Source organism: Trachinotus anak, unplaced genomic scaffold, assembly GCF_046630095.1.
Source record: "Trachinotus anak isolate AG129_WGS33_773 ecotype Australia unplaced genomic scaffold, CSIRO_AGI_Tana_v1 ptg000023l, whole genome shotgun sequence".
Taxonomy (NCBI): Eukaryota; Metazoa; Chordata; class Actinopteri; order Carangiformes; family Carangidae; genus Trachinotus; species Trachinotus anak.
The window spans coordinates 1,977,890-2,266,247 of NW_027273874.1; the positions used below are offsets into that span (position 1 = coordinate 1,977,890).

At 42.6% G+C, this 288,358-nt stretch overlaps 1 protein-coding gene and 1 long non-coding RNA gene across 6 annotated transcripts; both read right to left on the bottom strand.

Annotated features, from left to right (window-relative positions):
- Window positions 1-58,045: 58,045 nt before the first annotated feature.
- pcdh7b (protocadherin 7b) lies at window positions 58,046-165,578 on the bottom strand. Of its 5 annotated transcripts, XM_071459173.1 has the most exons (4): window positions 160,988-165,578; window positions 115,283-115,502; window positions 63,907-63,925; window positions 62,516-62,656 (listed from the first exon to the last, which is right to left on the bottom strand). In XM_071459173.1, the coding sequence occupies exons 1-3, from the start codon at window positions 164,060-164,062 to the stop codon at window positions 63,909-63,911; spliced, it is 3,312 nt and encodes a 1,103-aa protein (XP_071315274.1). In that variant the 5' UTR covers window positions 164,063-165,578; the 3' UTR covers window positions 62,516-62,656; window positions 63,907-63,908. The 5 variants fall into 5 exon arrangements, with proteins under 5 accessions (XP_071315273.1, XP_071315272.1, XP_071315271.1 ...); XM_071459172.1 differs by lacking the exon at window positions 115,283-115,502 and having other exon boundaries at window positions 58,046-62,656; XM_071459171.1 differs by lacking the exon at window positions 63,907-63,925 and having other exon boundaries at window positions 58,046-62,656; window positions 115,307-115,502.
- Window positions 165,579-254,372: 88,794 nt separating this feature from the next.
- On the bottom strand, window positions 254,373-270,918 carry LOC139607160 (uncharacterized). The gene is made up of 2 exons (XR_011684796.1): window positions 261,546-270,918; window positions 254,373-255,391 (listed from the first exon to the last, which is right to left on the bottom strand). It is a non-coding gene; the product is annotated as an uncharacterized lncRNA (long non-coding RNA).
- Window positions 270,919-288,358: the final 17,440 nt, after the last annotated feature.

Sequence of the window (288,358 nt, forward strand, 5' to 3'; positions counted from 1 at the left end):
CAGCCCTTGGTAACTGTCATTACCTGTACACCGGTGATTTTCCTGCTACAAAATGTCAAAATGTCAACAAAAAAAAAGGGTCCACTCAAGTCATGTTTGTTCTACATATAATTTTTGATCTCATAACTGAGAAAGTCTTTGTAATTGTGAATCTTTCTGTGAATATGAATAGAGGACTTCACCATTTCGTTGCTTCGATCACCCACCTCCTCGTCACTTCCTTCCTCTCCTCCTTCCTCCCCTCTCCACTCCATTCCTAAGCCCTCCTCACCTCTCTTATCTTCTTTCTCTCCTCCTTCCTCTCTCCCGGCTACAGTAGCACAGTGACCTGGCCTGTCGGCAGTGTCAGCTGTAACTCTCCAAATCTAAAAGCGCTCGTCTAGCTGCACACAGTGACAGGATGATTACCCTTTTCATCATAACTGTGAGGTCTTAACATGAGCTGATTCCTCTCCCCTGAAAGAACTGCATGGAGCCAGTTAAAGTGCGAGACAGAGAGAGAGAAAGCCAGAGAAGCAATTTGATTTAAGAAAAAAAACCCAAAAAAAAACATGCTAATGGCAGGATGTAGGAAAACAGAAATGTATACATAAATAAGAACTAATGTGTTAGGTAAATGCATTGATCAACAGCTGTTTTGAAACTACCTTTTGCATTCAAAGTGTGAACCTAAAACCAGGTTTACATACAATGGTAACAGCACAGATTCATACATATCTCAAGGTGTTAATGAGAGCAAGCAAATTATGCTGCATCATTTTCAGCCATTGAAAAATCAACATGATAATGAAGTGTTAACTATTTCACACCCACAATCCTCACTCACAAGCACAGGGAAAATGTACTGTATTCCAAAATTTCAAACAGCTCCCCCCCCCCGCCCCCCCCCCCCATTGTATCTATGCCAGGCTTTAATGAATCACTTGTAGGTCATGATAAGAAGTAATCAGAGGGTAAAAGTGAGCAGGAAATCTGTATTTCTAATATGAATCTGCTGCTCAACGCATTTAAACTCCTACAGAAAGTGCTGGCGTATCTATTGTTTCCATTGTACACACGACAGTACGAAGTGTCACCAAGGTAGACGGCAGTGCCAAGGAGATAGACGGGTGGGGGGGGGGTATTCGTGTATTCAAAAGTTTATTGTTAGCCGACGATGGCTGAACTTCTTCAGATGGCTGCTTGTGGCTCGATGCGTGACCATGACAACCACAGAAATCACACCGAGGAGAATGATGCAGGAGGTCATGTTACTGTTATCTGAATACCTTGAATTATACAAATCTCTGCAAATAAAATCTAAACATCAATAAACAAGCCATGCTAGTGGTTCTGTGAAACTGTAATTAGTCTCACGGTGGTGCCTTGACCTAAATTCTCACATCAGCATGCTAACGTGCACACACTGACAACGCTAGCATGTTAATGTTTAGGAGATAGATTTACCATGTTCATCATCTTATTATAAAGTGTTAGCATGCTAACATTTGCTAATTAGCGCCAAAGTGCAAAGTGTACGGTCAATTAACCAAGGAATTGGACAAACTGATATTGGCTCTGCTGATCATGGCGATCCGGCTGGTTTTGGAGATTTTCTAGTGAAAACCAGAGATGTCAACGGGCTGATGATGCCGGAGGAAAAGTCAGAGGATCATCAAAGTCATTAGAATGTGTCTGCGGTGGAGCCTGAATGTCTGCAGCAAGATTTCATGGCAAGTCATCCAATAGCTGTCAAAATGTGTCACTCTGAACCACAAATGTCAGCCTCATGGTGGAGAAGTCTGGGTAATCACCAAAGTAAAACTTAATACTATAAATGCGTTGGAGTTCAGATGACTCTACATCAGTCAGATGTCCCTTGTCATATTCGTGTGTTACTTTTACACTTTTGAGCCAATCATCTCTCTCTTGAGACTCTGCTCGGGGGGGCGTCGAGCTGTCCTGTCTTTTACCACGTCCCTAAAGTGCGACACCCTGCGAGGTGAGAAAACTTCCTTAGAGCCTGTGTACACACACCAACACTAATAAAATGTAAGTAAAGATTTTTTAATGTTGACATCTCCTCTTAGGGGCAGAGTAAGCATACAGCTCTCCCGTCCTCTTCTCTGTTTGTCTTGCTTTGCGGATTGGGAGCATCATTAGCCGAGATTCCATCAGAGTCACTAGATTTTGCTGGCTGCCATCTGCTTCACTCAGTTACAGTAGGGATTAATGGTCAGGGGTGAGACGCAACCAAATCCCTCCCTCACTACCCATCACTGCTAATCTACAGCCTCCTCCTAATCCTCGCCCACCGCCTCACATTCCCCTCAATCTGATAAGTGTGTGTTTATGCATGTGTGTGCCCTTGTGTATGTGTTTGTGTTGTTTTTTCTTTTCAGCATCATAGTTTGAAAAGACGCAAAGTCGCTGTATGAGCCCTTTTAATGTAGAGTGTACCCTTTAAGGAAAGCACAATTTCAGGTTTCACTTAAATTACATGTTACAATCTGTTCTGGGTGTAGGAGACAGCTATGAGTCACATAAAGAATAGCTGAAATAATTTCGCAATTCCTTTCACATTTTATCGACTAAACATTGCAGGAATATCCAGAGATTTCTGTTGGCGTTTCTAATAATGTGAAATTAATGGCTTCTAGCTCAGAGAAACACATTTCCGGTCTGTAATGAATACACTCGAATGTACATTGTAATATCTGGTTGGTATAGTCAGTGTAATAGATCTAGTGCCTGTAGCGGCTGACACTGAACCCAATAGTGCGCTTTAGCCACACTGATAATTAAAAGACGCATTGATCTCTTTTCCCATTGCATGGACCCTCCCCTTCAAGATCCAGTTCCTATTTCCTGCAGGATTTATTTATCACCCACAATGCCACTGGGGTGCTATCACTCACAGTGTAAAGAGGTCAGAGAGCTCTAGAAACAAGTCGAGAGAACAGGGGAAATGGTGCTCTTTGTGTCCCTGCATCAGCATACAGATGGATGGGCCATTAGTGGACACAAGAGCATGGCTCAAACCTTGTTATTAACACAGGTAAGAGGGAGTGCATCTCCTGACTTGCAGATGAGGTCTCATTTTCCCAGAAGAAACAGGCTCTCTAATGATATTTTGATGGCGAAATTCAGAAATTTGTGTCATCATTGAAATTCGACAGCAAGTGAAATCACCAGCGCGTCATCTGGCTCGATCTACTCTTATATGTTGAGCCAGAGCTGTTCTCCTTCTGGCTAATGCTTCCTTTCTGTCAGCTGTTATGTTGTTGGAAAAGTCAAATAGCACGGAGGGAACATAACAGAGAACCCATCCAACAATTGCTAATTGGATTGCGTAGGCTTGTTTTGAAGTACATGACTTAACTGACAGCAATTCATCAGTTCATCCAGCCACTAATACTGTCCAGGGCCACAGGTAGGGCACACCCTGAATGGGTTGCTAGTTTTGTCACTGGTCATTTTCAGCAGAAGCCTCACTGGGCCTGCTGTAGAATGATAAAACAAAGGCAACACTTATAAGCATCATGTTAAAAAAATCTACTACGAATTTTATGTATTTTTATCCCGATTGCATTGGCAGTTCTCCATTGGCGAACATGTTCTGCGACTGCTTTAAAGTTTCTTTTGGTAGCATCACAAAATGTGAATATATGATGGAAAAGCTGGACAGTTGGTCAGTGGTTCCCACACTTTTTTAAACAAAAGCTTTTTTTTTTTTTCCCCCTGGCTCAGTTTTGGTTGTTTCAGACTGTGCTCCGGGCTAAGATGGGAATCTCGAGGAACCCCACTTTGGGAACCACAGGTCTGTGTTCTACTTAAAGTACTGTAGTAGTATACATTGATTAGATTCGGTTGTTTGTTTTGTTTTCACTGTGAATTTGAGTGTTGTGTATATTTAAATGATGTTTACAGGTGTGTGTTCTTGCTAATGAATATTGGATGAAATACATTATTTAGGTCACGGTAACTGTATTTATATCTCATGTAGGTGAAGGTTTTTTTTTTTATTTTTTGTGTGTTTCAAATCATGACAGGTATCCCAAGGCAAATTCACTAAATTGCCTTCCTCGTCCTTGGCCACAGGCATTTCTCCTTTTCATGTCTTTTAACTTAAAATTCATACACCTTTATTGTAGTTGTGTTGAGATCCCTGGTTCACAGGGATAAATTGGCAACGTGGCCTTGGAAAATTAACTGACAAAAACCATAATAAAATACATTTTGAAATACATTGTAGAAAGTTAAATTTGTTACTAATGCATTTTGAGTTTCCAAAATAATATATAAAGACAGAATTGTTAAAACTGAACCCAAAAATCTCTGTATTGTAATGTGAAGCTTTACTTATTCGTTAGCTGAATACCTGGTGAAAGGCTGCATGCAAATTCAAACTTGTTAAGAGCGCAATGAAGTGTACACATTAAAACCAAATCAAGGTAAAATATGCATATGTACTACTAAATGACAATTATTACAATGCACAGTTGACGCAATGAGGAAAATGTGGCAAACAGGCAAAATGTATAAGTACTAGTAATATCCCAGCACCTCGTCCTCATTTCATCATTTATCACATACTTTCCATTACCATACAGGAGACAATAAAACTCTCGAAAAACATACATGAATAAACCACAAGAAACTGCCTCTGTCTATTAGTATAGACTGTATGATGCATATTCTCAATAGAGATTAATCAATCAATCAATAGAGACATTTACAAATTATTATTTTTTAACATAGGCTTTCCCACAGGAAGCAAGTGAAATATACAGCATATACAGTATGCTAAGTGACAGCACAATACAAATGGTAAAGTGTGTCAAACAAGGAATAAATAAAGTGTAAGTACAGGCATGAATGCACAGTGGCCAAGTGCATATACACATGCAATTGCACACAAGCTGCAATAATGGTAATGTGATGGTAATCAAGAGTTGATTAAAATCACTTGAATGCCCCTCCAGCTACTTACTTTACCTGTCAGGATGTCCTGTTGAGCTGAAAATAAATATCTATATCTTTATTTACCCCATATTTGCCGCATAGTTTATTTATTGAAGAAGTTGTTTTTTTTTTTTTTTCCACACAAACTTTGCTATCTGTGGCTCTATAAAAGCACACACATTTGACAAGTTGTACATTTAGATTCACAGATTCAAATATCTCAGATTTAAACCCACTGTAGGTCTCTGAACATATTTAACTCCTGTAAAATCAAGTCAGGGTTTCACTCTTTTGTGCAAAATCTGTGGTTGATTCTCACTTTTATTTTGATGCATTTATGCAACAAATATATCAGTTGACTATTTAATGAATTTTATTGTAAACATTTCCTTATAACAACAACTACTAAATTTTTTGTACACTGAAAAAACAAAATAATTTTGTATTGTTTTCATTCTAATTATTCCAAATTGTAATTTGAATGTGACAAATAAAACCTAATTTACTATATACAGTTCATTGATGGATAATGCAATGTGAAACTTGAATAACTTTTAAATTTCCCCCATATGCATTGACTTGGAAAGATGTCATGCAGCATTGGCTGCATACTGTACACTTGAACATAACAACACATAACACTGAGAAAACCTATTGTAAGTGACCCTTTCACAATGAGTTCTTGCCGGTCGGAGCTGGTGGTGTATCAGCCTCTTTCACGCTACAACTGCTAGTTTATTCTTAAAGTGAATACCTACCCAGTTTCAAGCCTAGCACTTCAGCACATTTCAGCATGATGGCCATCAGCCACAACGGCTGAGCACACACACCCATTCAGGGCTGATGAGCACTGGCTCTCTGGAGACAGCTTGGTGAGAACAGCGAGGTGGAATATTCATGCCACTGAGCAAGGGGCTTGGAATCACTTGAAATGCAGTGAGTGATGTTGTCAAGTCATAATGGTAACAATTACCAAACTGAGGAGGCACACTTTTTGAAATAAGGCCTGCTTCAACACCCAATTAACGCTGGGATGCTCTCACCAAATTCCCAGTGTTAGCGCGACTTAAAGGTTATCCGTGCAGTTAAGCCCCGATGCCCGTGCAATGTGTAATGCTACTGCCACTTTCAGAGCCCGCTCATTTGCCGACATAGAGACGGATCTTGATGCAAGCCAGATGAAATGCACGTTGTGCTGAGAGAGCCGTCTCTGAATGGAGACTGAATTACCCAGGAGCCCCTTATAGGGGGTTAATTACAGCCAGGGTATCCGAGGTTTCCTGAATCATAGCTCTCTCGCTCTCCTTCTCTGTGTTTGTGTATGTGTGTGTGTGTGTGTCTGCTAGTGAGGTTCACATTAGCAGACTGATGCAGTAAACAATCCTGATGGGCAGCAATGGGTGTAATCAATGGCAGACACTCATGAGCCATACTGAATGTAATTAGATTATTCCAATTTAAAACATAAATAGATAAGATTTGATTGCACCTCTGCCCCCCCCGCTGCTTCCATGCATGACCACATATTAATATTGACTTAAGGCCTTTTTTGGTATAGAGTAGCAACAGAATTGGAGGTACCTTGTTTTGAATAACATAAGGATGGGGCAAAAAAAGGTTCATTATTATGCGTTGATTTGTTCATCCATTGCATAGACTTTCAATAACTTGAGAAAACTTTATGAAGAAATGGTTTCAGGGATTGAGATTGTGCTTTGATATATTTTCATGTTTTGATATAATTCAATTTTGAATTTCCCCAAGGAATTAATAAAGTATTTTATCTATCAATCTATCTATCTATCTATCTATCTATCTATCTATCTAGGGAATACTAACACTGTAAATCACATATAGGCATTTCAAGAGTGAGGATTATTTGTCAGCTCTTTAACAGCCATATAGTGCTCCAGGACTCTGACCTTTCACATACTGGACTTGTTACTTCTTGAGCCTGTGAGTTTCAGAAGCATTTATCTTTGCTGTTTATTGCAAACTGCAAAAACTATTTTTTTTTTTTTTTTTTACATGGAAGCAAAGTGCCACTCTTATATTATTTAGTCCCCCCTTGCAGACATTTTCCCAGCATGAAGACAGCCAATTACACAAAATGGCAAACGTCAATAGGTAAGACACTGACATATTGGTGGCAAAATGAGACAAGCAAGTCCGACCTCTTAACGGAGCTGAGTGCAGTGGGATCGGGGCACCCCTTGACTGAACACCACTACAAACTAACATGGTCGTCTTCCAGCCATTCCCGCCATTACCACTCACTCCGTCAGTGCTATTTATAGTGGGCTAACCTTTTGTTACTGGGCCCCCATCCAAACACTCTCTCTCCGGCTCTGTCACTGAGTGGCCTCCAGATCGCCGCATCCCTTCTAGTCTGGAATTGGAAGCAATAATTATGCCGACTCTTCACTTCAGAATCACCATTGTTGACCCTCCGGGGGCCACATTTTCATTTCAGGTGGCCAGTGAATATGACTGCCAAAGCCCAGCTGCAAGAGTGAATTACCTTTCATCATGCTACGTTTCATGCTTTGCTACTGTAGTTCGAAAGGACCTTTACGACAGCACTTGTAGCCGCATGGTGTGACATTGTGCATCACTCTCAGGTGCATTAAGGGGCAAAAAAAGAGAAAATACCTTTCTTCAACTTTGTCTTAAAAATGTCATATACTACTTATTGATGTGACAAGTGGAACTGAAGGTCTTTATGAATATTATTCCTTTTAAAATAATGCTCACACAAAGTTTCTCAAGCAAGGCATTTTGAGCAAAACGCAGAAACTGTAACTGACTTAGCTTTGAACATCACACGTGGAGATTAGCCAGAACCCATTTCTAATGCGCTGAGCAAAACAGTCAGGTGGATGTTCCTGCTGCAAAGTCCTGGTGATGCAGCAATTTTCCCTGGCTCGCTCCGTGTCCAGATGCCTTTTGCCTCATGACAGCTGCACTTGTGGATGATCCATTTAACTAATAGACCAGTATTTAAATGCATCTGTTCAGAGGAGGCAGTTGTGTTCCAAACAGGCACATTGTGAGCTGCTGACATTTTCACAGGAAGAGAAAGCAGACTATGTAAAAATAGGTGCTTGACGTTCATTGAACCACCTAGCTGAGGCAGATGCAAACTGAGAATGGGTGACATTTTAAAACCTGTGTTTCATGCTGATATTTTATCATCGGCATAGCTAATAACCGTACTGTAAATACCACAGAAGCAGTAAAGTATAGATGTTATTCCCCACATTTGTTGTAAAATCAGCCAGAGTGTTGCAGCACTGGAGTGTGCTGTCCCCTTCCTGTGTGTGTGCGGTAGGTCGCGGTAGCCACCTGAGGCTATAGAGTCCATTGAAAGAGCAAGGTTATTGTGACTCTTGTTCTATGAGGAAAGGCAGATCCAGCTAATTGGCTGAGCCAATTAGTACATGAAAAAACTAGAGAAAGAGAAATACCGGGTGCTCACGGTTTTGACGTAGTGAACTCCAGGTGAATGCAAGGTGCTCTTGAAAATGAACTCCAGACAAAGGAAAGCCTCCGAGCTTACTTCAGCCACACTCACACAGAACTCAGGAAATAATTAAAATGCCTTTATTATATTAGGCCACATCAGAGTAAAAATAGTTACAAAAAAATCTCGAAAAAGGTCGGGGATACGGACCGATTTGGACCACCATAGGTTCTTCCTGAGGGCATGGTTGAAAAGAAAAGACTTGTCTTACTTTTCAGCTTTATGGTCAATGGAAGCGAGTCAGACCTATACAGCCTGCACTCAGAGAACTAGCGTTGTAATGGATAACCTTCATTTAGCTCAAAGGAAAATTACAATGAGGGCTTTATGCCGCTCTGGCTATTGCATATATTGGTTATGCCCTCATGAAAGTAATTTGTGTTACTAGAAATAGATGTAACACAGCAACAAACAAGCGGTCTGATGATAAGACGTGCTGTAAACGGGTTAGCCAAATTTATCTGGAAGCAGAAAAGAAGAATAATTATATTTCAGTTTACACACAGCTATTATGGAACAACTTTCACATAGTGTGCTTGTGTTGCATGCATGAAAAGTTTACACGTACAAACATGGATTATTACCAACATTTCAAGAGCACTAGGTTATATTTTTCATTTAAAGTTGCAGCTATTTTGGTTAAAGTGTTTGGTTACTGCCGCTTGTGTTTCTTGCACCTGTTTTTAGCAGCGTTGCCACTTTCCGAGCAGTTTCTTGAAGTCAGTCACCTACTTGCTGACTAGTGTTATCATAACTGGTGTCCTTAGCAATGAACAATGAAATCTGTTGTAATAAACTATTTTCCTTCCACCAGTAAATATCAGGACTATCATGTCAATAACAATTAAATTAATGACAATGATAATTTAATAGAAAATACCTCACAATCTACAGCATAACCTGTACACAGGAACACAAGACTCGTACTTCATTGGCTCAGTTGCTTTTGCCATCACCACATTTTCCCTGTTTTACTCAAGTGCTGCTTCTGTATTGTGTTTACGGTATTTTTGGTATTTTCTACCCATAATCCACTTCATCACCTCTCCGCCATTTCTAAGTGCTGTGTTCCACCACACTTATTACCATTTTGGGAGGGGGTAAGAGAGGGAAAAAAAAAAAAAAAAACAGAAGCAGAGTGAGAGGCAGTACAGCCAGTACAACAAATCAGCATTACTTGGTATGCATGGAGCAGGCAAAGCTATCGTGTTATAAATTGGCATGTGGCAGCTGGCCAGCAGTGCATTGCATTAGTCCAATGCCCTCAGTGTAATAAAATGCAGTGGAAGGAAAGCGAGTGGGGGAAAAAAAAAAAAAAAAAAAGCCAAGGCGCTTTCTGTAGATTGAGATCTTAAAAAGGGGAGCTGCTGAACAATATATCTGGGCAGAAGCTCAGACCAGCTGAGAAGATGGTATCAGCGTGCAGGATTAGGTGGGACTAAATGAAATGACATTCACTTTGACAAATAATTTCCTCCAGTTGTATGCATATAGAAAATAAGGAGAAATTATTCCAAACTGGAAACCTGCCTTTTGTACAGCTGTGGGGGTGGGTGGGGGGGACAAATACTCAAACTACAATCAGCCATTTGTGCTTTTGTGCAATTACTCACAGCTGTGCAGAGAGCTTTTGTAGTACTACATTAAGGCTCTGTCAGCTTATTTCTTGTGCTGGAGAAAATGTCTGATACATAGTGAACAAAATTCATTTCTGTGCAAGTAAAGCTGGGAACTGCACAGGTTGAGTTCCAGGCAGGTGCTTTTTTTTGAAAAAAAAAAAGAAAAAGATATATCTGGGATTTGACTTGAAGTTGCACAAAAGTAAAATACTTGGTCTACTCTTTCTCTCATGTTATTCGTTTGCGGTTTAAACGAACATGCGGAAAAACATAGAAGGCCAACTAGGCTAGTATCTAATTGGCATGCTGTCACAAAGTAGCATGCTAATGACATCAGAAAGTTCATCTCTGCACGAGCGAACTCCAAGTTTTATCTCTTGTATCCACAAATAAAAAAATGATGAGTTTCACCCTCCCCTAACCTGATGCCATACCATTATGTAGATTGCACCGGAGAAGATAGGAGACAGAAAAGGTGTGATGGTGCACAGAATGATTTTATGATAAGATAAGAGCATATGAATTATGATAATATAAAGAACCCAGTTGGATGGTAAAGTTCAAAATAATATTGTATGTGTTCAATCTCCTGGTAATAATCATCAGTGGAGCCGCTCCAGGCTGTATATCAGCATGAAATCAGTGATTAGGCATGTGGCTCCTGGTCTCTGGCTTTAGGAGGAGGGTGTTCATAAATTACTGACTATAGAACTGAATTAGTGCATTCAAGTTATTATATTCTGATTTAATACTGGGGAAATTTTCCTGAAGAGGCAGAGAACATGTGTGGAAAGCAATGTGTACAGCAAGTGATTCTAGCCCACTTTAGTGGGCTAATTTAGGCTCCTCAGTTGAGCTATGAAAGCCAAGCAGAGTGCCCACCTAGGCAGCATCACATAGCCTAGTATAAGCTTTTAGTCCACGGCTTTTCACTCATATAGAATAAAATTATACATACAATAAAATACAATGCAACAGACTTAAAGCTTTTGCATGTGTCTCATACCGTAATTTAAAAATCCCTTAATGTACCTACGTTATGCTCACAGTTGTTGAGTATAGTGCAAATGTAAGAAAGAGTCATCTGACTTTAGAACAGAATAACAGCACATCGCTGCAGTAATTGTCTTGGGAAGGTATGTATACTTCTTCAGCATTTCATTAGTAAATCCATTTTGTGGCCACATGTGATTGCTTTCTTCATATTCAGTGCATCCACTGGCGGCATTTGATGTACGCCCAAGGAGTTCATTAGAAACATCTGAGAAGGAAAAAAAAAAACAAAAAAAAAAACTGTAAGAACATTATAGTTGCTAAAGGCAACGTTTTCTCTGGCCGTGGTGTTCAATTGGATATTAAGTGAAAATTATGTTTCTGATTATTTTGAAAGTGACTCAGAAAATAATTTACTTTCTTGTATTTTTTGCCATTTTTAATCAGTATTTTTTTTTTTTTGCAAGATTTTTGCAACTGGTGAAAGCAATCTCTTTAGCACTGGCAGTAAACATGAGACACCTGTGGGAAGCACTGTGATCAACAAGAGCCAGCGCTCTCCTGAATTATTATATACAGTGCACAATGTGTTACCTGGCTCATCTTACAACAACAGACCTTCTTTGCTGCTAAATAGCATTCTTTTTTGTGTGACCATGATTTTCTCTCTGCCATTTTGGTCAAGGTTTTGTTAGAAAACTCTGCCAACAAAAACTTGTTCAGTCCACAACTGCAGTTACATCCTTTTTGCACTAAACAAAACCTTGAATCAAAGCAATTTTTAAGGTTTGCTGTTGAAAGAAACCTTGCAAATTCAGCATCAAACTTCATTCCTTTACTCGCCGAGAGTGTATTCTGGTCTAGTTTGTGAAAATGCCACCGCATAAAGAAGTCAAATATAGTTTAATTATGTAGAGACTTTCTCACAAATGGTTTAAAAACATTAAGTATGTGTCTCCAATTAAATGCAAGCAGATCAGACTTCCCCTGTATGCAATACTTTGTCCAGCTCTTTGCTGACAATTTAGTTTTGTACCTCAATATTTAAAATGTAATCATAAACAGTGTGTGAATGTGCAATGTGTCACATTTAAATAAAGGATATAACTAATTGGGTTCACTGTGTTTGGAGTTTTTTTTTTTTACTGGCAGTTGAAGGCACAGCCCTCACAGGCTCACATTCATTCTAAAAAAGAATTGCTGCTGTATCAGCAACTCTAAAAAGCAACTCAAAGCAGCACTTTGGTCCAGCTTCACTTCGGCAGTTGCACGGCTCATCATGTACCTGAATATTGTGCAAGCGAAGCATGCTTGACAAGCTAGTGACTCTCCTGAGGAATCAGAGTGAATGCAGCCTAATTCTGATACCTGTCATTTTGTATTTTCTATTTAAACCCCATTGCCTAAAATGTTTCCATTTAATGAATGAGGAAATACAGTTCCACACACACAAATGTTGGTGGGCCTGTGGGTCGAGCTTCCTCTCAGTATGGTTTCAGGAACTTGGCAGAGGTTTTCATGTCAGAGGGGTTAAGCTCTTTAAACGTGTAATGTAATCTAAAAAAAAAAAAAATGCAATGATTGATGAGTCTGAATGAAGTAAAATATCTCAATATGCTCTCATACCTTAGATGAGCCCTTATTTCTTTATGCAGTTTTCTTTGCAGAAAATGAAAAAAAACATGCATGCTTATTAATTAAATGGCACCTACACAAAATTTAGCTGAGTCTAAGGCAGGTACATGAATGTTTGTTCCAAATTTGATGGCGATCCATCCAGTAGCTGCTGAGACATTTCACTCAAAACCAGAAATTTCAACCTATTTGTTGGACCAATGATAATATCTAATAGTTGAGATATTTCTGTGTGGACCATAATGCTAGCGTGGCTAAAAATGAGCACAAAGTCAACTGAGAAAAACAAACAAAAAAAAAATGTTGCCAACATTTTGGACAATGTTGGCAGAAAGCACACAACTGCCCTAGACTGAGTCAGCCTCTCACCAGAGTGACAGTCTCAGAAAGTCTCACACACACACACACACACACACACACACACACACACACACACACACACACACACTCTTGTACAAACACACAGAATCACCCTCACTTGTTTACTCGAGGACCGGTACTGCAGACGCATTAGATCGGCTGTGCCGTCTGCTCCACACTTATGGATTTATGCTTCATCACCGTGGCATCTCTTTTAGCGCTGATTAGAATTCCCAGAAGTCCTTCATTAAACCATGTGCAGCAAGGGCCTCTTTTTTATATTTATAATTATTTATCTCTGAACAAGAGTGAAGCCGTCAGATTTACTTCCCAGCACAGTAGAGAGAACCAATAGGCCGAGTGCCCCATAAATTGCTCAGCCTTACCAAATAATTTGCTCTGACTGAAGTCTGCTTATGAGGCACATTTTCTATTCACTTGGTGATTTTTATTTATTTTTTTAATTATTTAATAGTCTCCCCTGCTTAATCACCATGTGAGGGGTGTATATTCACAAGGCCTTGTTGACTTTGATGACTTTCTTTGGCATTTTGGTTTGGACACAGTTATGTTTATGCCTTTTCAGGGGGGAGATTTGAGATTCCCCTCTGCAGTGTAACAGCCCAGTTGACATTCAGCGGATGCAGTTTGGCTGTTAAAATATCGAGCAAGCTTGTTCTTTTAATTACACCCCATTTCAAGTGTCAGCTCGGGTGTTTTTAATGGCCATTAAACACGATAAGTTAGTGGTTGGTGCAAACTGTTTTTATAAACAACTTAATATAAAGTCAAAATGCAATTAATATGTCTTTATTTAAATTGGTTTCTCTTAGTTGAAGCTTGAGCTAAATTTGCAATTTAACAAACTGTAAAGATAAACCATGTTGGGCATTTTGAGTTTTCAGTAACACGCTACCTTTTGAAAGTTGATATTTCACATAATCTGGTAGATATTGATTCAGCAAATAATGTGAGCAGCGCTGCTGCTCCCTTCTCTCCTGCAGCCCACTGCTCTGACCACACTCGCTGACTTTCTGGAAGAGTATGCACTCTTCACTTTCCAGTATGTATTTAAAATGATCCCACACGCACGCGACTGCAACCGCTAATTTGGTGCCATGGCTCCACGATCTGAAACATGTTCGTTCTGCAAGTAATATCAGCCCTAGCAAACTGTCACAGAAAGGGTCGTCTTCGAGAATCAACTCAGAAGACTTCAAAGCAAAGGAAACACATAATGATCTGTTAAATCTTCCTGCGTCCTTGACTAATATAAATGCCATAAAACTGTGCATTTAAATATTCTGTCTTTACAAGCTTGCATTAAAACTTTTTTTAATAATCCTACACACCCAGGCCTTCACCATAGGCAAGGATGTACACTGAGATTGCAGAAGTTTAATGTGATAAAGCCGAGGCCTCAGCTAAAGTGCAGCTGGCAGTAAAACTGAATATAGACGCTTATTCAACTTAAATCAGCTGAGTTTGTATTTAAAGCTCAGCCTTAATTGTTTTACTCGCCTGCCAACGGCATTGCATCAGCACCTCTTGGCCTTTTAGTATTTTACTGATAATGCTTTCAACATTTGATGCATACTGCTGTGGAGAGAGCAGGCGAAGAGCGCGCCGGGAAAATAGTACCTAACCTTTCCATGAAATTACTTAGGAAGTTTGGAGTGATTGAACCCCATTAACCGCAGACATGCTGCAATAGATCGAACCTGAGCGACTGGCATCGGCGCACTTTGATCCTCAGTGACGACGGCTTGTACTCCTTTCTATTGCTTATTGATTTGATTTCTCGCAGTGGGTGGTGCTTTCTCTTTGACTGTGCATGTACAATTTTCCCTAATATTTCCTGTACTGTTAACTTGACTTAGGAACAAGGTCACTCATACATCCTCTTGTGTAGTTCAATGTGCATTTTAGTGTCAATTTTGATGCCCTCGTGTAACGGTGGCAAACTATCGCACAATGTAATTATGCTACATACATTATGGTACATTTTGCTCTTAAATATGTGACACTGTGCAATTGGCCTTTGTTTTGCAGCTGGTGAGCCACAGTACCATGCACTATCAGTTCATGCAGCCAAAATTAAGCTTAATTTGCCAACATTCACTGCCCCTGTTGGTGCATGTCCACTGACATTCAAAGTTATGACAGCATAAATTTCACTGCAGAGAAGCATGAAAAAGAAGTTGATTTTTTTTTTTTTTTTTTGAATTTCTTACTACCTGGAGTTATGTACTCATCAGCCCTGGTTGGAGATAGGTGACAAATATCCTAAATATTTGGAGTTAATAATATAACAATATCAGTGGATGGGGATAATTGGTCATACAGTGACACTGAGATTGTTAACATTCTAGTGAAGTCTCAGAAGCATCGTAGTTAAAAGCTTTATAGGCTTTGTCGTTTTGTTTTTTTTTTGTTTTACATTCTCACTGTAGACTGTTTCAAGATATCAGCAAAATCAAGGCAGCAGAACCAGATACACTGAATACTTGTACTTTTTATACTTTATTCCACATGTTCTTCTTTCTTGTCAAAAAAACAAAACAAAACTGATGACTGCATTTACGCGATGCAGCTTAAAGTGATAGTTCAGGCTATACAACATGGGGTCATGTGAGATACTTATCTACAGTCAGTGTGTCACGATTAAACACAGACCTATGGCGCGCACTTTATAACTTTGCAGATCAGCTGTTTCAGTCAGACAGAGCTAAGCGTCAGTGTCTTGTCACTTTCTGACACCAAGTCACTGTAACGTCCCTGTAGAAGTTGCACTGCTCAGAGGGCGTATTATAACCTCTTGTCTCTTGTCTTGATGGCTGAGGCTGTTGCCTGGTAAGCAAACAGCTGTTAATGCTAACGCTGGCTATGTAGCAATAGCTAAACTTACAGATAGCTCCTTTAACAGTAGATACTGTTCTTTTTTTTCCGGAGTCACACATCTGAAAGATTCACTGACAACCAATAAGTGCAATCACAGTTCATTCCTAATGAGAAGCCACATTGTTTTTAAACAACAAATTTACTTTCCACTGACTCAACTCAAGATTTGGAGCTACTGCGAATCAAATCGTTGCCTTAATGATGCTGAACTCTGTAGCATTCTGTGATAACTATAACTATAATAATCCACCAAGCACATTATGCATATCATACTTCTGGACCTATTCTGTAATCATTTACTTCACTATTTTCAGCCTAACTTCAGCTTTTGCATTTAGTTTGTCGTAACTCTTCTCCATCCTTATTTGCCATTTAGCAACATCTTGGCATCATTGTGGGGATATAGTTCATAAGATATAAACACAACGCCTAATAACTATGATATTTGCAGCTTCCGCTCCATGTTTGTTATTGTCTCATCACAGGACATTACTCAGGGATATCACACACTGATATGATAGATCATTTTCTTTTTGAGTATTGTGCAGTCAACAGAACAAAACCAGACCCAGGTGCAGTATCAAATGAGGAGCTTTTATTGTGTATACATCAATCGAAAGTGTAATGAGAATCCAGGACCAATTTAAGTCCTGAGCCAACAACATGAATGGAGACTAGCAGCATAAATGTTTAGGCAGCCTCAGTGTAAATACAGAAGCTGATTATGGGCATCATCCGCAGAAGCAAACAAACAAGACAGGCATGTTAATGTTAACTACTGAAAACAGTAGACTCAGCATCCTATAAATCTCAGAGGTGGTTTTGAATAAATTGAAAAAGGAGTACTCTCTTTTTGCCACGGTGTCCCTTCTGTGTTCCTAATGTCTGTTGGGCTGCTATGATGATGAGGACATCTCAGGGGGTGGGGTCGGGGTTTTTACATGCAGTTTTCAAAAGGTAACATCATTCAGGACATGGTTACATAGGCCACAGTGTCAGGCTGCATCCATGTAAAGCAGATTGTGCTATGAGGCTGTTGTCATACAGATCCTTAAAACAATACACCCACGCCACCGTGATAAACATGGGGAATAAGCTCAAACATGCTTTTCCTCTCACTCTCGAATCAATCCTTTTGTCAGATTTAACATTTACACTGGATGATTCTGCAAAACCCATGGAAAAAAAATCTGTGACTTGGGTTTCTAAAATTATTTGTTTCTACAATCTACAAAAAAAAAAAAAAAACATACATACCCCTGAGATTCAGTGAACTCCCTCCAGCATTTGAAGCGTAGACCAATCTCCAAGTGAATTAGGATGGGGAGGTTAAGACAAAATGGTGCAGCATTCCCATTTGTCCATATTGTACCAAAACAGCAAATAACCTGTCACTTACAATCTGAGGGACTTGTTAAATAGCCACAGCTTGTACATCGGGGGAATCCTCTGAAGCTTCCGAGAGACTGTGCAAGTGATTGGAGTCCCACTGAATGTTAATCCTCCTCTAGAATAGAATAGTCCCAAAGAGATGAAGAAATGTAATTTGAGATGGAAATCTTCCTCAACTGGGGCAACCTATAAGGTAATCTTATTGAGAGTGGATGCAGTGCTACTGTGTATAGATAGAGGGAGGCTGCATCTGGGAGTGTGTTCAGGATGGAGGCAGCATGGAAGGAACAAGAGACAGTATATATTTGAAAATAGGATCACAGGTAGACATGTCACTGTTCACTTCTAGCCTGGGTAGTGGCATGGGTGGCAGTGTTGGTCTGTCCACTTTTCTGGACTTGAATATCTCAACATTTAGCTGATTAGCTGTTTACTACGATGATTTCCACTAGTGCTACCATGAGGTTCACATTTTTAGTTTTTAGTGAAATCTGCCAATCGTGGCATGCCATTTGGTTCATTCAATCACACCCTCGTTATCAGGTCAAAGGTCAAGGTTGCAAAATTAATGACATTTCTCAGCTGTAGGTTGCATTCAGTGCTAATTAGCAAATGTGAGCATGCTAACATGCTAAAAAGAGATGTTGAAAGAGGGTAAACGTGCCTGCTTATACCTGCTTCACATCAGAATGTTATCATTGTATGTGAATGTTAGCAAGCTGACATTAGCATTTAGCTCACAGCACTGCTGTGCCTAATTACAGCCCCACAGAGTTGCTAGCATGGCTATCACCTCTTTATATTGTTTTCACAGATTCTACAGGGAGCATTGTGATGAGTGGTAGCATTTTCTAAAAAGATATCTCACTTGTTAATGGTGAGGTCATTAACTGTATATAAATCATCAAAAATTTGTGATATAAACATATTGTCATTTTATTTTTATTTTTAATCCCAGCTTGATGGTAAAGAGGAAACCAAAACGGTTGGCTCACAACATGACATCCCAAAAAGTTTGTGTAATTCATGACATTTATAACAGATTTCTACAGATTTTAGCATGAATTAACATTAATAATCTCATAACAACTTTTAACTGGCTTGCTGTCAGTTACAGTTTTTTATCGTGCTATGACACATGCCTGTTACAAACATATCATCCAAAAATGGCAAAAGCTCAACAGACCCATAGCACACGTAACCCATAGATCTGAAATATCAGTCCTGAAATGGACTTGTCAAAGCTGTCACAGAAAACAGCCTGCTGTCAAAATAGATAGGATTGAGGGGGAAAGGACAGCTCCCTTTTGTGTGTTTATGTGTGTGTGTGTGTGTGTGTGTGTGTGTGTGTGTGTGTGTGTGTGTGTGTGTGTGTGCGCGCGCGCACACCTTTGTCTGAATGCGTGCGTACTGGTGTGCGTGACCTCAGAAGTGAGTTCATGCGGGGGAGTCGTCAAACTAAATTTACCATAGTCCTGTAGTCCTGGTGGAGGTTAATATTGGCCCTCCCATCTGCTGTTTTCTAATCATCCCCTGTTATCTATGAAAAAGGAGAGTGGAGGAATATGGTCTTAGTGTGCAACAGCCATCTTTTTCCATTTACCCCTTCGCTCTCCTGGCCATTTCACCATCATTTGTGAAATCAGCTGTAGCAGCGGGAGGAGAGTTTGCACAAAATGTACTTCCTGGAGAGTCTATTTCATGCCGAGAGGAGAGGCGACGGCGGCAGCAGCAGCTGAGGAGAATAAGTGAGAGGGGGAAAGGTAATGAATAGAACAGTTGGAAAGCTAGCTGGAGATGGCCCCTGAACATTTGTCACTCCAATAGGAGTTGTCTCTGTTGTGAGATTGGATTTTGGTTTATTATTGTTGTTTTGCAAAAAAAAAAAAAAAAAAGGGGGGGGGGGGTTGTCACTCTGTGCCTGAATGCCAGCAGAGCTTCACATCTAAGTGGCAAGGTGTAGTGTTTTTGATGGGAAAAGAAAACGGGCTCTTGCCTAACACTGTATCCTGTGGGATTCCAACAATAATTTGCGATTCCTGCCCTTTGCTCGCCCGATGCTTGAGCACAGAACGAAAGCAATCTAATCCTAGGGCATACTCTGCAGGGGGCCATGGTGCAGTCAAGCTACCTTATTGTTCCTCTGGGGACGGGAATAGGCAAGTGGCGGCTGTTGGCATATCAAGTCACAGCACTTCAATACATTGTGACTGGCCTTGCTAACACAGAAAAACCAACACAAACAACAACAAGCAATCATGTACACCTATTGAATAATATCACGCCAATAAGAGTCCAGGCCTATGTCAAGCATGTGCTGAACAATCCCCTCACATACTTCCATACATTTATTTTTTTCTTTTATTTTTTTCTTTTTTTTTTTAGGTGTTTTGCCAACCTTAGTTCTGTCATGTCACTTTCAAATACACCGTCTCTTCTGTGAAAAATGTCCTCACTCTAACTCAGGAAAAAAAGCATCATTTCCAAGAGAAAATGGCCCCCGTTCTTCATTCTGACTGGCAAATTTTTTTGATAATTATTTAATAACACGACCACTTCTGCACATCCCTCCAATGCATCTTTCTCACTGCAGCACTTTTTATCATCACTCTCTATTTTGCCTTCTGTCTGTTTCTCCCTCCACCCTCGTTCTCTGACTTCCCCTGTTTCCTCTTGTCCCCCTCTCTCTGGAGGAGCCCTTGGCTTGAAGCACTCTTGAGAAAATGAAGGGGGCAAATATACATGTGTGATGTTCAGAACTGGATAATGGTGCACTTGTTCAATGTAATTGGCCTGGAAAAGCACTGTAATTTGTGACTGGAGAACCCTGACTTGACTTGAGAAAAATGTAAATGTGCAGCAGAGGAGCCCCTTGGTTAATCAGTCCTCACAAAGAGAATACTTTAAGTTCATTAGTGTTTCATTTGCATATTCGCCCTCATAAAGGAAGTTAATCCCAAATGAAATTGCATGTTTCTATCATGAAAATATTTCAGATTTCCCCCCTATTGGCCCAACTGAGATGTGTTTATGTGTGATCATAGCAAAACGTCATGTCTCTCCATTAAACTTTCTTTAATGTTTTATGTTTAATGCATGTACAGTAATATGTACAGTAATAGTAATATTAAAACATGTTCCTAAGTACTACTTTTAGTGCAAGGTCACAGCAGCTATCAGACCAAAAGAGAACATTATATAAGGACAGCAACCAGCAAAAATGCAGCCTGAAAAAAAACTGCCCAGAATGACAAAGAGTCTAAATAGAGAGAACAAAAGAAGCATGTCTGTTAGGATTAACACAGAACAAAAAAGGCTAATTTGCCTGCTGATGATAGCCATCAGTTTGCTAGATTAGGGGTCTTCAAGGCAATGGGCAGAAAAGCTTTGGACAAAGGGTTAGGCATAATGGCGAAATAAAAAAACAATGAATAGGAAAGGTTACATATCGTAACTCTACTTCTGTGAACACAGGCAAAGCTCTTAACGGGCTGTGTGGGCTTAAATTAGCACACCCTGTGTTGGTCAAACAAAGGCAGATCCTCCTATCCCTTTACATACAGGCTGTATCAATGACTGCCGCACCTGAACAAGTCATGAAGCATGATTGACTCCTACTCCACTGTTAGCTTAGCCAATGTTTCATAAATGGCTCAGTCTTGATATGAATGGACAGGATTTGCTTGTAAACCTTTGTTGGACCAAATTGAAAGCAGACACTTGATCTTGCCATTCCATCCACGTAATGTCCATGGTTGAGGACCAGGTAAAAGGAATGCTTCCTGTGTTTACTGGGTAATGGCTGCCAGCAGCCTAGTTGATACCTCACTGGTTTGGAAAAGTCACGCGGAATGACATATTTCCGCCCACTTAGTTGCTGTACGTGAACTGACCACACAATTGCTTTTACACTTGTAGTCACAATGTGGTCACAGTGCGTCCCCTGAGCTGCTCTCCTCTCCTCTGGTTTGGCCAGTGGGTTCATCCGATCAAGCAAAACACATTTTAATGATGTAAATGAGGTATTGTTTTCATATATGTAGCAGACAACAATAGACAACTAACAGAATCGGAGCTTGGAAAACGTAACTGTATTTCACTGTGTCTTTGAGAGTCTGGTAAATGTAATGTACCATTAGTCAATAATTACCACCGGTGGCCTCAGTGATGAATTTTCAGCACAAGTCACTCACAGTATGTGTTATCAGTTTTAATTAAAATCTACAGGGAAGAACTTGCCTTCTGTCCCAGGTCTATGAACTACAGCTTAAGTCGTGCCTAAATCACTTAAAGTCTTTCTCTTTGTGGGGAGATGGTAAACCTGCCTTTTTTTATGGCTAAGAGTACCAAATGCAACTGTCGATACATCAGGGTCTGCCTTTCTGCTTTAAACCAGGCTCTTCTCAGTAGCTGTCTTTAATTAGGTATGTTTACGATTTATTTTTTCGTCAAACCTCAACAGATCGTCTTTACTCAATAAATTTTCGGATGGTAAAGATCTGAAGGTAGAAGGTTTATAGATAGATTTTATCCCTGTAAGATTAGTCATTCTTGAGTTTCCTATTAGGCCTAAAGGTTGCATATTTTTACAGTAATTTTGTACAAGTAAATATTTAGTAAGAAGGGTATAACCAAAAACTGCATTTAGGAACAAACCGTCAAAATAATATTGATCACAAAACCCCTTTGTAGCTCCACTGACAGTACCTTCCGGTGATAATTTTTCTTTCCTGATTTAGGGCCAGTGTGAGGTTGGTCTGTTTGACTTGGCAGTGCTGGCTGTCTCCCAAAACATCTCTTTGGGCTCGTCAGCCGTGGATTCCTGGATGTTACCCACACTGCAGGAGGAAGTGATGCGATAGCGGAGGAAAAGGGGTTGAGAGAGTTGAAAACAAAGCCATCAACGTGATTGGTTGTCTGGACGGAGGCCAAAGCGAGGACAGAAGGAGGGAGGGAGAGAGAGGGAGAGGGAGGGAATGAAGAACAGAAAGAGGGAGGGGGAGGTTGTCTTGAAGCCTTTTAAGTGCCCTCTGGAGGGGTCAAGAGGATGCCAAGTCTATGGGGCGTCTCAGTGCTGGCTCCCAGCATGTGTGTGGGTATCCTTCTGTATACCTGTCTGTGCCGATCTGTGTTCATCTGTCCATTTGTCCTGTGTTTGTACCTACACTGTGCTTTGTGTGTTTTGGAGGAGCGCATAATTGCCCCCAAGGGTATGAATTCATATACCCTTCTGTATCTCGTGTGCGGAATGTGTACATGGACGGTACATGTGTGGGAGGTCTGCATGCACCACTCCATCTTCACCAGTGTGAGCAGTAGTCACAGCAAAAAAGGGTTCATTTGGATAACACTTTTTAGTTTGAGATTCAATTATGTCATTAGGACCATGAAGAGCACCATTACTGTTCTCATGCTCCACTTTATTTACAGTCCCAGTGGCCAAATGGATATGGAGAGGGCTGGACTGCCAGTCAGTACATGACCTTTAGTGCCCTGATTTTTTTTAGCATTTTTTTTTTAAGGTCAGTCTGAAAAGATCCAGTAGACCTATCAGCATGCAAGCTCCCACTCAAACATTGTGCAATCTGGTATTCATTGGACCACAAATATAAGTGGAAGGGTAGGTTCAGTTTCACTTCAATCAAATCAAAACGTGAAATGAAAACCTTTCATTCAGTTTTCATTAGTGACAGTGTTCATTAGGCACTATTTAGTTTAAGATAAGGCATGTTGACCTCTCCAGAGAACAAATTTTTCATTAAAAATCCTCAAAATGAATTGTTCCATTCAGTGTCAATTGACACCAAGCATGCTTCACCTTATAGCACTCATTCTCACTCTGAGATCACATTTCATCTAATGGAATTAGTTCTGCGGACGGATCCCTCCACTCAGATTCACTGAGTTGGAACTAAATACCACATGTATTTTAGTTCCATCTCCACTGGTTCAAGCGTTACAGTATATTTTCTATATAACTATGTTTTCCCCTTAAAAACTTCACAGCACTGTATTTTACATTTCCATGGAAAATAAATAATAAATGGAAATAGACTATAAAATTTAAAAAAAATGTAGTCTGTGAGCTTTCAAAATGAACTCTGGTTTTAGAAGATCACAAGGAGATTTAAGTACGACAGGTCATCATCCGTATCTGACAGCAAGAAATGAGCTTAACATCCAGGGCGATAAGTTAAGTCTGTTACATCGAGTCCACAGGCCTGTGAGGTGGTACAAGTCAAGGCAGTGTTCAGTAGGTTGGCCACGTTCACCTTTGTAGTTCTGCATGTTAGTGTGCTATCATTTGCTAATAAGCGCTAAACACAAAGTACAGCTGAGGCTGATGGGATTGTCATTACTTTGATAGATATTTGGACATAAACCAGTGTATTGGAAATATCCAGTTGTCTAATCCACAATTAAGGCTTGCCACCACATTGATCGCAATTCATCCAGAGAGGGAGAAGCGTCTGTACCATGTGTAATGCCAATCCTTTCAGTAGTATTTCCCATGGACCGACCAACATGCCAACACTCATCCCTAGAGTCTGCTAGCTTGGCTAAGACAAAATACTGGATATGATTAAATTTGCACATGTATATCCATATCAACAGATACTGTGTGAGCACAAAAAATACAGCTATTGGTCAAAAACATTGTCATTTACCAAAATAAAAACAAAAGTCTGAACAGCAAAACTGACCAAAATAAATAAAGTAATTGCAGAGCTGTCTTTTGATAAACAGCTCAGTCATTTTCAGAAGAAATGTGCTTTAAAAAACTAAGTTAAACTAAAATCAAAATTACATTAAAGCACTTTAAAATAAGTTGAAAAAAGTGACTACCACCCATCCAGATATCTGCAGTATCTTTCTCTCTCAGTGACTTTGTCTTTCTCTTTGCACAAGTTAACATCATGACACTTGGCTGGCTGTAGCAGCCGGTCCATATGTGCTGTTTCACCACAGAGCTCTGACATCTCCTGTCATAAGGTTTGTCACCATAAACCCCATCATGCTACTGTCCCTGTCTGATGCCATGCCAAACAAAAGTAGCCATTCACAGCCAAAATGGGTTTGTACTCGCACTATGCATGTCCTTTCTGCCATTTTCACCTTCTCTCCCTCTGTTTGTCCTCCTCTTTCTGAGTCTCTTCTTTTACCGTTTTTATTCCCATATTAATCAAGATTTCCTTCCCTCGCTGTTTTCTCAGCTTTTTAAAGACTAGATTTCCCTGCATCTCAGACACTCCCAGGATAATGTGATTGACCACGGTGAATATTTGAAACACTGCTATGGGTGATGAAGTCAATGCAATCCATTCTACTCTAATAAGAATTCATTACATTACATTAGACAGAGGCACCGTTCAGCCATCCATTTGTCATTTTCTGAGAAATGGCTACAATAGGCAAAAAAAAGAGGAAAAATCAGTATTCACACCAAATTAGTTTAGCTACAGTGAGTAACGGCTATTTCCACAGAGGGTATTGTAATGAAGAAATGGTTATGAGCCGGCGATGATTTGGAAGTGTGTTTCAACGAGGAAGGTTGGAAGAAGAGGAAAGAGTGAAAAAGACAAAAGGAAATAGTACACACACACTTGTACACACAGACACAAGTGAGACAGATGTGGGCTGCCACGCGCGGCCTCCAACTGTTCCTAATGAAGGGCATTCACCGTTCTGTTCCGGCTCTCCCACTGTCAACGCAATTCTTTCACACTGGGTCTTCTTCTCTCTCCCTTGTGCCCACCCCTATCTGTCCCTCTTTTCTCTCTCTTCTGCATTTCTTTCTCAATCCTCTTTGGAGCAAAGGAGGACTAGGTGTGTAGAGGAGAGAGAGAGAGAGTGAGAGAGAGATAAAAAAAAGTGAAGCGAGAGTGGCAAAGGGAGCAGATCTGCAGGACAGCTTGGAGATCAGCGTGCGGCCGTGCTTGTCACTTCTCCCTCCACCCGTCCTGTCTACTGGCAGGGGCTTATGCGCAAAAGAGGGCTTACTGTACCTGGGCATCTGCGGCGCTCCACCGGGTGGGTGGAGGGAGGGTGGGGGAGCACCGCAGGCCTCAGCACCTCTTTAGCAGCCAGGCAATCTGCTCTGTGAGCCCCAGCCTGCCTGTTGGACTGTAGAGGACACACACACAATGCGTCCGCCCACCCACCGAGGAGCATGGTCAGAGCTGAGGCAAGATGGTAGATGAGGCACAACAAACACATGCACACATGGAGCCTATACTCACTGATGTACTTATACACCAGTGATTCACCAGTGATTCCCAACCAGGGGTAGGGTGCTTGCACCAAATGGGGTATCTATGCAGCTGCCAGGGAGTATGTGACACGATTGTTTTCAATTATAACTTGAATAAATGAAACATCAACATATTAATCAATAAAGATTTACACTTCAATCTGAGACACTTGTGCGACCCGAAGCCATGTTTTGGCGCAGATACTGCATGAGATCAAGTTAGCAAGTAAACAAACTTGTTCTAATACTTAAACTAAAAGTAATGAATAAACTGTTGAAATAGCTAAATGTAAGCAGTTGAAATAGCTAGCTAAGAGTGAGAGAGCTAAAGGTAATGGATAAAAATATAGCTAAAAGTAATTAACTGTGTTAGCTAAAAAATAATAAACTGCCGAATGTGTTCACTACAAGTATTGCATAAACAATTACAACAAATAGTTAGCATTAGTATTATACTAATACTATTGGATGGATAGTTAAAAGGGTTAGCTAACACTCTGAATAAACAGGTGAATTGGATAGCTAAATGTAATAAACAGTTTTTTGTTTTTTTCTGCAGTGGCAAAACCTGTTCAGACCATGGCAATTTGTATGAGAGTCAGAAACAAAACAGCCCAAAATGTGTAGCTAACTAGCAGTTGACATACTCACATCCCTTGAGGTCACTTCCTCCCACACCTCCAGACAGTGTTCTCCAGATAGGCACGAGACCGCACCCACCCCTCACCCCCACCCCTCACCCCACCCATTTCACATTCCTCAGTGGATGTGCTCAGGGCGTCTGGAGTAAGGAGCGAACAGCTGTTTGAATTAAATCTGCAAGAGTGAGTCTAGACGGGGCCAGGTTTATTGAAGCGATGTCGACTGTCAGATTGATGGAAGACAAGGGGGAGATGGCTCAGCTTGTTACAGGCAAAGCCAAACTGGATTCTCTGCCTGTAAGCTGCTGTAAATCTTGTCTGCTTGATGGGGAGATTAGTTGTAATTCTGAGGACATAAACACGGTGTTAGCTTGAAAGTGAAGCTGGGCAGAAAACGTGAACATCGCGACACTGTAGCTACAGAGAGTTAGACCATGATACTGTTACAGGTAGCTTTTTTTTTTTTTTTTTTTTTTACTGCAAAATCTGTATTTTATATTAGCCACTGATTCAAAAGCTCAGACTACCTTTATTTACAGTATGTCCTTGAAGATTTTCACTCAGGTTCTGGCGTTACTGCTTTGTCCTCAGCTCAGCTGCACAAATTTAGAACTGCACATGTATTGTCCCTTGAACAATTGAATTACTTAAGTTGAACTGTGAATATACACATTTAATCGACAAATGCAACTCCATCTATCTATGAATTGATGTGAAAACATAAATTGAGCATATTTTATTGTGAGAAAACAAAGACGTGAACATCGCTCAGTTGGCCTAGGATAGGGTGATTTCCTAGAACCTACATTTACATTTGCTCAAACACAGTCTGCAAGAGCTACTGAACACTTTGTGAGAGATATGTCAGTCTGAGTTTGAAACCTTGGCTGTCTTTTCACCTTAGACGGCATAAAATATTAAAACATGAGAAAAATTTGTATTGCACATTTGAAGCAAACTTCACCTTGATGCTGTTCGCCATGAGACAATGTGCCCACATGTGTCTTTTTACTGTGTGTCAAGATTACAGTATGTTCCAGTGTGTGCGGCCTCCTGTTTCCACCGCAACTGCGTGGTGGCATCTGCAGCAGTGTGTAGAGCGTGCATGTGGGCATGAGTGTGTATGCGTAAGAGGTGTGGACACCGATCGTGTCTCACCAACTCTTTTCAAAGTGACTCTGACAGTTTGGATAACAGAGCTACCCTGCTTCCTCGCTGCCCACACACATAAAGACACACGCACACACCACCACAGTCACATTGCCTTCAGATGGCGGGCTCCTCCGACGCCAAGCGTTAGGGGCCAGCTTATAATTAACTTGCCTGCCAAGTGGTATTATATATCATCAAGGGCTCGACATTGGCCTAGAGGAAGTTTAAAAAAAATGGCAGTGCTATTGTTCGCCGCCTAATAAGGTCATCGCAGTGGCATGGTAAATTACAGTTATTTCGACCATTTACACAACAAATGTGGTCAGACGTCAACTCTCGCTTCTCACACTGAAGTTTCTGGGCCTGAGGGAGGAAGCAAACGGGTCCTGTATGCTGAGTAGAGTCGCCGGCAGTACAGTGAGTGTGTCACAGCAAAGATACTGTTCAGTTAGGATTCTCTCAAGAAAAATAAACACACAGAGATAAGGGAAGAAGAAGGAGCAAGGAGCACTAGTGACTTTCAAGCCAAATGATGCCAATTAGTGTTGTTGTTTATCAGCTCCAGGCAGATTTTTCTTCTTCTTCAATTAACTCAGTGTGAGCACACTCATGTGGTTTGATGAGTGCCTTATCCATCGAAGAGGACACACTTACACACACACACTGCAGCGTCTCTGTCTCTCCCTGTGTCTGTCTCTGACTGTCCATCCCTGTTGCGTACGTGCACACCTACACACGTGCACATTGTTGGTTGTTGTAGTTTGTTGCACTTCACCTGGCTCTTGGTTGAAGTTTTTTCAGCCTTAAAAAAAAAAAAAAATACTCCAGTGACTGGTCTTGTTATTAAAGGTCATCATATTTTTAAATCTAGTTTCAGAGGAGCTTCTGAACAGAATGATGTAAAGGGATAAAGACTTAATATGTAATATGTTTTTTTTTGTTTTTTTTTTTAAAGTAGAAATATCCATTAATAGTAAAAGTGTTTTTACCAACAACATTTTCAGATCCTAAACAGTTGTCAGTGTGATAAATCTAACATCATTATATTTGTTGAAATTATTATAGCAATACACTATTTTCACTGAATGTAGTGTATTGCTATAATAAATAAAACAGTGATAATTAGCAATAGCTATCTAAGGGGCTAATGGTGACACTGGTAATATTTTATTAATATAAAGTCAAATATAAGCACAATATCAATTGTGTACTGTGTATTACGTATTATGTTATTTTGATATTTATGTTATAAGACCATTCTGCACTTCTTGTACTTCATTTTACGCATTCTACATATTCTTTTCCTCTAACTTTGTTGTATTTTTTTATGATTATTCAATTTATTTTCTTATCTTGTTATTATCAAGTGTGTTTTATTTTCCATCTCATTTTTTGTATTGAGGCCATCCAGGTCACTGTTCTTGTCTTCATTGCCAGTTGACTGCCCATACTTTACCACATTGGTGTTTTAGGTCCAGATGGGTTTTATAATGGTGAAGTGAAAGACAATAGATAAGACTTGTGTGATTGGCACATAGCTGATGGATTGCACCAGAAAGCATTCTGAGCTCAGGTGTGTCATTTCCTCATAAACTGGAGGTTGGATGTCGCAATAAGTTGAATGACAATACATTTGTAGAGGCACTAAGCTGTGTAAAGTTGGTCAGAAGGAGGCTGCAGTTGTCTTCACTGCCTCCCTTCTGTCTCTCTCCTCATTCATTTGAATGGTGTGATAGGGTTGAGGCGATTCATTGATTCCCAGGGACAGATGGCCTGTACCCAAGATGGGCATTTCTGCTTCCATCCAATAACATTGTGAGTTTTCTTTCTCTATTGCTTTATATGAAATTTTTTGAGTGTGTGATCCCTAATAAAGCAAACGCTTTTCTCTTTCAGTGAAGACAAATAAAGTCAAATATGAGTGTATTGTGTGTGTGTGTGTGTGTGTGTGTGTGTGTATGCATGCATGCATGCATGCCAGCCCTTTCCAGCCAGGTGGTACCTGTATTCCATCTGGAGTCCTTAACTCTTTCTAATCTTGGAAATTAGGACATTAGGGGTAATAGAGATCTAAATTACATTCATCTAATATTGCCTTTGCCAATCACAACTACACACCACGGATTAAACGAATAATTTCGGGCGAGGTAGCTGTTTAAGTTGAATGTCACCTCAGCAGGTGTCACTCCCATAAAGTCCAAGAGTAATTGAAATGGTATATTATCTCCAGTAGGTGTATGGCCCCACTGTGCCTATATACACTTAGAAAACACACCTTTCCGTGATGGATGACGATTTTATGCTCAAGGCATACTTAAGTTGTAATGATCTTTAAATGGTTGAGAGGCAGACTCTTAGCCAAGTGGAACAAAATGAGTAGAGGGGGTACAGCAGATTCTAACTTTGCTCCCTCTCAATTAGGGCCATGCACACAAATTTCCCCGTCTCAGTTGCTGTTTCGTCCTCTTATAGTTCCCACCCAACCCCCCCTTTGCATTACTCTGCTCTAGAATTACAATAAACTAATTCCTGCCTGTTTCGCACAGACTGTGAATAATGGGAGTGACAAAAAGGGTCGCTCAGCAGCAGTAGTTGTACAGGCTCTAAGCACTGTTTTGTTAGGCTTGACTAGCTTTTGTAATTATGTTTTCCCCGCAACCTCCCCTGACCATGTATAGCCCAAAACTGCAGAATTCAAACTACTGAAGTATAAAATGCATTCCACTTTGCAATATAATCACAACTGAGTCTATTTAAATGCTAGGAGACTTTGTTTCATTTTGTGCATAGACCATTTAAGAAAGTGAAAATGGGTCACTATTGTGACTGCACTGATTGGGTTACACACCAGAACCTTTTAATTCAAACGGCTGTGAATGTGAAAGAACGTGAGCCAACGTGATGTCCAGTGAAAGATATTGGTGAAGGCTAATCACACTGCAAATGCACTTTTGTTAAACACGCAAGATGAGTTTCCAGTCGTAGTCTAATTCTCATCCTTGACTTCAAGCATATTAATCAGCTTTGGATGCAAATTCTCACATTGTCGAGCCACATAGGCTGCCCCCTTCCATGCTGTTGAAAGGACCGACTTTGCAACCCCTTAGAAGTGCCTAAGCTAGCTGTCTAACGTCTTCTTTAGTATAGGCTTTTGTGTTTTGCACCGTGGTGTAATTACTGCTAATGGTTATTTCAAATGGTGGTAGCAATGTGAGGGAAAAAAATGTCACCAAATCCTGATAAAAGTTATCTCACAGACCCTAATTACCTCAGCTTTAATGAGTTACAATCAGCTGATCTTGCCGGCGATCTCCCAGTTGCATCCTAGAGCCCGTTTGGTTCAGAGGTAGGAAGTGGGGGAGTGCTGTTCCTTAATGAAACCCAGCATGGATCCCCCCCCTCCCCAAAAAAAAAAAACAGAACACAGTGATTAGAAGCTTACACAAACACAGAAAAAGGCTGCAAACAGTGATTAGTACGTAATTGTAATCCTGTAAAGGAAAGGGGATCTCCATTGTTGAATCAGTAGAGGAAGGGGTTAATTAAGAACATGGAAGCACAGAGGGTTATGCTGTGGTTGGGAAAGAACAATAAATATTTCATATTCATTAATACTCATTTTTTTGTTTCTGTAGATTACACTTTGAAATTGACTGAGCCAAATAAATAGAATTGTTTTCCCTTTACAATGGCTCATCTGACAACTGGCAGTGGACTATTTACAGACTCTGTCCCCTGCCTGAATAGCGGATAGAGGATGTGCTAAAAGAAGAAGAAAAGCCAGTGGAAAAGGATAGCCTTGAACAAATAATGTCATTCAGAGAGGCTCCTTCCTCTCCTCCACTATCTTCATCACCCAGGGCCATTCTGGGGTCAACAGATTCTCTCTGCATGTGGTCAATTAGGGTTGGTCACTGCTGACAGGGTCAACGCTGGGTCTCTTGACCTCAAACAGCCCCCTGTGCAGCCTCATTGGCTGCCCTGCTTCATCTCCTCTGTCTATCACACAGAAGGGCGGGGTCGAGTAGGAGGCAGTCCGTGCAGTTTTTTTTCCCCCCGGGGGCCTTCTAATGATGACAGAGGCTTCCTCCAGGGCTCATTAGGAATATCATCTGGAGGAGACTCCCTTAAAAGCACATAAAAGACACTGTCTGGATGTACAAGCAGCTGAAGCGTGTTCTCACCGGGATTACGGGCCAATTTACCAAGTGTGAACTAGAACAGCTCATGCACAAGGCCTCCAGTCCTCAGGCCCGGTCAACAGAGAATTGTTTAGAGAGTTTTAAGATCCACTGATATAAGCACGAAATGTTGGCGTTTCATGCAAATGGAGCGCTTGAATGAAGCGGAGGAGTGTCATGACTTTGGCGATCCTGTCAGCATAACAAGACTGTTGCCCCTGACCCCCCCCAACATGGCCGCTGGCTTCCTCCGTCCCTCGCTGTCTTCCTCTCTCACTCCCCCTCTCCTTCTGCTCTTGTCGGCTGAGAGTCAAAGTTCTCCCTTAATCAGCACAATGCTCTCTGTGGCAGGTGTTAGTGAGTTTTTTTTTTTTTTCCCTGGCTTCTTGATCACCCCTCGGGGAGCGTGCTGGCCTCCGATGCTGGGCACACAGCGGGAGATGTCATCGGGAGGAGAGCCACCCACGGCGGCGACAGAATCAGGCAAATTGCTCTCTCTACAGCGAGAGGGAAAGGTTGGGGCCACGGGAGTAATCCAAGCTGCGAGTCGGAGCACAGAATTACAGTGGGAGTTTAGGAGGGATGGTGCAGCTCACCAACTGTAGTCTGCATAAATATGACTGAGTAATTACAATATGGCTCCAGACTAATGTGAGAAATCCAACCATGATGAAGGTGTAAGAGGTGATTCATCTTCATTGATAGAAAAGGGGTGAACAAAATAATATAAATACCACAAGACGGGGCAGATGAGCCATTGATGTTAAATAAATGTATAATAGGAGTATATCCTGGTTTTACTAGTTAACCCACTGTCTAATAGGACACATTTTTGCTATTGCTACATAGCCTATGTTAGCAATTACAGTTATTTTCTTACCAGTGTAGAAGAAAGGTTGTGAGTTAAGCATCAAACTTCATTCCTTTACTCTCCAAGAGCTGTCACCAGTGATGGAAAGCAACAGTCTTGTTTTGCTTCTGTTTCTGTCACTTGTTTTCTTCTACTGAAGTTAGCAATAACCAGCTAGGCCCGGCCCGGATGGACTTTCTAATTACTTTCTGATACCAAGTCACTGTAGCGTCCAGGCTGCCCTGAAGAAGTAGCGCTGCTCAGAAAGCATATTATAACCTCTTATCTTGTAAAAGCAACAAAGACTGAGGCTGTTTACTTGCAAGTCTTGGCAAGACTAATAAACAGCTGTTGATGCTAATGCTGGCTGTGCAGCAACAGTAAAACTTACAAATAGCTCATTTTAAAAAGAAAAAACAAAACCCAATTTAAAATGCTAAATTGAGCCCTTAACACTATCTTTTACCGTGCCAGGAAGTTTCATGTCTCATTTTCAACAAATGCATTTTCACCTCGCGTCACAAATCCAAATCTATTTCACTGCAATCACCTTTGATTCCTCTACCAATGTTGTCATATACTTTTTGCACCTTGAAACCTTGCTGTGCATTCTGTCCAAACCTAGATTTAGAGGTCTGCTGCTAATTGGGACGACTGCTTCATGCATATTGTGTCCCAGAAAAGCTTTAAGTCTGTTTTTTCACCTGAGTAATTCCGCTAATGACTATTTCCCTAAATTAAAGCTGGAAAATTGCATCTCACAAGTGATGTTAATTCGTCAAATATATACTCAACTTTAAGCCGTTACTTTCCACCAGGCTGATTCACAAGTTATTGTCAGATGCCAAATGGCGATGTCAGTAAGTTAAGATGCTGCAACAGATGCTGTCAATCAGGCTTATGAGACCACTTTTGTGTTCATATTACACTGTTACAACACCACAGTGACTTTTGCTTAGCTGTATAATCTGTCAAAGGCAAAATATTTAATGTTAATGTGTTGTATGTACACCTTGGTTTTATAAGGCTTTGGAGTGAATATAATCCCCTCTTGGGAACAGCTTCGATTTGTCACACGCTGTCTCGAGGGGTAACGAGATATTAGATTTTGGAGCCAGATTCCCCAAAGTGAGGACCAAGCATTTAAATTTACTTTTGCACCAATATTCAACAGTCACACAGGGAGATTTTTTTACACTGACAAAAATGACTCAGCTGCTCATTTGCTACCCTGGGCAGGGAGTGTAGTCATAGGCAAAATGGCTCAATTTTGCCATCGCAGGTTTTCGGTCAGCTTATCAGTGCCTCAAATGTAAGAGGCACAGGTTGAGGTCTGTAGGATTTTCTGATGCAGTGGTGCCGGCTTTTGCAGAACACACATGCGCAGTGCAGCAGTTCTGCTTACAAGGTAAATTGTTGAGCTTTTGAAAGTGGTTCGAGGAGAGAGAAGCTGATCTGGTGAGCTGCTCAACAGTGCACTCCCTTTCCTGCAGCTTCTGCTGGAGAAGGCTCTGTCACATCCAACTATCAAAGTGTATGCGTCAGCAATCTCCGCTTGTCATGAGGGCTTTGGGGAGAGATTGGTTTCTAACATCCTCTCCTGAAATATTTCCAACAAGGCGTGAGGCGGAAATGTGTGGTGATGCGCTCCTCTTCTCCTCAGCGGGAACGGACCCTGATTCTGTCAAAGGCTCTTTCAAAGGAGCCGTTCAGGCCCAATGGGCAGATCTCTCTCAGGTTGTTGTCAATTAAGACAACATCGCTGCTTGCTTGAGTGTTTGTGTGCACTTTTGGTCCATTTGAGCTGCATGCTTATCAGAAAGGGTGCCACACTCGTGACGGAGCCTTTATGCCTGACAACGTTTCAGCTTGAGGCATTCAATCCTCATCCCATCGGGGAGACAGGGAGGAGAAGATCCATCATTTGTCTTCTGTGTGTTGACATGCGTTGACATGTTATTGTGTCACTCGTGGCCACAGTGCACACTGCAGCTTGATGTCTGTTATGTGGAGAGGGTAAACCCCTGGGCCACTCCCGTGTGATGACAATTGTCTATGTTGGCAGGGAGGGACCCCATCTTTGTTGCTCATGCTCAGTCTAAGCAAGTGGAGCGTGTTTGTGCGATGGAGGTTTGTGTAAAGGTGTCATGGTCAAAGCCCTGTTCATTCAAAAGGTTTTTCTCTGTCCTCCTTCTCTGAAGAGGATGTGATGAGTAGTGACTCATCCGAAACCGGTTGTGTGCTTTTTGAATCTTCTCCGGGTTCATGGTTAGTTCTTAGAAAAGCCCTAACTGTGAACCACACAAAACCGAGAACAGACCTGAATGCATACCCCACCCCAACCATCACTTCACACACATGCAGCTGCACCGATTATTTTCTGACTGTTAGACCTGTCCGGTCACATATTTGGGTCTTTGTGTCTTTCTGTTGAATAGCTGAACTATGAGTGTGAGGCACCGTTTGTATTCTTACAGTACTAATCTACTCTTAAAATCTGCATGGGTTAGTTGTACTGCTACAATATCCAGCTTATCATGAAGGGCAGGTGGAGAATTGCTGCAGGGGGTTAAAGTTATTAGGTTATTTTCATGATAACATTTAGAGTTAATTTAGACCTTAAAGCCTGTTTTAAATGAAATGATGGTTATGTATTGTGACTGTGGTTCTGAGATCAAAGGTGGAGAGTTATGGCTTTTTAACTGGTTGCTGAAGGCTTAATGGATGAGTTGCAGGATGATGGCGTTAATGGAGTGTTTTCAATAAAAAATAAAATGTTTACTCTGACTAGCTGAACAGGCATATTATGTAACAAGAGTTTACAGTCACACTAGCCAATGCAACCATGATTATAACTTTCAGTTCTGTCCTGGATGTTTGATCGTTTCCATTGACATGAAAAGTTCTGATATCGCATTATTGGGCCTCCGTATTGAGAAGATTGAAACATGGGTTCAAAAGTGTTTTGACTCGAAATTTTGACTTAACTATGCCACTAAAGGAAAAGTCAGAAGATCACCAAAGTGATGTCAATGAATTGTGTTAGGGACATGAATGTTTGTACCAAATGTTGTGGCAGTCCATCCAATTATTGTCGAGACATTTCACTCAAAACCAGGAATGTCAACCTCATGATGGCACTCTAGGTCATTAGTATGCATTGCCTGGGCAACATGAGAAGACCGAATTTCACAGCAATCCATCCATTGGTCAAGTCAAGTCAATATTATTTATGTACACCAAAAAAAAATTTTTTTTTTAAATAAAAAATTTTACACCCTTGATAGTTTGTCTTACCAAGACTGCTATCCATAAAGCGGTACCACTATCATGTCTAAATATTGAGGTGCACATATATGACAATCAGAAAAAAAAGAGAAAAACGATGTCTCTTGGTTTGAGGGTGTGGGCAGTTAAGCATTTGGGGCGCGCTGCAGCTTTGGTAAGGCGATGTCAAAAATAGCAAAACTTGTCAAAATAATTTCTGATCGTCAATGACTGAACCACTTACTAAATATCAAAAACATGAAAGCACATGACAGGGAAGGACCTGTACTCTTTACTCACTTTTCTCTTATCTGTTGCCTTGAAGCTTATGTGAAGCCTCAGAGATATATTTGAGTAGATTTAAAGAAAATGTGGGTCGTGTATTACCGGCCAAAAAAAATCTGGAGCTGCGTCTTGGGTCTTCCTCTCTCTGCCCTCGCTCTTTCCCCTCATCTGCTCTCTCTTTCTAATTAGCTTCTACAGCAAGTGCAGACTGGACAGGGGCCTATAATGGAGCCAGATGTTCGAGGAGATTTCACCCCGCAGGGGAATGTTTTGTTTACTACAAGATGAAAACAACTCTCTTGCCCTCACTTTCCTTTTGGGGTTGTTTATGTGCAAAACCACATTTCCCCCCTTCCTGCCCTGGTTGAGCTTGAGATGCCAAAAACCACTTGAAATACACAATTTATTTTGTATATTACAAGCTTGTTGTTTAGTTCATTGAAAGACCTATCTAACTAAAGTGCTCTTTTTTAGTTTTAAATATATAAAATTGCTTGCCATATTCTTTTACATAAATAACTGTGCACAATCCATCTTATCGAAATCCATATTGGTTGCATCAGCGGAAAAATCATCCCTTACCTTCTCTGTTTTCCCCTCATCCAACATAGCGTGACAACCATTATCCAGCTCAACACTTATCACCACAAAATTGACATGTAACCCATTTCTGGGATGATTAATTTAGCTTTGGTGTGGCCTCCCGGAGAATCAGTCATAATCAGCAGAGGCAGAGAAAGGGAGAGAGAGCCTGGGTCTATACATCAGCCACCGCAGAAAAACAAATGGAGACACTTGGAATCAACTCCATCTGCATCTCAGACTGATTCTAGGAGCAGGATTAGGAGGCCGGGTCGATGAGTTCGATGCAGAGTGTCAGTGCCCAGTATGTGATTGGACAGTAATACCCTCACAGTCGTCAGCATCTTGAGATCCACTGAGGTTGTAATTGGGTAGTGCTCAAGACTCGAACAACTGATAAGGTTGATTAGTCCAATAGCGACGGAGGGCATTGGAGGGCTTCACAAGAATTAGGCAGAGATGAGACGAACTCCACAAGGGGATCCAAAGTTGATCAGGTCATGACAATGAGAAACTCAGTATCAGTGTTATGACTATGAATGTTTGCAAAGCAGTCACTTCGTATCAGTCAAGAAAGGACAGAAAAAAGTAATCGAATGATTTCAGTCTGTTAAAGAATAAACTGGACGAGAGGATATGCAACAACATCTCATATTTAAGCACTTAATATGAAGAAGCAGAAGAAAGTTGGTCAGTAGTACAGTATATTATGCAATGGTTTTATTCTTTTAACTCAAGAGAAGGTTGTTTTTTGAAATGGTTTTAAAAGACACAAAGAGTGAAAGAAGTCAAACACGAAAGACAGGCCAGCGCTTTGAAAAGTCGGACAAGCGCATCTGTCTTCTCAGCACAAACCGCATGCTTGCTTTCTCTCAATTTTCACCCACCTCATTCTGGTGTCTAAGCGACGAGAGAGAGGAAAAGCACAATCACATTAGCATGAAGTCAAATCTGCCTTTTGTGAAATGCCAATCCAATTAGCTCATTCTCGTTTAGCTCCCTCTTCCTCAATGGAGGCGTTTGCATCTCTTACAAGGATGATGTGCAGTAAAAGGCACATTTAGTAAACAGTGTGGCCCTCGGGCTTTCCTCTGGGACTATTCGAGCTAGGTGGCTAATGAAACGGGTCCATAAAAACAGCAGGGAACCGTGAGGAAGGCCATGTGGAACACAAGCAGACAGTGGCGTGGGGCCCCCTGGGAAGGAGAACTGAAAGAAAGGATGATCCCTGTCAGTGAGGGAGAGGTGGTGTTTCAAAGGCCCAGCAGTATTGATTGTTGATAATTACCCTCATGATTGGTACTGAACTAGAGAATCCTCAAATGAACAAACCCTCCTTATTAACAGGAGAACAAAAACCCTTATATTTCATTTGAAATTTCAGGGTGAGGATTCTGATGGACAGTTTGGTTTTTAACTTTAAGTTGGGTTAATTTTTTAAAATCAACTCCTTCAGTTTGTGACCAAGGCTTTGAGTTTACATTTTTTATTTTACAAGGCAAAGCTGAGAAAACTCCAATAACATCACTATGAAATCATCAGGGTTACTTTTTCAGACTCTTCTTCAGAAAGTACTCCTCATGACGAGTATATTGACCTTCAATATAATTCAGTGGAGTGCCCTTTAACTCGCTTGGTACAATTGCTAGATTATGTATTGATTAGCATTATATATTGATGACCAAACCTGTAATAAACCACAATTATATTTTGATGAATGGGAGCACAATTGAAGATGTAGGGGTAATGGTGTTCAAGTGTAACACATTTTTAATCTGACGAAAGTATATGTGGTTTGGTGCAAACCCTCTCACTAATGAGAAGCTTTACCGTGTCCGACTAAAGGCTCCTGGTCATTCATGTTGAACTTTTACCATAAAGTTTCTGGAGTGTATATGGCTGGGAGGAAACCCAGCAGACCTCAAATTATCCTCCTCCTTTTTCAGGGTCTTTTCATCATTTCAGCTCTCTTGCACACCATTCCTTTACTCTTGGACATTTTACCCACAGTTATATCTGTTCTCGCTTGCACATTATTTTCTTGCTTTCTTCTTCTCTCCTCGCTCCGGTCCCTGCTTCTGCCAATTTCATGCCAGGCCAGTCCTTGGAGAATCACCAAGGGCATTGGAAACAATCAGACGACTCTTCCCTCTCCCCAAAAACAGACCTGAGTTCTTCATAATCAACCATTTACTTTCTTCTCCATCGCAATTAAAAAGGGCCAGATACAAATTATTTTTAGACATGGCACTCGTTTCCTATTTCGCATTTCACAGTTCAAGATTATTTATCTAAACACAGCACTGTGCGTGTGTGCATTCTGTGGCCCGGAGCTATTTTCCACATGGGCAACCGTGAAGTCATATTGACACTAAACATATGGTCGGCCCTGTTTTGAGATACACTTGCAGACTCCCAACGTTTCACTTGTCTTAATGAATAATACCATGGTGGATTCCGGCGTCTGGAATCAGTGGAATTTTTCAGCAGCACCAACAATGCTTTCATGCATGAATTAACGCTCTGCATTTCCATTTTTACATGGTGCTGGGGAACACAACGGTTTGTAATTTCATTTGCAATATTATGAGGAAGGGCCTAAAAGAGAGACCCATCCCGCTTGTAATAAGTGGCCCATTTTATGTTGATTTCCATTCCAGTTCAGCTGAGTACATCCCAGCACAGTAAAAAGATTGAAGCATTTGAGCAAAATCAATGATATTTTACGGTACTAAACCGCCAATCCTTAGTGATATATCCCTTTGTTATTGAAATCCATCTCTTTCAGAGAACCCTGGCTTTGTATCAAGACTGGAGCTATTCCTGTGTGCACTGAATGGAGGAAACCTAATACTAAGTGACAGGATAGGAAATGAAAATAATGAGATCTCATAAATATAGTTTGGAAGACAAACTGTCCACTGCTGCTCAGACAAAAGCAGATATTTCTGTCTGCAGGCCTAATTTCAGCGACCTCTGAGGTGCAGGGGTAGGTAGAGGAAGAGGGGCGAGAGGATTTGTGTTTCTTTGTATGAGTATAAGGGACAAAAGTGTGTCTGCTTTCTTGCTTATGTCCATTAAGGTTGTCATGTTGAGGGACAGAATGACGTGTTAACCTCCATCTCAAGCTGTGGTTTACAAAAACTCCAAGTAGAAAGGGTCACTGAAAAGATAAGATGAGCTCATCATCGTGGGTCTTTCTATAATGAGGGACCATCTACAACATTGGCGCCAATACACTCTGTCAGAACTGCTTGCCTCTCAGTCAAACATCTTTGGAACCACCACCCACCCTTTCTCAACTTCCTGAAACTGACAATGTGACATTCACTTCAAATTCACACTGGGAGTTGAATCTCTTTTTTTCCCATTTGTTACACAACTGTTCATGTTCAAACAAGTGCAACACACAACCATTACAAATATTTCCAATGTGGTCACGGCCTAATGGAGGAGACGTCAGGGAATCATCACAGTTTTTAGGAGTCATCATCAGGGGACCATGAATATTCCTTTAAAATTTAGCAGGAATTGGCAGATGCAGAAATATTTACTGGATAAATGAAAATTTTGAGCCCTGGGTGGCAATCCATCCTGTTATGGAGATTTCACCAAAAATTTGAAATCTCAACTTCAGGTACATTACACAAGGGGAAATGTCAGGAGATCAATAAGGTCAGTCGGCTTCATCCTCTGGGGACCAGTTGGTGTGTTATTTTAGTCTGGATTAACGTGGTGAACCAAATGATTGACAAATTAACATTGCTATCTGACTAGTTTATATCTACTGTGATGATGCTTAGTGGTGTTGCCTGTTTTGAAGGTCCAGTAGATTAATGACAGCACAGCCTGATACCCACTATAGGGCCAAATGTTTGGCCAAAACATAATTTAACAATACTTAACCCAACTTTTTACACTTTTTACATGTTTTACTGTGTCTTGATAAATCGAATGAAAGGCCTGATTTAATACAAAAGAATACATTTTTATGTCTTAACTGATGTTTGACATCTATGTTTTTTGCCCTGAATCTACTACATCTTATTGTATTGTTCAGAAACCCCAGGAAAACATGCTGACTATTTCATAAAATATAATAAAATTAGAAGCTAATTTAGTGTTGGCAATGAGTGTCTTATCAACAGGGTTTGTCATTTTTCACCCGATTTAAAATAGTCACATTAAATAATTTATAGCCCCTTTTTGTTACCATGTAACAAACATCTGCCCTTCTTAATGACTTTCTGTGTTTAATGACTGTTCCCAAAGTTTCTCTGAGCCAGCCCAACCAATGAAATTTGATGATGTCAGTGGATTGTATTTTCCCTGATCTTGACGACTCATAACTGCGAAACCTTATTAAGGTTGATTAGCAGTTTGTTGAGCTCGTGCTTTTGTGTGCATTTCTGTCACGCATAAATCTTGACAAATGGCCTCTTGGCTCACCACAATATGCATGATGTAGTACACACACACACACACACACACACATTTCACAGCTCTGTGGCCACAGCACTTGCTGATTAGCTTGCTGTGTCTGACTTTGGTAAACTTGAATGTTGACTAACAAGAAAACTGTAGAAAAGTGAAAAGTGAAGTTGCAAATCAATGAAAATAAAAAAAAGGTGCCATAGCAACTGCTCATTAGCTATTAAAAGCAAGTGAAATGACATTACTTCCACCAGCTGTCTGGCAAAATCTGCACATATTCACATACACCAATCTGCCTCCGTGTTTGCAGAATCCAGTCCCAAAAATGTATTACAATTGGTTATAAATACCTCACTATCCCCAGTCCCAGAGCACCACAGCAAACAGTGCAAAAGTCAAGGCATGCAGCTGACATTTTCACTTTAATTTCACCCCACAACTAAACTTTCCAATGGGGAAATTTGTTTTGCAGACAGGTTTTGAAATTAAAATTAGATTTACTAGATACAAGATACAAGAGAGCATATAAATCAATATATGTTTAATCCAGGCATAAAATAAAACATCTTTTGATGCACTTATTAAAGTCATAAATTATCTATTTGACTCTGGACTCTAAATCTGGATGCAGACGGCATCAGCTCAGCTTGCCCTCTATAAGTCAACAACCCAGAGACTTTAGAATGGCATCGGCCTTGCTCACCATATGCTTCGCAAAAGTTTCCAGCCAGCCATAGCAGGCTCGATAACTTCAGTGCCAACCACAGCTCCATCTTGAAATCAACTTCTGCTAATTAAGAAAGGATGACAGAGCTGGTACAGTAAAGGTACGAGGGACAAGGAGCAAACATAAAGGTGCAGGTTAAGTGACAGGCCAGATGGTCTGAGTTTCGAACCAAAGTCACTTTACCTGGGTGCACTCGTTTCACCTTCCTCTGCCTATACTGTACTGCAGTTGCTGAATGGGCAAATACACCAAATGGTGAAAAGCAAATACCGGATTGTACATGTTTTAGGGTCATTTTTGGAGGGACTCAGTGTGAATATGATATTGTTGGACCTGGGGATATTTTGTTCTATATGCTAAAGCCAGATTTAACATTACTGTCTTTATAAGGTTGCTGTGGTAAGTCCTTCATTTCAAATCCCAGCACCAGTATTATCAGCAAAATTAACTCAAAGTATCAAGGTAAAAGTACTTTTTTCTGCAGAAATAAAATCCTCCTGTAGCTGATATATTGTTATATATGACATTATTTCATATGGCAGTATTTTACTGTTGGTCATGGTGTAGTTTTTACTTTATTTATATTTGGAGTTTTGTCCAGTAGTTGACAATGTAGAGGCTAGGCTGACTCTAGAGCGTCACCAGATAAATCTGAGGGGTCAAGAGATGATTAAAGGGGTAGGAAAGAAGTAAAAAGACAGTTACATAAATCTGCACTGCCCTCTTATCTTTGTTTTTTTTGTGACATTGGATCATGTGATCAAATGAAACTATTTCAGAAATGTAGAAGGGAAATCTCTCTTTGGTGGAAGCACCTATAACTTATAGACAACTGCTCTAAAACAAAGGGCCCTTACTAGCCAATGTGTTTTTTTTTTTTTGTTTGTTTTTTTTATGTAAACCTGGTCATAAAAATACGGTGAATTGTTACCGTATCTGTCAGATAAATGGCGTGGAGTAAAACGTGTAATAATTCCCTCCGCACTGGTGTGTAGTAGCAGAAATTGGTCCTTTTCATATTAAAAATAGGTGCATCTCACAATCTGTCTCATTATTGGAGTGTCTCATATGACAACACTATGAATTAGTGCTTGCACAATATGCCTGTTTTACACGATTCTAAGCTATTTTCCAGCATGTCTGTTCGATTTGTTAACATTTATTTGATTTTCCGAGTTTTAGACACAAACATTAAGTTAATAACCAAAGCTGGAACCCCCTGCAGGTTTAGCCAGCGGTGAAGCCACTGATTATGAATCATGATTGCTCGCAGGGTCACTGTCCTGTCCTCCAGGAATATTTTCTTGCAGATTCATTCCTGTTGTTTCGCTCTTGTGTGAGGCATTTTTTGATTGACGGCTGCGAATGCTTTTATAAGACAAAAAAAAAATCATATGCTTTTTGCGCTCACTCTGATGAATTATCAGAACTAAAGTGAAGTTTCTGGAAGTATCATATTTTTACATAGGGGTTTTTTTTTTTATCCAGCCCCAGGAGAAATACAGACACACCCATACGTGATCATGCAGGCGAGGACAGTCTAGAAAAGCCACAAAAACCCCATGATGACGTTGGCAAGGTGCTGAAGATGCTGTAAATGGGAAGGCAGTGTCTTTAAAGCAAATGGTCACAGTGAAAACTCACTGTGTATATCAGTGTTGAACACTCTCGCCCCTTTCAAACAAGCTAAGTGCATTTCATTGGCAAAGTTTGCTTTAAAGATGAAATCATCCCACTGTGTTTCTGCACGCTGCAAGCACTTCACTATGTGTGCCGGGTCAGAGTGATGCATTCAACAAATACACACACACACAAGCGCAAACACTCTCATGCATACAGGCTACAGCACAGGTGAATATTGATGACAGTGCAATACCAATTGGTGTAATTAATGCCCAGGTTATATTGGAAGGACGTGGACAGCGATGTGGGCCATTTATCACTGGTGGGCTCGCTTATTCTCGCCCCATTGAGCCATTGGAGGAGGCTGGCTGAGCAGAATCTTAATTGCAGGCTCAACCCTACGCCCCCCACCCCCCCAATGCCTGAAGACAGGGGGACAAGATGGGAAAGCCAAATAGTCAGCCAACCTTCTCTCCTCTGTCTAACCCCCCCCCACCCCCAACCCCCCACTACTCCCGCCTTTCAGTTGTCATCACTTGTGCGCAGCATGCAACAAGGGAGAGGAGGAGAAATACATGTGTGACAGTGAGAAAAGCACACGTGCGCAGACATAAGTGGATAAGTGCTGCTGGATAAGTGAGTGAGACCAGGAGGGGGGATGCTGGTCCGTCACACACACACACACACACACACACACAGCAGGACTCAGAGTAGATTACAGAACTCCTGAGGAAATATTTCTTAGCCCTCAAACTGACAGTGGAAGAGGATTGACCACTTCCAAGCACCAAAATAAACATTTACACTTCTTCTACAATAGATGACATTATGAAAAGAGATGGAAACGCAGAGCAGATCAAACCTGAACTGCAAAAAAAGAAAAAAAAACAAAAAAAAAACTCCCATTTTGCCAAATGGAAAATCAACAGGACGCTTACGGCTTGTATTTACCCCAACTGGTGCGAATGTCAGAGTCATTTTGTACAAGATGTGCCATTTAAAATGTGTTTCAGCAGGAGAGCTCCACACTGCTTAAAATGTACAGGATCCGCTGCCAACATCACCTTGGCTGTTTCGCACAACATTTTGGAAAAATTCCCAGGGGGTTTTCCTGTTTTCCTTTTTTTTTTTCCTTCGTCTTTTTTTTTTTTTTTGGATGTAGAGGTTAAGGTGGAGGGGCACAAGGCTCGTCAGAGGAGTGCCTAATTGAAAACATAAATGTCAGAGAGGAAGTGAGGCAGAGCGCAGTAGCATGGTAGAGGAGCAGGCACCCTGGGAATACCAACGAGCGCTCATTATCATCACTGTGTTTCACTGTGTTGGGCCGGGGCGAAGCGGAGAGAGGACCTGCAGGGAAGCGGATGAGGGAGGAAGGAGAGATAAGAGAAAGGAGACAAGGAAGCGAGAGGAAGGAGAGAGCTGACACGCAGAAAGGGGGATGTGGAGGGAAGTGACTGATGGGAATGAAAATATTGTAAATCCAGAGAGGGAGCGTCTGGGAAATGGCAAGAAGCAATAGGCGTTTGACAGGTGGGCGCTAAGGGACATGTAGAGACAGATATTTGCACAAAACGGTTGTGGTGTGTTTCCAGAAAAGTCCTCCCACTGTCCATTGATGTGTGCAGGGAGACTTTAGCCAGACGCATTTCAAGCCAGAAAGACAAACAGAACAACGCGCTCCACACTCCCCTCTTCATTGTTTTTGCACTTCGTCACATCTCGCTGTGTTGTTTTATCATTAGTCCTTACCTCCAGTGACTAGCTGTCAGCCTGGCCAGCGCTGAGTGAAAAATGCAAATATTTCAACTGCAGTCCATTATGAGATGCACTGCAAACCCCCCCAAACCACTTGTGTCAATACAGGGGAGGGGAGAGATATAAGATAATATGATAGACTGCTGACCTTTCTCTGTGATCACATGTGTCAATGGGATGACAAATAATCTGTTAAGTCAGGCCAGGCTGCTGACGGCGAGCAATACAGGAGGCCCAGACTTTCCACTCTTGCCTCAATCGCTCTTAAACAAGAAGTTCAGTCCAAGCACGTACCCTGATTGTGCATGTGTAGCCATGTATGGTAGCAGAGAGTGGAGCTGAAGACAAAGACCCTCTGGCTTTGTCTGACAGGTTGGGATGACTGAGTGCTTCATACATTTTACCAAAAACAACATTCAAAGTAAATTTAAAGTACTGATCTCACCAATCTCGGTCAAACTGTTTGTGTAAGCGTAAAGAACGTGTGAGAATTAGTCGTCCAACAGGTTTTCACTTCAGGCAGTCAGGAGGCATTTTGTCACAAATAAACACGGGAAATATAGACATCGTTCCTCATCACCAGGACATCATTCCACTTAAAATTATGACTCAGGACGGAGGAGATGAATGCTTTCATCAGTGAATCCCATTCATTCTTATGCATGTGCAATAGCAACAGGGCCGGATGCATTATGTTCACAAATATTCACTTAGACTCAAGGATGAACTGATTTTGGTGGTCAGCAGTTATGATCACCTCACAAACATGGTTTTGGCCTCGTGAACAGAATATCTCGGGATGTCCTCGAGGGAATCCCTTCAAATTTGGTACAAATGTCCACTTAGTCTGAGGAGATCAATGGGACATCTCAAGACTGCCTTGAGGGAAGTTCTTCAGATTTGGCACTCAAGGATGAACTGATTTGAATTCGGTGGTCAAAGGTCAAGGTTACTGTGATCTCACAAAACACATTTTTGGCCATAACCCAGAAATTCATACACCAATCATGACACAACACAAATGTCTAATGAGATAAAATGATGAAGTGATGACATTTTATATCCCAGTGGTCAAAGGTCTTCTGGCTGCTATTCAATGCTGTAACTCAGGAAGGGAAGACTTTCCTGCAACTTGGCTGGATGGCAGAGGCATACAACTACAAAGAGGTAATTCCAGTTTAAAAAAGAAAGGTGTATATTAACATTGTGATATGAGTGGATTCAAGTTATTGCATTCTTCACTTTTGGCCATATAATATTTTTTTATAAACTCTACTATATTAGAGATGTAATTATTCCTTTATGGGATATTATATTATCAGTAAATGACCTTATCCTGAAAAAAATAATCATAACAAATAATCCTAAAAAAACATTGTTTACATCAGATGGATATGAAATATAAACGTTGTAAGCAGCATCTACTCCAGCATGCTCAGCATGTGGAAGTTGCTCTTATATCCTAATGGCCCATATACTCCTGCTCTGAGTCACTCATCTAAATGCTTCCCTGCACACAACCTGACTGGCGGTGTGTGAAAGAGGGAAGTTCTAAGTTCTGCTTCCCTTACACCACAGCAGATGGGTAGAGGAGACATCTGCAGTGTGTGTGCTGTGTGTACAATACATCTCTAACTTTCTCCCTCTCACTCCCCCCTTTCCCCTTGCGTCTGTCCTCTCAACCCTCCGGCTAAACACGCTCCATTGTATTCCTCATGTTGACTCGCAAGAAAAACTGTCACCAGTGCTCCAGCCCTGTGCCATCATCTGGCTCCTCAGAGGGGGGAGTGGTGGCTCCGTGTGTGTGTGTGTGTGTGTGTGTGTGTGTGTGTGTGTGTGTGTGTGTGTGTGCGCCTGCCTGCGTGTGTGTTTGCATGTGTGTTTGTGGGTGGGCTGCCATTCCCTCCGTCTCACTGCTGCACTGATTGGCATGGCAGCAGTGAGACACTAATCTCATATGCCAGGTTGGAGGCATCGCACAGGCTCCTATCACTTGCACAGAGGTAATGCTGCTGCAGTAAGTCAGTAAACCCAATAAATGACACAGATGCCAAGGGACTGCCAGTTAAATGCGGAGGCCTTACACCAAGGAGGCAGCGGTCTGACAGGCCGGAGGGTCATGAGTTGAAGGGAACATTTTTGTTGGTATCCCAGTCTGTGGGAAAAGGGTAGTGATGAACCCATCACCTGATACAACAGCTCCTCTCAGCTTTATGGAGCTCTATTGTCACTTTTAGCTCTTCTTATTTTGGTTACTGTTTTGGTTCACTCTCTCACTGCTCTCATAGTGTCATTTTCAGCTGTGGCAAACAGACAAAGTTAGCAATGAGCAAATTATCATAGTGGAGCATTTAGCAGCTAAAGCTAGAGCTAGATCTTTCCCTCTGGAGTTGGTGGCAACCAAAAACGGAGCCAAAAGCAGGTCAATGCATTAACATTTAGCAGATGGCTAGAAACACCACATTACTTCAAATCAATTGTGTAGCTTCATAACTGCTTGATGTGTGAGTAAGCAACTGCTAACAAACTTGCTACATTATCTTAAAAGGTGCTGATATGCCAGTGTTGTGTTGACAGCTTGTGGAAACTGCCTTCTAGTTGTCGAAATAATGAAACAAAACTATAAAACACTGATATTGCTATGCTATTTTGGATATTGTGAATATCTGGGCCCAAATGTCTCATGTAAACCATATTTTATCAACCTCAAGTTAACCATACTTTAGTTGCCATGTGTTGATACGGAAGAACCAAATAATTAAAGACAAAACTTGGCTTACAACCCTCAAAAATCCCACTGAAATCACTGGCAGTTGGGTTGAAGCCACACACTGTTGCCATTGGGTTTTTGCGTGCATGGGGGGGGAAACACTGTGTGCACTCGTATTGCCTGGTAATATGGCAGTCACACTCCACGTACTAGAAGGAGCCTGGTGATTTTCTGAGTTGCAAAATTGACGCATGAATTAAATATTTTCCTCAGCTATTTCCAGTGCTACCACAGCACTTTGGTATTAACTGCCACGGTTTTTAAAGTCAATGCAGTCTCACTCACCCCAATCATGCACACCACCCTCACCCCATCGCTCCGACGAGTCATTTAGAAAGCTCTATAAAACTCTTGTTATTCACACAGGAAAGCTTCACTGAGATATGTATGCTTCTTTTTTTTCAGCCCTGCTATGCCTCAAATTCAGTCAGTCGAACTCAAACACAGTCTTATACTCTTGATAATTGTGCAGCAGAGGAGGTTAAAGGTCTTGCTCAAGGGCACACTGGCAGCAGTTGTCAGCGGCGCAGTAGATCCCCTTGCTTTATGAGCAGGCATGTGAAATAGATGATTAAACCTGACAGCGTAAATCCCAAAGATTCCAGCTGTGACACAGGTGGTTTTATCGCACATTTTATCACACATGCCCCAATGGCACAGCGATAGAAACGTTAAATCAAAAACAGGAGCTGAAGACCACGGAGTGGAGGCGTGTGATTAATAAAGAGGGTAGGAGCACGGCTGCTGACACCAGGGTGACATTGTGCACATAAACATCTGTTTTGTTTTGTCAAGGCAGTGCTGCTCCCTGGGGTTCCTGCTGCTTAGCATCATCAAATCCATGTGGATTTATTTTGTGTGTGTGTGTGTGTGTGTGTGTGTGTGTGTGTGTGTGTGTTAGTTTGTAAGTATGTTGCATTACCATACATGCAAGAATGAATCTGTATGCATGGCGTGGGCGCTTGTGCTTATGTGCAATGGGCTAATTAACTTTAGCCCATTGCACACACACACACACACACACACACACGCGCACACACATTTTCACCTTGAGGGACGAAAGCAGTCAGCAGAGGTTTTAGCGAAGGGTCCAGACACACGGCCTCTCGTGGGATACGCACCGTAGCCCCCCCCCCCCCAAACCTCCCCTACCTTTCCCCCTCTCTTGCTCTCTTCGTCTCACTGGGTGCAGCAGGAGCAAGAGAGGGAGAAGCAGGAAGTAAACAAGGTGGCCATAGGGACCACATGGTTCACACTTGGACTGTGTGAGAGTGTGTGTGTGTGTGTGTGAGAGAGAGAGAGAGAGAGAGAGAGAGAGAGAGAGAGAGAGAGAGAGGAAGAAAAGAGAAGGATGCACAGTCAGATCTGATGGGAATAAGAGGCCTTTTTGTTTGAAATCAGACCTCTCCCACCCAACCGTTTATTAGCTATCCGGCCATGAGAGTGAATTTGAGTTCACACATGGAAAATTTGCATGTTCAGCGCCATATTTCGAATGCACGGAAGTCCTTCAACCCCAATGCATCAATCAAAAGCAACCAGCTGAGCTGTGATTGCCACATGCTAGCATCCTTTGATGTCGCACATGCAAATACCAAAATGCTCTTCCTCTCATACAGAGCTTCTAACCTAAATACTTCAACAAACAAGCCACTCTTTTCATAGAGCCATCACAGTTATGCAAATGAGTAAATAAAACATGCATGCATACATGCTTGAATGATTACATTTTATATTTTTTTCCTCCACAAGTTTGCAATGTCTTACCACAATCAGATATGTAGGATAATTATGTAAAGACATGCATGCAAAATGTGCATACAAGGAACACTATCTACCATAAAACATCAAAGACAAAGTGCCGTCCTTGTCAGAATAATGCATGCATAAACAGATACTTTATATACATCACAGGAGTATTTTGTTTGCTGGTGACTATATGGCGGAGATGCACTGAGCAGAATAAGCTGCAAGCACGAGGCCACTCTCCCAAGAGAATTGGCCTACAGATCTCAGTTTCTTCTCCGCGACACTCGTTCGATGAATTATATTAGCCCGCAAGGATAGCCGAAACCATTGATCTCGGCAGAGGCTGAAATTAGCTAATTAATTACTGTGGAGGAGAGGTGGGTGGGGGGTGGTGGTGGGTGGGGGGAATCAGACGACAGAAAGCTTGATGCAAAAACTTGTCCACAAAACAAAAAAGTCCCATCCTGAAGTCTCTCCCGTGCCTGTGGAGACTCGAGGTTGAGACTTGGCTCCATGTGCCGTATGTAAATATACCTGTGATGAATTATACATGAGCGAGTGTCTTGGGCAGTGTTACTTTGGTATGCAAATGAGATATGTAAATACGCAGCAGCGTGTTGGACCAGCGGTGGTTTAAGAGATCATGGAGGGATCAATAGTTGAATGGTTTGGAGTGAATGTATTTGTTTATGCATGTACACATGTTCATGTCAGATACTATACACGCGAGCATGAATTTAGTGGGATAAAAAAAACCAAACTAGTCAGCATTGCTGGTGGGAATGCACACAGGCACAATGAAAGCAATGCTTTGACCAAATGCGTTACTAAGAATAATTGAGTTAACAATTAATGGGATAACTTGTAGTAAGAAGTTGCAGTTTTTCTTATGTTCCTTTTTTTGTGCACAAAGTTTCACTTCTGTTACCTCATCAGACCTTTTCTCAGGACAGTGTGGGCATGCACAGACTGGATTTGACTGACATCTCACTGACTCTATACATTTTCGGACTAGAGGTCTAACCAGCCAGAGAAACTAGAGGCTCCTGTGTTGATGTGCAAGGCCTGAAAGGATCAGTTCATCTTAAATACAGCATAGTATACAGTTTGGCCACATTACATTCAGCCTCAGAAAAGGACATGATGTTGCGTATTTGATGCTCGATGCTTGATCATTGAACTGCAATGTGACCATGCCTTTTAGATGACAGGACAGCAGAGGATTTACAGGAAATCAGAGCAGAGAGTCCCATGGTCGGCCCGTGGTCGGCCCATGGTCGGTGCCACTGGAACTGCCTTCTAAAGGAGAAATTATGAAAATGTGTCCTTAGGCTTTGTATATATGTTAGTGTGAGACATCCTGATGTTTGACATCCGGCTAACTAATATTTTAAAAGGCCACACACTGCATAGCACTCTTTAGACTTCTCATTTTCACAATCTGTACTACTTGGCGATTTCCTTTGGTCTAACAGTAATAAGCAGTGCAGCAGAGTGGCAGAGGTAGTCAGGCACAGTGGGATGGAAATGGCTCGGTGTCTATCAAAGTGTCAAAATGGAATATAGCTGCGCTGCACTCTCGGCCTCAAGCCACAGGGTGAGTCAGGGATTCACCACACACACTGACACATACCCACGCTCTAAGGTCAATACAATCGCTAATGAGTCAACCCCCCCCCCCCCCCCCCCCACCACCCCCTTTACTCATGATGTGGCATTGAAGTGTGTGAGAAACAGAAACAACTTCAGAGGGGGTTGATTCTTGAGCTAGAGGGAGGAGTGTGCTCTCACATGTGTGTGTTCTGGCCCCTTCCACGCAGCTGCCCTGTACATTATACATTTATCCACATGGGAAATAATGAGATCGCTGGGATCGTTCTCTTAGCAAAAAAAAAAAAAAAAAAAAGTCTTGCATTTTCATGGCTGGTGCCCTGTGCATGTTAACAGCATGAAGCGCGGTGCAAAACCAACTCTCTCTCCTGCGCTCTCTCTCTCTGTCTTTCCCTCTGGCTTTGCACAATGCCAAAATTAGAGCATATGTAGAAAATGCACGAGAACCCTACAGACACGGAATTGGGGAATAGAGGGAAAGGGAAGACAGAATAACAAAGAGTTATAGGAAAAAAAAAAAAACAAAGACCAGATGTGAATATCGTCCCACCAGCCTGACAGCGGGGTCAGTGTTCAGTCATGTCGTCTGGGGCTCTAGCATCATTGTCAGACGTCAGGAGAGGCTAAATGCAGTCAGATCCAGCTGAACAACTGGAGCTGCTGTGCACGGTTGTAAATATGTGAATCCGAAACATAAATGTAGAGCTACAGACACGGAAAAGAGTAAGGATGAGATGTGAGTCCTTTCTGGCAAAGTGTAAGCGGCAGAACGTTACCTCCCAGACTAGTTTTGCATGATATCGCCACATGATTCATATGTCAGACATGATCCTCCTCACGATGTCTGGCGTAAGTGAGAATTTTTATGCAGTGGCTTTTCCCAGAAAATAAGGAGCGATGTTTATGCATGTTTATGCATCAAGCCGAATGTGTTATAATGAAGAAATGAAAACAAAGTGTGGTTCCTCACGTGCTGCTGCAGAGCAACGCAAAAGTAACACAAAATAACCATAGTGTTCACAGCTATACACTGTGACAACACAGAAAATCCATCTGTTGCGTTTGCAAAAGCGATTAAAGTCTCAGAGTCATCATTGTGCTGTTACAAACTCCAGCTCGACTGCTGCATCCTTTAAAGATGGTTGCAGAGGTGTAGATCAATGCAGATGTAAAGACCATTTCTGGCTTAAAAAAAAAAAAATCAGACTTTCTGGTCCGTATTCTGTTTGAGACCAAAATGTCCAAGCCTGCTGGGACTGTGTCTCAATATGCTGTGTCCTCTGTTAGCTTCCTGACTATACTGATGTGGCTCATTCTTATAATGTCTATAACTGACTATGTCTTGTTTGGGTGTTGATATGTTCAGTAGCCAGTTCATTAGGTACATCTAGCTAAAAGTAATCAACTCTAGTACAACAGCTCTGCAATAAATAGAGGAAGAAGAAGTAGTGTTTCTGTTATAAGGGTCAACCATTACTGATAGAAATACCTATTAGTATTAAATATTCAATATATTGAATGTTGAAGGACTGAATTCACACCTCTCTACAACAGTTTGAGCACAAACTGATCGTTACAGTCTCAGGAGATCACTACCCATTGAAATTTTATCATAATAGCTTCATGCTGAAAAAAGTCAAGGAAGAAGGAGACAACAGGCTAATAAACATGGATGTTGATAATTGGGCGTTCAAAAGTACTAAAATAAAATATAATAAAAATTATATTTTTATGAGGAAGAAAATGCATTCAGCGTGACATCACATGTTGGTGACAGAGCCTTTGTTTACAAGAAAACATGATAGGGGTCCTTTAATTGTTTTATTCTTCCAATGGCATTTGATATGTTGTTGAATATTAGTCAGGGTATAAATTACTCTGAAGTTCATTTAAATTGTATTTATACTGCACATGTCACAATTAGAAGAAAAAAAAGGAAAAGAAAAGGAAAGGGAAAGGGAAAGCCTGTGATTAGCTCAATTGAGAAAAGGCTTCTGTGCACCAAGGTACAGTAATTACACACCAGGTGCTAATTCAAAAAACTCTTGGTTGAAGTGTTTAATTCCAAAATCTGAAAGAATGAAATAAACAACATAAAGATCAGGACACCCTTAGCAGAGAGGGTCTAATATGCAAAGGAGAAAAGCACTTCGAGTGTGTTGGCACTTGTATAATTATTTATTAGTTTTTGCCATCAGTCATTTCAATACGACCATCAGGACTGAAGCACTCTTCAACATTACTCTGTTTAGGTCTGACCCTTGACATTGGATGCTCTGCTTAATTCAGTTACCTTGAATTGGAAAAATAAAAGGAACTTTTCAGAGGCACCAGCAGTCAGAAAAGGTTTTTTTTTTTCGCTTACCATTTTCTACCAAATATTTTCCCATTTCAGCAAATCTGGCAGTCATTTTGAGTGTGCTCGAGTTTTTTTTTGGTTTTTTTTTTATAATTCAAGTTTAAAGCCCTTAAACGTATAATCTCGTGCAACATGTCAAAGGTGAAGGTATTATATTTTTTTGTGAATATTTGAGTATCAGCTTGCAAAGATGGATTTTCATGGGGTGTTTGTCTTTGGGGATTTTCAGTGACTTCCAGAAATAAGCTAATTATTAAGTGGGACTTTTTCTGCCATGAGTAAATGTATTTGTCAGGGCTTATGTTTCAGAACATGAAGTCTGAATGGAAGGTGTCGGGGGAGCGTTGGGTGTCGGACAGTCAATCAAGTAGTCACCTTTTTCTCAATCCCTTTCCCCCACAGTCTACTGCCATCTATTTGTCATTTCTCTGCCTCCTCCAGCTCTGTCTCCCCTTTTCTTCCCACCCGCTCACTTTCTCTTATGTAAGTAGTTCTCATTAATCACCGCCCGGCTCCGACTACTAAGACTTGTATGGATTTTTGTCAAATTGCTTCTGCCACATAAATCTAGCACATATAAATTTGTGTGCATTCAGCTCACAACTGATGTGTGATTAATGGGTGTGAGTACATTTGCCTGTTCCACTGAATTTTTTTTTTTTTTTTTTGGCCTCACAATAAGTAGCATTCACCTCCCACCTCGTCTTTGGCGGGAGATCACGTGAATGGCTTGGCCGTGGCTGCGGGTCATTGTGGGAAATCTATCATGTGACAGCTGGGGTCACGGTGAGACTTGTGGGTAATAACGAGTGACCTGTACACACTGGAAAGATATCACTCATACCTCCTCTCTGCCAGTCCAGTTCCTGCCTCCTCTGTGTCCTAGTTTGCAGGTGGAAACTGTTCATCATGTGCAAAACTGGAGGGATGAGCGCAAAAACAATGCATGATGGGACTACTGAGATGTGCCCACGGTGCAATTCCACAGTGCATTTATGTTGAATTCAAGTGTCCTGTGGCCCATATGTTGAAAAAAATAAATCAATTAGCATAGTTTCAAGAGCTAAAACAATTATTCAGTCAATAAAAAGAAGTCCACTGTATTCTACATTATAACAAAGCATAACAACTGCAACAAATTCACTCAAACGAATGAATGGATTTCAGAAAACACTGACTTAAGCAGTTTAAATGTGATCAAGGTGTGGGACAGTGACTGCATCTTCTGTGTGTGTCCATCTCAGCTTTAAGAACAATGAAATTAACTGTAATGACATCATCCTTGGAAAGGGGGCTGGGGGGGTGATTGCCCCGGCAAAATATAAAGGCTGATAGAATTTATGTGATCACAATTAAATCAAAGTTATTGCAGGGAGTTTCCTTATGAACTTGTTTATTTGTTCCATCCACAACACATGAAAAAGTTAGCCTTCAATCCCTCAGCACATTCGTAAAATAAATATGAAAGAGAAATCAATTTCACAAAGCCCTAACTGCTATTCCTCAGATGCCATTTCCTGTGGTTGCGCTAGAAAAATAAAATTTAAAGACAATAAAAAAGTCATAAATTGTGGATATCAAATAGCTTCCTCCAAGGTTTATGGTCGAATTTCCTTTGCTGATGTGATTTTGAGTCGTTATTTCGCACCAGTGAGCATAAATGGGAATGGAATTTATATGAAAATGGTATATTTCATGTTTGATGTTGGAGAAATGATCAATGATTTCATTAATTAGCTCTACATATTTGAGCTTTAGGAATAGTACTTTGATTTTCTCCCTATCTCCCTCTTGCCTTGTAGTGGAGTAAAGCTGTTACCCTCCCTATCCTGCCGTACCTGCAGTTTTCTCTGCCCGTCTGTCCCACACTATCTTCCCTCATAGGCTGGTTGAACACGACACCACTGCAGAGTGGACCTTTGATTCAGGTGAATGCCTGATTATTATCGAGGCTTCACCTACGCCTCCGTTTGGGCTCCTGTTCTGACGGAGGAGCCTGTGTGGGAGGTCAGTGCACGGCCGGACCTTTGAGCCTGTATGCAACTTTGCATGGGGATCGATGATAGCAGGGCAGTGTCAGATATGATTGCTGGTGATGGCTGCCAGGAGTTGTTTGTTGCTGCCAGTTGAAAAAAAAATAAAGTATCAGGTGCTTGTGAACCTGTTGTGCAGCTCTTTGTTGTGATACAGTCAGAAACACTCACGCCCACACAACTCCAACCATGATGGCAACCTGACCTGATAAGACCTCATTTGGTGCTAAGAGATAAAAAAAACAAAAACATTTAAGAATTAATAATTTAAGCCAAACTGTATTATTGCCTGTTGATATCCCGTGGTATCAAAGCAGCTACAAATTTTGCACAACTTATTCTTATTTATGGTATTCAAAGTCTTCAGTCACTGTTTTATTCATTAAAAAAAATCCTCACAACAATTCATTGGTATGCATTGCCTAAACATTAATTACATTCAAATTCATTCTAATTTGTCTTAATTTCCCCCCTCTCTCAACAGAAAAATTAATACTACCCGCTGATTATTCCATGCCAGGCAATTCAAAACGCTTCAGAGAGGACAAGAAAATGAGCGAGACCATTTGCATATAAACATGATTCAAACCTAGTATTTCTTAGAAGTGGCATCTTTTGAAGACAAACATGCAGGGGGAAAACATAATTGTCTTACTTTTGAATCTCCAGTTGAAACTGTACACAAATAAAACTTCCTAGCCTTGTGGAAAAACAATGTTTTTCTGTTAATATGTGGATAATGATATGACACAACATGAATATGATCCTTATTTTGCGCCACTGAAAATCTTTATTCTAACCTGAAATATATTTTATGATCCTATTACATTGGCTTGTCAATTAAAGTCGCACTAATTAATATATATATATATATATATATATATATATATATATATATTTACATTATTAATGCTCAAATGACCATGTGTAATTTGAAAGTAACGCTCATATAGTGATGAACCCATAGAAAGTTATCACCAAATTCTGCTCTAAACAGCTGTTAAAGTTTCTTTCAGCCCATGTGACGTGTTGTAACTGTTTGCCCTCTAATATTCCTGTGACAGCTTAGAAGAAAACATTCTCCAAATGATTGAACTTTGGAGATGTAATTTGTAGTTTTCTATTAAGACGCCATTAGCGGTTTGAGGGTGTAGGAGAGGCTGCGGAATGCTGTTAATCAGAGAATAGGGAATGGAGTAGAATGGATCTCTAATCACCTAGACCGTAATCGCCTCGTAAATCAACCCAGACATACAGTCAAGATGAGACACACACTCAAATACATATGGATATATGCACACATGTGTGCATATGTACAGCTGACATGGTTATTGGAACAGGGCAGATGTTAGTTTTTGAATGAGTACTGATTGCTCCACATCAATGTCACTTACTGGCTTGATGCAATAAATGATGTGTAACAGCTAACCACATGTTCCTCAACTGAGTTTGTTATTTTTCTCTAAGAATATGGTCCCCACTGAAAATCTTTATTTTATCCTGAAATATATTTCATAATCCTATTACACTGCTTTGTCATTTAAAGCTGGTATAATTATTATTCTTTTTTACATTATCAATGCTCAAATGATCATATTAACCACAAGTTATTACACAAATTACATGCAGCTAGCAAACAAGCTCTGATGACACCCACTGTACCCTGCCTGTTAGCGAAAAACCAGCCGACAAGAAGTTAGCAACCAGGTTGTGAACAAGAAGTGACACAAAAAAAGGTCAAATATTTTTCACAAGGGTTGGTGGAGACTAAAACAGAGCTGTAAATTGAGTTAATACTGGATTTACATTCATCAGGTGCACAGAAGCAGGACTCCAGATGAATGCTACTGTTGCTCTGCGTCGGCTAGGTGGAGACTGTTTGCTAACACGTTAGCGATAGCTACCTCACAATGTAATAATTTGTCCTATCTTTGCCCCCACGTGGACAAAAATCAATTAATGCAGCTTTAAATAATACTTACGTGGATTTTATAGATTAATGTCCTAGCATATAGTAAGTTTACTTCATGTTAGATTTTTTCTTTTGAAATAAAAGTGCATTATTACACTGTTTGTAATGTCTGGTTAACACTACAAGATAAATGCCGCCTGTCAATTGGCTGGAATACAGTGTTTTCATATTTACAAGAATTTAATATTCACCCTTATTTAAATTACTTGAACTGTGTAGTTAATGTTTAAGTGGAAATCACCCGCAGTGACTTTAAAAGAACAAATAATTAGAGTTGTTGGAGTTGTTTGAATTACCGTTTTGATAAGAGCTTTATTGTATTATGGTGTTGCTCTTTAAATTTCTTAAATGACTAATTTTAATTTCAAAAAATAAAATAAAAAATAATAAACATACACATGAAAACAATTAAACCAAATACACTTCAAGGATAGAATTTGTTTTAACATGTTATATTTTAATTTCTGCAGAGACAAAAATGACAAGCAATTTATTTACACAAACCTGTACAAAAGCAAATTAAATTATGTAAAATATCTCATAAATAGAAGTGGACTTGCGTTCAATACACTTTGCCATGTTCAGCTAAGCTGCGTGCATAGTGACTCATATTAAACGATGATAAATTTGTTCCTCAATTTCTATATCAACATCCAAGTCGCAGGACAAATAGTAATGGTTAATATTACAAATCTCATTACACACTGTGAATGCTATACGAATAGAGGTGAGCACAGACTGAACACACACCTCGGGCAGCAACAAGATACAGACATTTTGATGGCAGGTGTTGTGTACTTCATGTTCTGTCAAATGTTGAGAGAAAAAAAATGACAACGTAATACCATCTGCAATCATCCAGATTTCTGTAGCATTTATCTCAGTCAATATCAGAGAAGAAAAAAATTACTGAGTCTATCAGTGCTCAGATATGAACTAGTGTGCATTGTATTCGGTGTAAGTGCCAATATATGGCATATTTTCTTTCATTACCTCTTTTTGTCTGAGGTTCACGCTACAGAGTCTTTGTTTTCGCTTCAACTGATCTTGAAATTCAAAGCATCACCTTGCAGAATCAAACGCAAGCAAACGTCGTCGCCCGCTCATTCGTGGGACAGGGTTTCATCATCCGCTGATATGCATATACTGTAAAAACGCATGTGTGAGTGTTGTTGTTGTGTTGCTTGGCACATCCTGAGGTGTGTGTTCTGTCAGCAACTCTCCCTTGCAGCCCCCCCCCCCCCAACTTCCACTCCTCCTAGTAAACCATCACATTAGCATTTTTATCTCTAGGCTCCCTCAACTCTGAGCAGTCAAATGTCTCCAAGCATTTTTTTTTCAACCCCCCCCCCCCCCCCCCCTTCCTTTCTATGCTTTTATATTCAGTCCTAGAGCTTGTTTCATGCACAAAGAAGGTTACCTGACCTCTGATGTCATACATGTACATGAGTGGAACACGACAAAAAAATCCATTATATCATTATTATTACTACCAACAAGCAACTTTACTTACTCATTCGGTAATGCACTATGCTAGGAATGGATATTTCAACAAGATAATTGAACCCAGTGAACAACAGCCATTTGAATATTAGACCTATAGGCTTACTGACATTTGACTGGTCGTCCTCCGAGTAGCTTTTGACATCATGGGATTTCATCTAAGATATGCAAATGTTTTTCAGTCCGTTCTTAAATGCCACCCCATCTACTTTTGTAAGCATGTCATTGTTATGCACCATTCCAAACCAACATTAAATCATACCAATTGGTATAAAAAGGCACAATTGCATATTTGCATTCACTCTAGTATTTTTTTTTTTTTTTTTTTTTTTTAGTTTTTTTTTCTTTTTTCAGAAGCACTCTAAATATACAAAGTGGCACCAGATAAAGAAAAAAGTAAAACACATAGTACATTGTCATGATCATTTCCACGGTTTTGACTGTTATTGTGTAACAAATTAATGTATGGGATTAAAAAGAAAAATACAGGGTGGAGATTAAAGAAAAATTAGCAAAGATTTCATGGTGTAAAGTTGATATAAATGAAAGATATGAAAGATGTGGGTTTGTGTGGTGATATGAAAGACAACAATGAAATCAAGTATAAAAAAGAAAACAAATCAATGGTATGTAGAGTCTTAATTGATGTACTAAGTTGGCTAATACATGGCTAATGTTTCTTTAGGTATAACGAAAGCAAGCAACAAGGTGGATTTCCATGTTTACAGAGATAACATTTTTTTGTACATTTTGTTTTACAGTTTTTTTTTCTTCTTCCTTCTCAGTAAGTGAAGTAAGTTCCCATTAAACGTGCAGTAAAAAGTAAATATTTATGTATACAGTTGATAAGTATAGGAGCACTTTCTTTCGAACAACGAGTAGTACTTACAGACTATAGATTGCCGGATTACTGAAAAAGCAGCTCCGGTTAAACCAAAGGGGTTTTGCTAACATACAAAAAGTTCCATTGCATCTGATATTCTTTTGCTTTATTACAGTCATGAGATTTTACGCCTCAGTAGCTGCGAAACAGAAAAAGAAAAATCACTGTAGACAAGGAGGCACAACATCTCAACATAGTTATGTATGTGTGTAAGTGGTCATTAAGCGCCAGCTCTGAGGATGGAATGGATGTTGTGTTGAGACATCACATTGTTATCGTTCAAGCTCAATCCTTCATTTAAAAAATTCTTCATGTAATGTGTACTTAAAGCAAAGTTCTCCCAGAAAGCTATTTTTGTGTGTAAATGGGGGAATGCTTCATCCTGCTCGCGAAGCTTTGGTTTCACTTTGACACCATTTTTTTTCTCAAAAAAACCAAAAACAAACAAAAAAAAACAATCTCCTGGTATCTGCTCGTTCCGACGTTGCTTTTTGATTGTTCTCCATTGAGCTGATTCTTACATTCGTGCTCAAAGATGCCATCACCACGTACTATGGAAAAGCAACATCTACTAGTGCTAAAAGGACTTTAGGACAGCCATGTGTGGGTTAATGTCACCTTGAAGGCTTGAGAAGAAGTGAAAAAGAAGTTGATGCTGGTTGGTCACATGTACATTATGATATTTATTGCTCAGTCTATCACACACACAAAAAAAGGAGTAACAGTAAAAAGCTGTCCTTAGAGCTGTTTTAGGACCAGCTTGGCCATGTTTACGCCTTTCTAAGCCTATTATTGGTGTACATCTACGGTATACACTAAATATGGCCTATACACACATACTATATACTGCATATCTGGCCCATACACACGTACAATTTCAATTGCACCTCCATAATTTTAATCTCGGCATGCCATACACTGTGCTTACCCAAGATTACCAGTCAGTACAGCAGTGCCAGTGGCCTCAGTCGAATGAATCTGCTTTTCTGCATCCGTCTATGTGTGTGTCTGCGTGTGTGTGTTTGAGGACAAAACAGGGTAAGTATTGATAGAAACGGTAGCATCCCACCGAGGTGATCCAAAATACGCACGACCAATGTACACACATGCTTTCCCAGCCATAGCGGTGATAGGTCATGGCTCTAAGATCTTGCATCTCTTAAAGAGGGTTTTGGTCTCAATGTCGCCAATCAAAGACAAAGAACGAGAGACTGAGGGAAGGTGGCGAGACAAAAAAGGGGAATGAGAGCGGTTAGCGTCGTTGCCGTGGTCCAATGCTTATGTACAATGAGTGACTTGAGCGTACACACTGGAAAGTTAGAATCAGCCATGGCATGTACGTCATAGTGTACCAGTTGGATGTAGTCTGAACCATGGGTTTGTTGCAGCAAATTCCATTGGCTCGCATTTCCATCCGTTTCAAGAGAGGACTCAAATAAATGTTGTTTTCTGGGCTGAGTATTTAAAGCTTAGTCTTTTCCGTCCTTGTAGGAATTGAATACAGTCCAGTTTTATTCTGCTATTGAGCAACTTCTATCACAAACAGTCATGATGGTAGAGTCCATGGACAGCTCAGCATGATAGAGACCATTGTATTGTTGCAGCCACAGACACGGCCAGAGTGTTGCTCTGGTCTGAAATTAAAAAAAAAGGCAAAACCAGACACACTTTGAAGTCAAAATAGTCCACATGTACAGCTTTGTTTCTAGAAAAAACACAAACAGAAAAAGAAATGGTCTCTTATATATAGTGTCTTCTTCAGGGAACGGGGGCCTTCATGGGGGATAGGGGGTAATGCATGCATGTACTGTATATGTAAAATGAGTTGATTATTGTACAGATTGACTGTCAGGCAGCAGATCGTGTCCCAAGAGCCCGACTCGCCAGTAGAACAGCCTCATCCCAAGTCCAATCAGTGGCCACAACAGTTCTTCCTCCTCCTCCTTTCTGCCAGGTCATGGCCGGAATTAGCACTTTAAAAATGGATTTATGTTCATCTATCCACTTGGATTTTTCATTAAGGAGCTGTTGTTAAAAGTCTTTGGAGAAAGTTTTAGTCCTACCTTGCACAGAACAAGGGTGGCTAAAAGCTTCTAGAGCTGTAACGGTGGTGGGTAAGCAGCTATGCTCAGTGTTGTATTTTAATGCCATATGTCGTGGCACAGCAGGAGTGTCTAACCCTCCAAGCTCACAGGTAGACCTCCCGTCGCGTCAGAGTGCCACAGGATGTGGGCTTGTACTCCCCAGTAGGTGCCAGAGGGATCTCCTCGGTGGGGTGGCCCAGTGCCTCCTCCCCGCCTCCTGGCGAGCCGTAGGAAGGCGAACCGAAGGCCTCATAGGAGGAGGAGGAGGAGGCCATCTTCTTGTTGAGCAGGTTGCGATTGCGGTCGCCCATCATGTGAGCGGCGGTGGGGTCTCCGTTGGCCATGGCGGCCATGGCGAGGGTCTCTTGGCTGCCGGGCTGCTCGGCGCTGCTGCTGCCGCTACCGCTGCCGCTCATGAAAGTGGAAAGCTTTGGTTGTTGGGGGTTGGTGGTTGACTTGGATGGCCGTCGCTCGGGCGACGTGCGCACAGGCATCCAGCAGGAGTCCGAGTGGCCGTACTCGTCGCATTCCCGAGTGCACTTGCCAGTCATGGCTACGTCAGGCAAGGGCCGGGAGTCTAGAGGAGGGGGAAAAGAGACAAACAACAGTAAGTGATACTATTTGTGTCACTAAAATGGGATATTTCATGATAAACTAACATTCTTGACTAAAAAGTTCCTAACGCTAAGTGTTTGTTGTGGTATATGTTACATGATTTGGCTGTTATGAATTCCTTCATTAGATGCGTGAATCTGAATTTTCTCCCTAATGAGGTCATCACCGCATCTGAATGTGAATGGAGAAGGTTAAAATAAATAAATAAATAAATAAAAACTGGTCACAATGGTTCCCAGGCACCTACTGTCACAGCTAATGTAGGAATCTGAATTTTATCACCAGCGGATAGTTAATTAAGCTTTGTACGGATAAAATTTGTTTTCATGCAGAACCCATACCACATGACAGCAACGGGGAACAGAAAAGCAACGATGAAAAGAAGAGACTCCACTGGCTACGACAACAGCCTCCAAACTCAAAAACAGTGGCGTGAGTCAGAGTTGAAATAATGTCATGCTTCAAAAACGTGTTTGTGCTGAGGGAGGGAGGGGGGGTGGGGGAGGGGAGCAGCGATGGAGAGAGTAGGTACGAGGTCAGTCTCTTCTAAAATTGAAGTTGCACAATTAGGCCGTCTGTCTTGTGCGCGTCTGTGATGTGCGTGGGTGAGTATGTTTGTGAGATGGGAGCACCAACAACACCCTATTTCCTTATCTGGTGATTGACAGACGGCAATCACATTCTAATCTAAGTAGCTTAATAGCTTTGCGTGGCTCTAGCGCCCTGATATCCTCTTAAATCCACTAATAGGGGTCTTAACCAATTACCTCGATGGGCGCTGGCCTTAGATTAACTACGTCTACTGTATTATTGTGGAAAGCAAATTATGTGCTTACAATGCTACATCAGGACAACAGGTTTGACAGATACCCTACTGCCGGTGACTACTGTCAGACATTTGAAAGATAATTATCCCAAAGACAGCCAAAAAAAATAGACCCAAAGCTGAGAGGAATTAGCTCAAAAACTGTGAAGCGGGAAAAAGAGGAGTCTACTCCACAGCTTGGACCGAATGCTTAGACATTACACAGTGCCAGCGTTAATAACAGTGCCAGTGTTATAGAGATGCTATGTTAGATGTAATTTATTCATGACCTGATGGAAAACCAAAATCAAGCAGAAAGCGAGGGTGAGTGCAAACCAAGCCAAGCATGCCTTTGCCCATAGTAAAAAAAAATAAAAACAAAAACAAGAGTTTGGACCATGGCTTACTTTTAATGCTCTTTTTCTCCTGTAAAAGAAAAAAATAGAACAGAAATCACTCTTTTATATTTTTGCACTTAAAATATCTGTATATATATATACTGTATGAGAGACCTTGAGCAGCATCGAAACTGTAACTGAAAGTCACGTTGACAACAGCACCAAAAAAGTGTTATGCAGAGCAGACACATGACTGAGGAGACAATGCAGCTGAGACAAGGACAGCAAAGAAAGAGGAGACAGGGAAAACAAAATGAGAGTCCTCTGAAGTCCTGCGACTGATTTGTGTTTTTTAATCAGCAAAAGAATCACTCGTTTCACTACGAATTGCCTCTGAGCGAAAACATTCGATATTACTTCGAGAGTGCCATTCCTGTGCTGCTAGACATCTGATTTCTGCTAAATACCTTGTGGAATCCATTTTTGTGTCACAAATTACCTTTGTAAAGCATCAACTGATGATTTGCCACTCAATGTATAGCCAATGCCTCGGGGAGTAGCTGCCACTCGATAGAAAAATCAAATAACTTTTTTTTTGTCATTAGTGAGCCCAAACAGCTGAGTAGTTCTGTTTAATGAATTGTAAATAGCTAAATAAATGAGAAGAAAGGCAGGAAAATAAAAGAGAATTGAGAGATGAAATGGCATTCACAAACAGTTAACATGCCAGCTGCGATGTGATGAAAATGCTGATGGATCACGGGCATGGCGAGAAAAGAAACCTCTTTGTCTCCCTTTCCCTCCTTTTTTCCTCTGTCGCACCTCTGCAAACACAGACATCTCAGAGACAAAGCAGATATCAGGTGCTGATTGCCTTGCTCATTTGCACTAAGATTGAGCCATCAGGCTACCCACAATGCAACAGCGGCTCTCTTTCTCTCGAGGCCCCGGTGCCCTGCTCCTGAACTTGAATCCAATTGCCCCCAACCCCAGTCCCATTCAGACAAACTAGTACAGAAAAAAAAAAAAATCAGCAGGGAGGACCTCTTGCTTCCTCCAGCTCTCATGGGGAAGAGCAGCCAGCCTTCAGCGCCACATCTCCGCTGCCCTGCACGGCGAGGTGCTGAGGTAGTTAGCCGGCGCTCTGTGTGTTGTGTGCTCTGGAAGGAGGCTGATTATTTCCCAGCCATGGTCCACTGACTCTGCAGGCTTGCTCAAAATGAAGACGTTCCCCACTGAGCTAATAAATTGGGTTGCAAAACCAAAGCAAAAAATGCTCTGTTGTTTTTTTTTTTCTCTTCCTCTCTTAAAAAGTGTCACCTCCCTCTGAGGTTGGGCCATCAATATGAGTACTTTAAAACCACTTAAATCCATCTGTCCACGCTTCAGCCTGGACTAGTATTTTAACCTGCAGACTCAGGAGTAGCTGTGGGTGATGCTAAATTAATTTTAATCTCCACTCAACATCAACAGATTATTTTAGTACCTTGTAAACACTGCTTCGTTTGAGTCAAACTTTACTTAATTTAAATCTGATAGCGTTTCTGTAGAATTAAAGCTGAAACATTACAATGCAGCTTAAAAAAAAAAAAAAATACTCATACATATATGTATAAAGGGCCCTTTAAAGGCCCAGTTCAGAAATCAGGACGTAGAAAATATCCTCAACCCCTTAGAGCACGCACAGCACAGCAGCAGGCTTTTGTTACATATTCACAAACATCCCACAAGCCCTCGCTATCAGCCACAACATAACACAATACAAGTGGGTCACTCTGCTGTGTTAAAAAAGCCTCGATGCAACACTGAGAACCCAACAAGGCAGCCTCTCCATCCCAGGTTATGCCCCCCATCAAATCGCTGCAGGGGACTCAGGCTTTGTTATTTGGGGATCCAGAGCCAGGAAACGGTGACACAGGCTGGGTGCCATGGGCCGGTGCCACGTCGCTGGAGGAGAAGAGCTTTCGGCCGAGCGGGGGCTAGTCTGCTCATAACAGCCATTAGCCCTCTTTTACATTTACTCAAAAGAGGCTTCCGGAAGAAGAGCGAAGGGAGGGGCGGGCGGTGATGGTGGATCAGGGAGTGATTGGCAGAACGGAACGAGCGGCAGCTTTGGCTGAGATATGGACACAGAAAGTGGTGTGCCGCTGCAGTGGAGACGCCACAGTGCAGCAGAGCTCCCAGATATTTGTGTATTTGCTGATTGGGCTTGTCTGTATAGTGAGGACTATCTTTCTTCATTTGTGCAAGAAAGCAGCCTGAAAGTGGGACAGTGGTTGCACTACTTGAGCTGTGGCTTTTCTTAGCTGGCTTTAGTCAGCCACCCTATCAGCTGACTAGCTTACACTGTGGGATATTTCAAAGAACCTCCGCTGCCGGGGTACAGTGGCAATTCGATGCGGTGTCTTTAGCCCTCGCTAAGATGTTACAGCGGTAGGAAAAAATAAAAAAACGGAGAGTTAGGCTGTCAAAGCTTCAGGGCATATGCACGCTAATGTCTGTTGCGGGGGCATTTCTGGGCAATTACAGTTCAGTATGTTTGTTTGTGTCACGGTGCTGCACACAGTGTTTTCACTGTAGCATGTCAGCGAGTGCACTTGCCAGTCCGCATCCATCTACGTCACCATCTCTTTCACTTTTGAGCTGTATCGTCCCCCGCACCGCCACTCCTTCCTCTCCTTCCTCTCCTTCCTCTCTCTATATTTCGCTATGAACCACTGCTACAGAGACTGAAGCTCCGTGACCTTTTGCCCTCTCTTTTCCGGCCGGCGGATTCAATCCAAACAGCTGAGGCGTTCGGAGGAAGAGATGGAGGGAGTGGCGGAGAAGGACAGAGAGTTGGAGGAAAAAAAAAAAAAGGAAGAAAGAGAGAACGTCTGAGAGGGAGGAGGAAACAAAACAGAGGTGATGTGCCTGCACGGATTCTTGTGTATGTGTTGACACCGTCTTTGACAGACGCTGCAGTTGGCCGGGCAGCGGATAGGGGTCGGAGCAGAGAGGGAGGGGGAGGGCATGGAGGAGAGGATGAAGGCAGAGATGATGTAGAGAGGGAGGGATGGACAGAAAGAAAATATAGGAGAAAGAGATGGAGAGAGAGGAGGGAGAGTGTGTGTGCTGAGTATAGCAGGGTCAGGGCCTGGGAGAAGAGAAAGAGCAGATTGAGTGGAGAAGACAGCATGGCTGCCTCTGGGCCGTCACAGGCCAAACACACTGCCAAAGAGAGCAGTGGAGAGGAGAGCCGGGAAGACAGGAGGAGAGGAGAAAGAATTGAGGACATTCACAAAGACAGAAGGAGGAGAGAGGAGAGGAAGACAGGACAGAGGGAGAGTACAGGGGGAGAAAGAGTGATGATATGAGCTGAACTTTGATAACAGAAGACGTTCTGTGCTGTAAATAACTCCTGGTCTCATGCGCTGCCAGGTCAGTCTGCGTCTTCTCACTCTGGCACACATTAACCTATCAATGTAAAAACCTCAATTTAGCCCGTTTTAAGGTTTCAAATTATCTCTCTAACAATAAACCCTTGTGTCCAGGAAAAGGTTAGGCACCACTAACCTCTCAGCTAACTCAATCTAATCTACTTCCATCACATTCCCCACATTAAGAAAGCTGAAAACAACACTTTAACCTCTAAATGTCATTTACACCCATCCACATGGTTCCAATTTGAAGCCAGAGTAGAACATCTTATATTTGATCAAGACAAGGGAAAAGAAAGTTTTTCAAGGCATGGGCAAAAAAAAAAAAAAAAAAAGAAAAGAGGCACGAGAGAGGGCGCCTGTGTGAGAAGAGCGAGTCTAGCTTTGAAATGCGCTTGTGATTGCCTTGCACCCCTCATCAAAGACCTCCCTGTACAGACAGATCTATTTCTCACGGCGGAGCAATCAGCGTGAAGATGACAGTGTACACTGCTGGGTGTCACACAGATTACTCCGTGTGGCTGAGGGAGAGAAAATGAAATATTTATCTTGGGAAAGAGAAAAAAAGAAAACAGCTGTTGGAAATACTCAGGCCTTCATGAGAAAATAGGAGAGTGAGAGGAGAAAGAAAGGAGACAAATGAAAAGTAGTACAAGGAGACAGCAGCGAAAAAAAAAGAAAAGAGTAAAATCAGGATGAAACGCAGATGGAAAACAACACCAAAGAGAGCTTGCGTTCTCACTGCAGTTGCTCTGCAGTCGTCTTTCTTGCTTCTCCCTTTCTCCTTTCTCCTCATTCTCGCCTCTAATAAGGTCCCATTTAATTAGGTGAAACTTGCCGACAAATTATGGTGTAAGAGCGAGTCTCCCTGTGTTTGGCTGTCTCGCTTTTTAGGGCCCCTGTGGCATTGCCTCGCAGCTGAGAGGTCCTCTGCATCAAAGACAGACAAGCAGACAGACACTCAATGCCACTGAATACACACACACACACACAAGTAAAGGTGGCTGTGGGGGAATGAGATGGAGAGAAAGAGAAAAAGAAGAAGAAGAAAGAAAGAGGGAGAATGGCCCGAGAGAAGGAAGTAAGGTGAGGGAGAAAGCAGCGGCGAGAAAAAGAATAGGTGCTAAATTATTAAGGCCGTGGCGGCGAGCTCAGACAGAACAATATCCACAGGAAAAAGCGATATTTGTCTTTCTCTTGCTGAGATGTTTGCCAGACAATTAAGGAGGGATGGAGGAGAGAAAGACTCGCAGTGGTGCGGGGCAAAATGAGAACACAAGGGGAAGTCCTGGAGAGCGATGACCTTTCGCAAAACGTGCAAGTCATGGTGCGCACCGCGAGCAACGGCATTAATTGATGGCATTAACGTCAGCAGTGGAGAATTTTTTCCCTCAGTGGCACAGCAAGTTAAATCCAAACCTCAAACATGTAACCCCCATTAGTCCAGTTAAGATCTCGCAAGCGGGGGGCCAATTTAATCGAAAGAGGAGAAAAGAAGGAATTTTCCGTCCCTCTTAATTACTCCTCTGCACATAAGAAATGACTATTTATACTTAAAAATCTCACCCTGTTCCTGAGCCTACTTGACCCACATTTGCCCTTCTTCATAACCAACATATTTCCCTGTAGCAGTAACTTTTTTTTTTTTTTTTTTTTTTGCTTTAGCGGCAGGTGGAATGGAGGAATGCTGCTGAAAGTGGCAGCAGGTGATGTATTCTCTGCCTCTCTGAGCTTCTTGAAGTATTTACTGCCTTGGCAAGGGCAACTAAGGGAATAATCTGGAACCCCCTGCCATGCCTTGAGAGGTGCAGGACGGGTGCAGAGAAAACTGGAGAGGGGAGGCGAGCGGGTGAGCGAGCGAGCGGGTGAGTGAGGGGAAAAATATACACAGCCCTCGACGGAGTTTTGTAATGAGCTGTCACCTCCTTTTGCCTCGCTTTTTGAGATGCCCAACCTCTGCGTGGAACAAAGAGCTGGCATAAGGAAAAAATACACATGAGGTCATCCAGTACTTATAAGGAAATTTTTTTTTTTAGGTAGATGACATCACTTCCTTTTCATTCCTCCGGGTGCTCAAACGCTAACAGTGCATTATGGGTACGATATGGCTGCTTTTCCCTCTCAGCAGGGTCAATACTCTTTCTGGAATAATGAATGTACTGCGGCCTGCTCCTGAGGTAATTAATTGAAGAGAGATTAACTAGCATAATTTCATTCTGGTGACGATCTCTCAGCCAATTATCAAATGCAGCTTGCACTCTCCCTCCCCTCTCTCTCTCTCTGGGTCCCTGCCTCTCTCGGCCCATTTGAACAGTCAGCACTCAAAAGCCGAAGACCCCCATAAATAAACTGTCCCCCCCCTCGTGCCGTGCTCCCTCATTCATCTTGCATGCGCACGTTCGCGGACATGCACGCGTGCAGGCGCGGGCGGACGAAGCTCCTCGCGCCACACAGCAGGTGGTTGTCGTGTTTCCAGGAAGCAGATTTTCTCTCTCTCTCTCTCTCTCTCAGGTGCATAAATGCAGACACCCTGGGCCGTGTCCTGAGAGCACTTCTGACCCCTAACCTCATCTATAAGTGGAACAACAGCAGGGTGATGTGAAGAGGAGAGAGGCAGAGTGACTCATCCACTCTGCTAATAAGAATGATGGCTCTGGCTTCCTGCTTCGCACACAAGACTCGTGAAACACCTAACTAAAAAAAAAAAAAAAGAAATCCACAAAATCTTAAAACAAAGGGATTTTCTCATCAGGATTTCATATTATCCTTCAAGCATAACACTTCTAATCACCTTTACAAGCTACAATTCACATCTTTGTATATGTTATGCTTGAAAAAATACCCAATTACAGTATGAAATAAAGTACTTTATGCCCCCACCCTCCGACACACCCCTACCCCCACACACACACGCACACGTTTGTGTGTGTTTTCCTCCACATGGCACTCTGAGCTTATACAAAATTCTCTGGAAGCCCCGTAAGGATTAGCTTTAGCTGCTCTGCTATGGTGCACACATGCAACACTGCTAGCAACCGATAAAACAATATGGCAGGTTCAGCTCATTTTCACATTTCCATACAGACACTGCTGGAGCAAAACCTTACATTAACCGTGTAGTGTGTGTGTGTGGGTCTGTGTGTGTCTGTGTGTGTGTCTGTGTGTGTGTGTGAGAAGCTTGTGCGTGTCGACACTCTGCATTCCCAGCCACGAACAAGAAGACAAGCACACAGTATTATTTGATAAGACAAAACACAGAATACAGATGAAAGGGTGATGGGTGTGTAAGAAAATGGTAGGGCTTGCTGAGCTACTGTGAGCGTGTGAGCAAGGGGTTAAATAAGTACCAACAAAATGTGTTTTTATTGTTTATTACTCCTCTAAATTCCTCCTCTCTCACACACATACACACCATCCCTCAGTCTCTCTCTCTCTCTCTCTCTCCAGTCTTTAGAAAAAGAAGTGTCATTGCTTCTCCTCCACTGTTACTCTTATCGCACACTCCCAGGCGCACTCACACAATAGCCTGTTTTACACCATTAAATGGTTATTTGTCAAAATACAATTTCAATTAAATCCTCCCTAAAATAAAAAAAAAAAGACAGAAAAAAAAGCCTGTGATTTGTGCTTTTTACCGATCGTACTAATAAGAGAAAACATCTAAATCACAGGCTTGTATGGGTGGACTGGAGGTCTACGTGGGGAGAGACATAACGATTGTTTGAGGGGTACAGTTTCAAACATGGAGTAATTTAAAAAAAAAAAAAAAAGATAGCAACTGTTTAATTTGATATAGTTAAAATGAACGGTGACTGCACAGGACATACGTCATGTTCAGCGCGTGTTCAGCCCTGCAGCACATGAGCTATGATGCTATGACAAAAAAGTATTATACTACTCATATAACACTCATATAACACTGGCAGCAAATTTGCATCAGACTCCCATTGTGTCCTGCTCACCAGATCTGATTTACTATGGCCTACATAGCAGAAAATGTGCTCATGCAATGAATGCATTATTATTTCAAAATAAAAGAACCCCAGTAATCACCTGCCAGTATAAAATGTACTCTCTCAGCACCTTATGTCTAAAACAAAGGTTCCACTCGCTGTAAGTCGATAGCAGTGGCAGGCTAGCTAGTTGGCTTGTGAGTCAGCCAAATAACACCTACTATCCACCATGCTTGTCATTCTGAGTATAGCAATTAGCTCTCAGCTGCTAGCACATCCTAGTCCGGCCTGAGCTGGGCATAGTGAGTCACGACCTTAATGGAAAGCTGGTGGTGGAAATGTGGTGGAGGGTAATTATGCTGACCTCAAGGGAGAGGCTTTCAGTTTTACAGCATGTAGGCTCATAAACAGGCACTGGGAGCTCCACTCCAGGGCAGAAAAAGGCAAATTATCCGGAGCCTATGTTTTCCAGAGGGGATTGGTTTTCTGGTGTTTCAGCAGGTTCACAGAGCCTGGTGGACTTTTGTGTTCTATCGCTGAAAAACTCAACTCTGAGGGAAATTCAGTTGATCAAGTTCTGTTGATATGGGTGAAGAAATTATTCCCCTTTCTTAGCAAATTCAACCTTTTCTTTAAGTTTAATTTTGTGTTTAATGTTGTGGGAGTTGTGAACATTTTGCACACGAAAATAACGACCTGCTCATTTACAATTTAGGACCAAATATATCATAATGATCTACAGTTGTTGCACTGTGGACACCTGTTGCGGTGGCCTTGCATCCACTGCTAAAACTAAAGAAAAAAAAGTCATCTTTAACTGTTTACCTAGGTCTTTTATTTGTAGTTTTGGTCATTTGTCATTTCTGCCTTGATGGTTTTGAACTTACAGGCGTAATTATGAAGATATCAGGATGTGCCAGCACTCTTGGAAACCGTTTTACAGTGTAACGGCGAGGGAAACCAAACAAGCGATCAGAAAGGTTTTAGAGAATTTTCCCTTCAGGACAGATAGAACACCTGCTGGGAAGGTTAAAAACAAACTGCATCAAATGGCTCTGCACAGTGCAGCCCCTGATGAAAGTGCTAAAAGGATGTGCCAGTCAGCAAATAGGTTCTCCCGCGCCTCTTTAATGTATCCTTGAGTCTAACCAGGGTGCCTCCGCTGTGTAAAATCTCCCACAGCGTTTGAGTGTTTAAGATGGGAAGCTAAGGCATTGGTGACAGCAGGAAGGCCTCACCCTCCGCCAGGAGTCTTGGTCAGTTCACATTGAATACCACTCATATGTACAAAACATGTCTCGATATAAAATGTCTGTGTATACTGGGGCTTGTTTCCACCAGGAGAGGCTCAGGACCTCGGTGAGAATCTTTGAATCTTGAGTGCCTTAAACACTATCCAGCCACTCCTGCTCAGGCAGAAGCTCAGAGCGATACAGCCTGATAACGCCAAGGTGTCCTGGATTATAGACTATCTAGCAGATAGGCCGCAGTCTGTTCCCTCACGGAGTAGTACATTGGATTTGCTGCTGCAGTGAGGCAGTGTTCTGTTGCCTTCCTTATACATGCTGTATCTTCGACTTGAGACTCAACGGTGGGTCACGCCACCTCCAGATTTTTTCTGCTGATTCCTCCATAATGGGATGCATTCGCAAGAGAGAGGAGGTGGTGTACAGTATATATGTCTGGTGGGGAGATCTGCTGCGTGGTGCAAGGACGACCATCTGCAAATGAACATTCGTAGGATGAGGAGGATTACTAAGAGCATTTCTGATGAATGTGAGCTAGTGACACTTTATTCACACTTTTGATTTGAAATGTGTCATACATTAATCAAGTTTCATTTTTCTGTGTTGCCCATGTGTGTTTGTATGCATCCATGTGTCAACACAAGCTGCGAGTGCGCTACCCACGTTCCCCTCCCCATCCCTAAGAGGTTTTGCATGTTGGGTCAAATTATGCAGACTGAACATTCCCACCACCCTCTCCTCCTTGCTTTTGCTCCACCAGCTAAAGGGGGTGTCAGCGACAGTGGCAAGCCACATCTTAAACATTCATCAGTGCATGATTCTGTTTCCAGCAACAAACGCCACAGGGAGACAACAAGGCTCTTTTCAGTCATCACTCAAAAGTCGCTTCCTATCCTTGAAGCACCAAATCTAGATTTGAATGCAAGTGGACACTTCAAAGCAAGTTTCCCATTAACATTCGCATGTATCACACAGATGAACAAGAAAGGGAGATGATTGGAAGAGAAATCGGCTCTGGATTTGTGTCACTAACCAACCCCCCCGCCCAGTTTCAACCCACAACATACACCCTTCTTAACAGGCCAGTTTAGCAATATAGAACTAGAGCGCCATGGCTGGAGCCATACACAGTGTATTATTTAAAGCACCAGGGGCCCAATTTGTCACTCTGGAGGGCTCATCACAGGCGAACATCCTTTATGAAATGCACTTTTCACGCTGTCTGTCGGAGGGATCAAAGCAGCAGCAGCCTTGCCCGTTTCTCCCTCTTCAGTTTCCCTGCTCTGATTCCCACTGACAAAATGAGTCAATTTAACCCAAATGGATCCCCTATCAAAATAACAAGAGTGAGTGAGGGAGATAGACAGGGAGACAGAGATTCATATCGTGGGTGAGTGAAGTTTGGACAGGTGGGCAGTAACTAGGGAATATGGGCTCTCATCTTCTCTTATGTTGACTGAAAATTGTAGGATATAGGACAGAAATGCCATCACTGTAGTGGAGTTGAAGTCACTTTTCAGCTACAGCTGTTCAGTGTGTGGCAGACAGTGTCGTTTTTAGCTGTTTATTTCTATTATAGCTAACGCTATTTCTATGTCCACTATTTTTTATGTGTTCACTCACTTTTACCTTAAAGGTGAGTCTCAGTACAATAGGACTCTTTAGTAACATCTAGTGGAAGTTGTGTGGAACTACAACAGCATTAAAAAAAAAAAAAAATCATTCTCCTTTTTTGAGCAAAATTTCAAAATGCAAATTCAATTAAAATCTTTACAGCTACAAGTGTTAAGTTCCTGATACTTAACTTTAAGGAATAGACTGGGGCGAAACATCTGAGATGTACTGTAGCCACAAAGCACCCACTGACATCACAGCAGTTAAGCTAGCAGTTAAAGCTAGCGCATGTTTCTGTTTCATTGCAGTGAGAGAACCATTTGATGTTTGAGAAATGTGAGTGATGATGTTGTGATGTGATGTGAAGCAAACATTAACCGTTAGCTCATGTGGCTAGCATAGCTTGTGTGGATTACATTAGCAACATTATATGTCGTTAGCAATTGGGGTAATTGGAAGAAACTGAAGCACCCCTTTTGAAATGCTGCACTGGTGAGTGGCTATGTTTAGAGGGCGTTTGGTTGAAGGCTGGAAGGGTCGAGTTCCAGCACGTACACAAAGCCGACTTAGCCTGTCTATGCTTTAATTCCTCAGCAGCCAAAAGTTTAACACAGCACTAATCTGGCATTGATCAGCAATACTCAAAACCCCCTACTGATGTTTTGTGCAAATATAACTGATTGCACCTTAAAGAGACACTTGAGGATGGTAAATAAATACTTGATAAGTCCACAAGCCTGATATTCTCCTCATCCCACCATTCTTTACCTTATCTCTCTTATGATACTAAAGTTAATTTGACATTAGGTGACACCGAGTGTGTAACGTGACTTTACCGTGCCTTTTCTCCTTTGCCTTTGAAGCACAGAAAACATAGTTCATTATTCACCCAGCTTGACAGGCCTATTTCCCCCCCACCTCTACCCCCTCTAGTCCCCCACCACCACCCCCTTTTTAGCAAAGCTCTCGACCAATTGATTTTTCCTCTTTCCTCCGTCTGCCCCTCCCACCACCACCACCGCCGCCGCCCTTGATTCTAATGCTTCTGGGTTGTGGGAAATATTTATTCACATTGATCGACGACGGAGCTGATGGGTCTTTCATGAGCGTCAGAACTCAAACTGTTTTCGTCTCACCGATGTCTCCAAATATCAATCACCAGTGGGAGAAGTGCAGGCCGGACTGCAGATTAGGGCAATAAAGCCCCAAAGGCCAGACACATTTTCCTAAAAGAGAATAGAGAACAGAAAGACATACACCAGACACCAATAGCCTGACCCGTGAGTGCTTGTGTATTCCGTGATGCTTCCTATTAGCTGTCGGTGCTCAGAAAGGGTGTTTTAAGAGACAAATAGAACTTTTCTACAAATGATTGAAGTACCTGAAGCGGGCAAGTTCGGCCCAGAGGTGCAAAGTCATTTGAGTGCTGTGCGTGACGTGGTACCGAGGGCTAGAGGGTGCGAGCCGATGATGATTCCTGCATCTGCGTGGTCCCTATTAAAAATGCAGCGCCGACAGGATATTTTCCGCATCAAATTTTCATAGCATCAAGCAAGTCTTGACAGCCCCGTCTTACAAACACACACACACACTCAGACGTAACAATGATGAAGTTCTTAAAACCTATGTATCTCTCCTTTTTCTCTGAGTGAATGCACTGTGGCTTATGTATGACGGATACAGACAGAGTGTTATGCCACGGTTCACGGAGAGTGGTATTCCTCAAGGGCCTCTGGTTGCATATGCATGCTATCCCCCAGATGCACACCTTCAACACTGACTCACATCACTGTTTACTAGCTCTCCTGTGTGTGTACATACACAAAGCCACATGGAATCGTGAATTGTGCCCAAGTGAGTTATTATTTTCCCAATATTGGCGGGAAAGGATCTCACAGCCATCTTGGTATCGAGTGACAGGTTGCCATTTGAACCGAGAGAACAACATGTGAGCTATATGTAAAATGAGTGACATGTAGGTACATTTTAACAGTCGGCAGCCCACACATACTGTGTAGCCCACTGACGTAATATACAGTACGGTTGGCAACCAAACTAGTAAACACATTATGTCTAATCCTCATGAATATCATGACCCGCGCTGACTCAACTGCTCTTTTCATATTTTCATATTCATATTCTGCTGTCACATCCAAGCTAAAAGCACATCATTCCAGCAAAATAAAACTCCGCGCATCCCCGTTCCGCCAATTGCTGCGTGCAAGGTCATATGTAAATAGGCCTCCCCTTTGCAGCAAGGGAGACAGCGGCATCACCATGCGTGTCAGCATCATAAAAAAAAATTTAAAAAAAAGAAAAATGGCAAAAGCCATGTTTGATAAATACGCCTGCTGCACGGTCACACGCCTTCCCCTGGCCCGAGCAAACAGTATATGAGGAAACAAAGAGCTGTGGAAGTTTCTGCTTCGTTACAGGGGGCGATGAAGACGTATGCACACATCATCCTCATTATCACCCTCACAGCACCTACGCCTGTGTTCTCTTGTCATGTTGACCCGAACTCATTTCTCATTTCGGGGCCCCGTTAAAACTCTTATCATGGACAAGGCTTTCAAGAAAGAGGCTATAGTTGTATTAAACTGATATTAAACTAATAGTACTGGGTTTATTACTTTTTATGCACAGCATTGGAGAAAAAAAAAAAAAAACCTTTTGACGACTCCCAACTTAATCCTAGCAAAGCTGACAGAGAATTTGCTTTCTATCCAGCTCACTGGTTGAAAGATTAGCATTGTCTCTGTCCTTTGATGAAAAGAAATCACCAAGAATTGTGCAGAGCAGATGAGGCTACACTGTAGAATAGGCAGCGAGGTAGTGAGTGAGTCATATAGGGGGTAGCGCTATGGAAGGGCATACTGTGTTAGTACCTGATGGGCATCATTTCAAAAAAAAAAGTAATAATATGTATTTACTTCCTTTGTTTCCTCTTGAGAGAGGAAATGGAGGGGGGTTGGGGGGCCTCATTGAGCTACAGTGGCGTGTGCAAGCAAATTAAGAGAGAGAGAAACATAATCAGTGACTGGTAGAGGGAGTGCGTGAGAGATGCAAGTGCATGTGAGAGAGAGAGAGAGAGAGAGAGAGAGACTGGTAATATGCTTGGGAATTTAATAAGGCTCAGCGCTCCTCAATAATATCACCCGCTTCACAGAGTCCTCTGGGAAACATGAAATGTGCCGATAAAGGATGATGCCTCCCTCTGACAAACGGGGTGTGCTAAAAGCGCTGTAGGAAAAAAAAAAAAAAAAAAAAAAAACAGCCACGCGCTGCCGCTATAGCTAGTGCACATGCTAATGTGCCCCAGGCTACACTTTAAAGAATTATTCACTTTCTTCTCCTTATGCTGCGATTCTCCAAACCTCCCCTCTTTAAGGTCACACACGCTGCATACTTATTCAGACTCCAGCTGAATAGTGTCAGCTTTATTCACACAATTGTTGGTGGACATGGGAGGTGGATTTAGGAGAGTTCCTGTTTGTGTTCCCCTTCCTGTTCGGCCATGTCGAATGTGGAGAATACCGCGGTAAGATTTGTCACGGCACAGCTTACCCTCTGTAAATGCTAAACTTCAACAAAGAGCAAGACGTACTTTCCACAATGAGAGCCGATGATTAGTCAAACTGCACTGTTGGTAAATACACTGCATTGCCCAAAGTATGCGGGCACTCATATGTGATTGATAAGCATCTTATTCCAAAACTACTGGCATGAATATACGACTATAACAGCCTCCACTCTTTCGGGGGAGGTCTTTTAATAACCGCAGGGATTTGTGAGGTCGGACACAAATGCTGGGCACCACTGTCAGTGTGCCAGCTCATCTCAAAGGAGGTTTGATGGTGTTGAAGTCAGGGCTCCGTGCAGGTCAACTGAAGTCTACCACACCAAACTCCGAAAAGCCATTTCTTCAGCGACCTCACTTTGGTCATTGTCATGCTTATTCAAGACACCGTTGTCTAAAATGTTATTGTATAAGCATACTAGTGTTAGGTTGAGTAGGCCTCAGGCTCAGTTTATGACTTTCCTTCTTTCTATTTGTTTGGCTGGTAATGGGTGGGACCTGGGACATGGGAGCTCAGCTGTAATAAAAACTCATGCATGGCAGCTTTTAGTCGCACTGGACTTCTGTTTCACAGACCAGCAACAAACAAAATTTGAACAACATTTTCAAAAAACATGGGCTGGCCTCTGTAAGGGTTTCCATTTGAGCTCCTGTATCCAATGATGCCAATTCTGCTTCTTTCATACATACATGCACACAATGTATGTTCGAGTGACCGTAGCCTAGAGACAAAAGCCATTTCCCAAGCCCATAACCAGCTGTGTCCACATACCTTTGGCCACACACTGTAGTTCTATTACAGTATAAAGTGCTATCAGTTAGATTTGATTCTATATTGTGAATTCTTTTGCATTACCTTACCTGAATTGTATTTAAGTGTGACCCCCACTCTCGTATGTAAAACCCAATGGGTCCGTGTTGACACCAACACGCCCGAGAGATGCACCCCACGACCTGCCATGTCCTGTCAAACGAACAGAGAAAGACAGCCTCTCGCTCTGTTGAGTCCTATGACATTTACATACCACACTGCCTGGTAGTTCAGGGACCACCCTCAGGCTGTACCAGGCCTTGAATTTAGGACAGGCACTTTTTTTTTTTTTTTTCAGTTGCCACCTCTCTTGTCACTACCTCACCGGGACCTGCTCACGCTTGACAAAAAGAACCGCAAACATGTATCCTGCTCCACTGCCACCAAAACGGGCTGCTGGCTTTCAGACGGGGGACACAAAGCGTGAAAGGGTGGGAGAAAAAAAAAACCAAAAAAAAACACGGCCCGTGTCTCTCTTCTCTTCTCCCTCCCTCCCTGCCTCCACTCTTTCCTATCTGAGCAGACACTGATGTTCGCATTCTCTCTTTCATGGCAACTCTGTCCATCAAGGCTCACCTGCTCTTTTGTTTTCACTGTTCTGCTCTCTCATGCTCGCTCAGTCTTTCTTCAATTTTTTTTTCTTCCTTCAGTACCTTTTGAATGTTTCATCCCTGTAGTCACCCCCCCTCCATCACCACCACCACCTCCTCTCCTGTTGCCCCCCCTTCCCCCCCCATTTCTCTCATTATCTCCTTCTGTCTCTGCTGATCGGCCAATGACTCCCTATTGGCAAATTCATGAGATTGATCTTTTTTTTTTTACACAGGTGGGTGGATTTACAAAAAGCCCCCCCTTCTCTCATCCCCCTGCTACACGGCTCCTACACAGCATGCTATGTGGCACCCACACCCCCTGCCTGTAAGACTCTGAAGCCCTATCACTTAACATGCACTGGGCTCAGCTCCCAGGAGGAGAGAGAGAAGCTATGGGAGGGAGCAGGAGAGAAGAAGAAGAAGAAAGCGGAGTAACGTCTGAGTGGAATACTAATAAAGTGCAGCACTCGAGAAAAAAAAAAAAAAAAAAAGGAGTCAGGAAAAGACAGTTGCAGCTTTCTGATGCTACAAAATTACCACTTAATTTGATTCACTACTATAGCATCTCCCGTTTTCTGTTCTTCTTGTGTTTGCGTGCATGAACGTGTGCGTCTCTTTATATGAATATGTGTACGACTGCGTGTAAAGCGTGGCCACAGGCGTGCAAAGAGTTATAGAGTTATAGAATTCTCCACTTAAGATAGTCATATGCCTAAGGGGATTTTGGCCCTCCATTCTCTCTCTTCTTCTTCTTTCTTTAATGTCTCTGTGCATGTGAGTGTGTGTGCCTATATGTGTATGTGTGTGTGTGTGAGAGAGTTTGGTCAGCTACCTTGAGCACAAAGAGAGAGAGAGGGAGAGAGAGAGAGAGAGAGAGAGGTTGCATTAGCATGATTAAAAGGACAGTAACAAATGACTGCTGTCTCAGGAAAGTCATGTGACTATCACAACAGGATATAGGCCAAGTATATCAAGACACACACACACGCACGCTCCCTGATGATATGACGCTCCTTCTTAAAGAGAGAGATGGGAGTAGTGGGAAATGAGCAACACACACACACACACACACTATACAACATCTTACACAGCACATGAAAACTTTGAGATTTTTTTCCTCATATGTGCGTGTTGTGTATAGTATTTTAAGAGACTGGGTGTGACTCTTTGACTGTGTGTGTGTGTGTCTGTGTGAGAGTGTTCAGATGCATCAAGTATTAATGGGCACATGGTCACTGGTGAAGCCTCATTATCACAATTTCTTCTGGGGGAAGAATACAGAATAGAGAGTTTCTTTCATTGCTACAACTGCTGAGTTGCAGGCAAAGGCGGAATCTAAAAATAGCCTCAAGGTTTCATGTGCTGTAAACCCATTTGTAACTCCTCGTACTGGGTGGGAGAAGTGAAAAAGTATATTTTCATACTGGTTTTGCTCATTATTATTCAACCGCTATATGGACTATTTCTCTTCATTACAGCTTTTAATCATTTAGCCCAAAATTGCTTGCCGGGAGCTGGGATGTTCATTGGCTCGGCTTTCAATAATAACCATCCTGAATGGATAAAGTCATTAATTCCTGCCTCTCACTTGGCTAATGCTTCCACATGGCTCTGCAATAAACCTTTGCTAGCCAAGTGTACTCTTTTCCAATTCCACTCAGAATAAGGAAGAAGCTATAACCTTATTCATGTTAGCATAGTGGAAAGAACATGTTTCTATCTTTGCCCATGGCAGCTTTGAGCTGCCTTTCATTAATATTAGAGGCAGAGGAAGAGCGAGTGAGTGAGAGAGGAAGATTCTGCGGTACATTAGTGGCCAGATTTATTGACGTCTTTGCGCCGTGAATGTGGCAGGTGCTCTTAGGCTACTTGTGAACAGCGGAACTCCTCTCAACGCCTGCCTCTGGAGATAATTTTGGAGATAAAACGTGCACACGCACACACATATATGCACTCACAAAAAAAAAAAAAAGCACTGCGTTCTGTCAAGGTTGCTGAGACGTTTGCAGGAACTTTATGAATGTTCTCTGTCTTGTCAGGGCACAGTGTGCGGCCTCTCACTGACAGCAGGCACAAAATGATGGAGGGTCTGTGCGTGGCGTTGCCAACGGCTGAAAATCACCTGCTGGACCTATGGCCAGACCTTGAAAACAGACTTAGACCACTTTTGCAGTCTCGAAGTCATATTTTTAAATCTTTCAAACAACTACGGATGGTCATCTATGAATAGCTTTTTTGATACTGAGGTGAACACAAGGTCAAATCAATCAAACTCAGGATATAGAAGAATACACTCCCACCTGAGCTACTTGGGGAACACAACCTTAAAAGCAACACCTTACCGACAACACTCAAAAGAATGAAGCTCATCGGGGCTGATGTTATCAGTTATAAATCAGTGCATTGTGACATTTGCTTTCTATTATTTCGACAGAACAGTTGATAGAGTGGCAAGTCAAAATGAGATCAGTAATACCTGTAGCTTGTCTATCTATCAAAAAGCCTCTCTGTGCCTGTCTCCTCTTAACCCCACTACTCCTATCTGTCCTGACACTGACAGTGCACGTCTATAGGCCCATAAACATGCTATGGTCCTCGCCTTTTAAACCCGACTGCATAATACAAAACACTGTTGGATCTCTGTTGTTAAGCCACTGCATGCTTTATGAGACACTGGGAGGTTTATAAGGTTTCACCATATGATTCAGCGACATCAGTCCTGCTGAAATGACTCCAGCAGACGTGAAAATATAAGATTGTTACCAGCAGATTAATGTAATATATATACATGTTCTGTAACAGTGTTGGGTCTCTTACACTGGAGCACCGCAAGATTCATTGTTTGGCCCCCACCCCGAGCCACAATCAAACCTTTTCACCCCAGCTCATATGTCTCTCCCGGGCCTGCGGCGAGCAGCGGGCTCCATCACTCACTGGATGGGAACTGATGTATGGAACGACACATCGGTTCAATACCATTTAATTGTATTAGGCCTAAAGTATGAGATTAGTCTTCAAATCTGTCCAGAAGAAACGGGGATGCTATGTGAGCGCCAGCGGTAGCGTATTAAATTGATGTGAATCCGACACAGTCTAAGGGGAGAAAAAAAAAGCCTGACTCTGGTCTCAGGAGATAATGACTGCCTGGTTTGTCTCTGCGGGTCAGCCTGACCATTTCAACGCTGGGGAGGTGTAGTCATTGATGTTTTCAAACTATTTATCCCCCCTCCCTCCCTCCCTCCCCATCACTAACTATTCCATGCGAGTTGATTTTCATCCCGGTACCTTTGCTTAAAGCTGACCAAGCTCTGAGACAACTTGTCTGGTATGACACTTGTGAAATAAATTAAAAAAGGGAAGGGGAGAATAAATCACATTTTCATTGGATTTAGCAGCGAGGCAGCCTTGGCGAGAATCAAAGGAATGAGCTTAGGCTATGAAACGTCATCTATTCTTGGATTGTGTTTGTCCTATATTTTTGGGAGTTACTGTGTTGCTGCATAGCATAAATAAATGTGCTATAGTGTGCTTTTTCAGATGATCTTTGTGTCATATGAAAGGCCCGGTCCGTGGTAAAGAAAGAAAGAGGATGACAAGCATTTCTCCTCAGTAAGCTCCACAGACACTTGCTACAGTACATACAGCGCTGGCTCATTTATCTATTCTTTATTTTTCCTCAGCGCATTATATAGAACATATTGTGTCGCCCTTTAAATTGCCTGAAACAAAGCTTTTCCTGTTTGTGTTTTTGCATGAGTGGGAGCGCAATGACATATGAGCATGCCAAACACTCTTCAACACCATGCACCAGATTATGTAATTCAAACACAGACGCATTCCTGGTACCTAAATCTCCACCAGTAGATCGGAGCTATGGATATCATAGCAAAGGCAGGGAAACCCACCAAATATTTAATACACGACAAACATATCAGCCGCTAACAGCTGAGTATGGATTAGACCATCTCCCTGAAAGTGAGCACATATTTACTGACACAAACAAGCTAGAGAGCATATTACCGAGATACACACTGCTCAAGCACCAGCATATGAATGTTAAATTAGACTATATGGATGAGCGAGGGATGGCTGTGGCAGCAAAAAGGAGGTTATTCTCGTAGCCAGAGCCGATGATAACTTTCATGTATTTGGATTTAAATAAGTGACTGTTCAGACTGTGAAAGTACAGGGGTCAAAAGGCGGAAGATTTCCTCTTTAATGCTATTTCACTGTTGATACATATCTCGGACGGTCGAATGCACCAAGATACTAGAGTTGAAATACCAATGGGAACAAAATCGTTGCCATCTGTGCACTGAACTCTCCCCAACAGATGCTCCATATTTGCTCTTGTTTCCCCCAATCTTCCTCAAACTTTTTCCTCGCTGCTTGCGAGCATTTTGATAGAATAGCACCCGCCACTGGTAAACAGGAAAAAAAACACACACACACACACACACACACACGTACACACACAAAACAACAAACAACAACAAATGGGCTCTGAGCTCATGGATGTAGATGGGTATTGTTTTTTATTGATTTCCATTGGCTGAGGAGCTGGTGACAGGGAGTCTCCACTCATCAGGGCAGGTTATCGATCAGCTGAGGAGGAGCAGCAGGGGTGCACGAGGGGTCGGGGCGTGCGAGTGAAAAGAGTTGGAATGGGGCCTGTGGGTGAAGGCGAAGTGCAGCCGTGATCCCTGACACTGGTAATTAACGTGCGAAATGCGGTCAATTTCTCCTCTGATTGAAAAGGGCCGTTGCAAAGTCAACATTTTGCTCGAATCAGGGAATGGTCTCACATCCGTGAGCGCTTGGAGAATTAATGCATCCTGCAGAAGTCAATCTACCACATTTGGCTGCAAGGTCAGGTAGAATGCTACACTACGCCAGTCACTATTTATGAATAAAATACAGCATGCAGTGCACTCCCTTGCTAGCTCATGAACAGTGCTGATAATAGCTTTAGCTTTAAATAAATCCCATAGCCATATCCCTTTAGATGACCATCCCTATGTTTTAGAGGTCTGTATCAGAGGACACCAGTGCACTCCGAGGTAGGTGAGACAGATGACACTTTGAACCCCCGCAAGGACTGAATCATTACAAGCACCTCCCCGCTAGAAGTGTGGCGGGATCAGCAATATTTCACACTGACAGAAGGACCTGACAGCAGGCGTCCACACACGAGCCCAACTCCTCTTCTCCCTTTTATTTATTTATCTCCCTGCCCCACCCTTTCTCTCCCCAATATATTTGGGAGTTGCCAGATTGGATCAAAAGCAAAGCGAATTCAAAGGTACTCTTACTCAATCACAAACTTCTCCACTTGAAGAGGCACGTTCACACACACACGCACAAAAAAAAAAAAAAAAAAAAATGGAAAGAAAGCGTGCGAGCGAGCGTGTGATTAGAAATCTCAAACTCCACAGATTGTCCCGACATTCCTCTTCATGTTTCTAATCAGTAGCTGAATGTAAATGTGTCTTTGGCTCCAGCTGGAGTGATAGGACCAGAATCAGTATGTGTCTGCTTAACACCAAAGTGTTTAAAATGCCCGCTGAGTGTTCCTCTTCCTCTCTCCCTCCCTACTCCCCTTGTCTGTCCTCTGACTTTGTTGCTGATGTACATGCAGGAGACACAACATTAGGACTCCAGTTCAGCTGATTGAACCCATTTGCTACAGACTCTTGCCCTTCCCCCCTCCCCTCCCCACACACCCATTAGATAATACCTTATCGTACAACACTTCGCTGGTACCTCTCTTACATCTCACACAGAAGATGAGCTCATTTGATCTGAATGCTCTTGCTCTCCGTGCGTTTCATTCCGGGCGCTATTTATTTTTATTTGGGCCAAAGCCTTCCTTTTCCTTCAGGACCCATGAATAGTGCATCATTCTTTGCTGTGAGCGCTTTTACGAGAAACACAAGGAGCCTTGGAAGTCTGCAGTTTGACTCCGGGGCAAATCTCTTCCCTTGCCCTCCCACCCCTCCCCACCCCACCGCATGTATCCCTAATTCTCACTGCTTTTTTTTTCTTCTCACCACCGAAATGAAATGAACTGGAAATAACGACTTTGTGTTTGGCAGTGCATCTGAACATTGTAATTCTCTGAACGATCGAGACGTGTTAGCTTTGGAAGCTACTGACATGGAATGATGTTTACTGACAGAGACCACACTAAATCACTTTGGAGGAGTCCTTTTGTTGTCTCCGAGGAGAGGACACCTCTGCTTGGGTGGCCTACTTTGCCCGTTGGGATTTAGGTTTGCATCCCCACTTGTCTTTGCAGCGCTGTCTTCTCATTTGCTGATTAGATATCTCAGCTTCTCTGTCTTATAAAGCTGAAGTTTTTCCAGTATTTTACACATTAATTTCTTGGCATAAAGACTGGCAAGAACTGGCAACGTTCCTTAGGAATGAGTTTCCAGATGAATAAGTAAATAAACAATTTCTTTAATTCCTGTTGGTATTAAAACATAACTTTAAAATTTGCCAACATTCTCAAGCGTTCGTATTCAACAGGGCTACTGGAAATTAAACCTTAACTCATCATACACCCCTCCAAAAATCATTCCACTATCAGCAACCATGAGCGGTGACTAATACCATTTGCTGGGATCAATTAGGCTGATTGGCTTAGGCTCTGTCTTGGCCGGCCCAGGGGGTTGGCAGTTGCAGACAAGTTGTCCAATTAAGTGAGCACAAGCACTTGCCAATAATGGCTGAATAATGGGCCTTAAGGGGAGTGTGATTCATCTCCAATGTTAGGCACCAGGGAAGCAGCCATTGAGTGTGTAAAAACCATAGATTTTGCTTTTCGGATTACAATCAATATCACCCCCGTGGCTTTGACAATGGACTCGATGAAGGATTAGACTGTAAAGATGTTGGTGTCCCGGGTTGATGCCAATAGTTATTTTCAGGCCCACTCCCTGAGTGTACGGTCTACAAATGTCAACATCTGCTCCTCAGAAAAGGTGGATAACTAGAAGACTTGGGGTAGTTTTTGCAAATGATTTGGAAGTTACAGATGTTTGGAGTTTGATGCATTGTGGCATTGTTCAATGTTGAGTTGTAAAGTGCTACATTTGACAGGTACACATACCTGTAAATGTAATGCCTGGATGGCTGGTAATGACCCACCAAAACTGCCTCTGCATATAAGACATGTATGTGCACTCCACACTTGCTCAAAGGGTAAATAACTTTTTATGAGGAAGTTGGTGGCAGCCACTGTTCCAACATGTTTTCTGCTGCTTCCTCTTTCTCACGCTTCCACCTCTGAGTCGAGAATAATAGTCAATAAGTAGCTGAAAGGCTTTAATTTCTTCTGACATCACATCCAGCGCCCCCCCCCCCTTCTCCCTCTGTTTCTCTCTTGTCAATGTGTCTAATACTGGCAGGTCTCTTAATGTCACATGTAAGCAGCTGTAATTTAATGCTGCGGGTGTGGCGTCTGACAGGTGCAATGTTTAATCTCTCCCTGTCGAATGCTTGTTAGTGCCACCACCTGATCATAATTCAAAAAGCCAAGTTTGAAATGAGAGGGAAAAAATGAGGGAGGTGAGGGGCTGGTGAGTGGCTGCCATCTTTGATGCATTCTCTTATCTCGCTCGTTTTCTGTGGATTTCTTTTTTTTTTGGCACTTTGTTGAAGCGGTATCACACCTTCATCATGTTACTTGTGTGTTCATTTCAAATGGTCCCCCTCACACTCGTGCCCCCTCTCTGCTTGGAGATCATGTGAATTGCTGCTCGGTACCACTTGGATACCTCTTTGACTCAGCTCTCTCCATGTCTATTGCAATCTCTCCCTGCTCCGAGTCCCTCTGTGCGCACTGGCGAAAGGGTGGAACATGTAACAGACCTCCATGTTCTTTCTTTCTTTCTTTCTTTCTTTCTTTGTTTCTCGCTTCCTCTCCCCTCCCAGGTGACTGTCTCTGACCAACTGTGCCACACAACACAAGTGCGGTCAGCAACCAAACGGACGACATTAACATGGGAATGCACATGTGTGCCAGCACGGCCGTTCCCCTGTGCACACACTCCCTTGCTGATACCAGAGCTGTCAATCACAATGGCCTGGGAAAATGCATGCTTCAGTACAGCAACAGGCCGGAAATAATACAGATCCTGTGTGCAGCTTGTACACACCCCTTCTCTCCACGATCTCCTTTCCCCCCCTCCCTACATCGCTCTCCATCCTCCCTGCCTCTGCCTCGACCAGACTCTCTGTCCTGTCTCCTTGTTCATCCTCCTTTTTTAGAACATACTATAATCCCTCTTTCACAAGAGGGTACTTGTTTCTTTATGTACCTACTATATTGGTTGCCAGCAGATAATTGTCTAGAAGACACATTGTCGTATTAGTTAAGATTTAAAACTCAGACGCAGGGGTGAGAGAGAGGCAAGCCAGTGACATGTGCAGCCTGAATCTCATTAGATGTATTTGAACATCAGGGCTGCATGAGATTTCGCTGACCATAATGCCACGCAGTTACCAGCGGGGCATTATGGGAGAAAAAGCAATTTGCTGCGGCAAGGCTCAATGGCCTCATGAATCAAGCCAATATGGACAAGGCGGGAGCAGTTAAGAGACCGGTACACGCCGCCTGGAGATTTCACTTAATGCTGCACTGTTGTGTCACAACCCACAAGTTGTCTCATTGTCATCTGCAAACAGGTTCTACACAACAGGTTTCAGCAGTTTTCTATAAAACTTTATTGAAGTTCCTGCGCGGGGTCAAGGAGCTTTTTTTTAAAAAAAAAAAAGATGATCTGGAAATGCTAACATGTGGCAGAGCAAGAGGATGTACTGACTTGTTTGCCTCAACAAACAACAACCTGTTGGTTACGGGCTACGTTAAAAACACCTGTCATACCCCACTGCCAATCCCTTCCTGGTAGGTAGCTGCGCCGCTCAAGCTGCTAATGATAATGACGGCAATCAAAACATTGGCACTAATGCTGTTAATAGCGATGATAGCGCTAATGAGGACACTACCTGGGAGGCTGTTTGCTTAAGCTGTTTTCCTGCCTTACCCTCTGGGACCAGAGAGAGAGAGGGCCTGATATCCTGTTGCAGCAGTCCCCCGGTGGTCTCCTGGATGTCCTGAAAGGCCCTCATCTGCACCGGCCAACTGCTAATACACACCGCTAATTACAAACAAGGGGATATGAGGTAACGCCAAGAGAGCCTCACGGGGCAGGGATATGCACCCCTGACTGCATTCCCTCCCCGGTGTAACCCTTCATCACCTTCCTCCCCGGAGGTTCACAACAAGTGTCTAAACAGCTATTTTTTCTGTCCTCTGGCTGTTGTGAGGTTTTGCTGAAAACACACAGGGGTGAGCGAGGAGGAAGGAAATAGCCACGTTGTTATTCTCCCTTACTCTCAGCCGCTCTGTGCAGCAATTAAAACCTGAAATATTAGTCTGCAAAATGGCTGCATTAATGATCAATGTGCCAGCAGAGAGGCGAAAGCATAAAAAATAAAAATAAAAAAAAAAGAGACAGAAAAGAGCTCTTAAGCTTGTCTATGTTGATAAAAGCTATTTATACACTGTATTTTCTGTCTCTTAACAAAAGTGTGAGGGAGGAAAGGGGGTGGGGGATTACAATGTGGTGGGACCACCTTTGTAAAGCTAAATCCCATTCCTAATCTGCCAGTATTGATTGGCCAACACAAGCATCCATTTACAAAACAGAGGATTGTGTGGGAATCAGGGATTTTTTGTGTCCTTTTTTTTCATTTTTTTTGGGGGGAGGGGGGCTGTACATGGCAACACAAGGCACTCCCAAATGGCCGACACTGGATCAAACCAAAGCCAGCTTCACTGAGCCTGTGCAGAAAGAAAATAGAAAACCGAGGATAATGCTGCTCTCCCTCTCATCTACTGTTTCCACTCGCCACAAGCATAAGGGAGCGCTTAATCGCCAGAGCAAGACGGAGCTAAAAAAGAATAAAGAAAAAAAAAAGAGGAAAAAGGGTAGAAATGAGCCCTCCTGCCTCCATTTTGGCTTGGATATCTGGCAGTTGCCCTTTAAGAGTGAGAGTCTGCAGGGTCCAATTGGAGACGGGAGCCCAATCCCCTGTTCGGTCATTAAAAGCGGTTTCTAGAATGGCATCCATCTGCTGCTCCCTCATTACTGCTGTGAGTGATGGTGGTAATGTTCCTAAATACGGTACTGGCGAATTGTCATTGTGACCCTTGACTCGGGAAGTGGACACAAGCCGGCTAATGATGCCAGAGTGTAGACAGAAGTGAGCTCTGGGTTTGCAACTTGGGCTCAATGCAGGTGGTGGTGGCGGCGGCGGCGGCGCACGTGGTCGCATCATTAAGCTTAAAATGACTCATCCTTTCGGTGACTGTGCCTTGTCAGGCCGCCGCGTTTGTGCTCTGGGTCGAACGCGTGGCCGACCACCTGCATTAACACGAAGTGTGGGGGGGGGGGGGGGGGGTTGCTAATGTTGAGTTTAGGATTGCCCATCAAAGTTGAACGTCAATCAATGTCTGGTCCCCCACAACCCCCTCCCCCTCCTACCCTTACCCCGGACCTGATTCTTTTTCTTCGCTGCCTTTGACAGATGAAAAACTCAAATGTGTGAAATGAGTAATAAAGCGTTGCTAAAGAGCTAAGCTGTGACTCAGCAAACAGCACATTCACAGCACAAAAGCCTTTTCCACGGCAGCCATTTTGATTTCACATCCACAACGTCAAGTTGAGGCCAGCGTATTTGCTCCTCAACAGAGTGAAAATCTCTCCGCGGCACAGATTTTTTTTTTCTTCAGCTGTCCTCTACACTGGCTCCTCCTGCTTCTGCTCTCCATCCATCGCTGCATTATTCCCCTCCCATTAATTACCTGCTTCCAGAGGCTCTGCATTAGGCCTGCCAAGACTCCAACAGACACAGAACGCAGGAGAGGAGAGCGAGAGCCATGCATGTTCTCTGGGCTTGTGAAGAATGCCTCACCAACCCAGAAACACACACACACACACACACACAACCAAACCATTTCTTGTTTGATTCGCACACACAAATGGTGTTGCTTCCAAACAACTTCATATGCATGCATGAATCTGAATATGCAAATAAATGCAGTAAAAACAACACAAACAGACCTGTATGCGCGCGCGCACACACACACACACACACACGCACACACACAGATATTACTCATCACACAGAGGTGTGAGATGCCCCAGCGTTGAGTGTTTACCTGGAAGAGAGAAGAAATACACAGTACACTAAGGACTAATGAGCTCATTCTCTGAAGCCCAATCCCCCAAGCATCACACAAATACGCTCACACACACACACTATGTACATGGTAGCATGCTAGCCGCCCCCGTCTCCCCTCCTCTCCATCTCTGTTGCTTCGAGTTCTCTAACGCCTGTGCATCTCACTTCTCCTCCTTCTCTCCTCCTTGTTGTCCCTTTCCTCCCTCTCTCTCTCTCTCTCTCCCCGAGGCATATCCCAGGGAGCCTGACTGATCAGCGACTGTGTATTTGGAGTGCAGTTGATAGGACACACTGGTACCTTGGGGCACAAAGAGGGGAGACAGGCAGAAGCGCATGAGGCGAAGGGAAGGAGGGAAAGAATGGTTCTGACGTTGCAGTGTGTGGGGGGAGGAAGTCCTGGGTGTCAGAGGACAAAGAGGAGTGTGGTGGTGACTTTTTAACTGAAGTTTGGGTGACACCAGTGCAGCTAGAACCCCTTCATCCTTAGTTGTTGCCATGTTCTACCCCGAAGCTAAACAAAGGAAAAGTTTCCAAACCCCCACAGTTAATGTGACCTTACTGTACACCTCTACAAGGTAGATACCACTTTTCTCAATGTATTGGCAGGAAATGCTGCATTCTGCAAATTACTGCTCAACCCTACAAGTATGGCTAGTGGGTTTAATGGAGCTATTTGCTCCATAGCCAGTGTTAGCATTGACAGCTGTTTACTTACCAGTCCTGCCAAGATCTTCAGTCAATACAATACAATACACCCTCTGAGTATCGCTACTTCTTCAGGGCAGCCTGGATGCTCCACTGACTCGGTATCAGAAAGTGTCGAGACAGTTCGATCAGGTTGGAGATAGCTAGCATACTAACTTAGCATAGTTAAAGAAAAGAAGTGATAGAAATAAAAGCAAAACACAAGGGTTGCTTTCCACCGCAGACAGCTGTTGGCGAGTATAGGAATGTTTGATTTGAAGCTTGCAGTGTTTCTTCTAGACTGCTAAGTAAATACCTGTTACTGCTAATGTTGGCTAGGTAGCAAAAGTAAAACCTACAAATAGATCCATTAAGACAGCTAGAATTCATGTTTTAGTCCTGTAAATGTGTCCCCATGTGAGAATAACAGGCTAGTAAACAAATAAGTTTGAGAAAAGAACAGACAATATGCACACACAGGCAAACATCAACCAAAAGGCTCAATTTAAAAGATTTGATTTATGCTCAAAGCAGCACACAACCACCAGAACAGTGACTGACAAACAGCAAAACTCTGTTGGACATTATGATTTGTCACGTTGCTAAGGAAACCCAAACACATAAACACAAACGCAGACTCGTTCCACATGACGGGTACACAATAAAAAGGGACACTCTAATTCCATAAAAGGTGTCTTTGTGGTATATGAAGCTGCTGCACTGTGGTCTACTTCACTTTGCTGGTAATTATCACTGTCTGCCTGGGAGACAGAGACAGTAATGCTTCATTACAAAGTACAGGAAAGACTGAGGACACTGAGGAGAAGAGAACAGACCAGGAGGAAAGTAGGCGATGAAGGGGTATCATTACTGGCCCATTTGTCTCAAAACACAGTAGAGGGATGGAAGGATTTTGTGGAAGAAGAAGGTGCACAAGATGACTAGATGTATGAGAGAGAGCCCCTTCAGAAACTAATCCAGTTGAGTCCCAGGAGGCTGCTGCCTGTCAGTGAGGACCAATTGCCAACCGCAAAATGAACCAAACCCAGTTCAGAGAAAAATGTAGTAGACTCTCCAATTCAATTTCATTATTCCACCTTTAATTACTTGCTCAATTTGGGGCTATAGCATGCCTTGATTAAAATGGACACTATTTAATAACCCCGGCCCCCTCAAAAAGGAACACACCTTGAAGATGGAATAATTAAAGCAGCGGTGTGATAAGATTCATATCGTCCCCCCTCTAACTCACTGCCTGAAAATTGGATGTGCTCTAACAAGAGAGTGAGGGGAGAGAGCAACAATAGTGGGAGGGGGAAGAAAAAAAAAGGAGAAAGATTGTGTGAATGAGCAAGTGGTGGAAGGATTTGATGGACAAGGACCAGGGCTGGGAGACAAGTGAGAGAATACCTAAGGGGGAGACATATGGTAAAAAGGTTTGTGGTGTGTGGATTTGATGAATTTCAGGCTCACAACTTGCACTTTTTAACACCGCCGATACTTGAAAAAGTGCCTCCTGTGTTGTGAAGGGTAAATGGGCTGCAGAATGTGGCTGGGTTAGCATGGTTGACTTTGCATGTGTCCAGCGGTGCCCCCAGGGAAGGGCTATTTAAAGAAAGGGACGGACAGCAGTCTCCCTCTCTACTCTCACCAAGAAACGAGGAGAGAGAAGTGGGGCAGGACATTTTCAGTGTCCTTTCACGCAAAAAAAGAAAAAAAAAGAAAAAAAAACACACAAACTCATGGCAGATGAGCACAAGTAGCATCTGTAGTTCTCATTCGCTTTTTTTTTTCTTTCTTTTTTTTAAAGAGCGCTTTGTGTTCATCGGGAACCAACCGGACGTGTTCTTACCTCCACTTAACCTCAGGCCCACTGAGTGTGATTATGAGCCAGAACACTAACAAATGTGGGAGTTTTCTACTTCCTGTCATTGCATTTCACATTTTTGCATCCATGCTTTATCAGGTAAGCGTGGCTTCTGGAGCCGACAACTAATTTATTTATTTTTCCTGATTTTAAAAGCATGTCTGCATGGGGGCAAAGTGCTTCTGTGTGTGCGCGTGTGCGTGAGCGAGGAACGGTTGTATCCAGTGCAATGTATGTGTGCGTCTGTGTGTTTGTGTGCCACTGTAACGGCTACTAACCTGTGCACCCTCGTGGCCTCACCTAGTGGGAGTGCCATGGCTCGTTAAGCTGGCAAGGATGATAGGGCTTGACATGTATTTACCGTAGCCACGCAAACACACACAAATGGCGCACTTTAGCCAACAGCATCCCCTCCGGCCATTTTACGACTCTCACTCTTTGACTCTTTACCTTCCATTACACCATCGCCCCCGCCGACCCCCCTCATGTCTCTTTTTCATCCCTTGGTGCCTCCATCCTGGTCTGAAACGATTAGTGTCATACCTGGCTATGAGGTTAAAACATGGGGGAGGTGTACATTTCAGTGTCCTGCAATATCTTATATATATATCTATATATATATAGATATATATATATATGTACACTGTAATGTCCTCTTGCAAGATTTTTTTTTTTTGGGGTGGGGGGGTCCAAGAATACTCAGCAATATACAGGCTGTAGCAGGTTCACAGAGTGCATATGAATCAAATCAAACTCAATGCCAATATACTACCATTTCCAACGTGCCCAGACCACCTTCACAACACTTCATCACATCAGTAGTCAATAAGTGGGGCTCATCTTCGCGGACCTGTCAAGAGCTTGCATTATTCAGCACTTTGCCCAGTGCAAACACGTAATTTTGCACGCACTTGCAGAGGCCTTGCAGAACCAGATGCCATAACTACATTCGTGAGCAAGCTCTGCTTTCCAAACAAATTGCCGACCTTTGCTTGAGATTTTAACTGAAAGCAGTGTCGTGGGTCTCTGAAAGCAGCGTTTTGAAAGCACGGTCGGTGTCAGGTTTTACTGTAAATTAAGCACATGTTCTTAAATGTGTAACATTTTGATTAGGAGACACCAAGTCATCCACCTTCAGATACATGTTCTGGATGAGTATAGCTATTATAATTCAACCTGATGTGCATCAGTGTGTTTACATGCAGTGTAATTTAAATTCCATATGTAGTATTTAGCCTGTTTAGGCATTTTTAAAAGGGTTCTCTCAGAAAGCGATCTAAATGAATGAAGCAGGGAGAGAGACTAATGTAGAGAGATGGCTGGAGAGAGCCAGGGAAATCACAGCATGCTACCCTGGGCTCAAGCAGATCAGCGCTGTCTAGGTCAGCACATTTGAAGTTAAAGTCAGTCTTAAATGGGTCTTCAGACACCCTCAAATAAAGCCGACAGACAGCGCTGACCTTTACAAACTACTGTCTGCAGTGAAGGGGGGGGGGTTTAGAGATGGAGCTCTAAACTGCCATGGCTCGAATTCCCTCCAATTTACCAACTTTTCAACTCTTTTCTGAGTTGAGTGAAATACTTGTGGGGGGTGGGGGGGTGGGTGGGGGGGGGAGGAGTAGGTTCTTTTTTGACTTGTTCAATTTTTTGCAATGTGTTTATGTTCAAATCTAGGTTGCTACAAGTGTGGGAGTGGGAGAGAGGGGAGGTTATTTGGAGCTCACGTTTTTTTTTTTTTTTTTTGCTTCCCTGCTCTATGCAATTAAATTTAATCACACAAGCGCTTGTCTAAATCGTTTGAAGTGACTTAGCTTTCGCGCTGGCAAAATAGAGCGGGAGAGGGCCAAGGTCGAAGGCCCGAGACGTCACTTTCCTCCTCATGTTACATAATTTAATGACCGCGAGCATTCGCTTGGTAATTCATTCATTCCAAGGAGTCTCTAATTCATCTGAGATGTGGGGGGGAGGGGGAGGTTCTGAATATTTTTCATCTGTATTCAACTGCATGTGTCAATCATTTGTACAGAACCAGATGCTTGTAATTGGATTGGGAATGGATATTTTTGGCTGCTTCGACCACCGATGCTATGGCTTTAAATACGCAGAAACCACAATAGCTTTTCCTCCTTTGGATGTGAAGTTAGTGGTGGTGTTACCGTAACCTCAGTTTATCTTCCAGATTGAACTAAGATGTTCTGGGGACTGTTTTCCACGAGAGGCCAAGGCTTGGCTGGACCCCATAAATCTCACCCATGCAGTTGGTGCATGAGTTATTTGTTTATGCGTGACATGCCTTGGCTGGGAAATGCGTGTCAAGCGAGCAGGTGGGGCGGTCATCAATGAAGACAATTAAACACCTCAGTGGCACTCAGCCAAATCTTCCCTCTGTCCCTCCTTTCCCTGTACCCTTCCTCATCCTCCCTCCCTCCCTCTCTCCGTCTCTGACAGATGATAATTCAGTGGGAGTAAGGGGGTCATGGCCTGACAGAGAAGGGCATCATCAGCTGTGATAACCATCGCTGGACACAGACAGTCAACAACAAGTTGGCAGCTGAAAACAACAACAGACGTGAAGAGAACTTTTCAAAGGCACACGCCTGAGCCGGGCTTTTAGTTACAACCTCACACACGACAGCGATCTTTGAATGTGCGTGCGCGCGCATTAATGCTGAATCTGCGGTTTGGAAGAAGGGTGGCACAGGTACACTCTGTGCTCCGGCCGAGGGGACACTGCTTACTCATCCTAACTTGACTCCCTTGTGTATACCGAGACCAAGAGACACACAAATACGCAGCGAGACACGGAATGAATTACTGCTCGGGGTCAGAGGGGCTCTCAGTTTCCCTTGCATCATCTTAAATGCTCGCTAATTACAAGGAGTTGATGGGTTTTATTGTGGCCTCACTAATTGCTGGAATATTCTAGAAGGACAAAAAAAAAAAAAATAAATACTGTCTTCTGTCACTTGAACATCCTCAAAGGAGGGATTATAGTCTATAGCCATACTAGAGTGGTGGTGGTGGTGGTGGGGGGGGTGTCGGTGCCACAAATGGGGATCGACTGTCAGCCCAGCTAATTATCCCCGCTGAAAAGAGCAAGCTTCATTTCCCGGACTTACGTCGGGGGGGAATCATTTGTGGCGACCTCATCCCTGACTTTATGAAAAGAAACATTACATTCATGATATTACCCCCCCCCCCACCCCCATTCTTCCCAACTGTCTTCGGCATGGCTCTCATTTTGACGGCTAATTCTGGTGTTTTCATTTTCGGAGGCATGAGCTTAATTGGAATGCATAATAGCATATTACAACAGTGGGGTGGGGAGGGGGATCCATGGCAGCAGCCCACACACATCACATGTCACACATGGGATGAAAACATGTCAGCCTTCGCAACCCCACAGTTGCAACCGCAGTCAAATGTGAGCCAACGATGGCTCCGACACGGTGTCCACATATTAGCCCTACTTTTTTTTCTCCATGCGTGAGAGGTGCGGCTCGGCTGCAGCGCTCCTCAATCTAAGTTCAGAGTGAATGCGATGCACCAAGGTCAGGGCCGGGGCGCTCACATGATCGATGCTAACGTGATTAGCGACACGCTAAGCGCTCAACCAGAGGCTACACGGGCGCTTGTGAAGGGTGCTAGTTATGGGCTCCCTTTCCCATCACACAGGCGCTTGTGAACCCGGGAGCAGACATGTGTGCAGGTTAACGTGGAGCTGCCCATGGATCATAATCCATTTAAGACTGTAAACACATTTGGGGGGGGGGGGGCGCATTTCCTGTCATACAGCACTTGCCACAGCCAGTATATCATCTCCCTGTCAGCTAATGCACACACTGCTGGCCTCCATGAAATCACTCCAGCCACAGTCGTAGCATTAGTCATACCTCCTTCAGGCTTCTACCTTCTAATCAACCACAATTACAAGACTCTCACTCAAGCTTATCATTTTCTTTCTCTCGTTTTTTTTTTTTTTTTTTCTTTAAACATATTTCCACTGACCCACATTTTGAGTAGCTACACATCAGTTTAAAGACGTCTCAACTGGATTTTATGTCCCGACACACCAGTGACAGGCCACTGATTACAGCAGTTTACAGAAAGTGGCTTCCTCTTTCAATGCCAACAGCCAAGAAAATGATTGTGGTCATAAAATGGATGGGGAAAATGGGTGGAGAGTGTATGAGTCGCTGATTATGAGTCACCCTGTGTAACTAAGCTGCAGAAAAGAACAACAATTTAAAAAAAAAAAAAAAAAAAAAGGGAGTTGTTGAGTTTTTACTTTGTAATTTGAGTTTGGAAACTCCAATTTTCACCTATGAATAAGAAAATGATAATAATGTGATTTATATAACTGAGAGGATATAAAATAGCTGTAGCGATCGAGTGCTTGGTGTTTCTATGCGATGTCCACAGCTCTGACAGTTCAGTGTTAATCCACTGGCTTTAAGCGAGGTGAATAAGGGCACGGTTTGTCAGAGTGGCAGCCAAGGTTGGAGACTTGTTTAAAAAAGGTTGACACTGACACACTAAAGTTCCTAAGCCGTTGGACTCACAGCAGTCAGTCGCTGGCTTTGTGCCCTGCTGCTCATATAGGTGACAGTTAAGCCAATGTGATGTACATTATGTGGGTGGGAAGGGTTTAGAAGTGACAGAGACAGAAATAGAGTGGGACAAAGAGTATGTTTTCCTCTTCCCTCGGCTTCTGTTGTGCACACACAACTATGACACACTCCCCCCCCCCCCATTATGCAAACACCTCCTCTCACACTGCATTGCTCCCAGACCTTAACTTCTATTATTAGAGAAGGGCTCTCCAGCTACGGGTACTCCTTTTGATTTTCATTTGCGGCAGCTTCGGTGGGCAGGTGCGACAGCCTCGCCTGCACAAATCCACCGCCCTCCCTCTCGCAGGGAAACACAATTAATTCGAGACCGGAGCAAGTAACGTCTGTTTTCTCTGGCAGGAGGAGAATACATCATTAACGACTTTTTCTGCGGCGCTTTGTCTGCTGGGCCTGACGGAGACGACTTCAGGTCAAGCCATGTATATAGCAACAAATATCTGCCCTCCGACAGCCAAGGTTGTCGACAACGTCTAGATCGATATCTCTCCTCGTACTTGCTGCCCAGCAACATGAGCACTGAATACACACAACCCCTGTGTTCTCCCTATATATCCACGAGGAGGAGAGGAAGAAGTGGGCAGTCAAGGATGGAGGGGAACGTTGTGTTCATGCAAAATGCAGCTTGTACACACACAGCAGAAACTTTCCTACATTGCTGAACATCTCATGGCAACATAACACTGCTACCAGACATAGTCAGAGTTATTAGTCTATTATTAGCTGCAGTAGCGGCTACCCCCCCCCTGCACACCCACCATCCCTCCCTCCCCGCCGACACAGCGCTGTCATCATCGATGACTGGCTTCTAATTGGATACAGAGGAGGCCGTATCCATGTTTCACATGCTGCGAACGGCCATCGAGTGGCGAGAATCAAATTTTCAATTAAATAAGCCCCAAAATGCCAGCAATAACATTTCTCGGGGAGGTGGCAAGCTGATTACTCTGTAAATCATACTGAGGCTTTTGCATAAACAGATGATTACAACGAGATGTCTGAGGAGAAGGGGGGTGGGGGGGTGGGGAGGTGGATGGATGCAAGACAACGGGGGGGGGGGAGTTTGTGGAACAAAGAAGGACCCTCTCTTCTCCGTCTCTCTGCGCCTCAGACAGTTGGCACCTAGTTTTTGTTTTTCAGTTCTGCTCACATTGGTTAAAAAGAGGGGGGGGGGGGACAGTATGCAAACACACACGCACTCAGAGGAACTCACACATATAGCTACACACAACACAGTGGGAAACTGGAGAAAAGAGAAAGTGAGGCAGCTGTGAAAACATTGCTTCTCACTATCAGAAGAGACTTGAGAGGAAATATGGTGCAATTTTTTACAGTTCTCTGCCTGTCAGGGTGAGTAAAGAGAACCCTGTCCAGTGGACTTTTATAGTCTGCACACGCATAAACACACACACACACACACACACACACACACACACACACACACACACACACACATCACGCTCCAAAATCAAAACCCTGGTGTCACTGAGTGGGTTGTGAACATTTGCCTTTTTTGCCTGATTTGATTCAGCTCGTTGTAGTTTATTCTTGCATTCCTGCTGCCGAGTTCTTTTTTCAGGGGAACACATTAGTCTGTGGCCTCATTTTCACTACAACATAAACAAGTGATTTCATGCTGGAAATAGTGGGAAACTTTGTAAAAAAAAAAAAAAAAAAACATTTTTTTTTTTTCCTTTTTTTGGCTTATTTTGGCACCAGACACAACACAATTAACTTCCTGCTGGATCCAACTTAAACATGCACAATATTTTCTGGCCCTGCTCTTTAAATTGGATTCATACACACAATATATAAGAAGCACAATTTAGCAATAAAACACAGCTGATATCTGCAGCTGTTTTATCTGTGGCAGCTCCGGAGAGCAAGGCTTCATTTAAAGAGCGTGTGTATGTGTGCGCGCACGAAAATGTGTCATTGCGTTTCATTAGGGGAAGTGCTCTCTGGATCTTAACTGTGCATTCTTTTTTTTTTTTTTTTTTTTCCCCCTCATTATTTTTTTTGCCCTATTCACATCATCAGCACTTCAGATTAAACTGACACAATCTCCTGCCTGAGTGTGAGGATACACACACACACACACACACACACACACACACACAATTAATCACAAGAAAAGGGAAGAGTCTGCTCGGGTTGCATAAAACCTTGAACAGAATACAATCGCGTCTCCACACTCCCACATTCACTCTGTGTCTGTCTCTCGCTCCATCCTCTCTTCCACCATCACCTTTGCCAGAGGATAAAGTCTTTGGCTCGCAGGCGGTTTGTCAAAGCCCAGAACCACAGTCTTCTCTGCAAAAATCTGTTTATACACTGATACACTGTAAACACTTTCACCTCTCTGCAGCCGACTCTTCCATCGGCCCTCCCCTCCCCTTGCTCCTCCTCAGACTCTTTAGAAACGAATTGCTTTGTCCTCGCACCGAGTTCAGCCAAGGAACATGAGTGTTGACGGCTATGGTCTTTTCAAGAGGAGAGGAGGATTACTGCATGTACGTGCTGAGGTGGATTAAGACTTTGACGCTAATGAAAGGTCCTGACAGGAGCATTTTTGGAATTGGTCAGTGAGTCTTAAGCCCAGATAATGCGTATAAGACCAAAATGAAATCAGCAAAAGCAGGGGTAGTAATAATAATAATAACACCAAGGAGGGAGGGAGAAAAGCGCAAACAATCAAGAAATGTCTGGAAAATGCAATTTTCACCCAGAAACCATCTGTTCCTGCAGCTCATAATCTGAGGTTGTTTTTGATTAAGATTAAATTTAGCTCAAGCCCCCTGAGCTATTAAAGGAGTGCAGCCTCTTTTTTCTTTTTTTTTTTTTTTCAAATAAAGATGAGTGATTTGAATAGTGATTTAGGGAGTTTGGCAACAAGGTGAGGGCTGTGTGTTTATGCATATACGTGCATGTGTATGACCTTGCTGCTCCTGCAATCGCTCAGGGATTAAGATGATTTATGCTGCCCTGGCGTGACTTCACATTCACAATGTGTGGGGTGATGGAAGCGTCATTCATCTCTCTCTCCCGCTCTTGCTTTCTCTCCGCACGTAAAAAATCAAACTTGCAGATTCGGATTCCTGTTAAGTTTCACTGTTCAACTGTTTCGCTTATTTTTTAACTTCTTGCCATATCTGGTATTTAAGCTTACTGTCTTCAGTATTCTCTTTTGTCTTTCTTTTATTCAACACATTCATCTTCCTTATCAAAACCTGGCACCTACATTACCCACAATGCACCTCAACCACCGACAGTTTGGTTTGGAGCCTCGAGCTTGCTAACCTCAGAGACGAGGAGCAGGCTACAGAGGCCTGTTATGCTCACTTCTTCGTGGGCTTCTCAAATGGGCTAAAGATAAGTTGTCTTTCTTTCCAGGAGCAGGTGGTGGTGATTTTCACTTGACAAGAGCTTCACCCATAGTTGTCTTTATAATAGAAGAGGTTACCATGCTCCCTCTGAGCAGCTCTATGTCTTCAGGGCAGATCGGAGGCTACAGTGAGTCTCTATCAGAGAGGGACGACACGGGCCAGGGCTAGCTTGTTAGCATGCTAACTTCAGTAGAAGAAATGACATGCTAGAGACAAGAGTTTTCGATGGTGTTGCTCTTGGCGAGTAAAGGGATGAAGTTTGATGTTGACCTTACAATGTTTCTTCTAGCCTTATAGGTAAACGGCTGTTGATGCTAATGTTAGCTATGTAGCAATAGCCAAACTTCCAAACTTCCAAATAGCTCCTTTCAGTCCACACCCTCAGATTGTTGTCATTTTCAAACTTCTGGCCTTCAGCGCAAGTCGACGCTGACTCAGGTGACATCACTTGAGGGAATTTATTGAGCCACAAAAGGCTCAATACAATCTTTTTTTAAGATATGTAGTCTTACTACGCAAGACCTGGAAACAAACGTGTAATATTGGGGGAGTTTCCCTTTAATTGATTGAAGGCAAATATCGGTGATGTTTCAGTTACAGAAAACCGTGTAAGAGCAACCAAAAGTGTGTGTGTGTGTGTGGTAGTCTTGACATGAGACAGCTACCCAAAGAGCAGTTTAAGAACAAGTTCATCATATCTCTGCGAGAACTGGATAATGACTGAAACTTGTTTCCCCGCGCAGTGTGTGAACCCAATCTGTCACTTCCAGAAGATTTTCAAATCTGTGCTGTACGCTGTGTGTAGGAGGCAGGCTAAACAGTGCCACTCTGCATCCTGTGTACAGTACATGCAGTCAATGATATAGTAGCCCGGTGCAACCAAGAAGCCCTCATAGAGGGACCAGTGATAATTTGAACCTGACAGAGCACATTCTTCTTTCTGAATTTCCCATGCAGCATGCAATCCTGCAGCACAAAGGGTTCCTTCCTGCTTGTGTATACAGACTCTTTGCCAGAGGTAAGCCTCTTCCCAGTAGCACCCCTCCAACAAACACACACACCCATCCACTCACAGTGAGTTATAGGCAATACAATGTTTCAGCCAAAGGCTGATCTCAGGGCATTCATTTGAAGAGATGGAGCAATTTAAAAAAAAAAAAACGTGTTTAAATCTGGTCCTGCACATATGTATTTATGTGTGTGCTTATGAATGCGTGTGTGTACATGTGTGTTGTGTTTATGGGGCATTGTGAGTGGATTTGCCGGCACATCATCTGAGATTAGGATGCTCTGTTTTGTCAGCCCATCAGCAACGGGGGCGCGTGCACGGGGGCGTCTTTTGTCATTATTTCAGACTCTTCCTGCTTCCTACTCTCTCCCTCTCTCCTCATGGCTGATAAAAGTTGAAGCGTTGCTTGATGCCGAGACAAAAAAAAAAAAAAATCTCACATAAGGAATCATAAAGCAGAAAATAGGAATAAGAAGGAAGACGTGTGACTTGTGGAGCAGCTCTTTTTAAACAACTCTTCAATTCTCTGTTGACCATTGCTCATTAGTTAGCTTTCTTGCTCTTCCATTCAATCCTGTCTGCCCTGTGGAGGCACTTCTGTGACCAGTTCCACAACCTCCGCTAAAGTGATTGCCTGAGGGTTAGTTTGAGCTACAGACAAGATAAATGCTATTGTTTTAGCCTTCAAGGTAGCCATTAGTCTGCGGGCGGGACTGCAAACAAAAGAGCAGGAAGCACACACTTGGTCGCAAATGCACAGACACAGGTGTGCCCCTATTGCATTTGTACAAAAGGGTTAATCTTTTTGTAAAGCCCCCGGGGAAAGAAAAACAACTCACCTGGCTTTTCTCTCATCAAATCCCCACCGCATTTACCCCCATTGTTTGGTCTCAGTGTCAAGTTACTTCGCCCTGATTGTGTCCGCTGATGTGTTTTGGCTCTCGGGTGCTTTTCTGTTGTGGTTTAAATGGAGGCTTTTGACTGCCACTTTGGCTTTCCTCATCCCTCACAGGAAGTTGTGCTTATAGGGCTCGCAGTCATCAGAGCTTGTGCATGGCTGAGCTGCAGCTTTTGTGAGGTGATTGCAGCATTTTAGAGGCTTGAAAAGACAGCTGCCACAGCGAATGGCCCACAAAGGAGAGGAGGATTCCTTGTTTTTTGACCTCGAGTAAAATAAAGAAGAAGAAAAAAAAAACAATCCACACCTGGAGGGAGGGAGGGTGGGATGTGGTGTGTGTGTGTGTGTGTGTGTGTGTGTGTGTGTGTGCTGTATGTTTGGATGCACGCTTCCTTGCCTTCACGACCAGGTGCACCAAAATTACAAACAATGCAGAAAAGGGAGCGCCGCACGATGATGGAAAGAGACTCGGGTGAAATTTGTCAAGTCAGGGGCTCAAGTTGAGGCGGCACTGTAATTACCGGGTGCCAATGCATATTCATCCCAGCGTGAGGAGGGAAATGGCGTGTGCCCCCCCCCCCCCCCCCCCAAAAAAAAATACAGAGGCTGTCAGCCGTCTGTTTTATTTCACGACAAAACGTGGCAATGCGTTCCGTGCTCTGGCGCGCTTCTGACGACATCTCAACAACCGCTGATGACAACTTCAAATCCATGCAATCCAAGACAGGAAAAAAGGGTAACAGAGAGGAGAGATGATGCAGGAAGAGAGAGAAATAAAGGGGTATTTTCTTCTGAAAAAAAAAAAAATTCTGTGTTGGTTTATGTGGCTGCTACATGTATGAGGATAAACTGTGAGCACTGTGAGGTAAGAGAGGCGGCACAATAGCGAAACACGCTACAGCCCTTAAATGGGTCAACAATGCATAAGCAAGCAGCCTCACACTCACAAGAGAGAGGCAGGGAGAGTGCAAATATTAGCAGCACACATCACACACATACATACATACGCATACCTACACAATTTCCTCATCTTAAAGTGCACACAGACACACATACCACGCCAATTTCACGGGTGTGCAAATGGCTCAGCAAGTGGGGTGAGATCTCGGCCTTCATAAAACATGTATGGCGCTAATGCTGACCATTAGGAGAATTTCTTGCCTGGCAGTCACCAGGGAAACCGGTTTGACGGACTAAATGGACAAGCCTTTGTTTAAAAAAAAAAAAACTAAATGCGAAAATGCATTAAGTCACTCATAACACTCGGTGAGGGCACAGACAAAACCTTCCCTCTGTTCGCTTCAGACCTGTGAAGGACCACAGAAGGATTGTTCAGGGTGAGGAAAATAATGAGCATCCTTTCTTTTCCCTCAAATAATATATATATATATATATATTTCTATACATCACACATCTGCTTTGGGAGTTTTTTTTTTTTTTCTTAATGCATATATGACCCTGAGTAATTGTGTCCATGAGCAGGGTCCCTTGAAAAACTCCAGCCAAGAGGAAGTAAGGAGAAGAGAGAGAATAATGAAATTCCTCAGCTAGAGGAACTTAGGAGGACATTGTCCCTGCAGGTGAATGGAGTGTGCACATGTGTGCAAGCATGCATACAGCTATACATGGAGGGCTTTTATGTGTGTCAAAGCCGTCTGTATGTGTTTGGAGAGATGTGCGCGCGCGGCGCGTTATAAAACCCTCCAGCGTCCCCGGTGTCAAAGGTCGTGTGGCGTGCCACTTGGAGACCTCTAACGTGGCTCAGCCACAGGCAGGCCAGAGAGTCCCCCTTTTTCTATAAAGCGTGTTAGCTTTTCATTTCACTCCTTCCCTACCCCCCCACCCCCACCCCCACCCCCACCACCGCCTGCCCCCCCTGCTGCCTCCCTCCCTCCCCACCCTTCCTCCATATGAGACACATTAACTGTGTCCTCAAAGAGAGAAGGCGAGAGAGGGAGTGAGGAGGGAGAGAGAGCGGGGAGGATAATCCCCCTTCTTCCATTGTTACATGCTTTCATCTATTTTTATAAGGCGAAGGAGCGAGGGAGTGGAGGGGCGAGAGAGAGAGGGGAGGACGGAGGGAAGTAAAAATAAGTTCTGGTGGGCCGCGGTAGCCTTGTTGCACCACTGAGAGTGTGATGCATCTCCACTTGGATTCATATGCATATGCAGGCATGTGCACACACGCACACACTAACACACACACACACACACACACTGTCAGAAACACTGTCCATGCACGCTTGAATACACACGCACACATTCTCCTCAGTGGCGAGTATTGATCCGCTCCATCTTCTGCACAGAACTCATTCCAGATAACACCGGAACTATTAAGCTTTTATTAGCAGTTCATTGACAACTAATTAATGCTTTATAATAAAATATAATCTGCTTGTGGCAGATGGGACATTCGTCAACAACTGTATCTCCTCGAATGAAGCATCTGCAACTGGTGTGTAAACAGTTAATTAATGGCCGTCATGTGCAGTCATGATAATAATTCATGCTACACACTTGTTAAAAGCATTTACAGGCAGGTTTAAACACACAAGTTTTATATGTGAGTAGGTCCATTCTTAACCTCAAAGTCCACACTATACTGCTTCCTGAGCTTTCCACAACACCTCATGACCTTCATCAGCGAATGGCGTTTGCTCCGTTGGTCGTCAGACAGACAGGAAATGCATCTTATGATCATTTTAGTTAAATTTCAGGTAAAAATGAAAAATATCTGATGGTACCAGCTACTTACATGTTCAGCCAAAATGATTAATTGATTTATCAATAGAATAAAATAACAGTGAACGTGTCCTTTGCCCTTTGAACCACTTATAACGTGTTGATAAAAATGTGAAATGAGAGGTTAAATGAAGTGTTATCACTGACACGTGCAGTGGCCTCTTGGATTTTGTATTATGATCTTCAGTCTTTGTATTGATACTAAAGCTAATATGTTTGATATGAGGTCAGTGACTTTGACCCCGTTGCCTCCAAGTGCAGGAACGTTCCACAGAACAAGCTTAAGCTACTCTGCCCCCCCCCACCCCCCCCACCCCCTCCCCCCACACAGCCCACGCAACACACTGATTATCATTAGCTTTCCACATAATGCCTGCAGCAAGCAGGCAATTGTGTGCCTGTGTTTTGACAGTTTTACAGCATTTAGCTGTGTCTCTGAGTCATCAAACCACCCTGATTAAAGACGAACATGATGTCAAATTCCTAAATAATGCGACCTAATTGGTATCAATTAGTGGTAGCAGCCGCCGCTGCTGGCAAAATCCTTTCCCAGAAGAAATGCCAGTATACAGCCATGCCTGCTGGAGATGTGGCTCAGCAAGCTGTTCTGTAAATAGGCACATGTGGGTGAATGGGTGGCAAAGGAAAGCTACCAAAACAAGTTTGTAGGTTCTTTTTTTTTTTTTTTGTATGCTTTTCACGAGTTTGAATCTGTGTAGGGGACAAAGTTGTGGGCGGTCGAAGAGCGTAATGCGAAGTATTGGAAATGTCAGAGGTTAATCTGCTGGTGGGCCACACATACATAATGTGAAACAGAAAGGGTTACAGCATGCGTGCGTCAGTTTGTGCACAAACACAGCCTGTAAAATGTACACGATTTGCAATTCCTACCTTAAAGGTCAAAAAGAGTGTCACTGCTTATATTCCAACTGAGACACACACACACACATGCACACACACACACTTTTAGAAGGATATCTCTTACCAACTTTGGCAAAGCTTCACTAAAATGAAGTCACATTTATGTACATTGGCTGTGAGCAAGTTACATCTGGTTCCAGTTGATTCAGTTGGGTTTGGCAAAACCTGGTCACCATTTTCTCGGAAAGGTCTGTAATTGTGTAAATGTGATGTGTTTTATAGTCAGCGCAGCATTCCTTGCGCGCAATATTAAATTGCCAGCAAGTTTTTTTTTTTGTTTGTTTTTTTTTGGGGGGGTGGGAGAATGTGCTCCAGTGGGGAGTTATTATGCATTGATTTGTGTATGTGCCTCAACTGTGAGATAGGAGGAAGAAGCTGGTGGTAGTGAGAGACGGCGTTTGCACATAAAGTATTGTATGTCTGGCGAGCACATGAATGAATGCATGAGCGGCCACAGCTCGGTGTCAGCCTACAGAATGTGTGAACACCTGAATGTGTTTTTTTTTTCTGAATTCTGTTTGTTTGCGCTCTCGCGACGAATTTCCTTGAAGTGAGAAAAAAAAAAAAAAAACCACAACAATGCTTTCATTCTCTGGCTTTCTCAGTGCTCCTGGTGTGAAGCTGGCATGCCGCAACATATGCACATACATACACACACACTTGTCCCTTGCCGTGGTCTTTGGATGCTAATCCCACATTCAGGGAAATCAGGGAAATGTGCAAATAAATAAATAAACACTTGCAGTCTGCAAGTATGATTGTTGGCATCCCTTGCAGCTTGCCCCTCCCCTGCTATAGACCTCATACTGGGAGAGACATGGCACCCACGGTGTCCCAGTGCTGCACACCTGATGTTCCAGCATGCACCAGCGAGTGTAATTCCTCTCTCAATGCACAACCTGTTCGCCTCATCTTCTCCACAATCGCGCGCAGAATCCTAACGGTGTGTCAAAATAGAGGAAAGTTACAAAGAGACGGAACGAGCGGGAGGAGTCGTAGGAGGGACAGATCCGGGTAGGAGCGGAGGGGGGAGGGCAAAACAAGCAGAAGACAGAAAGCCTGGTTGGAAAGGAGGGACAGAGGGAAGGAGGGAGTGGAGTGCGGAAGGCTTTGGCTGGGTGCCTTGGAGGTGTTTAATTGTCTTCATTGAAGACCGCCCCCGCCCGAAATGCTACACCTGACACACTTACCCCAGCCAAGGAATGATTATATCGTGAGAGAGGTGTGGGAAGGAACGAAAAAGATATGGGAATTTTTTTTTTTTTTAGGTAGGTCCATTCCAAATTAATAGCTGTCGTAGAAAGTGATTTTATTCCGAACATAACAAATGCCTGTGCCATTTGGAGACGGGCCAAATTGCTAGTCGCCGCTTCATTGCACCTAAAAAGACACAAAATGCACATGGCGGCGGGTATGACTATAGGCCCTCATTGAAAATACAGTCATGTCTCTGCAGCGCCGTGAAAAGCCATCCTGCTTTCTTTCTCCCTCTCCTACAAGGGCTGCCTTGCGCTTTATCAGCTGTGCATCCAAATCGCAGAAAACAATGTGGAAACACAGCAGACAACCATCTCCGAAGTGAAAATCGACACACGTGTGGCACTCCCCTCCGAAACAATATGGCCGCCTTGCTTGAGTGGGGCTTTTATTGCAAGCACTTCACAGAAACACCTTCTTATTTACTGGCTTTTTTTTTTTTTTTTTTTTTTTCTGCAGTGGCTCATATTCTGTACATACACGGCACAAAATAAAGCGAGCACACTTTTTCTCTCCCTCTCTCAAACCAAATGGCCGTCATGGCAGAGCGATGCTTCGGCGTGTAAGCTGGCTGAATGGCTTTTTTAATCTCTGTCTGGAGTGGGTGTCAGCGCGCCTCTAGCTACACAAAACACCACAGCAACAATTCCATTATCTACACTCTGACTTTCCACAATGTGTGTTTGTGTGTGTGTGTGTGTCTGCTCGCTGCATTCGTACAATCAGTTCTTGTTTATTTCTGGCAGTTTCCTTTAGAACTTACTAGTGTAATGCTAGATTGCCCCTTCTTCTGCATTAATGCTTACAATGATTCTAAAGGGTCAGTTCACCCAAATCCACAAATAAAAATTTTCCCCTAAAAATTTCTGCCTCTTGCCATATACAGTACTATAGAGGTTAATATTCCACAAAAACACTGATTTCTTACTTCTCAGATCATTTTTTTCCTAAAGACCTAAAGAGATCATATTGATAATTCATGAGAAAAAAAAGTATAAAAAGATTCATCTTGTGACCCCATGTGGTGACTCTGAGCCCCAGGTTTGGAACCACAGCTGCAAAGAGTCGACGGAACAATCTATTCACCGTTTTTAGGGACTATTTCTTTGCTGCTACATTTATTGATATGTATCTTTGCATTCTGTTGGCTGACATCAAGTTAAACCAGAACTCTCTCCAATACGGGTAAATGCTAAAATAGCTTCTTAGCCAAGTTGGATGACCTGATCCTTTAACAGGAAACATAAATTTGCAGTCCCCACAGATCCTCTCGGCCTGTCTAGGTATCCAGTTTTAATTCTGTCAGTGTGGTGTGTGTAACAGGAGTTAGGACTGCACTGGGTGGGTTTTACAGTTCATGCGTGCCCATGTGGAGAGACAGGGAGGAAGACAGCGCCGTGGATGTGACACAGGGGTATGATTTGAATACCTGCCTGCTCTGGCTGAGCAGCGATCAATCATCTCTCTGTCAACCGCCACTCCCTGCTGGCAACTTCTCCATCCATGTAACCCTGCCCGCCCCTCACTTTTTCCTTCTGTTTCTCATTCTCTGTCTCGCTCCTGTTCGCTTTTTTTCCTTTTTTTTTTATTATTAATTTGCTCTCCATCTCCTGGTCTCTTTCCAACCGCCCCATCCTTCGATCCTCTTCTGGGCTCCCATGTGGTGTGTTACTCATTTACTCAGCCTTGCCATGCTTCCCTCCCTTTACCTTCCCCTCAGTGCTTTCTCTCACATCATCTCACCAGGTCCTCTTGTTCTCCCTGTCTCCCATGCTGTCGCCTTGCCTGAGGATATCATGAACAGAAAAGGGGCGAGGGGTAAAGGACAGATGGAAATGACTCAGAGAGACACGGCAGAGGGCGGTAGGCAGGCACAGAATACAAACCCTGCTGCACAACGTACAAGCATCCAAATCCTTCATGCACTTTTTACACGCAGCTAATAATTATTTCTTTCATTTCTGTCCTGATTTTAATTTTCTGATAAATATTGTAGTGTTTTTAACTCGCGCTCGCACATGGACTGTGACCTTGGGGAAGGCGAGGAGGAGAAAAGCATGTGTAACATGCTGATTGATAGCGCGAGTGCCTTCCGCTGGGTGATTTTTCACTAAACCGCTCTCTGCCGGGTGGTGATGGGCACAGCGCACAAACACAAACACACACATGCACACACACACACGCACACACGCTCATCTCTCCACCAAGTTGGGGGAAATCAGACCTAAGACCAGCGCCGCTGCCGCTCCGCTCTTGAAATATGAATGGTTTTAATTAAACAAACTCGCTTTGCCATCTGGCCGTACAATTGGGCTTGCCTAATGAACAGAGTTACACACAAACACTCACGCAAAAACACACCCACACACACACACGTGCACATTATTAACTAGGCTAAGCAGCATTCCAACGGGCAAAGCTTTGGAAATGGAGAGAAACAACAACAATGAAGTGATCTAGTGAGGTGCTTCACAGAGCTGGAAAAATGATGCAGTGCCTCATTGTGCTGCATGGAGAGCGTGTCTGTGTGTGTGTTTGTGCGAGTGAAAGATGGCTAGTGACTCCTTTATGTGACTTAACATAGGTTTCTGTGTGTAAAATTGTCACAATTCACTTAGTCCGTCCACTGTGTCTCTGTACCTTCTTTGTACATTGCGCTTGTGTGCGCGTCAGCAAAGGCTCTGGCAGCGTCTGTACTCACCCGCTGCCTGACTGATAACTGCTGTGATGTGCCACTTGTTTGTCCTACTCTATTGAGCCGACTAGCCAACACTAAATGATGATGTTTGTAATCCAACGGTGGTACCCCAAGATTTCCCAGCAGGAGAGACAGGAGAGGGATAGAGTCTGGTGTGCATGTCTGTGTGTGTGTGTTTGTTTGTGTGCTGGGGGGGGGGGGGGGGGTTGGTTGGTTGGTTGGTTGTCTGGCAGCCAAAGCACAGAAACGTGGGAGGCATGCTAACGTTAGCAGCCAGTAGGACGTGCTATTACTCTCTTAGAGGCTACAATAAATTTGCGCTGTTCATCTGTCTCAGCAGCCAGCGTGATCGAAATCAGGAGTCAGCCTCTGTGAGATGCACTCAGTGATGTAGTGGCAAATAAAAGGTTGAGTAAACGAATGTGCATCCTCCTGTCTGTTGGTGATCATTGTAAGGTACAAGTAGCTCCTTCCTTATGAAAAAAACGTGTCCCTTTTCCTGTGAAGTTTTTTGTCTTTAAAACTCATGTAAAAGCAGTTTTTTGATTTATTTTATCCTTACACACATGTCCACATAGGGTGTGATAGCTTTGCTCATCTATATATATCATAACCACTGGCAGCCCAACACATATCGTATCAACTCAGAAGGAGAAGCCAAAGTAAAAGGTTAGAGCAATTTATTAGCGTGTTTGTATTAAAAAAAAACATATAATGTTTCATGCTATGGATCAAATAGGATAAATCCTGAGCATCATGACCTACAGCAAGCACAGCACACCGTAAAGCTGCACTGATGTACTGAACAATGATATTACATCTTCGGTGCCGGGAGCTGTTCGGATGCAGGCGGAGGTTTCACATAAAAACACCTCAGACACCTCACTCGTGATGAAAGGGCAATGTGGAAGCATGTTATTTTGAGGTGTACTTGAACTAACTCCGTAAAAAATTGGAGAAAAAAAAAAAAACGAAAAAAAAAAAAAACCCACCAGGCCCCCCTGGCGATGCGCAGATCAATAATGGAGCACAAGTCTTTGACCCACCGATAACACTGTACAATCTGGAAGAGCTCTTTGCCATCCATAACGGCCTAATCGGGTGTTTGACTCCAAACACTCAGCGTTTATGAATATCTGATGAGCGTTGGGGTAAGCTTATGAATAAGTGAGGGGCCCAGCTGTGCATCAAAAAGATCAAGACTTCATGAAAAGTGCCACAGCTGAGCAATATGTGGAGCAAGGTGCTGTTTGAGAATTATGGTAAAATTGATTCACTTCCTCTTCTAGAATAAAAAAAAGGGTATTTCAGAAACATTTGTAAAGATACAGCAAGAATCCTCCCGGGCTCCCACCGTGCAGCGTTTGACTGACTCTCACTCGACTGAAACAGGGTCTATGAGGACGAAGCTACACAGGAGTCTTGAGGTAGTTTGTGCAGTGTGTAATGGGTCAAGAATGTGTTGATATTCCCGTGGTGACCCCAAACACTCCCTGTTCTGATGGTTCTGGAAGAATCTGTCTTGGATAGAGAGGTTGTTTTTTTTCTTTTCTTTTCTTTCTTTTTTTGTTTTCTTTTTTGACACTCCCCATGGAAAGAAGTCAACCAATAGAAAATAATAAAGTTCGAAACCTGACCTTGATGAAGGAGATGAAGAAAAAAAAAGAAAACACCGTTCCCCCGGCACATCTGTGCAGGGTGGAAGGAAAGGAAGGATGAGGAGCGGGAGGCAGAGAGGGAAAAACACAAGTTTGTGTGTGTGTGTGTGTGTGTGTTGTCTTCATGTGTGTCTGTCTGGGTCGATGTCAGTACGGATGCCTGTGTGTTTGCGTGGGGGCAGAGGGAGATTTTTGCGTGCATTCATGTGTGTGCGACAGATGAGCAGCTGCGGTGGAGGACGATTGTTCCTGCACATTGTGCGAACATCGATTGACAACAAGCAAGTCAGAGCCGAGGAAAAAAGGAAAAAAAAAAAAAGAGCCAAATCAAAAAAGGAGACATTAGCCTTTGTCCGTGCTTCACCCCGACACAAAGCGATAGCAATCAAACATGATGAATCAGTACCGTGGTGAATGAGGAACAAAAATCAAATCCTCCGATTCACAGTTTTCAAACTGACACTCATACCAAGGTCAGGATTTCTTTAGGCTTGAATTGACCCCCCCCCCCCCCCCCCCCGCCCCCCACTACACCAACAACAACAATGACAACGGCCTTTCGTCAACACACACGTACACATCTCCTCCTATCTTTCCTTCCACAGGACAAGAGAGGTCTAAAAAAATGACTCTCACCAGGAATCATCAGCGCATCACGCACGTAAATGTCTGCAATTACCTGTCGCTAATGATGCCCACGCCAGCACTGAGCGCCGCAGCAAGCCATCTGCTAACTTTTTTATTTTTTTATTTTTTGTTCTCCCTCTTTCCTCATAACTCCCTCATTTTCTAAAAGAGCTCGGGCTTCGTACATGGAGCAAATGCGGCGCTGATGGTTTCTGTATATGCTCTGCATGGCTACAACAAGAGAGAGCGCTAATGACTGTAGTTAGCTTCCCTCATGAGGCTGGAGCAGTTTGCCAATATTTGCCCTAACCTTAGATGATTGCGTTTACTTTACACATAGGTATTTAGCTGATGCCATCATCCACAGTGACCTTGCCTGAGTGAGCAAGAAGGGGCTCATCATCTTCTACAAGGGCTGTTTAACAGGTAATATACAGATTCTTTTTTTTTTTTTTTTTTGCTTTTTCTGTGGTTGAATCACAGGATCTAGACCAATTGCAGTCTCTCAGACAACAAGGCCTTCCTGTTGCCCACCTAAAACCAGATTCTATCACCTCCGTGGCCTCCGAGTACACACTGCAAGAACACTGAGCTGTATAAATGTGCTGCAAAGATGTGAGGTTTGAGATTAAAAACAATATGTTGAGCAAAACAGGCCAACACTCACGTGCACTCGCTCCCTTCCGATCTCACTTGTACAGCTGCCTTTCCACACACACACACACACACACACACCAGTTCAACTGATCTCACTAAAGATAGCGAGCAGCAGCAGAGCATGTTGTTTCTCTTGGATGGAGACTGATTCATGAATTGACCTTGACTCTGTTCCTCCAACAAATCTCCTCTAAAGCTCCAGTTATACTTTGCAATACCACTCTCCAAAACCGTGGAAAAGGAGAATTAACAGCATATGCGCGCTGAGCTGAAACCAAAATTGGCTGGGATTACATTAGCATATATTTTGGGTCGGTGTTGTAATTGTAAAACATTTCAAATTTGGCAATGTTTTATGATACATGAGCTGTTTGGTATTCAGTATTCCATTCTGGGGTTCATTCGCTTCATTGTTGATGCTGTTTTTGTTTCCACTTTGGATTCGCTTGACAGGCTGATCACACTTTTGATCTAACTGGCTTGTCTGCTACCACTTTCAACAGAGACCAAATTGAAATGAGCCTTTTAACAGGGACTAATTTGGCAAGTAAATTGGTACCTTTTAATCAACATAGTTTAAAAAAATCCACAAGGTAGCCCTATCAGCTCACGCCAAAGTGTTTCAAAACCCTTTTAATCTGCATTAATGCCAGAATTTGAGAGAGGTCATTGTGGACACCTGTGTAACTACCCGTTTGATGTGGACATCTGTCGGCTTTCCCCGGCTATCTGCTGCATGGGGTCATCACATTAACCATGAGCATTCTACGTCCCGGCTTCACCTTGTGCAAGATTACATCGACTACACTGATCTGACGGAAGTTAAGGCATCATCTACCAAACAGCTCCATCTAAAAAGAGAGGACGTGAATCTTTAAGCCATTTGAATATCCTTATCCTAAGCTGCGATGGGAAAGCCTCTGCACTTAGGCTTAGCACTCTCAAGACAGCTCCTCCTTGTTAAGCATCGCCTCAGACTCCGAGACTATGAATGGGACCATTACCCCCATCTCTCACTGCACACCCAGATTCACACACACACACACACACACACATATTTTAGCCTTGGTAGGAAACTAGCTCCAGCTAACTGTGAGAAGGTTCTGCAAGGGAGGATGCAGTACTGTACCGAGGGACTGCTATTACAATAGACTCTTTTTCCATTGCTCCCACTCACTCCCTCTAAGCTGCAGTCTTTTCACATTACAACCTACAGAACATCAGTTCTATCTCCCAATTGGAACAACATGCGCTCCTTCATAAGGGCCTCAAGCCAAACAACACATCGCAAATCAGCGCAGCAGCTATCAGTATAGATTCCACACTGTTCAAGTTGAGCATTAACCTCCCGCTGTTACACTTCTTTTACTTTATCTCAAAGAGTAGAAGACAAGATATAGAGATCTTATAGGGAAATCTATCCTCAGTCAAGCAGAGGCCGTGGCGGCAAATGAAATTCAATGGGAATTTGACAGAAGTCCGCAATGGCTGCAGACTTACAGGAGAAAACGGTCTGAAAGGTGTTGATCTCAAACAATATGTAACGTGTAGAACCTTTGAACAAATAAGCTTGCTGTTTCTGAAACGGAGCCGTAGGCTTCATAATAAATCCCAGAACTCGTCTTCACATGATGTTCATTGGTGGAAGGGCTTTAGCTTTAATAAGAGTTGCAACAGCTACAACTACCACACCACATCATACCTGATGAACTACGAAGAGAACTAACCAACGTCAACAATCTACAGGCCAAAAATGCCTGAAGAAAGGTCTAGTTGATAAAAGGAATGCTAATGAGAGGAGGGATAACCTCGCGTTTCTGCGTGTTAGTGAGGCTGTCTACCATCGGACGTGCTATACGTGAATGCTCTAGGCAGTATGTGCATGTGTGTTTCCTGTATCTTAGCGTTTTTCTTAATCTCCTTTCAGTGTTTGCCCCTACCATTTTCCATGTGCTCTGCCTCACCGACACTGCCATCCGGCGTTGTCCTCTCGTAGCTGTCCTCGGGCAGGGGGAGGGCGCCCAGCCGGGGGCCCGACGAACTCTTGCTGCTGGGTGTCTCCGACTCGTCCAGGCCGCTGTCGTAGCAGCTCTGCAGCGATCCCTGCTGGTGAGGGTCCTGGGGCTGGCTCACCACCGAGAAGGTCACTCGGCGAAACGGCTACAAGAGAAACCAAACGGCCGGGGGTCACTATAAAAGGGACTGCTTTACTTTTTTGTTTTCTATCATTATTAGCCTAGGGAGTTGGGGTCCTCTGGATTTTAGAGAGGGGTTTTGGGTCAGGATGGTAGAAAAATAGGTTAGAAAAAAGGGGGGTAAAGGTAAGGAGGCGTAGAAGTGTGCTAGCTAGATTTTTAGGACACAACTATTAGGGTACCCTTAAATCTCCAAGCAAGCTGTGATGTCACTTTCCTGGCCCCAAAAATAAGACACATAGCCTCATCTGCTCTATCACAACAACCAACAAAGACCTTTCATCATCCATTGTTTATTTGCCCACTAAAGAGAGGAAAAGGTGAACAAGCACTGCGCTCTGCAGGAGGTCAGATTTGACGCTACAGAGCAGAAGCGCAAATGGCAAAGACGAGCAGGCGTGAGCACACACACACACACACACACACACACACACGCGTCGCTAGGTAAGCCGTGGGTTCGCACTGTCAATATGTGTAGCCCACTCGAACACATTATTGAACAGTGTCCCACGTTAAGCAGTAACAGGCATGTCATTAAAAAGCCGAGGCCTCTTTTCTTTTCTCGCTGCCTCAGTCCGTTTCCTTCCCTTTCTCTCTCTCTCTCTCTCTCTAACGTCTCTCCATCCCTGTCTGAGCGTCGCACAAAGGTAATAGCAGAGAGGACGGGGATGAAAGAGGGAGAATGAGCGTGAGACGAGGAATGAAAGACCAGGCCTGGTCATTACCAGAATAAATGGCATAACAAATGGCTAATGCCATTCATTAATTAGATACAAACACAGTCAAAGCTCGCCTCTGTCGCAGGCGCATCTTCTCTTCCTGCCCCTTTGTTGGACCTCATCACTTCCTCATGTTCTCCTCTTCTTCTATTACCCCCCCCACACCTTCCTATCATTGTTTCCTTGTTCCATCATGAAAATATTAAACAGGACAGAGGCCCATTACTCCTTCTCTCCCTCCCTATCCCCCCATTTGTTCCCCGCTTGTCTCACTTGATAGAGTAAAGCCAGTTATCAGCCTCTGTGATCGGCTACTTGCATCTTCTAATTTGAACATCTACTCATAAGCCGTCATGAGATGCAGGCGTCAAAACGTCATGTCAAGCTCTTGTGGTGCATACAGCACACACACACACACACACACACACAGAGACATACACACAGATGTAGGGAGCACTCTCAGCATGTGTTGACAGGTCACCTTAGAAAAGTGAACCTCTTTTTTATTTTGTCATCTCAAAACACTTTGTGAGCACCTCTGAATCTCTGCCAGACGCGCACTGGGGAAGATTCTCTTTTTCATAATGAAATTTCCCACAAGCCACTGGTTAAAAAAAAAAAAAAAAAGGCTTCTCTTTGCTGTGTGTGTGTGCGTGTGTGTCTGAGTGGAAATTTGCATTTATTTATATATTTCCTCTCGGTTCTCTTTCTCTGGCTGGCTGGCTAACACAGCAATCTTGGCAATAAATCATGTTTCCATGTAATTACAATCAACACTCAACAAATGAATTGGTATAAATATTCATGCAAATTTCACTTGGATAGTCAAACATTTGTTGCATAATTAAAATCAGGACCCAGAAGGAGAACTGCTCTCTATAAGTGTAATAACACTTCAGAAGATGTTAAGATATTAAACCATGTTTTATATATATATATATATATTTAATTTTTATTTTTTTTTCTTGATTTGTTTGTTTGTTTCTTTCTTCTCACTTGTTTGGTGTGAGGTGCGTGTTAACAAGCCCCACAGCTTGTGTGTGGTCGAAAACAAAAGTACTTTGTCTGGATCGGATTTAGTGGAGTGCCGCACTCCTTGGGAAACACGGCGTTCTAATGATACAGATTAAACAACTGTTGCCTAATGAATTGCCGGCGAGACCGCCGCAAAGAAAAAGAAACACCCGAGCAAACGCGCACAGAGGGAAAATTGAGTTTGGGAGAGAGAGAAAAGAAGCTGACGGGAAGGAAAAAAAAAAAAAAGTTAAATGAACAAATGGATTTTATTCACCTGAATTTCCCCTTATTTTCACTGGAGGGAGAGCGAGATGGAAGAGAGAGAGAGAGAGAGAGAGAAAAAAAAAAGCTAATTTGTTTGCAGACCAGAAATGGAGTTCATGCAGAGATCGCCGGAGGCTTTGGATTAGAATCTGCAGCAAGCACCGTCTGCACAGCGACCTTCGCTCCCTTCATTCTGTGTCTTTTAAATAAATGAATAAAATAAAAAGTGATTCTTTTTTAGTCATATTTCCCTTCTATTTGTGTGTGCGGATGTCTACGTGTGTGTCCCAGTAGAAGCTGGGGAAAAAAAAGGAGTTGTCCAACATGCCATGTGAAATTACACATGACATCTTTTTTTTTCCCCTCCCTTCTTCTTCTTCTTCTTTCTCTCACGTATTCATAAGAAAGACAATTTGGGGGCTTGTCATGTGGCCAAACCACAGGGAAAAATTAACAAAATTATCTGCCAAGCGTGCACACAATCAGAGCTGACGACTGGGGGTATTGCTGCCCTGAAGATACTTTAATGCATGAGCGATGGCGAGGGAGATTTTACAGTGTGGGTGTTACAGTGGAAGTGGTCCCCACGCTGTCTGTCCATGCTGCCGTATGGTACGGAGTTGACCCCCCCCCCCCCATGAGATACTGGCCATTTCCAGACCTGGTGAGTTTGTTGAGGCTGACTGAGTACATGCCCTTTGATGCAGCCCCCTCACCCTGACCTCCTGGCCTCACGGTCCACCCAGCTGCCAATCAATTCAGCAGTGACCAAGCCCCAAACACCAGCACACCCACATACACACAAGTGAAGAAACACCATGACCCCCTGTCCCATTTCATTTTAAAGGAGAGCTCAGTTTCGTGACAGTTTATGATATGATGGATGTTTTTTTTAAAGCCTTGGTTTCAGAAAACAGAAAAAAAAAGTCAAAACAAGACGAAAACCTCATCAAATTATTCCACCGCTGCTGTTACAAACATGCATCGGTACATGGCTAAACCCCACGCTGTGCCCTGCCAGAGAGTAGCCAGGCTTTCTTTATTGTATGGATTTCATTACAAGTTAGCACTAGTTAGCTTTATCTTTACCAGATGCTGGACCCCCCTCTCCTTCACCCACTTTTTCGAGGTCCCAACAGCAAGAGGGCCTCGTTGGGGCGTGCCTGTGATCGAAAGCCAGCTGTGACAGCCACGGGTGATTGAGCAAATCCGTCATCCCGAAAAATGAACAACGCAAACAAGCCACAGGTTTAGCTCATGAATTCGGAGCTCTGGCCGAAGCTTGGCCCGGCCTATTTCCTGGATGCTAAAGGGAAAACACATGGGCTGTCTGACTCAAGCGGAGCTGGGGCCAATAAAAACAGGACTGTGCCACTCATTGTCAATAATGTGTGACCTCTTGGACTCGATTTTCATTTCCTCCGCCCTCAAACTAAATGCTGAGCCGCTGTCAGAAGCACTCTGTTTGAGCCTTATTCTTTTTTTCTTCTTTTATCTCCCTGCAAACCTTGAACAGGGAACGCATAGTTTAGAAGTGGAGCACTCTGCCTTTGCTTGTGTTGCTCTGATTAATGACACCAGTTAAGAACATGTTACTTAAGGCTATACAGTAGCTTTAATGTCAACGCTCTCATCAGCCCATATGGCATATTTTATGTCACTCTATTGCTGACATGGTGCAGTGCATGTACCGAACGCACAGTTGTGACTGTGTTTATGCTGTATTGCTACTCCTCGTTCATTGAAGAGGACTTTTTGAATCCGTTCTCTCTCTGGATGTCTGGAGTTATAATTAAGCCCACCTCCACCAGAGCCTCTGGAAGGAGCGGAGGATAATGGAAGCGTGGAGGTGGGTCTGGTTGGAAAACACAGTGTGTGTAATTTCAGCTGTAAATACCTTTGGCGGATGGCAGTGACCCACTGCTGTGAACCACAGGAAGTAATTGTGGCCGGGCCGGACTTGGGGCAAGGGGAGCAAACATAAACTGCAGGGCCAGTGTCTTATTGCAGTCAACCGAGAAAGATGGAGGGATCCAGAGAAGGAAGTATGAGTAAGTGAGATGGAGAGGAAGATAAAAGAGGCCAGTGGAGGAGGAGGGGGGCAAAGAGACATGGAGAGAGTGAGAGAAGGGGGGGGGTGACACATGAGCACGAGCATGATTGCCAAAAGTGCCAGTCGGTAATTAAGACGCCATGTTTCATTTTTAATGGGCAACCAGACAGTGACCTGTGATACGCCACCTGAGACGTGCAAAAAGTGCCAAATAGCCACGGTACACCAAACAACATACTCCGCTGGCATCTTAAATTGGTCTAACCCAATCACGGCTGCTCGCCTTGCGAAGCTCAAGTGCAGGTGAAGTGAAGTTTGGTGTAATTCCAGTACTGTGAATTAAATAGATCATGAGATACAGTGATGTTTAAGCGATAAATGAGACAAATGCCCTCGAGGTGAATGTCTGACTGGAAATCAATTGGAAAGTGACCCGGGTGGATTCGGGTTCTGTTTGGGTGCTGCTCAGTCGCACTTGCAGGCTCATCCCACGAACACAATGCCGATGCGGTCCGGCCCCAGTCGTCAAAAACAAGGGCCAAATGTGGATGGTCTCTCAGGTGTGCTAGCCCGACCTTCACTCCTCCATGAGTGACCAGGGGAATTTCAAAAAGGGATTTGGACAGGGCTGAGAAAGTTGTGGGAATGTTGGCGGGGTAGTTGGCTGCAGCTTTTGTTAGTGCAACCGCCTGCAGAGTCTCAGGTATCATGTTCTCTAGCCTGACTGATAGCTTTGGCCCCTGTCAAGCTCCATCGCTCCTCTTCACTTCTTCACATTCCCCCTTCTTCTTCTTCTGCTTCTTCTTCTTCTTTTTCAAACTTAACTCCTCCGCACACATTCCTCTCAGGTCACTCTTTCCCCAGAACAAAAAAAAAAAAAGGAAAAAAAAGAAAGGAGAAACTGGGGTAACATTTCCAAAGAACACCCAAGACTCCAGGAGAAAAGAACGAAAAACAAGGCTGAGATAAAGGAGGTTCTTGCAAGTTCAGCATCTGATTTTGCCAACATTATCTTCAGAGCCAAAAAAAAAGACGCAAGTATGTTTTTTTCCCCTCTTGTTCTAGTCTGCTGAGTTTGAAAAGAGTTGTTTTTCGACATCCAGGCTTACAAGGGTATCCTGCTGCCAGTTCCTCACCTTAAACTGTGCACACAATAACATGTAGAGGTAGATTTAGATTGATAAGATAGCTCTGAATGCCTGTCTCTCACTGGAAATTATGTCAGAGAGCTGCGAGGTCATACAATCCACATGGGTACAAAGCCTGATAATAACATTTTTAAACACCTTTAAAAATACTTTTATTACAGGAGGTGCAGACATTATGGGCAACACAGCACACAGCCTTGTTAAGAGTTGATGATGCTATTAGCACTCTCTTGTCGCTCTTTGAAATCGTGAGAGCAAATTTTTTTTTTTTTTTATCCTTCCATTTTACCATGTGGCCACTTTATGATCTGACAGCACACCAATCAATTGAATGTCCTTCGGTGCTTGTCTGCTGGTGTTCTGGTGAGTCTTTATTGACCCTTTACTGCGCTCTTTGGTGGCAGAAAGAGCTGTATAAATATATGTGCTCTAGTAAGAGGAGACCACTTAACAAATCCAAAAAGACAGCAGGAAAGCCAAAACATGAACTCCCCGATGCCGCTGACTATTGTGTGGTTGGGGTTGTGCCATTAAAGAAAAAAGTTGTTGCTAGGCACAAGAGGTCCTCTGAAGGAACTCTGTGGGGATAGATTCTCAGTCTCAGAGCTTGCGCTTTGGGAACCACTTTGGATTCAGAAAAAGGAACTGGGAATTTAAGTGGTACAAAAAAAGAGATACAAAAGTTGGAGAGAGTTTAGGAAAGAATCGTAGGGAGGAAAGAAGGGAATTAGATGATAAGGAAAGGGAAGAAAGGGCCATCCTTCCATCCTTCTAAGCTCAGTTTTCTTCCTTCATCCACATCCCCCCTTCTAGTCTTTTCTTTTCCCAGTGTGTTTGGAATGCCTTTGGAAGAGTGCCACAGCTAGCACTTTCCTATTAGCATGCACCCCATGTGCGCAGCCGGAGAGACAGACCCGCAGGAAGAAGAAGAAGAAAAAAAAAAGAAAAAAAAGATCACACATGGTTACTTTCTTAAAGTCTGGGCTAAACTTTTAATTGCTCTTCAAGTGGCGGATTAGGCCACTGGTGAAACAGAGATACTATTCTGGGGGGATGCGTTTGAACATCTTCAGAAGCTTAGCCCAACCCCTGACCTGCTCTGAATGGTAAAGGAGAAGTGCCCCTTTTTTTTTTTTTGTTTTTTGTGGTTGATGCAGTGGGGGGGGGGGGTGGTTTTGAGTGGCAGTGGATTAGCTTCGAGCTGACAAATAACACCCTTTGTGGGATTCTGCTGGGCTGCAGGAACACCATCATAGTAAAGCCTGGTGTCATGTAACTGATAGCATGAAGCTAAAAAGGACATTTAAAAAAAAAAAAGGATAAATGAAAGCTTCATAATTCATAAAGGGAGGCTTGTCATTCTGAACCAAATAACTAATGTATTCCCTTTTATGCTGCGGTAAATTTTTTGCGGATTTCCACCACGCTGTCAATCGCGAATTATGTTACATCCTCTCATTATGAATGGATGGGGCCTTCTCCTGTGTCGCCGTGTTAGAGCCGCTGCTGCTGACACACGCGCTGGCAGACACAGGGAATGAGTGTCAACCAAACCCTGACCCTGGTGTTCTTTACATAGAAGAAGTCTGCTTGAAAAGCTTGATCGCATTTCCTGCCTTTTTTTTTCCCTTTTTTTTTCTTTCCCCACCTTCAGTCCCTGTTTGCATGCTGACAGCTGAATGGCGTAGCGTTCATGGAGCACAGGCACTTGAGCTCCATGTGTGTGCACGTATCAAGCAAAATCACCCTCGCCACCATGCGCTCAGGCGTGCAAATGCCACTTGTCTTATCTGTGATGTGTGTGTATATATATATGTGTGTGTGTGTGTGTGTGTATGTGTGTGTGTGTCTCTCATGTCTTTGGCATTGTCATGTCATTTCACATGTCACCCTGCCATCAGCTTAGGTTCCCAGTTTTGGCATGGGTAGAGGAGGAGGAGGGGGGGGGGGGTCTAGGTGTCGTGTGCAGGGGATCCATCACAGCAGTGGCAGCGCTGCGTCTGACCAACGGCCTACTACTGTCAGTCTGTGACGAGCCCGGGGGGCTGGCACTAACGTTAGCTTGTTGTGACACGGGTCTGGGTGTCAGCAGAAAGCATGACACGGCATCAGCGAAGCCCCGAGTCGGCGCAAAAAAGCGGCCAAATGCCAAAGCAGAGCATTTACCATCACGGATATGAGAAACGGCATGCTCTCTTCTTTTTTGCTACCTCTCCCACACACGCACGCACAAGCACAGATGGAAGATTTAGAAGCCTTCGAATGGTGTATCTAAAGAAATGAATGTCATCACAGAGGAGGGGGGGGGGGCGGCAGTGATATGATCTACAGGGATAGACAGAGACAAAGAGTGAGATAAGGGAGGGAGAAGGAGACAGTGTAGAGGCTTTAATAAGGCTGATAAATGATTCTTTATTTACCATCCTGAGTCACTGATGACAGATAACCTGCATTTAGGGGATCAGGGCTGCCATCCAAACAGGCAAAAGAGAGAGGAGAGAGATAGATTGGGGGAGGTTAGAGAGCGTATCCAGCTTATCCACTAATGAGGCGCTCTATTTGAGTATGATCATGCGGGCATGTATCATTCATGTGGGATAAGTAGTGTGTAGCGCCTGTCCGTGCCTATGTGTGTGTGTGTGTGTGTGTGTGTGTGAATGTGCGTGTCCTCGTGTCATCTTTAGAAACACCCACACTCCCCTCATTCCATCAGGACGGCACCACCAGGTGGCGTATCTTTGCCTTGATGGAATGCCAACTGTATGTCAGGATCACATCTCACACACACGCACACACACGCACAAACATATACACACTTCCCTTACAGGTCCCATCCACCGCCACCTGTTCCTCACAACAGAAGCATAGGACAATTACGATGCAAACAATTATGAAAACAATTATTACAAATGAGTAATTAAACGCTAATGTCGGGATAAATAAACCGACGGTGAGAAGGGAGAGGATGGAGGAGGGCTGGTGAAACCCTGAGGCGAGCGAGCGAGCAAGCGAGGGAGGGAGTGAGTGAAGAGGGGTGGGAAGTGAAAGAGAGATGTGTGCAGTCGCTAACGTGCTGCACTCTGCTGGTGCAACATGAGGATTATGACGGATGGAAAGGCTTCACACACAAACATGCACGGTTTTAAAAGGCCTCGTAACTTTGGCGCGGGAGGTATTTCCCCCTCCTCCGTTTCTTCTTCCTGTCATGTCCCCCATCCCTCCATCCTCGTTCATCATCTCAACTCTGCCTCTTATCTCCCAACTTCCCTCTCTCTCTCTCTCTCTCTATCTCCGTCTCTGTCACTCTCGCCCTCTCCCTCCCTGCCTCGCTATCTTTGTCGAGATCACGCAAGGTCAAACCTCCCCGACGTTTGATGGATGAAAATGGAATTAAGATGAAAGCACACTTTCAGATAATGAAGATATGCAGCGGGAGATTAGGAAGCAAGGGGAAGCTGCCGAGGTGCCGACCAAATTAATATTGAAATTTATGTGTGTTTGGCTCGAGCCCAGACAATCCCCATGTGTTATTTTCACCAGGGGGCCAAAGTGGAAAACATAACAAAAATTTTAATAGTGTTCGGAGGGGCGGGATTTTTTTTCTTCCTTTTCTTTCCTCCCTTCCTCCGTGTGTGACGTGCAAAACATGAAGCATCTTGAAATCCACGCGTGGTGTTTGAAGGTAGACGTGTATGAGAGATGCTCGCTCAGGTGTGGGCATGTTTGCATACTGACATGTGCCTATATGGACATTTGCATTGACTCTCAAAGGCATTGTGATTGTGCTTTACTAAAAAGTGGCACACCTACACGCACACGCTGTACATCTTCCAGTCCAATCTTACTGCCGTCCTCCTCACCGCTGCTGCCGCCACTGCTGCCGCCACCACCACATCAGCAGTTCTGAAGGGCTGGATCAGTGCATGTGTGTTTGAGGAGCGTGTTACAGAAGATAGGCGAAAGGGATAAGGCCCCCGTGCTTCAGAAGGCATCAAAGACAGACAGTCTATCAAGGCCCCGTATCACTGTCTGATGGCGGCGATACGCACACTAATCCGCATGTAAAATAGTCCTCTCCTCCAAGGCACTTCTTGGAGTGCACTTAGCTAACAGTCTCTCTCCTCTCCCATCCTTCCCTCAGTCTTGCCTTCCCTTTGACACTATTCCCACTGAAGGGAAAAAAAAAAAAAAGACTCCACAATGTGCTCTTAAGGTCTCATTTTCAGCTGCAGTCCTTTTAGATCTCATTACTCAGTTGTTGACTGGGCAGCCATTTTTGGGCAGCTAATGGGAAATTTGATAACAGCGTCAGGTTGTTTTGGTCCCCACTGTCACAGCTCTCCGGCACTCGCTTGCTCGCAGTGGCACTTTGTTAAGGGGAACACAGGAATGTCGGGGAAAAAAAGAAAAAAAACACAATTAACAGTGTGGCTTGTTTGTTCTCTCTGGTGTTTCTGCCCAATAAGTCAAAATAATATTACAAAAAAGAAAAAAAGACTGGAGGAGGAGTACAAAAGAAATTCATGCGTGGTTCAATTTGGCCCTGTTTTTGTCCTCTCTAAGCTGCAAGCTGTTCCCCCTTATTTAATAAGAAGGAAAAAAAAACGTGGTCAGGTTACATAGGAGACTGCCAACAATGAAGTTCTTTGTTAAGATGTTAAGTAAACAGGCCGAATGCAAAAAATATTATCTTTTTTTTTTTCAACTTAGCCAAAGGTTACAGGGAGGTCAAACAGGCATAATTACTGGACACCTGTGCCTGCTCTGCACTGAGCTCTGTACCAGTGTACAAATGCCCCTGTGCCATCAATTCCCACCTACAAGTGTGTGTATGTGTGTGTGTGTGTGTGTGTGTGTGTATGTGTGTGTGTGTTTCACCTATCACCTTACCGGCAGCTGGTATCCTAGGAATAAAAGAATCGTCAGTGAGATGGCCAGCGGAGGCACAGGATCAAGGAGGATGGTGGGCGGGCGGGTGGGTGAGAGAGCGGTGGTGGGCTAGCAGATGGATCGGATCCTGTGTCACGTTGAAAATGTGGCCCCGGCCTCCCCCCTCCTTCCCACACGTAGCAGGTGAAAGCACCTAACTGTATGCATGACCCCCGCCCCCCACCTCCACCTCCCTTCCCCATACTTTTAATCAAGAGAGGAGGGGGTGGAGGGGGAGGGGGGGTAGAGGAAGAATGGTGGCTATTGAAGTAACATGCGATGGACATACCGCACGAACATACACACACAGTCACAGCAGTGACAGCGCCCGTTCTGCACGCTGACTCCATGAAGGAGCTGCTTTTGGTGAGCGTGTGTGTGTGTATTTGGCGTGAAGAGGTTGGGGGGGGGGGGGTAAGTCAATGCCACAGAGATGGTTATTGATTTAAAGTGACATCGGCATGGCAGATAGTAGTGACGAGCGCTAAGAACAAGGCGCCGCACGTCACGTGCCGCATCATGAAGGATCCATGATGGTGGATCAATATGGAGGCATGAAGGCGGGTTAGCGATATGTGTGTTTGTGACTGCTATGAATAGGCTTTTCCTGCATCCTTGTGAATTCTCAGAGAGTTACAGAAGAAGGATGCGGTTCTCAGCATCCCTCCTCTCTCTCTCTCTCTCTCTCTCACTTTCTCTATCTTCCTCCCTCTGTCACCCAGCCACAACAGAACTGCTTGAAAAAGGAAAAAAAAAAAAAAAACAACCTGACATCAACACTCAAGGCCAGAATTGAGGCTGTCACATAAAAAGACAAAACATCCATTTAATTTGAGCTGGTATTACATTGCCACTTTCTCTCTCTTTGATCTAAGAACAATGGCCCAGGATTTGCCTCAGACTGGGCTGTTTCCAAACCCTTCCCACTCAGCTATACCCAGTTTCTGCTGAACAGGTTTTCTCCCTCCTCATAAAGCGAAAGCCAACTGCTAGCAGCCCAGCACAGCACAGCACCCTGCCGCACTAATGATGGCCCTCATCAGGCAGGCTAATTTAACCCCCAGTGTAAATTGAGAGGTAGGGGTCAGCGGGGGGGGGGGGGGGCCGGACAAGGGGGACTGCAATTCATCTAAAGCTGAAGCAGCTTGAGCTTAAAACAATAATCAGTTCTCTAAAAGTCAAAAAAAAAGAAACAGCCGCCTGGCCCACATTTCTATGCTAACAAGAAAATTGGGTGTGTTTTATTTATCTGCAGCGCAGACCACATTATTATGAATTTGGGGCATTGGAGGAGTAGTTGTTTAGAAGGCTACGGTTTCTGTTATTCCCCATGTATTTACTTTGCCTCCCTCCCTCACCCCCTCCCCTCACTGTGCCTCTGGTCCTCTTCTTCGGCCAGAATGAAAAGCAGGTCAGACATAAATGACAACTCAATAGGCTAAGTTATAATACACAAAAAAAATAAATAAATAAAAAATCTGAGTGGTAGCCATAGTTGTTAGCATGCAACACAACACCACTGTGAGGCAAAATATGCAAATCTGTCTTCGGATATTATTTCAGGTGCTGGATTCTGCACGCGCTGCCTTTGTAGTAATTCTAACTGTTGACGTTCGCTCTCGAGGGGGTGGGTTTGAAGAGTGCTGGCTGGGTGGGAGGTGGCTGTCCCTTTTTCCCAAGATGCATCTGATAAGTCTTTGTGGCACATCAGTGGTATTATAATCATGCTGTAACATCTGACAATAGTTGTCACAGCTGTAAAAAAAAAAAAAAAAAACACATATGTACAACAAATATCCTCAGAGTCTTGCTGGAGCGCCATGGTCCTGCATAACAATGCTAAAGTTGTGTTTCGCAGAAGTTTTCAAACTGTTGTCAAGGAGTCTTTTTTTTTTTTTTTTTTTTTCCCCTCTCTAACCGACACATGCCAGGTATCAGCCCATCCAGATGTGATCATCACCATTAGCGAGTTTGTTTTTTCAGCACCGACAACTTTTCATTTCTCATCCATCTGTCAAGAATATTACCCACCAAGTCATCCATCACACTCAATCCACTCCCTAATTCTCATGTCTCTCGCTCTGCTTATCTCAGTACTTCGGAGCTGAGGCGTAATACTAACAAGGTAGAGAAAGACGAATGGCTTGTTGGGCCGTAAATCCACAGATAAGGTGAAGAGTATGTTTCACATTAGGGTTTTATGCCGTGTTAGACCTTGGAGGAACTTGGTGGCGTGTTCGCACTCGCACACACATGTGAATGGAGGTCCCTGTCATCCTTCCCTCTCTCCACTAATGAGTTCCATTTCATTCCCACGTTCCTTTGCACGACCTTATCAACCTCAGTCGTGTTGAGTTGCAATGCCACCGTTGCTCTGCCTCGCTCTCTCTCTCTCTCTCTCTCTTTCTCTTTCTATACACTGCAGCTGATCTCAGTCAGGCCCTACGATCTAGTTAATATTTCATCATGTGGGGAATTTCACATCTGTAGGTCACATTCTGGGCCCTGGCAATTAGAAACTCAAACAGCAGCCTAGCTTGCTTCTTTAATTCTCCTTCTCCTTCTTCTGTGCAGACTTTTTTCAAAGGGAATTAACAAGTTCAAATTAATTTGAGGCCCTCGGTGAAGTCCTCATAGAGCAGTCGCCGAGAGTTGTCCGAGGGCAGGGGGCGGAGGGCCTCGAGAAGTCGGCTGGGGGATGGGAGAAGGAGAAGGAGTAGGAGGAGGAGTGGTGGTGGTTGATGAGAGAGATAGAGACAGACTCAGAGAGGCAGAGATTGCGGAGAGACCACCCGAATCCACATGAATAAAATAAGAATCTGGGTTTTAAAGTGTTGCACGGCTAAATGAGAAGCGACTGCAGCCGTTTGCTGGATACAGATTCTCTTTGGTCTGGGACAAATCCCTCGTTTAGGAAACTAAGGACATGATATCACCATGGTTGCTGGAGACACAATGAACCGGAAACCATGGATAATTGTGGTGGCATTTACTCCAGTTTCTGTGATTTAGAGAATTAAATGTTTCATCGTGCAGGGATAAATGTGTATTTGTTCGTTTTTAATGGATTTTCCTTTTTTGTTGTGTGTAATTACGTGTTTTCATTAAAGGACATCTGCATCGGCGTATTAAGTGTGTGCTGTGCAGGTCTTAAGAGCGTGCTGGATTCTTCTGGGTTTACCCTAGATACAGTATCTGAACTGGATTAGCAGTCTTTGATTGACCCCGCCTATACTGCTTTACTGCGCTAGGAGGCTTAACAACAGGATGCCCGGCCCTGTTCACATCTATGATAACACTGGGACACGATGGGGTCAGCTGTTAGTAAATGTAAAAGCAGAGTGGGGCCGGGGGGGGGGGGGGGGGGGGGTCCTCACTATTCTGCGTCTTTGTGTAATTCAAATGTAGGACGCGATAAGAGATGTGATCAATGAGCCATTTGCTGTTTCCAATAGGAAGTCGCCACAGCAGCTGTGGAATGGATTTAAAAAGATCACCGGGCCTTTATCTGCTTAGGATACTGAGTAAAGTGGAGGACGGCTCATCATGCTTTTATAGACCGCTAAACAATCAACAGTGTTCTTATTTAAGGCCTGTTTAATGCGATCATCAGCCACTGACATGGGTCAGGAGGATGTCTGCGTTGCTGATTTGGGAGCAGTGATTATTAGCCATGACCATTCAGAGCCTGACCTGCGATGCACCCCGATACATGACCTCGTGACCTTCCCGTCTGCTAGCCTTCTTAGAGCTAATACGTATTGATCGTTTGTTGGGGAAGGGAGTATGTGGAGAGATTGAGAAGCAGATATGGATGGAGTTAATGTTAAAAATTTGACCAAAAAAAAAAAAAAATCACTCTGGCAACTACAGGTCCCTGCTGGGCTAATTTAAGCAGGCAAACAAGAGAGGCAGCCCAGCAATCTGGCAAAATAAAAACCATTGCTCCCCGCTACAGCCAGCTAACCAAGGCCATCACACAGAGAAATGGCGGAAATCCACGGATTCTTTCTCTGAGTTACAGTCACAACCAGACCATCTAATGCAAGCCAGCGAGCACAGTATTCAAATGAGAGAGCAGAGCGTGCACTTTTTTATTCTTTTTTTATTCTTTTTTTATTCTTTTTTTTTTGGAATGTGCAGCCGACACCAGATGAAACTTTGATACGAGCGCATATGATCTGGCGCGCGTGAGACAGGACACACCCATCCCACACGCAGCCCAGATCTGTCCATCAGCCGCGTGTTTAGCCAACCTGCAAAACTGCCCCAATCAACACAGAAGCTGAGGCTTGTCAGTCACACATTAGCAGCCAAGTCACCACAAGGCAGAGGAGGAGATGAGGCTGAATGCTTATTAGTGGCTGTGAAATCTTCGCCCCAAAGCTCCTCTTGCATTCACAGGCTTCAGTCAGAAGGCACCGATGCTTTTCTTAAAGAGGATTTTTTTTTTTTCTGCATCATTTAAGTTTTGCAAAAAAAAAAAAAAAATTAAAAATACAGGAGTGAAAGCAGGGAAGGACGTGGCAGAGAAGCAGCATTATGTCCAAAACCTGACGAAAGCACAACGGATGTCTCCCACTAACTACTACTGTAAGCATTAGAGCAGACATAGTATTTTCTCAGAGATTAGAAGGCTTCTCTTTTATCCCACACAAGTTTACTCAGTGCACTGGAGGAACCAACTGAGAGCAGCACATTTAAATTCACAATTAAAGTCAGTGGATGGAAAATCGTTGGGAAAAGTTCACCTCCCACTAGGTGGTTCAGCTGCGGAGATGCTGTGGCCCCACTGTTTCTATCTCAATTTGATCCTTCGTTACACTTTAGGAAAAAAAAAAGAAAATCAGCTTGGACAGCTCAGAAATGAGAGCCCACATGCATAAACACATATGCAAACATTCATACATTTATAAAAGCTATACATACTGTACCAGCACAAAAAAACACACTCCCACACACACACACACACACACACACACACACACAAAAAAATGAAGGCGAGCTCGCATCAGTACGTTTGCAGCCACGACGGACGTGGCGTTTAAATAGATGTGACATTAAAACAGGCAGACCCCTTCGGATTGTGGCTGCTTCGGAATCACGCTCCCTCTTGTTTCTTTCACTCTCCGCATCAAAAAAAAAAAAAAAAATGACGTCTTAACATATTTGTCAAACAGATGCAGCTACTTTACACATGCTGGAGGAAGATGCAATATGCATAAAGCTTTATGTGGTTCTGTTTTCATCGGCAACACACAGCAGCTGTCAGTCAGAGCGCGACCACATTAGAAAAAAAAAAAAAAACACACTCCCACTCGTGGGTCCATTCAATAGTTGTAGTGAGTCACAGCTTGAGGCTATCACTGTGGTATTAGGGGGGAAAAAAATACAAATTAGAATAAAAAGAAAAGGCAGCACTGTTAAATCAACAAACAGTGGCAGGATGTTGAATCTCACACGTGCACACACAGATCAGGTTTCTTGCAGCAAACTGCGCAGCATAACCGAGGCAGAAGCACAAAACATCTACTTAAAATTTTTTTTTTTTGCGTCCACAGTCTGAGCACGTGCGCTTTGGATTGGGCTCCACCGGAAGCAGAGAGGCGCATCCCCCTGCTGGCATGTTTTACTACTTCATCCATGCCCCTCGGTGTGCATCAGCTCGAGAATTGACCATCCATCGCACACCGTCCCTGTTCAATCTGCTCATTGTTTGATCTCAGCGAGGCAGAGCCAAAGAATAAACAACTCTATCACAGAAGGATTTTGCATACAAGAGAAAGGCAAAGAGATACAAAGCAAACAAATAAATGTGCCAGCCTGTATGAAGAATTCTGGGCTGCGTAATTAGGCAACATTCATAATACATGACCAGAGGGAGAGAGGGAGGAAGGGAGGGGAGGAGAGAGAGAGAGAAGAAAGGTAGAGGAGAGCATTTGAGTGTGGAGGCAGGAGTGGTAATGCTTGATCCGCTGTCATTGATCAGACGTGTGTGTGTGTTGTGTGTGAGAGAGAGAGAGAGAGTGTGTTTATTTCTGGTTGTTTCCATCATGTGGCTGCTCATGTGTCTCTGCACCTGTGTGTGTGTGTTTGTGTGTGTGTGTGTGCGCATAGTGTGATGGAGGCATAGGGCCTGTGGCAGGTAGAAAATGGCCCGGGCCTTTTCATTTGACACCGCTGCGCCTTCAAACAAACTACCTAGGGCCCCTGCGCACACCCATAATCCATTCAAGGTAGCAAGCAATTTTCATTATTGACTGGTGAGAAACACAGGCAGAGAAAGGGAGACACACAGAGAGAGAGAGAGAGTAAGTGAGACGTGATAGAAAACAAAAAGAGAATAGCATGGCTGAGTGGGGAGAGATTGAAAGTAGTAAAGAAGGGAGAAGTGGAAGAGATAGCAGGGTATTGGCGAAAAAAAAAAAGGTTGAGTCAAGGAGAGAAAATAGATTACAAATAAAGAAGGGGCTCAAGAAAAAAAAAAAAAAAAAAGGGAAGGGAAAGATGGGAGGAGAGAGCCAAAGAGATGGATGTGATTGAGAGTGATGCGTCTGGAGAGAGAGAGAGAGAGAGAGAGAGGGAGGGAGGGAGAGAGAGCGGAGATGAAGGGGAGGCAGTTGTAGAAGGTGATAATGTATGGGCTACAAATAAGGGAAGTTCACGTTTACCAGTGCCGGAGGTGGCGTATATGCAAGCGACAACAAGTAACACACACACACACACACACACACACTTCTCCAGCAGTGATCAACACTGAAGTGAGAGGGGTGCGGCACATTTTGACGCTATGGAAATCCAGACCTTGTGAGGAGGGCCAGGGTTTGTGCGGCAGACATGGTCATGACCATGGGCTCTGATGGATGGCATAAGCAAATCATATACACACACATAAACACACACTCTTCTCTCTCTCTTTCTGTTGCTTTTCTTGAAAACATAAAAAAAAAAAAAAAAAAAAAATTCTAATACAGATTTAAACTCCAGGTGAAACTCCACCACCACTTGTCATTCCGCTGCAGTTTTTACAGTATCATGCTGTAAAGATCTGTCAGGAATATTGACGGGGCATTTTGGGACAGACTCATTGAAATGCAGCTCAGCCAACCACCGAAGACGATGCTGAGAGAGACGCAGGCAGATAGGGGTGGGGGGTGGGGGGCTAGAGGGATGTGTAGTGCTTGAAAGAAATCCCTCCTCACGTTATATAAAATCACACAGATTTGTACTGTTTAACCGCCCCACCCCACCCACCAATGCAACCGTTTTTTTTTTTTAGTACTCTCCAGAAAACATTTCAAAAATGATGTTTTATGATGAGGGACTTATTGAGCTGTACATTACTCACTGCAGGCCTGGTGGGCACAAACAGCAGTCAACAGGGGAGCATCCTCTGCTTTTATACATAGAGGGAAGTTAGAAAAAAAAAAAAGAAAAAAAAGGAGAGAAGGGGGTAGAAAATGAGAGAAATGATTGATATTCCATCCCTGTCTTGTTTCAGTCAAGTAACAAAATTCCTCTCGCTGTGTTTCTCTATCTCTCTCTGTCTCTCTCACAACCCGTACCAGCAGCCAGGAAATGAGCCTGTTTTGTTTTGTTGGAAGATTTCTTTTTCTGTTTTTATTCTATTTTATACACTCTGAATACAAAATGACAGCTGATTTGTCAGCCTCTCTGCAGTATTTTTCACCGCTGGTATATGTGAAACTGTGTGTGTGTGTGTGTGTGTGTGTGTGTGAGAGAGAGAGAGACAGAGAGAGAGAGAGAGAGAGACTCCTGCAAGCTCAAGGTGCAACCTGTGAGAGCCTCTGACTGAGAGATCATAGCAGGGGGAACGCTCGCCCCCATGCCTCGCTGAGAAGGTTAACATCACTCCCTATGGTGCGCAGGCGTGCACGTGGATGCATTGCTGTGGCATCCATCAAACCTGAACAAATAAGTAATAACCGCGGCGATCACTGCCAAATTTCTTCCCTGGTCTGGCATTCATGGCTGCTCTCCCTCCGCACAGCCTCCCCCTGCTTCCAAATCCCTAATGCTAACATCCCGGTTCCCTTTCTCCTTATCTTCTCCTCTCCTTAACAGCCTTCCCTCCTTTCTCTACAGCCATCTCTCCCTCTCTCTCTCTGACACACACACACACACACACATTACACTTAAAGGGAGTGTGTCTAAGATTATGAGTCTCTCTCTTTTCTTTTTTTTTCTTCTTTAAGACCAGGGCCAGGGCCTGAAGTTGCCTCTGTCAGCACAATAAGGCCCTATAATGGATGGTAATCATTCAGGGAGCGTGGCGGCTACGGCTAGCTTGAAAAAAAAAAAAAGAAGAAGAAGAAATAAAGTGAGTGAGTGAGTGAGAGAAGGAGAGAGAGAAGCCTGGTTCCTACGCTGCTAATCTCAGCTAATGGCTTCTGCAGAGCCAGGAGAGAGCCATACGCACTAATAATGCAGCGGGGGAAGAAACTGAGGGATTGGGCACGTAGGGTGGGGAGGGGGTCAACTGAGTGTTCTGAGAGTGTGGGAGGAGGGAGAGAGGGAGAGAGATGGAGGAAGGTGGTGTGTGTGAGTGTGTGTGTGTGTGTGTGTGTATGGGGTGGGGGGGTGTTAAAGTAGGAAGGAAAAAGGAAAGCAAAGTCAGCTTAAGCACAGGGTTTAATGGCATCATTATTATGGGGAGGTACCCACTATGGGATTTAGAGCCAGACACACACACACACACACACACAGACACAAACACACAAACACACACATCCACATATGCACAAGTCAGTTAAAAGACTTGTTCACCCAGTGCTGCTTATCACAGTGGCATTTATCTGCTAAAGCTAATAAAGTTCAGGTATTTTCTGACAAACATGAACATTTCTACCAAAAAACTTCAGAATTATTACAGAAGTAACTCAACATCTGGGGAAAATGCCCGTGTTGCTTTGAATAAATAATAGAAATATGTTTGAACTGTCCACTGTGTAAGGGAATTGGCTGAAAAACTCTGTTATGGATTCATGGACGGTTGTTAGCTTAGCAACAACCTTGGCTTCGCTCATAGGCAGAGGGAAGATGTGGTTATCTGGGCTGTTTTCAAAGATTTTAGGATCCACAGTGGATTGGATGTAGCTCCGTAAATGCTTTCCACCTGCAAAGGCTGTGACCTTTTGTACCAAACATAACATCTCATATTTTTTATTTGAAAAAAAAAAAAAAAAAAAAAGAAATCCTAAGATAAGATCCAGTGGCTAGAAAAGACAGTGATTTAAAAAAAAAAAAAATCCTGAGAAAAATGGATTAATCAGACGGGGGGTGGGGGGGGGATAAATATTTAAATGTAAGACTGTAAACAATCATCATTTGATAATGCAGTACATTGGCTAGTATTGCAATGAGCACCATGCTTTGAGGGATTGGACGTTTGTCTAAAGGGATTAGCTCAGGGGATAAGCAGAATGTTTCCCGTATCTCTTTAGCCCAACTGAGCAGACAGACAGCAAAATAGTACTTGTTTGTGCCTGGCTCATTTTACATTTCCAAATATATATTTATCCTTTTATCCCGTTTTCATCATCTGCAAGGTTATGCAAGCATAAGCAGAGACGGGGCTATGAGGTCGAACGCGTGAAAGGCTGATACCAAATTACTGTTTTCCTGAGCTCAGGCACATGCACAAGGACTGAGGCTGAGTCCTCTCATTACGACGCCAACAGACACAGATGGCCGTAGCCAGAGCAGGGGATCAAATCCATTGGACAGCACCCAATGGGTGAGCCATGAGCCTTCCCATGGTCACAGACGACAGTAATTGGGAGAAAGAAAGCTTGAGGGAGGCGGCAAGAGCAAAGTGTGGCGAGTTCACTTTTCCTGCGGGCGACAAATGGTGAAAAACTTCCAAGTATGCGAGAATTAAATTCAATTTGTTTTGAGCGAGAAGGAGCTGTCTGCGCTGTCAGCGTCGTCTGAAATCAGGGGCGAGCAGCGGGTTTCACTTAGCGCTGATGGGAACATTTATCCACATCAACTCGGTCAGTCATCTTAAGTAACTCTTGCAGTGGGATTCACAATAGATGATGCGGTGGGGATTTTAAAGAAGAGGCTGGTCTGAGTATAAAAAAAAAAAAAATCCTGCCTTTGAATCTTTCAGCAAAAATAGGTCAAATTTTAGCATCCAGCACGGGGACAAAACAGACGTCTGCTGTAATGTGTGAATAAAGAGCCACACGGAGGAGGAGGAGAGGAAAGACCGTGTGTGTATGGTGGGATGGTGGTAGTGGTGGAGGAGGGGTGACTTAAAATAGTGACACAGAGAAGAAATGAAAGTAGGTGAAAAGAACGAGATAAAAAGATGATGATGAGAAAGAAGTGGGGATATGGAAAAAGAGGTAGCATAAAGAAGCTTAGAGCTTTTAGAGTGATGTGATTATGTCATACTTATAAGTGTGTGTGTGTGTGTGTGTGTGTGTGTGTGTGTCCATTTTTTTAGCTACACTATAGCAGTCATGGCAAATTTGAGTAAAGCTTGGTTGGTCCACCACTGCTTCAACATTTAAATATTAGCATGCTCATAAGCTAAGCTAATACAGAGTTATGGTGTGTTCACATCGCTACTGTGAGCATGTTAGCATGCGGATGTTAGCAGCCGCTAGCATTACTGTAGTCTCTTAGTTTCCCCCATGGTGCGCCGCTAACTGATAGCATCCAGTGTTTCCCGTATACATTTTTTTGCAGAGGGCAGTGAGAAGATGTTAGCACATTTACCCAGAAGGCATTTCCCTAAATGCTTTCGACTTGTTTCCCCCTTTTCCTTCTTCCTTCATCGGTATCATTCAACCTCTCTACCTCTTCACATCCACTCCTTTAATCATCGACCTCCTTTATCACGTCATCCTTGCTTTCTTCTTCCCTCTCCTCATCTCTTGTCTGCCTCTCTTTCCCTTTCCTTTCTCTTTTCCTCCCACTCAAAGCCTTTGCGACTTTGTGGAGACTGATGCGAGCCTGTTTAAGAGACGGGAAAAAGAACATTCATCAACAAAGACTTGCCTCGTCACGTCACTTGAAGTGTGTGTGACTGCACACGTAAACAGCCAATGACATCTGTGTCTGGGTGTGTATATGTTTGTGTGTGTGTGTGTGTGTGTGTGTGTGGGTATAAACACACCTCCTTGAACCTGCCTCCACCTGCCGTGACTGACTGGAGGCAGTGTGTTGAATGCTCTGTGTTTCTCTCTTGTTGTTGACATTCAAACAGTGTAGTGGGTTTTGTTGCGAGTGAAGTGCCAGAGGTGGAATCCGTCTGGCATTATAAAGAAACGTGTTGACAAAAGAGTGCATTTCTCAAATACGAGCACAGTTGAGCGCGCATGTGAACGCTCATGTGTATGTGTTAGGACTAATACCCACAAAAGAGCCATGAATCATGTTTACACCCTTGGCGTCGGACCTTTCATCCATCATCGCGGTATGTGTGTGCACACGCGCCTGTTTGCGCACCGTTTGCCGCTCTCCTAATTTGACCAGAGAATGAGCGAATGTTATCATTTTCCTGCCCTTGACCTGTTCCCACACCAGTAGACAGAAACAGCAGATTGAGAGAAGATTGAATGAGGGGAGTGGAGGGAAAACTAAATAAACAGGAGACAGGAAAAAAAAAAAAAAAGAACAAGGGAGGAGCGAAAGATGCTGCTTCAGGCATCTAAACTACAAGGTAACTGCAAGGGAAGAATATTATAAATAGTTGAAACTGTTTTATTGTCTACTGAGGCTTTTTCTATCCACAATGGAAAATCTCATTTTCAATAACACAGCATGTTGCAAATATTAGATCTTCTCCAAACCCAGGATGTCGCCATACTCATCACAAAGTGTCATCAGAAAAGAGTTATCCTCAGCGGATGGATTAGCTTCAGTCTTCCTCATGCAGACTTTGACCTTTAGGTTGTAAATTGCAGATGGTTATCAGGAGACAAGCAGAAAATAGAATGACAACCGAGGGGAATTTGATTCTCTCGACTGAAACTTTGAATCTGTCAGGTAAGTTTGAACCTCCCGGAAAAGTTTGTTAAAACGTGTCCGTTCTCTCTTTTTTTCCCATCAGTTTTTGACATTATCAGGTGTTCTAATAGGATTGCGGCGGATATAGTGTGTGTGTGTGTGTGTGCGCGCGCGCGCACGTGAGCACGCACTTCACACGGCGTTTGATCTGGCTCTCACTGAGGTGACATCCTGCTGCCAGTAACGAGGCCCCGCTCTCGAGGAAGGAGAACCTGAGGTCAAAGAGGCGACCACAATTCCACGGGCTTTCATTTTAGCGCTCAGCACAACCACCCCACCTGTCTTTGAGCTGAGATTAAAGACCTTCAAAAAAAAATAGACAGAGAGAGAAAGAAAAAGAGGGGTGAAAGAGAGGGAGAGGTTGGGAGAAAAAAGTTCAATGACACACACACACACACCAAAAAAAGAAAAAAAAAAAAAACACCTCAGCTGTCAAAACTCAATGTCATTGTACCTCAAAGGGGAATTGGTAATTGGCCGGGAGAGTATGTAGGGAGAGAAGAAGGGACCGGGGCGAGGGGGTTCTTCAGCTGAGTAACACTGTTGAGCTATTCTACACGCGTCGTCTGTAGCCCCAGGCAAAGAGAGGCCAGGTCGGCTGCAGAGGAGCCGCGCCTCAACAGCATAATTCTAAAACAGTATTGATGTCAAAAGGGGAATAGAACTCAGCACTTCCTATTGTTGTTGGGTGTATAAAAGACAAAGTGGTAGCCCTCCCACTGCGACGAAGGGGGTAAAAAAAATAAAAAAAGATGTCGGCATGACTCATAAAGAATAACCACTAGCTGCTCAATGGTTAACCTAATCACTTGCTGGGAACAGGGGAGGGTGTCTTCTGAACAGAGACAGAAATATTCCAACATAATTGTGTGGTCAAAAGCGAAATGTGCCGAGAGGAAGAGGCGCAGCACAATGGCGCTCTTTTTATCTATTTGCATGGGAAAGTGTATCTATACCTCAGTAGGAGGTCCTTGTGCGAGACAAAAAAAAAAAAAAAAAAGTGCCTGCTGACCACGCCAGAGCTCAGTGCTTTATATGGGCCCTTTGGAGTAATGACGATAGGGTGATGGCCTCTGTTTATCCCTCTTCATGCAGCCTGCTCTTTAATTCCCATGATATGTGCAGTGCAGTGCTCGTGTTGAGTTGAGAGTTCAAGGGAGGCCAAGGCAAGCGGATCAAAGGGCACTCTGGGAGCGAGCATTACTTCAAAGGGCCAGTTGTATGGAGGCAAGTCAGACAATAGCTTTAGCAAAGAGGACACTTAACTAGGCTCGCACAGCACTCTATGTAGCACTGCCGATAACTGCAGGTTTGACTGGAAGCTAAATTGCATCCCACTCGGTCTCAAAAACAAACACATTTTGGCTGATTAGGCTCCGATTTAGACCACAATCCAAATCAGTCCTTTTATGTAGTGACACAAGCAACATCACCTTAATGCACATTTCTTCACAACAAACAAGCCCGCAGGGAAAGAACGTGTCATTTAGTGAAAATCAGTCCAGTCCAAACAACTCAATCCCGCCCTATCCTCTGACAAGCCCCTCCCCACATGATTAACTATTAAAACCTATGTGTGAAATAACTGCCTTGACATAAAACCCCGTAGTCGTCTCATCCAAGGCCTCAGCTCTCACTCCACCAAAACAAAGCAGCTTGTGTCATGAAACATTTTCATGATTAATATTTCAGCATCAAACGCAGGCAGGTTGAAAGCCAGGTTCCCTGCACTTTTCGCCAGATTGTTTGGGTTCAGCCAGTCACTCAGTCTGACCCCCCACCCAATGCTTCATGGGTAGATTTACTTTCTTTGACCATTTGGATATATTACTAAATCCTACAAGGTTTATCCAGATGGTCACTATCCAGCATGCGACAGTCAAAAAAAAAAAAAAAGCAGTAACAGGCAAAGAGAGGATTCACCCAGATATCTTTGCAGCTCTCTGCCTTTAATATTTCAAGGTTGTGAGCATAATACTTGCATGCTCTGGGACAGAGAAACTCACTTCAAAGGAAGGGTGTGTTTAACCTAGAAAATACAGCAATTCAGTAAAATGGATAGTTTCAAAGAGTGTGTATCTGATTCCGTGTTCACAGCCTTGGGTTTGGCTATGAAGACACAGAACACAAAGAGGAAACAAGGTGGGCGCACGTCGGCACAACTGTCAGGGGGGGTTGATTTTTGCTCTGTATATAGGGGACGGCGGCATCTTCGCTCATGTGAACGTGCGCATGTGTGCGTCCATATAAAGACACCGACACATAAGCGCGGCTGCCGCTTTTCAGCGAAGATGTAAAAATGATGCGGTCTGTGTGTGTTCCCTTTCTCCCCAGCCCTGCATCCACTGCCTCATCTTTTGTGCCTTTGACACGCTTGTACGTTCTGGGTTCTTTTTTTCCACGGTGCTATGTCATGATCAATTTACCGCTCGGTACATGACGGCCCCTAGCGCCTCAGAGGATTTGAAGGACTTTGTGTGCAATCCCAGCCTGCTTCGCTTTCTCTCCCACATACAAAACGGGCATTTGTATTCTCATCCCGCTTTGGCCGCTGAGTGAGATTGTGTCCCAGCTTTTGCCTCTCTGATTCCAGGTTATTGTTTGGGAGAGAAATCACACCAAAATCTTGCCGACCAGGCGCCAACTGGCAGCTGCTATTTTGAGGCAAATGTCGCCCATTTTTGCTTTAGATATATATTTTTATTTTATTTTATTTTTTTTACCACATTGCTTCCAACTGTGTGAGGTCGAGGGGGTCAATCTGGTAATCTTACAGAACTCTAGCTGTATGTGTGTACCTGTTTTGTGTGCTAGCATGTGTGCGTGCAAAGCGAAAGCACTGAAGCATTTTGAAAACATCAGGCTCAATCAGTGCTCATTTGTTCAGGGACCCGGAGAAACTGAGCTTATTGCTTCACACAGTGACAGAGTGGGACAGAACCATTGATAAGTGCTGTTCTTCACAGCCACATTATGTTTTTGCACCTGCCTGCTTTCTTTCTTTCTTTCTTTCTCTCTTTTTTTTTTTTTTTTTTTTTTTTTTTAAAAACATGCTTCTGTCAGCGCAGGACACAAATATGGCTCAGCATATGTTAAAACATAAAGCTACCGCGTCCTCCATGTTCAGTTTTCCTTCATCGTCCAAGCTGCAGGCAGCAGCCAGAGATGGTCTTAAACTTTCAGTGAGGAACACAACAAACCCAGGAAAAATGTTAGCTTTCAATATTTTACTTTTTTTTTTTTAACTCTGAGAAATGGAGAAAAATGCTAAGTAGCCGCGCTAATAATCCACCGAAGCAAGAACATGGCGTCTAGGACATTTGCAATTCAACAACTGTCATCAGTGCTAATGCATACTACGCCACTGGCAAGGCTATGGCTGCCTGTGTGTGTGTGTGTGTGTGTGTGTGTGTGTGTGTGTAGGTGGGTTCACATTATTAAGCTGGCTGGGACTGAGTGTATTCAACGCAACCTGCATCATGTATTGCGTTGCCCATTCACTCTCTCTCCCTTCCCCTCTCTTGCTTTTTCATTCTCCCCATTCCTACTTTTACTCCTCTCCTCTCCTCTTCATCCATTCTCTCCATCTCTCTCTGTGATCCTGCAGCCACCTGGCGCGGGTCCCACAGTGGGGAATTTTTACAGCAGGCCTGTCTTTGCTCTTCTTTCTAATTGAATAATGCACTGTAGTATAAAATCCCCCTCGTTAAAAGGGGGCCTTCTATGGATTAAAATGCTGAGGCGAACACATTTTCCGCATGCAAAGGTAACTTTAATGTATTCAGTTAGCTCCAGTAATGAAGTGAAAATGAGACTTGACCCACGGACTCCAATTTAAGTGTGTGCTGCGGCCAGCGGCGCGCTCCGACCTATTGCTGCACGAGCAGGTTTTCGGACACGTAAACAGCATGTATATGTGCATCTGTGTACGTCAGTACCTTTTTTTAAATGCTGCAGTTCATCCCACAACCTTCTCATACCCACCTCCAAGCAGAATCTATGTTAATGTTTAAAGGAATATTAATGTGATCAATACCGCCGCGCTATGTTTGTCAGTGCTGGCGGTCTCCCCGAGGCGGCCGATGCGGAGCGACCCCACGTGATCTCCAGCAGCCTCGTGGACATCAATACTCCTCCTTTTTTGATTATTTCTTTACTTTTATTTGTGCTAGTAGAAATACAGCTAACAGCACAGTACATTATGTCCTAGTGGTAGCGTAGCAGTGATTAATAATTAAAGTCCAACATAATTTAGTTCACTAATTGGTCCAGATCGCCTGCTAAAAACATGTCCATGCAGAAATGATTGCATATTTCTCTTTATTTATTTTGTTTATTTACTCACTTAATTAGTCTTGATCTACTGAAGATGAATGTGCTAATGTGCGCTGGCTGCGGCGCAGGATCTAGGTCCTTCCAGTCATCCGTCCTTAATGTTAGACCTACATTCAAAATTCACATGATATCACGGCACAACTCCATAAATTAGAGCATGAAAGCTAAGAAAAACAAAAGAGTTCAGTAGAAATCAGACAAGTCATAACTGTTTAGATTGGCAGCTCCAGCACTGGCTGACCTGAGATCAGCTACAGAGCAGAGGCAGCTGCTTAGACCCAGCTTACAACAGAGACTGGGGGGGGGGGCTCTATCCTGACTCCTGATCCTGAGCGCATCCTGACTGGGCACACAGTCAGCAATCTTAATATCAATTATTTGCACAAGCCTACCAGGCAGGCAGAGGGCAGGAAGCCATGGAAAGGGTGTCAAGCACATGGACTCCAATGATAAAGTTTGTTAACCAAACCTCTCTTCTTCTTCTTCTTCTTCTTCCCCTTTTTCTTTCTGCCTTTCCTATTTTGGAAGGCATGGAGAGAGGCTGTAAACCCCATGGTCTAATTTCAAATTAATCAACCTCATCCCAGTATGGATATGAGATTTCTTCGGCTAATATTGATATGCAGAATTTTCTCATTATCCCAGGCGAATGAAACTGCTACAAACAACACCCGGGCAACCGTGTCTCATGCGAGTCGTGGAGAAAAGAAAAAAGAAAAGAAGAAAGAAAAGTTAATGTTTAATTTGGGAAAACAACGCCCTGACTAATGAATTTCCTAAGTTTGCTGCCTTGCTTACAGCTCCTTGTTTGGCTGTGTTTTATTAGAGCATGCTGATTTAGAAAAATGAGGGGCAGCAGAAGCAGGGGTGGAGATGAGAAAAGAAAAAAAGAAAAGATGTTTGTTCAGAAAACACCTTATTTGGACTTTTCTGAGGTGATTCGACTGTGCTGAGCCAGACTGAAATGTTCGAGCTAAGTGTAGGACAAGAAACAGCTTACATGAGGAGTGCGTTGCCAGAGGCATTTTAATGATCCGGGGGAGGGTGGTGGGGGGGCAACAGACGGTGCTCATCTGAGCCCCAGACATGAACTGAATTATGACTGTATACAGAAGCTAACATCTCCTCGTAGCATCGCATAAATCTAGGAAGAAGAGACAGGTAGCTGAGTGTCATGGTGGCCTCAAAGATGTGAGGGTATGAGCCGAAAAGGAGTTCAGCACAAGTTCATAAGAGCATCTCCAGAGCTTTTTACTTTGAAAATCACTATAGATCAGAAATAAAGTAGTTATTAATTATTTAGTAGGGGTAAATATCATTTCCTTTAGATGTTATCTTTATTTCTCAGTGTTATTTTCCATCGCAAATCCTTGAAATGTGCAGCACCAAAATTTATAGGTGACTCATGCTTATTCTCTGGCTGTACCGTTTCTGAAGCAACCTTTATAAAAGCTATGGAAATGTCTGCAATAAAAAAAAACCCACTGTGATATGAGCAGCCTGCCTCAGCTTTCAACTCTCAGCTCATCCCAGTTACTAGAAATACTGTACCTCTGAAGTGGAATAACTTTTGCCGAGCGCTGTGACCTTGTTGCACTCATGAAAGGAAGACGCAGCAGCTACAGATGCAAAGCTTGCCGACGAGCTGCACATGCTATACTTTGCTCACAGACAGAGACAGAGAGAGAGAGAGAGAGACAGGTTGAAGGTAGCTAATGTCAACCGGGTGCATACCTTCAGACCACATGAAAAGATAGAAGCCGCGGTTGTCAAATTCCACTTTGACAGCACGTCATTAACACTCGACGCTTACACACGCAAACCGGACGGACACACCCCGTCGAACACAAAGACAGCAGAGAAACAGTAGCAGCAGTGGCTCCTGCCCTCCCACCGTCTCACCTCCAGCCGAGCTCATTTCAAGAAACATTAGACCTTAAAGTATTTCTGAGGCGTGCGCCCTTTAAAATTTCACCGCAAACAGCCGTTTGCAATGATAATCTGCCTCGAGTCTGTGAGGAAAACAAACATTTGAGTCATCCTCTTTTCCAGTTAAGCCAGGTGTGCTGAGATGGGGTGGGTGGGGGGTGGGGTGTGCCATTCTCCAACCTGGCACCGAGCGTGGCCTAGTTAGGGAGCCATTACCCTTGTAAGAACCTTCTGTCGACGTGAAAGCAGCCTTGTTTATTCCCATCGTATTTAACGGCACGTCGTTCCCCGAGCTGCGTGCCAGTTACGTCTTCTAGTGGGGCTCGGAAATCACTGCAAACTCCCAGCGACTCTCTCAACTTTGACACAGTTCGGCACTTCAAAGACTCCCCGCATATTACTCACATATCACTGTTTGCTTAATAAAATAAAAGAGATTCATTTCCATCCACACTCACACACTCGTGCACAGACATCCCTGGAGGATGAGAGGGAATGTGTTTGTTCCAACTTAGCACAATAAATGCAATTACACTGGGTATTTAATGTTTTTTTCATGTCCCCCCCCCCCCTCCTTTTGTACTTTTTTAACAAGAGCCTTGTCAGTCTGTAATTAGTGATCACTGAGAGGAATCAAAAAAAACAAGAAAGGCTTGTTTTTGTTGAGCTCCTTGCTTCTCTCCGTCTTCCCTTTTCTCCCCCGGGGGGGAAGATGCCTCACACGCAATTTGATTCAGAGCTGAGTGCCAAATCCAAACTCACTCGACTTCAGACGACGTTAACTCTTGGAGACTCGTGCCCATACGCTTGCAACCTTGGGAGATTTCGTATTAATAAAAGTCAGCGTGGCCGTGGGATGGATGAAACACTAAATCCTTTTTTCTTTTTCACTTCCATAAGCGTTTCAAAGGCCTCTGTCTGTGTGCTTTGATAAATGTCGCTCTGTGCAGAGGTGACACCGACAGAGGGCTGAAATCTTGAAGATGTGTGTGTGTGTGTGTGTGGGGGGTGTGGGGGGGGCGGGGCACATGTACATCAAAGCCATTTTATTTTCACTATATTGAACATTTAATGAACTGAAAATAATTAAACGTGTTCATAACTTGAAACTTTTCTCAGCAAAGCATCACAATTTATGACACTGAACAGGAGAAAACTCTTAAATCAGTAGAATGTATAAATCAGCGTGTATAATACAGGCTCCCCGCTGCCACTGCTCTCTCCCGCTGTGCGTCTTTAGCTGATCTCCACTCTTTGTGTCATAAGAGTGCTGCTAATCTACTGTAACTCAGACGGCTGGCCCTCCTGGAGACGTTTCTGGCCTGAGTGATTGTTTATCAAATCCAGATCCTCTCAGAAACGCTGCAAAAACAGTGCTGCTGAAAAGCTTTTTTTTTTTTTTTTTTTTTGACTGAAAGGTCAGGAATGTTTCACTGCAAACACAATCAAGCAAAGGCGTCTGTAACGAAACTTTTTTTTTTTTTTTTTTTTTTTTGCTCAAGAGAATGATTCACCTAAAGCAGCTATAACATCATCTGCGGAGAGAAAAGAGCAAAGGTGGCAACTTGTGCTTTATGAATTTGTGTTTAAGTGCTGTTGACACATCTGGCAGACAGGTCCACATGGAGAAAGTAACAACAGCGGGACCACAAAAGCAACGAGGACCCGGGGTTACATCTATCTCAGGCAGAGTGAATGCTAAGTAAAAATGTTTTGATAAAAAAAAAAAAAAAAAAAAGAGTATATGTTCTATCAGAGCCAACAGGTTTATCCGTCGTGACCTAAAGGTGAGGCTGACGGGAACCGCCGTCTAGACGGGGGGGAGGGGGGCGTCGTAGGTCCAGGTGGTCTTTATAAACACTCCCATTAGAGATGGGAGCTGGCGCTTGTTTGAATAACTTTCAAATATGAAGGCCTGGTGTTTATCCACCATTGATCCCTCCTGTGCATTACACCTCGCTGGGAGGACTGGCCGTTGTCAGTAACGGCCATTACAGGAAATCTATACCTAATACCCTTGTTATTATGAATGCTCATTTTAAAATTTCAATAAGAGAGGAGCAGCTATCATTATTTGTTCAGGAGTAGCTGAAGATAAGTGAGTTTCTGAAGGGGGGGGGGTATGCCTTCAGTGCGAATCCTGAGATGCAAACACTATCTGACTGTTGTAATATGCAAGTACACATATATGCATAACTTGTACTTCTGCAAATTCCAGCCTCATTGATATGCTAGTGTGGAAAAGCCATCACGTCTCCCGGTAGCTCCAGGGGGTCCTGGGTTGTGGCTGCAGCGATGCGGAGAGAGCGTTGGAAGAAAACAACCTCACAGACGGAGCGGATTTTAAATTGAAATGTGCATCATAGATGTATAGATAGCCAGACTTATAGAGTCGCAGCGAGCCCTGGAGCCATTCTGGGCTCGCGTTGAAACAATGACCCAGGAAGCTGCCAAATTTAGAGACAAGCTGGGTCTCCCAGGAAGCATCTCCATTTGGGCTGGAATGGCAAGTGTGACCCTCATCTCTCTGCTCCTCACCTCCTACTAATTGAATCAGGCTGCTGCCCAGGATAATTCTGTGTCTGTGTGTGTGTGAGAGAGAGAGAGAGTGAGAGAGAGAGAGTGCTAAACCAGGTTTAAAACTGTTAAAATGTGGGGTGACCCCAGCTTCAGATAACCATCCAATACATTTCACATGTGAAAGGATTAGGTAATATTGTGTCCACACACACAACCCACCAGCCCTTCTGCGCCCTCCTACCAAAACCCACGGGGCAAATATATAACGGCACTAATAAGTCATGAGGATCTCTTTCAGAAAACATCTATTGAAATCCCTCATGGGCATTTCCCTGGGAAATTGTGCATTATAAATTTGTCGACTCCCCACACTGAAAACCCACTTCTGATGCTCGGCCTTTTACTATATTCTGATGCATGGATTTAATTAAGAAACAGCGGAATAAACATTAAAAATGTATGATTGGAAATTGCCCCAAGTTCTAAATTTCTTTCTTTTTTTTTCTTTCTTTCTTCCCCTCTCCTTTTATATCGCCTTCCGTTGAACACATGAAAACAATGTTTAAGCACTGTTCAGAGCCTTCCCAGTTCATTAATTAAAGTTTTTATTTTTTATTTTTGTGTAAGACCAATACATTCTTATGGAGGCCAGACGTGGACATAAAGACAGAGGGCATGCTCAAGGGGAAAGACTTGTTGTTAGGTTGCCTGTCTAATTCCTAATGCTCGCTCAGCAGCCACGACACTCAGCGCTCTCATCAGCGTGCAAGATTTAAACAGGGCTTTGAGGAGCTTGTGCCTAATAATTAGTCAGTAGTCTGCTTTAAGAATGTTGAGGTAAACAGGGTTTAATTAGGAAGGCTGGGGCAATCTGGGACAGATGTTGTGCAGGAGGGATCACACTGCAACTCTGCAGTTAGAAGCAGAGGAAACATTCTCGCAGTTCCCGAAAAGACAAAAATAATTAATTGTTTCAAACAATTTCTTATACACACACAAACACACACACACACACACATATACATTTGTGTTGCGTCTGTTGTGTGAGCGTGATGCTGTTGTGTTGTTAAGGAGCTTATGTTGATAATGGCGCACGAACGTACCCATGAAAACGGAGCGGACAGAGCAAAACAAGAAATTCCAGCACTTGTTGTACGGAGAACAGTATTGGAAAACGCGTGCCAAAATGTGTCCGTTTCACTTATTTTGCTCTCAGGATTGGAAGTGCTGCTGTAAATCTGTTTTCTCAGCAGTTAAAGAGCTTATACCCGCAGCCCTGCAGGGTGGGTCCCTGACAGTTTTCCTTCAGGGGAAGGAAAGGTGGGGACAGGTATCCTGAGAATGTCTCCCAGACTTCCCTGCTAAGTGGCAGCCACACTACTTAAAACCTGCTGATGGGATCTCAGGGCTCCACCTAGGCTTAAGTCGCCTCTAAACCTGATGAAACTCTCCTCAGATGGGCAGTGGCTGAGCGAGGATCAACAGCTAACAATGTGGCAGTCAGTGCACCATTTTGGGAAAGTAACAAAAGCAAACACACCTAAGGCGGGTTTTATGGATTCTAAGCCTTAAATAACCACGTCCGCTAAGCTGGAAGAACAGAAGGGGGGGAGGGGGGGGGGGGGAGTGCGAGAATGAGAGAGAGCAAAAACACAGAGGAAGAGATGGAGGAGTGAGAGAATGGAGTGTTAAAACAGAGATGATGAGAAGCGGGGAGAGAGGAAGAGAAGAAAAAAAAAAGCGAGCTTTTGAGGGGCAGATGATGAGGATGACAGCAAAGCGGTGGGAGGGAGTGAGAGAGAGAGAGAGAGAGAGAGAGAGTGAGAGAGGGGGAGAGAGAAAAAAAAAAAGAAATCACGCATTCTTGACAAAAGCAACATGGCAGGATCACACAGCTATTTTTCATTCACACTCCTCTGCATTCGCACATGATTCCAAAGGTACCCAAGCCCCGAGGAAGCCTTCCAGCAAACGCTGTTTGCCAATTTTTCAAACCTGTCACTCCCTCTCGGTGTATCAGCCCGTGCTGCACAAAGGGCCTCCTCCTAGCGCTGTCGCTATTGTTGTTGTCATTGTGCCGATGCAAGGTAAACACGTGAGGCGGTGTCGTCGTCCGCCGTCCACCCCACCCCCCCACCCCCACACATACAATGCATCACTCTCACGTACAGTACACTGCAAGGCGACAAACATTACTGTGGGTGGGAGTGCTGCGAACCCGCATTTTGACAGCGCGCACATATTCAATCACACGCACGCCCAAGAGTGCGACTTGTGCGAATAAGTGACGACGGCTGGAGTAATGCGTCAGGAGAGGAAGTGGAAATTGCACGCGCTCGCCTTGTCAGTTCAGCAGTGGCACTTTGTGAAGTGAAGCTGGTTGTTTGGTAATCCACATCTTTTTTTTTTCTTTGTCTGTCTGCCACTGTCTTCCTCTGTCTCAACCTCTTTACACCCTCCTGGATGTTAATAAAAACAGCTGAGCCTCAGACACTGTCTCGCCGACAGTGAGCTGCGTGTTAAGCCGTTGAAAAAACAGGCCGGGGCCACTGCTGGCAGGCAGGCAGGTAAAATGTAGTCAATAGCGAGTGTTAGTGTGGTTGATGCCTGAGGAACATCATGTCTGCCACATGCAAGGGCCCACATGCCCAGACACTGTTTATTTATTTTTTTTCCATCCTCACTTTATCAAACACACACAAAAAGGCACACACCATTCACTGCCCACAGTGTTCATTATGAGCTTTGACACAAAGTCCACAGAGACACTGAGGTGAGTAATCAAGCAGGAGCTTCTGTATGTTCCTGAAGGCAGCCTGTCCCTGCTCTAGACCAAGGTTTGGGGGTGGGGGGGTGGGATATCGTATTTAAAGAATTTTCTTTAGGCTTCATATATGCAAGGTTAATATGTCATGATTGATTCAGATTTGCATTTGTTGAAAGATTGATATCCCTGAGTGTGATGCTGAAATCCTACCGGTTCATACTGGGTAAAGGTGAGAGACAGCTGTAATGTAAGGGTGTAGAGCAAACATGTTAAACCACTGCGGGCGGCCTCCGGGGAATTTCAACAGCGACTTATTACAATCAGACACGTTCATGTTGTCGCATAAGCGCAGTCCCACTTCATTAGGCCGCACGCATGCCAAGAGTCATTACAGTGAAGAGACGCACTCCAGTTGGATTTGCACACACACACACACACACATATGTGCACAGACACAAACACACACAGACACACACACACAGACCCCCCCCCCCACCCCCCCCCCACCCCCCACCCCCCCCCCCACCCCCAACGAGTTCATTCCTGTCATTGCTGCTTCTGGTTTTTAAGCTGGAGCGCTCTACATTTTTACTGCCGACCAATCACTTGGTCATTCACTCCCTTCCTTACACTCAGGCGTTTACTGTATTTATTCAACATTCTTCCTTTTTGATCCCTGACACCAGCTCTCTTTAATCTGTCTGAATGAATTCATTGCTATTCAGCCGTCATGCTCCTCAGATATGGGATGAAATATAGAGGACTTTGTTTCATCTGTCTTTAAGATTCATGGCTATTTGATTCTCTGGGATGTTTGAAAACACTAGATTCCTATGTGGCTCATCGCATCAATCGCAGACTTGACCTTGCAAGACAAGTCTTTTCTCAGAAGGGGGGGTGGCGAATGTGTGATTCGGAGCTTTTAAAGTCCTTGTGTTTGCATGTTGTACTTAAAATCTCTTATGTGTGCATTTCCCAGGCAGGAATAGAAGTGGGAAATGGTTAATGGTCACCAAACCAGACTTGGGGTGGTGCTGAAATACTGGCCATAAGTTAAAGAGCAAAGCATTGTGCAGCCACTGATGTTCTCTCGCTGTCTAATTTGATCTCATGAATCCAGAACTCAAAGTGGGGAGGGCAGTAAATTACGGATCCCTGAGGAGCTGTGACACAGGGAAGAGATGAGCCCATTGTAGTAAAGCAACTGCTGCCAATTTAGTGTTCAGGGACCTTCATCTTTGAAATGCTCCCCACTCGCCCAGGTGGCTTTATCAAAAGAGTTTAGTGGAACATGACGTTCCCACGCCTCATCCAACTCCGGGCCAAAGCTGTTAGTGAGTTTTTTTTTTTTGTTTTTTTTTGGGAGAGAGGATGTCGACCCTGAGCTCCGCTTTTGGCAGTGATGTGTCTGAATTACTGGGTACAAGCAAGATGAGAGAGCAGTGAAAACCTTTTGAAAAACTCCAGGCGTATGGCCATGGGAGAAGTTGCGGCGGATGGGGGCGAGCGCAGCGGAGGTATATCGCCATAGTAACAATGGATAGCCCACCAAAGATTCCTGAGCAAACACAGGCATACGGTTTAAACAGAGAGTGAGGCTCCTCGCCAGTGTGCCTCCCTGTTCAAACAAAAATCACAGTGGCACAGATAACGCTGACATTTTAAACATAAATTACAAGGTCTCCAATTGTCATGTCACGTCCCCAATTCACTCAGAGAAGAGGCTGCCTCGGCAAAGAGAAGCTTATTCAAAGGGATTCAAAGGAGTGAGGCACACACCCTGACGTAAATCTTTCAAATGTACAGAGGGAGAAAAAGGGAGGGCGAGAGCGTAGACATCAAATGATCGCCCGCAATTGGCTTCATGTGAGGGGAGGGGAGGTGGGGGGGGTGAGGGGGGTAAATCTGCGCTACTCAAATATTTGCTGCAGCAGCAGCCGCAGAATTCTGATGGTGATTACACAGAGAGTAACTGTCTTCCCCTCCAAGTCCAGCTGGGGATCTCCACGACACACTCGTAAATGTCACCCGTGTAGGCACTTAGCTGCTTGTCAAAGTCGCTATGAGCTCCCCTCACGTCACCAGTTCATAAGAGCTCTTCACCGTGTGATAGGCTTCCTTTATGCACTTACGTTCCCTGCAGTTTGCCTCCTTCCGCCGAAGTCTGTTATTAATATATCATTCTGGACAGATTAAATGTGATGAATCTGACGTTAAGTGAAGCTTATTAAGCAAAGGCTGGCTTCGGAATAAAGTTGAGGTAAAATATGAAAAAAAGCCAGTCGTGTTTAAGCGGCTTTGTTTACCATTATTCTAATCATTTTACCGCCCCCAGACATGTCATTTTGATTGATACCCTTGCCTTTCCCCCAATCCCAGACCTCATCAAGCCAGAACCAAACGGCAGCTAGCTCCCCCTCAAGGCACTTCTCACCACTGAATCTACTCTGTAATTTACAACTGGCTATTGTGTCCCAAGTGTTGCATTGGACCAACTCAGGGTAAATGAACCATGTCGAAGATCAGTCTTTCAGTCTTGATTACATCCCCACCCCTCTGCTTCCTTTCCCTCAGTAACTTCAGGAAACCGAGCAAAAAGAAAACCCAAAAAAAGACCGCGGCTCAGAACGCCACTATTATCCTTACCGCTCAGCCGCTCATTCGCCGACCAAAATGGCCGACGCGTTCTTCGCCAGTGGCTGGTTTGATTGACTATTTGTAGTTGTTACTCAGAACATTGTTGCTGGGAAGAGAGAGAGAGAGAGATAGGGGGAGAGGGAGGAACAAGGAGGAGGACTCCATCTCCTGAGATGCAGTGAGAAAAAGAGTAAAAGGTGAAATCAAAGCTCCATAATAAACCGGCTATAGGAGCAAGGTGCCGCAAATCAATACCTGAAACCATATTAAATGTCTGGAGCTCCTCAATCCACAGTAGAATTTGTCTAACTAAAGCCAGCATTACAGTCATCTCCACTTTATATTGCAGTTTCCAACACAGCAAGCCTGTGGGAATTCAACATATGAAGACTGGTGTAAGTCTGTATACACTATACAGTTCACTCTGGCCAGCACATTACAGTCAAACTCTAGTTTTAAAAGCAGGATTCATTTATTATAAAGTTGTGTTTAATCAAATATCTACTTTTTTTTTCTGTCAAGTAATTAACACACAGAAAACCACCAGTAAAGGTTGTAGTATTCCGTCTGTAAGGCTGCAGCCAGCAATCATCATCTGTCTCAAGCTATACCATGGCTGTGCACATTTTAATTTAATCGCTGTATGCTGCATACTAAAAGAGCAAGTAGGGGGAAAAGTACACACAAAGTAAGAGGCAAATTGAAAAATTAGCATTTTCAAAAAAAAAAAAAGGGCTGGCTGGACTTCATATTTCAGTTGATTTGATAGCAGCTACCTTGCGAGGCCGCTCGTAACTCCAGCTGCCCCGTGACCTTCATTCTTCAGCGGGCAGGCAGACTCTTCCAGACTCTGACAAGATTTATCGGGCCTGGCTAATAGCCTGCTCTCTGCCAGGTAAGGCCTCATCGATACAGGGGCTACTCCTGCCCCTGCCAGTGCTTTGCTAATGAATATCTCTGCTTTTTTTTTTTTTTTTTTTTGCACACATCTAGAGTTTAATAGAGGTGGAATATGCACGACAAAAAAAAAAAAAAAAAGAAAAAAAAAGAACTGGCCTAAAGTGCACATCTTAGTCGCAGCAGGTTCCAATAAATAGTTCAGGTGGGGCACAAAGGAGCTCCCAGTGCCTTGCTGGAGGGCACTTGTGATTGCTGGGAGTGAAAAGAAGGCATCGCATCACGGACTACTCAAGCTTGTCGTGGGTTTTTAAGGGGCGAAGATAAAGCATTGCTCTAGCCGTCGGGCTCCATCTGCCTCTGTATGCATGTGTGTCGAGAGTATATGTAATAACCAGACACACATACAAATATAATGAACTGCATTCCTAGGGTAAACACAGCAGCAGAGGTGCACACACACACACACAGGATATTGAAACCCTCTCAGGCATGTCGCAGCGCATGTGCCTGCCGTGCAGGATGATGGAGAGGCTGAACTGTGGAGCCCCCGTTTGCTCTCCTCTCCAGCCCTCGCAGGGTACACAAACACAAACACACACACACACACACATATTCCTACTGTACACCCACACACTTTATCACGCCCTTACACATTCACACTGGCATCAACACAGTGAGAGTACACATGCACAAACTTTCACACAGGTCCCTCCAGGCTTTGATGGATGGTCGGTGAGTGCTCTACCTCCTGTTTCATACACATATAATCTCATTTGGGGGCCACATGGTGGGAGCCGCACCGAAACAGGGCTAATAGAAGCAGTCAAGCTGTCCTACTCCTCCTCCTTCCCAAGTCAAGTCATATCCATTATACTCTGCCGCTTAGCAAATATGTATGACTGCAGCGTGTTAATGAAAAGGTATATCCTTTGAATGAAAGAAAAAAAAAAAAAAACACAAAGCTTTCAGATGCATTATTTATCCTGGACAATTCTTAATGTGTCTTATGCAGTCAGGAGATCTCAGTGCATCTTAATATTTTAGCAGTTTCTTAATACAAAAGAGGAGGGTCAGAGTCAAAGGGGGTGGAGAAAACAGGTCTGTCAGATCCTGAAAAAAAAAATCTATGTGAACCTGAACCCAGGGTGAAGGTTGTGCCATTAAATACGCTCCAGTTACACTGTTGAACTTGTTAACTCGGATAAATTCACCAACCGAGTCCAGCATCTTTCAAAGGTGTCAGTCAAAGCGTCCTTTTCATCACCTGTCAGCGCTTGCTTAATAAACAAGTTCGTCTTGCACTAAAGGAGCTTTGCAGTCGGCCGCCGGGGCAAAAAGGTGGCACTTAGGGGGTAAATTATGGATCAATGTGTCTGGCTTTCAGGGCTCTTATTCTCATCTTCACCCGCGAAGGCCGTGTGTCACAACGTGGCCGACGCCGGATGGGGTTTAAATCGTTGGACGGGAGGGAGGGAGGAAGGGCACGGACCTCATTGGCAGTTCCCTTGACATCCTTGGACCCATGTGAGCAACGCCGACAGCGAGTGATTCGTCTGATTCATCGCAGCGTTTCCCCCACAGTGAGGGAGGCACGCACAGAACACACAAAGCAGAGGTAGATGGACTGAGCAGAAACTTTGCCCATCAGAGGAAGCGCAGATGCACAGACCCCTCTGCCACCTGTTTGAGTCGACATCAAGAGGGGAAATGTGATTGTGACCTTTTCAGAAAAACAACAACAACAAAAAAAAAAGAAAAGAAAAATCATGTTATTGTGGAGCTGACTGTGACATTTTTTTTTTTTTTTGCAATTTGGATCAGGTACAGTCAACAAAACGCTACTGTTTTCCCTATTAGTCTCACAAACAGCCCTCGCGTCTGATCTGTGTTGTGATCCGGCTCGGCGTCGGGGGAACTATTCCCCGGGGTCCTGCAGCAGTGGAGCGAAGTGATGTTCTCATTTAGCACGTTCTAGCTTGTGGAGTCTATATAAGAGGACAACTATAGAAAAAAACAACAACAAGGCTAGCGCGGCGCATCACAGACCTTGGGAGCCTTGTAAAAGTCAATTTGCTGTATGAACTCCTCCTAACAATTGCCACGGAAAAACAAGTCTGCAATATGGCGAGCGTGCGCTGATTGATAGTGCCAACAGGAAAGGCAAATGTGCAAATATGAATCGGCTTTATCCTGGTGAGCCCTATCTAATGCGATCGCTGCCGGTATGAAATGAAATTCCATTTTCGATGACATCAAATTGAAAGAAGCGGCGAGAAGAAGGTGGCATCCTCGACACTGCCACTTACAATCAGCGGCGTGGAGAGCAATCAAGGTGGCATGCGGCTTAAATTTCTTGTCTGTTTCTTCCCTCACTGCCCCCACCCCCACCCCCCTCCACCCCTCCCCTCTCCTCCTCCTCCTCCTCCTCCTCCCTCTGTCTTTTTCGGCATCTTATCATGACAAATGTTGAGGATGAGTCCGGGCCTCCTTCAGCTTATTCAATCATGAGTATTTATTTTCTTGTGAAGACAACTGAGCTCAGTGGCGCATTTATTGTGTGTAGAGAAGAGAGGGGGGAGATGAAGAAGAAGGGAGAAGAAAACAAAGACAAAGAAATGAAGCAATACCTTTCATGGTTTCCCCTATAGGTAAAGGAATTGTGGGGGTGGGGGGGGGGGGGCTCAGTATTAACTTATTATGCAGAGTAATATAGGAGAAACTGTAGCAATATCTCCCTCACTTCCTCTCTCAGTCTCCACCATTTCTGCCTGCATATCAGGTAAGTCTAATCCTTAGATTAGTAATTGCCTTTGAGCGAATGCATTCAAATCACCAAACCAAATTATACCAGAAAATGCTGCCCGCTGCAATTTCATGAGTATTACTGTGCACTCTTACTCCTTCCATTTTCCTCTCAGAACATAAACAACAGAAGCCTGAGCAGCCATAGATTGAATTAAGCCGTAATAGATCCAAAACAATTTTGATAAAATTAGCCACAGTCGGCGGTACACAGCACCACACACAAAGGACAAGCGCTAATAATAATGTGGCAATAAACAAACCAGCTCATTGCACATAATCTCATTCTTACCATACACAAGATTTCCAGATTTTATTTTTTTCCAACTCTGGCATCCTGTCCTTGATTTCAGTCAAGTTGCTATATTTTATGTTTTCTTCTTGTGATGTGATTATCAGCTGATTGTTTGCAGGACTTAGCAATCTGCTGTCCTCGAAAGTTCTCAGATGGATTCAAATCTAATAAAAAACAAAAAAAAAATGAAGCAAAGTTGTGGTGAAACAACAGCTGCTTTCTCTGCTTCCTCTAAAAATAAGCTGACCTGTATCGGCAACAATGGCAGGGGTCTGGTTGGGGGGGGGGGGGTGACCAAACATGTGAAAGCTCCTGTGGAACCTCTTATCAAGTAATTACCTTATTGAGCTCAATGACTGACTGACTGCTTCGACAATTTCACAGATAAAAATCACATGGGAGGCAGCAAGGGACTCTGGTGCCGACAAAATTCGAGTGGTGATAAATGCTAAAAGAAAGAAAAAAAAAAGCACACAAAAGTCCACACAGTTGGTTCTTTAATCCTACATAGAGGTTTTCATTTAAAAGCGAAGGGTCACTGAAGCTTTTCAAGTTTCAATTAGGTAAGTTGTGGCTTTCCATAGGTGTTTAGGCAGCTACATTTTCTAGGTTCAAAACAAATGAGGCTAAAGGCAAAGTAGTACATTTCCATATTGGTTTCCTGATCTGTCTGGAGCCTGAAGGGCAATCACATCCTATGTTTTGGCTACAAACACCACCCAGGTGACCTCTATTTGCATGGAGATATTGTTTGTCCTGTGCGAGTGCGCCAGGGTTGAGGATCTGCCCTATGCAAATCAGCTGTATTCAGCTTGTGCAGGAGAGGTTGCAGCTACAGGATGGCACAGGAGGAACAGCTGGCCAGAGCGCGGGGGTGAGCACTGGAGGCTGGGTTAAGGGCAATGTCCAGTTATGCTAGCTGCATCAGCCCTGAGGCAGGATGACCTGGTATAAGTTGTGGGCTGGGGCTTTGTCTGCCCTGAGGGGCTATGCCGCGAGAGCGTGGAATCCAAGCTGCTGTATCTCACCATTGATTAAAAGTGATCCACCTGGGCACGGGAGGCGCTTTGAAGTGCAATGATAAAACAAAAGCTGATGGCTTGTGCTAATTCGATGGCTAAGTGATTTCATTCCTCACCACATTATGGTTGGACAGCATTTATTTTCTGGCACACGAGAGAACAGAAGCTACTGCCAAAGGTAATAAAGTTAAGTGTTCTGTTAAGTGCATACACCACTCATCAGCTTTCAGATGCAGGGATTGGACACAGGTATGTAAAGAGCAGCTAGAACAAGCACAATATTATAGCCGCACATGGCAAGAAAATATATGAATAGCACAAGCTGCAATCAATGGAGTTACAGGAAGATGAAATAAATGTCAGGTCTGTTTCCCTCCTGTTCAAGCTCTCAACAGCTGCTGGCTGACATGTTGACTTCTCCCCCACAGTTGGATAAGATAAAATAAGATGAAACTTCATTGGTCCCCACAGGGGAAATTCACTTGTTATATCAAATGAGAATTAAAAAGAGTGTTTGATAAATAAAAATGATATGCACGAATGCACCTATCAGATATGCAGATATGACCTGGGATCATGGTGTGAGTGTTAATGCACAAGGGTGAAACATTAGATCAATATAAGGATAAATGAATAAACAGGATATCTTGCCTCAGTACAGAGGGACCTGACTGTAGTTGTAGTGTTGTAAGTGATGGGAGACAACAACAGTCCGCTACTGCTAAAAAGTCTGATGAAGGACTGGCGGTCTTGCTCCTATTTACACTGTGGGTGTAGCAGTCTGTTGCTGAAGGAGCCCACAGTGTCACACAGAGGGTGAGAGGTGTTGTCTAACAGCTTGATGAACATTACATCCTCCTCTCACCCACCACCTCTCTGGAATCTAAAGGACGGTCCAGGGCAGAGATAGTCCTCTTAACCAGTCTCTCCGTGCTTCAGCCTCCCAAGCTGACCAATGCCTAAAAGACTGCTGATGCCACCACTGTGTCATAAACTGTTCTCAACAGTGTCCTGCACTCTACAAAGGACCTCAAACTCCTCAGCATATGGAGACAGCTTTAGCCCAATTTCATCTGTGTTATCCGACCTGCCCATTTCCATATCCAACCCCTGGATGTTCACCGGCGTAGTCTGGGGCACCTTCCTGTGGAAGTCTATCACCATCTCCTTTGTCTCGCTGGCGTTTATGTTAGCTCAGCTTAATGACTGTTTAAATGTCTGACGGGGCTCACCTCACCGATAAACTCCCTCAGTTGCCTGGTTACCTGCCCGAGCGGGCTGCCTGTGCAGTTATTGTAAGATCAGGTAGGCGAGGAGGGAGGAAGACGGAACCCAATACCTCTGAGATTACAGTCAATGGTCAGCACTATTCTCTCTCTCCCTCCCCGTCTTTCTCTCTCCACCCGACCCCAAAGTCCCTTGTGGAACAGTAGGGGCCATTCTCTATACCGCTAACAGGGCCGTCTTTCTTGTGCCTGTCTCTATCTCTTCCCACAGATGGACAAAAAGAGAGGGAGTGGTAAAAGAGAAGGGTTTGTGGGTGAGGGCGTGTACATCCATGTAGTGTGTGTGCGAGAGAGAAAACACACACAATGAAAAATAATCCCTTATCATTACTTGTCATAAATCTTAAAAGGGAGAAGCCTCATTTGTGGCTAAATGTGGTAAAATCTAAATTATCTCAGAGAAGTAAAAAAAGTATCACCTTACTTTCGAAGAGAAATACGAACCCTAACCATCGTCTTCTTTAAAGTCATAATTTCCTGCCACTAATCCAGATTTTGAACAAACTGTTCCACTAACCGAGGCACACAAGTGTCCTTGAGTGTTTTATTATGTCTTATTCAGCTGTAGTGGCACTTACCTGACGACAGAATATTTTTAGATGCAGCATCCCTAAAATCAAGAGCATGACCGCTTCACCACTTAATCGAATACAAAGGTTGCTGTTTAAAGCTGTAATTGGAGCACATGAACACACACCTTCTTTTCAAGCCATTAAATTATGTTCTATTCACCCCGTCTGAATGTATCAATTGTGAGTATTTACTGAGCCCGTGGGATATAAAAGGCAATTTTAATGTCTGCTAGCTACTGTATATTAAAAGCTTAACTGGCTACATCACACAGCAAACATTAATGATATCGCCCAGTAGGCCACTAAACACTTTCTTTACTATTTTATTACAATTTAAGTATTCAAACTGTTTGCCCCAAATACTCTTTATAATCAGTGCAGATTGAGTTTTTGTCCAAGACACTGTATTCTAACAAATGCACAGTCCATAAAAGTTACTGCAGCATTAATGTAGAGAGTAAATAAATAATTATATAAGTGGAGCATAGTGACACACAATACATGCTGCTGCCGCAGCAGCAAATAGAGTGCCCTTTTAATTATGCAGGAGACATCCGAAAGCAACAGCACTCCTCACACCCTGGGAAGCAGCTCAGTGAATACACCATATTAGAAGCTGTTAGAGACAGAGCAGGAGAAGAGAAGGCAGAGAAGAAAAAGGGGAGTGAAATGATTTGAGAGGAGAAACAGCAAGAGGGAGGGGAGAGGGATATAGAGAGATGAGAGTGGAGATTAAAAAAGAAACCACTGCAAGAAAAAAGGACAGGCAGAGAGCAGCATTGTAAGGGGTATGATGTGGTCGAGGCAGAAAACAGAGAGAAAAAGGCATACAGGGGGAGAACAGACAGCACGGGTGGCTGCAATGCATGCAAGGGTGTATTACACAGAGCCAGAGGAGATTTTGAGGGGGGGAAAGGCCACAGTGGGCACAGAATATAAAAACATGAACGTAGAGGTATCAAGAGGAAAACAAAAATGGGAAGTGGAGGAAAAAAAAAAAGGAGAAACAATCCAGCCATGTTCTGAGAGAGAAAGCACCAGAATTCTGAAGGAGTAACGGCTGACACCACGTAAAAGAAAGATCAATAATTCATTAGACTGCCGTAGAAAACACATAAAACAACAGCGTTCCTTTGCCTGAAAACGCAAATCAGCTGACTTCATTATGTATTAACTTTGTTTCTCGCTGTTGTTGCACCTAACTGTGCAAAAACAGACCAAAAAAAAAAATAAAAAATCTAAAGACTCAACTGATAAAAGCACACATTTCCTGGAATTTGAATATCACATCACGCCACCTACACCTTTTTCCAGCACTACAAATGTTAGAAAAGAGTTAGCAAGAGGGGAAAGAAATAAAAGCAAAAACAGAAGGGAGGTAAGACGAGCTTAGAGGGTGGGTGAGAGTGGGAGAGAGGAAAAGCAAGTAGAAGATGGCAGACATTTATGTATGAGGAGAAAGATAAGGGAGTGAAAGAAACTGAGGCACAATACGAGAGGGAGTATAAAAACGTCCAATTTCACTGCTAGGTCAATGAATTGACGCAGACCCTGAAGTGCAGAAGAATGTTAATATGACCACCTGGCCAGATGTTCCTACTCAAGCCATGACTGTAAAACTGACTCACAAACCTTACAAAGCCATATTTGTGCTGCTTTCAGCCTGCATCTACCTTTCTCTCCTTTCTGCTTTTGTTCTTTATTCTCTCCCCTTCTCAAGAAGAAAAGGTAGCCTTGTCACAGACAGAGGGCAGGGTAGGGCTTGACACAGCTAAGGGGAGTGTAGCCAGCCCCCACCACGCTCCCCTCCGGGATAAAATAACTGCAAACCAAACCCTTATGTGAGCTGTCTAGAACACTCCGACACATATTTGCTAAGGTTAGTAGTTGTGACACCCCTGACGGAAAAGGCAGCCTCAACACCATGATAAAAGTAAAAAAGTTGGACATGTTTGGTCAAGTGGTAACAATACCCCTTCCTTAGCTAATCTAAACCTTTCTCTTGCCTTTTCAATATTACATGTGAATGGCACTCCAAACCAAAACAGATCAATACCACTAACTTGACACACATTAGCACCATAAAGGCAACAAGACTACTGAGACTAGCCCTGTCAGAAAGCATTATGGTAGAGAGAACACTAAGAGGAAGAAACAGAAGACATTTAAGAGTAGTGAAGGGAAAAAAAAAACATGGAGACGTATCTTCTTACCTGTTTGTTGTACTTGTTGATAGTTTGACTGCTGTATTCAGAGCAGTGGTCAGATCCAAGGGAAATGTTATCTCCGGTGCCAACAAAGGTATTGGCAGGGGGCAGGTCCTGAACTGCCTGGTGCTTTTTTCCAGCTGTTGGCGACTGTGGATGAAGCTGGACAGTGGGGAGTGGCGAACTGGACTTGTAGTGCCGGGCCAAATCGGGGCTCCCAGGCCCCCCGTTGACTGAGCGGTAGCGGCCCATGCCTGGACTGTCCGACAGCTTCTCGTTGACACCGTCATAGCGCTGCCCGTTGGGTTTGGAGGCCTCTACAGTGACAATACTGCTATAGAGCGGCTGTTTGGACTTCTGTTTCTTCTTATCTTTCTTGGGCTTTTTGGATTTGTCATGCTGCTGTGGTGTGAAAAAGTCTTCATGATCCTTCTTGCCGGCCTCATAGCCATTCTTATTCTTGGGACGGCAGTAACGGGCCATGACTACAACAAGAATAATGAGGATGACTGTCATGATGCCCGAAACTACTCCAATTACAATGCTTAACCGCTGTTTGCTTAGATCATAGTTGGGGTCACCGGCAATGTTGGTGTTGAGAGATGTGCTCAGGCTCTTAGCCACCTGGGCCTCCACAACGGTAGAATTGGAAAGAGTCTCATTAACATACACATGAACCAGAGTGGTGGTGCTCTGTGAAGGCTGCCCTCTGTCGTTCACCTGGACCACCAGTCTGTGGAGGCCATAGTGCTTCTGTTCCAGCTTCCCCACCAGTGAAATGACCCCAGAGCCACCATCAATCTCAAACAGCTTAAAGGGGTTTCCTCCAATGATGCTGTAGTTCAGGTCTGCATTGATGCCAGTGTCAGTATCAGTGGCAATGACAGTTCTGACTACTGTTCTGATGTTACTTGAAGGAGGAAGAAGGGTGTAGGAGCTGTTTAGTGGTAATGTGACTGTTGGTGCATTGTCATTTTCATCCATGACAAAAAGTGAAACTGTGGCAGTGGCGGATCTAGGAGGGTCACCGCCATCCACAGCTTTGACACGGAAGGTGTACGTAGTTTTCTGCTCTCGGTCAAAGGATAGGGTGGAGAAAATAGTCCCAGTGTCATTCTCAATAGAAAAGATGTCCTCTTCTTCTTCAATGAAAAGACTCATTTCTGCATTTTGGCCTTTATCTGCATCAATGACTGTAACCATGCCAACTGGGCTGTTCGGCTCAAGGTTCTCTTTGACATAGAAGGTGAACACATCCTGCATGAACTTTGGTTCGTTGTCATTCTTATCGGCCACAAGGACAACCACTGTTGCAGAGCCCTGAAGGGTGTTTATACCCTTATCTTTGGCTATCACTTTGAATTCGTAGCGCTCTGTTTGCTCTCTATCCAGAATGCTGTTTACTCGGATGTCTCCACTGTCTGCGTCGATAGAGAAAATCCCATTTACTGATGAGTCAAGGGAATAGGCTATTTCAGCGTTCTTCCCACTATCTGCGTCGATGGCTGCCACTGTTGTCACCCTCTCGCCAGGGGCATTGTTTTCTGGAAACGACACCTCTACTACATTCTGGCTGAAGATGGGAGGGTTGTCATTAGTGTCGCCCACTTTGACAATAAGAGAGTTATTACTTGCCAGACTGGGGCTTCCAGAGTCCACAGCCACTATGACCACATTGTATTCCTGTGTGGCTTCATAGTCCAGTGGTGCAGACGTGTGGAGGAAGTATTTCTTTTTATTCTGCTCTCCCTCCATTTCACTGGCTGGTTTGAGCTGAAAGGGCACATCCCCTACCACTGTGCAGGTCACAATGCCATTTTCCCCCTGGTCGCGGTCTGACACCTGAACTAAGGCAATGGGTGTGTCCACCACCACATCCTCAGCCACATTAGCTATACCATCTTTTAAGAAAATGCGTCCAATTTTCCGTATCTCTATAGCAGGAACATTGTCGTTCTCATCCTTGATGTTCAACACCACAGTGGCCTTGTCCGTTTTGGGAGGCTGGCCTCGGTCACGGGCCATTACTGTGAACCTCAGTTGGCTCACTTCTTCACGGTCAATGCGGTGCAACACACTCAGCCACCCTGTGCTCTCATCCAACCTCAGCAGCCTCCTTACTGACTCTGTGGCTGCCCCAAACACATACTCTATTTGACCATTAACCCCCACGTCTGCATCCGCCGCTTTGAGCTGGAGGATGGGGGCGCCCGGGGAGCTGTTTTCTGGTAGGTCAGCTTCATACACGTTCTTCTCAAACCGAGGACTGTTGTCATTCACATCAGTGATCATCACCCTCAGAATGGCCTGGGAGGAGCGAGGGGGATCTCCTCCATCCCTAACACGCAGGGTGAGCTCATAGGAGTCTCTCTGTTCCCTATCAAGCGCCCCCTTAATGATGAGTTGAGGCTGTTTCTCTCCATCAGTAGTGTCAGCAACTTGCAGTTCAAAGACGCTGCTCCTGCTTGCGCCTTCATCAAACCTCCTCTTCCCCGAGTATGAATCCCCAGAGGAGCCCAAGCGCCTTGAGTTCTCGCCATTGTCCTGGATAAGCTCGTATCTCTCTATTCCATTTCTGCCAAAATCTCTGTCTGTGGCAGTGGGCAGCAGATAAAGGGTTCCAATGGGTCTGTTCTCCTCCACAGACAGTGTCAGGACAGGGGAAGGGAAAGACGGGGTGTTATCATTTATATCTAAGATGATGACTTTTCCCTCAAACAGGTCAACCCAGCTCTGGGCTGGTCCGATGACTGACACTTCAAAATCTATAAAACACTCATTTTCATCAAATATCATTTGGCACTGCTGTAATTTTTCGCGGTCTATCCGCCTCTCATTGGTGGTGAGCTCACCTGTTATGTTGTCAATTTTGAAAAAATCAGAGCCCGATTCGAGCGTGAATGTCACCTCGCCAGACCCGGCAACGATGCCCAGGTCGGCGGCCACGTTTCCTACTCTGACATCGGCGGGTCCCTCCTCAGCCAAGCGGTACCGGAGCACTTGCTTGGCAGCGGGCTGATGCACAAGCTGCAGGATGAGCATGCAATAGTACAAATAGTCCACTGCACCAGTAGTCCTCATTGTTCTCCCCTGGAAAATGTCCACTTAGGTTTGGAAAAAAAAAATGTCAAAAAAAAAAAAAGATTTAATCACTGATAGAAAGTCCGAATATAATAAAGAAATATCGTTTTCATTAAGAGCAAAGCCCTCGGTTTCGGGATGTGTGAGACTTCATCCTCCGGACGACTTCCTACATCGCTCCTGCTGCAGTGAAAAGCAGCAAGTGCACCGGCTTCCCTCTCTCCTCTGCTGTTCCTCCCCCAGCACTGGATGTTAGTTGCTCTTTCCTTGTTTTAGTAAAAAGAAAAAAGCAAAACCGCAATGGAATTAAAAAAAAAACAAAAAACACACGCACACACACACCAGAGAGGCTCCGTGCGCTCTGATGGTGCCACAAACAGGCCTATGTGAATTTCATGCGCGTAAAAGCCAAAATGTCATAGTCCGGACATCATATCACCAGAAAGTATCATCAGTCCACAGCGCGCCGTTTTACTCACAGTTTGTGGTTAGAACCTCCTTCTCGGGTGAGGCTGCGATATTCCTCTGTCTGATGATATGTCCACGGATGTCAGGGGATCATTTAAATGCCCGCGCAGTTTCCAAACTCATCATACGGCGAGTGTTGGCTGCGCGGCGCCTGTCAGCTCTCCGATCCCGAGGATGTGAACATGAAGCAAACGACCCGTCCGGTTGGCTCTCCTGCTCCCTTCCTCCAAGTCACTTGCAAACAGCAGACATTAGATACAGTTCTCTTCTCCCTCCTTTTTTTTTTTTTTTTTTTTTAATTTTACGAGACAACTCCACGATGCACAACCTCTTGGAAATTCGAGGTTGTATTAAAAAAAATGAAACCGAAAGACAAAACTTAAAAAAAAATGTATATCCGGCGTAGTTTCTTTTTTTTTTCTTTTGGAAACATGGGTTGAATCCCTCAGTGTGTCCAGCGTATTCTGTTGCCTGTTCCCTCACCTGCAGACGCGCCGCATGTGTTGGCAGCCCCTATCTGCAGCACTGTGAGAGGGATTCACAAATGATATTGCAGTCTCTCTCTCTCTCCCTCCTCCTCCTCCTCCTCCCTCTCTCTCTCCCTCTCTCTCTCTCTCTCCACCCCCTCCGGTTTCTTCTCACCCAGCAGCGCACGTAAACAGGGTCCGACTTTGGTCTTGATCTTCGGGGTCCAGAGTCCGGCAGACAATGTTAGATGAAAGGGGACAGAGGAGGTGGATGCCTTAATGTGGTCGTTTTCACGGGTGTTTTCACGCGACGTGGCTCGACACTTTGCGTGCACATCACACACATGCCTAATGATCCCGTGGACAATATGGCGAGAAGATGTCCCTATAGAAAAAAAACAAAACAAAAAAAAAAACAAAAAAAAACTAGTTCATATATTTTACTTACTGCATTCTTGCGTTAGTGCATTTTGCAGCCTATGCAGTTTGATGCGGGGCTTCCGGCTCTGCCGCAACAGATTCCGTGCGTGACAAAACAAAATCAGAGTGCAACTTTTAACGCACACCGAGGTTGTCATAAGTTGTCTGTCTTTTCAGGGTGATGTGAAGCGGCTCCAAATGTCTGCCCAGCAGCGTACAACACAGCCGCTGCAGGACAGACGAGACGGGACGGGGACGCTGGGCGAGGGGGGGCGGGACGGGGGGGGGGGGGGGGGTGTCTGTGTGCACTGTGTGCGCAGTGCTGTGGTTTCCCTGTGGTTACTTATATGTATGCGTGTGGTCGCCAGTGGCTGTGCTCTCCGGCAGCAGCGGCGGGTCTCGGTGTCTCTTCGCCTGTACGCCGTTCAGTCCACTCAGCACCCAGGAATCTGAGACTGTGACTATTTGCATAAAGAGAAATAAAGACAGAAAAATCCTCCCCACCCACCCCGCTGCATGCCCACCACCCCTCCCGTTTTCAGTCGATCTGAGCGAGAGTGGTTTCTCATGCGGCCACTGCGCAAACCCAACTCCCTGTGTAAGATCAGTGTGCGCGGTGTGTGTCCTGCCACAGCTGCCATCCGAGCGCTTGTGATGGGTTCAGTGTGGAGCAAACACTGATGTGATGCTGGAGGGCATTCTGTCCAGCATCACACTGATGATTCTTCCGGAGGCGCGCAGTGCAAGGCAGGTAAATGAGCACATGCCCGGCGCTTGCGCGGATTCATTTACTACAAGGCGTATGCGCATTTGCGCCGCTGCCTTAAGTGCAAAAATATAAGAAATGCAGTGTTTTATTGTATGTTTCCTTTCTCTAACTTGGGATTGGTGGATGCTCCTTTGTTTTAATATAGGGGCAGTGCGGCGCTGCGTGTGCCTGTGTGAAATTACACAGTGAACGAGTGTAATGAGTGAGTGAAAGAGTGAGGGACAGAGTCGGATAGAGGGAGGGAGGGAGGAGGAGAGGAGAGGAGGCAGACAGTCTCAGCAGCTGCATCTCTCTCAGACGGCTGTCTGAATTCCAGCAGTGCCTTAATCCTTGCTTACTAGCGCCCTCTATCGTCCAACTAAAACCAGACCCAGTGACAGGGATGTGGTTGGAGTACAGCAGCCATAAGGTAAATCCAGAGACACTGCACATGTACTGTAGGCAGTGGGAGTCATTATCATCCTTTAGTTGATTAGTGTCTCTCAAACAGAACTCTGTCAAATTGTACCGTGCTGAATAATAGCTGATAGTAGGTGGGATATGTCTATATCTGCATATGACTCACAAGTTGTATGTGAATGTGATGAGGCAGATTTAATCATCACAAATTAAAAATAGAATATTTCCATCATATGAAAATGGAAGAAACGTAAAAGGCTTACAACAGAATGACAAATATGAGTATGTTTGGTTCAGTAAAGGTTATGTAATTCAAATGTTATAAACAGTATGATTCACGGGGGGAAAGGTTAAAGGTTATTTTGACCCAGTGCCAGACACAACAAGCTCAAGTTTCACCTTAAATGTATTGTCAGCAGTAGCAAATGCAGTGCATGTGACATATCACAACAGGGAAAGATGCACGTTGTTAACAATCAGAAACAATAAGTTGCTACAGTTTGCAGCCATACCTGTTTTGCACTATTATGAAATAAGAAAATAACACAACACCCCCCTTTTCTATCCAGAGATACTGAGGTACTGCGCTGGTGCTATCATGGCGAAGAGGGGCTGAATGTTCACCCAGCTCTTACTGGAAATCTCAGGTAATTTGAAAAAGATCCATTAATCACTTGTTGGATTTTCAGCAGCCAGCATGAGTCCACTGGATCAAACAGGAATTCAGAAACAAATAACAATAATGCCTACAGTGTGTCCAAAGGTGTTTAGAACAACAGGCTACAAAGTGGTATTGAGCAGCGAAGTTGATTCTGAGACAGAGTTTACTACCAGAACCATAAAGATCAAGGCTCCAAATCATCTCCACATCACCACTGAAAATGATTATCATAGTTGTGTGCAGCATCGATCTTGCTCTCAAGTGGATGAGTGGTCCAAAATGATACCGGGGAAAGCACTCAACGCCTTTACAAAGACCTCATCAGTGGAAACGAGGTGTTTTGAAAACGAGATGTTCAAAAGGAGTGATTAATACTCCCACGCAACAACTGATAGCACAAAAATTAAAACAATTTCTGATAAGAGATGATGCATCATACTCTTTTTTTTGGCCCAAAAAAGTAATTTTTCTGACTGAGTCTTTTCCATTTTAAATATATAATGCAAATATTAGGTAATGAGTGGACAGCAAAATGGCTATAAGTTCAGAATATGCACAGACAGTCCAGAAGTGCTAATGAAACGTGGGAAGAGAAAATGAAAAACTAGGATGATTGCAGTCTGCTGAATTAATGGTTTCCATTTTATAAACATAATAAGAGCAAGGCAGAAATGTCTGCCTGTCCTATTTATTTGTTAGTTAATGGTTATTGTAGCGCTGTGACACTGGGTGCTATGCAGTTGCAATTATGTCAGCTGCCAATGTGAAATGACACTGCTGTTGTCCAGTGATGTGAGGATAGAGCTATTGAAAGGATGGCATTGCATTGTCAAACTATGAAACTGTACCTTATTGTGATTACAGGTTTGTCTCATTGATTTCACTTATTATGCTTATGCTTCCTGATTGAGAGGCAACAAAGCAATTCTCAACACTGTTGGTCACCTGTACTCAATTCATTAACAACATTTTAGTCATTAGATCTTCATCAGGTAAAATTCATATGGTGGTAATTAAAGGTGCTATGTGGAGTTTTCTCGTAAACAAGTGTTTCTTACCAAAACACATCATGTGCATCCTTAAGGTCAAACAAACGTGTTGAATGCATTTTCTTCCTCGTGAAACACTGGCAACTCATTTGTTTTTATTTATTTTTTTAAAGAAGCGCATCATTTGTTTACATCTGTGTTTGCAAGGTTGCAGTCTTGTTCTTCTTCATGGTCGTGCTGCTTTATTTTTTATTTATTTTTTTCACATTATTACTGCCAACTGTCGATCAGCAGAAGAGTGCGAAACCAGTATCTGTATCGTGTTGCCTGTGTGGTGCATGTTTGCCTGGGGACCCACTCACAAAAACATCGTGCCATAGCGGTGGCCAAAAAAATCCACGGGGTACCTTTAATAAAGTAGGTTTTTTTAACCTGTTTGCCTGTGTGCAAAAACTTTGCTGAAACACTTAAAAAGCTTCTTATTAGACATCGTTCACAGTGAAGTCCCCTTTTATAAAAGTTGTCGGTTGAATTCGTATTATTTAGTGTGACATATTATTAATTTAATAAAGCATGTAAATAAAAACCCAATCATAGGAATGAACTCTGTCAACACCTCTACTATGGCAACCATCACTCATCATTCTGACTTTGTGATGCTGGTGATGATGGATAACCTGGTAGTTGGATGTTGGCAACAGCATGAGATTCAGCTAAGTGGATTAGTGAAGAGGATGTTGATTAGTGATTTGCTTTACTTACACTTAAGTAAGAGGACTATTAGCTTTAAGGTAATTGATTGGATTGTTTGAACCAGGACGGGGTTGCCTCCTAAATTAAAAAGCGAAAAAATACGTGAATGGACAGGAGACAAGTTGTGGTTTAGAGTTTAAAGGCACTGTACCACATGTCGGTCATTTCTTTTCATCTTTGTCGATGCAGTTTCTTTTCACTCAAAACCTAAAATGAATTTCCAGCCTTTTTGTCTGCTCTGCTCTTGAAATTTGAATGCAGCTGATGTTGAGCTCTTTTACGCCTCATGTTGCTTTGAAAACTCACATTCAAACTGTGCCATTGCAAGTCCCCCCCCCCTTTGTGGCTGAAATATCCCACTAATTGGCATTCGCAGGTGATGTAGTTAGCACAATGTTTTCCAGCACGGCGTCAGGTATTTTTGTCTGTTTTTGGAGGAAATTTCAGACAACACAAAATTGACAGTATTCTTTCAAGTTTTACTTTGATATGCTGCATGTTCAAGTACCTCCACATTTAAAACAGAGGTTTTGCATATTGTACAACAACAGACAAGAAATTAGAGATACAGCTCCATTAAAGCAGATACTGATAATGAATTGTGGAACTTTTTTTTTTTTTTTCCATTGGTTTATCAGGAGATAGTTGACTTTCATGAAGAGCTCACCTGAAAATAAAGTTGGACAGCGAATCAGAACAAGAGTTTATTATATTTGGCCATGTTTACTTCTCTGAAAGTGTGAAAGTTGGTTTTGAGAAATGTGAGAAAAATGTGAGTGTAACTGTAAAATCAGGTCCACAGTCAACAGTGTAACTGTTAATAATACAATAAATAGACTGTGTTTCTTTGAAGTGGGTGCTTGACTGATCGCACCGGTGTGTCTTCTTTCACCGGTGCCGAGCCACCAGGTGTTTGGGACTTGGGGGCAAATGTACTCAATTGATTATGACATTGCACTCCTGTGTGTGAAGCAAAGCTGAGAAACGCAGCCAGAAAGATATGATGTGGTTCGAAAGCTTTTGGACAATGCCTCTTGCTGAATGACAGAGATATCTTTGTGCGGAAATCGCACCCACTCGATGTCTTATCAACGCTCTGACGCCACCCCCTGATGTTAGACGATCAAGCTGAACCCGTAACATAGCGTCTATGTTTGTGTGTGACCTTATTTTCCCTCCTGTGTGTATCCATATGCGTCCTTGCATACGTGGGTGCCAACATTGATTCACACTTCTGATGCATATGTGTAGTTCTTCCCTTGTATGCCGCTGTGTGGCTGTGTCTCTCATCGTCGCTGGTGGAGCTCATCCGCCTTGTCCTCTCTGACTGCACGGCCTCAGGAGAGAATTACAGCCATCCGTCAGCAATGTGTAAAAAGCTGGCCTATGGCAGGCGGGCAGCCAGCCAGGCCACACTTAGGCAACTCTTTGTAGTGCTGCCCGAGAGGTAATATGTCATGGCATCCTCCACTTTGAACGGCAGAGAGAAACATCAACAAGGAGTGACTCAACAGCACAGAGAAGAAGCGTCCGTCCAGCACTGTGGTGGTGTAGCTCAACAAGCCTTTTTCTCTCCAACTCCCTCTGGCAAGTTGCTATTTTGAGACTCCCGACGCCTTGTTCTGCCTTCTCCCTCTGGGATCTGCAAGAACTGCTGAGGAGATCACAATGCACAATAGAATTGGTTCAGAAAGTTTCAATATGCCCAGATCATTCAGCTAGTCACAGGGGGTAAAATGGATGGCGCCATGCTTTAAATACAAAACGGAACTGGTGTGTCCTGTTCTTGTTCACTGAAAAGAGGACATTGTGGCATTTCATGAGTTTTGTTTGCCATTGATTGACATGGCTTGTTGGTTTTGCATTATTAATCAGCGTATCCATGGCTATACTCAGAATCTGGAGGGCATCTGGCTAAAAATGCGTCAAAAATCACACTTGTGGAGGAACACAGACTGAAGCCAGTGTCATATTAGAGAATTCACACACCTGAGTCATGCAAATGATGTAAAGAACACAAGACACACGGCTATCAGAAATGATGGAATGAGTAATTTAATTCATCACAGTTCGCCTGATGTCACAGGGTCTTAATAGTCACATTCAGACAGACCAACTTACTTGTTGAAGTGAAATATATTCCAGAATCAGATTTACTGGTTAAATATTTCTCTTTGGTTGTACTAGAGCTCAATGTGTCATGCATTCCTTGAAATATGTAATAAATTACATATCATTAATTGAAAATGTAATTTTCTTATTGCTTATTTAACCAACTTTTTAACATTAGCTAGGTGCTGAAAATTTTGCCTCTTACATGAATCTATAATAAGCAAAAAAAAAATCACACCAAACATGAAATGCCGATGTGTATTGAAGTTGTAAGCTGTTTAAATGTCTGCACCTTCCTTTATTCATTTGTAAAATATGATTCTTCACACTGAATTTTTATATGTTCTCACTGCAGTAACCGCTGACCACAACCATGTGTGCTTCTGAATTTCCAAAACTGCACAATAACAAATCATATTAGACCAGACAATATCAGCAGCTAGTGAACCATGGTGATCTACTGTTAGCAACAGTATTTAGTCAGGTGTGATGATTACTTCACTGTCATGCAGCCAGCCTATGCTTTTGGAGGTGTTTACCGACCATCTACAGCTAGCTCGGTAACGTTAGCCCCGGGGTTCACACCTTTTCTAATGATAAACAACTCAGATAACTCCCTAAATGTATGATTGCCAGTAGCTAATATTAGCAAGCTGTCTAATGAGACATAATGTGACTAAAACAACTTTTGAGTTACCAGGAATTTCCCTCTTTTGATAGACACTAACGGTCTTCAGTCTCTCCTGTTAATTAAAAAATTTCAAGAAACAACACCAAATATAAACACATAGCTGTTTAACAGAATCTATTATATATATATATATATATATATATATATATATATATATATATATATATATAATAGGTTAAACTGAGCTAAACTTTATTATTATTATTATATTTGTAAATTAAATAAAATATTTTTTACTTCATTTTTTTAACATTGTAATTGAGAGCTCTCAAAAGGCCTGACTGTTTACATGTACTGGCTCTATATCACTCCCATCAGTACAAGGGGCACATACATTGTAGGCATTAGTCACCCCCCACCCAAACAGTCAGTCACGCAGTCACAACTTAATCACTGACACCAGTGACACACTGCTTTTCAAAAGGCCCCTCAAACTTCAAAAGGGGTCCTCTGAAAGCAGCCATTCAGAGACCTTTTTTCAGTGGGATGAGGGTCACCGCGGAGGCCATGAATTGACTGACTGGGAGCGAATGTGGTCCGAGGCAACTTGCATTGTGATAATTCCAGTGTCAACACTCTGTACTCCTCCCTCAATGCTGCTGATCCGCATTGAGCTTGGCACTCGTCACAGAGAAAGAGCCTTGAAAATCTGACACTCAAAAGGGAAGGCAAAATAGCCCTGCTAATTCCTCACCCCCAACCTACCCTCCGAAAAAAGGAAAAATGATAGAAGAAATACCCAGCGGGAGCAGGCAACACTGGCCACATTATTAGGATATGTAGAGAGAATAAAAAGGATGAATTACCCCTCCCTTTCCAGTGACCCAAAAATCGCAGAGCATACTAAATCTTGCCCCTGTGTCAATGGCTGCGTGTTATTTGCATGCATTAGAGTGAAAATAGCAGCTCTGTTTTGTGACACTCATTTTGTGTCACAGGATTGTCTCCCCTCTCTCGCGCCCTCCCTCAACTTCAGCAGCCGTGTGGAAAACATTATGTGCGAAGAGCAGTCATTTCCAATGCATAGTTACTTCTTGAGTGCCACTGCTATGTTTATATGTATGTGTGAGTGTGTATGTGTGTGTGTCTGTTTGCCCGCCTGTCTGGTCTGCGGGTGTGTTTATCTGTTTATGAACAGCGTCGGAGTGTTTGTGTGCACTGTCCCACTGTTTCGGCAGAAAATAAGAAGACACCTGCTCGGCGATTCGGAGCTGGCTGTCAAAAACAGGAAAGAAAGTGTGGTGGGAGGGGGAATAAAAAAAAAGAAAAAAAACACCCAGGCAGCCCGAGATATATCTATTCTGGCTCCCCGCTTCCCTCAAGCTGCCGGTGGGAGACTTCAAAATGGCTCCACTCCCTGCCACAGAGTGGGCTCTGCCCTGTCAAAATGTCTTTGAATGGAAAATACAGCCTGAAAAGTTTCCTGCTTTCTCCCTCTTCCTCATTGTTTTTCTCTCTTGCTCCCTCATTCTCTCTTCCTCCGCTCCTCTGCCCCCCTTCTGTCCATCCTTCATCGCACACAGAAAGGGCATCTCATCCTCTCCAGTGAAGCTCTCATTGAATGCTACCTTTGCTCTGCGAAAAACACTCTCTTCCTCTCTCTCTGTCTGTCTCTCTCTTTCTCTCTCTCTCTCTCTTTTTCTCTCTCTCGCTGGAGCCCCGCCAGAGCTCTCTGTCTCAGTGAGGTATCTGCCAGTCACTCAGAAGTCCATTCTTCACTAAAACATGATGTCTATCTCCTGGGTCCTGTCTGTAGAACAGTGCAGGTCTTGCTACCTTTGTCAGAAGCGATTATGATCTGTGTAGCCGACAGAATTGCAAACGAAACCAAAGTGAATAGAATTAATAAAACCGGGGCCAATTAACAGGAGGCATTTGGATGTTTTTGGGCTGCATTTGATGGCCAAAAGTATGTGGACATCTGAACATTTTACCAGTAATATTCTAACGTCTCATGGTCATCAATATGCAGCTGTATCAGACTCCACTCCCCTGGGAAGACAAGATTTTCACACTTGGCTGCTCCCATTAAGCCACAAGCTTGAGAGAGTATGGGTGGGCGAGTACAGATACCAATGTTGTTGTTTTTTTTATCATTACAAGGGGCTGATTTAATCACATGCATATTGATATATAAGACAGTTTATAATCATACATATTTTTATTGTATAAATGTTCTTAATTACTCTGCGAGTAGACACACAACAACAGCAGTTGAGCATGCCAATGGGAGATGCAACATGGCAACTGGAGCTGAACGTGGCCACTCCAGACCAGTGGTTCCCAATCTTTTTTCACATCAAGGACCACTAAACTGACACAAATTGGACCCCAGTTTGATAAGATTTTGTTGCAGGGTTCCCCATCTGATAAGATTGTTGTTTTCAGATGTTTTATTATGGACAGTGTTTGAAACCAATGACCAAAATAGTCATACATTCTGTCATTGTGTTACTTATGGATTAAATTATCGTGAAAATAAATGATATCCCTTTTTCCTGCGGATCTCTGGGGTTCCCCCGGACCCCACTTTGAGAACCTCTTCTCGAGATGTTTCAGAAGCATCCCAACATCACACCTAGTCTAGTTTTGACAGAAGCGCTGTCGAAACGGCACAGAGCAGATCGAGATCAGATTTCTCTTGTTAGTCCTAAACCCCCGGCTGAACCATTGTCTATAATATCATTTTAAGTCCACAAAAGTTGTCCACATACTTTTGGCCATATACCATAAGAGTGGATTAGAGGATTTGGATGGTCAGTGTAATAATGCCCTGTCAATCCTGACAAAAAATATCATTACATGTGTAGCACATCCATCATGTAAGAAGCCAATGATCATTAATTTCATGGTATGGATACCTGTGAAATCTATCTGGCCAAATTTGGGCCCCAAGGTGTTTCACATTAATGGCTAATCTAATACTTCTGCGATGACAGTGTCTAAAACCCCATTCTGCCTGTGCTTTTCCCATTATTTCAGGTGGCTTCATCACCTGTGGCCAGAAGGAACTACTAAACGGCCATTTTCATTTGATAATTGGTTATCTTGACATTTCCAACTGGCTCCATAATTTGTTCGTCTCTATTGTGAGTGGCTCGTTAATTAGAGTGTGTCTATGCTTAGCTCATCATTTCCAAAAAGGATTCGAGGTCATTGTCGAATTACACGGTTGGCATTCTTGGGAGACATTCATTAAAAATGGCAGTTTCGCCCCAACCAGCCTAAAATAAGAACCCTTAGAAAATCGGATAACCCTAACCCCGCGGACTATCCACAGAAAGGATATAAATGTCCAAAGACCAGAGGAATTTCAAGAGGTTTATTCATTCAAATATGTGCATCTGTTCTAGCTGCTGCTTTGAGATATAGTCTTCAGGACAGAGGGTGATATGTGCCCTGACAGTGGCGAGAAAAAAAGCGAGATCCATGTTTGCCGAGTTAACTCCAAGGGAGAAGAAGTAAATGTCCTTGTGAAAGTCTTCAGATGAGTGATGCCTCAGACTAAGCCTTCAATCTTTCCACAATGCTCATCTCAGTAATAATTCATTCTGCATCCTCAGAAATGGAAAATATTGATTTTCAATGAATAACACCCCAAACCAGCATGCAGCCCTGCCCAAGATTGCCAGTAAAGTAAAAAAAAAAAAAAAAAAAAAAAAAAAAAAATAGCATGCCGTCTCCCCAAAGAGGCATGTCTCATGCATCCGCTCCAGGCATGATAAAACAGACATATGCCAGACAGCAGCCAAAACTCGCTGCTGTTATTACAACTAATTAGGAGATAAGTCCTTGTTGCGTTCAAGAGGCTCAAACTAACAGATAATAATTCCCGCAGTGTTCGTATCCACTGTTATTATTGTTTGTATGGTGGTATGTCTCGCTGAGGACACAGCTGTCAACAACAAAGTGGCAGGATCTGGTTCAAAATTGAATTCTGGAAAGCTTGAATATTTATTTGGCACTCACATTTAGGGAGTCAACATCCTGTTTGTGTCATTAGTGGATAAGCGAGCCTCGCTCTCCTCCTGCCTCAAACACATGAGGACTGCAAAAAATATGCCTTGCAATTCAATCTCACTAGTGATTTATCTCCTAATATCAGTAATTATCTATATAATTTGTTTTCTATGCTTCACAGTCATTGTTAGGCTCCTCTAAAGCTCCTGCAGTGCAGTTACATTCTTGTTGGCATATATTCGGCCTCACTGGTTGTAATCCATTATGTGCTGGTATCAATGACAGTGATTTGCCAGGATTAATGTGATCATCGGGAGTGATCAATAGATTATCTTAGATTAATGTTTCATTCCAAAGCTGCCTGCTATATTTCCTGCATTTTCTATCACTCCGACATGCCTCTGGAAAGATTGTAAAGATTATCAACTGTATTTTTTTTTTTCCTCAACTCATGTTAATCTCAAACCTTTGCACTGAGCACCTGTTTATCCACAAAAGAAGCGAACGGCACTTAGTTAACACCAGAAAGTGGCACCTTTTTTTTTTTTTTTTTTTTTTTTTTTTTTTTTATGAGGTTGAATTCTTTGAAAATAGCAACAGGAATATTTTAAGGATAAAAGGCTCCGGCTTTGCTGATGTGATTAGAATTAAAGGTATAATGCTTTAAATCCCTTCCACCATCTCTTTTGTTTCAAAGCACACAAAGATGACAGAAGGATTAAAGAACATTGTTAATTTTTGTAGATCTGTGTACATCAATTACAGCCAGGCCTTCTATTACACCGTTTAGTATTAATACATTCATAAGAGGAAGTGTTCAGCAGATCATGAAAAAGACAAATCTGCACTCTTCGGTTTTGGCAGCGAGATTGTAAAAATCTGATCCTGTGTGCGGTTATGGAAATTGGCATCCATGTACTTCACACTCTGAGCTGAGGAATGCAGTGGGATTCAGTGAGCTGGATTTTGATCAACTAATGCACTGTGTCAAAACATTTTAAGTGGTAATTATTGAGTAAAAAGTGTGGAGGCCATAGTTTGTAGACTTCATTTGAATCTCTCCTAAGCAATTTCTCTTTCTCTTCTCCCATGTCCATTTCATAATGGGCTGCTAAGAATGTAGGGAATGTTAGGCCGGATCCCAGAGCATGCAGAACATTTTGAAGATATTTGTGTCAATAGTTTTCCGTCTCCTCAGATCATTCTCTAAGTGTTTGCTGCCCACACTGAAAAATGCTTTTCTTCGTCCTGTTTCATTGTAGCATCTTCTGGGCAAACAACAAAAACTACACTCATTCTTCGACCTCGTAAGCGGCAGCTGACAAAATAATGCCAGGATTCAGAGGCTTTTCTGGAGCTTTTTCTCAGATCACATCATCTTTGGTCTGGGCTGCCTTGTCGTCATGGGAATAAAAAAATCATCTTAAAACTTCATGTCCTGATGAATACCATGTGATATAATCAATAGCTCTAGAACTGGACCTATGGGTGAGATTTAGTGTTTTAGCATGTGGGTGAGGATAGACCCTTTAAACTAATATGGTTTAGTAATATGATTTTGGTTTTCAATGTAAAGTCACATGGTCTCTTATTTTGTCATTCAGTATAACACCCACTTCCTTCCTGTTCTGGTTGCCAGACAGTGTCGAAATGAAGCAGAGGGATTTAACTGAGGGTCTGCTACCTTTTCATTAAAACTAATTCTTGGGTGGTTTGCACTGAGATTCTCAATAAGATACTGTAAATTAGTTGATCGATAGAAAATTAATCTGCAACAAATGTTTAGGCCATTTATTTTTAAGCATAAGCTTCTGAAATGTGAATATTTTCTGGACTTCTCAGATAGAAAACATAATACCTTTAGACTTTAGACTATTGGTGGGAGTAAACAAGACATTTTAAGAAGTCACCGTAGGCTCTGGGACCTTCTTATTTTTCTGCTAATAGTAAAAGTATTATCAGTTAATTGCCAAAATAATCTGTGGATTAATCAATAATGAAAATAACAATGAGTTGTAGCCTTATTATTATCTACTGAAAGACCACAAAGAGATTTAGGGTGAACAGGAAGGTAGGGTTGTTTTGGCAAAGGTGCATCAATGTTTGTGATTGATCACAATATATCTGTCAAGACCAATATTTTCAAAAGGCTCAGTGGCTACTGGTCGGCAGTAGTCATATTCTGATTAGACTGAATATGAGGTTTTAAGAGAACTTTGTCAAGCTGGAGAGACACCTGGCCTGTCCCTTTACAATGACTTACCAGAGTGTGTGTTTGTGTGTGTGTGTGTGTGTGTGTGATCTTTCTCCCTCCTTGGACCTGGCAGTGTCTGACTTTATACCTGCTCAAATCACTCAACTTGTCCCTGGTTACCCCCCCCACTCCCCCACCCCCCCACCCCAGCCATCACACTCTCTCTTATCTGTCCCCTCTCCCCTGGCCTTTGATACACCCTTCCAGCCTCCACCAGTTCCCCAGGAGTGCAATCTGTAGTCCACTGGTATTGATCAGGCACACAAGGTTTTGATTAGCACACTTGGCTGGATAACGGAGGGTGGAAGGGGGGGTGGTGTTCAGTGCATGATTGTACTCCGCCATTCCACTGTCTTCTTCCTCTATCGGCCAGGGAGTACTTCACTTCATTGGAGTCAGTGATTGGATGCGCCCCAGACCCCCCGCCCCTACCCCATACACCCTCTGCGGTAAAAGATCCAAGAATCTGATGCTCTCTCTGCTTGACTGAGTGTTTTTGTGTTGGTTTTGAAGGCAAGTTAAATGCAGGCAGCAATGTGCAACCAAGAAGTGTTTGCTGCCGAATAGATCTAAACTTGGCGCAGCACATAGATGAAAGAACTGATAGTGGTCACATTTGTCAAAAAAGTGAAGCTCAGGTCCCCCATGTTCAATAAAGAGTCTCACAGGCGCTTCAATAAAGAAAAGCCCCCAAACAAAAGACTGGGCATGAGGGGAGATGTGAAGTCGATACGGATGTTCAATCAAGAGGGACGTCCAACTTTTTCTCATTTGCGGGAGAAAGAAGGAGACAAGGGCAAGCTGTTGGCCGCTCAGACATTCTGACATCGCTGCCTAAGAGTCAGCCACCCATTGGCCTATTCACCGGTCAGCCAATTAGGTCTCGGCTGTTAAGGTTTAATACCTACAGTTAAGGCTACTATTGTGTTCCAAGTAATGCTATTTCAGGCTTTCACTCACTTTGGGAGCTTTCATTAAATCCAGAAGAATGCCAGGGCTATTCACACAGAGGCTTGAGTTAAAAGCCATGCATTTTTATATTACTTTAACTCTCACACCCCCCTCCCCTCCACATTTCCCTGTCTCCATACTCATGCACAGACACAATCCTTCAAATAAAGTCACTTGTAAGAGCACCTCCACATTAGACTTTAGACTGTTTTTCATAGGACTTTTCAGGCTGCAGTCGTTCTTGTTAGGTGTGCTACGGGGTCAGTAAGTTCTCACCATTTTAAAGTTTTATCAACTCCTGTTTCTCCCACTTGGGGTCTTCATGTGATTCATTGACTTTCTTCCTTAAGAGTCAGAGGAGAGTTTGGAGTGTGTCCCAGTTTCATTTGAAGGGTTTCCACAAACATTTCATGGTCATCTGACTCGATATTTCCGCTCCTTGTTCCGGGCGGACTCGTTGTAAACAGTGCCCCTATTGAGAGTGAAACTTATCAAACAAAAAAGGCAGGGTATGGGTGCGGGCACATTCCTTCAGTGGTGTTCATTAGTTGCACACTCGCTGTGATGCATGCTGGGGGATGTTGGCTGGGCTTGGCCAACCACTTGAGCGCTGAACGCGCCAACAGACATAGCGTAGCCTCTCCAAACAGAGGGGATCCGCCTTGCTCAAATTTGGCCAGGAGTCTGGGGAGTTTGCCGATGGAGTCGGAGGAAGAGGAGAGGATGAAGAAGAGAAAAGGGAAAGAGGAGCAAAGGCGGAAAAAAAGGGAGAGAGGAAGGGAAAGGCTGGAGGATAAAGACAGACAAACAGAGGGGGGGTGAGGGAAGGGGAGGGGGGGGTGTTAGAAGAGTTGTTCCCCAGAGGGATCACTCTTGGTGTCTCACTCCACTGGTCCTTATAATGTGTGACGCTCAGGAGATTGACAGACTGTGTAAAACTCAGCCCACAGGAGAAAACAACAACAACACAAGTCAGACACATGAAAATGGCAACTCGACTGAGCTGTTCTGAGAGGAGACTGTGGTGGGGGAGTTGGATGGACAGCAGCACTGTTTGATGTAACCTTTATACATTCTGGGAAGGTTTGCGGAGCATGTGAACTCTTTTTTTTTTTTTTCTTTGCGGTTGTACTGCACACCAACATAGTTACATGAATTTGAACCTGGGAGTTGCCCTGTACTACCTCGGTGAAGCAGATGGTGTGAAGTGCTGCCATTTGTCATAAGGTCACAACCTGATTTTTCAAGTGTTCCCATGGGGAAACACTCGTGTCAAAGGTTTTCACATCATGTTTGATAAATTCCTTCATACCATTTCCAAGGGGGCAGTGTAACCAAACTACAAAAAACATATTTTTTCACGCATCCCTTGTGGTGTAGATAGAAAACACAGGCCTTTAGCTATCACTGGCCCTTCATTTATGAGCAATGTCCATGTTAAATCAACCAACCATTGACCTAAATATGTAAAATAATGAAGCAGACGCTAAGCTACAATATTTTTCTCTTGTAAAAGTCAAAAATACTGCTTCTAATGAAGCATAAATGTCACCTTAGTGTGACTTATCCAAGTAAGTGCTGCTTCTTCTTTGCCTTATTCAGGCACCAAGCCTTTATGGGCTCATTACCGCCCTTTGAGAACAGCTTTTTCCACCACCAACCACAAGGGGTCAGAAATGAGCCCATTCCACACCTAAAACACTAATGTGAGGAATCACTGAAATGAGATTTATGTTTCATTGCAAGTGTTTTAAACACAGTATGGTTTGGTTTTTCAAGAGAGAAGGCTTTGATAGCTAATGAGGACTAACTGGTTGGTTCGCTAACAGTACTTCTGGTTAACTCCCCTACCTCCAATTAAGAGCATCGCATAGCGGCGTCCCTCCAGCTTTTCAACTATAGAAGCATCTGGGACTGTGTGTGTTTAGTTTTCATCTTTCCAGAAATGATCCACAAACAAATCTCCTGCTGCGACTATGTTCTCCTGAAGAAAATGTCCCTATGAATGCTGTTACTGCCTCGTTCTGTGGATTAGCCAATATCGCTATTACACGGTCTCATCTTGTCTCAGGTGTAATTTTTCAACAGTTTGATCAGCACAAATGGAATTCCATCCACTTCCACTATCTGCATGACTAGATACCACTAAGGGCTAATGTCATGAATATATTCATATTTCTTTATTTAGAAGAACTGATCCTCTAAGATACAATTTATTAGTCATCATGATTAGATTTACTTTATCAAAGATCATTGTAATTTCAAGGGAAAAAAAGTGCAGATTCCTCTTATGTCTTATTTTCTCGTCCACAAAAACTGAGAAGGCAGAAAGAAAGCAGGATAAGCCCATTTTATGAGGCTATACGTTTTCCTATCTCGTCACTAGCGCACTTCACATGATATAGCTCCATATCAGCCAGCGTGATGCCCCCACCTTAAAATTGAAAAATGCCATAGGCCGCCAGAATCCAACATTCTCACATCCTCTCAATCACGTCCTTGACACATGAACATATAATTGACTGCAAAAAGGGGAGCGTTTCATTCACATGTATCTCTCAGTTTGACCTTCAGCAATGATGGAGTGAAAATCGCCGAATGAAGATGAATGGCAGGCGGACTCGACGCCATGACCCAGTGCTCCTCTGCCTGACTAGCAGCTTTAATGTGGCCATCATGGGCTAATCCTTATTTAGGAACCACCATCATCATCACCACATGCATCCTCAGAGCTATTAATCAAGGTTGTGTGGGGGAGCATTTATCAGACGCAAGCCCAGACGTGTTCACATATTGTACTGTGTACTAATCATTAGCATACAAAACATGTATTTCCACATGCTCAGCTGAATATGCACACAGCATAACAACCAGTAAGTAACAGGATATTTATACATGAGTTGAAAGTTTGTATTTCATGTATTTAAAAGACTTTCAATGCAGTTACTTTATTTCTTACAAAAGCATATAATTTCCTCCAATTGAAATTCAAAGTTTATTTTTATTAGACCGTGTGTAACCCATGAAACTATGATAACCAGTGTAAATGTGTAATATATATACAAATGCAGATGCTTTATATTCCTCCATTTGATATTCAGATGCATGCTGGATGTTGTGCCCAATAATCTCTGTCTGCTGTGAAGGGAAAGCCAATTGCCCGGAAATATTTTTTTTTCCCCTGGTGTTAGAAAGGTTACATATTGATATACATACCATTGACTCATGCAAAAAAAAAACAACAAACAAACAAAAACAAAAAAAACAAACTGTCAGCTTTTGTGTTTTTTTTGGTTGATTTGCTGATTTTGTTTTTTGATTGCATTGCATCATAGCACCACTTGTAGCCTGGGCTGTGATGTCTTTCTTTCAATTCTTTCTTAATCTTTGCTGCATCTCAGGGTGAGGATGGACCCTATAAAAAAAATCTTGCACTTGGGCCTGTCGTAACCAGCAGCTGTCACTATGTGTGTGTGTGTGTGTTTACAAAGCCATGTCTATGTGTGCATGTGTGTATCTGTGCTAGCCAACACCACAATGGCTGCCATATGGGAGCCATAACTCCATTAGCACGTAAACAGTCTGCTAGGCTTACTTGGGTGGGACACAAACCCAGACAGAGTTACACACACACACACACACACACACACACACACACACACACACACACACACACACACAAACACATACACAGAAGTACCTGCAAGGGCATTACTAAACCAGTGGCAGATTAAAAATGGCAGTTAAAAGTTGAGTTTAGGTGAAAACATGATCTGCGACCAAATTAGCCATAAATTGGCAAAGCATCATATCAGACAGTGTGATAGTGAGATACACTAAAAGACTATTTTAAAAGAGTCAAATTACAAAAGAACATATTTTTTGGCTTAATATCCAGCCATGGCCACATTAACCTTCTAGGAGCCCCCACAGCAAACATTTCCTTTTGGGTCCCTTTTGATCTCCACTATACACATGGCAGTATTATTTCCTCAGACACCCAGAAAACGACCATTACTCAAAGGCTGAGATGATTAGTTCAGAGGTTCCCAACCTATGGGCTCCTCACCCCTGGCCATCAAATTACTTGCAAAAGAATATATATATAGAGAGAGAAAGAAAAATCACTGTTATCAGCTTTCCTTTTCCTGGTTTAGTTTTCAATGATAGAGTTTTTGACTTTTGGTCAGAAAAGGACATTTTATACACTGAACAATGAATCCTTTACCAAATGAAATAAATGCCACTGTGCTGCAGGGCGTGACATATTTTTGTAGACCACCCCGAAAGTTAGCCCTGGTTTTCTCAACAAAAAGCTAATGGGATTTTTGCATTGGCTGTTTGATTATTGCAGAAACAAACATTTAAGATACTTGCACATTTTGTTCAGCACAATAATCTTCACTAATGAACACCACTTTTATTATTTTTGAGGCCTAAATGCAATTAAAAAGCTAATGTTAGGTTATAAATGACCTACACCATGGTCGCAGGACTTCAGTGTCACCACTACTAAATTTGTAGTTTGATGTAGCGTGCTTACCCACCCAAGAACAACAAGGCTGTTAAAGCTGGTGAGTTGATTGGTTTTGGTGTTCGGTGTGATGACGCTTAACCTCCCCAACAACCTCTGTAGTATTCAGCCACTTCTTATCAACCAGCTTTAATTAAGACACATGAAACCTCAAAGAAATCATGACTGGAGTATTTACTGATGTATTTTATGTCCTAGAATAAAATCTATGTCTTGAGCTTGTATTTACTACATATCTCCTTTCACGTATCTAACCAAAAACCTATTCAAGAAAACCCATAGACTTTGGGATGAGGGTACTGGAAGTGCTAAAATGCTAACTAGTTTCTAGATTTTAGGACTCATTCCTGCAGCACTCTATGCATCTTTTTAGGTTACTCAGAAGAATCTTTGTTTTCTCTGAAACTCTTTTTCTACTAAAGAAATAACCAGAACACTATTCCTGCTAATAAAAGCTACTGTTGAGTTTTTCAAATGCCAGTTTTAGAGCCCATTCACTCATCATTTAGATCCCATCCACCTCCACTGGGATGGGAAGGAAAATGAGTTTCAAAAGGCACATATCTAACAATGTAGATACCAAAACCAAAAACCAGATGAAAACCAAAGCTGCCTTTAAGGCCAGATACCATCTGTGGTAAGAGATAGAATATGTTTATTAGTCATTTTGGCCAACTATCCCTTTAATGCTTGTCATGCAATGACACTTTCATGGCGTTTCACACATGTCTCTGTGAACACATCAAACTGTCATCTCAGATCTGAATAATTGATTTGGGTGGTACAATAACACAGCTACATGTACACGAGACAGCTTTAGGTTCATATAACACAAAACTGAATGATCTCTGTCAAGCCGGTCAGTATCTGTCATTGTAAGACTGGCTCTCTGTCTGACACACACACACACACAATCTGCTGCATTTTAATGTCTTATCACCACTTCATCACAGTGACAGTCATCTCACATGCGACACCCCTGCTTGTGTGTGCACGTACATGTGACACGACTTCCGTCACGAATCGCCGGCTTGCTCCGGTGTGACAACGCCGCCTTGACATCCTGCGTGTGCGTGTGTTGTCACGATGACCTCTCATTACGCCCACCGCATGCGGAAAGTGACACAAACTAGAGTGCAACCCAGCCGCGTGTCATGAGTAACTTGGCCTCTCCGCCTCATGCGATGTACGCACTGACCAGGGTTGCTGTCGAGCCGGATGGCGAACAAAGAGCGGATTGTTTCATCGTCACTTGTGTTGCTCAGAGAGGGCACTGGAATTGAGTGTATTTGTATCTGTATTAGCTCGCGGTGTTTGTTGATACATGATAGCACTGCATCATTGCTAAATGCATGCACGTCTGAGGAGTTAAACCTGCCTGAACACTGGAGAGCAGGCCAATTACATAGCCTGGATTAAACGCAAATCCCAGCTATAATGAGAACCAATCACAATGGCCGCGGGGTATCCTAGCAACCCAGCAGCACTCCAATAGTTGTTTGGGGAAAGTACAGAATATTGGTGCTGTTGTTGTTGTTGTAGTTGTTGTGATGGGAGTGCAGATGGAAAAAAAATATATAAATAGAGAAAAAAGGGGAGGAGGGGGGTGAAGAATATAAATATGTGCTGGGGAGACAAAGAGAAGGCCAGAGAGGAAGATGACTAGAGAGAAGGCAAAAACAAACAAAAAAAAAAAAAACCAAACAAGAACAATACTGTGAAGTGGGTGAACTGACAGGCATGTGAAAAGGGATAGAGAGAAGAGAGACATGAAGGAAAGAAGCAGTGTGAGTACGAGGGAGAAAAAGAGCAAGACAGACAGAAAAAAAGAGAGACAGTGGAGAAAACATTGAGGGCTCTAGAAGGAATTAGGCAGCTTAGGGGGCATTATGTCAGTGTACATAGGATTTAGTGTATAAGTCCGGATTATGGCCTTTTGCTTTGATAGAAAATGCCACCTTATAGGCAAAGGAGCTGTGTTTTGTTCTGCGGGCAGATATCAAAGAGGGCACCCTACTGCTTTTTGGAATGCACGGTCAGAAGGTGGGCACTCAATCCCTTTCACTGAAGAATTCAGATGGGATTTGTAACACCAACCACTCTGTTCCTTACTGTGTGGGGCCAAATGGACCACGGTACACAATGACAGACAAACTGAAGGGACAGGCAGGTATGCGGACATGTAAACGGATACACACACACACACACACACACACACATACATAGGGCTGGGTAGCTTACTTTCAAATGCATTCCATCGTTCTGTTTCATTTTGCTTCATTTTAGATTACTTTGCCAAATTTGGGGCGCATAGAGAAAGTGTAGATAAGAAAAAAAGAACAATTACAAGTTGAGGAAATGCATTCAAGGTTCAAATTCTCCTCCGTCACATTTCATAAAAACCCTCTACTGTTTAAATGGACTGATTTTCTTGCTTTCTACTCATGAGCCGTTCCTAGAAGTAAAGTGACATCGTTATTTTACTATAACAATCGTTTTTTAGGTGTAGTTTCTCTATTTGGTATTTACATTATGTAACAATGCAGCAGGGTGACTACAGCTGTCAACACACATTCATACCTACACATATACACTTACATCCTCACACAGTGTTTGATCTATAGAGAGGGGGAAAAAAAAAGCAGATTCCCTCTCATCCACACTCACCTACGCACATGCACACCCCAGAACTGCTACTATCCACTTTCCCTCTTGGATGTTTATTGTCAGCCGCGTGAAGGATACCATGTGATTGGTCTGAAATCCTACACAGTCCTCCTACACAGTAATGTGCTGTTTTGCACCGTGGAGCTCTCTTTCAGGTGCCTCAGTAAATAGGGCCATTGTGTGGAGTGCATTACCCAAAGGTTTTACTCCCATCTCTCCCTAGTGGTTTGTGGCTAGTCTCCTATTGGCCTCACTTTCCACTGTTGCAGTCAAAAGCATTATGGGGTTAGGCCGAGGAAACAGCTTTATGTGTTGAAAGTGGGCGTTTCAGAACACTCTAGGAGAGGAGTCATACTTTATTCTTTACCGTCTTTATTGTAAAATGGCTTAAAAAACTTTTTAGCAAAAATGATTAATAGAACAAAACTGAGATAAATGATGTCGCCAAGAGCTAATTAAAGGACCATACTGAAGCTTTTGCATGTTTTAGCCCATTAACTGCTAATGATGGAAGCTACATTGTTGCCGACAATTTTTCAAAGCAAACCATGCTTTCAGACTGATTTCATATCCTTAAGGCAACTGCTGGTCTCCATTTATTTTAGTACAGTATGAAAATCGCCTCGCAGTGATTTCCGGGAGATGGCAACAACAACATTAGCCAACGGTTATATATGATGATGCATTTCCGAGTATAAAAGCTTTTCTTGGTGGTGCATTTAACTCCACATAACAAAAAGCACTGTGCTGATTAAGCAAAGCAACAGGCAAATATAGATGTTGTGAAAAAGATGCAGAGTGTACTGGGGTATCCCAATATACCAATCCTGACGATAACATGATATTTAAAAAAAAAAAAGAAATACTGATATTGTGCTAATAATACACATATGATAATATCATGAAAGCAGATGTTAGGCCTTGTGGATCTTGTGGATCAGTTCGTCTTGGTTACTATGGTTACAGACTCTCTCTTCACCCCTCTACACTAATATCTGATTCTAATTCATTTGCCCAAAAAAAGACATAAAACATACAATAAACAATGTCAAAGATGAATTTGACTAATGACATTAGTATTATTTCTAAATGTATCATCTGTGGTTCCCTGTTCCCAGATGGTGGAACAAGCTAGAGAATGCTATGTAAATGTCGTGATAACATTGTTTATCATGAATTCTTAAGTCTGTGATAATTGTGTAGTGAAAATCTGGTAACGTGACAGCTCTAGTACAATGTTAGTTAAACCTGCAATAACTGTGAATACAAGCTGCGAATACAGAGGTGACATTTTATCACCTTTTTAAGTTTGTATGATGAAGCAAACCATTGGCTATTCCAAAAGAAGCAAGATTAGCATGCATTTGGAGTTTGGTTGCAGTATGTGCTCAGCTCCGTTATATGTTTCCACAGCTAGATGTTACCTTGAACCCCCCCCCCCCCCCCCCACCTTTATATCTAATCTCAGTTTGCCCCCTTTGTATTTTTTATCTCAGTTCTTTTTGCCACTCAGAAAAGAGTAGGAGTGAGGAAGTCAAAAATGTCTGTACTCCCCAAACGAAATGAAAGTTATGAGGGCCATGTTACCCTGAACAAGTTGCCCCATCATGGCATGACTCACATTTACACAACCCCTGAAGGCAGAAGACCTCTGATGTCTCCCTCTCTGTGTTTCTGTCTCTGCCTCACTCTGTCTTTCTCAGTGCTGCTGCATCTCGATGTCAAATAGAGTCAGTGCCCACACCACAGGCCTGAGGGAACGGAGAGACAAGTCTGCCTTTCTGCACAAGTCTGTTCTCTTCACACCCCCCCACACCCCCACCCCCCTCCTCCCCCCATGACTCAGTTTTTTTTCTTTATTTTGAATACAAAAGGAGAAAAAAAAATCCACGTTTTAGGGAATTTAGTTATTTTAAAAAGTGAATTCATTCCCTGCACAGAGCTGAACTTATTGATTCTAGGTAGAGAAGATATTTAATTACATCATTATTTTCCCCATGATAGCCATTAATACAAAATATTCTTTGCTTGTTTAATTATCACTGCAGCCTGTTACTGTGCATATACTGTAATGTGCATTTCAATCTACACTGGCAGCACTATTTCTGGATATGATGAGCAGAGATTGTTTAATCAATATGAATGGTTTTCAGCAGCTGTCCCCAGCTTTTTTTTTTTTTTTTTGAGGAATCTGACAATGAACGAGAACACCCGTGGAAGAGAATCGTGTGTGTGTGTGTGTGTGTGTGTGTGCGGAGGGATTTGTTAAGAGACAATAAAGAATGAGAGTGGGAGGGAAAGGAGGAAAAAATAGACGAGGGGACAATTAGGAACAGCAAGTGTTAGAAGCAGTCAAGACACAGATTGAGAATGGTGAAGGAGTGAGAAAGAAAGAGTGTAAGAGTCTCTTGTGATTTATACGGTTATTATCTCTTGCACTTGTGGGTGTGAATGGAGGCTGTCATGCATGCCACCCTGGCAGGTATCCTCTCCTTGTGTTTGGGGAGCGGGGCCAGTCCCCGGGGCTCAAAGTTTGGCATTAGCATTCTGTGCGGTAATGGGCCCCCATTTGCCGCTTGTCACCATAAGATAGGTAGCTTCGTCCTCGCCAGAGTCCCTCCAGCTGAGCGGGGCCCCGTGTTCCTGTTGTGCTCAATGACCCCTCTCATTCTGCCTGTCGATTTCCTCTCTCCTCTCCTTCCTGGCTGCTCCCTCTCTCTCTCTCTTCTTATTTCATCACTTCTCTTCAAGCAGAAAAACACTAGAAAAGCCAACAGACTACGACCACGTCCCATCTGAAAAGGTTCATTTGGTTATTCTTCGCCATTTAAATAGGTATTTCTTTTCCAAATGAACGAAAGCACGTGGTCAGTGAACCCCCGGTCATCGCTGATCCAATCCAATGAGAACGTTTTTTTTTTTTTTTTTTTTTCACTCCCCAGTTTTCATGCGGTCATATTAGGGTTCATGATAGAACAGATGCCGGTGTGTATGCAGGCTAATGAGGTAGCAGAGAAAGGTTCAGAGTTCACCCTTACTCTCCACCGTGGAGACCCGAGTTTGTTTGGAGCCGTGCCCTCGGCGCCGCACTGCCCTGAGCAGAGGAGACAGAAGATCACTAAGGTCTTGACCATTCTACAGCAGAGAATATTAATTGGAAATTGGTGAGGGGAGAAAAACATCTTTTTTTTTTTTTTTTTTTTCAGCATGTGTGAAGGATTTGAAAGGTGAGATGAAGTTGCTGAAAACGCTCACTCAGAAATCACACGCGGACCTGATCGAAGGCATTAAAATAACTCAGAGATAACCTTGCTGTTCTGTCTCCACCCAAAGCAGGAAATGATTCCTCCATCCTTCTTAACACGCTGGTGTACTAAGAGTACATTTGATCATCTAAAAACCAATGAATGTCGGAGATCAATGACTCATCAATTTTGCATGGCTGATCATTAGTGTATGCTCCATAATGGCCCACCAGATGTTCCGCGAAAGCCTGATCCCTCATAGATAGAATCAGCTGACGTGTCGGCCTCATTTTGTTCAAATTAGAGCCTCTCTGTCCAAATATGTGCAATGCCGACGTACGCAATATGCCTCAAGCATGTTTTCTCTAATCTGCACATCGTCACTCAAACTTTCTATGCGACCGCAACTGGGTCACACCGAGAAAAGAGAAGCAAAGAGGGGAATCAAAGTTTACGTCGCATCGTGATTGCCGAGTTTAAGGATTAGCTGCTGATTGATGCACTGGCTGCTCTGTGAAGGTGAGGCGTGCGACTTGTTGCCCCCGCTGCCTGGGATCCGTCGGAGCATAATACCAGGCAACAGCCAGCCTGGTGTTTGTAGCGCAAGCCAAGAGGGATTATGGGTAGTAGGCTTTAATATCTGATTTTAATTAGCAGTTTAACACAGTGATCACGCCTCATTAGGGAACTGGGGATGCTGCGAGGATGTGCGTGAGTATGCTGGAAAGTACCAAGAAAGAGAGAGGAAGGAAAATCTGTGCAGGGGGAGAAGCTTCACTAAGTAAAAACCTGCCTTTGTGATGTTTTCCGTGTGATAATAACAGATTTATGTGACGCTTTCAACACCGGGCACCACTTCCAAGTTAATTTCAACCAATTAATCGCAAAACATGACATTATTTTGACACAACCATACAGACGCAGTAGCACAATGAAAATGTTATGATGGTACATTATAATCCTAAAACCATATATTTGATATTTTATAGCTCCATCATCCTCGGCTGGCTGCCAGCATTCATCTGTTGTGCGTGGAATTCCCCTCAGCCTTGCCCTCGCATGCCACTTAAGGATTTAGAGTGAGTGTATCAAATCTGTGAATAGTCCTCTCTAGCACAGGATAAAAAGATTAAGGCATTTTAACCCCTAGGAACTCGATGCCCTTTGGTCTCGCCATCCAGGAATTAGTCTGGCTCTTCCAATTGTGTCCATTTCCTGGTGTTGATAGTGCAGCGAGGTGGCGGGACGCTCAACGGGGCAGCCAGCAGGCTTGGCGCTGCACCAGAATGGCTGTATGGCTGGGTAAGAACAGGAACCCTCAGTGTCAGTGATGGTGTAATGGAAGAGTGAGGGGGGAGAGGTAGGGAGGGTGGGGAGGAGGGGGGGCTCCAGTGGTCAGCTGGTAACACACCACTGCTCTTTTTCTCTCTCCCCGCTGCTCCTTTTCTTCATCCTCGTCCCACTCGCTGACTCACTCCAACTTCTCTCTCTCTCTCTCTCCCTCTCCCTATCGCTGTCCCCGCGGTGCCAGCAGCTGTCTATATATGGCGAGATGCATTCAATCCTCTTTCAATCCCCTGGGTTTAGTTCAGGGGCCGCGCTCATTTTGTCGGAGGCAGTTTCGACCACCTCTCTAACCCCTTCTATTGCTCTCTGCCTTTCTTCCTCACATTCCTCCAGTTTTGAAAGGGAGCAAAATAATGCACTTTGTAAAACCCTCAAAACACCCTGCAGAATAACAAACAGATTTACAGCAGCGAGACAATTATTATTTGCATGAAAGCAACACTATTAAAATGCAATAATACTAAGAATCTCATTTAACTCCTTTGTTTTTTCGTGTTTTGAAAATGTAGAATTAATACCTAAACTCCAACAAGATGTTTCCTGAAAATCCCCTGTAATGCTGCTTCAACAAAGCAAACAATCGGAAAGCATTCGCTCTGCAGTAAATAGGTATTAACAAATTGTACCGACACCGCAACTGTGTGAATGAGAAATACTGAAGTATAGCAGAAACACGCGGGGAAAGTAAAAATGTTAATACTCTAAAGAGTCCATTAAACCAGGGGATACATGGGAATTAGGGCCAAGATTATAGAGCAAATAGTGGGTCTGCATCAGAACTCAAAGTAATGACCGGCGACCAGAGGATAAGATCCATTGCACCAGATGTTGCTCATCTCTCATAACATGTTTGTGTCATTCAGACACTCCCTGATGCCTTCATTTGATACCCACATATCCGTTGCTCTCCCTTTTTAAAGGCCCTCTGGTGTCTTCCGGATATAGACCAGCTCTATCACAATGACTCTGAATGGTGTGATGGATATCTGTCTACTTTGGTCTCACACAGACTGCACTGTCAATTCCTCTTTTCATGAATGGAAATCAATTGAAATCGATTAGCAAACGCATGCATGAGCATTTTCCCCATCTGATGCTACATCCTCATTCCAAAACCCGCTGTAATCTTTCCATTCTAAAGCCTAAACTTGTTTCCACACAGTTCATTTGGGAGTAAGGCTCTTCAGATCAAAGTATAAACAGCATTGTTTAGTCCCACCAACTCCCACTGTTGGCCTGCAGAGCTTAAGTCAAGAGGTGCTGAGAATCTGGCTGTCTTTTCTGTGCCTCATTGAGCTTGCCTTTTAACACCACCATAATTAGTTTTTACCCAGCCTCCAGCCCTGGGTGTCTGGTTTTGTGGGCCGTGTCTCTCAAAGAATCGAACCTGTCTGGCAAACAGAAACAAACTGCCCTGCACGACTCCACTCGTTTGTACGCCTCCCTACCAGATTGCTTATTGAACAGCAGGCGTGACAGCTTAAGGGCTGGAGGGGGCACAGAGAAGGCTGGCAGATTCACACGAAACACAATGTTTCAGGACACCTCTAATTTTTTCATCATTTAAGTTGTCCTGTAATTAATCTGCCTGTACATTTAATTAAAAAGAAAAGTTGGGGGTGTAATTGAAACCAATGCCTGCCTTGCGAGCCGACCGGGAGAACAATGTGAGGGGTAATGCATCGTGGCAGCGGGGATACATCACGTTAGTTAATCTGAAGTTGACCTCAGAGCAACTCGGGGAAAGAGACACAACAGACTCTTTACTGCGCCAAACCTCCTCCAAACAACACGGACAGACTTCTGGAAATTCATCTGTCATTTCACAGATATTCACCTAAATAATTTAAAGGGCAGAATTAATGTGACAGTTTAGATCTGTTACTCTAATCCAAATAATAGCCTATTTGCTGCTTTACTGAGTTATTTTGTCCTATATTCCTATACACAATTTCACAAAATACAAATAGATACATCCAACCAATTTATTATAGGCCTAAAGGCCTGTTTTGTTTGCATCCGATCCAACAGCACAAGCTAAAGATGACTCATCACTACAGCAGATTATGCTCTGTCCAGGTTCATAATAGGGCAAATGCATCCTGCTACTACAAAAAAAAACCACACACTGCAGCTTCTCAGCCTGCGCTACGCTGCACCCTCCAACCAAAATGAATAATGGAAGAAAGACCAAACTGCGCACAGTCAGCTCAATTGCTAATGGCACGTCACGCTTGATGTTGGCACACAGCCCCTCTCACCCAAACAACATCTGTGACATGTGTGTGCAAGGAAGGGGAAACAAAGCAATTTCAGAAGTCATTTGAGCCGAGTCAGTGATGGTCCAGTGACAATGTTTGGTGCTTGTTGTTAGAAAAAAAAAAAAAACAGCGAGGCGAGTAAATGAGAATGAAAGAACGACAAGCGGCAGGCAACACACTGAGTAACACTGAGTTCATTTTGCTGCGTTGGTGAGCTGTTACACACCAAAGCGTATACTGTGTCATGGTAGAGATTTCACTACTCATTCTATTTTTGTATGTGATTGAATGTTGTGCTTACAAGTTCAAACAGTATCTGTAAGTTCTGTGATCATTTATACAAGATGATTACTCATTTACTTCAGGAGTTTATTCAGAATCATTCAAGAGGGCTCACAGTGGGGCCCTAAAGTCCATTCACTTGAATGAGAAAGTGACCAGGAACAAAAGGAAGAGGAACACTATATCTTGAGCTCATAATACCTAATGGATCCTTATGTTCTCCTACATAACCTTCTTTTTTTTTTTTTGGTCTCTCCCAATCTGCTTTGTTCTGTCTTAACTCACACTGGTTAATCAAATTCAGATTCTGTACAGAATGGAGTTCCCCTAGGGTTTATCCTGGGACCACTTTTATTTTGTGTATTTTCTAATGATCTTCCCACAGTTTGCTGTGATTGTAGCTCTCCTTTGTATGCAAATGACACTTGCAGTATGTCTACATCAAAATCGCATACACGAAACAAATTTAGCACTCATTGCAGTTTTAGCTAGCCTGGTTCTAGCAGCCTGAAGCAGTCTCGCATATCTGATTTTCAGTGATTCATATAGGTCTGGTATAGACTACATGTTAGTCACTAACATCTGGTTAGCCGAAATCAAGCTTGTCGCAGAGGTTATTTTGGGGTCTCTCTACCCCCCAAGTGGACAAAAAAAACTAATGCAGATTTAAGAAATCAAAGCAGCGAGTGATAATTGACCCCTGAACTCTAAAATCCACTTCAGATGATGAGCTAATTCCGGACTGTGTTGCTAGTGGGGACTCTGCGAATTAGCACACAGAAAAATCTAATAAACAATCTTGAGTATTCTAATGGCCAGGCAATTACTGTAACTCCCACATTCATACAAACAGCCCCAGCACAAGCCATGAGTCATTAAGGCTGGGGCCTTAATTTTAAAGGCTGAGCATATTCACAGAGGCAGAGTGAGGAATGAGGGGCCAGAGTAAGGTTTGTTTACCTGCTCTTTACATGCTCATAGGCTGTTAAGAGGATTGACTAGGAAATAAGGATAATTTCAAAAGCGCTTTTTCATGCAAAGAAAATAAAGTCCAGTGAGACAAACAAATATTTCATTTTGTCCTTTGCCTATGCACGACTTGGCTGGTATCTGAGTATTGAATATGTGACTTGAAAGGTATACAACAAGCAATCTAATTGCCAAACTAATGACTTTGCTTATAGTTTGTCATCCTTGCCCCTTGTAGACGTCTCTATCATCTGTTTGCTTAGCTCTTAGAAATGAACCCTGCTTGTACACACTTTGTATAAGTGTGTGTGTGCAAGCCCTTAGTTCAGGCTGTTCCATGTTCTTCTTCATGCCCTCCCCCGTGACACCACCACAGAGAAATATTGCGTCTTTATTTACCATTGTTTAATCAAGATGGTGGATGGGTCGGGTTTAATTAACCCAAGTTGGCGATAAATGTAAATGCCAAATGTCAGCCAGTGCTACAGCATAAAGCTTTTACGAGGTAGAGCCCTTTTCTCTGAGGGGTATAAAGCAGCTCCGTGCTGACCCGCTGATTCTGGAATGGCCCGGGCTTGGTAATGAATACTGTTACGAGATAGGGGAAGCAATGGGGAATTTTACATACAAGTGATATGAGTCTTAGTTACATTTCATAGATGAGATCTTATAACACAGTCCTAATGTTATCAGACGACACTGCTGGGTCCAAATGTCACCTGTGTGGCCCAATCTACACCACAGTTACAATCAGAGACAGTATGACAGCAGATGGGTGTTTGCCACAACAGTGAAGTTCACTCTTGTTGAAATGAAACTGGTAAAGGTCTGAGTCATACCGAGGAGGCTGTTGCTATGAATGAAACTTAAGCCTTGAACACAAATAGCTAAATTTAGTCATGGGGTAAATTTAATTCCAGTGATGATCACAGGATCTGCTCAAGTGGGTGAAATTAGTCAGAGTTCAACTTTGGTTGGCAGTAAATAATATACATAACTGAAGCTAGCATAGTTTATTAGCTATGTTGCTGTTACTTTTATTTAAACTGAACCACAAAAGAGCGACGTTAGCTTCCTGATGAGAGAATTTGCCATCAGATAGAGCCGTGCTAGCTGTTTCCCCTGGCTCCAGACTGCATGCTAAGCTAAGTGTAGCCACAGTGAGTATTTACAGTAAAAGACAGACATGAGAGTGGTAATAAAAATGTAGTCTTCACACTATCTGTTTCAAAGTCTTGTATCACTCAATTACATGAGATCTTTATTAATGAGAATTAATCTCTCTCCTCAATCTCAATCCCCATGAACAGATTCGAATTATAGATCAAACTCATACCACATCTGGTAGGAATGATAGTGTAAAATGTCACCATCTCATACAGAAAAAGGGGCGATATGCTTCCAGCGGATGTTTTTCTAAGTGCATATTTCCCAATCAAAATCTGATAAGATACCCAACTTCCTGATTAAACCTTTTCTTTCTGCCATACTCTGTCAACTACAAACTGACTCAATGTCTGTTCACAGTATCCCTGGGCTGCTATCAGTGAAAAGTGCCAGATGTGTTTCACAGTGTGGTCAACCTGCAAAACATGTCTGGGCTGCAAAGACTGATGTTTATCACAGCTGGAAGAATGTGGCCGTAACACTGGCGGAGTTAGGGGTTCTTTTCCCACCAACACAAGTGGTTGGAGAAATGCATGAACTCATAGTGCTGCAAAGCAATTTGTGAGAAACAAATATGACACATAACAGTGATTCCCCTGCTTTATTTTGTTTTGTTTTATCTTCATATGGACAATCTGACAGGTACACAGCAGCAGCAGCACTCCAGTAAGAAGGATTTGGCAGAGGCTGTTCATGCATTTTCTTCACCTAATTGCATTCAAATTCCCCAATAATTTAAGGACTAATTATTTTCATCCTGCGTCCCCTGGCTCCTATAAAAGGGTGGCGGAAAGCAATAAAAGGATAGGCACAAGGTCCAAATTTGAGAATGAATGTCCTTGTGTGTCTCTCACTTTCTGTCTCTCTCTTTGTGTGGTGACGTCATTGCAGGAATTCACAAGAACGATTCTCCTTTCTAATCATGGAAAATAGGACGTCTCAATAGCCTGGCTCAATCCAGTTTGATGAGCATTTTGCAGCAAGCACCCATTTCCAACTTGTTCCATGGCATGTGGGATTATTGTTGGTTTATGTGGCTGCTGGAAATTTGGTTCACGGTTGGCTTGGTAACATTTCAACACAGCGATAGACTCAGCCATTGACACATGCTTCATTTTATTCTCTCTTTCACTCCATCACTTGCTCATTCATTCACTCTCTCTTTTACTTAGTCACTGACTCACACACACACAGTGCGAAAAAAGGATTATGGTAGGTTGAGGGAAAAATGCGGTTTCCCGCTGCTCTCATCATGCAAGCCCTCACACATCCTGACCCCCTGTCAGGAGCTCAGGCCTGGCACTGCCCCGTGCTTCCAGGCAGACAATACTGAGTGAGGCTGACCATCACAGTCTGAGACGCTAACACTCCTCAGGTGGTCAGCTGGGCGTGCACTCTCGCAGAAAAGCCAAAAATAACTATTAAAAATGATAAAATTGTGTGTGTATATATATATAAGGGAAAAAAATAGTTTTATTGCAGCATGCATGCAAAGTGATACTCCTCATTTCCCCATATGCTCTTTGACAGACACTGGTCATTTTATGTATTTGTTTATTTATATTTTTACAAAGGGACAATCCATTAGCATTTGACCTGTTCATTTTTGTAATTGAATATCATCTCTACTTCAGTTTTGAGTGGTTTGGAAAACAAATACTTGAAAAATAGCATGAGGGGTTCAAGATGGTCAGCACAACAGAAGCTATTAATTAGTAGGAATGTGTCATCCATTCCATTCTGCGCTTAAGGGGCATTGTGTTTAACTCATTATGTTGATGGAAACTTCTAAAGCGTAATGGGTATGAATATTTGGGGAAGAAATGTAAAAAAAACCCAAACAAACAAACAAACAATGGAGCTGACTTTATATTTCCAAATATTTTATAGTACTTTTCCATAGCACATCACAGGTTCATCTTTAATTCATGCAATCATAACAATCATCACTTTAAGTTTAAGTACCGTCTACCTTTGTTGGGTTTTCATTTGCTGTTTAAGTATCAAACTTAAGAGCCCATTAAAGCTAAGCTTCTAATCTTGTTGGATGTCACAATAAAAGCATAAAAATCCCACTAACTGCGGTAACAGGTGAGAATGTTTGGTTAAGCTATTGTGCAGTTTCATGTTTTGTTTTTTGTTTTGTGTTTTTTTCACTGCATCCTCCCAGCTGCCTCTCTTAAAGCGGCTTAAAGACTCTCGGGGCCATTTTCACACCCACACTCGCTGCCGTACCTAAAATCAGTTTGGGGAGTTTCAGGCAGTTAACTTACCTGAGGCTATTACAGCTATTTTTACTTGCCAAGTGCTTGCCACTTCGAGACAGTCTCATCTCCAGTTTTCCTTTCTCTGATGCCTCTCCGGTGCTGCTATTTGATCAAGGCTTTGTCCGTCAGATTTTATTGGTTTATACTGATGCGAAGGGAATGAATGAGAAACAGGCCTGTGAAAAGGTCAGGAGTCAAATGAAAAATATGAATATCTCTATCCTCTGTTTGCTAGAATGATATTGCGTGATATTTGGAATGTTTTTTGAATAATTCATGGATGACTGGTGCCAGTCAAGTGGATGGCCCACATAACAGCTTACTGTCAAAATGTTAAATTTCTCAAGGAAAACAAACATTAAAAAAACAGGAAATTTAAACGTTGTATTATATGAGGAACTATAAAGTTAAGTAACTGAGGGTTCAGCATCAGAGAGTGATCAGACTAAATCCATTTCATGGCCATCTTTTCTATCATGTTATGTCAGGTCCCACTTGGGGCAGGGCGGCCTTTTTTTCTGATAGAATTCTCCACACCAATAACAAAATTGATCCGTCTGCACCCTCCAGCAGTTCTGGAGTAAATGCACACTTTATTCTCTTTCCACTTAGGGAAATTAAACCAAGGAGGCTGTGCTAGATACTTGCTCACACATATCATCAGGAGCATCTCTTTAAAACGCTCTGGTCTGAGGCAACATGAGCGATTCATGAACCTGGATTGAGACACTGACGGGATGTGCTGAAAAACAGCAGGGCAAGCACTTAAGCGAATGCGTGTTAGTTTGGAGGAATCAAGAGATTTGTAATTGTTGTCAGTCGCAATTCCCTCCCTCTTCCTGTCTGTCTCTCTCACTGCCTTTTTCTACCATTTATCTCCCCTCCTTACCCTTAGATTAGATAATCATCTCAAACACCCCCTTCAAGACCTCCTAGACTTCTCTTTCTGAACGCATAACTGGATCTGTACCTCTATTTTCCAAATGAGACAAGACCACTTCAGTTGGCTCGGGGGTCAATCTCAGGGGGATCTGATTGGGCCGTAATTGAATTCGAGGGGTCAGATCAAGCGCGCGGCTCTTCCCCTCGACAGCTACGATAACCTCCGGAGAAAGAAACGAGAGGAATACGAAGGCGAACTCCGTCAGGAGCAGAAAAGATTAAATCTAGCAGGTTTGGAGTGGGGGCCATTTACTGTACGTGTTTGGGTTGTATTTTGCTTTCAAGGGGAGAAGATTATGTTAGATGCAATTGATAGCATGCATAATGGAGAAAAACGTTGAGACTTTAACTTCACGTAGAAGCTTCTGACTAGATGTGAGAGATGGGTTCTTAATGGTGTTGCAGGGGTGAAGCATGTTGAATCAATTTCCCTCCTGTCATTAAAGCAGAGGCCACCCAAGCCTATTACCAGACATGGCTACGTACTCATGTTATCCATTTAAAGCTGAGGACGTGACCTCACCGTTCACTTAGTGACCATCATCACAGACAGGTTCAGGGGGCCCCAGGATATATAATATTGTGGATGATCTTGTCAACAGGTGAGGCAGAAGTCTCTCCATGACCCTGCGCTCTGTATAAACCCACTGAATTGGATTTTTGGTGTGCATTGCAACGTCCATTACCGATTCAAGTCAGTGCTCTACCTCTAGTGTCCTTGTAAGAGGATGCATCAGTGAGTAACTCGATGTTTATCAAATGGAGTGCGTTTCAAGGTGTATGAGCAGTCAGATTTTCTAATTAAACATGCCTCCATTAGAAAGTAACACTTTTATACATTTCTGATAATATATCAGCAGGCCTTTGAGTATCAGAATTTGGAGTTAATTTGGTCGGAGCTGGAATATATTCACAGGCTATGTGGTTTAAAAAAAAACAAAAAAAACCCTCACATTTGAACTGGGAACTCGCTGCTACTTTCATATTGAATGACTTATGTATGGTACCATTGTCTTGTGCTTTTGTGCCTCTCAAAAGCCTCCCTTCTTGCATTAATGGACACGTGCGGGTTTAAAAGCATTCCAATCAATGAGACTGAGTCTTCTAATGGGGCCTCCTTTCAGGAAGGGGAGCTGGAATATACGTTTTCATTACAAGGACCAGATTGCAGTGTTCACTCAGCGCACTCAGCCCGGTATTGAAATGAGAGGTGTGCTGCGTCATTACCGAAGAGAGTAAAAAGCTTCCCAGAGATAGGAGATAGTGAAGATGGATACATGTGCTATTTTTTTCCTTCATCATCCCCCCTTTGATTCACCTTTTTAATCGCGAAAGGATGAACGTGGACGAGGAAGCCGGCGATGCTGATGGCCTCTGTATCTGATAATGTGTCGATGATGACAGTGCAGCTGATGATCAGGTTAGGATTCAATTCTGAAATGCAGAGCACACTAATGTAAGTTTTAACTCCAGCCTGGTAAAACAACTGCACAAACACAACACACAATAAACATTTGTATTGTTTACATCACAACAACCCTTCTGAGTTATGAATCTGCACGTTTGGTGATAAAGTGACAACTTGCAGGGTTAGTAATAGCTGGCCATGTGAGCCAGTTGGAACATGCTCATGCTAGCCATAGCTCGCTGACTTTCCCTCTATGTCCTCTGTACCATTTACTTCCCTCTGGCATTTTTTTTCTCAGAACTGTACATTACTTACTTTGATTTATTGAAGTAAGGAAAAAGTTCTGCCAGCTAACAACATTGCTTATGTCTCACTAACACAGTTACAATACAGGAGATTGCTAACAGGAACTTGCTAACAGGCTCCCTGGCTTTCATTCTATTTTCTCTGTACCATTTACTCCTTCTGGTATTTTGTTCTCAGAACTGTACAATATTTCATTTGATAAAGAGTTTTACTGAAGAGGGAAAAAGTTCTGCCAGCTAATGACTTTGCTAACGTCTTGCTAACAAAGTTCTAATGTCGGCGCTTGCTCGGTTAGCTGTGTAATTAATTACGTTACTGAAGGAACACCGTTTATTTAAAACATGTGTCGGTACATATGTGGAGTATTGTCTCACACCTGTCTGCAAACCAGTGGAGCAGTTTGTACTGTGACAAAAACAGGTTCAATTAAAGTGGATTCACCACATGTTTCTCCATTTTGGCCTCTGCGGCTCTCCATTCTCTTAAAGGTCAGCAATGTGAAGATGGTTTGCTCTTGTGCCCCATGTGCAAGTTTTTGGTCTTTAGTTGAGTGGGGGAGGGTGGCGATACATTCAGGCTACCAAGTAGCAGCCAGGAAGAAGCGTGAATGAGCTGTAAATCTGTCCTCATTGCTTATCCCAGTGAACTACTTCTCCTTTGTTACTGTTAAATTAAAATAAAATTGAACTTCTATCTTTTGCTTAAAAAGTATTTAAAAGCACTTGCATACAGTTATTTACGATATGTCATCACTAATATGCAAATTGGTGTGTGATGTCATCCGGTGACCTCTGGAGTGGGGTTTAGCTACTTTCCGTTTAAACAATTAGCAAAAACCGCTTCTCAGTGCTCACAGATTACAAACAGAGTTTTTAAAGTGCTGCCGGTAGATGAACAAAGTAAGAGAAGCAACACAAGCCAAAAGCATTGCTCCGTGGGGGATCGCAAGCAGGGATGGCAGCCATCAGATTCTTTGACAAGAATAGAAAAGGTGTTGTTTAATTACTGGGGTTTAAGGTGGTGTGAGAGCAGAGTGTGAGTGTAGTATAAATAATTGTTGATAACAGCTAAGTGTTCAAGAGTGACAGCAGAATTCCTGCTGTCCCACTTGTCTCACGTTGAGAGTGTGTGATGTGCAGTGTCTGTGTGTGTGTGTGTGTGTGTGTGTGTGTGTGCGCACGGGGCAGCTTTTTCTCTGTCGCTTTGCTCTAAGTTAGTTGGAAAAAGTGACTTGCAAAGTGATTCACTACGTTTCAATGGCCAACACTTCTTTTTCCCCCCTTTCTTTTACTTTTTAATATGAAAATATCTCCATTACGTATAATTATAAGTGGATGAAGTTTCAATTTCCCAACTTCCAGCAAATATAATTAATCAAACTAATTTGTGACACATTTAATAAACTTGATATTGCCTTTGGTAATGAATTGCACTTGAGCAAAAAATTAATTACTCTTCCCTATTGTGGTGTGCAAATACGGAAATAATTTAATTAGGACGTGGAACCTGTTGCCAAGCCTTTTGTTGCACCAGTCTGCAGGTTTGGGTGGTGTTCTTTATGTAATGCAAATTAAGCCAATGTATTTGTATTTTGTTGATTTACTGTCAGCATGGCCCTTTTGTATGCAAATCTGAATTAATAAAATGAATAGGTTTACATATCACTTTAGGAACAAGCTCTCCACATGTCATTTAGTTTTTTGGCATAACATTTCTAAAAGCTGCTTGAAATGCTAAAGGACAAATTAGTTGGATAAACTGGACATTTCCATCCATACCAAAACAACTGTGAATTGTGAGTCGTGACCTCTGGAGATTAGCAGTTTGTTCATCTCAGCTTTGTCTTCCCTATCGTCCTCATGTCTCCCACCAGCCGACTGTACTATTTTAAGCAGCTATTTCCAGCGCTGCCTTGATAATAGCAGAGGCGAGGGAGGGGGATGCAGTTTGTATTTGACCTGGCAAAGATATGGAACCACATTCCCATCTCATTACCAACTGAGATTTTGCACTTCTGATATTTCATCTTCATTCCACTGTGACGAGGACGCTGTTCTGTGTTGTTTGACTTTGGCTTGTGTTGTAAATGATGGTGGGTGTCAGTGATAAAAGCCAAGACACAGACCAAAGAAACTATGAGAACTCCATCACACGTACCTTTACTGAGGTGGTAATATCATCAGATATTGTGATAATGTAATTTACGCTTTACAAATGATATACACTACAGAGTCTCATAAGAACAATGCAATTGCAACCCATACAATTATCATACATTATTATACAGTCTGCACATGTGAAAATAGGACTGGAACCCCAGAGCCCTATCACGCCCCTATCATGAACTCCAGTACCCTGTCAATGACACCACCTGTCATGATCCACATGAGTTCATTTGAACTCTTTTAAAATTGGATTATTATTATTTTTTTTTTTAAATAATGTTTTCATACAATTCAGTGTTTAAGTTTAACTAAGCTGCTTATCAATTACTTTTATTTGCATATTTCAAAATATATCATTACTCTCAGATATTTCAACTTTAACATGAACATATTTCAGTTGTTTATACTTTACCCACCCATAACTAGTTTAACTGTTTGTGCATTATTAGTAAGCTTTATATTTCAACCATTTATCTCAATGGCAGCATGTTGAGATGAGACGATACAGCTGACTCAATATGTGATTTTTTTTTTTTCAAATTTAAATATTTTTGCAAGTTAGTTAAGCTATGATTTCAAAAAGAAAGAACAATACTTTCATATTGCCCCCTGTCACTATAACCAGTAACTGAACCATTTTAACACAAACAGCATTTCACTGAAGTCCTTAAAGAATTATAACCTTCTTTCAACTAGTTTGCTATTACACTCCTAATTTTATTCAACGCTGTAACGTGTAATGAAGAAAACGCAGGTCCTCAACAGCTTTGAAACTCCATATTCAAAGATTTCCCAGGCACAATGACTATGTCACTATAATGAATATATTCTCCACTATGTGATATTCACACGCACACATTAGCATATTTTACCTTAATGTGCAAAGTGTAGATATGCCAACTGGGAGGTCTGTCATTAGTCATCTAGTAGAAAGGATATTTGATATGTAGACTACTGAATTTTTCTGCAGGCAGTGTAGCCAGCGTGACCCTGCTCAAACTTACTTCATAAACTCACTGTTGAAAGAAACTTTAGTCTGTAACTGGAAAAACTAAAAGTGCTTGATAATTTATAGTCGTACTTATAATAGCTTGTCGACACTTTGACAAGATGCTTGACATTTTGATATACTAATCTGCATCTGCATCAACAGGCTACATTATGTGTTGCATAAGCCGTAGAGAGAAATAAAAAAAGCATCCACTGCCATAATTCCACCGCAGATGTTTTGCATAGCCGTTTCCCATTATGTGGCATTGATACGTGATTTTGATACGTGATTGTCAGTTTGTCAGACACCGACAGGCGTAGCTCAGACGATGACATCCTGTTTTGTAAGAAACAAGAAAAAAATCAAGATGACAAACACAAGCTCTTTCTGTCCAACAGATATAGGCTGACAATACTCGTCAAATGTTAAGTACAGAACAATCAATTCCAGCAGAACTGTCGCTGTTGTTGCATGCTTTGATTTGAAGTTACTTGTACGGAATTAGCTACATTTCATTGAAATTAGCCCCTTCTTTTCCTCTGTGGAAGAAAAAAAACAAGGAAATTCACAGAAGAATAGATAATTGCTTCAGAGAGCAAGAGATATCTGCCTGCAGATTTATGGATTTTGGAAGTGAATGGGATCCCCGTGAACATCACGAGATTATGCGACTGAACATTTTGCATGAAATGACTCACCATGCACAGTCATCACTGGGGAGTCTGTGGTGACAGCAAAAGTCATGCATTCGTGATCTGTCATCTCCTCTACGTCCTCCACTGAACATACTCCTCTGTCACGTACTTCTCCGACAACACTGAGTTATGTTTCATCTGCTCGACAGCAGGGAATTAATCTCATAGAAATCTTATTCTGTGGACTAATACAGGGGAGATTAGGAAAAAAAAAAAAAAAAAAAAAGCACATCGTGTGTGCATGTTTATGTGCGCTGCCGTGTGTGTGTGTGTGAGAGCAGCAGAGAGAGAGAGAGCGAGGAAGGGAGGGAGACGGTGATGTTTAAAGACCATGTCTGTGTGTTTGATGCATACAGTATGTTTTCTCTGTGTGTGTGTGTGTGTGTGTTACAGTGAACCCTCCCAGAGCCTCACACAGAGCCCAGTTGGGGTTGTATTATGCCTCACCAGCTCACTAGCACCCCCTACTGCTACGCCACTGAAGCCTAGTAACAGGCCAATTTCACAGCTCTTCAGGCTCATGTGCATGCATGTTTGGTGTGTGTGTGTGTGTGTGTGTGTGTGTGTACAGGTGGATAGATGGGAGCCTGAAACCCTGCAGTGGAGCACACATGGCTGCTGAACTTACTGTCCCATTTTAACAGTTTTAAATTCAGGCCTTTAAGCACTACCTCTCTCTCCCTCTGTCTTTTTCTCTCTCTCTCTCTCTCTCACTCTCTTTTCTTTTACAGTGTTCAACACGTTCCATTAGCTTTGTGTTAAAACATTGAATGGTGCATGTTCATGCATGGATACACTAGTTTCTGGCAAATACACTATTGCATTTGGTGCATTTCAGCACATTGATCGAGTTGTTGAAGTCAATATTGTCCTGAGCTGTAAGTCACGTGTGTGTGTGTGTGTGTGTGTGCGTGTGTGCGCGTGCGTGCGTTATGGCTAATGAGGGAGGGCCAGTGCACTGCCCAGGGGGCCCTTCCTGGAGCGCTACTCCAACTCCGACAGCGGGATGATTAATGGAATGTAAATGTTGATGGATTATTGAACAGGGAAATGATAAAGTTGGCTCATGCCTCCATAAAAACCAGGAAAGGCACTTGGAGTTGATCTGTCCGTCTGTGTGTGTGTGTGTGTGTGTGTGTGTGTGTGTGTGCGCACGCAAGAGTGCATGAGGGTGTTTGTAAGGGCAAACCTAATAGCCTGAGGTTTAAAAGCCACGACCCTTTAACCTGCTTTTAAATGGCTAAACAGGCAAGCAAAAGCAAAGCTGGTAAAAGCAAAATACAGAGCAAAATCAATGGGATTTTTAAGTGGGTCATCAATACTCTAAAAAATTAAAATTACACTGACATGACGCAATTAAATCCTCAATTGGATAATCACATTAAATTGTAATGTTTTCTGTTTCTTTCTCGTCTCCGTTGTCGTTGTAATTCACTTACAGGCTAGTATCAAGTGTCAAAAACAGAGTGAGTGGGAAACCTCTGCTCTTTGTCTTATTCAATAGCTGTCAGCGCAAGTAATTAATTTCCAGCAGAAGGAAGGCACTCATGGACTCAATGCTAAATGAGGAAAAATTATATGCTGGATGATATGCGGCCTTATGAATAGCGAGATGCCTCAGCTAATACGGTGTATTTTTCTAGAGAAAAAAAAAATAACTCAGTCAAGATGAAAAAGTATATCTCATTTAATTCATTCCTTTTTTTATTGTGTGCGTGGCAGGTTTGGGTAACTGTGACTGTCTGGCAGCACATTAACACATAAACATACTGTACAGCGGGTTGGTTGGTTTACTGACTATAATCCGAAGCCACGAAAAAGAAATAAAGGGAAAGAGGAGAGGAGATATGCTCTGAGTAAGATATATATTGACAGTTTATGCTTAAATATGATCGTAATCATGTTGAACATCAAGATGCAAAGCTAAATTAAGTGTCCTTTATATACCAAAGGAGAAAAGTTGAAATATGCCCCGAAATGAAGGAAAATACAGAGTAAGATCCTATAACTTGTATCCTTGACTTTGAATTTCAAACCCCCATATCTCAACATCTTATCTCCTCTTGGATGCTTAAAGTTCAGCTCAGCGGATTTGAATCAACAGGCAAACTTCAGGGGGAGAAAGAGGATTAGTCGATTGTTGCCCTCGCCACCCTTGAGCTGAATGCAAGAAGCCCTGCTCTCGCTGGGGCAGCCTGAGTGCTGTCTTCACTAGACCTCCCCTATAGGAACACACAGCCCATACCAAATGAAGCTCCTCTAAAGGCCACTTGCATAACTCTTCAGTGAAGAATGACCTTTTATGTTTTTTTTTTTGTTTTGTTTTGGGGTTTTTTTTATCTGTACTGGTTCGATACCAAGTCACAGCTAAAGACTGAATGGTGTAATAAGTTTCATGGCATCTCCTGAAAAGGCTTATTTATAGTAAAACATGATTCTGTCTATTTTCAATGTTAAAATAGTTTTTTCTTCCTTTTATAGCACTCAAAAAATTATCTTTGCAACTATTTGTAGGGATTAGTTTTAAAGTTTTTTGGATTTTTTATTTTTTAAACAAACTTCTCAAATATATTTCATCAGACACAGACAGTGGTATTAAAGGTATCCAGATGATTTGCTCAAGAAAAATAAGTAAAAATATTCCATTACAACTGAAAAACTGGCATTGAAAATGTTATTTAAGTAGTATGATAATACGGGTGTTAATGGTTTCAAATAAAAATAATCAATTTGGAGAAAAGGACCCTGTGAGTTTTATATTATTATATATTATATCATTAGATTATTTATACTGATGCTGTAATCTGTAAACAGCATTATTCTGTTGTAACTGACTGAGGTAGTGCTAATTTTAAATACTATACAGACTGTTTAGTAGTTTAATCTATAACAATAAATTGTAAAATCTTAATTTGTAAATGAATTACAGCTGTTAAAAAAATGTTGTGTGAAAGTAATTCCCTCCCAACTATAGTTGATAACAAGTATAAACTGGTATGAAATTAAATATTCAGATAAGAAGCTGTGCTTAAGTGCAGTACTTCAGTAAATGGACTTGAATTTATTTCACTCCTATGCCAATCAAAAATAAAAGTCCTAGAAAATGTCCAATACACTGCTGTCCACGCAAAAATGAAGACACAGACACACAAGAGGACTTCCACATGTACTGCTGACAAAATATGTTGCTCAGCATGCAGGACCACCCTCAAAACATCCCCATTCCAGCCTGTGGCAGATGCTGCAGCCTCGGCGTGCCTGCCTGCCCGCATGCCAGCCTGCCTGCCTGCCTGCCTGCCTGCCTGCATGCTGACAGACTCAGGCTCTCTGGCTAACAAGCCAGTTGTGCGAAAGCGCAGTTATGGCGTGAAGGCCTCCCCAGCACTGTGCCATTACGCAGCTCCCGGCAGAGTTGAGGGAGATCATCATTTTCACATAACAAACTGTAGATTATTATTTCGCAGACAGCTTCCTCAAATGGAAAATTAGCTTCCGCTAACCGGGCGTCTTTCTGCCCCCCTCCCCAGCAGCAAATTACTACGCAAAGAAAAACTGCGTGAATTACACTAATCACAGAAAAAGTGATCCCTACCTTCTGCTGGCAGAAGCCATCAACCACCTCCGAGATGGGCTGCTTATAGCCATGCTCCTAAGAGGTTGGGGAGCCTACAAAGAGAAGCAACAAATTGCTGTTTGTTGTAAAATTTACCAGTGTTATTTGTCCAATTCCTCTGGATGCACAAATGATTGCATTCATAACAGAAATGTCTTTTGTCATGCTTGGATTTAGCAGCTGGTGTTGAATATAATTATTTGCACAATCTGGAGTATGTTCACAAACAGTATTTTCCATGAAATGTCACGGCGTACATCGCACTCGAAACACCAAATACAGTAGTAGTGGTGGCTTGGTGCCCGGTGCCTCATCGCCACTGTTGTCAACCTGCAAAACACTGTTTCTTCACTAAGTATCCTCAGGAGGTGAGGCAGTGCTTCAAGTATATCCTATACACTCACGTCAAAATGCTCAATCATTTTCTTAAACTGTTAATAGACATGCAGAATTAACCTTGAGCTCCCATTGAGATGACTAGGAGTGATAGATTGATTAGCCCGGTCATTCATAAGACACAGCATTTCTTCTCACTAAATGATTAATTGGCGTGAGGGAAGTGTCAGAGGCGTGTGCAACTCATAGTACAAAACATGACAGGTCAGGCAGTTAGCTGATACTTGAATGTCAAAGAGACCAAGGCTTGTGGTGCTGTAAATGGCATGTGACTTAAAGAAGGAGCCATCGGATCAATGGCCTCTAACATAGCTAAAAGAGTAACCACACACGCAGGGCAGTAAAGGCTCAGCCTCTGATTTGAGGGGATGGTATCTTACATTAACAAAATGTGCTCTGCCATAGTTGCAACGGTTTTGGTTGTTGCACATGAGGAATTCTGTATTTGAGTTTTTGTAAGTAAAATCTGTCGATAAATTGTGGGAGAGAGGGAAGATGGGAGTTAAACTCTCCGAAAAAACAATTTTTTTTTCCCAAACATTAACTTTGCTGTAAAGAGCTGAAGTGAGACCGGAGCTTTTGGGTTCTGCTCCCCAAGTACGAAAACCTAATTCAAAATCAAGCTACTAAAAATCCAACCACGGAACATAACCTGCTCAACAGTATGGTGTTTTTTTTTAAAGCAAAGTCGAATACCAGTATTTCTTTTTAACAGACCCCATTTCCCATAAGAATGGTGGCCCAGAGAGCTCAACACACTGCAACTTCAGAAAACACATGCAAGAAAAAACACAAGCAAATTCAGAAAACATCATCACTTTGACAACACACATGCTGCAAATACACAGAAGTTAAACATCATCAGCTCGACAGAGGAGGTGACAGAAGAGCTCATTGACTGGTCCAGGGGTCACGGTTAGTTCAGACATGACCAGACAGGAGCAAATGGTCTAGGCCTTTTAGACAGCAGAGACTACAACTTAAAACTGGAAAATAAATGAGTAAAATTAGAAGAGAGTATTGGTATTATGAATATGAATAAGTTATGACACTGAAAGTACCCACGCTGCTGTGCCTGTACATTTTCACTGTAATTTATTCAACTTTGTCAAAATCACAAAGGTTTCAACTGAAAATGTAATCTGCTGTTGTGGATGTCAATTTGCTTTCGAGAAAAACTAGAAAAATGTTTCCTTTTTTCAGAAAGACAGACAAAAAAAAAAAAAAAAATGCTGAGAGACCACACTGAGTCACAGAGGCTAGAGGAACAGAGTCATGGCTTCGGCTCACTAATGCTCATTTAGCAATGAATATTTCATAGGATATAGAAAAACTGAAATATTGTGTAATATATTTTAAGAGGAGGTGGTCAGAGAATGTAATCTTACAGTTTTAGTAATTACTGATATTTTCTTTTTTGCCCCTTTTAAATTTTGAATGTTAACACTTATGCTTTTATTGGAAGATGAATCACTGCCAAGAGTAGCCGTGAGCTAACACTAGCTTATGGCTAGCAATAGTGTTAGCTCTGACCATCACTGTAGCAGACATACATGCCCTTGTCTAAGCTAGTTACCGAGTGTTTGCGGTTAGTTAGGCTCCTAAGGTGAGTAGTCAAGTCTGTGCTGTCTAGCGCCATGTCTCTTCAATGACTGAACAACCCTTTACCCTGATGTTTAAAGTGAGACTATGTCGCTTTTGCTTGCCCATCAACCACTGTGGCCACAAATATTAATTACAAGCTAACGATAAATGCTGAAACACAGTGTTTCATAAGAAGAGAGGAACCATGAAGTCAGTGAAAACACTCAGTTACGCAGCAATATCAAGCTAAATTCTGCTAGGATTGGCCAACATTAGCCAGTATAAGCTACTGGTCTTGGGGGAGCAAGAAAGGTTTTATCAACAAAATCCCTTAGTGTGGCAGAAAATGAGGATGTGCTACTCTTTAATAACACCTGACTGCACACTGATATCTCTCTGTAGGAAGAGAGAGAACATTCTTAACACATCTATAACATTCGACTTATATTCCGCTATACTGTCCCACTCCATTCAGAGTATGATTTTTCTTTTCATTACTCACTATGAGCGTATAATTACCTGACCTCTGTATAATCCATAGATCTGTTCTTTGTTTTGCTTTTTTTTTAACGTCCTTCGTGCAGTTCACAACAAATTCAATCGTTCATGTGGATTGCTTTCATTGATTCCTATATTACCTCTGTCCCACAAGACCAACATGTATTCTGCATCACCTTATTCCCCTTTACACACCTCACTGCTCTCTAATAATGTGACCCTTTTGCGAGAAACAGGAGGTTACCCATGCGGCCCACTGGGATTGGGCCAATTTAAGATATTCACAGTGGCAGGGCTAACATATCATTATGCGTTAAATCTCTGGACGAGCCACATACCAATTAATTGAATCATAGCAATACATGGGTAGGGCCAGAGGCTACAGATGGAGGGAAGTAGGCCTTGTGGAGAAGGGATGGAAAATCGCAGGAACACGGATGGAGGAGGAGATGAGAGTCGGGGAACAGCCTCATGGGGATTGTGGCTTAAGGCAACCTCTTTTCTAGGCAACAGATCTTCAGTGCATGTAATTAGACAGGGCAGGGTGGGGGTCTTGGCAGCATTTTTCATTTAATGTATCGCTGATATGTCTCGCTGTTCGTGATGTATGTAAAATAGGGAGGGGAGCGCTCGAAGAAATGCTCGCACCATAACGCCACTAAATGAAGATTTATTTAAGCGCACGGATGGAATAAAATACAAAGGCTGGACGACGCTGGCACCACGGGACCTGAAAACGTGGAATGTATTAATGTCTTGGTGTGTGAGCATAACTTCATCTTTTATGATGATGGACACTGGCTGTTAGCTCTGCTGGCTACAGGAAGTGGCCTGCCTGTACTTTACCTCGGCGGGTTGATGACAGAAAGCACAGAACATGGCGCGGATTGGGGTGGGGGGGATGACTCTGGTGTGGCCGAGTAGTTTGATAAATGATTGGTTTGTCTTGGTGAGATTATTTCATTCTTCTTGCAAATTGGAATAGCATGCGGATATTAGGATGAATGCCGTTGAGCCTCAAGCATCACAATGATGCTCGGTGATGTATGTTTGCAAGGTGCATTCAAACAGAGCAGGAGCCTGTGAGGAACAGTGGAATATGGGGGGGGGGGAATGAGAGGTGCGGTTGAAAGATGGGAGATACTGTACTGTACATCCCTGTTGATGAGAATCAGAGGGAGTGGAGACAGGAAAAAAAAAAAACCCACAAGATTCTGTACTGCTGTGATGAAAGAAAGCAAGACAGATGTGGAAGCATTCGCGGCTGTGATAAGAGCGTGAGCGATTCATAGCCCGTGCCTTCACGCGCTCTTCTTCTCCATGTGGCGCTCCAGTTGGTATTCAGTTCATAAGGTGGGGGGTAAATAAAAAAAGGAAAAATAAAGGGGGGGAAGCTTCTCTCCACTCCTCTCTCCCCTTCCTGCTCTCTTTTTCTCTCTCGCCGGCTCTCCATCATTGTGCTGATGATAGATGGAAATCTCAGACTGCTGTAAATTGAACATTGCGTCCAACAGACCATTCACAACGCCATGCCTTTCCCCACCGCTGCTATCACTGACATCATACAGCATAGTCTGCCGCTGACAGACTCGGGCTTTAATGGAATAGTTTGAAATGCTCAAGTGTTGACAATGGTGCATGGGATGGGGGGGGGGTTAAACCAGCTGACAGAAGTGATATTGGCACAAGTTTGGAAAGTTGACATAAATAAACCGCTAAGATTTTAACATTCACAGTAGATTTTGGCTTCAAATTGTCGCCTCTGTGGATGTAAAAATGACAATAAATTAGTCATTTAAATCGATATGTATATTGACCTTGATGGCTTGAGTATTTATCTGAGCTGTGCTTTCTTCTGCTGAACTGAAAGCAGAATACCCCCACAAAGGATAAAGCAAAAAAAAAAAAAAAACTCTCCCATCTCAGCAGTTGCCAGCCTTTCTCTCTGCCTCTCTGTCTCTCTCTTTCCCTTTCTCTCCTCTCCCTCTCTTCTTTATCTTTCTCTGGGTGATGTCTCCAGTTCAAAGCACACACTGCACACGGACGGGGACTTAATCTGCCGAGCATGCTACAAAGGCGACCTTGAGGGGAGGTTTGATTGAGGTGTTCAAAACCCGGGTGAAAAAGAGGATTGATAGAATCAAGCAAGTGAGATTACTTCACATTCTGTACCACACCCACCCCGGCTGACCTGGGGATAGCGTTGCAAATGAAGCACCGGCACAAGTTTGCAAGGGGGGGGGGAGTGGAAGAGAGTGAATGAGAATGATGAGAGAGCAAAGAAAAAGAGAATGAAGGTTGCCAGAGAGGAGAGAGAAAGAGGAGCAGGAGGACAGGAGAGAGGGAGAGCAGGGAGACGGCATCTGAGACAAAAGAAAAGGAAAGAAACTTGCTTTTATTCTCTCAAACTTCTGTCAGAGCTGCGTGATCAAACTGAGGAATCATGTAGACAGTGAATATTGATGCTGGAGTTTGAATTTTTTTATTTATTTATTTATTTATTTGGGCAGCTTTGTACTGTACAAGTTTTTGATTAGTTCCACAAATCCTTAAGCTTCGGTTGCATATGTGTGCAAGGGAAAAACTAATGAAATAAATAATCATTCCCACTGCCTGCAATGAATGGTGGATGTTTTCGAAAAAAGATGTTTGAATTTCGAGAAACGCGCAACTGCAAACCTTGCGTATTTGTTTGCTCATAGCTTCCTCTCCTCAAGAGGGCAAAATTGCTGGTTCCTATTGATTCCTCTTGTCTGGCTTTGGAGCTATGCTAAGTGGAACACAGCTTATTTGATACATACTCTTTGTGTTGTTACATAAATGCTCCTTTGTGTGTATTTCCTCTTTTCATCTTCTCCCGCTCTTTAAAAAAAAAAGGGGAGTCGGGGACGCTGCTGTCGGCACTACAGTCTCAGCTGCATTCATCAGTTACGAGAGCCTTGCAATTATTCCTCTTCTTCAGTCAGAAAAGTCAACCTGCCAGTACCGGCATGCAGATGAATGACTGTTGTCTCCTCTGCCGGATTATTAGCCAGGAGATGTGTGTACACCGACGTCTCTGACGCCTCTGTCTCCCCCCACCACCCTATTCAATATGTTCCCCTTTGTGTTTCTCGTCAGGAAAACAAAATGCTGTCGGGAGGGAAGGGAAGAGGCAGCAGACTAGAGTGCAAAGCTTGATGAGAGGTTTGATGATGACAAGCGTGAAGGATCTGATGTAGGTGCCCCCTAGAAAGCTTTATTGCTGGCTGCTGATAAGACGAAGGGAAAGAAGTTTACCGCTTTTCCGCCCTTAGCTTGAGGAAAGTAGAAAAGCCACACAGCGAAGGTTAAGGAATGAAATCAGCTCGCATTGGATGTGTCGTTTGTAACTATCGTTTTATACAAGGAACTGACGCAAATCCACGTTTGTAATGGCTAAATCGCCCTCACGCTGCGATATATCATTGAGTAGCGTTGTAAGGAAATATCTTCCTGTTATCTATCTGCAGTGATCTGTCAATACCATCTCACTGTCCATAATTGAATGGTTAGGTGTGTGCTTTTCCTCGTCCAATTCCCATTAGCAGTCTCTTACTCCGTGTCCATGCTCTCTAGACCGTTAAGCGGTCAGCCAGGAGAAAGTCCGGGCTGGGGGGCCCCATTAATTTTGGTTACCGTCTTGTCTTATGGGCCTCACAATGTCCGTGACCAGCAATAAAGGCCAAAGAGCTATTATTTAAGGAGGAAAGGTGAAAAGGGAAGCAGAGCAAATGGAATGGGGCTTAGCTCAGCTGTATGGACACAGTCTCACATCACAGAGCTGCTGTCATCAGGGAAAAAAAATATAAATATATATATATATATATATATATATATATATATATGTATGTATATATATATATATATATATATATATATATATATATATATATATATATATATATATATGTATGTATGTATGTATGTATGTTTTGGGCCTTCCAAGGATGTGTTAGAGGCCTTGGAGAGGAAGAGTGGATGATTGTGTCTGTTCAGTGAATCAAAATAACAGTTAGAATAGGAAGAATTACCAACAGTGGAAGGAAGGAGAAACTGGAAGCAAACAAGCCTAAATAGAAGCTTTACATCTGTCTCTTTCACGGCTCTACAGCACATGGAAATAAGTGGCTGAAATGTGACACTTTGTTGACGACTCAGAGCAACATTGTCACGAGGAATTTACATGACTGTATAAAATGCGCACAAATCCACGAGCAACCTCTGTCTGAAGGCGACGCCGCGGCCTTGAAGACGATTTTTTTCGAGATGCCGTGCCATGATGTGCTTCATGCTATCCGTCACGCTCCAATCTCACTCTCCCGTTCCCTCCACCGGGCTCACAAGGCACTATATCTCTTCATTCCTTTTATCCGCTACTCAGGAGATGAAGCCCGGCAACAATCATTCCACATGCGCTCAAATGACACCCGAACACAAAACTGACAGACACACCGACTTGAACATAGATTCTCCTCCTACCCCCCGCTCTCCTTCCTCCTCCTCTTCCTTCCTTCCTTCCTTGGGAATGTGCAGCTATTCCAAATCTGATTGTCACATCAGTTTCTGCCGGTCAAGGAAAAAAAAAAAAAAAAAAAAAAAAAGACGGAACGAAAGCAATGAAAATGATGATTTCTCTCTCCTCAAGTCAGGGCCTGTCGTGTGCAATCTACTTTGACATTCCACCTCATCAGCTTCTCTATTTAACAATTTTGTGCACAGGGGACATATAAAAAGCCTGCAAACTGGTGAGAATATGGTGGCAGGCGCCTGTTCAAACACTGAATATTAATGGCATGGAGAGAGTGAGGCCTAGGTGCACACACAATCATTATCCTCTGCACTTTAAAAGCACATAGCCGTTAATTGTCATCCAATTTTCATATCTTGCCAATCTGTTTGTGCCAAACCTGCTCATTCCTCACAGTAAATGCTTGTGACACTTCGCCCACAGCCACCAAAATAAAAAATAAAAATAAAAATAATAAAAAAAAAAAGGGGGAGAATGTAAGGATATGCAGAGATATGCATGCAGAGGACCTTGTCTGCAAGGATTACAAAGGGAGCGAGAGAGTAAATGGAAATGCACAAAGGGAAGGCATGACTCATCTGACGGCTGCCACAGAACATCTCACTTTTTTTTTTTTTTTTTTTTTTTTTTTTTTTTTTAATCTGAGGGTCATATTTGATTGCATCTCCAGTGTCTTTAGGGGACTTTAACAGAGATGTGTTTGACACCGGGTCAGTGATCAGAGGAGGAGCCTGGCTACATGATCTGGCAGGGCGACGACCAGCTTGTCGGAGAGTCGCGGGTCAGGCGCAGGTGAAGCAAGAGATGCAAAAACTGTATCGCACTGAGCTGGAAATGTTGCCAAAGTGAGCAGTCGCCCGCTGAAGCTTGGTCAGTAGGACAACATGCATTTCCTGTTCCAACCATAATATGCACTGATTGCTGTCAAATGTCTTGCCACTTGCGCATCTCAGGCATCTCCACACTTGTAGCAGTTTCCATCCATGGAAAAAAAAAAATAAAATTTCTGAAACCAGAATAGTGTGTTTACACGGTGCTTCAGTGTTTATGGAATCAGAGTTTGGCTAATGCTAGGTGGAGGGTTGGCATAGATGATTCAAAACGGACCACTGAGTAGGCTGCTGCCTCATTTTAAAGAAGTGTGTTTTTATCCTGCTTCATTATGATCAATGAGCAATGTGCAGATGCACCGTGGGTGAAAGGCCTCTCGTTAGCGATTTAGATGGAGGTGCTGCTGAGGCGGTGGGCGTCAACCTGAGCACAGTTCCAGGCAGATGATACAGAGCTGTGTGCGCAACATCTGAGACAAAGGCCTGAAGATGAGATTTGAGCCAAAAATACTGAATAAATGCAGAAAGTATTCTCAGCTTTTTCTATTTTCTTGTAGATGATATAAAGGGGATGATGTCTGTCAGTGAAAGTGTTTCATTTACAGAAATCACGTAATAGCTGGTTTTACAGATGTGTTTTCACTGGGGTATAATAAGTGATAAAAAAGAAATTTTTTTCCCCTAGTTATATACATTACTGAAACAAATGCAAAGCTACTTTGTTCACACCTGTGAAGTGTCAAATTACACAGAACAGATCTCTGCACTGTCACAGCCCAATATTCACCCTTTTCCTAATGAGCACTTGTAGACATTGTTGCTGTCATTTTTCAAATGCAAATTACCTGCTTTCAGACTGCAGAGGTGCGCAAGTCAGCTCTAACTGTCATCTTGAAAGGCAGGACAGAATGTACATTCTCAAGCTGAGGTTTAGTCATCTGAGTTCACTGCAATTGTTTTTTTTTTCTGTGAGTGTGTGTTTGACAGTGAGACTTCAGCTGGTAACAAACAAGTTTATAGCCTTTGTCAAAAGTTAAAAAAAACAAACAAACTGTTTAAAAAAGTCATCAGCATCAACCCGACAATATAGGTTTGGGGAAAAAAGGTTTATTGAATAAAATATGAGAGAAGCACAGAATAGTTTATAGTCTATAGTGCTACCAAAGGAAGTTTGAGGATTTGTATCAAAATACATAAATTTGACTTATTCTGACACAGGGTGCGAAAAGTATTTAAAGCTGTTGTGCTGTTTGAACCCTGAGCCCTGTTTAACTGCTTAAAATAACAGTACTTGACACTGTTCTCTCAGTTGAATATTTAATGACTTTTCCTAATATTTTGAGAAATATAATATTTTCATATATATTTTGAGCAAATGCAATTTTCAATAAATGACAAGTCAGCTACAGAGAATAACACACAGGTTTAGGGCTACAAATTATCATTTTCATCATCAATTCATCTGCTAATTATTTTCTTGAAAAATCGATTAATCACTTGATCATTAAAATGTAAGAAAATGTCCCCAGATGACTTTGTAAATCTTTAAATGACTTGTCTAAAATCCAAAACTCAAACCAAAGAAGACAAAGTAAAATCAGTAGATATCCACATTTGAGAGGCTGAAACAAACTAATTTTCCCATCAAAACAATTAATTAATGATCAAAATAGTTCAGATTGATTTTCTGTCAATCGTCTAATTGATTAATTGACTAATCATTTAAGCTCTGTTAAATAGTAGATATATGGTGTTCATCTGTAGTTGGCGTTGACAGTGTTTTGTATGCAGCACCACCCTCTCTCTCTATATATATAGGTTTAAATAGGGACAAAAGAAAAAGAAAAAAAAACATTAAAGTGCAAATGTTTCGTTTTGCAATGTTATTATTTTTGCACAAGAAGCAGTGGGACTTGTAAGAAACAATGAGGAAATAAAGCAAATTTGAACAAAATTAATAAATATTGCTAACACAAATGAACATTAACATGACAATAGAGACGACGTAATTTTACAATAGTGTGAAAAATGCATGTAAATAATAAGAATAACTGAAATAAACACACATTATAAGTGCTCGTGATTTGTCAATAATAACAATAATGGTAATGGAAATAATCATCATCATCTTTGCACAGCCGATTACTCTTTTTATTAGCAGTAATATCACAATATACTGTAAATACCATACTGTGCCATAAATCTGAAGCATTATACCATGTGGGTATGTAAACGTGCACACAAACACACATATGGCACAAAGAGAAAGACAGAAGAGCTGAATTCACTGAAACTATAGAATCCCTGCTGCTTATATGTCAAAATTTGCCATAGTGTGTGACACTGCCACTATGCACGGGTACCTAAGTGAATTAATATCATCTGTCACGACTACCTACATGCTCCCCTTGGTCCCACCCACCCAAGGAAGTGTAGCAGCTCCCCAGGCAAACACGTTCCCTTCTTTCCACTCTTCAACCTCATCTGTCACAGATACTGTAGCTTCACCCACATCCCTTCTGCCGTGTGCCACCACCTGATGCGCGCACACACACACACACACACACACACAATGACTGTCTAAATGGCAAACTCACGCCTATTTAATCTGTCACAGTTCTAAGCACATGCATTCACACACACACACACACACACACACACACACACACAGACTCACCTTTGTGACTATCTGAGTGACAAGCATGGCAATATCAAACCATATTCTTCATGGCTGCCATCAAGGAGGAGGAAAAATAACTTTCCCTAAACTAGCCCAGCACGTGTACAAAGACGGAGATTAATCAGCTAAAGAAAGGGGGTTAGGAAGAGAAATGAATATCAGAAACCCCTGACAAGTTCATAAATCTGGAGCACAGACGAGGAGCCTGCATTCAGATTGTTTTTGTGTGTGTGACACAACCCCAACCCCTTTAGGACACGCAGTAAAAGCAGGAAATCAAATATATTTCAGGCTATTGTGCTGCAATCAATGTAATTATAACTCTGCTCCTTATCATTCCATTCTCGCAGTACAGTGTGTGCACAATGCACTCACCAGATGCGTTTCCATTAACCTGCTTAGTGCACAATTTGAAATTGTGTCCATCGTTTTTTTTTTTTTTTTGCCATTTTGAGTGCAACATCCGGGTACTTATGGTGCACTCCATGTTGCCATACTTGTCAGTGTAAACACACTGACACACTCAAAATAGCTAGTGCGAAGTAAGCAAATTGACACACAGCCAGCACTAGTCAGCAAGGAGCGCGCTAGCAATTGCTAGTTCATTAGCATGGCTGCCAACAGAAGGACAAATTAAGAGAGTTCATTTTAAAAGAAGTATTTGTGGCAGTGACTCTTTGTCACAGCTTTCGTTCCTCTTTTATCTGTGACAGAGCTGAGTTAAATCAAAGTGGATTGTGCGACGCAGTTTGTAATTATCTTTAATTTTGCAGTTTTGTCTTAAACAAAGAGTGTTGTCTTGAGCAAAACACAAAGCTGGGATCAAGAAGAAAAAACAGATTCTGCCATGTATTTGCTGCCTGCCATTTATGCGAGTGTCCAAATATGATTGTGCTTTGAGCGCCTCTGAAAATCCCTGCAATAGAATAAAAAAAAAAAGTCCATGGCATGTACACAAACAAGCCTACAATGAAACTCATCACATTTTATAGATGCAAAAATGTCCGCTGTGCGACGCCACACCTGTCATTACGATGTGAAAGATTAATGAATAGAAGTGTCCAAAACAGCAATCAGAGCTTTTTATTTTTACCCGCATTTACAGACTGAAATAAAAATCACTGAACACGTATCTTGCCTTGCATTGTTCCCCTGCTGGCTCACCTGTCAGTCAAACGTGCATAATGTCTGGCACCTGCAGATGCTTGGAGGCTGCGGGGGCATTCCTGTGTCAACAGTTTTTATTTATTTATTATTTTTCTCTCTTTTTCAGTTTAAATGAAAAAAACATTAATAATACATTTGAAAATCACTTTAACATGATTTTTGACAGTAAAAAGATGTGTGTACATTCTGTCTGCTGAGCATTTTGAGTTGCTGTGGCAGGAAAGACAGATGTAAGAATTAGCTTTAATTATAGCCCTGATACATAGAAATGTCTCAGGAAGCCATGCTGATCATTAATGTTATTCCCTACGACTGCGATGATTTAAAATGTTCATCTTTCGTGCATATGTGAAGGTAAATACAGAACCTTTAAAACCGTGCTGAGTTGCGGTACTTGAGTGGATATATTTTGTTATTTAACACCCGTGGGACAGTTGATGTTGTCTGCCGAGTGTGCAGAGAATCACTGGAGGTGGCGAACAGGTGGTTTGCATTGTGGAGTGTGTATCAGTATAATATAATGCTTGAGTTTTTCAGCTCTCTGTTATGTGTCACAGCCTGGCTCTCTGGGGCGACCCCCTCCACTCATTATTGTTTGTGCACACCTCCACAATTTTCTGTGTGAATCCAATATCACTTGTCACAGCTGGAAAGCAGTGGCATGCACAGGCTGCCGCTAATGGGCTGCGGGAAATAAAGTGTCGCACGCTGGCAACATAAGTGGGGGAAAATGTCAAGCTGTATTTTCTTAAAAGTTTCATTTTTACAAGAAACTTAAATATGGAAATTTCTGTGTTTGCAAGAGTAACTTCTTTTATTCATTACATAGAGCAGGTACCCACGGTAATTCAAATGTAGTGTATTTTCGCACAAGTTTACTCCTTCTAGTGTTTCGTGGAGTTTTGCAGGCAGTGTTTGTGGTTGACTAAGATGACACAAGTTGGATTTTTAAATCACTTTGATGTGTTAATGCTGTTTGAAGCCCTGCTGCTACTGTGTTTGCAGCTGACTCCTTTTCAACACTCACATCTTTAAATAGAGCTGTTATTTTACAAATTCAACCCCACAACACTTAATGGACTGAGATGAATAGGAGTGTAGCAGGTAAACTAATTGGAAACATGACTGATTTTTTTTTTTTTTTTTTTTTGGGGGGGGGGGGGGGGGTTCTGGGCTAAAGCCAGCAGGAAGCAGTTGGGTCAAAGTTGCAGGCTATTGCTCACTATGAAAACTGGCTCTTTAATCTGCAGGAGTGCCACAGTAATGGGGAAAAAAAACCACTCATATTGTTAAATTAATTCATTCTCACTAATGATTCCAAATTCATATTAGTGTTAACCCTGAGTTTGTAATTGTTGTTTTGGAAAGTGAGGTGCTTCTTGTTCCCACACTCTTGCACAAACTGTTCTGAACAAACAAGTTATTCTGAGGCTGGTTCTCACATCTAAATTATCCATTCACCCATCCATCTTTTAAACCGCTTATCAGGCACGCACTGGTTGAAAGGTCGGGTACACTGTGAGCACCACTGTCGCCAGCCTGACACGGGGCTAGCACCTACAGACGGACGGCCGTTTGCACTCACATTCACACCTATGGGCAATTTACAGTTTTTCGCTTCACCTCAGCTGCATCAGTCTTTGGACTGAGGGAAGTGAAAGTGTTGCTGGCATCCTCTGATTAGCCAGTTGTTCCTGGGTGAGGGTCTGTAGCCTAGATACAGTCCAAATGGTGCTGTTTGTCTATATGAGCTTTGCCCGGTTAAGGTCAGAGGTGAAACGTTCATAAAAAAAAAAGGGTACAAATGATGGACGGTGGAAGGGATTATTTATTTGTTTTCTTTCCGTCCATCTTATGTAGTTGTCACTGGAACATTATAGTGTGCAAGAACCTTTTCAAAATGTGGAGAGTAAATTTGCCATCGGTGAAACTACTACAAAGCAAGTAATGCACGGTGAACCTGATTAGAAGTGCCTAGACGTTTGGGGCCTTGGGACAGTTACCTGCTTCGCCCTGTTATCCAGCTTTGGTTTTAGGCAGAGGCTTGGTGGATTGCTGAAAGGGCCCAGGGACCCAAAGGGTTGCCCCCCCCCCCAGGTTTCACCTGCAAAATGTCAAGGAGACATAAAAGAGGCATAAAACAACTACAAAAAAACCCACAAAACAACAACAAAGAGACACAAAACAACCACAAACACCAAAATAATTACAGAGAGACACAAAAAAACTACAAAGAAACACGAAACAACCACAAAGCGACACTCAGAACAACTACAGAGAGATACAAAACTGCTTTACTGCATCACAGACATGCAATGGCTGCAAAATGACACAAACTATCCACAAAGAGATGAAAAATGACTTTAAACCAATTTGCATGTCTGCTCCTGGGGGCCCATTGTCTCGTAATGCGTCAGCGGACAGAGGTGTCACTTGAATAAATTCTAAAACGTGGGGAAGTCTGTTTGCCAGTTTATTTGCTTGCGAAGCATCGGGTAAAATTTGATTGTTTATTTTTCCTCTCCATTTATTCCTCCACAAGTCACGGTGAACCCGCAGCTTGGGCCGGCGTTCCATTGGATTCCATTTAGTTTTATGTGTTGTCAGACGCTGTTGTCATCTTGAACCTGTGGCTGTGTTATCCATCAGTCAGAGGTGTGGCGTGAGGGCCGCTTGAAGATATGATTTCTTTGTTCCTCTGAGGCGACACCTTTGACAGGCGGCAACTAGTTTGGAGATAAGACTTGAAACAATGCACTCAGCAGGAGCATAAGAGCTTGTTTTTTTGGGGGGGGGGGCTGACACCTGTGCTTCAGACCGGGTATCGCTCAGACAGCCGACACATCTTTATATCAACAGCTTGTGACCTTTCTGAATGCCAGACCAAGGGGGCTTTGTTCAAATCAGAGCGACAGCAGAAATGGCCTCTTCAAGCTCCAAGTTTAACCTCCTGGCGTTAAGTAGAGCGATCCTGCAGCGGCCAATTAAAATACTGTATATTCTGCTAACCTAATGCAGACAGCTAGTGAGCCGCACGGACGCACGCAACACTTTAATAGCTTGTGTCTGCACGACTGTTTGCTCATCCACATGAGGAATAAATGGCTGTATTAAAATTCATGTGGAGTATTGTGTAGCTGAATATCCTGCGCTAATCTCTTTGCTGCATTTCCCTCTATTTCCATCCATCTTTTTCACTTCGACTCTCACAGTCTAACATGCCCTCTCTTTTTTTTTTTTTTTATCACTGCCTCCTCTTCTTTCTGTCTCTTCAGGTTTCTCCATCTTCCACTCCGCCCCCCCCCCCCCCCCCCCCCCCCCCAGGTATCACTCATCTTCTTCCCCAGATCGCCTCGCCTTTCTCTCCCAGCGTTCCCTCTCCTGTCTGACATCACTCTTTTCATGGACCCGTCTCTGTCATCCTGTGCGAGTGCGGAGGCTCATTGTCATGCCTAGGAGCAGGTGCGAGGTCCAGGGAGAGAGGGGTTTGGACAGACGAAGCGCTCCCTGACAGAACAGGAACAGGATCGGTTGAGGAGAATTAACCCAGCAGGCCTCTCTCTCTCTCTCTCTCTCTCCCTCTCTTCACTCCCCTTCTTCTCTGTCTGTCTGCCGCTCTCTTCCACTCTCTCTCTCTCCATCTGTTAGGACAAAAGCTTCCAGACTGTGACACACACACAAGGTGCAAGTGAAAAGACAGTGGTGCTGGTTCACAATGAGAATAGATTCTAGCATGGGTGCAAAAAAAAAAAAAAAAAAAGAAAGAAAAAAAAGAAAAAACAATCTTGGTCTGCTCTTTTGTCGCTCATTTCTCACATTTGTTTCCATCTTTTTCTCACTTTTCCTGCGACAATGTGCAGAGATATCTAACAATACACAGAGCATACGAAGGGTGGGGGGGGGGGGGGGGGGGGGTTGCGGTGGAGCATTAAAATGAGGATGAATTTGGGATTTAAATCTAATGAATACATGTGGAATAGAGCGGAATATCAAAAAAGCCGTCATCAGCCTGGCTTTCATATGTTCCATATGCTTTCGCACACCTGATGCGGCGCAATCCACAGCGAGGGGGGTTAACCAGAGGTGTCTGTATCATGTGTTATTAATTTGTCTAGCTGTCAGTGGAAACACACATATGTCTGTATTTATTTTGGCGCCCTCTCAGGCTCCATTAGAGGGTCGGGTTATTACTTTTTGATTGTATTTATTCCCTTCTGCCTTTCATTTCCGCTATCTTCACATGGCAATATTACCTGGAAATACACTTCCCCTCCACTCCACTGTCAAAATTTGACTGATTGATCTTAAAATAAATATATAAATCTTAGTTTATTGCTTTGGTGTGATGAAACGCTGTTATGGCAGTGGGTAGGACAGATCAGTTCAGAAATTGTCTGCCCGACTTTCATACTCTGTGGTACATTCAGCGGTTTGGTATTGCTGGCATATATGCAGCACAGCCTGACCGGCTCTAATGGGAAGGATAAAATAGAATATCCATTTCATTTTCGGAAAGAAAAAAACTATATTTAATTTTTGTCTTATAAATAAAAATCTGAATTCACAAGCAATAATAATAACATTGCAGGTTTACTTAATTCAGCAGATTCACACTCTGGCATGAGCGGTAACTTGCATCACCATGCATTAAGTGGTACCCAGCCGTAAGACATTTTTTTAAAGGACAGATGTTCAATGATGGACTTGTCATTATTGGAACTGATCAGGTCAATTTGAGACATGTGACATTAACTTTCTTTGGAAAGTCTGGATATACAGTCTTACATCCAAGAGGAAAGAATGAAGATTTTAACTCGAGTCTCGAGTCACATCTATACTTATTATTTATAATCATTATATCAACTGGTTTACATGTTTTTAGCAATATGTGCAGTTTTAAATAGTCGCTCCGTGTTTTATATTCTATTATTTTTGTGATTGTATTGTGTGACTGTGAGATCTGTTCTGTTTTATTTGGTACTTTTATTTTTGAAACTTAAGGATGGGAGGTGCAGTTGACTTTGGTAGCTGTTCCTGGCTCTCACTGGATAACTGATAAGGATGCAGCCTTTACGTTGGGTTAGGATTAGGTTTTGCTTCACACATTTTGTACATCACCCTAATGAAAACTCAAACCCAAAATACAATGGTAAAATCAACAGGATTTTTCCCCAAGTATTGCCAAGTTGTAGTTTTTTTTTCCACACAGACTCAACAGACAGATATGATAGTGTTTCTGATCTTCTCACTGAACTCTCTCTGCATGAAACATCTGATTTAAGAGCAAGGACAGAGAAGACGAGATACATAGAATAGGGAGAGACTGAAGGGTATAACAGCAAGTGATAATATTTGGTAGCTGAGGAGACTAGACTCAATATTCTGAGTGCAGTTTCTTATCACCATTATTATTACCATTACATTGTATGATTGCGTATATGTGTGTTTAAGCTCGCTTATTGCACTGTCATGAAAAATGAGAATGAGTTCACTTCCTATTCTGAAATCACTCCGCCTCTCTTCTTGCCTACGTCACCGTCATTAACTAACCACGTGATCCCAGCCAAATAAACACAGTTTATCTGGCACAACAAATAACTACATACAGGCTGTGCAGAAACACAGATATCTGATGTTTCTGTTTGCACTGATCATTAGAGCCTGTATCTCTCTCACTGGCTGCTGCTTTTATAATCTTGCAGGATCTCACAAGAAAGGCGCCCAGCAGACTGTGCAAGAAGCACAGTGGAGGTGGAAGAGGAGGAAGTAGAAGATGCAGTTAATAACAACTCTCAATATAATCCTGTCCCCAACTGATGCCTTTGGATAGAAGCCAGATAAGAAGGGACAGGAGCGAAATCAGCAGGGGGGGTGGGAGGGGAGGGACTTGGGATGTGTCACACTGTGTGGGGATAACTGTGGAAGCCTGTAAATAACAGCACAGTGCACGAGTTAAACAGGCCGCGATAAGACGAGGAGGGAAAAAAAATGTGTTTGCGCTTCACGCCTTTGTGTGTGGTCATGCAGGATACCCCCCTCGCGAACGCCGTTGCGGAGGAAGTGACACGGTGCGATAGCGGGGGAATTGATACAACATTTTCATTTTTTAATGGCAGCAGGAAATAGCGTCAGGTTGTGTTGTTGCCTTGGTTTTTTTTTTTTTCTACCTATGTTATGTCCAGGTTGCAAAGCTGGAAAGAGGCGGCGAGCAAAAGAAAGAGGAAAGCCTCCGTGACAGTAATGCCTGCTGACTGTTAAAACTGACTTTGATTGACACTGTGGGCTTTACTTGAGGCATGAATCCAAAGCCACAGGGAGGAATACATACTGTAAACAGCAGTAAATAAACAGCCAAAGACTCCTTGCACCCATAGCCTCGTCTCTCTACATTACTCCCTGGCAAGCACGATTATCCCCCTAGACTTTTGTTAAACACAACAACGCTGACAAGCAACAGTGTTGCCATGAGGATCCCAGGCTTGTTTTACCCTCCTGGTTTTTTGGCGGATACACAAGATTGGGGAATTGTTGACTTGATTGCACTCGCGGTAGTGGTATGCCAGGAAAGAGCATGCAATCATTTGCAATTTACTTAATTTACAGATGCCAGTTCAGAGCATGCATTTGAGAAGAGCACCATTTTGTTTAAAGGACGTGGTCATTAAATGTGGAGTGTGCTTGTACTCGTGTGTGTCTGTGTGGAAATTGTTTTACCAAGTTGCATGTGGCTTGGCTGCAGAGCTCTGTGGATGTGCTTGTCCATTCCCCCTGGTTCTCTGTATGACGTAAATGCACTATTCCTCGCGACTGCTTTAAAGAACCCGCACTGTGGCTGTGGATGACTCACTTCTCAACCACCATGATGATGATCTGCATCTGTTGCTGCGTCTGTGTGAGTGCGCACACACGCCTCAAATGGCTAATTTTAATTGTAATGTCAGCACTGTACAATTGATGACTTCATTCCTGGGTTGCGCAGACATAAACAGCCATAAACCACTGAGGTAACCATTACAATAAATCTCAAATAAACATGTTTCTGTTCACTGGAGACCCATAAAAGAGACTGCTTCGGGAACAAAATCAAACCAAATGTGTGTCTCTGTGTTCATTTCTATCATTGTTTGTTCATGTGTTTGTTTGCCACAGGCCTCTGTGGTTGTCTGCATGTTTGCATTATTGACTTACATGTGAGTTCATCAATAATTAACATCCTTAGCAGCTTTGCCACAGGCTGGCATCGTTGCCAGTAATACACTCTAAATGTGAGTAGTATTATGACCCCATACTCTGCCTGCGCACAGGGACATGATGGCTTCAACTGTTAACCAAAGTCTCCTTTTTGCCTCCTTCAACATGGTACCAGGTCACATTAAAGGAGTTATTTGTAGGTTTTCCTATGATTACATAGCTAATGTTAGCATTAACATCTGTTTACTTTGTGAAACATTGTGAGTTCAAACATCATTCCCTTACTTGCCAAGAGCTGCCTCCAGCGGTGGAAATTAACCTTCATGTTTTGCAGCTATTTCTATCACTTTGTTTCCTCTACTAAAGTTAGCATGCTAACACGGTTGGCTTGTCTTGTCACTTTCCGATACCGAGTCACTTTGTAAGTTTTGCTATTGCTACATAGCCAGCATTAGCATTAACAGCTGTTTACTTACCAGTCTAGAAGAAACATTGTGAGTTCAGCATCAAACTTCATTCCTTTACTCACCAACAGCTGCCTCCAGCGGTGGAAAGCAACGCCAATTTTAACTCTTGTCTCTTATCACATCTTTTCTTCTACTGAACGTAGCATGCTAACCAGCTAGCCCCAGCCCATCTTGTCATATTCCCATAGCGACTCACTGTAGCCTTCAATCTGCCTGGAAGATGGAGTGCTGATGATAGAGTGTATTATAACCTCTTGTCTTTTAAATGCAGCAATGACTGCAGAGAAAACTTACATATAGCCCCTTCGAATAGCACAAATTAACCTTAGTGGTACAAAAAAATAATAATTCATACACATGAAAGCATATATAGTGTATAATGTCAGGGATACATTTCTATCACACAGTATCAGTCAAACACCTCCATAATTTGTGAAAAAACATTACTATTTGATTAATAATTCATGAATTTGCTCAGCTTCCATGGATTTTGTCAATAAATCAGAAGCAGACTTATATAACATTTACTGTTGACAGCTTTCTTTTTAACCTTTTATGGATGTTCAGTCACAGGGGGTAATAGAAGATAACAGATAGAGGCAGAGAACACAGGCGGAAGAGAAAAGAACACACACAATTCGACAGACTCTGCAAGAGAAAAGATTTTTTTTTTCTCCACATTTTTGTGCAGTTATCTTTAATATTCCAGAGCTGCGAGAGGTATCTGAGAGATTTAATTCAATTAAACGATGGTCCAGCCATGTTCAAGGTCACTTGTGCTGGCTCGGACATCACTGCAGAGGCAATACAGCCTGATGAAAAGCCTTTAACAATATCACAGTATCGCATACAGTAAATCTAAGTACTGTATCACTTGATGGATCGGCTAATTTGCATTTTCTCCCAGGAGATGGTGCACTTATGTGTACCTGCCTGCAGCCCTGAAACCTAACAGCTGTGGTGATTGAAGAAAAAAGTGTGACCAAAATATTCTATGCAGATTCAAACTGGATTTGAACATATCTCTCAAGTCTGCAGTAGTGTATCCTGTTTCACATAGATCCAGCCTCTTTTATCTGAGTCTGAAAATAGAGTTGCAGAGTTGTCTGAGATACTGGCTCTGGAAGGTTTCTTTTTTTTCCCCTATGTTGCTTTCCATTTCAGATGTTTATTTTTAATGATATTCTCATTGGCACATAATACAGAAACATTGGAGTCTCATGGATATTCTAAATCTTATAGGTTTATGTCATAGCTACCAATTTAAACTATTTCATCTTAGTTTCTCAGGAACTGCCAGCGATCGCGATAAACACTGTGGCAACTCAGTGTAGCCGAACTGTCTTTATATATCTATACTGTTTGAGTTGCTGTGACAAAATGCAGCTTACTTGTAGTGGTTTGGATAGTGTCATTCTGCTCTTTATGTTTTCTACCTGATACATCTTTCCTAGTGAAACTGAGCTCAGTACTGCTGACTTCAACAATATAATGAAAACTTGTCTCAGCTTGGCAGTTGCACTGTTTGCTGGACATACTTTCTTTTTCACCTTGGTGAATTAAAATGTCTGGTTATTCATTGAAAAACCCTATTGGAAAACTGGAACAGTGAATGCTCATCTCACAGCCTAAAGAGTTGAGTGAAGCGCATGAATCGGCCTTTTGTCAGGTTTTTTGGTTTGCACATTGGTGTAAATAATACTTAAATTAGTCTCAAGACAATCCTCATTTCTATTTCTCCCATGCTATAAAATACAATGTGGGTGGATGTTTGTCAGTTGGGTGGAAAATAATACACAAAATCAGAGTACAACTGAAAACCCCTTAGCACCATACAGTATGGAACATGTTGTAGGCTATCTACAGTCAAGAAAGATGCATACCACACTGTGTCGATTCCATTGGAGATTCATTAGAAGAAGGCAAAGGCAAATCCATCAGTGTAGCAACACCCCTCGACCAAACCGGTGGAATTAGACCACGAGTCCACTGAGTGTTTTATTTAGAAGATAATTCAAAAATATTCCACCACCACTGGCTTGTTAATGGCTAATGAGCTAGTTCAATAGTTGTTTGCCACTGGCGTTTCTTTTCTGCATCTGACATGCATCATCAGGAGGTCACTGGGGGATGTTATTGTGGAACATTTTGCAATTTCACATGGCTAATTAGACTTCTGCCGTAACCATTAAGGAAACATGTTAGACTGTCCTGTTAAAAAAAAGAATTCTAATATATTCTTTGAATATCTTTTTTTTTTTAAGTGTTGTAGACTGAACCAAGAGGGCCTACATTGCTGAAGTTTGCCACTATTAGCATGTAGCTCATTAGTTCAAATGCTAATCGTAGCTTGTATGCACTGAGGCCAAATGCGGCATCATGGAGAGACAAGAAACGTGAGTGGAAGAAAACAGAATATAATGTTTGGCCAATAGCTGGGTGACAGGAAGCACTTGAGACAGTGTGAACTACTTTTTACCATTGTCTGCATCTGTTAGTCAATCAATTTCCTCGTCTCACAATAACGGAAGTGGAGTCTTCTTTGATCTGCCTCTGTGAAAGCGATCCTCTCCCTTAAATGGCGCAGTGACCACAAAGCCAAGCGAGCGAGCCACCCCCTCAACACCCTCAGCCTGTCTTCCCACTCTGACCACCTCACCCCTTAACTTTGAACCCCGATCAATAGCTCTAAGTGTAACGCAATCAATAGTTTAGGTATTGCCCTGATGCCTGCAGCACTGAAAATACACACAGAGGCAGCAACGGGTCAGGTGGCCATTTTTACGCTTCCTGGAATGGCAGAATGTGATGAATCATGAAAACAGATTAACCGTACAGTTTACAAGCAATATTGATTCATTCATCTCCTAATTCGCTCTTGGTTTCCATACTTCATTTTCCCTTTTGTTGCTCAGCTTCCTCCATTGTCCTCCCTCCTCCTCCTCCAATTCATCCCTCGCTTTTTTTCCTTAAGTCACTCCTGCACATCTGATTGGTGTGAGGGATCATCTGGGCTCCAGCATGGATGGATGCATGGGTCAATATCTATCTGAAGAGGATTGAAGCTCAAATGAGGGCTGGGCTACCTGAGAAAGCAGCCAAGGGAGAAGATGCAGAGAGCTAAGTGAAGCACAGAGCTTTGAAACACAGGCAGCAGCAATTTGCAACTTGTGAATTTTGCCCAACAGTGAAATTATAGTCATGGATTCACCCTCTTGTCTTCCCATTCTTTTTTATTTCATTTCTTTTTGATGTATTTACTGCCTTTTGTGAGTGTGTGCACAAGTACTCTACAGAATTTCACATCTTGCTCCATCTTCCAACTGATCCAGATAGCACATACTGTAACACTGTTGACGACACTAAGACAATGGATGTTCGTTTGCGAGATTCAGAGGTCTATTTTGAGATTAAAAGGCAATTTAGGACCATCTGTTCCTCCTTACCAAACTATATTAGACCAGTGAAATGTGCCATATTAAGTGTGATTGGTAACTTCTTGAACTGATGTGCAATTAGAAGCGACAGGGGCACTTCAACAGGAAGTCAGTTGCTTATTGGAATGTTTATCGATGTGCACTACTGCATGTTAATTACATGTGAATAATTACAACTTGGTATCTCCCTGTTTATAGATAGATCCATTCAGTGAAGCAGATGTAGTAATGGCCTTTCTTTTAATGCATTTATGTTTTTTAATCCAAGTGACAGTAATGTGAAAGTCAACAGATATTATGTCAACAGGGTCAAGGCTACTTATTGAGGGTGCTCAGGCCCATTTGGGGATTTTCAAGTCAGATGTCATATTAGATATGGTGGGTTTTTAAAGGTGCTAGGTGTCAGGTTTTCTAGTGCTACATAGGCAACATTAGTATTAACAGTTGTTTACTTATGAGTCTAGAAGACACGAAAGTTCAGCATAAAATTCATACCTTTGCCCGTCAAGCGCTGTCTCCAGCAGTGGAAAGCAATTCAAATGTTAACTCTTGTCTCTATCATGTCTTTTCTTCTATTGAAGTTAGCACACTAACCATCTAGCCCTAGCCCATCTCCTCACTTTCCGATAGCGAGTCACTGTAACCTCCAGTCTTCCCTGAAGATGTTGCGCTGCTCAGAGGGCGTATTATAGCCCCTCGTCTTGTAAACCCAACAATGGCCAAAGCTCTTGTCATCGCTATCACCCATTCCCAGCATGAAACCACGTTTGGCAGCAGAGAAAACTTACAAATAGCCCCTTTAAAACCAATATTTTTAGGAAATATTTGCTTTCTCAGCAAAGTAAAACTAGCTGTTTCATGAAAGTTGTTTCGGATATACTTTTAATGTGACTGTTTTTAGGTAAAAACACTTAAGCTAAACAAAAATAAAATGAAGAGATTTTGTATTTTGCCATCGTAATCATGCTGACATTGTGGATTATTCTTGGACCATCAGGAAGAGAGTTAAATAGATGCAGTAAATCTTGATGAATAGGTCAATATGGCTGAAATGAATCCATGGCATCTGTCTCGTCAACAGTGTCCCAGCCGGGCTCTTATAGCCATGACAAGGAGAGAGAGACAGTTTTAAAGAATAACATTAGTAACTGGATGGAGTGTTAACATCAGTAAGATCAGTGTGATGTGCAGCTGGAGAGTGTGTGTGGGTGTTGTGGGATGCATAGACTAAACAAAGAATAACAAAAGAAACAAAGGCGGCCACATCACCAATGGGGTGTCTGCAGTGAGAGAGAGAGAGAGAGAGAGAGAGAGAGAGGACCTAGATGTTATAGGCTGATGAACACTGAGCCCAGGTGTCACCAGAAGGCAGTGATGACCGTGCTGCAGGTACAAAGATGAATTAGAACAGAGCCACACAAATAACAACATAACAGCTGTTTGCCACAGGCACGACACACATAACTAAGAAACCTGTTACTCTAATGTTATTACTTTTTCAGCAACTGGTAGATAAGTAAGAAATTACATTTTAAAACTCAGTTGGTAAGGCTCTGTTACTTAAGAATTTCATCTTGTTCTCAGTCGTACCTGGGCTGACATACATTCCTGTAAAACTACACATGTAGCATCAGCACAGTTGTCACAACGAGTAAAAGCCTTTTTTGATTGCGTAACTTATCAGCTTCCACTCACGAGTAGCATAGCATGTTAATACCCTGCCCTCTGGTGCCCTGAAAGGTGCACAACACTACTGGAAAGCTAAAATAATTGAAATATTTGGAGTCGGCACAGAGGAAAATAACACTGAAACTTCCTGTAGCTTTGCCTACGTTCGGACAGGATTTCTCTGGGTTGCTTCATGCACTCACTCACGAGGACTAAGCGAACACTGGCTGTCGATGGTCAGCGATGCCCTCTAACCGTAGCCTGAATGGCAGCTTGTTTAAAACACAATGTCTTGTTTTCTGCCCTCCATACTCACATGTAACATTCTCTACAGAGAACGTTACGTGTGAGTATGGAGGGCTTGGTGAGCAATGAAAGTAAAATAACAAGTTTCAATGAGTGATATGTAGATTTCAAGTAACTTTTCCAGTTAAACTGCCAGTCAAACATGTTTTAGGGGAGGTGCACTTACACAGGGGTCATTTGTATTTCTGAAATCCTGCCTACAACCCTGATCCTCGATATTCAAAGAAAGAAAGGACTGAAATATTAAAAGAATATGGTGAGAAAATGTCTCCAAGCTCCTGAAATGGAGCTACACACACACACACACACACACACACACACACACACATACATATATATACATATGTATTATATATTCACCATATTACAATTGAAACACCTGAGTTTCTCTAGGACCACTCTTTAAATAATTTCTTGGAAATTGCCCAGCAACAGACCCCAGCTAATGCTGACCTGTAACACTTAAAGCTGGCATATTTAACTAAACAATGCAAAAAATGGAGAGACCACATAAATCAAATAAAGTGCTTAATTATATAATTAATCATGCGTAGCTCAGCACAAAACACTAAAATAGAATTGATTACAATGCTAAGTGTGTGTAATTGATTCATATAATTGGACACAGATAATTATCACCATCCCAATTAAAAGAGAGACAAACAAGTGATCTCATGGAGGAGCGACACTTTCTGACTCATTTCAAGAGGGCAAATAATTTATGAGCGTACTTACTATTCTGGTGGCTCCTGGTGAAGTGAAGTTCACCAGCGGGATGGAGCGCAGTAAACCCAGGGGCTGGTGTATGAAGAAATGCGGGGCAGGCCAGTGCTTGTTCAGACATGGCTGACATGGTTTTGATCACATGGCCTTGTGTTTCTCCTCTATACTTTACTAAGCCCGGGGTGCGCTGGGAATATGCAACTGTGGCAGGTGAATCAGCGCGAGCATTTGTTTGCTTCACGGAAGCAGGAAGGAGAGCTTGACGGACTGCTCAGCATGCAGACCACAGGCTGTGGAGAAACATTTATTTATTCCGTCCAGGAGGAGGCACAATCCCAGGAGGAGGCCCAGTCCCTCCAAGAGTTGTGCGGTGTGTGTTTGTTGGCATATTTAAACTGTAGACATGCTTGGAAAAACCACTCTTCATATATTCACTCCTTTCTCGCTCCATTTTTTTTAAAAATCCATGACTCTCGTCATTATGAAACACATCACAAGCAGAGAAAACGCACTTTTATATTTCTCATATGCTGCATTCCTTGAATGTTGCATCTTGCTTAAAGTTTTTTATGATGCAACTTACAATAAGAAGTCATCAGTCATGAATAGAGCAGTTCTTTGTCTGGCTTCAAACATGACACAGTGGTCAAAAATATCTTATGCTTGTGTAGCAAAAATGTTTCCAGGTAACTGAGCGATTTAAGTAAGTGAAATAGAAATCAATTCTTCTTGATGAGGAAAAGTGATAATTGGTGCTATTTTCAATTAGGGCTCTCTAAATTAGTTTGAGGAAAGTTGTAACACCTTAAGTAAACGTGTTGCCTTGGTAATTCCAGAAGAAAAGAAAATCTTTCCCCTTGGGATAGAGGACAGGCTACTCAACCATCACTTAACCCCAGGTAACTATCTTCCCATCAAAACCAAAAAGGAAAATTGGAGATGGGTGAAAATCACCAAGGGCAAAAGTGTCCTTCTACGCAGATAAATAATGTACTCAGGCAGTGGTTTGGATTCACGGCACGCAGCCAGTGGATAAAATCGAATCACCTTTATTCTGGTTGCAGGAGGAAGTCCGTATCGGGTTCTGCAATCTCAAATACGTGTGATTAGATTCCCCCTTAGCATGGCTGGGGGGTGGAGGTCAGAGGTTGGGGGGATCTGGTGGGGTGGGGGTCAGACGAGACACCCTATCACAGGATACCCACCCCCCACCCCCCCCAGTAAATGATTTAACTGTTAAGGTTAAATACTATAGGGTATCTGTGGAGTGTCTCAGCGACTCAAATAGGGGAGTCTATCAGATGAGGGGGTCCTGATATACTGTAGTCATGGTCACATTGGAGACGAGGTCAAACTAAATGACCTTCCAATAAATGGTGTTGGCAAAGGACGTTGTGGTTGTTGCCATCAGCTCACACGATTCAGATGTACTCAGAGATTTTCCTCAAAATTAGGACTTGATGACGTACAAACAGCAGCTCACAGAAATTACTTGAATTTAGTTCTCTGTTTTTTCCAGTTTAATTTCTTTTAAAGAGGTTTCAGTCTTTGAAATGTGTGCCTTTTCTATCATTAATTATGTAAAGCACATTGTTTTGCCTCAGTGCATGAACAGCGGTACACAAATAAACCTATCTTGCTTTATTTAGTTAAAACAAGTGTCAATATCTGCACCTTGACCGAACAATTTGCATTGATTATCCCATTGTACGAGCAGCAGGCTCGTTTAAATTCACATTAGCAAATATGTATGACTAAAATGAGTCTGCAGTGAAGAATTAATAAATGGGTGAGGCTTACATTGCTACTGACAGGCTTTCCATTTCACTGGATTTAACTGCTCCATTCATCTTAAGGTGGCAGATGTGTGTTTTATTCTTCTCCATTGCAGATATCTTGATTTGATCTTGATAAAAAAATAACCAGACAAACCTGTGTGCTTTTGGGCAAATCACAACTTTGTAGTTTAATTCTATGCAAATCTATAGGGGATGTGTTGGACACAGTTTTATTCACAGTCATTAAAAGTTGTTTGTCTATTAGTCATGAGGACCACCTTTCCCACTAAAACTCTTTTTCCATTGTACATACACCTATGTTTGAGACAGTTATGTAATATAATTGCTCAGAAGTATGGCTGTAACTGTTTTGGTCAACTGCTTTAATAAGTTATTTTCTACTTTCCTCTATGGGTTTTCTTGGACTTTTCCTAGTTCCTAGCAACTTCACGACCATGAATTCAACTTAAACAGTGACACCATCATTGCCTGACCTTCCCTCTCTCTGTCCTCCAGAGAGAAATATATTTTTTCTACTTGGAAAGGTTTGTCTAAGTTTTTCTCTCCATTAGCTGAGTCATCCTGCCACATTGTAATTGGCACAATTGTTTTAAACGCTTTCGATGAGTAATGTGACTGGCCGAGAGCAGAATGACTCATTACTAAAAACATCCCCTCCCCCATTGTTTTCTTTCAGAGGTGTCACTTTGATGTGCTCATCTCAGTGCGATGTTTTCTCTGCTTATAGAAGACAGTAACAGTCATGTAATTTTCATTTAGAATATAAATGTGATGTGTTACTTTTGGTGCAATTATTACAGTGGACTTATAAGAACTTGTTTTTTCGTTGTTTTTTCCATAGCAATTCCGACTTTAATAGCAAAGCCTGCAGGTTTATACCGAAAATATACAAAAAAAAAAAAGTACCAAAGTAAAGCTTAATGTAATTATAGGGTTTTGTTTATTTAGAAATATACCAAAACATTGGACAAAAAAAGTGATATGGAAGTTTACATTTAATAAATGCACTTTAGACCAAAGTGTAACCAAATTATCATGAGTAAAGTAAATTCCATTTCTTAAAATGATGTACAATAAATGTACTGAAACTATATTTACAGCATATTCATGACTGTCTTGCTATAACCACCCAAAATTACATTAAATTAATCCATAGAAATACAGATGTTAACAAATGTTGGAAACACATCACAAAATAAAAATGTTACTTCAGTTGTGAAAAAATGGCATTTTCTCTCTGCTTTTTTTTTAAAAAGAATTTGCACTAACATTAATATTAAACAGATTCACTCCATTGACAGGTTAAAAGGTGACATATTCAGACTTGCCTCTTGTGTATAGACCGAATTACGCTCCCTATAAGCACAAAAGCTGTCAATTGCTGGCTGGATGAAATTACAGTGCCTTTCCCATAAGCACCAAAAATTACACTGCATTCGTGGATTGTAATGCAAATGCAAACAAATGTTTGAAACATGTCACACAATAAAAATGTAATTTCAATTGTGATAAAGGGACCTTTTCTCATTGCTATTTAAAAGAGTTTGCTTCAACATTAATGTTAAACAGATCCACAGGACTTTCAATTAAGTCAAGGTCAAATTATATTACAATATAGATTCCATTTAAATGTTTTCCTATCAGCTTTACTCATTAAGGTCTCGTGTTGTTGTGTCAGCATGAATGAAGACCACCGAGAGACTTGTTGTCCTGTCAGGGTGTCCTGACTTCCTTGCATGTATTTTTTTCTGTCAGTGGTGCCTGGTAATGAGGGCGTACTAAATGTGACATTTGCGATTGCAGATGAGCTTGCAAATCAAGGCTTTACTGCCATCACCAACCAGGGCGGGCACATATTCATTTATTTATACTCCTAGATTGCTGCCATCAATCAGAGCATTATAAATCTTCCCCCTCATCAATAGGCAATCTGCTAATGCATGCAGCTGATCAATTCCCGACTAGCAGAGCCAACAGGCAAAGCAACTCATCTCTTTCTCTCTTGCAAACACACACTCGCTCTCTCTAATATGTACAAACAAGCACATTCATATCCTTTGTGCAAACACACATCCCATTTAGGGTTTATAGTTTGATCAGAACCAATATGTCACATTACTTGCCTACATGGGAAAAGGGGGGCTTAAGAAAAGATGCCCTGTTGTATCATAATGATTTGATTAGTATTTAGACAAACCAATAAAGACACAGTCAAGATCCCCAGTTGCTAATATACTCACAACCATAGCAGAGTAACTGTGCCTCAGAAAAATAGAAATTCTTAATGTCTCCCAAAGTTGTTGCTGTTGTTTCTTCTTTATTCAAATCACTGAGAGAAAATGTGCAGCTGCGCAAAATATATTTTTGCGGCGCCATGACACCTGACCCACAGGGAAACAAACCATAAAAAGAAAGAAAGCAAAGGCCATGCTGTAATTCCTCTGCTTCTATATCCTGCTTTTTAGGAGCTCCTGCCACAGATGCAAATAATTGGACAAAGGCAAATGTCAAAAGTGGCTTGTTTGACTGGGGGCACTCAGCAATAGATTAACATGAAAAGACTTTTTTTTTCTCTCTCTCTATTGGCTGACACACAAGCTCACACTCCCTTGACAGGTTAATACATGACATATTCAGATTGGCCTCTTGTGTTTAGACTGAATAACGCTTCTTAAGCACAAAAGCTGTCAATTGCTGGTTGTATGATATTATAATGCCCTTCCATGGAAATACTGATGAAAATTCTACTTGATTTAGACGAGTTCAAGCAGGTACAATGGGGGTCAGGGCAGTGGTTTAATCAGTCAAATGACTATATATGATTATTTTGCTTATATGTTATGTAAAAAAATAAAAAATAATAAAACAAAATACAATTAGAACTAAATTACAATTTAAACTGCAATTAAATTGTTGGCATGTGTGTTTGTTTAATATGAACTCCTTTCTTGGCTAAAAGCTGTGGTGTTGCCAGGTAACCAGCGGATACTGAAGGCAGTCAGTGCAAAAAATACTCATAACCTCATGTAAACAACAACTTTCTGTATTTACACTTTGGTTTTAGTGAGAGACGGAGGTGCTGTTAGGCAGATGAGTCAGAGTGGAGTCAGTGCGCTAAGCTAACTTTGTCCTGACTGCAGCTTCATTATTCCTACTGTAGAGACAGTATGAGGAAGTGGTATTGGTGTCATCTAACTCTTGGCTAGAAAGTGAATACTAGTATTTACCAAAACATAAAAAAATATAAATAGCAACTGGAATTCCATGAAAACTGGGCACATTCCGTCTACTGAGCAAGATCATGTGACACACACGAAAGCTCCAGAGGCGCTGCTAAATAGACTGTGCAGTGAGATCATTTTTTCGACGAGTGACTGCGGCGAAAAATGAACTACAATTACAGTTGTCGTCTCGGAGGCCTTATGAGCGTGACGGCCAAAATAGCCAAAATAATTTCCCAATATGTGCACAAACAGCATTATGGCCTACGGGCCATTTCACAACATGTTTCCAGAGTCAAAGTTTTAGCTAAGGTCCTTTTGAAGCAGGAGCTCAGGTTAACCTAAAAACCTGGGCGGTAGAGGACCGAGGTCACCAGTTGCCAGCGCTGACTCGCAATTTAGTATTTATGTTCCAACCAACTCACTACAGTGCATTTCATCATGGAAAGCTTTTGTTGCTGATGCCAGTGCAGTGTGGGAGTTTGGGTCTGTGTGACAAGGGAGTGCTTGAAGATTCCTACAAAGATTCGCTTTCTTGCTGAGAATTAGATGAAAAGATCAATAGCACTCTCATAGCTGTCGTAAAGACTGGGAAACAGCTAGCCTGGCTCTGTTTGAAGGTAGTAAAATCTGCTTACAAGCACCTCGAAGGCTCACTAATTACCACTTTACACAAATTGATTTCTTGTTTATTTAATCAAAAGCTGAACTGTGAAGGATAAAGTTTGTGGTTTAATGGGGGTTTCTGTGTACTTACGCTAGCTGGTCCTTAGCTGCTTAGCGTATATTCAGTGGACACACAAGTGAGTGGTGTCAATCTTCTCATCTATCTCTTGGTAATATTTACAAAATTGTCAAACTATTGTTTACAAGAATCTAATGGATAAATGACACCCATGGAGTTGTAATTATTAAAAATGGCTAGCATAGCCATCCGCTAATGATAGCTGGTGCACTGTGTTTGGCCATTTGCAACCTCCAGCTCCATGCATGAAGTGCTGAAGTGGTAAATGGTTTAATACACTTCCAGCACAGAGTGGCCATCAACTTGCTGTAATTATAGGACATGAGAGCGAAAGATGGCAGCTGACTAAGAGTAAGAGAACATATGAAGGATCTGTGGCAGGCTTTTGGGGAAAGCACTCGGAATGTGTGTCTCAAGGGCTCTTGAGAAATGCCAGAGCTGAATTATATGAGTGGAATGTGTCCTCGAGGTTTCTTCTGACATGGGATCTTCCAGGAATTGACTGAGAACAAGCTCTAAGAACAGCGAAGTGGGGACAGACACTGTCTCCCGAGAGTCATTCGTTGAGGACATATTATAAAGTACAATTTGACATAACGCCACTGAGAAATACAGTTCAGTGGCCTTCAGGGTTATTCGTGCAGATGACAAAGAGGAGTCCAAAAGGCTCTAAAACAAATAAACCACATACAATTGTATTCTTTACCTCGAAAATGCACCATTCTTCCACACACATGGGCAGCCATTTGTATCAGTACGCAAGTTATCATAAAAAGTGCAATCTTAAGCTGTCATTGATGTGAAAATATCTCGCTTTAAAACGACTGGTATTATTTTCCAGTAAGAAGTCATACTTTAGGATAGATAGATAGATAGCTGTGATGTAATTGTTTAAGAACAAAATAAATCAAACATTTAACCCATTCAACTATTAGGATTATCAAAATCCTTGTCTCACTGTGTGTTATAACCACTAGACAACTGATGTCCATCTAACAGGCCTGAGTCTAGTGATGCACATCTGTAATAAGAAAGGCTGGGATGTTGTTTACAATAAAAACACATTTGGTTTATCCTGCAGACAAGATAACATGGCCATGGCAAATATAAACACAAACAAGCAAAGCTGTCCGTGCATGCAGACACAAGAACGCATCCGCCGACACACACACACAGACACAGACTAGCCCACCCCATTAACCACCTGCCTACCAAACAGAGAAGCCAAACACAGTCTGTGTTTGCAGCTCTCGGCTTTACCTCGCACGGCGTGCGATGAAAGATTTACCATATTTGGCCGCGGCGGTGCCCTTGACTGCCATTGCCCTTTCTCCTCTGCAACACAGAGGCAATTATCACCTTGTCTCTCTCATCAGACAGGACCCCACTCCTTCACCCCGGGCCCACCCCCGGCACTGCGACTCAGGGCAGATTAATCGTCATAACAACGGGCACAGGCGGCTCCCAGCACCTCCTGCTGGACATAAGCTAAGGAGACGACATCATGTCGAGTTATTAATGCTGACATTAGAGGAGGCAGGGGAGGCATCAACATGACTCTTCTGGTGGAGGATAGAGCCCAGACCCTTGCGCTGCAGGTAGGGATGGGAAATGTCACTTTAGCACAGACTATGCTAATTATGTTACTTAATTAATGTTTTTCGTTGCTTAACATTTTCTGGATGCCGGCCAAGAGGAGATGTAACAAGGATCCTCATGCAGGGTTTTGGAGTGTCATCCCCAGTGCTTTAATCCATTGTACAATGCACCTGGGTATGTTTGGGCATGTGTGTGTGTTTGTGTGTGTGGGAGTGTGTGTGTGTGTGGGTGTGTTGATGGGATGTAATACCTGCGCAGGTGGTCATCAGTGGCTGGCAGCTGACAGACTGGAGGCTGCCATTCACACACACACTCAAGCGCGTGCACACACACACACATGCACACACACCACAACATGGTGCTTGGGATGTCAGTACATGGATCATGTGGAGAGCAAGGTTCTCCATACAGCAGTGGGAGGGACTTGGGGTTGCAATGTATTCAAATTTGCATTGGTATGCAGCTGCAATGCAAACAGTATTTTTCATATACTTGTTTTGTTTATACCTGGAAGATTAAAAACTCCAGACCGTGGTGATCCTAGTCTCTAGGCCCAAGCCAAAGATCCCCCCCTGCTACAATTTACAGGTGTCCCCTAAACACCATACATACAGGCAATGGGTGGGTGCCACCTACAGCACACATCATAGGGGCCCCACTGAAGGGCTTTTCTGGACAAAAGCTGTGCACTGAATGGTGTCTTTATGGAAGGTTTAGGGAGGTTTATGATTGTAATTGTAAAATGTGCCAATATGAGTAGCCATCAGGGGCCCCTTCTCCACTTGGGGGCCCCAACCATTTGCTTCATTTGCCTCTCCTAACAGCGTGCCTCTGGGTTGAGAAATAAGAGTCAAATTACCTGTGGCTGAGATTAGAATAAAAAAACGTCAGATTTTTTAACATAAACTGGACTGACAACGTTCATGAAGGTCACCGTATTGTGACTGTTAGGATCACGACAAAACTGCTATTGTTGTGTTCTGTACTTCACATTTCTGAGGACATGCACAACCAACACTCCGAAGAAATGCAGGTTATGTGGAGTAGCCATTGTGCACGTGCATGAATGCATGAATATAAGCTGCTACACCTGGAGCTATATAAGCAATTGAGGTATGGCTGCACCACAGCTTCTGCAAATACAGATATGGCTGCTGCACAGCAATGTCATATCTTAAATGAACTCTGTTATATTAAATGCACATATGCATGTGCCTCCTCATCACACCTGTCACTCACTAACATACGCAGAGGTAAATTTAATTACATTCCTCTTCGGTAGAGTCTCAACTTGAGTTTACGTAATTGATGCACAGTCTCACAAGTTTTCAACTTGGCTGGTCTCTGCCACATCAGTGGCAGTCGGAGGCAAGACTCTCATCTCCACAAATCAAAAGTAATGAAATGCAAGTGTCAAGCCTGTAGTCAGCACCATGAATCACAAATAAAGTATTAATACAAGAATAATTAACTTTCTAATTACAGCTTTTGCTGGCATTGACGTGTCCTGTGCAACATCCCTGCCTTCTGTTGGGAGTTAGCGTAGCTTCAAAGACGCATGCTCTTTCTGGCCCCCATGTTCCTACTTTATTTTCGAGGCAACAACTTTGCACTTTGTTCTCCAACTTCTTCAGAGTGTCTGATCTTCATGAACCACATTGAATGTTGTTTATTTGAAAAAGCACTTTGAATGCAAATCAGAGTTCTTCCGGTCAACCACGAGACATGTGTCAACCTCTGCCAAGATTCTTCAAGATAATATCACAGAACAGTGGCAGCACAGACCTGCCACTGCTGTTTGACATTTTCTGGAAGGGATGCAGTTTTCTGTGCCTCACAGACTCATGTCTGACAGAATGTAAACCAGCCAGCCGAATCGGGCCACATGGGCTCCATCTGAAAGGTCAGGAACTCCTCACAGCAACCACCCAATCAGAGCTGGGATACAGCTGTCATGATTGGAAGAAATGGAGGTGTGGAATGGTATAGCTACAGGGCAACACTTCATAGAGTGGTGCAATTACAGCACGGACAGAGTAAGACTGTTTAAAGCTAATTCAGCCCTCTGGACAACACAGGGCAAACCTTTTGTGGTTGTACATACAGGAGAATTCTTGTCTGTGACAAGTGAACTTTGAGCATTTGTCTTGATGTGTTTGTTTTATATAGATGGTGCATTTTTTTTGTTACCCTGCACATGATAGTACAGTCAGATAGCACTGTTGTGACAATGAACATTTCTAGTTTACACCGTACACTGTGAATGCTGTAATCACAGTTCACATGCATCCTAATAACAGCTTGCTTTTCGTGTTTTTTGTTTTTTTTTATCACTCAGTTTTGATTGGTTTTGTGAATAAACAGAGAGACCAATCCTTCAGTCTGTCTGTCTTCGCTGATGGCGTGCCACCTTAACGGAACAACACAATTAAGGGTCACTTCTCATTAGTCTGTGTCCAAGAGGGGACATGGAGACACACACAGTTTGGTTATTAGCGTCTGCCCTGAACAAAATGTCCTTTTGCTTTCACTAACAATCCATGGTCATAATCAAAGGTTTTGATTCCTTATATCAAAGCTGCTTTCAGTTTGTTTACATGTGTCACAGTAGCAAAACAAATGTCTTTGACATCACAACAATTCAGATCGGGCCAAAATCTGAGTTTAATTTGAGTCCAGTGTAAAGCATTATATATCCACAACAACAAAAAAATGTTTCTTCATATATCCTCAAAATAGCTGTTGCCTTCACATTCAATAGAGTTTTGTTGGATTCCCACATAATCACTATGTAAGAATGTGAGTCATCTAAATTTCAAATAATTCACACACAAGTTAACAGTGAAATGAAACTGCTATTAATCTATAATATTTTATCATCATTCTTATGCTGCTGACTTGCATTCATCATCTGGAAAGGATAATTTTTATAGGCAAATAGAGCAAACAAATCACTGTCAGTAGGTATCCATTAATGCTGTCCAGACAGTGCCCCACAGCTAGCTTGAGGCTAGCCGCTAAAACATAGTAAAACATTAATATTCCTCTAGTGAACGAGAAGAAGATTTAGATTTTTGACCGCCTACGTTAATCCTCTACTGATTCCTACCAATAGCAACACGAAAGTTGGCTAACTGACGCTTAAAGGAGCTATTTGTAAGTTGTAAGCCTGTTTTGTTTCTGGTCTAATTTACAGTGACACTGCAGATTTATGTAGTGACATGTGAGATGTTTTTGAACGGCAAGGATAATGCTATTTTAATCACGAGGGTGCAAAGTGTAATAACACAAATATATAGGTTTTATTTGTTGATGAGAAATGTAATGCATGTCGTCATAGCTCTTGCTTTCAGATGTTCCTTTTTCTTTGATTTTTGTCTTTTTTTCTCCATGAAAAGTGGCAGTCAAAATAACTTTTCATTGACAAAATTGAACTGCAAAACAGTCAATTGCAAAATCCAAGATATTTGAGTATATGCATGATCTAAAGAAAAACTGAATTCTTTTAAATGGTTGTATAGATACAGCATATGGGAAGAGAAGAAATAATGGTTTAAATAAACTGTTTTACTCTAGGAGTAACCCGCTGACGGGGCACATTGCATCTATTAAGCCTAATTCATAATCCTAAATATGACACAATGATAAATTTAGCACTGTAATGTCGCTTCAGAGGCTTAACAGTGATATCCACTCTGCAAAAGCTTAAGTTTCCCAGCTTCCTCTTCCTTCTCCCTGGGGCCAAATTTGCAAAAGCGGGTCATCCCAGACTTCATCTCCTCCCCCTGGTAGAGTAGTCTTATTCATCTATCATAAAGCTTCCCAGAGGATTTCCCTGGCAATGTAAATTGGGGTTCTCAAACAGCCTGAATTTAGGAAAAATGCATCTCATAGCAAGTTAGTCCTCTTTGCTTTCCCTTCCCTCTTGCTCTTTCCCTGGCCCCTTCTTCCTTATCTGTCTGCTGTTTTATCTGCTTGCCAAGGTCAGACAGGCTTGAGGCGATCAGTCCTGATAAAGACAGGATGTGGAGATGGGGGGGGGGGGAGGAGGAGAAGAGGCGACGTTGGCGGGGTTGAGACAGGGCTTGGTCAAACGGGTCATGTCCAGCTGTTGATGGTCATATCTAAACAGGCCCCCAGATAGCAAGTTGCTTTTATACTGTATCTGAGTCACATTCAGACTACCTCCCAGATGCACTGAATATGCCAGCAGATTATCATGTCGTCTTGCTGGGTCACAATTCTTTCCATTTATCAGGAATGGATATGATTTGCTGACTTGCTGTGGTTTATCTAATTTCATTTCAGGTCTTTCAGAATCTTTGATACACGCTGTCGGGGAGAGGCACAGAAAGTAGGGAGCAAGTGAGTTGAAGAATGTTGATAGGAGGGAGAGCAGGAGATCTTGTAACACCTGCAGATTCCCACACAAGGCTCTGGGGAAAGATAGCTACACCACAGAGACTAACTCATCTTTCTCTATCTCTCTTTCCATCTCTTCCGTGGCAGGAAATGGATCAGGTTTGTGAAAGCCCAGGACCCATATTTCTTCAATATCCTCTCTGTGTTCTACATTGTGATCTTGGATTGACTGATTCAACCCTGATCGCCCCTGGGGAGAAATAAGAGATGGAGCGTGTTCAATGCTTGATTATTCATTTCACTTTTAATCAGCAAACATATCAAAGGGCAGTTTTAGGTGCTTTGCACGGTCATCATCTTGTTTTTCGTGAGATGTTTCAAATACTTTAATGCTGCTTTCCTTCAGAGAAAAAAAAGGCATTTGAGTTGTTTGTTAAAACTATAGCCTTGCTTGACTGAAGTCAAGCCTGAGAGAATGCCAAAGCAAAGACAATAAAGAGCGAGCGAGGAATTGTAGAAACTCCCAATAACACAAACACACACACACACGCAAACACAAACATATTTCTTTTTCTCCCTCCACTAAGGGAATGGGAGCTCTATTAAATAATTCAAATGGCTGTCCTAGGATGCCAATCAGAAATACTACAGCCATAAAAGCCATGTCTATACTTGGTGCAGAGTGGAGGCCCTGCAGCAAATGAAGGCATTATTCTTGTTATCCTCCGGAGGATGCAGCCGCACTAGTATTTCTTCTTCTTTTGCTTGTCGTCGATTTATTTCTTTATTTATTCTCCGGGTGCAAGGAGAGATGTTTAGATTTTGAAGCAGGACATATCTGCGGGGGAAAGCGACTGTCAGCCTACTTTATCCCCATTTGACTAGTGCCTCTCTGCTTGCTCCAAGGTGAAACACGCTCTGTTGGAAACTGGGTTAGGTGAAAAACTGCCAAGGAGGCCTTATAATAATACTGGCGGTATAAGCTAAGCATGCTGAGCCCCTCCCCACACCCCCACCCACTTTAGTTGGCTGTAGTAAGTTATCTATGCTGTTAAAGGATGAATTATTAATCACTGATCTGGTCTGTGTTGTGGTTTCAGTTAGTGTTTCTGTGTGGGATTTGAAATCTTTACGGATGAATCAGTGCCCAAGCAGTTTTGTCAGTGATTGCATTAAATATTTTAAGAGATAAAACAGAACAGTGATGCTCAAATGTTTTTTTTTTTTTTTTTTTACAGCTTCCAATTCCACCCTCCAGCTCTCTCTTAAATCTGCTAAACTGTGACACATTCCGCTTGTCAGATTTACAGATTTACTTCAAATAAAAATGATAATGTTTTTTTTTTAATGAAAGTGTTAGTCAGTCAGTACGGTAAGATAGATATAAACAAACTAATACAGATGGTAATAATTTTGTAAGTATAAAAGTTTAAACAAATTGGGTACGAGGTACAGTTGGTACGAGCTGCTTGCGGTGATAAGACACGGACTGCGTCAATGGTCCAGAGTTCAAGTTCAACAAATGTGAGCAAATTTGACCGGCTAGGTGCAATTTGCTCTGAAGCAACAACAATGCTGAAGTAATTCTTAATCAACCAGCTAGCATCTAACCTTGCCTTTCATTTCGCTTAGTTCAGCTTTTAACAGCAGCAGTTGGTTCATTCAGTGTCATTTAGAATTAAGAGCCTTTTGGAAAAGGGAATTTTAATGGTCCATTTTTATATTTTACTTTATTCATCATATCTTGTTCATGAGGGTCTCAACACACAACAGCATAACTGAGCCTTCCTTTCTCCATTTCTTATGGTGAATACCAATCTAAGCATTTAAAAAAAAAAAAAACCTCTCAGCTACAAAAAATTACATATTTCCGACTGAAATGAAACCCTTAAAAAAATCATACCACAATTCCACCTTTTTCCAGTGTGCTGGTGAATGTTAACCCACTACATTTACTAGCAATCTATTATATATTTACAATCTTTTTTTCCTCTCCATTGACTGAATGACATACTGTAATGGAAACACATAATGTACAGATGAATTCAGTGGCGATGGAATATAGGAGATGACAGTGATGGAAAGCGTGATGGTGATGGGGGAGTTGATGGTTCAATGGCATTGATGGGACATGAAGTCTGTATTTGTTTATTTATTATATAGCTATTTGCTCCCATTATCTTAAAGTAGCTCAGTACTGTTTGTTTAATGTTCTTTTTTTTAGTTGTTTTATTACTTATGATTTGCCTACATATTACGTACATTACTGTTGTCAATCAATGTTAGTCCATTCAATTAATTTTCATCTGTGGCACAAATAAAATGCTATTATTCCTTACATATTTAACTTAGTGACTGGTACAACTCAACCAGATAAAATTATATTTTATTATCTTAATGCACCAACCTGCATATTTTTAATTGTTCTAAACAAACGTTCAAAACAAAGTGTTCTTCTTGAATGTTACACATTAGTGAAGGCAGAAATAACAGCAAATTAACAGACAGCGCGATGTTTCTCCTGACAACATCTATCATTTGATGAGGCTGCTCATGCAGCTGCTGCACTGTACTGTTAATCACAGAGGAAATGGAACAAACAGCGCCGAACATGTAAATTGTCTCCAGTGGAAGTTATTATTGCGCACTGTTGTTTACATGCAGATAAAACAAGAGAGCGCAGAGAGTTGCATTGATTCATGAATTTTATGGGGTGTTTTGGTTGCAGTGCTTCTCTTTTATTCATTCGTTAATTATTCATTTCAAACTTACATTTCCTGCATCTGGTACTTTTCAGTTGTGTCCTGACCAGTTCAGCCATCGATGACCTATTGCAGGGACATAGCGGGAAAAAAAAAAGAAAATCCAAAAAGCTTCTAGGGGACATGTTTCCCCCTACTTAGCAAGCAACACATAGCCAGCAATCTGACTCTCTATGGTGAAGCAAGCCTCCGAAAGCCCAGGAGTCCATCTTCAAAACTGTGCTAATGGACAATTTAACCACCACTCTCCTCAGCCTCCCAGTGCACCTTAAAAATGGAACCAATCCCCTTACCACCAATCCCGCTCCCACTTATCCATTTGGTTACCTTGAGATGATGTCACTCTCTATCTGGGGAGCTCGTGCGTGGCAATGTGTCTTTGTGTATGTGCATGTGTGAGGAAAGACAGCCAAGGTCATTACTCATTGATAAGGCCCCTGTGGAGTGCTCATGTTATCTCCTCTGCCTGGGGACTCCCCAGGGCAACCTCTACAATTAGCCATCTTCCCCTTACTATTTATCCCAGTGACAACCACCCCGACCCAAGTACTGTAGCTGTGGACCGAGCAGATGCCAGGCAACCCCCCCAGCACTGCCTAAGATGGGTGCTTATGAAATCCTTGGACATATCATAAGTACCTGATCACTCTTGAATGTTGTAAATACAAACTGAAAACTTGTGCATCCTGCACAAATCATGTAGTGAAGTACAGTTTTTAAATTTTAGAATTTTTTTTTTGTGGAAGTCTAATGATACAACACTATGGTCATAGATAGCGTGCCATTTGTATAGGGCCAGTACATGTATGGGTATATGATGCCATTAAAGGAAAACCTGAGCATACATATTCATAATCCACTTCTTCAGTTAACAGTAGACCTTTTAAACTGTCCTGATTGATTGAGGAATTTCATTTAAATCATTGAACCAAGGCTACAGTGCATCACCTTTGCACAAATGACTGTATATATATTGTGCATTATGTCAAGCAACCAACAGCTATGATTGGACACTGTTCAGTAAAAGCAACTGTTTTCTTTGTCAGTGTGTTAGTCCGACTTTGTATTGCAGCGTTTCACTTGTATCAGTCACCCTGCAGGACTGAGCTCATCTCCATGTGGAAATTGCTGAAATACCGTCAAGGTGATTTGCAAAATTCCTGTCTTTCTGAGGAGGAGGAACTTGTATTTGAAATTTCTTTGAGAGTGCAAGGCAGGGTAGAGTGACTCTTTCAACATAGTCCTCAGGTATTTGCTTCCTCCCTGCAGTGCAAAGTAAATGCTTTAAAAGTGGAGACACTTTTAGACTCTCAGACACTGAAAGAAGTGACCTGAAGAGGAGGTTCACGACATAGACTGGTCTGTGGTTTGGTATATAAAGGCAAGCAGCAGTAACTAGCATCTCTAATTGACTTTAAAACTTTGAGGTCATTAAATTACTTACTTTATGTAAATTAGACCCATATATGTTCATGGGTGCACAATCTACTCTGGTCACTCAGAGTCATAAAGCTGTCTACCCATAATCCAACACACTTTGTGACATTTGATTTAATTTTTGGGAGGTTCAAGGTGTGACAGAAATCACGCAAATGCAAATATTGGTTTGATGAGGAAATGTTCTGATGATACAGCGTATCTCAAATGTATTATTCCATTGTGCTGCGTCATTCCTCAACAAAACCCACGACAAGAGACACAATTTCAAATAGCTTTTTTTGTTCTTTCTTTCCCTCTGTTGTCAGATTTTTTTCAATAAACCTTACTGCCTTTTTGGCCGTACAACAGATATGACATGGCTGACCATCATGCCCTGACCCAGTCAAGTACGGCAAGGAAGCAGCTCCCCTTTCCAGTTTTGATATCATTATTCTTTGCTCTGTGATCTGTCTTAATAATAGAAGTTTATCCCCTTAGATTCAGGTGCTGTTTTGCATTTTAAGGCAGCACTACTCAATTCATTTCTTGTTTTTGCCATTAGCTTTAAACCAATTATTGACATGTTAATTATTATGATATGCCAGCAAAGCGTTGCTGTTTACGCATCCAGGAGACGCATCGCAATATCTTGATTTTCAGCTGCTAAATGCTCCACTGTGTTCGCCAGCTGGTTGCTCTCTTTGTCTGTCAAGCGGCTGGTGCTCAACAGGTAGCTTAACAAAAGTTGAGCTTTTTCCTTGAAAACAGCTATAGTTATCTGCTGCAGTTTAACCAGTGATAATTCTCTGTAGGTTAATCACTACAAGTGGCCATTTACATTACACATAGTCATTTGACCCCATTATTGACATGAAAATATTGAACAGAGCAGCTTTAAAAATGAGTAATGTTGAAATCAGAATTAGCTATTTTCAACTCGAACATAAAACCACACAAAACAAGAAATGACTTGAGTAGTGCTGCCTTAAAATGCAAAACAGCACCTGAATCTAAGGGGATAAACTTCTATTATTAAGACAGATCACAGAGCAATAATACATTTGAGATATGCTGTATCATCAGAACATTTCCTCATCAAACCAATATTTGCATTTGCGTGATTTCTGTCACACCTTGAACCTCCCAAAAATTAAATCAAACGTCACAAAGTGTGTTGTGGATTATAGTGTAATTTCCCTTCGGGGATGAATAAAGTCATCTATCTATCTATCTATCTTATCAGCAATCAGATCACTGCACAGGTGCTAACTGTTGTAATTGCGTTGCTTTAACAATTAAGGTACAGCTGATACTGTATTATAGAAAAAGGAGAATGATGTACACATCTCTTGACCTGTCATTTATATTTAGTTGTTTAATATGAGCCTTCATTATCCTATCCTTTGCATTTGAATAAAAGTTTGTAAAATATGCCAGATGAAGGCAACAAAAGCCGTACCGTAATACCACATGCCAGTGCCACTTAACACTCAGGTCTGAATACGACGCATGCAGTTCACATTACCTCCTTGCTGCTCGGAATTGCAGCCATTAAGTGTACTTTGTGCAGATCTCCGTGGCCTTGCTCTCACCCACTTGATGTGCTTCTTTAATCAGAGTAAAATGTCTCCTTTCTTTATTATTTCAAGACACGCACCGAGCCAATTAGCTAATCATTATGGCAAGGCAGGTGGTGCACTAATACAAGATAATAACACACCTTGGGCATTCAGAGCCACCGTACTGCTCAGGGCTTTTCAGCAACGTTGCACAGTTTTGCGCAAGCCTAATTGGCTTGTGGAACATAGGGAGGGAAATGGGGGTGGAAGAGGTGGGGTAAAACTGTTAACTGTGACTTTTCTGCCTACTTCTTTTATTGAGGGAATGAGAAGGACATCGGCATTATTAAAAAGGACCTTTTTTTTTTGTTTTTTTAAAATGGGAGAAAACCAGGAATAATACTGTTTTGTTTTTTTTTTCCCACGGTGTATTAAAATCCCTCAAGGGCACAGACACATTGGATTCACTGTGAAATGAGAGGATTGAAGGGGAGGTTTGATCATAATGTTGGATTTTCTCCTCACCCCCTGCTTTGTTTCTCAAGATGGTAACAAACTCAACAGTGAACAGATTGTGTCAATCTCTGATCACACACCTTACATAGATCTGGTATTTGATCTCAAATGGCATGTGACAAAAAAGAATAGACGAGTCGTGCAGGTTCGTTTTTGATGTAGGACTCACATCATTATAATGAACCTTATTTTTTCATGGATAAACATCAGAAAAAGAAAATGAGGAATCACCATGAAGTTGAAAAAAAAGGTTGTGTGTGTGTATATATATATATATATATATGAATTATGTCTCCATTCCCTTCTCAAAACATGGTAATACTAAGGTTGATGGGACTTTTCCATGGTAGCTGTGGTGATGTCCCTTCTAGACACCACAATATACTGGCTGCATATGTTTGCCTGTGTCCTATTTCCTGACTGTCAGTATATAAATACATCTCATGAATGCATGATGAGGGAAGAGCGAACGCTGTCTCACACTGTGTGCACCTGGCAATGAAATAAAATCCAGATTTAGTGTAGTGATTTGGGGCATAGTGGACATTTTCTAGGAATCTAACTGTTGCAGCAGCATGAGGTCGCAATTTCAAATTTTAGGGGCCAATTCACCCGTATTTCATTGTTCCTTGATGTTCAGTTCTTGCTATTGTCAACTCTGAAAGATTTGAAGTCCTCTCGTGATGATCAACACAAGGTGACATTTGAGGCTTTGCTATCAAAACAAGGGTCCCACATGCTCATCTCAAAATAACATTTGACAAGTGAGGGATCCAGGGGGCAAGCAGTCACTTGCTGTCGGGGAGCGCTCGTGTCTCAGCGAATGTGCTTTACAATGAAAGCAAACCGACAGTCAAGATTGTCAAAAGTAGTTTGCTTCCATTACAGTCTCCCCCTGCCCAAATCACACATCTGGTATTCATGGAAACAACATTTAACACACCCTCTCACGGAGCCGTGGCGTCTCTCTTTCATTATGTTAGCACCTCCGAAGGGCAGGATGCTGTGTTTCTGCCCCCGCCTTTGACTGACACAGTGGTTATGAGCAATGATAGCTGCCAGGGCTCCGAGGGAGCATCTAAATGAACTGACACTGGCAGTGTGAAGACACCTCGCGCCAAATCCACTGACAACATTATTATACTAAGGACTTTATATAGGATGATGAGGCCTGGAGAATCGATGTGATTGATGCACAGCACTCTGCACGTAATTCCTCACGTTTTATTTAAGACAGTCGCTCAGAGAGCTTGTTGTGACTGCTGCCACTTGGAGCTTGGTGCTGTTGCTGAATTATGCTCGTCGCTTATGCGTTCTCCGTTTTGCCGCACACAGAGGAAATTAGGGCTGTACAGGAGGTGAAACATGGTCCAGCATCCTGCCCAGCACTGGTTGTAGTCATTTAGGGAAATGTCAGTTGTGAGCAGCCTAAGCCAGCAGCGTAGGCAAACATGGCAGTTGGACAAAAAAAAAACCCACTGTACACTACCTGCTCGGCACCAAACAGCAGACATAGACACAATTAGCGGCTTGCTGGTGAACATAGTGGAGTATTTAGCAGCTAAAGAGCCAGATAGGAAGAGCAAAATAGAAAAGAGGATGTAAGACTTACATTTTCCAGGTGGCCAGAAACCAATGCATCGATGTTGAGCTGAGCCGAATTAGTAAAAACAGACGAATATTGTCCTGTAGCACTTTTTTTTGTCTTTCTTTTTGGTCTTTGCAACAGCGCTCGTCTGTGCTTTGGTCCTGGAATTACTTCATGCAGAGGTCAGCAGCACACGGCTGCAACATCCAGTCAAAGATTCACCAGTATTTTCGAGTTTTACCATGTATATTCATGTTATTGATGACTTGTGTCAGGCACAAGACAATTCGTATGAATCAGTAACGGATGCGCATACACACTGACGCGCAACCCGGTCTTATTTCAAGTAGGAGTCTCATATTTGAATGATGAAATAATAATTACACAATATTTCATGGTAATGTCAATCTAGGAAGTTAACATTTTTAATTAATACCAAATTCCTTTTCTGTAATGTTTTCCCCATGCTAGTCAAACATCTGTGTACAATGAAGCTGTGCCACACAACAGTGCCCACGTTTTGCCTGCCATATGTCCTGCCCAACTGTTGCACAGCGTAAAATCTACAGTCAGAGGTAATGAGACGTGCAGGTTTTTTTTCTTCTGTCTCTAAATTAATCCAAAAAAACGAAAAAAAAGCAAAGCTGTACCCACAATTGAACCCTTGCATTGTTTTGTCACTGTTATCCTTTATGTCATCCTGTGTTCGACGTAAACAAAGGAGTAATGTCGTGTTATTGAGACAGAAAGTAATGAATTGAAGAAGAAAAACAACCTGACAGTTCAACTTTAATCTCACTACTAATGCACAGGAAGAAAAATAACCCCCCCCCCCCCCCCCCCCCCCCACACACACACACACACACACACACACACACACACAAGTGTTTGGTTGCTTTTTGCTTTCACACAATCTAGCTGTAACATTAGGCCAGAGATATAGTGCATGTTAGTAATATATGTATATAAACACATATATATTCAGATTTTTAAGGTAGGATAGAAGAAGATGGGGAGATATAAAAAAAAAGAGAAAAATGGGGGAAATACATACTTTCAGGATTATTAGGCTAGTGTGCAATCGCAGTCTGCTTGCTCAGGGAAATCGGTGCCCCCGGGCTATATCCCATCCCCACGGCTCCTCACAGGGAGATGTTGGAAGGAAAAGAAACGGAGGAGGCCTGCGTGTTCGCAGAGCGGGAGGGTAGGTGGTTGGTTATGGGAGGGGGTTGGGAGTGTGAAAAGAAGGAAGAAAGAAGCAGCTAATACTGGAGATGAGTCTTTATCTAATGGAAAAATCTCAACGTACGTGTGTGGTAATGAGTTTACTTATTTCGCAAATCACGGCCGCTGTCCCCCCCTCGATGCCTGAGACCATGCCACGAAAATCCATCAACCCACTCGGTAATTTAAAAGTGAGAATGAAGAAATGGTTGAGTCATTCAGGTGTGTCAATTAAACAGTGCCAAGAATAGGTTCATGATGCAGGCGTCAACAGGGAAAAACATGATTTATTTCTTTCTTTTTTTTTTATGTCTTGACCTGCAATAATGCACATGCATACAATCATCAAAATACCCACAGAAACTCCCTTGATTATATTTTACTCACTCGGATTTTCAAACTTCATTTTACAGCAGGCTGGCCCTAATTAAAGACATCATTTATAGAGCAAGATTTGATTATTTAAGTCCTGTTTATATGTATACATGTTCAGTTTGATCTGCTGGTGAATAAAAAAAAAAAAAAAGTGAAGTGAAGCCCTTTTACAGCATTTCTCTCTCTCCCCTTTCCTCACCTCATCCTCCTGGCGAACTGACCACCTGTTCCCCTCAACCGTCTCAATTTACTCCACCATATGCTGAGCTGCAGAGCATATAGCTCATGCATAACCCAGTGAGTTAATTCTCTCTTTTCCACCCCAAGGCTTTATTTATTTATTTGTTTTGCCTGCATAACTAATAGGAGACATCAGTCACGGTTAAAGTGATCAAATAGGAAAACAGGTTTCACCTCATGTGACACTCGAGAGCAGATTCCATTTACAATGAAACAAAGAAATAACTTGTAACCCCAGAACTTGACTAAGAATTATCACATTTTTACGTTGTTTTCAGTATCAAAGTAATCCAGTCATAGCTGTCAGTGCATCCAGTGGCACATTGCAAACAGGAACTGTCAGTAGCAAATTCGGCATACTTAATTTTCCATTTCCATTTCGTATTTCGATTTTTTTTTTTTTAATGGAGTGGAGTCAAAGCCCACAGTGTAACTCACTGAATCTGTGGCATTATTACATTTTCTGTATCTTTGAAGTAAAACAATAAATAAATACCACAATATTCAAAGTTGAGCATGGACTGACCTTTAGAACAGCATCCCTCCACGTGTGACCGCTCGTTGTCACATGGCCAAAGCAACTGGAGTCGGCCCCGTTGCCTGGGTGAAGACTCTAAGATGCAGTTGCATTGTTACCCAACATCATCTCTATTTTGTTCTCATACTGTCAGCTGTAATACAAACACAGAAAAACGCACATTGTACAGTCAGTTTCACACGCGCCTTTGAAAAAAAACAAACATTTTGATCAGTCATTAAAATAAATGACAAAACAAAACCTCTCTCTCTCTGAGGAAGAAATTCGACTGTGAAGAAAGCCATGTCGGCGCTGAGCACCTTCTCCCTCATATGCCACGCAGACAGAAGGGAGGATATAATAAGGCACAAACAAAGCTTTGGGTGCTTAAGAAGGAGTGCAGAGTAAACCAAATCCTCCCACCTTTATGAGGAGGCTAAGATTGCTTTGATGGCTCTCGGAGAAACCTCAGCTGAGTCGCATCAAGAGCAATTGTGACACAAATGACCAAAAACAGTGCTGAACAAGTAGGCGCTGCGACCTGTGCGGTCCCCAAATGAATTTGGACATAAAATAGGCCATGCAGAATAGAAGAAATTTACCCTGTGGCAAACGCCTGGCTTTTTGTATACACTTCATATAAAGGCTAATATTACCTTGTCCTTGCAGTTATTGCTTTGTGGCGTCCTGGGTGGCTTTGCCTCTGCGACCTACAAATATGATCTTGAAAGCATGAGTGTCCCGGTCACAGTGCATTGGAAGGATTTACTTTTGAAGATGTCGCTCAAGTGCATTTGCATAAATACAAAGTGCTTCAGAGATCAATTGACGACATGTGAAAATTAAAGCGAAATGCATATACGCGTAATGTAGTTTGTTAGGATGCTACATGAAACAGAGCAGAGGCGTAAGTAATAGGAATCTTTCAGTCAACCGGAAAGTTGAATGTGCAGACGAGCGCCATAACAATACGCTGACCATGTACTGAATAAAAGAAATGAATACAGTATCAGATTATGTGCTGATGGACACGTCCTTTAAATGTTATCTATTATCTTTCTGTTGGGTTTGTTCTATAATAAATTACAGTTAAGCATCATTAGATTTTTTTTTCAGACAGTTAAACACTGTTATGTAAAAAAAAAAAAAAAAAAAAAAAAAAATGGATTAAAAGATCAACCTTGTTCAAAACACAACTTTTTGTCTGGCTTAAACTGTGTTACAGAAGATGTAAAAAGCCCATGAGGCAACTCCTAAAGGCAAAATGGATGACTGCTGTACATGTCTGTAATGTTTGTTCAGTTACAGCACAGCACACATAGAGTATGTGCAAAACTTTGAGTTCAAATATGCTTATTTTATAGTGTACATCCACACTAAATCAAGCCTCTAAAATAAAACATTAAATATTGCTTTACTGAATTTTAATAGCACATTGTGCATTATCTACACACTTTATGTCCATCTGTGGAGGAATAAAGAGGCCTTCTGTGTCAAGCAGATTTGTCTTCCTCATTGAGACAGTGAGGCGATGTAAGGGCAAAAATATGAATCGCTTACTAGTGCAACCGCAGTGAGGAGAAAGGGTGTGACAGCATCAGCACATTCTTGCACCGTGCTGCTATCTCATATCACGCACCCATCTGATGATTCTGATATTGTAGATTTCTTTATGAAATAAACATGGTGTGGAAAAAGAGAGAAGGCCCGTGCCAAGATCCCAGGAGCGGGCACAGATCTGATCGCACTCTCAAGGAAAAGCGAAAAAAGGCAAAGCAGACTGGATGAGACAAAGTAATTGGACTTGTGTGAGTAACCTGAGTTGACACGGACCCATTTATCTCCCTGTCTGGAGCAAAATCTCAAGTCCAGAAAGGTCACAGTTAAGAACCCTGATAGAGGAGCCATGCAAACCATTACTGATGTGTAAGACCAAACTCATGTCAGGACTTTTGTCTCTTCTGCTTTGGCTGTGAGACGTTCCTCTCATCCAATTATAAGGATTTCTTCTGCTCATCAGGTTGACTGTGTGGTAACATTTTTTGAGAAAGCTACCAAAACTAGCAATAATCATGCTAATGCTAATGACAATAATCCGAACACACTGATGTTTGGCAAGTAATATGAGAGACAGTTGAGAAAGGAGACGGCACACTTACAATAATTCCCTGTATCTGCATCACGTGGCCTTCATCACCAGTCTATTCATTCCAATGGGAGGAGTGAACTTGACCACAGATTACGACCAATTCTTTCGCCCCATCATCACTAAAATGAATAATAGATCCATTTTTGACAAGCCACGGATCTTCCGAACATTCTGACATTAAAACAGCATTTTTCAGACCGACAGATCGGGAAAAAAGCATCTTTATTTGAGACCTGTCTCTGTCTCCGAAACGCACTCTGGCGAGATCTCGCGACGCAGGTCTCTTCTCCCTGTCGGTTCCGGTCTGGTTTCACTGCTGCAGTGCTGCAGATGTCTCTTTCCAGCTGCAGAAGTTTAGAGGAACTTATGTGAAACCATGAATTAAAAGTAAAAATTTGTATGTCTCCTCTATATAATACTGTTATTGTAATTAGCATTTAACCGTTTTTGGAGATAAAACAGAGATCATTATATTGATATGACCTTGTACTGGGCTGATGAGATATTAAGCTATCAGATAAAAACGAGCAGTGCAAATTAATACTGTATCTAGTGTTGGCATGAACAAGCAATCGTGACCACGCCCACTTAGGAGACAGGAAGTGTATACCATTTCATACCATTGGCGCTGCTTGTAATATGTCATCTTTTGTTATAGAGTATCTAGCATGCTAACATTGCACGCAGCTGAAGCAAACGCGGATGTCATTAGTTTTGAAGGTATCAGCTCATGAACCAAAGTGTTGGAAAAAATAAAATAATAAAGATAAAATCTAATTATGGAGTTTGATGAAACAATAAGGTTAGAACTAAATTATTACAGTTCCTCCTGTGGGGAGAATGAATGCCTTTATCAATTTCAAGGCAGTCCGTCTGATAGTTTGCACCAATAGCACGATTCCTTTATCGTATGCTTTATCAGTCAGGGATAATAATACAAAAATTTTTGTACAGCTGAGTTTTCATCCAATGGGGATCATGAATGTCTGTACAAACTCTCATCGCAAAAGTTGTTGAGATATTTGAGTATGAACAAAAGTTGTGGACTAAACTTTAAAAAGAAGCAGCATGTAACCCGTCTAAAGGTTGCAACCCATGAAATAAAGGGCATAAAATAAAGTGAAAGAGAGAAAGAGGCATTCTCTCATTGAAGAAGGCTTGTATCATCAATAAAATAATTTTGAGTGCCTCTTTTAGCTGCTGAACATGATCAATACAAACTAAACAGAAGCCCAAAGAACGTGTCCTTCTGGGTTCAAGTGTATTTCACTGTCTTATTTGGCCACGAGAGGCTTTGACGACAGCTTTGAAGCACAGGCATCCTTGGAGCTTTTATTTTGATGTGGCTCTTTTTTTTTCCGTTGGTTGTTCCAGAGACCTTGGTGAAATGTTGATTTAGCTTTCGAGGACCAGATAGCCTTGGAAGGCAAAAAAAAAAAAAAAAGAACAGAGAGAGCTGTTTGGTAAACGATGTGATATACACTGGTCTAGACACACACACACACCGAATGTTCGACAAGATTACCCAAAAACTGCAAGTTACAAGGCATCGCTGCAAAAAACTGAGACAAGCTTGTGGGGGAAAGGCGGAGAGGAAGACAGAGACAAGGAAGGAGAGAAGAGAGAGAGGGGAGAGAGCGTAAGTGGAAACTGCATGCCAAGCTTTGTAAAGCATCAGGGATGAAACATCGCTTTCCTCATAAGATGATTATGTTGTTAAATGAGATATGGCAATACTCTTGTAAGCGCTTAATCCGAGGATCTCCAGCTGCCATGCAAATGTAGCAGATGTCAGCAGGATGACACAAAGCCGAGGAATGAGTAACCAAAATTCTCCTCACCCCCTCTCCTCCTCCCCCCCCCCCCCCCCCCCCCTTCTCTGCCTCTGTATTATTTAACAGAGGCCTGTGGTTGCTGCAGCTCCTTGTGCTAATACCGTTCACATATTCAGCGTGAGCCGTGGCAATGAACACAGCTGGCCAAAACTACCAGTACCACACATGAAACTGAAAAAAAAAAAAAAAAAAAAAAAAAGTGACCAAGCTTGGAGGCTTTTTCTGAAGTTGCCAAAAACTTGGTAATGCTTGGATGTTCTGAGCAAACTTCTAAGAAGCAGCTTCTTTCTGAAGTTCCTCTAAGCTTTGCTGCGCTTTCATGCAGCTCTGTGGGCATTCCCAGGTGGGATGTTAGGGGTGGGTGGACCGAATCCAAGTGGATTTCCTTGGGGGACATTAAAGTGAAATGTTTGATTCCCGACCCCCTGGGATTCATGTTGATGACATCATGACTGTGGAAGTGCGAGTGAGCGCCACTCCAGGCCCATTAAATCAGATAGCATGATAATTTAGTCTAATTTGCCATCAGTCCCACTAATTGCATCTGACTGTGGACTCCGGAGAGTATTGTAATTCCCTTCAACTGGTTAAAGTGATTGTGATGGGCTATGCTTGAACTCAGTTAATGGTAGGTGATATATGATTTGTTTTGCTTATTCTTTATCATTAGCTTCCCCGTTAATAGCAAAGCTGCAGAATCGTTGTAATTCATGATTGTAGTACTCTTTGGGGATTGTTGGTGCGGCGTAGCTTCTTTAGTTAGCGCCAGCGCTTGATGTATCATTTAAATAGGATCAGTTCACTCCAAATACAAAACAAACCTGACATGTAAAAGGCCGTGTGACCATATTGTATGTATACATCAAGCTTGTCAGATCACAGTCAGTCGAAAACAGTTACCGCTCAGCCTACCAGGAGGTGCTTCATCTGTGCAAAAATGATGTATCTAACTGCCCCTTTCTCTTTTCCTTCCCCTTTTCTTTTATCATTCTTTTTTTTTTTTCCTACTCCCTTCTGCGGCTCACAGAGCTTTGTGCTCATGTTTGAGTTCTCACTGGCTGACAGGTTGTCACAGATAATAAGTTTTAATTCCCCGTGCGGGACCAAAACTCACTTGCCTTGTAATTTCCTCATAATTTTATTCCCTTTTGAAGCCCTTGAATGTAGATTGGTGAGATGTCAGTTATAAGTGCTGTAAGCTGGGATGGTAATGTATTCCGCGGCACTAAGACTGGACTCTTTGTCAAATTAGAGCGAATAAAGCGCATTCTTTCATGTTTTAATTTGAATCTAACATTGGCAGGTCGCAGGTGCATGATCAGTGATAGTCTTCATTTTCTTTCTTTCTTCTTCTTTTTTTTTTTTAAATATTAGCTTTGGTGGTCTTGTTTTTGCCTTTTTCCAAATGAATCATTTATTCATTAATTCAAATTGGTTAATCAGGACAAAAAAAGATAGAAGAAGAACACAAAAACAAGTTAGTCTACAGGGCCTCAATTTTACTTCAGTGTGACAACGATGCCATCTGTACAGTAACACAGGGTGGTGCTGACTGTGGCGAGTCATATGATCTCACTCCAACCCCTGATCCCCATTTGTCCCAGTGGTGATGTGTCTAAACGCACCACAGCAGCTCTGATGGACACTTTGCCTTGAGCTCCTGTTCACCCCTTCCACCCCTCAATGCCACACTCTCCCCAGTCCAGAATAATGAGCCTTTCAAAAATTCAACTCAGGGATCCCGGCCCAGTGGTGTGCTCGGCAGCCCAGATTTCTTGCCTGTTTCCCCTTTGCTAAAGCCCCTGCTAGCCCCGGAGCTTCCAGGCCGTGAAAAAAAAAAAAAAATCACAGCTTTGTCGGCCAAGTGTGGCCACTGTTTCAGCAGGATAAGTTGGCCAGGGGAATATTGTCTAAGTCCCCCCGAATGTAAACGAAGCACCCTTTGCCGTCACCCTGGATGTCTGGCCTGTGTTGTGCCTTGGATGGCTGGTTAGGCATTCTCTACCTCATAAAGGATGCAGCTGTGCTGTGTGAAAAACACAAAGACGGCTCTTCTGAATTTATGCCCAGGCTTTCCTCATTCCAGTGTGGAATTGTCACCATAAGGTTCAGACTTCCTCCTGACCCTGTGGTACGGAAATCCGCCTTGTTTTCCCACCAGCCTGAGCTGGAAACCAGCAGAGAAACATGGACTTACGACATGTACCGCATGAGCCCAGAAAAATTTATTGAGGACATTTTTGTCAGACAGGTGGATTATATCACTGAAGACTGATGTGCATGTATTCAGCATTAGTGCCATTTTCTGTGGGCTCTTTACTTACGTGTCATGGGTGTTCCAGGTGATTCCCTATGGATCCCACGTGATGGATGCTCTTAATGAAGGGTGTTAATTTAAAGTCACCTGCAGGCTATAGCCGTTCCATCCATGAGGCTGCATCATTCCCATCCAATGTTCTCTCTACACTGACAGAGGAAGGCCCAGGGAGAAGTGAGGAGATGGAATTGGATTTGAAGCTCTGAGGCAGGTAATAAAAAGCAACACTCCCACACACCAAGGAATGTGATTTCCCCAAGTACCCCTGGCAGACATGTTGAATTTCTTGCTGTAATGTATAGGCGACCAAGCTATTCATAACACGTAAGGCCCTGGCGAGTACACTGGCTCAAGCTTGTTTTCTCATTAAAAGAGCTCAAAAATGTAGCGGGTGAACCTTTATCAAGCCACATGTAATGTGAATTGGTACTTCCATTACATGCAGTAGCCCCACCTTAAAACCTCCATGGTTTCCATGGTAATGGCTTCCGGAATAGAGCAACCGCTTCATTTGATAAGTGACATGGGAGCCTGTTACACAAGCACATGACTAAATGATAAGGCAGGAGGCACCTATAAAATCCAAATCCATCATTTCTCCCTCAAATTGTATGTAATTTTCCCCCTGCCTGAACATATGTGCGTAGCGAAGGGAAGTACAGAACGGCACAGGAGGTTTTAAAGGCACAAGTTTGAATTTATTTATTCGAAAAATTCAAATATCAGTGTAATAATTTAAATTCTGAGCGGGTCAAAGTCACCAATCAAAGCCATACTCTCAGCAAACAGTCTGACAACATGCCCACAATAAACACAAAACAACCTTGAATTAGTGGGGTATGTGCGCAACCGTTTCGGTTTCACATTCCAAGAGTGATGGACTGACATTTACACACACTTCACGCTGTGACTGGCCAGCTGTGCAGAACTGAGAGAGGGGCCAAGGGTTTATTTTTCTTTTTTTATTTCATACTCGACTCTTTGCAGCACTAGGCCAAGGCTTATAAACAAATCGTAAACACAATGATGGACGACTTTTATAAAATTTTGTAAAAGTAGTAAGTACTGGGACAACTACCACAAAAGATTCTGTCCATGCTTCCAGGCACTTGTGTTCGTGGAAGAAAAACAATCTTATTTGTAGAGTGCTCTTTCAGAAATGCTAACCTCTGCAAGCAAACAGCATTTCTCAATATACCATACCTGTATATCATACCATGTGTCCTTGTGTTCAATTTTTTCCTTTGCTTTTTTTTGCAGGTCAGTACATGCCCCAGCATAAGTTTGCAGTTGATAGTGCGTAACATAAAACATCTATTGACTACAGAAAGAGCTGGAATTGCAGTCAGTCGAGGGCGAACCTCCGCCAAGGCCAAACAATCATACACATGTTTGTAAATTATACACAAAGTCATAGATCTCAGCATCTTAAACGTTTCATTTTTTTTGTTTGTTTTTTTTTTTGTTACATCAAGATCCATATATTGTTATACAATGAAGAAGTGGTAAAAAAAAATTCCCCACCCCTTTAAACGTTTAATGGGTTCTTCCCTGCGACACGTCTCCACCAAGTTTGGTGCAAATCGATTCAGGACTTTTTGTGTGATCCTGCTGCCAAACAAACAGACACGGGTGAAAACACTCAACAGCGACTTAAAAAAAGGGATGTTTCAAACATGACACTGTGTGTCAGCAGCATAAAAGCATTACCATGTCAATCCCAGTCTTCTGTTTGCTGTGTGCATTGTCATTCACATCAGATCTCTGGTTTATCTTCTCTGTCAGCCTTTAAAAGAATATTCCCTGGCGGTTTATGGATGTAATGAGCTAAAGTCAATCAGCTCCTACAGAAAAAAAGATACCAATCAATACTTGCTTTCACATGCCTTTTGCTACATACCAGCCTGGTTCCAGAGCTGCAGCTCAAGGGATGCAGCACAAAGTAAACTGTGGTAAAGCCACACTCTCTACACAATAGAGAAGTGAGACAGGGCTTACAAAGCCTCCGGATGCCATGTTGAACATGGCCAGCAGCAGGTGTCAGTCCTGCCTAAGCCTGACCTTGCGGAAAGGCAGCATATTCCAGTTTCCCCTTCAGTAGTTCCAGAGTGGTGTCCGGAGAGGGTTGGGGAGACGGCTGTCCATGCAAAAGGGCCCTCGGTAGCTTTCTATGCAGGCCACTAGAGCAGCAGCGATGGCCCTAGGCTGGAACTAAGCCTCATCCCTGCCTCACTGACACTGATCCGCCTCCCCTGCATCGCTACGCAGCCTAAATAAAGCAACCATGGTCAACACGGGGAACAGAGGGTTGAAGAAAGTGGAGGTTTTCACTTTGTGTCATTTCAATGATTTTGTCTTGCTCCTGAGACACACAGTCATTGACTTCCTGTGCCAAAAAAAAAACAAAAAAAAAACTCTCACTGGCATTTGCATATAACACAACTGTATTACATTTCTGACACAGTAAGATATTTCTTTTGTGCCACTTTTAGGTGAAAGTGCAGTAAGTACAGAGCAGCCACTCTCGGCTAATACTCCATGAGACATTTGCTGAAGAAACATCATTAGTTTATTTTAATGTGCCACGATGGAGGCTGAGTGACACTAATGGGGGAGCTGCGTAAAAAATGGTGTCAATCTTGGCACTGTGACGGTTCACTGAACAGCACATTAGTGCTATAAGTATTTCAGGTCTCTAAGTATGCTTTCCTCTCTTGAGCCTATACGGGGGGGGGGGGGGGGGGGGCAAAGAGGCAATACGAAAATGTGTTTCAATATTCATAACAGGGGAAAACGGAGAGCACACGTTGTGAAGAAGACAACCTGGACCACAGGCAGGGAATGTCTCAATCCGTCTGTCGAGCCCTAAAGATGTATTAGCAGGAGCGCTGAACGGATTGTCTCCTTTCTGTCCAAATACCCACAGTCAGCACGGAGGATTTGAATCGAAAAACATGTGACCATCTCTCACTCAATTAAAGGAAGAACTAATGGGATGCCAACACAGCAGAATGCTGTTGCAGTGCAGAGACATCAGATGTTGCAGAGGAGATTAATGAGCAATTCACAGCGTGATTCTAAACAATTTTGGTTATTAAAGCAATGAGATGTGATTAAGTGGTAACCAGGACTGGACAAAATTATTGTAGAGCTCCTGCCGGCGGTTGTGGTAGCGGTCACACTAAACCACTTCAGGGCATTTATGTGACAACTGTTTGACTCCCTTCACCGGCGAGACCAACCGGTAAGAGGTGCGGACAAAAGATAAAGTGAGAAAATAAGAGATGGACTTCACTGCCATCACTTTCAAAACATGTAATAACCGGGAGGTGACAGGGGTCAAGTGCCTTCACTGTGTCCTCAGCCGAGACAATTTGATACAAAAGACAGATAGAAGGTGAATCATTTTACCGCCTGACATTATTGCAAAATAAGTGGTTGTCAATGCTCCACTTTTGACAAGTCATGTAGCAGAGGTCAGGCTTCCCCAGGGTTACAGCCCACGAAAAATACAGCACTGACAGGTGAGACTTTCCAAGTCATTACGTAATTATCAGATGAAGGTCCCATTGCACAAACACTATATATTTTCAAAGCTGCAGTCCAGCATTTGCTATTTCTTCAAGTATCTCATTCAGTCAGTAGAAACATTTTTATTTTCCTTTATTAAAGCTGCTCCATTTTCTATTAACGATGGATCAAATCACGAAGAGTAATGTTTCTAGCAGTGAAAACCCCACAGTGAATGTCACTGTGTAAATAGCCTTCACATAATATCAATATAATCTGCAGTATGAATCAAATTTTAAGACCATATAACCATTGCCAAAGATGCTGAATTTCAAGCAAGGTGAAAAGCAGATACTGAATTAAAAGAATGTGCGCGAAGAGGTCCCGCATATAATTTGATAAAAGTGACAAGCCGTACAAATCGAATGCAGAGAAAGAATTAATAATTCAGACCCCGTGGAATCCTTCCTGAGACAGAGAGGGGGAGAAAACAGAGAAATAAGAAATATCATCCCTGGTGTCTGCTCAGTTCCCTTTTCTTTACAGGTTTCATGAAATCTGGGACACTGAGATATATATGTTTAGCATTCCTCCATGTGTACTTTTGCAAAATCGGTTCTTTTTTTTTTTTTTTCTTTACCAGATAAAGTCAGTGGAGATGAAACTTGAACGCTGAAATTCATCTTCACAATTCAGTAGAGCCGTTATCGGTCGAAATATCAGTTGCTACATGAAACGCAGGAGGTTAAAGTCGTGGTCAAGTGGAAATTGCTTTCCGCTCATTCATGTATGTATTCAACAAAAGACAACAGGCGGTTTGAATTTGCATTGCTTTGATGATCCCGTTCAAGCGGTGCCTGTCAGTGTGTCCACTGGGGTTAATAACACCGTCTCCTGCAATAGACCTCTCCTAAGTGATTCAGCAGAGGTGGAGTGACCTTAGCTACCTCCTTGTGGAATATAACTGAGTTCACTTGTTTATTGTTTTTGTCCTCCTTCCTCTGTGCCCTCCATCTATGCTTGTTTTTGATTTGCTTGGCCTCTGGTATGCTTTGCGGAGATGCCCTTTCCATGCATCGCCCTGGGTGCTGGTGGTGGTCTGGGACTTTTGTGGCGCCCCCCCGTCTAGCGTCGGAAAACCCCATGGCTGTGATTGTCCTCTACCTTGTGATGCCAGAGCATCCAGAGGATTAGTTTGTGTTTTCCTCTCACCCTCCCTCCTTCTCACTCCTTCATTCACACACGACTGTATATTGTTGGTGTGCCAAAGCTTGCGCATCCACGTCGTATCCATAAACCCTCAGGACATGCTGTTGGGGAGGCCAACGTTCACACTCTGCCGCATGAACACACGCACGACTGTTTTCCCGCCAAGCAATATTTTCCCCCATGAATCTTGTGGCATTCGCCCGATAAGCTTCATCCTGCCAGTTTTTAGCTGCCTGGCACTAAAATGTGTGTGAAGCCTCTGAGACCTCCTCTATCATTATTCACGAACATCATTATTTTGCAACTGTCTGCGTTCTTTCAATGAGTTTTCCCGGCGCTGAACTGCAGGCGGCCTCTAGTATCAGCATGTAACACTCAGATTCTTTTGGTTTTCACTCCAAAAAAAATTAAGCATGTGTGAACCATCTTAAAACATGCTGCTGACAAGCATTTGGCTAAATCTTTCTAACACTTAATCGTACCCCACTCCTCCCTCCCCACCCTCTAATTGGTTTAATGTACAGTGAAATAGGGTTGGCTGTTTTCTTTTAAACTTAAACTGTGGACAGATCCAGCCTCTCTCGCCGAATGGCTGTCAGGTTCAGTTAGAAGCTTAGGTGGATTGAACAAAAAGGATCCGTTAAGCTGAAAATCCAATCTGAAGTGGGCTGGTGGCAAAGTATTTTTTAATAACTAAATGATGCGTGAACTCCAACCGTGGCATAAGTCAATGGCAGAGGTTAAAGCAAGGACAATGTATTTCTCTTACAGCATTAGTCTTGCATAAAATGTTGAATTTACATTGAGAATACACATCAGGCAGAGATTTGTTCTTGTTCAATTATTTTCAAGCCACATGAGGATTTTTTTTTCCAGTTGTATTAAGCTGCTTCTTGTGTTCCAGACAAAAATACAGAGCTCATGTTCTTGGGGGAGCCAGGAAATTTGCTAAAATACTTAAAGTAAGGCTGACCTTGCATTTCTTGCGGTTAGAGAATCTACCTAATGAAGCAAGGTCTGCATCAATGAGGAACACAGCCAGTGGGTCAAGTCAGGATTGTTGTACACAACATGCCAAGGCTATCCATAGTGTTATCATAAGGAGGTTCCCACAAGCTTTGTTTAAACCACATTTGTTTTAATGGTCTTTTTGGTCTCACTTGTGTACACTAAATCTAGTATTTCCACAGCAGCATAATCATTTTTAAAGGAGGTATTTGTAAGTTTTGCTATTACATAGCCAACGTTAGCATTGACAGCTGTTTACTTACCAGTCTTGCCAAGAACAATCGGCAATTGTTGCATCTACAAGAGGTCATAATACGTCCTCAGAGCAGCACTACTTCTTAAGGGCAGCCTGGATGCTACAGTGCCTCGGTATCACAAAGACAAGACGTGCCAACTTGGCTGGAGGTAGCTGGTTGGCACGATAACTTCAGTAAAGAAAAGAAGTGGTCGGCAAAACAGCTCGTGGCAAATAAAAGAATGAAGTTTGATGCTGAATTCAACACATTTCTTCTAGAATGGTAAATAAACAGCTGTCAATGCTGAAGCTGGCTATGTAGCAATAGCAAAACTTAAATAGCTCCTTATTGCCCGTACATCATTGTCAGATTACGCAGACTGATATTTCTCTTGAACTACTGGATGAATTGCCATGAAATGTGACGGAGATGTTAACGTAGCCCTCAGGATAAGGATGATAGGAAATGTGACATCGCTAACATGCTGAACTAAAATGATAAACATGGTTAACATTATACCTACTGAGCATCAGCGTGTTAGCATTCTCATTGTGAGGGTGCTAGCATAAGCACATTAGCATTTAGCTCGAAACATTGCTGTGCCTGACTTTAAAAAAAGCTTCTAGCATGGGTATAGACGCTGTCTTGTTAATTACAGCCATTACAGCTGGTTAGCATGTTGCACCCATCAAGTTGACAGTGCCATTTCATTTAATAATTCCTTAAAAGTATTTGTGTTAATGTTCAAAGTCTAAACTTTCCTAAGATGACAAAATGTATCATAAAAAGTTGGTTAAAAGAAACTTTACTTGCAAAATGAAATTTAAAAGAGTGTACCACATATTTAGCAACGCACTCCTACAATACTGTCAGACTGCAATGGACAGTCGAAAATAAACTATTTACCAATATCTGGAACATAGATTACCCACAATGCAAGTTGACCATTGGCAGATGAGGAGTGGGCTAGATGAGGTCTGGTAACCACATTCCAACTCCACACCCCCAGGTTTTTTTTTTAGTTTCAAATGCAGTCTTCTGACCCAACCAACTTGAGTGAATTTATCAGATTTCACTCAGCTCCCTTGAGCCACAAAAGGCTTTATACAACCTTTATTTCACACAGATTCTCCCAAAGACCTGAAGAGTTCGATGCAGTAAATCGGTGGAATTTCCCTTTAAGGTGGTTCCAAAAAAATAAGGGCTTGTCTGAGACATACTTTATTCTGTTTGTACACTGTATGTTTTTTCTATTTTAGACTGCAACCTTTTTTATTACTGTGTTCGTGCGTGCATTCAAGCATGTTTGACATGATAAGAAAAACACCAATTACTGTTAATGTGAAGTCGCTGAGAGTTGTGGGTTCATGCCCGTTGTTTTTCATCAAAGGACAATTTCATGTCTTTGGGGCAAAGTCTGACCATACCACATCCTGGGCTACGTCTACGTTAGCATCCTGTTGTCTTCCAGTACACATTACGCTCAGTCCATTCTTCTGTCATCAGCAGAGGCTGAGGCAGACGTGAAGCCCCCTCTCCAAAGAGGTGCCCCAGGCTATACTCTTCATCCAGACAGACTCTGCACACAGCTGAGGGCCAGAATAATTCCTGTCCCCTCTGATTGGGAGGGGAGCGAGAGGGACCGAGGGACGCACTGGCCTACATAATCATAATGAGCGCAGCCCGTTCACGTAGATAGTGAGCTAACATGGTGAGACATGTGGCTAAGGTAATAGGGGGGGCAGTGTAACCCGGCCGCAAACCTATATGGGAGTGGCATGTGATAGGCTAATGATGGGCCCTTTTGCTAATCTCCTATGAGAGGTGAGTGAATGGGAAGAGATTCAGTGCCCCTGAGGCACATCCAAGGGCAGTAATGAGGCTCCACGTGGTCTTGTGATTACTTCCCAGTTTTGTCTGCCCGTCATGGTATGAACATGTCGTACAGTAATACATGAGCTCACATTAGCAGAAATTATAGATTCGTAAAAAGTTAAACTGAGATCAAAGTTTTGTTTGTAGAGGGTCTGTAAATACATCAGTTACTTCGTTGCATCTGGAAAACAGCGCAAGTTGTTGACTGGTGCTGTACTTGAGGAAAATGAAAGATATTCTCATTGAATGACTTGGATGAATTTTGAGTTTCAGTGAGATTTTTGTTGATAAACTGTGTGAATGAATGTTTGTCGTTTTTTGTTATTTTTAGTTAATGCTATTTCTTTTTTTGTGATATTTAGCATGTGCTGGCTTTGAAACTACAACAATAGATTATGATTTTAAATAAAGTTCAAATGAATCAACACACACACACACACACACACGCAGTTCACTGGCTTCAGAATACATTAGTAAATGGGAATGATATATTAAATTGAGGAGAGGGAGGGAGGGAAATTTAAGAAATTTGGATTACAATGAGTTCCCACTAAGTTATGTGTGTCTGTGGCGTTTTGTTTTAGTTATTATGATTCCCATTGTACTGTAAGTGTTATTGCAGTTTATGTGCTGGCTGTTTTATCTTTTATGAACCATGATCTGAAGTTAAATTGGATTGAATCGAATGGGTCTGCACACGCGCACGCACAAAGCAGTGACTAATGCCAGTGTTAATCTGAGCAAATGCACGGCCCATTAGCTGTTTTGCGGCAGTAATAAAATCCCTGTGCATAATTCATGGCTCTGTGCTTTCAGCAACTGTCATGGTGTAAAGGTAGAGCAGATTGAAGTTAACTGCATATCAAATCAAAAATAAGCTATTAAAAAAAACCCTTAAAGTAAAGATTGATTTGTCTTGTCTTCTGAACCTCTGCATGTTACATCGTTATAAGTAACTGAATTGCATCTAAGGTGAAAATTGGTTATTAGTATAGAGTTTCTATTAAAAAAAAAAAAAGAAAAAAAAAAATTTTTTTCTGCTGTATCCAATTAACACCATTGCACCTCTGTAAAGATGTTTCCTATTTCTGTTCTCCTAATTGTTCTGTTTTACAGTCTATTTATGTTCACTGTATGATTCCGAGCTTCTCTTCCCTCCTCTCTTCCTATCTGCCTGTCTTGTTATTTGCGGGGATGTACAGTTTTATGTAAATCGGGTGATGATAAAAAAGACAGAATCTTTCCTCTGAAATGACAAAACTGCCACCCTTGATTCCACCCTTTTGTCTGTGGATTTGCTTTATTCTCACAGATGCTCTGCAATCCTCTAAAGGTGGCATAACGTCATGTGTTAACCAAATTGAACCTGACAACTGTCTCATTCATTTGCAGCCAGCGCTTGTACCAGAAGTTAGAAACAACAGCCTCTTGCATTCTTGCATCTCTGGCAGAAAACTGTAAATGCTTGCAAAAAAATAAAGTACCGCGTCACCCCGAGGCTTCTCTCTCTCTCTCTCTCGTTCTCTCTCTCTTCCTCTGATGTACACCACAGACAACACCATACATAAAGAACCATTCTTATCTTATTTGAGCAGTTGCTTTAGGTATTTCTGCAAACTCCAAGGGGCAAGAATTATAAATCACTGTGAAACAAGATGGCAATCAGCAAGTATTGTTGCAAAGAAGACTAATGAAACCACCCACCCCGGTAAATGACCTGGAGATCTGGTGCGATACTGACTCCCCACAGTCACTGAGATGTGATACACTGGATCTCTCTAACGTGCGTCCCCTTCCCCTGATGCGCCTTGAGCTGGCCGAGGCCAGATAAGGCCACAAAGGCAAACCAATGGAGCTCTTTGTCTGTTTCTTCCATTACCGGAACCCAAGCTTATTTCAGATTTGGCTCGGTTCTGTTTAAGCACCAGAGAGGACATTATAATTTTATCAGAGAGAGGGATAGAAGCGTGTGTTAGCACGAGCTGGTATTCCCTGTGGTAATTCACATTTAATTGTAAATACGTGCTACAACCTTTCTTTGGAATAAATTAGCATGTTTACTATTGTTGCTCTGTACTTCCAAGGAGCTCAAAATGATCAAAGGAGCAAGTTTGTTTGAAGAACGAAGCATTCAGCATATTTTAGGTTAACAAGATCTGAGTTTCCCTCTACAGTAGTTGGCTAGTGTCGTCTCCCCGACCGTCCTCCCCTCATCACATACGAGACATAATCTATTTTTATCCTTTTTATTACTATGCTCACATCTTACCATACATGGGTACGAACGTTATGCCTCCCAAACGACATCATTATTATCTCTGACTGCCATGCTAAAGCACCCCATTTATCTCTCATTGATGTGCCAGCGCTGACAGAAACCCCTGAAAATAGGAAACAAACATGAAAGAATCTCAAAAAAGAAAAGAGGAGATCCACTTACACAGACTGCAGAATCCCACCTGTAGCGTCCACAGGAATCAGCACCAACCAGGGGTTGAGCGCGCTGCCCGTCGCACTTACACAACATATGGCTCTGTTTGCTGCACATGCACAAAGTAACCCAGCAACTGGCTTCCCTCCAATGTAGGTTTAATTTGAATTAAATTGTTTACAGCCCTGGTTGTATATGTGCCCTGTGCTTTAAATGAAGCAATTAACAGTGTGTCTGTTTTCTTGTTATGCAGTGTCCATGTATAACGGTATCATTACAACATATGGCAGGTACGCTTTGCAAAACAGGTTCCTCAGAAATTAATCTAGAGGTTATTCTGGGTATTCACACCAAGTTGTTTGGGTTATATTTATATATATAAATATGTGATACAATTCAATAAAGGCCTTCATTTACTCTACAGGAAGAAAAAGAAAATAAAGTGTAGTTCTAGTTTAATTTTAGAGGAACAGCATTTGCTCTGTGTTAGGGCCATTAATAGTGCACATTTTCTGAAATGTGTGGAGTAGATGAGAAGATTGCAGTTAGCCTAGCCTAGCTTAGCATAAAGCTAGCCTGGCTCTGTCCAAGCATTAAAATAAATATATATACACATACCAGCCCCTCTACGATGCCAAATGCCAAATGAAATGTGCTGAGCTGGTGTTCTGAATGTGTAAGCAGGCAACTGGTTGCTAAAATGACTGCGATAACAACTTGATAAGTCCTGTTTTACCAGTCAGCCTGCCCACTAGTGGCAAAAGATTGCTTATTATGTCATTAAGATGACACCTGCAGAAGAAAATGTGAATATTTCAGGCAGGACAATACTCATGCTATACATCTTTTCTTTGATTCTATTCAAGTGCAGTGTGGTTGTATATAAATATATTGCAGATATATTCCATTCTATCTGTTCTGTCTGGAAACTGTGGTTGCTCAAATAGGGAATTTCTCATCGTGCTTCAGCAATTAATACAGAATTTAAACTAAATGCCTTTCTAATAACTCTGGCTGCCTAGATGGCACCCCACTTGGTCTTTGTCTAGCTCCCGGTCTGTGCTCCCACCTTAAAGTCCAAGAAACTCTTAACTGGATCATACTTCTACTTTCTTCTGATTTCCTGTGTGTGCATGTGCTTGTATGCGTTTTTGTGGCTGTTTGTGTGTGTGTGTCTGTGTGTGTGTGTGTGTGTGTGTGTTTGTGTTCACAGAAAGGATTAAGATAGAGTCTGAGTTATGGCAGCTGCCTTAAGAGAGAAGTGGAGAGGGTGGGATAGAAAAAGAGAGACAGTGATGGAGAGAGCGAAAGAGAGAGTGCGAGAGAGGGAGACTGATCTGGCGCCCTGCACTCAGCACTTTCACTGAGTTAGCACAACAGTGTGGATGTCACTGAATCTTAAATCACTCCCAACCTTCTCTCAGCTCCATTTACATTTCAGGGAAGTCCTGTTGCCTTGAGCCAGAGAGGTTGTTTTACTTAACTGTCTCAGGATACAAATATCAATTACTGTAATGTAGCTGCTGTTGAAGTGTGCGCAGTTGCTGAATGATGTAGTGAGTTAGGACAGCCTGAAAAACATAGCTTTTCTCTCCTGCAGCATTATCAGACATAATGTACACTGAGACAAAGTTTTTAATGTATAAAGCTGCACCAACAAATGCCCTCATTTATTAAAAAGTGTACTTTTGTTTGAACTGTTTTCTACTGCCAGAGGGCACTGTTCAGCACAATGAATGGGGTCCTCTTTCAGCGAGTGCAGCTCAGAATATTCCTCAACTAACAAAAAGAGAAGTTAAAATTAAGGCCAGAGTGCTAATGCCACTTAAAATAGTGTAAACTAACTATATATACGCTTATTCACGTTACACATTTTAACCTGCCTTTTCTGCAAGAGCCTGCGATATTTATGCTCACATTGTGCGGTTCGCCCCAACGTAGCTACTCACAATGACTTTTTTGCGTACCAAATAAAGTTAACTGAAAAAAGATGACCGCGACAAGACTTTTTTAGCCATAACATATAAAATGCTACCCAGGTATTATGAAAACAGCCTTATAATGAGTTTACAATAAATCTTTTGACAACAGCCATGCAGGAAATCGAACATGGACCAGCTCAGACTGCAGAAAACCAACTAAAACGCCTTATATGCTAGAAATTTCATCCGTAGTCATCAGTAATATTGATCCATAGCCATCCAAGTTCATATGAATTGATGTGTGGCGTTATGTGTGAAAAGGTGTCCGTGAAGCAGGAGATATTAGATTGGGGCTGGTGGTGTCATTTGCAGCCATGATCTGGCAGAAATTTGGCCAGATTCTGAACTAAGTCAGGAGCAAAAAATTAGGGCTAATATCAGGCTTAATCTGTATAGAGTCCTGCTGGATTTATCAAATTGGCAAAACTTCTTAATAACCAAAAAACACACCAAAAAAAAAGGTTCCAGATTTGTGGTTGTTAGAACACAAAGACAGGTCCTTTGAAGTACCTACAGTACTCTAATGGAGCATCAAGGGAACATCTATGATTGGACCCACACATTATCTATGCACTATGATTGATAGCCTGTGCACATTACAAATCACTCAAGAGTATTAGATTGCTCATTAGCATGATGACTGGGAGAGGATGGATCTTAGGTTAATTACAGATGAAGAGTCTAATTCGGGTGCCCCCTCAGTGCCTCTGTAGGGCACTTGTAAGTGTACTTGGGAGTTGTGTTAGGGAGTAGACTGAAGTCAGCCTCCTGGTTGGCATCAACGACTGCAGTCCACACACAGAGCAGGCAATGATGGAAGCCAATAATGCACGACAGGCTTGCATTGTTCTTGTTATGCATAGAAGTTTTTGCTGCATCTCTTAATCCTCAGAGCTGGATCCAAGACCATTGAGAGGAAAGCTGCATGCGCATGGATACAAGTTTAATAATGAGTCTCTTGTTTGTTTGGTTGGTCCTGAACTGCAGGGCTCTTTGTCGCTAGATTTATGTCTCTGTGTCCACAGGCATGCGTGCACACACACCCCCACACACACAAACACAAACACACAGACTTCCCACTAAAGTTACAAAAAAAACATAGATAATCACCGTTTCCCTGCTTTCCAAGCGTCCGATCCTGTGTGACTTTTAAACTAAAAAGAAATATTAACAAACAAATTAACATGTAGTAGTTAGTTGGTTCAGGTGGAGAGCTTGCATCTACTACATACTCCACTCACACACGATATTCTCAAAGTGATGGAATATACTGTATATCCAATGCATCCTTTCAATAAGGCGGTCTATTTAAGCTTCCACTGCCCTTCCCACTCTCTTCCTGATTTGCAAACCCTGCAGTAAATAAATGTAAAACAGCTGCAAACACTCGCTGTTTTGTGTGCTTAGGCAATATCAGAAAGCTATGAGGATGCCGAGACTGCTGGCTGTTTTATTGCTCTGCATGTGGGCAACATCATGACATTTGCTGGATGCTAATTTCTGCCATTGTGTTGTTGTCATCCGTCTGTGTGCAGTATTTGCATCGGTATTAATTGTGAATTTCCTTTGCTTGTCAATGCTGCAGAACATTTCACACGAAGCAGTCTGCTCCAAGCCATGAATTTTTGAGAGCATAATGTGCTTAAGTTAATAATCAGCTGCTGCATAGCTGATGTGTATAAGCCTGCTGCTGCATATCAGGTGGATTGCTGGGTTTATCCAATTCACTTCACTACATTGTAGATGGACTGCAATGGAAGAGATGCTTTGCTGGGATATGGCCAAAGAGGGTAGTAGATTCCATGTAACAGTTGGCATCTATGGTTTTGAAGGGGGAAGACAGTGTGTGTGTGTGTGTGTGTGTGTGTGTGGCGGGGGGGTTATATCCGTCACTGCCATTCTTCTCTGTGCAAAGCTCGGTGGACGCTTATGGTGAGAGACAAAGTCAGAGCCAAATATAAACTCTATATGTGCTCTTTATTCACATAGAAATCCTCTCCATGTGAGCTGGCTCACTGAGGTGTTCGTCACTTTTCCCGAAAGGCTTGAGACAAACTTAAATGTCACAATCTGTTCATATAATATGTTCCCGTGTTTATTTTCAACATGTTCTCGCATGCATAGCACCGTCACATGTAGTATATACATGAGGGATTTCTCCATTCTTTTTTTGTGACATGCCTACTCACCAAGTTTCAAACGCGACTTTCCACTCACAGCTTGTTTCCTAGCACATTGTGAAACTAACCCACGGGCCAAACCAGTTCAAACCCCATCAAACCCCCATATTTTTCAACCCGTCTTCATTTGAAACACAAGACTTAATTCCCCAGTCAGTATTGTACATAAATAACCAGTCTCCACCTCTCATCTACCAGAGATGGCTCGCCCCCATTAATGTGGTTTGCGCTGTTAAATTATTTAGTGTGGAAGATGAGTGAAATGTGTTGGGTTATGAATACAAGCAAAAGGAAGCCCAGGCGGAACTTAGTAAGATAATGGTAGCACAGCCAGCCCTTCTCATCTGGGATAAACTATAGAAAGCAATAGTCTATTATATCAGGAGCCCCCCCTCGGAGAAAGAAGCAACTTATAGCTTTTTTTTTCCTCTTAACGAAACTCTGTAGAGAAAACTCTGTGCTGTATCCTCGATGTATGCATGAGCCCATCCTTTGTGTCTCATTCATGAGTGAAACTACCAAATTGGAACATCTCTGCATGGGCCTGTGAAGAGTGAATGGATATGTCAAAATTCTTGTTTTGGAACTGTATCTGCGTGCTTCTGAACTCCAGATAACCTTGAGAAATATTGATAGAGAGTCGAGAGTGTTGATGGTTTTTTGGGGAAATTACACTCCTATTTATTCTGGGCCACAGAGGATGGTATTCAGCACTTTCATTATATAAATTTTGTTTTTGATTTGAAATACGGAAAAGCATAGTAAAGTATGCAAAGTACTAACAGGTTTGAAAATTATGTTTTCACACCATCAAAGCTAATTTATGTTTGGCAGTTCAGTCTCCCTCTTCTCTTAACACTAGCTGTAGTCAGTGCCCTCCATGACATCATCAGGGAACAAATTCAAAGATTGTTTAGAAAATAAGCGCAGGAGGTTGCCGATGTTTCGATGGTATAATGATGTTCGGAAGCTCGGTTTAGCATATCAGCAAGCTAACATGCTTACAATGCTAACATACTGATGCCATGTTCATTATTTCAGTTCAGCATATCAGCATGCTAACATGCTGACAATGCTAACATGCTGATGTTTAGATGGTGTAATGATTACCATGTTCACGATCTCAGTTTAGCATGTCAGTATGCTAACATTTGCTAGGCCTGTATCACCATTTTTAAGGTGTAGATGAGGCTGATTGGAGCAGCTTTAATTTGGACAAATCACATTTTTTTGCACTAGATAAAAATTGATTATTACAATTCTTCATGAGGGAAGAGGAACATAAATATCTGTACCGGGTCTCACTGCAATCCATCCAATTGTTGACAAGACATTTTATTTAATCTATTCATCCAAATGAAAATGTCATGACAACCCATCAAGTACTTGAAATATTGCAGCACAAACTTCAGATTCCAAAATGGATAAATATATTGCAAATATCTATCAATGCAAAATTCTTCAAATAATTTCACATGCTTGCGCTGATGCCTCAACTTTTCAAAGCATGTAGTGTGTTCTTTTGCATTTTCAAACTTCTTCCTAGGCTCTGCACTCTGAGTGTTCATACACATACACAGGAGGGAGAGCTACTCAGTTTTACTAAAGATGGTAAACATACTCCGATTTCCTTTTTGTGCTGCATTCTGGAAAAGAGAAAGCTGTGTTGGCTAGTTTCTGGCTTGTGACGTACAGAATTCCATCCGCGCAGATGGTGTATGTTTGCAGGAGCCAGCCCAAATGAAGGTTGTTATACTTTTATGTTTCCTTTGATACATATTTGCGGAGTCTTTGTTATGTGTATCACATCCGCACATGAAATGATTTTTTTCATGTTTCCCTGATTCAGTTCTGCTCCAAAGGAAGAATCTTTCAAGTGGTAAAATGCACAAATGAGCCTGACAATGGACACTGTTTAGTGTTTTGAGTCATCAATGCTCAATTATACCCAGATCCTGTTCCCACAGTTTGGCACCAGTTGTGGAGAAGGTAACTGATTAAAATATGGGTTCACTGTTTTTCAGCCCAGATCCTCAGTAAAATGATTTTTTTTTCTCTCATCATTTAAAACAGTTTTAGCTCTCAGAAACCCTTCAATTGACAATGGCTTTTTTTTTTTTTAGGCCTTTCGAAACCCAGGGTTAATCTTTCAAAACTACTAAAATAACAGGATATTCAGGCATGTCTGTGTGTCCCATTCATAAAATAGTCCCAAACATGCGCTTTATTAGGTTTCATTAGTTTATGGCACTTAACAAGACCGATGCCAAATGCAAGAAGCAAAATAAACTCAAACTCAAAGCTCACAGAAAGCTGTAATGTTTTCACTGGTACGTGAGAATGGCTCGCTTGGCTGTGCTCACCTTCCGGCTCCTGAACATTAGATTTATTCCACTTTTTGAAATCCTGAACAATTGGCCCATTAGATTATGCGTAAGCCGAGTGAAAAGCTGCAGCTAATTAATTAGTGTTATTAAACTAAAGCACAAGTATAAATAATGGGAAAAAAAACATTAAAAGGGTCAGGATTGAAAAACTGTGAACCTAATTTATGACAGGCGCACCTGAAGCAAAATCCCATCAACCCTCAGCTTAAGCAGTACATGGTTGTCCAGCTGTGTTGCTGGTGCTTTGTTAAAGCCTAGCTCCATTTTAAATTGATTTGCATATAGTGCTGTGAGGTTACTTCGATTAGCAAAGCAAGAAAATTGACCTGACAGTGTGATTGGACACAAAATGGCCTTCAATTTATGACATTTTATTCAGGAATAACAGACAACAGAGAACACCTGCGAGGCTTCAAATATACTTGCAAGTTTTTCGCACTAACAGCATCAAGTATTAAGTATCAAGACAGGTTATTGCACATGTCACTACACTGTAACCATAATTAGCAGAACGTTTTTAAGTATATGCTTTCCAAGTTGCTGCAATTTGATAAACATGCCCCTTGTTAAATTGACCATTTGCTTTGGTCACACAAGATATTGAGCATAATAGTGTCACTGGCTTTGAGATAGATAACACTGTTTAAAAAAAATGCAGCATTTAGGAAACATTTCATTAGGGAATCTAATTTTAAAGAACTTAACGACTCTTTGATATCAGTGATCTGTCTCAAAAGCTGGGTCAATTACCCAAGCTTGTAGGACAGCTGACAAGCAGCTTTTTACATTGCCCACAACAGCGCTGCTCTGGTTTTATCACACTCAGTTTCCCATGAGCATGCACTGACCCCACCATCGAAAGTGCAGCTCATCTTAATTGCCTGGAAAATTATCATCTGTGCTGGAAAAAAAAACCAAAAAAAAAAAACCAAGGCTCAAAGTTTGTCTTAATTTCTTCTGTCCTGGCTCTGTGATGACTCTGTCTAAGGAATAAAGTGCCAAGCTCGAGGAAATGTGTGGTAATTGGTCTGCTCTCAGCTGTGGGGTCTTTGGATTTGCCTGTGGCAACATTTCCTCTGTCCTCTGCTTATTTAAAACAGTTGGCAAAATGATCTTGCACTGCATCGTTCTTTTTAACAAGTCCGATAAAGCTGTTCTTAAATAATATGAGCTACGAAGGGTCGACAGAGCTGAGGCTTCCAAACCAATAAGCGGAGTCGTTCACTCAGATCAAATATATTTATTATTTTAATTATCTGTGACATTTTGTGTCAACCCCTGCTATAGTGAACTAGACTGTAATAACAGCCAAGTCATTGTTTAATTATTTTTTTCACTTTAACCACAGTATATCATGCCCCTGTTGCCTCTTTTAATAAGTTCAAGGATAGTACAAGATAAGTCTGCATTAAATAATATATAACGCAGTCAAGTGAAAAAAAAAAACACTTAAGTTTGACAAGGATACTCACACACAACACAGCATAATGTAGCGCACATTCTGTCGGGCAGCCTTGGCAAACACTAATCTTTCTTTGTTCCTTCTGTGGTTAATAGTGTAATCATTTGCCAAGAACCACTACTATTATATCCATGGCAAATTGGCGGTGACTACATCAATAATATAATCACTCCTGTGACCAGATGTGAAATTAATCATAATATGAAGACATCAAATCATTGGTCACGGATCTCACATGGTTGTATTTTATTAGAGGAGGGAAATATGCTTCTGACATGATGATTATAACAGCAAGGCTTTTATATCTTGCAGATTTAATGGGTTTGGATCAAACGTGTCTACAGCATCAACACCGCAATGAATTTTGGAAACGACTGCAGGCATGCCAAGTCCATCAGGATCTTGACTGGAAACCTTTGAATTCAATATCTCCTCAGCCTCAGGTCAAAACAAGTTCCTACACCGCCCTCAGCCCGGCGTCTGGGGTTGTATGAATTTTAGGATACACTGACCATTCACTGAGCCTCGTTCCCCTTGGTTACTGCTGCTAAGCTTGTCGAGCTTTCCATTTCCACGCAGCACAGACTGTATGCAGTTTACAGGCAGCACATTCACTCAAAATTCTTATTTTTGAAACAGGCAGAGGTAGACAAAAGCAGGCTTCTCATTTTTAACCTCTTGTCACCTGAAATAACTGAGATGACCGTTGCACCCCGGATTTTATCATCTGCAGCCAGTGAATTAAGGTCCATGAGTTGGGTGACCTTAATATTGAACACTAACTCATTTTAAGAAGAGTCTTAAATATGCACTGAATGGAAGCGTATGTGCACAATAATGTGCTGAAAGACTGAGGCTAAAGATGCATGTCTGGGGCAAAAAGTCAGCATCTCCGCCAGCTGATAATCCATTTAGAAGACACTGACATCCAGACAGAGGTTAGATTTCTGCTTTATCATTATCATCAGATAAATATGTCTTCCCTATGTATTATAGTTTCGATTTGATTTGTGAGACCCACAAGACGCACATGTACTGAAGGTGCAGCTTTCCAGCAAAAGCCATGCAGCTCCAGGGTTTTGATTCGGCTCAAACTGTCTGTGCTCAGCACTCTCTTATCGGTGCATTATGGTGTTAAACACAGTTTTTCCTCCCCTGTTTTACATCAGTGTTTATGCTCCTATGTGTTAGGTCCACATTTAGTTAACTTAAATGGGAATGCGCACTTTGAGAGATGAATATTTTTGCATTCAGATTTGATGGTGGGATTCCCCGTGGAAATCTAATTATGTTTGATTTCAGTGGATGTGGATTTTATTAGGGTCACTCTCAGTGTTTTGTTTTGTCAACAGTTTCACAAAGTGTGCACATATTTTCTTCTTTTCAATAAATATATATTTTGACAGAACAAAAAAGACATAGACTCATGCTCGTGCTAGTGCTGGGAGAGAGCCTGCCAATGTGTGTGTGCTGACTGGGACCCACGCTACTCTGTTAAAGACAATAAATGTGCAGATGTGCGATGTGTGACTGGTGTGCTTTGGCCTGTGAGCAACCACCTTACTTGGTTAGTACTGTCGCTAATGCTAATATTAGGAGCTTATGTTAGCCGGACACTGTTTAATCTTTTTTGCTCAAGTATGTTTGGTTTTGGAAATGTTAAAAAAAAAAAAAAGAAAAATAGATACCACCCTCTTTATGTTCAGAGTATCCTTTTTACTGTGCATGTCGGTTTGAAGCGTGAGGGACTGCTGTGCCTTGTTAGAGTTGTTAGGCTGTGATAAGACAATAACTTTTTGGGGAGAAGTTCAGTGAACGGTCAGTTGTCACCACTCTGAAATATTTTACAGCGAGAGTTTTATTAAAACTTCTTTGCAACTACTGTTTCATATGCTGCAGCTAATCCACAACAGCCCAGATCATTCATCAGCGCCTGGACAGAAGAATGAATAGTGCTGTTGGATGATTGTTGCCGGAGGCAAGCATTCATCTGCAAAAAGGCTTGACTAATGAAGAGGGAGCTTAAATCTAAACAACCCCTGTTCAGCTCTTCTTTACCCACATTCCTTCAAACACAAATGCAAATACGCACAGAGCAGTCATCCAGTATCCCACTAATCTGTAATTAGTTACTTGGATAGCTGTCTTGTGTGGCTGAGGGCTTACTGTAGAGATGTACTGCTCTACAATCTGGCAGCTGAAATGTCCCATTTCACATTTTGTTTGTTTTCATTTCGGGTGGCCCGGTGTGAAATGAAGGCATGGCAGAGTGCAGGTCATGTTTGTTTGAGCTCTCCTGTATGGGCAAATAAACAATGGGTGTGCGTCGATAGGAGCTGAGGCAGCGGATGCTGGACTGGGGATCCAATGTCAATCCACACAAGATGCACTGAATTCCCACTGGGCTGGGATGTTGTTAGATTGTGTCCTCGGGAACAAGACAGGAAGGGAAAACTGTACCAAGGCCGGGAAGTGGATGGGGCTCTAGAGGAATTTGCTCTGTGTTATGATTTGACAGTAGTTTCATAGGCTGAAATAGCTTTTTGGGTTAAACACTGGTCTAAATCAAACTCAACTGTGACTGTAGTCATAGAGACTGGGGCTTGATCTCCAGATACCAGTGCCAGACCCTGATCATACTGAAGTAGCTCAATAGTCTTGAGTTGGTAGTTTTGACCAGGTTAAGCTAAATATCTGATTCAGTGCAGAAATGCCATTTATCTCATGATTCTCAGGCCCTTTTTACTCATACTTGTTGCAGATTTTATTAAATTCTTAGTGTCTGTGGTGTTTATGTCTTTGTGTCTACATTATCATGGTAATTCTCAATTTAAACTCACTTCCATTTGCCTTTTGTGGAGCCCAGCTCAATAAAGCCTGAAATTTCCCAATCGCCTACTGTCAAAGGTCCCCCCACCCGGCCCCAACCACTCAATGACAATAACAGTCCACCAGGGGAGTGATGTTGGGGGACCAATTGCGGGTCTGTTCAATAGGTCTGGCAGCAAATTGCTTTTTAATGTTTGGCACAATAGCCCAAAACAAAGCGGATTGTTGTCCATAAGCCTTGCGAGGCCATTTAAGTGAGTGTGATACATGACTCACAGAGGACTCCAGGTGTCAATGCCATTGAAAGAGGAGACAGCCGTGGCGACAGGGGGGAGGTGAGCATGAATTAAGAGTATGGGTTCCAGGATCTTTGTTTTTAACCGGCTGACTGTGGGATAAATGTTTACTGTTTTTGTAGACATGATAGCAATATGGCTCAAAGGATAGTTGGTGGATTGGTCTTCCTGCCTCTCCATGTGATGGCTGGTCAGGCCGTCGGCCTACCGCTTTACTCCAGACTGAAATATTTCATTAACAACTGGATGGATTGCCATGAAATTTAGTACAGATATATATGGCACCAAGAAGTTTTCACTTCCTGTGAAATATCTCAACATCTGCTGGATGAAGTGGCACATTTCATCACCAAGTTTGGTACATTCATGGTTCACAGACTATGAATACTACTGACAATGGTAGTGTCCTTACCTTTACTGTCGTGCCACCATTAAGGTGAGTAAAATGTATCAACAATAGGATGGGTTGCCATGAAAGTTAGTACAGACATTCATGTTCCCCACAGGATGAATTGTAATAACCTTCATGATACCATGACCTTTCTTCTAATACTTTGGTTCACCTATCTTCTTTGACGCTCCCATTAGCCTCAGCTGTACTTTGTTTTTATTGCTAATTAGCAAATGTTAGCATGGTCAACACGGTAAACGTTACATTGCTGGTCGGTAAGTCCGTCTCCTGCTTTGCTCCAGACTGAAATATTTCATCAACACCTGGATGGATTGCCCTGAAATTTAGTACAGATATACATGGTATGTATAAATTTTCACTTCCTGTGAAATATCTCAACATCTATTGGATGAACTGGCATAAAGTTTGATTCATTCATGGTTCACAGAGGATGAATCCTACCACCACCTGCAGGTCAAAAATGTAAATCTTCTAATACTTCGGTTTATGACTTTGTCTGCTATGACTCTCCCATTAGCCTCAGCTGCACTGTGTTTTTAATGCTAATTAGCAAATGTTAGCATGGTCAACATCGTAAACCTTTCAACTATTTACGTGCTGATGTTAGCATTTAGCTTAAAAGCCCACTGTGCCTAAGTACAGCCTCACAGAGCTGCTAGCACGACTTGTTTATGGCACATGTGGATACTTTTTATGTCAAAAATATTTTTAAACAACCAACTTTTACAGAACTAAAGAAGAAGAGAGGGGATTGATTTTTAAGTATCGATATTCCAGAGTAAGGCATAGAGGTTCTTTTTTTCTTCCATGTGTTTTCACTGAGGGTTACAGCTGTAACCACGGACCCCTGTTGTACGCATCAACCAGTCGCCTTAAGCTCCCAGCGCCACATCTGCTGCATCTGTACAACAGAGAGGCAGCACACTGTAGGACGCATCTAAACTGAGGACCTTGCCTGAATAATATTAATTAAACCTCCCTAACTAATTGTGTGTTACTTTTTGCTGTCAACCAATTATGTTTTACACTCTTGGGGAGAAGCAAGATCCCCTGCTCACTGTGAAATTCCAGCTGTCATTGAATTTCAATAAGCATGTATTTAATTAACATACTAGGCCACTGGAGCATATCAATATTTATTCCTCTAACAGACAAGACAGCAGCGCGTTTGTTCTGCCCACAGTCAGCTGGAGACGCCCGGTGAGTTGAACAACATGGAGGCGAAACATTTGATTGAGGATCTATAATAATGTTTACCTTGCAAGAACAGCTGTGAGCAGAGTGCTTAATACATTGGCTGTTTTTAAAGCATCTGACACTGTGACATTGTAAATAGACTGCTCTTTATAAGAGGAAGCCTCCCGATGCTACAAAGACATACTGATTCAAATTGCTTCAGTGGTATAAATTTGGAGAGAGCAGATATTGATGTGAGTTTTGCTTTCCCTCCGCCATCCGTTTGTCTTGTGCGCCTGTCCTGTGTTGTTCTTTTATCAAGCGCTGGTTTTGACAGCACAACAGAAATCATCCATCATCTAGATTTACCCCCACAATCCTAATATCTAGCAGACAGTCCAATGCCATAACTCCACAGGCGACAAATGCGTTTTAGAGGAAGGGGAAGGTGTATGTGAGTGTGTGTGTGTATATCTGTGTGTGTGTGTGTGTGTGTGTGTGTGTGTATGCACAAATTGTACTGTGTGAGTGTGCTTGCAGTCACAAGAAGCATGAGGATGGGGGGTATAATAGTGACAGAGTGAGCTAAACTCAAACTCTAGCTGCCATGCCATAGGCAACTGGCCGAATATTTTTCCCTCCCTTCGCGCTGGGTCAGCAGAAAAAGTGCACAAAACAGCATCAATTGATTCATCCATGATATGAGGAGGAAGAGAAGGCCTATCTCTGTACAGCAAGCCTCCTCCCTCCCTTCCTTCCTTTCATTCCAGCCTCTACCTGCTCTCTGAGAGCGCTGTCACACATAATGAGGCCTGAGTTGGAGATGGAGCGAACCAAGAAGCCAAGACAGCCACCGCGGCACAAACACCAGCCGCCGAAACCCAGCGGACCAAAGTGGAAATGGTACATATTTTAGCATAATGCCCCCCCCCCCCCCCCCCCCCCCACACACACACACCTCCTTCGCCGTCCCTTGTGCTTCACACAGCAAAAGAGCTGTGTATTGTTCAATGATGTGTCTACCGATCCAGTGGGTCCCGTAAGGCTCGCAAGGTCACAGATTCAAATGATGTCACATGTGTCCTGACTAATGATTCAATGAGTCCCCACAGGGAGAGGTTTGAGGATTTGTTGAGGAACTGTTTTCCAGAACAGGGCATGAGAGGTCTGCACAGAAGCAGATTGAAAATTCAAGTGGTTTTTTTTTTTTTAGTTTTTCTTTTAATGGAGATAGACACGCAGTACATACTCTGCAATGAACTGTTATCTCCAGAGCAGTGTTTTCTCGCTGTTCGGTAAGTACAAATTCTTCCTGTGAGACAAAGTTATTAACCATCAGTAGTGAAAACAAGTTATTCCCTCTAAATTTCAATACCTTGTTTTGGTTGGACATTCATAAAACACATTTCCCCCCATCACTTTCTCTTCCTTTAAACGCCCCTCTTCACCCTACTTGCTAATGCCCCGGCTTGAAATATGTGAACACACATAAATGCTCGAATCAATTTTGCAGGCAAAGTTGGGATGAAAATGAATCACTCTCCAGGCCCTGTGTCCAGGAAGCGTGTTTAGCTTCAGCCGGCTGTTTAATAATTTCCCTTTTTAATTTCACATATAACCAGCTCAGTTGGTAGAGGTTCAGGAAGGCAGGGCTATCAACCAAAGCCACCTAAAAGGTGTGCAAACAGATAAGTACAGACTTGTCAGTGTCAAGACTCTGTTAGTCCACGTAAATACACCACACACTTCTCAATTTTATGCACCGAAGATGATAAAATGGGAAGGTTTTTTTTTTTTTTTTTTTTTTTTTCTGGTGCGCCTCAGGGCTTAAAAGTAAAGGATCCAGGCAGTTATTCCTTCCCTTTTTAGATCCCTTCCTTTAGCCAGTAAGCTACAACTACGTTTAAAGAGGTTCATTTTAGTGACAAGTGCTATCATGTCAACCTGAGATGAGCAGAGAGATGGTAAAAGTGAAGTAATTACCAGAAACGCGTGATTAGAATGTCATTTGGCTGACAAGGGCTAATTAGAGACGTCCCTTCTTGTCATCCTTGCTCCGATGACAGTCCATAATGGTGGGGGACCAAAACCCTGTTGTGAACTTTGCCTACATTGGAACGCACAGATGAAATGCCCCTCTTAATAATTTGTGTCACTTCAGTCATATTAAGTTTTTAACAGACCTTATATAATGCTCCATCTCCCACACTGGCTTGTCTTTCTCTTGACCTCCTCTCCCTTTTAGTCAAATTTGCTCCAATGAACGATGAAGCCGCGGCTCGGCACTGGCAGCGGCAAAGTCACTTTACACGTCTGCCCAAGGGGACGGCAACTTTTGATCTCATGATGTATGTAAGTTCAGACAAAATGCAGTGACGAAGTGCATTTCAAGAGCGGAGAGCACAGAATAAAAGAATCCGGGACACTTCTCCCTTTCTGCTAAAAAGTGACTAAACAAATATCAGATAGATGTTTTTTTTTTTTTAGAAAGCAGAAGTTGCGTCTCCAATCAGTGTAATTTTAATGATAGCTTCGTTTTCCTCTTGCACACCGAAATCTTTTGAACGCATGATACTAAATAACTGTTATTTCATCTTTTCTGTGTCATCCTATTGAGCTATCGTCAGCTTTCTTTTCTAGTGTTTCAAAGGCTGTTTGCCTGCGCTTGCTGTATTGTTTGTTTGCTTCACCACTCAAATCACAGTGCTTATTTTGCCAGTTTCATTTTTCATTCATTTATTCATACCAGCCATGTGTTGTCCAACTTATATTATGGTATATATTTAGAGCACGATCTTGAATAGAACAGTGACAGCAATATATTCTATATGCACTTTCTCTACTTTTTTGTATTGCCTCTGTCAATCTGCCTAAAGAAAGACTAAATGAGGTGTTTAAATGCACAATAGCAACAAGGGAGGCTGCACTTACATATGTAAAGACTTGACAATGAGGAGGTAGAGCCTACTGTCAGCAGTATGGAAATGAAACCCCAGAGATTCAGCAGGTGCAGTATGTAATCACCATCAGAATCTAATAAACAGTGTTAGTGGAATTACCCAGCATTCACAGTCCTTTCTTTTCCCCCTGTAACAAAGTTAATGATAAATGAATTCAGAGCCGAAACAATTGGTCAATTAACGTAGCTTCACAAATATGAATATTTGCTGGTTTTCTTTGACCAAAAAGCTCTGGATTGTGGACAAAATAAGCAACAAAACAAGACAGCTTTCCCACGGGTTGGATTAATGTTACATTTAAAGACCTCAGAATTCAGTAGGTTGTAACTTGGTTTATCTATCACATACATCAGTAACGTCTCCTCCCCTCTTGTTATCATGCGAACCTCATCCCGAAAAATATTTAAAATGTGTCTTCACAGACAGTGGACCCCTGCGAGGCCAGAGAAAGAGACGCAACATGTTGTTTGTGGTCCTCTCATTTTGTGTCACTTTGAGGCTGTGTTGCAGCTCAACTACTAACATTTTGTGTCTTTTTGTGGTCATTTTGCGTCTCTTTCGTTTCACGTCATTTGTGCTTGTCTGTATGGCTGTTTTGTCCCTTTGTTGTATTTTTGTGTCTGTTGTCTCTTGAGCCTCATCTTGTGTCTCTTTGTGGTCTTTCTGCATCTCTCTCATCCTTTTGTGTTTCTTTGTAGTTGTCTTTGTGGTTATTTTGTGTTTTGTTGTCCTAACTTGATTGATTTTTGGATGTGAAATGTTAGTCACTTCAAACAGAGGCTCTGGTCCAGGGGCCCCTGACCCCTTGGGGCTCTAGGCTTGTGCCCAGTGGGCCTGTTCAGGAATCCCTCCATGTTCACAGTTGTC

What these genes read in the sequence shown, in the direction of transcription:
- pcdh7b (XM_071459170.1), bottom strand. Translation starts at nt 164,062, where the DNA reads ATGAGGACTACTGGTGCAGTGGACTATTTGTACTATTGCATGCTCATC. An exon ending in TCAACAAGTACAACAAACAG is followed by an intron (nt 115,503 to 160,987) that starts GTAAGAAGATAC and finishes TTTCTCTTGTAG; the next exon opens with CCGTTTCGCCGAGTGACCTT. An exon ending in GGCAGAGCACATGGAAAATG is followed by an intron (nt 62,657 to 115,282) that starts GTAGGGGCAAAC and finishes CCCCTCCTCTAG; the next exon opens with ACTCCCGGCCCTTGCCTGAC.